This window comes from Emydura macquarii, unplaced genomic scaffold, assembly GCF_026122565.2.
Source record: "Emydura macquarii macquarii isolate MOO-44397 ecotype Brisbane River unplaced genomic scaffold, CSIRO-AGI_Emac_v2 contig_3692, whole genome shotgun sequence".
Lineage (NCBI taxonomy): Eukaryota > Metazoa > Chordata > Testudines > Chelidae > Emydura > Emydura macquarii.
In genome coordinates, this window is record NW_027133829.1 from 11,453,221 (window position 1) to 11,690,042 (window position 236,822).

The 236,822-nt window shown below is 58.4% G+C and overlaps 4 protein-coding genes across 6 annotated transcripts; 1 reads left to right on the top strand and 3 right to left on the bottom strand.

Annotated features, from left to right (window-relative positions):
* Positions 1-7,382: 7,382 nt before the first annotated feature.
* On the top strand, positions 7,383-11,556 carry LOC137146095 (titin homolog). Its single transcript, XM_067537231.1, has one exon. It carries the CDS (start codon positions 7,506-7,508, stop codon positions 10,209-10,211), a length of 2,706 nt encoding a protein of 901 aa, XP_067393332.1. The 5' UTR covers positions 7,383-7,505; the 3' UTR covers positions 10,212-11,556.
* Positions 11,557-23,294: 11,738 nt separating this feature from the next.
* SLIT1 (slit guidance ligand 1) lies at positions 23,295-144,236 on the bottom strand. The gene is made up of 37 exons (XM_067537262.1): positions 143,886-144,236; positions 121,344-121,415; positions 120,717-120,788; positions 118,139-118,210; positions 66,460-66,531; positions 65,389-65,460; positions 64,769-64,840; positions 64,235-64,398; positions 61,973-62,120; positions 60,146-60,217; positions 59,621-59,692; positions 58,938-59,009; positions 58,679-58,822; positions 58,197-58,360; positions 57,349-57,372; positions 56,501-56,645; positions 56,147-56,221; positions 55,389-55,532; positions 54,838-54,981; positions 54,414-54,580; positions 51,361-51,493; positions 49,845-49,913; positions 40,438-40,509; positions 40,024-40,095; positions 39,493-39,564; positions 36,619-36,782; positions 32,554-32,678; positions 32,199-32,296; positions 30,031-30,170; positions 29,122-29,215; positions 27,961-28,098; positions 27,458-27,695; positions 26,874-27,004; positions 26,343-26,497; positions 25,511-25,799; positions 24,419-24,630; positions 23,295-24,115 (listed from the first exon to the last, which is right to left on the bottom strand). The coding sequence occupies exons 1-37, from the start codon at positions 144,095-144,097 to the stop codon at positions 23,871-23,873; spliced, it is 4,626 nt and encodes a 1,541-aa protein (XP_067393363.1). The 5' UTR covers positions 144,098-144,236; the 3' UTR covers positions 23,295-23,870.
* Positions 144,237-156,650: 12,414 nt separating this feature from the next.
* Positions 156,651-199,885, bottom strand: ARHGAP19 (Rho GTPase activating protein 19). 3 transcript variants are annotated; one of them, XM_067537186.1, is made up of 12 exons: positions 199,794-199,885; positions 184,732-184,997; positions 167,279-167,359; positions 166,254-166,463; positions 165,583-165,809; positions 164,992-165,078; positions 163,869-163,934; positions 162,735-162,923; positions 162,423-162,521; positions 161,267-161,359; positions 160,044-160,112; positions 156,651-159,187 (listed from the first exon to the last, which is right to left on the bottom strand). In XM_067537186.1, exons 1-12 carry the CDS (start codon positions 199,862-199,864, stop codon positions 159,131-159,133), a joined length of 1,515 nt encoding a protein of 504 aa, XP_067393287.1. In that variant the 5' UTR covers positions 199,865-199,885; the 3' UTR covers positions 156,651-159,130. The 3 variants fall into 3 exon arrangements, with proteins under 3 accessions (XP_067393287.1, XP_067393286.1, XP_067393288.1); XM_067537185.1 differs by having other exon boundaries at positions 160,044-160,118; XM_067537187.1 differs by lacking the exon at positions 156,651-159,187 and adding an exon at positions 159,247-159,345 and having other exon boundaries at positions 160,044-160,118.
* A 3,446-nt stretch (positions 199,886-203,331) lies between these two features.
* LOC137146077 (neurotensin receptor type 1-like) lies at positions 203,332-209,230 on the bottom strand. Its single transcript, XM_067537190.1, has 2 exons — positions 208,318-209,230; positions 203,332-203,738 (listed from the first exon to the last, which is right to left on the bottom strand). Exons 1-2 carry the CDS (start codon positions 209,228-209,230, stop codon positions 203,332-203,334), a joined length of 1,320 nt encoding a protein of 439 aa, XP_067393291.1.
* Between the last annotated feature and the right edge of the window lie 27,592 nt (positions 209,231-236,822).

Genomic DNA, 236,822 nt, shown 5'->3' on the forward strand with positions numbered 1-236,822 from the left:
GCCAGAGCTTCCCCAGGGACTACCCTTAAAGATACCAAGACGGGTGATACGTTCTTTGTGTGCATCCAAAAGTAAGAAACCTCTGAGCTCCATCCCCATGGACAGAGGACAAGGAGCCTGGAGGGAAGGTCATAGAGTTTAAGGACAGAAGGGACCATTAGGTCATCTAGTCTGACCTCCTGTATAACACAGGCTACTCTATTCCACTTAGTTATCCCTGTAATAAGCCCAGTAACTTGTCTGGCTAAGGCACATCTTCCAGAAAGTCATCTGTCTGCAGTTGAAGACACCAAGAGATGAAGAATCCACCACTTCCCTTGGCAGCTTGTTCCACTCTTAAAAATGTGTGGTGGATTCCTAATTGTGTCTGGCTTCAGCCTCTAGCCACAGGTTCTTTTTCTGCCTCTCTCTGCTAGATTATAGAGCCCTTTAATACTGGGATTGTCACCCAGGAAGGTACGGATGCACTGTAATCAAATCAGCTTCCCGTCTCCTTTTGATAAATGAAGCAGATGAAGGATTTCTTTGCAGTATTCTACATAATCTGTAGGTAACTGCCTAAAGCATACGGGGGTGCCTTAAGGAGCCCCCCCAAACCCAATTTATCACAGAGGGCTACCCCCCCAAATCTATTTCTTGCACCGTAGTCTGAGATTCAGCCACGGTTCACAGTGCTGCCAAAACAGAGACAATGCAGCAAAGTCGTGTGGAAACCACAGCGAGCCAGTGTTCCACCTAGACCTGGGAACGGAGCCTGGGGCAGCCTGCAACTCCGCTGCACCATAACGTCTCTAACCCGCCGCTCAGCACTGGAACCTACCAGGGGACCAGGTCAGACCAGGTGGCCCTGGTGGATCTGCTCTGATGGAGGGAAGTTTGTTGCAGCAGATAATGGAGAAACCTCTGCCCCGAGTTTCCTCTTTCCAGCCCACTGGCTACTGCAGCAGGCTGGAGAGGGGATGGGTCAGCTGGAGGCGAGACACTGAAGTAAATCCGCAGGACTAAACGGTGTTCAACCAGAGAGTGCTGAACACAGCGCGCCTTGCAGAAACTCAGTGGCTCTGGGGGTGAGGTGGGGGGTGTCAGTTTATTGATGATAAACCTCCCCCCCCCATTTATTTATTTACTTTAAAAATGCAAACAATGTTTTTCCTCCCTTTATAAATCTTCACGTGAATGGAGCTAGGCCAGCTGAGTGATTGATGGTGGTGTAAATGAGATCAGAATCAGGTTCACAGTCTGCTCACAAACTACGCGAAAGCAGACGAGAAAAGTGCCCGGTGAGCTGTTAAGAACGAGCGCTTGGTATCAGCTCAGTGATGGGAGCAGAACCTGGGCTCTGTCAACCTGCTGCTTCCTGCCCTGCAGCCCGGCGAGCTGTTCGCGTCTGTGCTTCCTTGCCTTGTGCGCTCCCTGCGCGGGCCGGGTAACTGTCACGCAGGGGAGAGTCCCCTCCTTTCCTTGCCCCAGGGTCTGTCCTTGGAGGACTCAGAACCTCGTCCCTGGCAAACTATTCAGCCCACAAAATGCTTTTCCTCATGCCAGGCAGCTCCAAATAAATCCTGTGTCTGCCGGGGGTCGTCCTCCACAACCCCCATTGCTCCCGACCAGCCAGAGCCAGGAGGAAGTTGATTGTTTTGCCAATTTAACCCCTTCCTAATCCTCCTCCATCCCAGCATGCCTTTGAGCTGACTTGGCTGATTCCACAGGAGGCACAGGGGTGTGTTGCACAGGTGGGGATTAGTCAGTCGCCACACCCTGAGTGTGCTATAAGTTCAGGCCAAACGGCTGGCCACCTACTTGAAAATGGCTGCCGTCCTCAGCAGCTGGGCTCGCAGACAGGTAAAGAACCCCCGCCTCTCCTGTGTGAAAATGGCAATGGCTTTCCGGTGGAATAAGTCCTGCCGCCCCCTTCTCTTTGAGCAGCGCCTGGCTGAAATCCGTCCTCTCCTCGCTCTAGTCAGGGCTTACGGCTTGTTTTCCCCATTGTTACTCTGCAGACTGGGGGAGGGACACAAGTGCACAAGGGATTTGCTCTGACATGCAGGGAGACCAGCTCCTAGACAGAGACCTGGAGAGAGGCCAGTGTTGTACCTGTGTATTTGTAAAACGCTGATCCCAAGGACTCCAGGCTGTCTCAGCAGCATCAGCGAAAACCGTTCAGTGGCTGAAAGTGGGATGAGGAAGGCGAGTAAAACTGGATGTAGTCAGGTGTTAGCACTGGTTCATTGTGCCTCTCTAACCTGGCAGGTGTTTGCTGAGGGAGCTAAAGCAGAGGCTGAAGGAGACCCACTGAGTACCATGTGGCATGTACTCAGTCTTTCAAAAGCCCGGTGACCAGGGGTGTGAGGTACAATCGTGTTCTGAATTAAACTAAGGAATGGGAAGTAAAAAGCAGTCAGGGGTTAATAGTGGGAGACGTGGGGGTCAGTTGTTCAGAATATATTAAGGAGCTGGAAGGAGGGGGAGGATATTAAAAAGACTGGGACTTTTCAGTTTGGAAAAGAGACGACAAAGCGGGGAGATATGATCGAGGTCTATAAAATCATGACTGGTGTGAAGACAGTGAATAGGGAGGTGTTCTTTACTCCTTCACATAACAGAGGAACCAGGGTGTCACAATGAAATTAGTAGGCAGCCGGTTTAAAACCACCAAAAGGCAGTGTTTCTTCACACAACGCACAGTCAACCTGTGGAACTCCTTGCCAGGGGATGTTGTGAAGGTCAAAACTGTAACAAGGTTTAAAAAAAAAAAACTAGATGAATTCATGGAGGATACGTTCATCAATGGCTATTAGCCAGAATGGGCAGGGATGCAACCGCATGCTTTGAGTGGCCCTTGCCTCTGTTTGCCGAAGGCTGGGAGAGGATGGATCACTTGATGATGGTGTCTTCTGTTTGTTCCCTCTGAAGCATCTGGCATTGGCCACTGTCGGAGACACACTCCTGGGTTGGATGGACCACTGGTCTGACCCCGTCTGGCCATTCATATGTTCTTAAGGGGTGGGTTGTAAGATGCAAAACTTGCGAACAACTCGACTCTGTGGGTTCGCTGGGGGAATTGACTAGGGAGGAGGGCGAGGAGCTCCAAGGAGGGATCGAACAACGGGAGATAATTAGGAAACATGATGGCAGACGAAATCTTACCTACCCCAGGACAGTCAGGCATTCTGGGAAGAGCAGTGTGAGCGACTTGCACAGTGATTGGCTGCAGTAGAACGGCTCGAGGGCTGGGGGTGCAGATACTTGGTTGGGGTTTGAATCCAGCTCTTGCAGTCCATTGGGAGTCTTTGCACTGACTCCAGCTGGTTTTGGATCAGACTCCAGGTGTCCCGTGGGCAGATCACTGAAGATACCTACCCAGTGTTTGTCAGCTGTCAGAAAGGGAATAGGACCCACCAGTCACTGTCTGCTACTAGCTGGTGAATACTCCCTGCAGAGCTCTCTCTCTCACACACACACACACACACACAACACTCTGTGTGAGTAATACGCTGTATTCGCTAATATGGCCAGTTATTAGCTCGACCTCTTCTATCCCCGTCGCCTACCCTTGCCCTGGCTGTCAGTCTCTCAGTTCAGGAGCGTTGCCTGCTTGGATGTATGCAAGGGGCTAGTGCATCGTGGGTGCTGTTGAAAATGTAACACTGGCCATAGAAACGCTAGGGTGCATTACAGGGAAAATGCGTGGAGCCGCAGTTGCTTTCCTGTGTCCTTCCCTTGCATCCTGCAGTGAGTGGTGAGCTCCTCTGCCGGAAACAGGGCCCAGCAGAAAGAGAAAAGGGGCAGGGCAGGGTAACAACATAGCAAACGGTGCGCCAGGGAGCTGGAGCGGCTTCTCCAGAGAGAGGATTAAAAAGTCCAGCGCTATTTATTTAGCCTGTGAAGGGAAGGAGGATGAAGAGAGGAGAGAGACGTTGTTGTTTACTTGTCTTACCGTGGCACCGGGGAGGTCTAGTCAAAACCAGTCCTTATGCCGTGTGGTGCATTATACGCCATCTCTGACCTGAAACCCTGCAGCAGTCACACAGCCGCACCACCAGCTTGTTTTGGACAGGGGCAGTGCCGAGCCCTCAGTGCCATTGAAATGGGTGGTGGAGCTGGGGGCGGGCTTGGCCACCCGCCTTCCTTGGCCTGTGATCAATCCCGGACGGTCAAGACTCGGCGTCAGCGTGCGGCACGTCCGACAACGCAGCCCCTGCGCGCTGTGCAGGAACGGCCAGCCACGAGCGATTGTCCTGGTCACAAGCTGGGTTTCCCTTAGAGGTCTCCCCTGCAAGCACTTAATCCAGCCCAGTTTAACCCAGGAGCTCTGAGCTCACAGGCTGGTGTGGTTTGATTGGAGGGGGAGGGGAAAGGGTTAATTGTGGAGAGTCCTGGATAACACGCCTGGCCCTCCCAACTGATGGAGGGCAGGACAGCCCCCTGTGAGAGAGCTAGCCAGGCACTGGTGGCCCTGATTCACTTCCCGGCTCAGCCAGAGGTTCCCTGTGTGACCCTGGGCCAGTCACTCGGCCTGGCAGGGCTGTTACGTGGGGCAGTGCATTCCACCCTGCAGGAGCCGGGGGACGGGCCTTAGACCGAGTGAAAGGAGCCCGGCGTCCCCTGGCGTGGCTGTGTGAGCCACAAAGCAGGTGGGAGCAGACCCCAGGTCCCTCTAGCCCAGTGTCCTGTCTCTGAGTGTGGCCAGCGGCTGCAGGGAAAGGTGTGAGATCTCAGGCCTGGACGGGAAGGGGATAATCTGCTCCTCACCTGAGGTGCGTCCCTGGTTTCTAATGCGAGATCCTGACACGTGGTGGGGTAAGGAGCTGTAGAGCCTAAGGGACCCGTGTGGAATGATCTCCATCCCGCTGGTGTAGTGGACAGGTCAGGCAGCAGTGGAAGGGACTCCGTTCCGGTTAGCTGTACGGGGTAACGTGCTTCAGTCACCAGCTTTCAGTGCTGGAGGGCAGCTGGAGCTAAACACATGCAGCATTGTCCAGCCGTCGAAGGCGTGAAGCCTGAGTTCTCTTCCCACCTCTGCCAAAACTTGCTGCGCTTCCTTAAATAAGTCACTTGCCCTCGCTCTGCCTCAGCGTCCTCATCCGTGCTCCCCGCACAGCCAGGAGAAGGGAGCGGGGGGTGGCTGCAGACAGAACTGACGAGTTCTCCGACTACGTGGGAAAGGGGGAAAAGGGATCTGACCCCAGGTAGGAGCGAGACCAAGCTCTCGCTGGAGCTAGGGGGCACGTGAGAGACGTCAGAGGAGGGCCAAAGGGGCTAAGAGGTTTGAAGCCACCCCTTGGATTGTGCCCACCTGACTAACAAGTGAGATGCAAGTCTGGATCCTAACGTGCCTAGAAGCTAAGTGCCAACCCCACGAAGGGCCGAGTGCGAGCTGCCAAACTTATGGCCATGGGACCCTTAGTCTGACCTTGAAGTTATGTCTGAGGCCAACGGTCAAAGCTTTGCCTCCTTGGCCCTGTGTGAGTTGCTTTGTGTGAGCCCCCAGCCGAGTAGCAAGAGCACTGAGACCAGCTGCCCTTTCAGAAGATCTGCTTCGAAGGGGGAGGAGAAGGGTTTCTGTAGATTTAGCAACAGAAATGTTCTGGGGCCTGGGCTTTACTGACTGTCTCTTTCTTTGTCTCTCTAGTGAGGACACAGCGGAGACAATAGCAATAGATTCTAACAATCAGCTGAAGTCTCCACTGGAAAAGTTTATGGTCAGACTGTGTACACACCACCAGAAGCAGTTCATTCGGGTGCTAAACGACATCTACACTGAAGTTCAGCCGTCTCCAGAATCCGAGAACATGGATGCATCGACTTGCAGCTCTGGTTGTAGCCAGCAAAGCACTGAACGTTGGAATACGTCTGCTCCATGTTCGGAATTGAAGGCCCCTGCTTCTTCGGACTCAGACAGAGACCTGATGGGTCTTCAGAGCCCGCTGCATGCTGCAGGGCAAACCCCGAAGCAGCCTGTAGAAGTGAAATCTAGGGACAGAACGGAGAATTACAGTTCTGCTTTCAAAAGAGACTTCTCTGACCTGCTTGCTACCAGAAGGAGTTCTGTTAGCCCAAAGGATAGCGCCGCCCAAGGATACCTCACCACTTCCAGCCCTTCCTCGTTGAACTTCCAGCACGGCACAAAGAGCCCGGAAGGACAAACCACTGGACGTGAGCCAGAGGCTGGTGTCAAGAAGTGCGAAGATGATAAAGATCAGATCCCAGGCAAGACTCTGGCAGACGGCTGCATTGCTGTGAAAGTGGCAAACGTGAACGGCAGCGAGGACAGCGTAGACGGCTGTCTGGCGTCTCCAAAGAATTCTTTCAAAGCTTTACCCGTAGAGGGCCGGGATCCCGGGTTTACGGTGAACGCTCCTCGCAGAGCTGACAAAGAGAATGCTTTACAGTGCAGCTCCAAAGCATCTTTGCACCCGGATTCAGAAACAAACGACCAAGATGCAAGACCAAAGCAAGAAAACCATCTCCATGCTCTGGGGGAGACTAAGGTGAGCTACCACCCGCATCCTGGTGACAAGAGTCCCTGTGAGCGCTCCAAGGATGGGTGGGTGGCCTCTGGAGCGGTGCCCGCCATGCACAAAGCCTCCGGTGGGCGCACAAGGGCTAAGACAGGGTCATCTTCCATCAAAACGGCTCGGAAGAGCAAAAGGGCCTCGGGGCTGAGAATAAATGACTATGACAACCAATGCGACGTGGTCTACATCAGCCAGCCCATCACCGAATGCCGCTCGGAGAGCCAGCGCTCCGTCTCGGCCCGGAGGACGGCTCGGAAGAGCACCCGGGGGTATTACTTCAATGGGGAGTGCTGCGAGCTGCCCACGGTCCGCACGCTGGTGAAAAGCCCCCGCGCGGACGAGAGGGGAAACGGGCCAGCTCTGCAGACGGACGTAGTCGGGGTCGCTAAGCAGGGCCAGGTGCTGTCCGGAGGTGAGTCTTCAGAGGCAGCTCAGGCTGTGGGGAAAGAGGCTGACAAAAGAGCTTCCCTCAGGCTCCTGTCCAAAGGGGCTCCCTCCAGCAGAGCTGACGTAGGCGCTGTAGAAAACGAGCCCAGCGCGGGCGGCTCACTGACATCGAGTGAAGCTGCTTACCCCGAGCCACTGCCGGCTCTCGCTGCTCCCCCCTGCCCGGACCGCGCCCACGGGGGCAGCCCCGCCACCACGCAGCCTCTCGCGGGCGGCTCCTCTGCCACTGCGAGAAGTGAGGAGCGGCTGGGCCAGCTGCTGGAGGAGACCGAGGCTGACACTAATGTTCCCCAGCCGGCTAGCAGCTCTGGGGCCCACGGGCCCATGGAGGACAGCAGCAGGGAGGCTGCAGATGTGACACCCCTTTCTCTGCCGAAGGCTGCGTGTCGGGAGGAAGCTTCTCCGTGCTCAGAAATACAAGCTGCCCCGGTGCCTCCTGCCGGCCTGGACACAGCGCCTCCTTCGCCGCCTCCTGCCCCAGTGGACCTAGCGCTTCCTTCCCAGGAAGACCTGGAGCCCCATGCAGAGCCTCCTGCCAGCATGGAGCCTGAGCCTCCTGTGGGAGTAGACCTGGAGCTGGCTGGGGCACTTTCTGGAGAGCCCCCCACTAGTTCAGACCTGGAGCTTTCTGCCACACCCCCTGCCCGCCCGGACCTGGAGCCTCCCGGGCAGTTCCCTGCTAGCTTGGAGGCCGAGGCCCCTGCTGGCTTGCGGTCTGCTGATGTGAACAAAGGCACGGATGCTGAACCAGAAGCCGAAGCAAGTGGGGCACAGGAAGGGCCAGCTGAGCAAGGGGAGGCCCTGCCGACTGTTGCAGAGCTCAGTGAACTCTCGGAAGGGGAGGCTGCCCCAGGCAACAGCCCAAGGCTGGGTGAGAGAGAGAGCGTGGATCACGAAATGCCACCGGGAGCTGAAATCTCAGAAACGGGCGGTAAAGGGACCCTCTCGGCCAAAGAAAACCTAGGCAAGAAGCAAAAGAAAGAGAGGAGAGCTCTGGTTGCATCAGACCGGCGTCTCCGAAGCCAGCAACTCCAGCCCTCTCCTGAAGGTGGTGCTGAGAAGCCTGGTTCTGCCGCCTCTCTGCAACTGCCTTGTCTTCAGATTAAGCTTTCCAAAAGTCCTGGGGCAAAGCACTTCAAGAGAGAGGTGCACCTGGGCGGAGCAGCCTCCGTGTGCTTCCCGAAGGGGTGCTTCCACAAAGCACTGCTGAAGCACATCGAGAGCCCGAACACTGAGCTGGCCCTCGCGAGAGAGCCCGAGCAGCAGGGAGCGGAAGAAAATGGCATTGCGCCGAGGCAAAGCTGCGAAAGCATGTCGGCCACGGAGGGGGCAGTGGAAGGAGAAAAGTGGCTGAAAGCGGCCCCCTCTGCCACAGCCAGCCACAGTAAGTCCGGGGAGATGCTTGAAATCTACGTGGAGGCTAATTCTGAGGAGAGAAGCGTTCTCCTCCCCAGGGAACGTGGACCAGGTGTATGGGGCGCAGAGCAGCTGGACGGGAAACCAGATGATGCAGATGCAAAAGATGGGGAGAAGCCAGACAGCGCCGTAGATGCTGGGAAGGTGCAGGATAAAGATCTAACTGATTCGCTTACCTGTCCCGGCAGTAAAAGTGGAAGCAAAGACGTACCATCGAAGACTTGGAAGCATAAAAAGCTGGCCCTCCCATTCTACAACTTGAGACACACCCCAACACCTGTGGACGCTGCAAAAAAGAATGTTCCAGGGAAGGAAGCGGTGCAAGCGAATCCAAACCAGGAGGAGGAACACAGGTCAGGGGATAAAGACCCCATAGGTTTGAAGGAGGTGGACACACCGGCTGAGGACAAACCAAAGTTTGTGGAGTGGTGTGCGGAGGAAGAGAATCAGGAACTTATTGCTGACTTTAATGCCCAGTATATGAAAGTTCAGAAAGGCTGGATTCAGCTGGAAAAAGAAGTACAGCCAGCCCCCAAAGTAAAGAACAAAGCTGACAAGCTGAAAGAGATTTGGAAAAGCAAGAAAAGAACGCGGAAATGTCGAGCGTCTCTTGAAGTTCAAAAGCTTTCCCCTGTCCAGATGCTGTTTATGAAGGCCTTCAAGTTGTCTAACATTTGCCAGTGGTTTTTGGAGACCACTGAAACCAGGTCACTAGTCATTGTGAAGAAACTCAATACCCGTCTCCCAGGAGATGTTCCCCCCATCAAGATTCCCCTGCAGAAGTATTGCTCCTCCAGCTTGTATCCCAGTTCGTTGCAGGCTGAACGCTTGAAAAAACACCTCAAGAAATTTGCTGCAACTACCCCTGCTAAAAACAACTTGAAGAACCAGAAGTTATGGGCCAGACTTCGCGAGAGCGCTGACAAAACGGAGCCCGAGGAAGCAGCCAGTCCCAGCCAGAGACCTCCCTGTGAAGCTAGCTCAGAAGAAGCTAGTGAAGACAGAAACGTGCAGCCCCCCCCAAGTTTGCCAGCACAGGCCAGCACTAGGATCCTGCAGAAGTACTCCAATCTGAGGGGGAAATTGCGAGCCCAGCACCGCCTGGTAAAGAATGAGAGGAAGGGTGACAGTGTCGCTGATCATCCCTCAGCGGAAAGCAAGCAAAGCCGCAAGAGCGTGTGCATCAACCCGCTGATGTCTCCGAAGCTAGCCTTGCAAGTCAAAGCCGACGTGTTTCCTGCGAAGTCCACACCAGTGGAAGCAGCAGTGAAGGGCAGAAAAGGGAAAAGCAGATCCCAGGAGGACTTGCCCAGAGCTGACCCTCGGCCAGGCAGAAAGAAGAGAGTGCTGCGTGGGAGCAGCAGTGCGCGAGAACGGCCTCGCTCCTCCAGTCCAGACAGGCTCCCGGGCAAGAAGGGCAGCAAAGTAAAACATTCCAATGCTCCCTCGAAAGCTCCTGCTCCCAGAAAACAGGCTGCCCTGGCAATAAGCAATAGGCTCCATAAAAAGGGGTCTTTGAAAGAGAAAAGAATCTCGAAAAGGCAACTTGGGAAAGGCCGACTCCCCATCCAGAAAGTCAAAGAGAACCCCACCAAGAGAGCTGCGCCCCCGCCCAGCCAGGAAGGGCTCATGAAATCTCCAAAGCCGAAAGTGGTGGGCGAGCCCTCGAGCAGGGCACAGAAAGCAGCCAGTAAGAAGCCCAGCAGTGGGAAAACTCTGACCAGGTCAATGAAGAAAATTCAAGAAAGCAGCACATCCCAGGGCAAGAGAAAGTTGAGGGCAAAAGTGGACTGTTCACACAGCAAGCGAACACGACTGGATGCAAAATAACGAGGAGAATGGTAGCCATGTATAAAACTGGTGTACAGTAGTAACCCTTTATCATGCATTAACTAAAGCTGCTTTTATAAGCTGTAGCAAGCCTTTACAAATCCGCAGTGAAAGGATTGCACCCATGGTTTTAGGCATCGGAAGACATGTCTCAGACAGAGAGGAGAGCTGAGCTGAGCTGTCTGTCTGTCCCTGCTGTTGAGAAGGGAAGTTACTGCAGTTTGAATGTTCCTTGGGTTTTAAACTTGGAACCAGGCAGTTTTAGTTAAAAGTACAGTGCCTTATTTATCACTTTTTAAACGAATCAATAAAAAAGCTAGTCTGTGTGAGTTAAAGGCTTGCATTTTATACTTGATGCACAAGCACTTGTACTGTAGCAGAAAGGAAACCACCTTCATGCACATAAAGTAGCTTTCAGCAGCCTTTTGAGGGGCGTGCACACAAACCCTTCCCTTTGCATTAAACATCCTGACTGTTTGTTTGTCTGTTTGTTAGGGACATTGGAAGCAAAACCAAAAGCATTTTTCTTCTAGCCAGAGAAGGAAAGGGTCATTGGGATCATTGCTCCGGTCATTAGCAGCAGGTGCTGGTCGAGGCGCTTGCTAACTGTTTAAAGATATTAATTGTTGGCCGCGTGTGTGTAATGTCTGGTCGGGAGGGTTAGACAGCTAGTTCTCCTCTGCTGCCTCGTAAGTCTTGAGCTGGTGTGGGCTGATCAGATCGGACGTGGCAAAGGGGTTCCTGCGTGGAATGTGAGTGCTAGTTCTGTAGCATCTACAGCTGTTCGCAGGCACAGTGGGCTGGGCTCCCCCTTGGGATCTCCAGGACTACAGGGGTGAATTGATTCCACTGTGTCTTATGGTTGGACAAAATGCCCTTTCCAATCAGCGTTTTGTTTCCTAGCATCTCTCCATGTTGATTTCCATTTTCTCTGACTGCCGCTTTTCACTGATAATCGGGTATTTTACTTCCTGTGAAAAGCCAGGGCAGATTTCCCCTCTTTAATTACTCAGTCTGTGTGGAAGGTAAATCTTTATCCTCTCCACTTTCTCGCCCTCACCCTCACATCACACCTGTATTTTAAGGCAAAACTCTGAATGTTGGCTCTGACTAATGCTGAGATCTAAAGTATCTGATCATTTTTTAAATTAATTTCAGTCTCCTTTTAAAATAAAGTGAAACTGTTTTTGTCCCTGCCAGCGTCAGGTGTGCTGTAGGGTCTAGGATCAGATCGTTCTCCCCATCATCAGTACAGCCCAGGCAGTTTGTACACCCCACCGTACGCTGGTTTGCGAACATATCCTTGAAGATCTAATCAACGCAACCTTAAAGGTCAAGCAGTAGTTCCCAGTGGAGAAACACTAAGAGCAACAGCTGATCTAGGTATACTCCTGTTCCCACAGCAGACACTGGCGGTGGGGCGTGGCGGTGGGGTTTTATACTGAAACATTTCCCCCCACCCCTTATGTAAGCAGCTGGAAGGCAATGGCGTCAGCTCCCACTCCGTGCCGAAGTTGAAAAGATCAAGGCCAGCCATTTGATTTCAAAAGCTCCACTCGGAGCCACTACAAAAGCAGGGCTGTTTGCACAAGTTTCTAAACAAACTTCCTTCCATTCACTCGGTTCAACACCTGAAATCGAATTGTGAAGGCTCTGAAATCTCCTGACCTTTAAGAATAGCTTCCAACCAACATTGTTCTAGCTCCAGCTAAATAGACATGCATATCTTTGTTATAAGAACCAGTTTAAACCAGGCCTCCCCGTCACCGAGCGTTCCTGTCTGCAGAGAAGCAGCGTGCTTTTTGAGGGCGTGGAGAGGGCTGAGTGGCAGAGGAATCGATTTGCATGGTTAGCGTTGAACCTCCGATACCAAAGCTTGTTAGTGGAGGCAGAAAGTGGCTAATGAATTGTCTTTAATCTCCTGCTGTATCTGTTTCACACACAGGCTGAAACAAAGTTTTGGAGGCTCCACAGCGTGTGGTGAGGCAGGTGTGCACCAGCACGAGGGGGTCAGGTGGACTTTGAAATCCCTGGTTTTTAAAGTGCTGTTATTTTTCTAATCATGCCGAATAAAGTAAATTCTGAACAGTTACTTGGTGGCTGTCAGGCCTGTGGGTCCCTGTGCAGAATAACGTGACCTTCTCTGTTACTTTAATTTTCTGTGTCACGCATTTCATCAGAACAGATCTAAAGGCATTTAAGGCAAGGGGGGCTCTAGCTGCAACTGGAGGATTGGTCCTCGTTTGGTAAAAAGAAAAGCTGTGTTGGTTTTTTATTCTGAGCTGGTATCTTGTTTCCTGCAGGCTGGGCTGCTTTCATTCATTTTTACTGCATGTGCCGAATTGTGAAGAAGAGTTGTTAGTTTTGGGGGTTTTCTCTTCATGCTGTTTACCCTTCACAGCCGTGAGGGGCCGTAGCTACTTCAATTGCCATCCTCAGAAATGCCAGAACAAACGTGAGCTGCAGCAGTGTTGCGAGGCCGCGTGTTGGTACCTGTCAGAACCCCAGGTCTGGCTGCAAACGCTTGTAACACTGCCATGACGCCCCGGCTGGAGGGGGCGCTCCTAGCACCGAGAACTGCTGCAGAAGCAGACCTCGAATTAGTCGTTGGCTCAGCTCAGAACAGGGGTTGCCCTGGCGCTGGCCTGGCGTCACTGTCCGCGGGGAGAAGGAAGCGTTTGCACGGCAGGCTCTCGGGGCTCTGGCCACGTGGCTTGTGGCATGTCTGGCTTAGAGCCCAGCTATGGTGATAGCCCGGCCAATTTACCCTTCCTGGGAATGGGGCCGTTGAGCCCCACCTGCCAGCGATGCCCAGCGTGGACACAGGCAGCATAGTCACTGGAAACATAGGAGACTCTTCTCGTGAGGGTACATTAAGAAAAGAAAATGTTTCCGTCTCCCCTGCAGGCCCCCGCCCCTCTCCGTTCATCTCCCTTGCTTCGGAAGTGTGTGTGTGTGTGTGTGTGTGTGTGTGTGTGTGTGTGTGTGTGTGTGTGTGTAAAATAAGGAGAGATATAAAACAAAGGAGCCAAGTACTGATAGCACTGAGCGTACGCACGCATTCGTCAGCAGGTGGCATGCTGCTGGGGCATTGGAAGGCAGCGCTGCTGAGCTGTGCATCGCCCGTCGGGGCGCGTGCCCTGCTGGGTAGCAGTGCGGTGGGCAGAGGCGTGGAGTGCAGCGTTTCTCGCCGGGGTCCAGGCAGCTCTGAGAGCTAGAATCTGCATAGAAAGGTGCCCCGGGAAATGTCTGTATCACAATAGATAGGAAGGGCTCCAAGGACAGGCCTGCGCCAACGCCCAGTGATGGCAGTGGAAAGACGGCCGATGCTTTTAACGGGCTAGATGGAGCACAGCGTGTGTGAATCCAAAGATGGACATCCGCTCGGTAGCGAGGAGCATCTGACTGTAGGCCTTGGGTAGGGACAGTATTGTGGGGGAGAGCTAGCGGGCTGTGTGAGTGTGTGTGCGCGTGTGAGTGTGTGTGTGCGCACACATGCCCGTTTGTGTCTTTAGAAATCTGGACAGAGAATGCAACAGTAATTTCAGGTCTTTCAGCTGAAACGCAAACCTATTTATTGATGTATTTCGATGGTGACGCCAGCGTCTGGGACGCGGGCGGGCACAGCGCTGTCTGCAGTCAGCACCACGCTGACTGCGGCCGGCTGGTGTGCGTCGGAAGCTGCACTGTTCCAGGACCAGTGTAGCCTTCCCGGTGCCTCTCCCGTGGCCAGTTCCCAGCCCCTGCTAGTCAGGGCACAGCAGTTGGCTTTCTCTCCGGTTTAACCCTGCAGATGCTGTCCTCGCTTGAGGGGGGGGTGACGCTGCTCGCTACGTCCTACTGTTTGCCGCCGCCCCCCCACTCTGCTGCTTGCTGGAGCTTTCGCTAGTTTGGATAAAACCTGTGCTGACTCCCTACGTGAGTCTGGGAATAGACGCCCTCCAGCTCTGAGCGAGAACCGCTGGGTCTCTTTCCAGTCCTGCTCTCCACAACAGCTAATCCCGTGTTCCCCCCCGTGTGCCATGCAGAAATAGTCTCTCTCCTTTCAATGGACGGTCACGCCCAACGCATCTGGTCACCAGCAAGCAACCAGACCTCTCCACCCCCGTGCCCGTTACTGCCTGCTGAGTAACGCCTGCAGCGAGCGTGCGCCTGACGCTCTGACGGTGCAGCTTGGGAATGTGCACGTTCGAAGTGCTGGGCCTGGAGCACATTATCCCTGTGTAACTGGAGCACCCCATGACTGCATAGTGACTAAGCCGCACCTCTTCCTCAGGGCCCAGATACACGGTGCAGGCCTGAAAACCGTGATCCGGCCAAGAGGCCTCTTAACCCTTCCCTCACCCAGATCAAAGGTCCAGCATTACAGGAGTGCAGAGATGTCTTGCTGACTCCGGACATCAGCGAAGCAGGCCCTCTCGGTCCTGGCCAGAGACGCTCTAGGGGCTAGCGACACGGACTGAGCTGGACATTGAAACGCCTGGTGTGGCTGCGGATAGGTGCCTGGAGCAGCCCCAGCTCCCCACACGCCAGGCTCTTGTGGAAGGGAAGGCTAACGCAATCCTGGGCGTTCTCTGCCAACACCGCCCAGGGCAGTTTGTAGAGGGGGCACGCTGAAAGCGGAAACCATGTCTTTGGCGGCTGTTCCCACTTCAAGCCAGGAGGTGCTGCCGCACCCCTAGTTCCAGCAGCTCTGCCCAGGAGGCTGATGTCCAGGAGGGTTTACAGTGAGGACACCGGTCTATCAGGAAGTGGCCCTTTCAAGACTATGGGCCACCCAACAGCCGTGGTCTGGACCCTTCAGCCATGACCCACCTGGCCAAATGCAAGCCGTTAACCTTCAGCTGGAGACAACAGCATCCCATTGCTAGTCCCCTGAGCTGTAGTCAGTCCTTTTAGAAGGCAGATTCACTGTGCACACGAGGTGTGTGGGCTCGTGGAGCACGAAAAACCAGCAGGCCGTTGCTGCCCGGAGGAAATGCTCTGCCTCTGTCCCTTTCCACGCCCTGTCTGCATTGCTGCAGGCGTGTTAGACTTGTATAGACGTGTCTGGCTTTAGACACGTAGAGACGGGCTCATTGCTCGTGGGGGGAGATGCACGTGCCTTGTCCACTCTCCTGGCTGGCTGGGTGCAAGCTGAAATCGATGCCTCCTGAAGCCACCACGGCAGCTTCCGAATTCCAAGATCAAACTCTTAATTCTGAGGGCATTGGACCCTGGCCTTTTTGTCGTTGATTTGGGGGACAGGACACATTAGAAACTGAAGTGTCCGTTTCTTCCAGGGTGCCATCCCGTCGGGCAGAGCGGTGCACGGGCAGCCGGCTGCTCTGGAGCCAGACCTCAGGTGCTGGAGTCTTTCCGTTTCCTGGCAGTCTCTGCATCACGCTCTTCACCGTTTCCGATGGGCTCTCCTCAGTGCCGGCACAGGACGCTGACTGCTGTGGGCCGGAGATACTACACACGCCGAGATGTCACTGAACCCAACCTGTCTGCACGCTGCTCGCATCCGCTGTGCGTAGGCGGGGCTGGCAGCGTGCTTTCTCTAGCCACCAGTTCCACATCCCTGCACCATGCACAGAGCCAAGTGAAGACGCGCGGAGGCGGTGGCTGATGTTAGCCAATGGATGATGACGAGCAGTGTGTGTTACTGCCTTGTTCCAGATGTGCTCTCCTCTCCCCACATCTGCCTTACCTAAGGCCTCTCTCCGCTCTCCGGCCTTGTTCATCTTAACGGCCTGCCCTCTGACCTTCTCCAACCCAGACTTGGGCCTACGGAGATCGCAGGGGCTGTCCGCAGGGACACCTCGCCCCATCTTCAAACACCACCTGGCTCTCTTCAGTTGCCATCCCAGGGTTGACAATGAGCTCAGTACAGCTGAAGCAAAAGCCTTCTCCTCCGCAGCTCCTTCCATCTGGGAGGCCTCATTAACTGGCCAGTTTTGTTCAACTCTCCTCTTTCCATACCTCCCTTCTTTGGCTAGGCCGTCTCCCTTTCCAATTGGGTTTCTGGCTGAACAGTTCAGTTTATTCACCGGGCAGCGTCTTTAGCCCTCCCCTGCTTCTGTAACTTAGCATCTTACACCTAGCTCGGTGAGCGGCTGGGTCGGCAGAGTGTGTGTGACGTGCACGGGGTGGACTTCAAGGGAGATTTGTCCTGCATATTTACATCAGCCCCCAAAGTGCCGCTGGACCTCTGAACCGCTTCTCACGGTGGTACACAGCGGCGAGGTGCTTCATCGCTGGTAGGTCGTTTCTCCCCCGTGGGGGTGGAGTGTGTGTTTGTGCGCCCTCTTCCCCACACACACACTTACACACAACACTCTAAGGTCATTTTTACTGAGTAAAGAATGGTATTTCTCTGTTCAAACACTTCTCCCCAAGCCATTTCGGCAGCACAGATTTACCAGGAACTGGGGACAAGACCTGCCAGTCGTGTGATGACTGTTAGGACCAAACTCTCCCAACTGCCGGGTTTTGTCCTGAAAATCCCAGGAGGGAAAATCTGCTTTTTCCTGCTTTTTGTGTGATTTTTCCTCTCCCAGCTCAGGGGAGAAAAGGTGGCGTCTCAGTGTTCGGTGGTATGGAGATTGTCTTTGGCCCCCGGCTGGCCCTGAGTATCTTTGAACCCACGGTAGGTGAACAAGGCCACAGACCTGCCAGAATTTCAGCTCTTTGTCCCAGTCGATGGGAATGACGGTCAGTTCTGAGTGCTTTCCTCTGACGAGTGTGGAGAGCTCAGTCGCCACCCTAGGGGGAGCTGGGAGGAATTAAAGCAACCTGAAAAGCATGGGATTGCATTAGTGCTTAGCTGTGTTTAGCCTGGTAGTGAAAGGTTCTCTCCCCCGTGCCCCCACGCTAGCACACTCACCTAACGGGGCCAGGTCCTGACGATGGATTAGAATAACCGAGGCACAGAATGGGTCACTGCTCAAATCTCCAGTGCGTCCCGTTCTCAGGACTGGCTCGTCCCGGCCCGAAGGTCACAGCCGCTAATCGACCGAAGGCGTCGGCCTGTGTGCGCATTCGTGCACGTGTGCCTAGGACTGGCTGGATCCTGCTCCCTTTGATGACCGTGCGTGGGATGCGTGAGCATCCGCAACACGCCCTAACGCAGGCAGGGCCTTGGGGAGGCTGAACTTGTGTCTCTAGAAAGTTCTGAATTTGTGCAGCTCCTGGCTCTGGCTTGTTGGTTTTCCTCTGTCCCCTTTGCGCCGCGTTATGGCCCTTTGCTGCTCACACTTTCCCTTTGCTGAGCCCTTACCTTGGGCTGGGCTGTGAAGTGAATCCAACTGTTCTCAGGAGCGGCAGTTTGCATTGTGATCATCCCCAGGCTTAGAGGGAGTCATGGTCTCCTCTGCCCACCATACGGGACTTACCCTTCTTCCAGAGCCCTTCCATCGCCCTCCCTTTAGGACGGGGGGGAGGATGTTGGGGGTGTCTCAGGGCATGTGGGCAGCTTCTGGGTCCCGGCATTCTGAAAACGGGCGTTGCGAGGGTCGGCTGGCCTCTGTTTGCCCTTTCAGCAAAATGTCGTGGGGCCCCTCCGCACTGTGATTGGTTTCCAGGAGCCTGTGTGGTGTGTAAAACCTGTGTGTGTAAACTCTGGGTGCTGTGCAGAGTAACTGGGGCCTAGCCATTGAAACGTGGACCTCCTGGGTAAGCTTTTCTCAGGCTGAGGCATTTCTCCTCCCTTGAGCGTCACAAAAACTAGCCTTGTAAATAGTTTTTATATTTATTTTGTGAACTTCCTACAGATCAGTGTGCTGCGTGCCGGGGTTGGCTGCGCGGGGCTACTGCCCGCCCCACGGCGCTTGCTTGGAACACCGCTCAGCGCGAGCACAAAGCCGGCAGCCTGCTGGGGTGGGTTTTTGTTTTTTTTTGTTTTTGTTTTTTTGGTTTTTTTTAAACGATGCAACATTAAAAAGTCGAAGCATTAAATATTTTTCTTCATCTCATCTTCACAATGCTAAAGCTGGTCGGCGGGGCCTGGCTGCCTTGCGTGCCCAGTGGGACTCTGCGCTCTGTTGGCCACGGTGCCGTAAGCAATAAGATTCTTAGTAATAATTTCTAAGTCAGTAAAATTGAGTCTTCAGGGGCCATGGAGAGGGTGGGGAAATCTCACTGCAGAGTGGTTTGCCTTTGCAGGGTGACCATATCACTTCGAGTCACCGTTCCTGGGTCTGTGTCTCTGGGCCCTAGCGTCTTTTTTTATGACCAGCAATTCTGGACTTGAGGGCTAGGGCTGTACCTGACCCAGGCTGGGGGAGTCCAGGATAAATCTATCAACAGGCTTGTATCTCCAGTGGGTGGCTGAGCAGGGATCCTGGCTGGTTTGCGGAGCTCCTGGGACTCCTCAGGAAGCCCCAAAATAGCCAGGATAGAACAAGCTGGGTTATGAGCCTGTCGCAACTTAAGACCTCGTCACTAAAGCCCCGTCTTGTGTCTGCTCTCCTGCCTGTGGAGAGCTCAGCTGGGCAGGCACAGAGACCGTGAGCTGCCTGCTGGGTTCTTGGGCTCTGCTGATCTTTTAAGTACGTGATGTTCTGAAGGCTTGTAGCCAGACTGCCTCCTGCCATTCCCAGCACTGCTCCCCTTTGGCTCTGTGCAGGTAGCGCGGTAGGGTGTTGGTTTAGGTGTTTTGTGTTTCTTGGTCCTGTCCCCCGGCAGAGGAACCCTGGCCCCCAAGTCTCTGTGGTGGAGCACAGGAGTTTGTGTTGGCTCGTCTCTTTCTGTGTGATACGATTCACTGAACTGCTGAGTGTTAGACAGTGGAATCTCATGAAAGCTCCCAAACTTTTCTTTCCTGACATTGGTTCTGTTCTCACACAGGACGCTTCCCCACGGCCCTCCTTTGGGACACGGTAGAAACCAGTAATTTTCCCTTTTAAGCTGTTTGTCAACTTATAAATTGTAACTCCTTTTTAATAACAAAAATGTTTATATATATATATATATATATATATATATATATATATAGAAATGGAGCTTAAAGACACTGATAGGGAAAAGCCCAGGATCATACACCCCCCCTGCGCACCCCCTGTCTGGTACTGTGTGTATGACCCTAACCAATGTGAACTTTAGAAAAGAGCTATGAGAAACGGAAGCTGGTGGCTGTACAGGTGTGAAGACACGGCTTGGATCTGCATTTCCGTTCTGAGATGGGTATTAGGAAATACGTCATCTTTGACCGGAGAACATGACAGGTCTGCTGTGAAGTGCGGGTCGGAAGTCTGGAGCGAGGTTTTCATTTGATAATGTTTACATACCTCACCTGAAGAACCTTGGAAAGTGTATATAGCAAAATAAAATTCTATGAAGTTGCTTTAAAACAATATGTATAGCTCTGAGAGCCGGAGTGCTCGGAACTCTGCCTGTGTATCACGTCTCTGAATATTGACGTTGTGTGATCTCTGTGCTCCTGTGTTTTATTTCTGGTTAGACGCTGAAAAAACTTGTGTACTTGTTACTGGTCCAAGAGCCCTAAACTCCTTCAGGATTCCCCCTCCCCCCTTGTTTTCCTTTATTCCTTACACACTGTCGATAATTACTCTAGGAGCTTTCTGAAGGTCCTTATTTTATTGCCGCTTATTAAACTTTCCTTTGATACCGAAGCTTGCTGTGGTGTGGTAACTGGGCAGAGCAAAGGGCTGCGGGAGGGGGCCCCCGGGGCTCTTCAAGTGACGTCTAGCAGCTGCAGGGGAAAATTGCCAGCGCGCTCCTGCTGTTGCAGCGGTGCGAACGCTCAGCCGTGTCCCGCCCACGCCCAGGCCGTGTAAGTGGGGAATGGTGATGGCTCCACATTGTGCGTTTCATTGCTGAGCCCCAGGCACTTCCAGGGCCATGTGCAACAGGCCACAGAGCTGGCACGTGACTCCGCTGGCAGCCCCAGAAGTGCCAGCAAAATCCAGTGCGACTCCCCCGTGTGAGCCGCGCCAGGCACATGCTGGAGGGGGACGAAGGGAGGATGTGGTGGCTTCTCAAAGTGCACAGAGCACAAGCACTGGATTTTTTTAGCCATATTTGATTGAGTGAAAAGACCCTTCCCAGCCTGGGACATTAACGCCGTACAGCAAGTGGCTGTCGGCAGCCGGCGAGCCTCCCTTGAATCCCTCTCCAGCCTGGCCCCGGCCCCGCTGCTCTCAGGCGCCTGCCTGGCTCTCCCGACTCGTTCTTTGCGGGTGCCTGGTGCTCTGAGCCGGCCCTGCTTTCCTGCTAAAAGGCTGGCGGCACCGAGCTGACGGTCTGTGGCCGCACAGGGATTAGCGCCGGTTTGGAAGGGGGACGGGGTATCGGTGCAGCTGGGAACACCCCCCACGCTAGCAGCTCGGCCCTGCCTGGATAGCTGGCGCCATGTGCCAGGGTTCGGTTGGGGGGGAACGGTACAGCACCTGGCCCACAGCCGTTGTCACTTGCAGTAGGACCCAGCCCACAGCCCCAGTCACCCTGCCGTGGCTGGGCCCGCAGGCATCTCGCGGCCCAGGCTCCAGCTGCCAGCTCGGTGCTGCGCCTGGGGGGGCTCTCTGCCAGCTCAGCTCCAGCGCACACACTGAATGACGGGGGCTCTCCGCGGGGTCCTCGCCTCAGCCCCCACCCTCAGCTCCCCTATCACCCCCCCCCCCAGCGCCTCTGTGGCCCCAGCTGCTCCCATGGCCACCACTAAATCTCAGCCCCCCCTCAGCACCTGCACCATGTGCCCTCCACTCTCCTAAGTGGGGTTAGATGTCCCGGGGCCTCTGCACCTCGCTCACCTACGCTGCTCCAGCTGCTGCCCTCGGCCTCCCGCTGGTGCTGGGGCAGGGCCTGGATGTTTGTGGTGCAGCGTGTCCCTGGAGTCTTCTGAGTGTGGCTCTGGTCCCTGGAAGGCCCCAATTTCTCAGACACCCCAGCCCTGGGCATCCCGGCCAGCGTGTGTCAGGGCAGCCCAGCCACGTTACTGCCGCAGGCTGCGCGTCTCGGTACACCCGTTAGTTGGGGTTCCTCGCGGGGAGCTGAGCCGCATGCCCCAGGCCGCGGGGGCTGGCTCCGTGTGCTGCACTGCCACAGAACAGGTCCTGCCCAGCACCATCCTCGGCGCTGACTGAGCAGGGGCCCGGCCCGAGCCGCCCATGGCCACGGGGGCCGTGCTAGGCCGACCAGGAAAGAAGAGACCAGGCCGGCGGCGCTGGATGAATATAATGTCATGTTCACATGGAAGACAAAGTGACAATATCAAACATCTTCTAAAACAATACTGCCTCTGCTAGCCACCGGACACTCGTGGGCGCCTCCCCGGCCTGTGTCAAACTAGCGCCTGCCCCCCGCCCCCCGTGAAACAAAGCCATTTTCAGGTTGCTGCGGAGAAGCGTCTGCGACCGAAAAGAAACCGCTGTGTGGTTACCCTGAACGTATAAAAATACTGTAACAAACCGAAATACAAATATAGAATCTGTCAGTCTTCTGTAGAAAGAGCCGCGAGCCGGCAGCTTACAGCGCGCAACAGAAAACGGCCCCAGCGGTGCACGCCGCAGCCCGGAGCCAGCGCGCGGCCCGGGGGCACTAATGCAGCGGGGCGGGAGGGGGGGCCGCAGGCTGGTGGGTGCAGCTGCTGTGGGTTCGTTACAGGTCTGTGGCGACACACTGCCCTGCGGCCTGGGCCCTGGAGCGGACGGGTGGCGGGACAGCCGCAGCACAATGCAAACATGGGATGGGTTTTGTTCCTGGGTCGCTGATGTAGAACGGCTGGGGGGGGGGGGCCCTGAGTCTCTCTGAGCCGGGAACCAGCCCCTCCCAAGGCGGGAGAGATGCCCGGGCCAGGAAGCTGAGGGCTGAAATAGACAGAGGGGCCAAGGTGGTGGCGGTGCAGGGGTACATCAGGCACAAGTGCCCCCAGATGGGGGGGGGTGGGTGGGGGTGGGGCTGTGCTGGCAGCAAGGCTAGTGCCTGGTGCAGGAGCGCTCCCCCTCTCAGCCATGCTGCTGAGTGACTGGGCTGTGCCACTCCCCGGCGGCTGGCCCGGGCCGGCCCTGCAGTTCTCGCAGTAGCTGTTTGGGGGCTGTTGCAAAACCCTCGCAGGCCCCAGGCATGGGGTACGGGGACTGGCCCACGCTGCAGGACAAGGCCACGGCTGCAATGCCGGGAAGTGTGTGTCTGGTTTTGGGGGGGGGGGGGGCCCTGCGTTGTCTCGCCTGCACGGGCAGAACCAGGCCCTGCTGCTGCCCCAGGCCAACCGCCCCCAGCGCCACGAGCCGGCCTGGCAACAGCAGCCTGCTATGGCTGGGGCAGAGCTGGGTGTGCACCTAACAGGCCAGCACAGCCCCCGGCTGTGAATGCGTCACAGACGCGGCCGCGCTGGCAGGGGTCCCCAGCTGGTAGCGGTGCCCGGGGTGCTCAGTGCCCTCGCAGAAGGGCAGCGCCCATCACTGGGCTGGTGCCCAGGCCAGCCCCACCATGGCCCCCTCCCCCTCACCTGGTTCTTTGGCATGACCTGTTGCAATGAGGCCCAGCTCAGTGTGGGGTTGGCCTGCCCCACCCCCAAACTGCAGCACACAGGGCCCCGTGATGCCTGGGTGAGGGGCTGGCCCGTTAATAGCACAGCTCTATGCGCAGTCACACACACACACACACACACACACACCCCCGGCTCTCGCGCACACACACACACACACTGGGGCAGGGCCCTGTGGTAAGTAGGGGTAACACCCAGCCTGCACTGGCTGAGGGGTGCCCCCCCCGGCGCAGCACCCTGCATCCAATGCAGCTGCTCCCTTGCGGCTCAGCCAGCCTGGGCTGGGGGTGGAGGGGGTGCCGTGCAGCCAGGTGAGGGGCTGGTGTGTCCTGCCCCACGCCCAGGCGCTGCTTCGGGCGCTGTTATGCCGTGGGGGTGGGACCGGCCCCGCTCAGCTTCCCGCGGCAACGTGGCCGGCGCAGGGCGGGGGAGGGGCTGGGCCTCCTGCCCAAACACTGCTGCCCCCAACACCTCTCCCCTGGGGGGGGGCAGGACTGGGAGCCTGGCACCGTGGGGGGCAGGGCTCAGCCCCTGTGGAACAGCGAGGTGCAGGGCTCAGCAATCCCATGGCGATTTTGGGGGCGGGGGGGGGGGGGCAGCACTCATTCATTGGCCCTGCATGGCCCAGCCTGCCCCGCGCGGCGTCTCTGCTGTGAGCATCGCGCTGCTGGGCCCGGCTGCGGCGCCGCCCACGAGGCAGAGCGTGGGCGCCAGGCCGGCCTGCTGCACCCCCACGGCCCCGGCTGCCAGGACACGGTCTCCCCTGGCGCCCTGACACCCCGCAGCCGCCCGCTCCCAGGGGCGCGTCACGCAGGCGCCAGCTCCGAGGCACGGCAGGGCGCCCCGCCCGCCCGTGCGCGGTACCTGCTGCAGCTGCATTTGTTTTTTAAAATGAACCTTCCTCGCGAGCCGGCTGCTTTCTACCTGCTGGCGGCAGGCGCCAGCCCCTGCACCGTGCCCGCCTGTTGCGGGAGCGGCCAAGCGGGGTTGGCGCCCACGCGGGCCTAGCCAGCGACGCAGGGTGTGGGCGCGCCAGCCCGCGCCATGGGCACGTAGCTGCCAGGGGCAGGGCCGGCCCCCCAGCTCATGCGCGGCGCCTCCAGCTGCTCCGCCCCCGTCTCTCGCGCTCTCTCCTTCGTGCGCCCCGGCTCAGCCGCCTCCCGCCCCGGCTGCTACATGCACCGGGCACAGCCGCATTTGCTGGGCTTCTCCACCTCCTGCATGAAGGAGGAGCCGTCGCTGCACTCGAAGGTGACCTTCCGTCGCTTCTGGCGCAGCCCCATGCAGCAGCCCTGGCCCTGGCCCCGGCAGGCGCCCTGGCACTCCACCCAGGAGACGGGGCGCGTGGCCTGGCAGATGGCATAGCCCCGCTGCACTTGAGGGTGCTCCCGCACCGGCTCGCCCCGGCACGCCGACTCTGCAGGGCCAGAAGGAGAGAGGCAGTCAGATCCCAGCCTGGCGGCAGGGGGGGGCAAGAAGATCTCACGGGGGAGGAGAACACGCCGGGAGCCCGGCTCCCCACAGGGCAGTGCTACGCCAGGGAGCCACTGGGTCCATCAGGGAGCCCTTCTCAGCGGGAGGGCAGGGCCCGGCTACGCGGCCTGGCCATGAGACTCTGCCACCTCAGCCATGCACTGGGCATGGGGCTCTGGAAGCCTGGCTGGATCAGGGCAGGTGAAAGGGGGGGCAGGTGGCAGGGCCAGGGCGGGCGGGCGCTGACCTTGGTCACACAGCTGGCCGGCGTAACCGCTGTGGCACTCGCAGTACGCCTGCCCCCCATCCGAGACCTGGCACTGCCCGTGCACGCACTGCAGGCTGTCGCAGGGGTTGTGGCGCTCCCCTGGCTGGTTGCACAGGGCGCCGCTGTACCCGTCCTGGCACTGGCAGCTGTAGGAGAGCGCGTCGAGGGGCACGCAGATCCCGTGGGCACACCTGTGGGAGCAGAGGAGACAGGAACCCTGGGCAGAGCCGAGCGACGGGGCAGGGCCGAAGGGCACCCAGGAGCCACTCCTGCCTGGTGAGGACAGGCTCTGCTGGGGCGTGACCTGGCAGCCCATCACATCCTCAGCGACCCACCGTGCCCCCGCATGCCCCGCGCCCACGGAGCAGCCCCTGGAAGCAGCAGTTGTGGTGCTGAGCCATGCCCCCAGTGCTGTTACCAAGCCTGGGGCGTCACCCCCAGCCATGCAGCAGCGGGGGCCGGCGTGGCCCCCTCCCTGCAGGCTAGCTCCCCTTCCCCCTCACAGCCCTGTGCTGCAGGGAGCTCCCCAGCTCACAAATGCAGCCACCTCTGGGCTGGGGGCTGGCAGCTGGCTAGCAGCAGCACAGACCAGCACCGGCCAGGGAGCAGATGAGTGGCTAGGAGGAGAGATCCAGCATGTCACTGGGTGTGCTGGCACAGCATAGCCAGACGGTGTGGCAGTGCCGCCTGTACACTGCACAATCCTGACCCGCAGCGCCCCCCGCCCCCCTCCCAGCCCTGCCCATTCCCCGCAGCCCCCTGCTAGCCCAGCCCGGCCCCCCGCCCGCAGCTCTGCTGGTGCCCCTCAAGCCTCTCATGGCTATTCCAGCCCTTGGCCATCCTCAGGGTGCCGTGGCCGGCCGTGCTCCAGTCCACGGGGGTTTGAGACACAGACAAGGCCAAACCGATTTGCTGCGGGCCCAAATGTGGGGTTTAAGTCCCAGGTCCCGGGGGGGGGGGGGAGATCCGGTGCGCTGACCCATTCGGGCCCTGCTGAGCTGCCTGCCCGGGAGGCGTGGTGCTCTGTGCCGGGGTCAGCAGCCGGGGGCAGGGGGCTGGCCGCACACTCACTTGTGTCCCTGGCAGGGGCTGTGGAGTGGCTGGCTGCAGTGCGGCCCGGCCCAGCCCGGCTCGCAGTGGCAGACGGGGCCGGGGGCGGCGTCGGGCTGGCAGATGCCGTGCAGGCAGAACAGCTTGCGGCAGGGCCCGCAGCCCGGCACCACCCCCGGTTTCATCTGGGTCTTGGTGAAGTCCTGCAGCTCGTTGTCGATGTAGAGGTTGCGGATGCAGCCGTGGAAGCTGGTGCCGTTGAGGATCTGCCAGAGGCGGAAGGCGGCCGAGTTCACGTCCACCGGCATCCCTTGGGGAGAGCGAGCGGGCGGGCCGTGAGGTGGGCAGGGACCACGCGGAGCCCAGGCTTCATACCCCCAGCCCGGACCAGCTCGGAGCCCTCCTCTCCGGGGCTGGGCTGTGCTGGTGGTCCGGGAAATACCCCCCACTCCCTGCCGCCCGGCCTGCGCCACGGCTTCCTGGGCTGTGGCTGGCCCGGTCTCCGGCAGGGCAGGTGGAGACGCCCCACAGCCTAGAGCTCAGGGTCCAGGCAGCATTAAACCCGGCTCTGAGACCCCCCTCCCGGGCCCAGCAAAGCCCCCCCGAATGGTGCCATCTGCACTGGCTGGCAGCTCGCCTGGGGCCTGCCCCCTGCCCTCCTGACGGCACCTTCTGCCAGCTCCTGGGCAGCACAGACTCTCTCTGGGGCGGCGCCTCCCAGGCCTGGCTCACTGCCCCTACGGGCAGCCCTGCCCGGTCCCCAGCTCAGCTCAGCTCCTGCTCCAGCCCTGACGGGCTCTGGGAACCCCAGCCCAGAGCCAGTGCCTGGCTGCAGGCTCAGCCCAGGGCCCACCTCCCACGTAGAGCGGCGCCTCGCTGGGCAGCGTGTGGGGCTGGCCGAAGTTATCCATGGTCATGGGGCTGCCGCCGTCGATGGAGAGATTCACCATCTGCTCGAATGTCACCAGCTCCACCGTGTGGAACCGCCCGTCGTTGATGGTCTCGGCGCTGGGGGGGGGGGAGAGCCCGGGGGTCAGTTACTGAGCCCAGCGCCGCCCCCCGGCCCCCCGCCCACCACAGCCCCCCCCGCGCGCTCCCGCTGCGTGCAGCCTCCGGCTCGGCAGGCCGTGCTAGCTCAGGGTGCAGCCAGGGGGGTGAGCAGTGGCTCCTCGCTGCCGGGCGAACCCCAAGGGGGCAGGCGGCGCAGTGAGGACCCCTCTGGGGCCAGCTCGGCGGGACGGGGCAGGGGCAGCTACTTCCCAGTGGCGGGGGCTGTGCCGGTGCCGTCTGCGTCGGTGGCTGGGCGGGGAGGGGCGCTGTGTGGGGCGGGAGCACCAGGCCCTGCCGTGTGGGGCCCAGCCAGGCTGAGGGGCGGGGCAGGCACCTGTAGATGGCAGAGCTGGGGTAGCTCCCCGGGTCGTAGCTGACGCGCACGTGGCCCTGGTACAGCTCCACGGCCAGGTGGTCCCGGTCCCCGTTGTACAGCAGGATCCCGTTCTCCTCGGCTGTGGAGACCTAGCGAGGGGAGGGGGGTGTCACGCCGGACGCCATGGCCCAGCAGCCAGCCAGGGCAGAGCCCCGGCACCCTACCGCCCCCCGGCACCCAGCCCCAACTCCTCACCTCACCCCCAGCTCCTCCCCCTCGTCCCCCAGCCCTGCCTCCCCGCCCCCCACCTGGCACCCAGCCCCGTCCCCCCCAGCTCCTCCTCTGCCTCGCATTCCCACCTCCCCACCCCCCACCTGGCACCCAGTCCCAAATCCTGACCCCCAGCAACTCCCCCTCCCCAGCACCCAGCCCTGCCTCCCTCCAGCCCCATCTCCCGGCAGGCCTGCGGACAAGGCCTGGCTGGGGCAAGCTGTCCCAGAGCCACGCTGCTCCCGGTCACCCCCCACACGCCGGCTCCGCGGCGGGCCCAGATGCAGCCCAGGCAGGGCCGCGTCCCGCAGGGTGACGTGTGGGGCCCAAACCTGCAGCGTGATGTTGGCCCGGGGCCAGCTCTGCAGGTCGGTGAACTGCAGGTACGTGTCCCGGTCCACAAAGTTGACGCTCAGCAGCTTCTCGCACTTGGGGCCGCCGAAGCCGGGGGGGCAGCGGCACACGGCCCGGCTGCCCAGCGCCACGCACTCGGCCCCGTTCTGGCACTCGGCCCGTTCGCAGGGGCTGGGCTGGGCGGGGACCCGCGACGGCATCTCACACAGCTGACCGCTGGGGAGAGAACCAGCACCGAGGTGAGAGGCGCCCGCAGGCCTGGCACTCCAGCGAGAGTCCCTCCGGCACTGGGCCAGGCCCGGGTCAGCCGTGCCCCCGCCCCCCGGCAAAGAGCCAGCAAAGGCTCCGTCTGCCTGCGGTCCATGAAGAGGGGCCCGGCTCCCACTCGTGGCCCAGGGTGCTCTGCACCCCCCCCCCCCACTTCACTGTGCAGGGGCGGCCACCTCTCCCCGGGGTGCCCGCGTGGCTCTGCCAGCCTCACCTGTAGCCCGGGGTGCAGAGGCAGGAGTAGCCGTTCACCTCGTCCTGGCACTGGGCGCCGTGCTGGCACCGGTGGTCCTGGCAGTCATCATAGTCCAGGCTGCAGTTGTCCCCTCCATCGCCAGGGGCACACTCATACCTGGGGGGGCAAGGGCACCTTGTTCAGGGCCCCCATTCGCAGCAGGGCCACCTCCACGGGCGCCAGCCCCTGCCCGTCCACCCGCCACGGGGGCCTCTGCTCTCCAGGGAAGGAGCCAGAGGGAAGGTGTTCTTACAGGCCCAGAGATCTCACCTGGCCCGGCAGCCCAGCGCCGGATTAGGGCAGGATTAGGTCCCATTATCCATGTGCTCGGGCACTGCCTAGCTGGACCGGCCCCGAGCGCTGGGGCTCCCGCCCTTCCCGGCACGAGGACTCGCTGGCTGCCTCTCGCCCCATGGGGACCTCCCAGCCAGCTTCCATTCCCATGCACTGCCTTGGCCCGTCTCCCGGCCCGTGCCAGCAGAGCGCCCCCCTCCAGCTGCCTCTCGCAGCCAGGCCGTTCAGCCGAATCCGCGCCGCAGGCTCTGCCGGGCTCCTGCACCCCTCGCCGGGAGGATACGTTGAATTTCAGCGGCAGCCGCAACCAGGAGCCCCAGTCGTGACCCAGGCCCCACTGCACGAGGCGCTGGCCGGCCCCAGAGCCACCAGACTGTCCCCGCCCCAGAAAGCTCGCAAGCGAAGTGCGGCAAGAGATGCCAGGTGCCCCGACAGACGGGCGCGCAGAGAAGCACCGGGATGCTGCCGGGCCGTGTCGGGTTGGGACCCTGCTCCCGGCAGGAGGGGCCGGGCCAGGTGCCCCCAACAATTACACCGGGCTGCCTTCCGGCACCAGGGACAAACTGCCCCGCAGGGATGTCCCGAAACGGGCCAGTCGCAAGCGAGCCAAGCCACGGCAATGGCACTCAGCACCCCAGGCATCCCGCCAGCCCGCAGGGCTCACGGCTCTGCCTCTCCGGTGGGAATTCCCTGCCCACCCTCTGCGCAGGCTGGGTGTCTCAGGGCATGTCTGCCATGGCATGTCTGGGGCAGCCCCTTCAACCGCTCAGAGCAAAGCCGGGTGCCCCGTGCCCCAGCCCCAGGCGCAGGCCTCCAGCACAGGGAATGGCACGGGCGGGTACTCACCTGGGCTCCTTGGTGGTGCCAACGCACTGGGCATCGTGCTGGCAGAGGCTGAGGTCCGTGCAGCAGAGCTCCGCCAGCTGCTCGCAGACCTGTCCTGGACGGGGGAGGAGAGAGGCCAGGCTCAACTCGCTGCAGCGCCCCTCGAGCCGCAAGCCGGCCGTGCTCAGCTCCCAAGGGGGCACTTCGGCTCAGCGAGACGGACGGGAGCAGCCAGGGCCACTGAGTCACGGCTGGGAGCTGTCCCCATGGCCACAGGGAGAGTGCACGGGGGGGCTGTGAGGGAGGCTGGCGCGGGGGCCCTGGGCAGGGCTTCACCGCCTGGCAGAGAAGGTCCCCTGGCCACGTTCTCTCCCAAGTGGCTGCCGTGTACTGGGTGAGCCCCACCAGGCGGTTCCCCGTGGTGCCCAGCCAGGCCGTCCCTGCAGGCACCTTCCCCGTTGGCATCTGGGGTGGGGAGATGCTGCCCATGGCTGCCAGGGTGCACGGCGCTGCACGGAGGCCTGGTTCCCAGTGCCATAAGCACTGTCTTAGGGCAGCCCCGGCCCTGGGGCCTACGCCCTGGCTCCCACGGATGGGGCGAGGGCACCGGGCGTCAGCAGCTGACCAATGGCTGGGCCCGTGGCCTCCCGTCTGCACCAGCAAAGAGACTGGGTGCTGTGGCGATGGGTCAGGTGACCAGGGCAGGTGAGAGCCGACTGGCTAGATGGGGGGTGTGTCTGCAGGCAGGCAGGCAGACAGACAGATGGGTACGTGGACAGATGAGAGTCCTCCTCCTGGAGGAAGGGGCTCTGGACTCTTCCACCCAGAGAGCCCCCGGCTAGGGACCGCCCGGGGCGCTTCCCGGGTGAGCTGTGCCCTGGCGGCGCTGAGGCTGCCCTGGCTTGCAAGGGCCCCCCTCCCGCCCCGTACCTGTGTAGCGGGGGGGGCACAGGCAGGTGTAGTTGCCGAGCCCAGCCACGCAGGTGGCCCCGTTTGCACAGGCGTGGTCCTGGCAGTTGTCGGCGAGGGCACTGCAGGTCGGCCCCTGGAATCCCGCCGCACAAAGACACCTGCCGGGAGGGGAGGAAAACAACCCCAGGGGTTAACGCCCACAGGGCTCGGTCCCGAGCCTCCCGCTAACTCCACTGCCGGGCTGGCCAGGAGTCCAGCGTTTCTGTGTGACCCCCAAAAACACTGGGCGGGCGCCCCCGGCTGGCTCTGCAGCAGTTGACACCTGATGCCCTTGCCCCCGTGGGGCGTACCCCGTGACAGCCGATGGCGCGGGCAGGGGGCTGTGCGGGGAGCCGCAGGCAGCACCCCCTGTCTAAGGGAGCCTCAGCCCTTTGCATCCATGGCCGTCTTTGACCCCGCGCCACTCTGGGAGAGGGGGGAACTGAGGCCCAGAGCTCCGAGGAGACGTGCCCCAAGGCAGTGAAAGCGCTGGGGCTAGACCCTGCACGCCCGCTAGCTCCCTGCTCCAGCTGCTGGAGCGCGATTCCTCGGGGCAGGCGTGGGACCCAGAACCCCCCCACCAGAGCCACGAATGTGCAGAACCCAGGAGTCCTGCCTTCCAGCTCCCCGCTCCCGGCGTGACCCCCACCGTGCCAGGGCTGGAGCTGGGCTAGCGCTGGTGAGGGCACACCCAGCCGCAGCCACTTAGCCCCCAGGCCAGGCCCCGCCAGCGCAGCCCCAGTGCCCGCCTGCAAGGGGGGGGCAGGCCAGAAACCGCCCCAGGAATGGGCTGGGGTTCCCTGCCTTCGCAGGGCGCCAGGGTTAGCGCTGCAGCACCTCGCAGCCCAGCGGGATGGTCTCTGAATGAGCCCAGCCCGGGACGCTCCCAGGAGAGGCAAAGGGCAGCTTGAGGCACGTGGCTGCGACGTGGGGGACGGGCACGGGGGACGGTTTCACAGGGACCGGCCCGGCCCGCGCTAGGCCCAGCGTTCGGCGACCCACGGTGCAGGAAGCCACGCGGGAACGAAGTCACTGGGACGCACCCAAATCAGCAGTTACAAGAAGCCACCTGGGCCGAAATCTCTCCCCCCGTCACGGCCAGTTTGTCGTCCGTAGGTGCGTGGGCACGTTGCCTGGACGTGTGTGCAGGCGTGCGCAGCAGGCGTGTGTGTGTAAGGGGGGGGGGGGGGGACAGAGGCTGACGCGCACCGTGTCCCCCGGGGACAGGGCTGTTGTTTGCCTGCAGCCTCCCGCAGCCAGCCCCCAAAGGCCAGGCCGGCTGGTGCGGAGGCGGGGTTGCCGTGGCGACGGGCTGAGCGGCCATGCAGCGTGGGCGCTGCTTTCCGGGGCTGGGGCTGGGGCGCGCGGAGGCAGGGGCTGGCCGTGCCAGGCTGCCCCGGGAGCCCTGCTCTCCCGCCGCCCGGGGTTGATTTCCAGCAGCTCGTGACGAGCCATTTCCCGCAGCCCTGGCAGGTTCTGGGGAGCGGGGACCGGCAGAGAGCCTGGGAACGCGTGAGCCCCTCGCCCAGGCCTGGTGCCTGCCCACAGCTGGGCCCCGGCCCACAGGGCCAGCACTCGCTCTGCGGCTTGGGCCAGGAGGCCGTCTGGCCGGCGCTGGGATTGCCCTGGCACACAGTCCTGCTCTGGGGCTCAAAGGGACCCGGCAGGGCACAGTGCGGGGCAGCTCCCGGCCAGCCCATCCGTGGACTACAGGATCCCAGCCCCCCCAGCTGCTATTCCTGGGGCCCGGTTCTCAGGGCGGCAGGGGCAGACCCTGCGTGCACACCCGCCCAGCTGCAGGGCCTCCCCCTCTCCACAATGGGGGACCCCCACCTTGCTCCCCACAGCACCACATGCAATGCGCTCGGAGAGACACTGCTGGAGCAGGGCTGCACTAGGGAGACCATCCACCCTGCACCGAGAGCACCCGAGGGGGGGGGCAGCGCTTGCCAGGCCGCAGAGGAGCGTGCACAGGGAGGGGAGCCGGGAACGCCAGCGAGGCAGTTGGCTGGCAAGTCCCAGCTACACCCTGGGAGCCCCGTGCAGTGTCACGCGCCCGGGTGCTGGGCACTGGCCAGCCCTGCGTGGGCTCCTGGCACCCCGTCTCCAGGGAGCCGACAGCCGCAACACCCCCTGCTCGCACTCACGTGAACCCGGCTCCTTCCCCCTCCAGCGGCTGGCAGGTCCCACCGTTCGCACAGGGGCCACTGGAGCAGCTGCTGACGGGCTCTTCGCAGGCCTTGCCCTGGGGACAGAGAGGGACCGGTCACAGCGAGGAGCCGTGCGTGGGCACAGCGGCACGCACCGTGGGCTGGCGTCGGCAGAGGGGTCCCCGGCCCCAGACCCACTGCCAGGCCCTTGACAATCGCCTGAACCAGACCCGGCAGCGGTCCCTTCCTCTGGGCAGCGGCACGTGGCATGCAGCAGGACGGCAGCATCAGCGAACGAATGCCCACGTGCACCCACCCAGGGCTGGCCGCCCCCCCCCCCCCCCCAGCTCACCTTGTACCCGCTCGGGCAGGCGCAGCGGTAGGCGGCCAGCGGGTCGTTGTGGCAGGTGCCTTGGTTCTGGCACGGCCTGGAGAGGCAGGGGTCACACTTGGCCTGGATGCTCAAGGCCGGCGGACCTGTGGAGGGCGGGTCCCAGACAGTAATGAGGGAGGGGCAGCAGGTGTGGGGGATTCTGCCAGCAGCCAGAGAAGCGTGGCCCGTCCCGCCGCCATGCCCCCTCCGCGTGGCAATGCCGAGCTGCTGGCAGCTGGCGCCACGAGACACAGGCACTGCCGACATTCGAGCCGGGGCACTCTGGCCTCGGGGCTGTATTCTCAGGGCAGGAGGCTAATCCAGGTGCAACAAAGTGCAGCCTCCCCCCACCTCCCCCCAGCCCCCTAGAACCCGGTGGGGCAGGCCCCACGCCTGGAGTCAACCACCCTGCAAGGCAGCCTGTGCTGAGCACAGCGTGGCCAGAGCTGGGCTCCAGGGCTCTGCTGTACAGCTCCCCACACTCGGCCGCCAGCCGCAACGGGCAGGAGGTGAGCAGTCTGACGTCCAGTCCGACCTCTGGGATAACCCAGGCCAGGGAACTCTCCAGGGACCCCGGCATCCAGCCCAGAGCGGCTGGCCGAGTGAGAGGACATCGGTTTAGCCAGCACCGGCTGATGGGATGCCTCTGGGCTAGTCACCCTCACAGTTCAACTCTGCACATCTGGCGGCAACTGCTCACCCCAGCTCATGTTCTGCTTCCGTCTGCACGCTGGCAGAGCGGCTGCTACCCAAAATTATCCCCCCGTCGTCAAGTCACCGCTCAGCCGCCTCGTGGCTAAACTAAACAGACTGAGCTGCTGCCGCCTCCCACCCCACGGCAGGTTCCAGCCCTGGCACCACAGCTCAGCAATTCTAGGGCCAGGAGGGCCCCTTGTGATCACCGGGTCTGGCCCTCTGGAGAACACAGGCCAGGGGCCAGCCCTGAAATCAGCCCTCTCTGCACCAGGACAGAGCTGGTAGAAAAACACCCCAGCGTGAGCAAAACCCTGCCAGTGCTGCAGATTTCACCACACCCCTCGGGAACTTGCCCAGTGGCTAATTAGCCACCCCGTCACAAATGTGCACTTATCTCAAACCCACGTCTAGCCACGGCATCCCATTAGTCCACGAGTAACGAGCTGGTCCCTGGGCAGGTGCCTGCAGCCGGTGACCGTCACCCCTCAACCCTCTCCTTGTGAAGCCCCTTGAGTCCACCGCCGCCAGCAGGCAGGTTTTAATCCTTCTCACGGCTCTTCTCTGGCCCCTCTCCAAGTTACCACCCTCATCTTGACTCATGGGTGTCAGAGCTGGACACAGGATCCCAGCAGCGGCCGCACCAGTGCCAGCTACAGAGCTCAAGTAACCTCACCGCTGCTCCTCAAGATTCCCCGCTCATCCACCCCAGGGTCGCAGCAGCTCCTTTGGCCTCTGCATGGCACTGGGAGCTCACGTTCACCTGCTCAGCCACCCTGAGCCTCCCGTCTTTTTCAGTCCCGGCTCCCCGGGCTAGAGCCCCGCTCGCGTACGCATGGCCCATGCTCTCATTGCTAGCTGTGTCCATACTAAAACGCACACACAGCGCAGCAGAGACACGCTGGGCTGGACACAACCTCGAGAGGTCGTTAGTGCAGCCCCCTGCACCGAGGCAGGACCAAGTAAACCTCCTCGCCCAGCCCTGACAGGGGTTTGTTCAACCTTTTCTCAGACCCTCCAAGGACGGGGCATCTCACAACCCCCCTGGGACGCCTGGTCCAGAGCTCAGCTGGCCTGAGCATTAGCAAGCCTTTCCCAGTAGCTAAGCAGCAGCTCCTTGGTGGCAGAGTAAATCCAGCGCTTCTTGTCCTGCCTTCTTGGACCTGGAGAACAATCGAGCCCTCTCCTCTTTAGAGCCGCCGTTAACGGCTTTGAAGCCTGGTCTTAGGTTCCCCTTCGGCTGCTTTTCTCCAGCCCAGCTGTGCCCAGGTTTTTAGCCTTTCCTTATAGGGCATGTTTATTAAACCCTCTGATCATCGCTGGTCCCTCCTCTGGCTCCCTGTTTGTGAGTGCCCAGCGCACCAAGCCACCGGACGCGTCGTGTCCATGGCCGTGATGATGTTTATGGTTTGTTCCAGGTTTCTGATACAGATGTTAAGAAGCAAGGGCCACGCACCGACCCCTGCCGGACCCCCCTGGACACACACCGCTCGATGGGGAGTCCGTTTGGAGCCCTGTCAGACAGCCAGTTCTTGACCCAATGAACGTGTGCCGGGCCGATTTGGTACTGGGCTAGATTTTTAATTGAAATAGCGGGCGGTCCCAAGCCAAATGGCTCCCAGAAGTCTAGTACGTCAGCACCGTTCCCTTCCTCCACCAAGCCAGAGATGGCATCAAGAGAGACCCGCTTAGTCTGCTGGGATCGACTTCCCAGCCCTGTCAATCCCAGGGGAAGGAGGGGGTGACTTTCACCCTCTCCGGGATGGTTACTGAAGCCCCAGTCCTGGCCCAGAGGCAGCAGCCGTGCTGCGTTTCTCTCAGGATGGGCCGGCTCTGGGTCCAAGGGGGGATTAAAACTGTCTCAGGCCTGGAGGGGTGGGTGGAGTGGGGAGGGGAGGGGCCTTTCCTGACCTCGTGCGGGTGGTTCCATTTTGCAGAGTCACTCTGCTGATGTCAAAGACCCAAAAGGGGCCCTCTGGGGTGTGTGCGCCTGAAGTGTCCTTTCGGGGCAGCCAAGAAACACGGGACCTGCCAGCTTGGGTCAGACCCAAGGCCCCGCTGGCCCAGCTGCAGCGGAAGGTGCAGCAGCTGTGGGATAATCTGCCCCCCATGTAGGTCTCAGCCTGGGCTCTAAGAGCAGGCGCGGCCCCGGAAGCCAGACTCTAGCGTCCCTGCGGGATGTCCCACAGAGTTCACACTGGGTGTTCCCGCTGCCCGTGTAACGCCCGCCTCTCGTCTGAGTTCTGGGCCTGGACCGTTGTCTCTCGCTGTCAGGGAGCCAACGCCCTGCCAGGAACAGAGGGGCTAACCCGCCCCGCACAAGGCAAACGCCCTGGGGCGACGGGACCTGTCCAAACGCTCAGGCCTGGTCCGTGCTGGGGCCTGGCCCGGGCTCAGGGCTCCTGTTTGCCCCCTGGGAACTAACTGGGGCTAGCCCCACCCCGCAGAGGCGCAAACCCTGGTTAGCTCCGTCGCTGCAGAGCCCCGGGGTTTGCTCTCCACGGCAAAGGTCCGCGTCAGCTCCCTGGGGACATGAGGCACAGACGGGCCGAGCCGTGTCCCAGCAGCCCTTTCCGGGCATTGCTCTGGGAGCAGAGCTGCCCTTGCTCCTTTCCGGGCACTGCCCCTTCCCCGGGTGACTAGTTCAGGGGCAGAGCGAGGTCCAGCACCAGGGACCTGAAGTCAGACAAATGGCGACTAGAAAGCAGGTGCAGCCCATTTCCAGCCGGGAGGGAATTAACTGTCAGACCAACATGCCCAAGGCTGGACTTCTCTGCTAACGGCAGGTCCACACAGCAACTCAACACCCAGACACGGGCTGCAGGGCTGTAAAACTGCTGCCTCGGTGTCCGGACGCAGGCCCAGGGACCCCGCGAGGGCGAAGGGTCCCAGAGCCTGGCCTCCACCCGAGCCCGAATGTCTACGCAGCATTTTTAGCCCTGCAGAGTCCGCAGAGCTGGGCTAGCCGCAGCCCCATGTCCCCGTATTCCAGCCGCGACCTGGTCTGTGCTGTGCAGGAGGTCAGCACCGTCCCGCCTGCTCCTAGAGTCTCTGGCGCTCGCCACCTCCCCAGTCTGAGGGACACTGAGGCACAGGATGGGGGAGGGACTTTGCCACATGGAGAATCTGTCTCAGCCGGGCGTAGAGCTCAGGGCTCTCCGGGTCCTGCCCTGCACGTAACCCACCGCGCCGCACAATCCACTGCCACAGCGACACCCCGCGGCCCGTTCGCGCTGGCGTTAGCCCCCGGGGGAGGGGTGTGTGACAGCCGGAGCTGGGTGGGAATCAGAGTTTGAGGGACCCGGTCTGCGCCCGCGTGCCAGGTGCATCCCCCAGGAACAGGCTCCTCACCTTGGCACTCGAACTTCTTGGCCGGGGTGGTGAGCAGCAGCTTGCCTTCCATCTCGGGCGGGCCGGCGCAGCGGGCAATGCCGGGCTCCTTGTAGCCGGTTTTGACCCAGCTGGAGAGCCAGCGCAGGTGGCAGTTGCAGTACAGGGGGTTGGCCCCGATAGCGCTGCACGGGGGGAGAAGAGCGAAGCCGTGTGAGTGAGACCCCCCCGGCCCCTGGCCCGCCTAGCCCGGCTCCCGTTGGCAGCGGCAGGCAGGGCAGAGAACGGCTGCTCCTCGAAACTCACATCCCCCGTGCCGGATGGGGCACTCCTGGGGCAGGGGAGAGACGCAGGGAATCCCCTCTCCCCATAGCGCAGCAGCGCCTGCCGGGGAGACCTTGGCAGATTGAGACCGTCCCGGAGCACGGCACATCCCTGGCTCTCTGCTCCCCGGGAGGGCAACACCCTGGGGAGAATCAGCAGGCCGGCCCCACCCCCCGAGTGCCATCTGCGCAGGCTAGTCGGCTGTCCCTGAGTGCCGAGCAGGGCCCAGCATCTTTGTGCTTGGTCCCTTTCCTGCCCCTAGAAACGGTCCCGAGCTGCGGAGTTTGGGTCTGGAGCCGGAGCGCGTGGATCCAAGGTTTGAATCGGCCCCCGTCACAGACACCAGACTGGGAGGCTGCCAGCTACTCTGCCTTCGAGCAACCAGCCAGCACGGACCACCCTGAAGATGACGGGCACACAGGCTAAAGGAGGGAGAATTAAATGCCCCTTTGGTTAGAGATCATCGAAACAGAAGCAGCCACCGCCCAAGGCACTGGACCACATGGGGAGGCCTAAGCCAGACCTAACTCAGGAAGAGTAAGAGGGGTTTCCCTGGACCGACCGCAGATGCAGGGCTGGGGCACTGGCAGGTGGAGCGGTGTGTGTCGCGGAGTGTCACAAAGCCAGAGAAGCACCAGTGTGGCGTGTGGCCCGGGGACACAGGACTGGCTGCAAGGTGGGCCCGGATTGGTGAACAAGCAAACTGCCTCCTGTTCCTACTGTGCCCAGGGACGCAGGGCTTTGTGTGCACTCTTGTAAAGCAGGGGACTGCCCCAAGGGACACCGGACTCCGTCTTCGATCCCCCCCTCGTGGATCGACCCTGCAGGGCCCTGAGTATCGGCCAGCCGCTCCGGCCCAGGAGCGACACAGGGATGGGCATCAGGAGGAATTCAGAGCGGGACCCAGATTTGGACTTTTCCAACGTTTGTGCTGTTGGAATCGAAGAACTTTGGTTTGGATCCGTCTCTACCCGGGCGCTGCGGGCTGGACTCTGAATCTGAACCTCCCGGAGACCTGCCTCACCCTGTCTCCTCGCGCTCGATGTCTGCAGAAAGGCAATGACTGGCCAGAAGGGAGCATCTGGCCCACGGCAACGGGGACAGTGCCCCAGGCATGGGATCTATCCCTCCAACTCCCATCCACTCACTCACACCAACAGGTTTGACAGGTGCCACGTGGCGTGTGGGCGGATGATAGCCAGTGCCGTGCAGGGCCCACGTCCCGCACTCCGGCAGGTTATAAGCCCCAAGCTGGGATCAATGAGAGCAGCTGGATTGACAACTCCCAGGGCTCGCGCTCGGCTGGTTCTCCGGTCGCCGGCGGGCGCGGGCAGGAACCAGGTGCAGTGCAAAGGTACCTCCTCCAAGGGGCACACTGCTCCCACGAATCTATCGCCAGAGCCGGCAGAGCGCCTCGCACACCTGCCGGGCGTCTGCAGCGTGCCGGTGCTGCTTGGCAGGGCTGGGAGCTGCAGCTGGGCCTGGGAGCGACCCCAGGGGATGCCTGCCTGTCTCGGTGACACGGACGTTTCTTTGGGGGCTCGGAGGTGATTGCTCCGAAGGCGAGGGGCCCTGGGAAGGAGACTCCTGGAAGCCATTCCCCGAGCACCAGCTCTCCAAGGGACCCTTCCCCCCAGCAGCTGACAGACGCTGACTCCAGGGCGCCTGTCCTTGGAGCCGTCGGAGGCTGCAGGCCAGGTTCTGCCCCGGGCACGTCAGCACATGTGAGGCCTAAGGCGCCTCCCGCTCACTGGGGTTTCAGCCCGTCCCCCCCCCACCTGCCACGTTCTCTCTGACATGGATGCCCAGATCTCAGGGGCTGGCTGTCCTGGGCGAGTGTGCGCTGTCCCGCCGGGCGGGTGCCGTCGTGAGGCTGCTAACGCTGAACGCAGAGATGCTGGCACAGCTGCAGCCTGCAGGACACACAAGACCAGCCCAGACCTTCCCGGCGGGGGCCTGCCCGGGAACAGCACTTCTCACCCCCCGGCTGGGAACCCGCTCTGGAATTCGAGCGGCCCCGGAGTCCGTGTGGCCAGCTCACGGCATTCCAGTGCCAGGCTCCCGGGATCCCGGCACTGCAGGGGAATCCCAGGGGCCACTCGAGCCCACGAGCTGGTCCTGCCTGCCAGGTTGGCTGGAGACAGCTGCTCCGGGGATTGCAGCACGCCAGCAGCACCGAGTCGCCGCGTCCCCGCTGCATTTACAGGTCCAGCGTCAGCTGCGCTCGTGCTTCCCCCTGCAGACCCCGAGGGACCGGCTTGACCGAGCCTAGAGCCCCCCAGTGCAGCCAGGGATGTGGGTGTGCGGCTGGGGCAGCGTTCGGGTGACAGCTCCAGCCCGAGGTCAGTCCCTCGCCCGCCGGCCCACAGGGAAAACTGGAACCCCAGGCGCCAGTGCGGCCTGATGGCTCCAACCCCGGACGGCAGCCACTGCTCCTGGCCTTTCCACCACGCGTCTTAGTCTCGGGGGCCTGCCTGGGATCTCTGGGGGCTGGCAGCTGTGCAGGGACCTCGGCCCGACCCTGGGGGGCTGCCCAGGGCCCGCGGCGGCCGGACGCAGGGAGCTACTCACAGATGGGACAAGGAGGTGACGTCGGCGAAGATGCCCTCTGGGAGGCTGGAGATGTCATTGCCGTGAAGGGACCTGTGGAAAACGAAAGGCTCTTGGCCTCCTGGGCACCGGCAGTCTGGACCCAAGGACAGATGCCAACATGGGAGCAGAGTCCTAGGGCCAGCGGGAGCCGCCGGCACAGCCTGTCCCCCTCCAGCCTATTTCATCAGAGCCGGGCACCCAGAGCGGGGCCCATCGAGACACCCAGGCCAACTGCAGAGTGGGGCTAAATTCAGGGGCCGACTGGAGTCAGCAAAGCAGCAGCCCCCAGCTCCTTGTGGGTGCAGCCCTGCCCCTCGCCTGCCTCCGCCCCGCAGACGCCCCCCGTTCACCGGCACAGCACGGCGTCCGCCGAGCACCTTCCCCAGTCCGCCTGCCGCGGACGTGAGACAGGACAGGCGTCCTCGCGCCCCGCACCTCCCCTCCCAGCCGGGGGCGCTCAGCACCTCTCCGAAGCAAGGCGGGCACCGCCCCGGGACGGGCCGTACTTACAGCAGCCGGAGCGCCCGGAGCCCTTCGAAGGCCAGCGGGGGGATGCACTGCAGGGAGTTGTAACTCAGGATCCTGGGGAGGCAGAGGAGGAAGCATCGCGCTGGCACGTCCCGTGCGCCAGCCCACTCCCGGTGCCATGGCCGGGCTGCCCCACACGGGACGTCTCACTGGTCTCCCCCCCTCCCCCCGGGGCAGACCCAGCCTGCCTTGCACACGCCTCTGGGGACGAATGGCGGGTCTTCGTACAGAAACCAGCCCAGAGGCCTCGGCTGCAAACCGGGCGGGGCTGCCTTCGAAGGCAGAGCCGGGCGTATCGTCTGCAGCATCGCAGGGTCTTTGCCTGCCCTGCCCCCCGCCCCCGGGCCAGCCCACCGCAGCCCCCGTCCCCAGTGTCCCCGGCCGGGCCGGACTTACAGGGTGGTGAGCTGGGTCATGTTGGTGAAGGAGGAGTTGCTCAAGGTTGTGATCTTGTTGTTGCTCAGATCTCTGGAAAACATGAGCACGGCGGGGCTGAAACCAGAGCTGGCCTCGTCCCCTGCCTCTGCAGCCATGCCCACAGGCTCACACGCTGCAGTGGGTCTCCCCCTGCCCGCCGGGCACGGCCACTGGGCAGCTTCCCGGGTTTTAAGCAAATGCCATGATTTTGGGGGCACGTCTTGTGGTTTCTGCTTGTGTGTGGGTGATGCAGATTCAACTTGCCCCATGTGGGCGGCTGGCGCAAGCCCAGGAAGGCGAGCAGAGCTGCGCCTGTGGTGAAGCAGCTCCCTGGATTCAATTCCCTGCTTTGTCACAGACTTACTGGGTGACCTTAGGCAAGTCACTTAGCCTTGCTGTGCCTCAGTTTCCCCCGCTGTACAAGGGGATAACAGCCCTGTCCTGCCACGCAGGCTGGGTGAGAATACATGCATGGCAGGTTGTGAGGTGCCCACATACTGCAGGAAGGGGGACCATGGAAGCACAGCTCTGTGCCCCGCTTATCACTCATCAGAAGAGCTGGAGTGCAAGGGGGCAGAAATGACTGACTGGGACTCGTGATCCCAGCACAGTGTGATTAGCCCAGCCAGCGTCTGGCTCAGCCTTGTGACAGCGCAGGGAACGGAGCCAGTCGCCCAAGACCTCGACCAGCACCTGGCCCCCAGGCCCATCCTCTCAGGCTGTGATTACACCCGCCGGGGCCCTGCCTCGCTCAGAGCGCAGGACGGACCGTGTCTGGCTGATGAGCCGCTCGGCAGCGTTTTGTTTTCTCCGCACTGTTCAATGTTGGCCCAGGCCTCCCTCGCCACCTACTCCTTGCCCCTCTCTAAAGAGCTTTGTGTCCTCATGGACATTTCTGGGGTGCCCATCACACCAGGACCCGAGTGCTTCACAAACACCCCCCCAGCCCCGGCAGGCAAGGGGCAGCGTCCCCACAGGAGACCAGAGATTGAGGTCAGCAGAATCCACCAATGCTCGGAGTGTGCGCTCGGAGCCACCTGGCCCCTGCGTGTCCGGGTCCTTGGCATTACAGGGCACTGTATCCGGTCAGGGCCAGGTCCCAGGACATCAGTGCAGCTGGCGGCGTGCTGCACGTCTGCAAACCAGAGCCCGAGGTCTCCAGCCGGGCACACCACGAGGGCATGCCGGCAGGGAGCACCGGGAAGAGGCTGGTTTAAGTGCCACGTCCAGCAGGGCACCGGGGTCGCTGGCCCCTTAGACGAAACCGGGCCCTGGCCTCCTGTTCCAGGCCAGGGGTGCCCCGGTTTGGGTGAGCGAGGGGCAGTTATAAAGGAGAGCGGGGCCGGAGAGGCAAATCCACTGTCTCCAGGTGAGAGCTAGAACCAGACCTGAGAAGGAAACGGTGGAGACGCATCCCAGCCAGCGGGGCCGGGGTAAGGCATGGGGGGGCGGGGCACTGGAGCCATACCAGGCAGCTGGGGCATGGGGAGAGACGCCGGAGCTGTAGTTGTGGGGCTGATGTACTGCTGGGACTTGACAGAACACGTTAGGTTTGGGATGTGCTGGACAGTTCCGCCTTCCAGCTGAGGGTTTTCTAATAAAGTAACCCTGCAAAGGGGATTTAAACTCTGAACACCTGCATGGAGCTACTAGGGATGCTGGAAGAACGGAGAAACAGAGGCAGGCAAACCAGCCCCAGGAAGGCGTCCTAGGAAGGAGCCATCTTACGACACAGGCAGGAATAGAATCCAGGTCTGCAGGGCAGCGTTCAACTGCCTTAACCACAGGGGCATCCGTCCTCTTCCTGCAGCCCCCGCCTCACTCAGTGCACACCTGCCAGTGTCTGCAACAAACAAGGCAGGGTCCTACAGACAACAGCCAGCTTCACTGCACTGCACTGCCCTGATTCATCCCCGGAGCACATCCAGCCTGTGCACTGAACGGGGCAGGGTCCTGTGGCAGAACAGTACGTGACCGTGTAATTACAGATGGTATCACGATGCAAGCGCACAAGGGGCAGAGTTAAGGCTGCACAGGCAACCTTAATGCCAGCATTTCCAAACTTCTGAGAGCTTGACTTTACGACCTGGATGTTCTTTTAACATAGTTTTTTGTGTGTAATTTCCTAGGTTTTAAAAATAGAAACCTGAAAAAAACAGAACTTCCATCACGTGGCATCTTACTGACACTCCCATGGGTCACCAGCAGGGTCAGAACCATAGATCCACCCCACAGGCCTCAGCCACTTGAGCTGACAGAGTGACTGACAGCTGTAGTAGGTTGTCATCCTCCACGTGGACCAGCACTGGAGGGGAATAAGACACTTTGCCTGTGGATGTCACAGCTATTTATTGACACCAGAGGAAGGGTGACATGCAGGAATCATGGGTCCCATTCTAGGCTCTGGGGGGGCGTGTGCCCCCATAGGCATGGAGCCATCTCCAGCTTGACTCCTTCTGCCTGTCCTGTCTCTTCCCCACCCTGGCTCCCTGTCCCAGCCCCGTTCTCCTCACTTAGCCAGGCCCAGGCTCCAAGTCTGCAGCTTCACATCCCAGGCCCAGTGTCACCCTGCAGCCTGTCAGCCTGGCTCTTCATCGCCTCCTCTCCCCCACCCCTGCCCCCTACTCCCAGTCCCAATTTCCCTCTCTCTCTCTTCCCCTGCCAACCTCCAGCCCCAGGCTGCCCCCACCTCCACTCCTGCTCCTTGTCCCACTCGACTCCCCCGCCCAGCTCCAGGTTTTACCCGCTGTGCATTTGAATCAGGTGGTTTCCTCCTCCGTGCTGCCTGGGCTCAGTTCTGCTGCCCAGCCGGGGGCCTGGGCCCGGCCCTGGCCCCAGCCCAGCCTGCAGCAGTGGGAGAGTCCTGCTCCATCCCACAGCCTGGCCTGGAGCATGCTCAGTGTGGACAGAATCTTTGGGGAATTCAGCTTTGGTCTAGAAAACCTCTACTGAGCCCGTGCAAACTGCAGGTTTTCAAAGTTTTATAACTCGGCCAAATCTGGGTGGATTTCATGGGAATGGCAGAGCCACATCCCGGGCACAAAGGCCACCCCTCTGCTCAATTTCAAGACCCTGCTCCGAAGCCTGGGGGCGCTAGATCTCCTCAAAGAAAAGGGCACCAGAATCTTTTCACATGGACCAAGCAATGCATTTTTCGCTAGCCTTGGTCTCTGAAATGGCTCCGCAGTTTGGGGTGCGAGTGGCCAGAAAAGAACATTAACATTGGCTGGTGGCAGACACTCAGCGTAGAACATTTCAGCCCACACGTTTAAAGTCTGGCAAAAAGTTATAAGCAGCTGAAAACAGGGGCTCAGAATGGGAAGTGTCAGGCAGCCCTAAACTTGCCACTAACATCACAACAGCTCTGATCTCTATTGCGGCCGCAACTGGAGACCTCAGCTGAGACTGGGGCCCTGTTGCACTGGGTGCTGTAAAAACAGTGAGCGACCATCCGCCCTGAAACCCCTACAAACTCAACAGGCAAGACAGACAATGGGTGGGAAGGGAAACCGAGGCACAGACCGGGGCCGGGACCTGCTCGAGGTCAAACAGCTGGTCAGCGTCAGAGCCAAGGATTGAGCACAAGTTCTGTGTCCTGCCCATGGGGCTGTGCGGCCCCTCTACTGTTAGAAAGCTGCACCTAGGAGGGCGAGAGGGCCTGTGAACTGTCGCTCCCGCCAGTCCATACTTTAACGGCTTGCCCTGCTCCCAGCCAGAAAGATCAGGTAGTTGGTGTGACGCTGCCCATGGGGACCGAGCCCTGGAGCCCCTCGGGCGCAGCCAGTCAGGCCCTGGTGCTGGGAGTCTGGCCTGCTCAGGTCTCCACACACCCGTGCTGCTGCCTCCTGACTCTGGCCCCGCAGCATTCAGCACCCCTGCTCCGCCTGGACTCCCCCTGCGGGACCCCCCTGGAAGGGTCCCGGGGAGTTCCTCCGTGCCCAGCGGGCCAGGCACCCGTCTTGCAGCCAGCTGCGGTTCCCAGCCAGCGTGGAGCCAGGAGGGTTTATTAGCTCTCAGGGTCACAGCACAGAGAGACCTTCCCAGCAGCCTTAACTAGGAGTTACAGCAGCGACCGCCTGGAGAGCCCCATTCTCGGGGCTCCCTCCCCACCAGGCCCCCACGGGGGACTGGCCTCTTCCCCCCAGCCACCTCCAGACCCGTCTCCCTGCCCCTCCCCAGTCCTTTGTCTCCTTCCTGGGCACCGTGGCCCCTCCTCTTGGTCACAATCTGTTGCAACTGGTGACCCAGGGCAGGGGGCTCTAGCTAGGTCTGGGTACGTCTGGCTGGAGGGGCCCATCCGCCCTCTCGTGGTCTCTGAAACGATCACGCCCCCGGGTCCCATCACCAACATACATAAGTAACATATGGGGGGGGGGGGGGGGGAACTGAGGCACGCACACAGCACTCAGCGAAAACCCCAAGAGTATCTCCACTTCATCACAGTTGGCACCCAGCTCCCTTCCTCCCAACAGCAACACAAACGCGGAGACACGGGGCAAGGAGAGAGCCAAGCTGCCCGCAGGCAGGACTAGACAATCAGACATGGGGAGGGAAACGCACGCTTCTGAAATTCCCTGATCAGAAGTGGCCGGGAAACAATGAAGAGAGACAGATCCTGTCCCACTGCAGGGTACAGCGCGGGCAGACCAGGAACTTCCAGCCTGGTCTCCTGGTAGCAGAAGAAGGAGCCAATCAATGACACTGGAAGGTGGCAGATTCAAAAGAGGTCAAAGGAACGGTGTGTTTTCACACACCGCACAATTAGCTGGAGAAACTCCCTGCCACGAGACGGCACTGAGGCTCAGCGCTAAGCAGGCTTCCGAAAAGGACTGGCTGGATAACTGGCAGGACTTCGGATGGATAACGAGAGCATCCCGGTATCACAGCACGAACTAAAACAAACCCACCGCTCTGGAGGTCTGCCAAAGGAGAGAAGAAAGGTCGACCCACGCGCTGGATGAGGCTGTTAATTCCAGCACATGGACACACGTGGATAATCGGCTCCATTTCCAAACACTCGGGGGCAGGGATGCTCCGACAAACATGGCTGTGCAAATGTGCGCCTCATCTGCATGCCCAATTAGTGATTGCTGCAGTAACTGGGTGTTTGGCAGTGCAGCCGGCAAGCCAAGCCCACGGCGAGTGACATGCACTCCCGAGTACCCTCTCCGGGCGGGCAGTGACAGTCGCTGTGCTCGCACACTTGGAGCACAGCTACATCTGCAAGTCCACACCTGCCCCTTTGCCGGCCCTCTGAGCTGACCCGAGTCCAGAGCACTGACATGCTCCCTGCTGCTGGGAAGAAAAAACATACAGCCCGAGGAAACGTTGAGAAGCCCAGGAATGGAGAAAGCACTCGGCGTGCAGCATCTCGGGCAAGGCCTTGTATGAACAGGTGCTTCCTGACACGTGCGGGGAGGGTGTTTTTAGAAGCACTGAATGTCGCCTCGATCCTACAAACCAGATGAACAAAATAAACTCGACAAATTCCTTCCAAATCCCCAGGGACAAATGAGCCCTGCCTGTTCCAGGATCATAACCACCCCCTGCGTGCAAAGGAGGCAACGTCGACAGACAAGACCCAGGCACGCAAAGAGCGCGGGCAGGCGGGATCAGGCTCTGCCTCGCCAGCCCGTCTCCGGGGCTGGGTAGGGCGGACACTCTCCCTATAAGCAAAGGTTCAGGAAAGCCCTTACCCGCGGCCTGCTGACTTGGCTGGGACGCAAGCGCAAGCGTAAAGTTAAGCACGTGCCTACGTGCTGTGCTGGCTGCAGCCTGCGGCTCATTACCCAGCACGTGGCCGGCGTGGGGCGTGATTCTTTACCAAGACAGCCATGCCGGTGCCAGCCCAATGCCTCATACTGGGACGATTTATTCCCCTTCCCATGCAGGAACGCCCGGTACTGGTGCGGCACGTCTGTGTGCATGGCCAGCTGTAACTCAGTGGCGTACGGAGGGTCTCCGGTGCCCAGGGGCCAAGCCTACATTTGCGGCCCCCTCCCCAGACCACACCCTGCACGCAGGGCAGGAGGTGTCCCGGCACTGCCCCTCAGCTGTCCCGGGGAGGGGGGGTCTGTACCTGCGGGGGTGGGAGGGTGAGAGACATGGGGGGGGTGCAAATGCAGGCTTGGCTCTGCTGCCCCCGTGCTCTTACCCGGTGCACAGCACCCACCTCTCCCGCTGCAGCCCGGTGCTGGCTCAGATGGGGCAACCTCACCCCCCGGCCCTGGGGGGCAGAGTGCTGGGTCGGCCCTTCACGACAGGCGGAGAGTGGGGGGTGCAGGAGGATGAGGGGTGGCTGTTCCCGCTTCTGCTCCTTCCGTCATGAAGGCCCCCCAGGCCAGGGGGTGGGGAGGCTGCTCCACCCAAGCCGACGCCCGGCTGCAGGGCTGGAGAGTGGGTCAGTGCGCTTTGGGCCAGCCCTTCATGAAGGGCGGAGGGTGCAGGAGGCTCTGCGCCCCCCCCAGAGCCTCCTGCGCCCCCCGTCCCCTGCACGTTGTGAAGGGCTGGCCCAGCACCCCCCCACAGGCCGGCGCCCCGAGGCCTGGACCCCCGCCCTTTCCTCTCGGTACGCCACTGCTGTAAGTGGGGGGCGCTGACAGAGACCGGCTCACCCCCTGCCAGCAGAGTCCCTACAACAACCTTTTTGAAACGGACCGGGCCTCCTAGGCTGGGCCTCGAGCCGCCAGAGCAGAGGCTGCGTCTGAGCGAATGGCCGGGCCCTTCCCACGGGCTTAGCTGCATGCCCCGTTTACCCCGGGTTAGTTACGTCAGTGCAAAAGGCCGAACGGATCTGGCGTAAGAGCTGCAGCTTCCGGCACCTGTGACCCGGGCTGGAGACGCTGAAATACGAGCGTCCGCCCAGAGGGGATTGTGAGGCTGCCATCCACTCCGGGTCCAGCTGCGACGTGACCGGACTGCCCAGGCAGCGTCCCCACCGAGCCGCTCAGCCGGCTCTATCCCAAGGCTGCAGGGAAGAAGCGGGACTCCGGGGCCAGGAACTGAGAGCACAGGGCAGCAAGGAGGAGAAGGAAGAAACAGCCAGACTCGAATGCAGAGGGGTGAGGAGCTGGGCCTGGGGCAAGGACAAGCCGGAGGGGCCAAGCAGTTCTGTAACCCCCAGAGCACACCCACCCCTTTACAGAACCTGGAACGCAGCCGATTCCTGCACCGCACCATGCGTCTGCTGCCAGCAACGAAGTGTAAAATCCACTGGAAAAGGTCTGCCTCGTCTCCTGCTAGTGGCTGGCCCACACAGAGGAAGACAACCTACTATTGCTATCAGTCACTCTCCAGGGGCAGGACAGTGTGGTGTATCTAAAGCAGTGGGTCTCAATCTTGGTCTGCAGGCCCCTGGGAGTCCCGAGACTCTGGCTAAGATTTCCAAAGGGGGCCGCACTTCCATTCGAAATTTGTTAGGGGTCTGTCAATGAGAAAAGGGTGAAAACCACAGAGCTAAAGGTCCCAACTCGGCTGATGACCCATGGGCGTGTCAATATGATGCCACATGATGGAATTTCTGTTTTTCCAGTTCACTTGTTTAAAAACCTAGGGAATTACACACCAAAAACTCCAGTAAAGGAACACCAAGCTCGTAAAGTCAAGCACTCAGAAGCTAGGAAATACCAGAAGTAAGGCTGCCTGTGACAAAGTGGGGATATTCTTGGGGTTTCTCTGAGTGCTGTGTGTGTGCCTCAGTTTCCCCATATGTTACTCATGTATTTTGGTGATGGGACCCCGGTGTGTGATCGTTTCAGAGACCACGAGAGGGCGGATGGGCCCCCCCAGCCACACGTCCACAGTCCTAGCCTGGACCCTCAGCCCTGGGTCAACCAATTGCAACAGGCTGGGGCAGGTGGAGACCAGGAGCAGTGGCCACCTTGCCCGGGAAGGAGCCAAAGGACTTGGAGGGGCCAGGGGACAGCTCTGGGCGGGGGTGATGGGCTGCCTGGAAGGCAGAGACAGTGCCTGTGGGGAGTTGGTCCAGGAGCAGAGCCCGAGGATGGGGCTTTGGGGCTCCTGGGCGGTCGCTGCTGTAACTCCTAGTTCAGCTGCTAACAAAGTCTCTGTGCTGTGACCCTGAGAGCTCATAAACCCTCTGACTCCCACTGACTCTGGCTGGGAATCGCTTCTGGCTGCCAGGCGGGTGCCTGGCTCCTTTGGGGGCATGGAAGAGCTCCCCAGCATCCCGGCCAGGGGGCCCCACAGGGGGAGTTCCAGGCGGAGCAGGGGTGCTGAACGTTGCAGGGCCAGTCAGGAGGCGGCGGCACGGGTGCGTGAGGACCCGAGTGGGGCAGACTCCGAAGCACTAGAGTCTTGACTGGCTGCGCCCGAGGGGCTGCAGGGCTCGGTTCCTGGGGGCTCCGTCACATCTGTGCATTTACATCACGGCATTGTCTGCAATGCCACGCTCACACCCTGGTTTTCCACAGGCCCCTGCCTCGTGCAGTGCATAGGGTGGACCCGCGCTGGGGGTGAGCCAGGGCCATGCAGTGACGGCGGCTGCCGTCTGCAGGCCCACAGCCACATTTGTTGCAGAAGCTGGAAGGCGTGCAGTGAATGCGGAGGGGGCTGCAGGAAAAGGAAGGACTTAAACTCATGGCTAAGGCAGTCGAATGCTGCCCTGGGGAACCGGAGTCTATCCGTGCCTCTGCCACTGAGTTCCTGTGAGACGCTGGGCAAGTCACTCAAACCAGACTGGTCACAGTGGCCTCTAACTGCGTTTTCCTCGTTCTCTGGGTGCTAAACTTGAAACCCAGGGCCTGCTCTGCAGAAGTGCTGAGCGCTCACAGCTGCAGCTGCAGTCAGCGGGGGCTGGGCTGGACCATAGAAATGCTCTGCAGAGCCCGGTGCCAGGCACCTCAAACTGGGCACCCCAAACGAGTGGAAACTTCTGACATGAATTTCTCTGCGCCCCCCACGCCCCATTTCTAACATCTGTAATCTCCCTTCCCTTCCCAGGCGTGCAGGGGAAACTGGGACTGGAGAATGGGACTGGGCCGAGGAACCAGGGCGGGGAAAAGACAGGACGGGACAGGGAGACGTGGGGGGACAATGCGCAGGAGAACCCATGCCTGCTAGAGCACACGCCCCACCAGAGCCTGCGCCTCACCGTCCCGCTGTCAGAGAGCAGCTGTAAAACCTGCCGCACACGCCAGCGCCCTGGAGTGGGAGACGCAGCAGGGCCGGAGGCGGGACCCCCGAGGCCGATCCCAGCTTTGTCCCAGCTTCCTGCCTGCATGGCCTCCAGCAAGCGTCTAGACCCCGCTCAGCTCACTCTCCCCACCCGCCCAGGGGCTCCACAGTCTGAGTCAGCCCAGCCCATGTTATCCCTTCCACCAGGGGCTGGAGTGTGGGGGCGACGCTGCCCGGGCCAGGATACTTACACCAGCTGCAGGTATCTGAAGGTGGACAGCTGTGCAGGGACCAGCGTGAACTGATTCCCATCGAGGTAACTACAAGAGAACAAAGGCCTGTCACTGATCACGGATGAGGCTCAGGCGGCTGGTACACAGGCCGTAAGATGGCAGGGCTCGCGTGTGCCCAATTCCTCCCTGGGGTCCGTCCTCGCACAGAGGGACCCCCCCAGGCCCCACACCAGGGAAGCATCTCCTTCGAGGGGAGCAGGGTCCTTCTCCGCCCAGGGCTCCTGTCTCCCCAGGGCTGTCAATCCAGAACACGCTGCTCCCTGCTGGCAGCCCGCCCCCCCCGCCGAGGGGAGCCGGCGTCCCTGGGCGGGTCTGTGCCCCCCTCGGGCCTTCCCGGCGCTGCACGGCCTAGCCACACCCCAGGGCTCCTGTGGCTCGTGACAGGGGCTGCCAACGCAGCTCATTAAGGCGGGAGGGATGGGGAAAGGGGCCAGCAAGGGGGCTCGGCAGAGCGCGGCGGCTGGCGTCACGCTCCATGTGTTACTGGTGACTGGCTAAGCAAGGGCTGCAGAGCTGGGGCCGTGCGTGGTCAGAAGCCACAGCTGCCCCTGCCGCCATCTGCAAACGGCTTTCCAGGCTGCAGAAGGGCTGGAATTCAGAAGCTGTGAAGACACCCCTGCACGCCAGTCCCTTGAGCCTCCTGCTCACAATGGCCTCGTCCACCCGGCACCCCTGGGGGAGCTGGCCCCATGCCTCACCCCAGAGGTTACGGCTCCCTGGAGCCCGTGTCACTCGGGGGGCAACGTCTGGGGCCTGATCCTCCTCTTTGCAGACTGCGGTAACCGAGGCCCCCAGGGGAGTTGGCCCAGGTCACACACGCAGGGATAAACGAGAGCAGAGTGTGGCCCTGCCGCCGGGATCCATCCCTGGCTCCTTCGTTCCCGTCTGGCCCTTACTGAGACAGCTTATCCACGGCAGCCCCCCTGCCCAGAGACAGCCTCCGTCCCTGCCTCTCTGCCCTGGCACCTGGGACCAAACAACCCCCCGCCACAGCCAGAAGGACAGACAGACGCCAGGACATGCTGCAATCTGCCTTCCTTGGACGCTGGATTCCATTCCCATGGCTCCCTCGACCACGACCGGCCAGGCCCCGTCTAGACGGGAGTTTTCTACGGCTGGTCAGTGGGGTGCAGGTTTTCAGGCCCAGTCCTGCACCACTGCCATCGCTGGCAGCTTTGCCATGGACCCGGGGCCGGGCGGCCCTTCACACTGTGGTGCAGACGGGCGCAGGGGGCCTGGCACAAGCGGCGCAAAGCCCAGCGTCACTATGCAGCACGGACGGGCCCCGGTCGAGTTCCGTGCCCAGTGCGGCAGGCGCTGGACCAACGCACAGTGAGAGACGGCCCTGCCCCAGAGTCCCGGGCAGAGCGAGGGGCGGGGGGGGGGGGGGGAGTGAACAGCGCCCTGCGGGGCGAAGGGCAGGGCCAGGTTACGCAGGAGAGGAATCGGGGAGGACACAGCCCGGGCTACTCACAGCTCAGTGACGTTCTTCGGGATCCCCTTGGGCAGGGCCAGCAGGTGTTTGTTGCTGCAGCGCACGACCGTGTCCAGGCAGGTGCACTCCTGAGGGCACTGGGGCCGCGGGACGCAGCCTGTCTCCTCCTGGCCTGCAAAAGGTGGGCGGAAAATGACCACGGCAAGTAATGGGACAATCCAGCTCCGGGCTCTCACCGCTTCCTACAGCCAGAGATTCCCAGACGCCCAGGCCAGAAGGGATCATCGCTGGGATCATCTGGGCTGACCCCCTGCGCAGACAGGCTGGGGTCCTGCCCCACAATAACCCCCAGAGCAGATCTCAGACAATCCTCTGCCCCCGAGCTAAAAACGGCCCTGCCACGCGTGCAGGCCTCGTAAGGTCCCTTCCAGTTCTACGAGTCTACGGCCAGTGACGGGGGACCCACCACAGCCCTTGGTAACTGGTTCCAGTCCCTGTCACGGACGGACGGACGGACGCCTGATTCCCAGTCTGAACGTGTGCAGCCACTGGACCCTGTCAGACCTTTCTGTGCCAGGCAGCCGAGCCCCGTGCTCAGTATCTGCTCCCCCACAGACACCGACAGACCGTAATCAAGTCACGCCTCGTCCTTCTCTGTCACGCTAACTCGATGGAGCGCCTGGAGTCCGTCACTACGGGGCGGGTTTTCTAACTCCTGCACTGTTCTCCTGGCTTCCCTTGGACCCCGTCCCAAGCCATCAACACCCTCCTTGGACTGTGGGCACCAGAACTGGCGACAGCTCTCCGGCAGCGGTCGCACCCGGGCCAAAGACAGAGGCACAACAACCTCTCTACCCTCGTGGATGCATCCCAGGATCACACTAGCTCCTTGGGCCCCAGCGTCACACTGGGAGCTCGTGTTCAGCTGATTCTCCACCATGACCCTCAAACCCTTCCCAGCACCACTGCCTCCCAGGACAGAGCCACCCCCAGCCATCAGCCGCACGGCCACACTCTGCTCCTAGAGGAACACATCCCCATTGAGCCGAACTAAGCCTGCTTGGCCCAGTTTACCAAGAGATCCAGCTTGCTCAGTACCAGACACCTGGCCTCTTCTCTATTCCCTGCTCCCCCAGGCTCTGTGTCAGCTGCAGACTACCCGGGAGGATGCCCAGCATCTCCCAGCTGACTGATACCGATGTTAACCAGAGCAGGGCCAAGAACCGGTCACACGCCCACGCGCGGACAATTCCCGGTCGGTCAGTTACTGCTCCGTGTAACGTGCCGTGTGAATTCGATCAGGAGCCCGGCTGGGGAGATCTGGGTGTGAGCCCCTCCCCCCGATCTCTGGACAAGCTTCCCGGAGGTCTGGATGCGCTAGCCTGGCCTGGATGAGCTCAGTGCCAGTTTGCTTTGATCGCACAGGTACAGAGGTGCCCCCGGCCAGCACGCCACGGAGGAGAGACAGGAGGATGTCCTGGGCTCTCTTTGTCCCTCTCCCGACAGTCTCCCTATGCTGCAGCCAGCTGGATGGCAACTAAAGGAGTAGCTTTCTCGGCCCTTCTCGGGGCAGCGCACCAGGCCCCTGCGTCCACACCAGGCGTAACGCAGCGGCTCAGAGCTGCTGCCCGCTGCAGACAGAGGTATTCCCTCTGCATGCGCGAGTTAAACCAGCGGGTCGCCAAGAGCTGGAAATGCTCCTGCAAACTCTCCACCCCTGTGCCCGGGGTGGCGGCACCATAATGCACCGGGGCTGAGCTGTAACCCTGGTGGGGAGCGCAGGCAGAGGAGACGGGCTCAATGCCAGCCAGCGACGCCGGGGAGAGCAGACTTGCAGGCTAGCTTTTCAGGAGGAAGGAAGCTGGTTTCTTGTGAAAAAAATCCCAAACTTATTGCTTGTAAGGAACCCCTGCTGCTCCCCGGGTGTCCCCCGCGCTGCGATTCCCTGGCGGGCAAGGCGTTGCCAGGCTGATAATGTGCCTGCATCCCCGGGGAAGTTTCGGATATTTACTGGCAGCATCTTTGCAATTTTGAAATTTGGGAGAAAAAAATCAGGACAAATTTCAATTTCATGGTGTCGTTTTTCCAGTTGGTTCAGAATGCTGGCATTATAAAAACGGGGCGATTTTTCAGTGTTCACGAATTCCCCAGCTCCAACCCCAGCACCTCGGGTACAGAATTATTGGGGCTGTGGGGCCAGTTCATCTCCGGCTGCTTCCTGGCCCCGACTCCGGCACGGTGCAGACCAGCCACAGTGCGGCAGGGACGCCCGCCCTCAGCCCTTGTCTACACACGAACTTGCACCTGTTCAACTGAAGTGATTCAGTTCAAGTGATGCACATCCCCGTGTGGACATGCACGGTTCAGTGTGGTGTAAACCTGTTCGTCAGAGCTTGGGGCTAAACCGATTGAGTTGAACTGGTGCAGCTTCATGTGTGGACACACTTGCATTGGTTTAATCCTTGCATATCGGTTCAGCTTCATGTACGAAGGCCTGGCCAACACCTTACACCGAGGCGGACAGAGATACGGAGCTCAGGGGTGTGAAAAATCCACCCCGAGCACCATGGCTATGGACCGAGCCCCTGGTGCCGATGCTGCGCGACGGATGGAACAAGGCTTCTGACGACCTGGCTTCCACCTCTGGGAGCTGGTGTTCCGACGCCAGGGAAAAGCCCCTTCCATCGCTGTACACTGCATCTACACTACAGGGCTCTGCTGGCATAGCTGTGTGCCCTGGCTATGCGTCTCTCGTCCCCATAGCGGAGATGTAGCCTTCATCTAAACCAAACCAAGGCTAGTTTAAATCAGAGTAACTTTGTCCACACTGCCCCGGTACGGGTTTAACTCCCCATCCTGAGTTAACCCAGTCCAGGCGCGTATGCATGCGCCCGCCACCACCCTGCCCATTGGATCGCAGGCTGGGCCCCGCTTAGCGTCCTGGTGCCGGCTCCCGCTCAGTCACGCACCACGTCTGAAAGCAGCTGGGAGCGGCCCGAAGGCAGCACTAGGATCCCGCCGGGGAGAAGCACCCGCTGGGAGACCCGGCCGCAGGGTCACCTCCGCTCGGCCACGTGGCACCTGCGAGTTACCTTCCTCACACCTGAAGTCGGGGACGGCCACGTCCTGGAGCGGGATCTGCCGCAGGAAGTCGGGGCTCTGGCAACGCGGGTTCCCCGTCACGATCTTCCTCCTCCGCAGCCAGTCGCCCAGCCAGGCCAGCCGGCAGTTACAGCTGAAGGGGTTGCCCAGGAGGTTCCTGTGGAGCAAAGCAGGAGCGCAGGGCTGGCGTGGCGGCAGCAGAGCCAGGCATCCCAGGCTCCCCAGAACTCGCAGCTCCCACGCCACGTGCTCGCCCACCCCAGGGCCCAGAGCCAGCGGGGCTGGACCCGCAGACGGGCCGGGGGAGGGAAGGGTTCCCAGGAGGGGTTAGCCGGAGGTGGCGAGCTCCTGGCCCTGCCTGAGCCCCGCCGGGTGTGTGGGGAGCAGCTGGGCAGCCCCCGGCACCGCACTTACAGGGTGGAGAGCGAGTGCAGGGTGTCGAAGGCGCCGGGGGCGATGGTGCTGATCTGGTTGTCGTACAGCGAGAGCAGGCGCACGCTGCGCAGCCCCGTGAAGCTGTCGTTGTGGATGCAGCTGATGCGGTTGTTTCTCAGCATCCTGGGAGGGAGGGAGGGCGGGAGACACAGTGTCACGGGCCGAGGGTTAATGCCAGCCGCCCCCCGGCCCGGCTCCCCCGCCCACTGCCCAGCTCTGCCGGGCACCGTGACTGCTGCGAGATCTGGCCCTGCGCTCGGGGCGCTGCGTGCACGGACCCCCGGAGCAGCCCCGGAGGCGCGGGGACTCATGGGGAAGCAGCCATGAGCTCATGGCCTGGCCCTGCGGCAAACGCTGCCCAGGCCCGTGCCAGAGCCGGGAGCATCACGCTGCCCGTGTGCGGCTGAGCCGTCCAGGGCAGCACCTGCCAGGGGAGCTGCCGGGGCCCGTTCCACGGAGCAGGCGGTGCCGGTGAAATCAGTCAGCAGCCCCCGCCCCAGCCGCCGGGGGGGGGCCCGGTCCCCACTCACAGGGTCCTGAGCCCCGCCAGGCCCCGGAACATGCCGCTGCGCACGGACTCCAGCTGATTGACCGTCAGGTGCAGCTCGCTGACGGACGCAGCCCCCTCGAAGGCCCCGTCCTCGATCTCCGTCACCTTGTTGTTGCTCAGGTTGCTGGGGAAGAAAGGGAGCGGCAGGCTGGGCCCTGCATCCGGGAGGGGGCCGCATCCAGCCCAACGCAGGTCCCGCGAGGGGGCCTGAGCCCTGGGGGTGTCTGTGGAGCATCCCTGAGAGAGCCACCTCGCTGCCCTGGGGGGGCTCCACCCATTAGGGGCCGCCTCTCTGTCCCAGGGGGGTGTCCTCTGTCCTAAATGGCGTGGGAACACGGAATGGCTGGGGGCGTCATCCAGCCCCATCTGCCCTCTCCCGCAGGGATCAGCCTGGCTGCTGCAGAGACGGTGCCAGGCACCCCCAGGGTCCATTAATGGAATTACCCGCCCCGGGGGAGGTTTCCTCCTGACCCCTGCATGAGTGGCTGGCTTGCGCCTGGAGTGGGAGGTTTAATGTAACTCTGGCTGTTCTCATTATCCACAGAGATGACCACTCCTGTTCTGAATCCTGCTCAGCTCATGGCCTCAATGACATCTTGTGGCAGTGAGTTCCACAGGTTAACGATGCATCATCTGCCTTTTGATGCCACTGGCTGTGCCCCGTGCCCCTCCTGTCCTGCACAGAGCATGTCACACGTCTTCACAGGGGCGGCGAGGACTCTCTGGTTTCCTACTCACATTTTTTTCAGGTGTGGGAGTTTTTTGAAGATCCCCGTGGCCTCCAGGACCGAGATTTCGTTGTTGTTCAGGCGCCTGGGCGTGGTGCCGGGGAAGAGAAGAACGAAGAAGATAACTGTGAGACCCCAGGCAGTGCTGGGCCCCCCGGGGAGGAATAAAGCAAGCCCCCAACCTCCCAGACACCCCCTGCACAAGCATGACCGTGGGAACACGTGCAGCACACTGAACCCAGGCGTGGGGACGTCCTCAGAGGTCTGAGCGTTTCCGGCTCAGGCCAGGCGTGTGTGTGCGTCTGAGACAGGCGGCCGGCCGGCTGGGGGGCAGGATGCACCGCGAGCACGGGGGGGCCCTTACAGCTCTGCCGTGGCCTGGGGGATGCGCTCGGGCAGCTTGGTGAGTTTCAGGTTGGAGCATTCCACCACGTTGGCCTCGCAGCGGCACTTCGGGGGGCAGCCCACGTCGCTGTTGCACTCGCTGTTCAGCTGGTAATCCTCCGTGCCTGCCACGAGAGAGCAACGCCCGGAGGGGCAGAACGCCAGCTACCAGCCTGCGGGGAGGGGCGGCCCCGGCTGGGCCCGGGCACCAGGCTCTGAGCTGCACTCCCCCACCGCCCCGTGTCACAGGGAGACAGGCTGGGACCACGCCGGGGCTGGGGCCAGGGAGTCGCCCCTCTGGCCGGTGCCCAGCGGCTGAGGAGATTCCTCGCACCCTGAGCAACAGACAAATGGGGCCTGACACAGCCGGCTCCTGGGCGCAGGCAGGATTCCCGGGCTGCGCCTCTGGGGGGTGCTGGCTGCACGGGAGTTACTCCTCACTGCACAGAGCCGGGCGCCGGGCTGGCTTTGCCATCGGGGCTGCGTGGGGCGCGGGGCCAGGCTGGGTGAGGGGCCTGGTACTGCTCAGCAAACGGCTTCCCCTGGGGCCGGACTCCAACGCGAGCCATCTGAGGCTGCTCGGGGGGACAGGACCAGCGCCAGGTTCCCGAAGGGAATGTCTGGGCCAGGCCGGAGAGCCGTGGCACGGGAGTCCTCTGTGTGCCAAGGTGCCTGGTGACTCGGACCCACGGTACCCAGCGGGCAAACCTCAATCCGCCCAAGCGCCAGATCCCCAGCACCCCCTGTGCGGACACGGGCACTGTCCAGCCCCGTACCCCCGCCCGGCCCCGGCCCAGCCCCGCACACAGGGATCTGCTCGTCTCTTACCTGGGATAAAGTACTGCTCTTTGGCTGCAGAGAGAAACGCACGAACACGTGAACTGGGCAGGCCAGAGCCAGCACAGCAGAGCCCGCGTGGGAGGGGCGGGCGGCTGGGCAGAGGGTTCGAATCCCGACTGCCACTGACTGACCGGGTGATCTTGGGCAAGTCCCTCCAGCTCTGTGCCTCAGTTTCCCCTCCCCTCATTGCCTGTCTATGCAAACTGTGAGCTCGTCAGGACAGGGCCTGGCTTGGTCTCTGCAGCGCCCGGCACCCGGAGCGCAGTCAAGGCCCCTGGGTACTGCTGCAACAGCAATCGCCCGGGGCCAGCCCCCAGCCGGCAGGAGCGGTGGCAGCTGCCCTGTGGGAGGCCGCTCTGGATCCCAGGGAAGGGGCCTGGGTTACAGGGAACCCGCTTCCCTGCTCCCTTTGGCTGCGCGGAGACATCTCGCCGGTAACTCCGGCGCCCGGATCGCCCCTGTGCCTGCTCTGCACGTGGGGACAAGGGCCCCTCGCTCCCCACCCGGCTAGGGCTGAGCTCGTGGGAGGGACCCACAGCTCCACCCCCCCCGGCTCTAACAGCAGCACCCCGGCGAACTGCTCCCACCCCCCAGGTCCCACAGCAGACGGGGGAGCCCCTGGGCAGAGCACGGGAAAGGCAGGACGGAGCCGAATGGGCCGGTCACCGTCACAGCCGCTGCTGAGCCAGCCCCGGCCTGGGCCCCTCCCGGGTAGGCTGGGCTGTCTCACGTGCTAGACAAAGGGCTCCCGGTGACGCGGGGGCTGGTGGAAGCTGTCCGGGGGCTACTGGCCGGCTAGCTCTCGCCGGTGGCCCCGGGTCCGCGGCCAGCCTCACCCGAGCAGCGGAACTTCTTGCTCTTGACGTGGCCGATGCGCTTGTTGGCCAGGCGGCGCGGGCTGGCGCAGCGGGCCCCGCTGGTCTCGATGGGGTTGGCGCGCAGGAAATCCGCCAGCCACCGCAGGTTGCAGTCGCAGATGAAGGGGTTCTGGGCCAGGTGCCTGGCGCGGGGGGCACAGAGAGGGGGTGAGGATGCTGGGCTTTACAGGCCAGGACGTGCGCCACGGCGGCCTGGAGTACGGGAGCTCAGCTGCCACCCGGGGTTGCTCCACCTCACTCCCGGGGTTTCCTTTTATTCCCCTCGCTCCCGGGGAGCCCGGGATCCGGAGGGCATGAAGGCCCCTCTGCCTGGCCCCCGGGCTGCACCTCCCGAACCGGAGCCTGCCCAGGGCTCTGCCCCACGTAGCCCACACAGGGTGGGGCAGGAATTCACCCCCTCCCGCTGCCGCCCGGGGCTGGCCCTGGCCCCTGGCACTTACAGGGTCTGGACGGCTCGCAGGGGGGCAAAGGTGCCTTTGGCCAGGCCCTGCAGCTTGTTGTCATAGAGCGAAAGCAGCGAGAGGCTCTGCAGGTCCACGAAGGCGTCTGCCCGGACGCAGTTGATCTTGTTGGCATTGAGGAGCCTGAGGGGGCAGGGACACATCAGCCAGTGACACGGGCCGGCCCCGCTCCGGGCTCACGACAGCAGAGCCTGGGCCGGCCCCTGGGACACGCCCGGACGAGCCGACGCGTCCTTACAGAAGCTGCAGCGCGTGGAGTCCCCCGAAGACGCCCTTGGGCAGGTCCGTGATCTTGTTCCCGTACAGCACGCTGGAAAAGAGAGTGCCCGTCCTTCGCACGCAGCACCCACGGGCCTCGGTCGGAGCCTCCCGGCCCAGCGGAGGGGGGTCCAGCCACGAGCCCTGGATCGCCCCACGTCTGCCCCACACCTGCCAACGTTACCCATCCCGACCCCACAGCATGGGCCATCCACACTGCTGGGACCTCCAAGTCAGGGGCCCACCCAGGGCTTTTCCCTCTGGAAACCTGGCTTCAAATCAGACCCACCTCACAGGTGAGATCAGCTTGGCGGCCTCAGCCCAGTCGCACGATTCAACGGGGTTGTTCATCCCCACCCAAGAGAGGCCAAGGGCCAAACTTGCAGGGGGGCCGTGGCAGGGCTGGGGGGTGGGGCCCAGGGCTGGGATGGAAGGGGCTGCAGGGTGGGAGTGAGGGGCGTTGGCGGAGCAGTGGGGGCGCCCAGGGCTGGGACGGCAGGGGCTGCGGGTCGGGAGTGAGAGGCGTTGGAGTTACGGAGACGGGCTCCATGGAGACGGGTGACAGTCAGTGATGCGGGCGGGAGGTTTCCCTGCAGCACGGTCCCGGTCCCGGGGCTGGAAGCGGCACAGCCCTTAGGCTGGGGAGGCCCCGGGGGGACTCACAGTGAGTTCAGCGAGCGCAGCCCCTGGAAGGCATCGGGAGCGATCTCCGTGATCTGGTTGTTGCTCAGGTCTCTGTGACACAAGGGGAAAGCCCAGCGCTGTTATTCCCTGCCCAGCGTCCGCCTGGGAGGGGGACGGGGGGTGTATCTGGGGGGACACAGGGAGCATTTCCCCCGGAACTGCCAGGATCCCACTGGCAGCTAGTGACTATGTCCCCAGCATCCGGAGGGGCCAGCCTTTGCCCAGCCGCACCCCTGCCGGGCAGGGAGGGGAACAAGGGCTGGGCAGGTCCCCTGGCACCCGCTGCTGTGAGCCCGGGAGTGCAGGGGTCTCTGCCATGCCAGCTGCAGTGGGGGGCTCCTGCGGGCACGAGCTGGGGGGACGCAGGCTGCCCGGGGAGGTGGCGCGCCCGTGACCGGAGCCGCCAGCAGGCGAGGGGAGCCGGAGCAGAGCGCGTGGAGGGCAGCACCGGGCACGCCCAGGGGCACACTCGGGGGAGCCAGCGCACGCCGGCCGGGCACTTACATCCGCCGCAGCTTCTTGTAGGGCGAGAAGGCCCCGGGCGGGACGGATTTGATCCCGTTCAGCTCCAGGCGTCTGCGAGGAGAAAGGCAACGAGATAACAAACCCGCTCCAGCCCCACCTCTCCCAGCAGGGCTGCTGTGGGGCGCACAGTGGGGCACTGGCTGGGGGGGAGGGGGAGTTCCCATCTGCCCCTGCCCCACCTCTTCCAGTCCACTGCTGCCAGCACCCCCGGGCTGAGATGGGCCAGAACAGTCTGTGTGCGCGGGGGAGACAGCGTGCGTGTGCCCCCACACACGTGTGTGCACATGTGCCAGTGCATGTGCACACGTGTGTGAATGTGCACGTGTGCGTGTGACTGTGAGGGACGCCCTGGGGCAGCACCGGCGGGTTCCCTGCAGGGAAGTGTGGCAGAGGAGTGCTAGAGGGAACCTTTGTAGTAAAGAGCAGAGAGTTCTAGTAACTGGTCTCTTTACTGGACCTGGTGCTGATTTGGGAGCCAGGAACTGGAATGCAGTAAAGGGGGCTGTGGGCATTTGTGGACTGGCTTCTTGATAACCTGTGTGGGGGGAATCAGAAGCAGTTCGTGGCTGGTTGGGAAGCCGGGCTTCAGTGTCACCCACCAGCGCGGGGAGAATCTGCTCTCCCTTTGCAGCCTGCCCTGACCTTGACATTCTCAGGTGGCTACCCTGGGCACGGACGGGTCACACCACTCATCCAGCAGAGCAGCCCTGAGGGATGATGTGACCCTGCTCCGAGCTGGGCATGGACTGAACAGCTGCTGGGCAGTGGGAACCTCGCAGGCAGCTGCCGGAGATGCTGCAACATCTGTGGATAACGTTGGTGGTGCGACCTCCCCGGCTCGCTGGGTAACGGGAACTCTCAGTTCCAGCTCAAAGGGGGAAGAGACGTGACGAGGTGGGAATTTTCTGTAATATTTGTATTAAGCCTGTGTGCCTCGGTTTCCCCTCGATTGTGCATGGCTACCCCAGGCAGAGACGGGGCACTAAAAAACCCTGGCAAGGCTGACCCCAGATCAAGAGACTCCAACAAGACAATGGCAAATCCACTGGCACCGCGCACCCAGCGCCCCGGGGACAGGGACCCCACCTCTCCGCAGGGACGGGGGCAGCACCCCCAGCTGGAGAACGCAGGGCTGGGGAGGTGGGGATCAGAGGTGGCTGCTGGAAGGAGTCGGGATCTCACCGGGAGTCTGACCAAGGAGGTTGGTCGGACAGACAGACAGACAGAGCTTGAACCAAGGGGGTTCACCACAGCCTGGCTGGGCTCTGGGCTACCCAGCCTGGACCGTGCCATAACCTTCGGTTCTCCGTGCAACCCTACGGCCTTCCTGGGCTGTGTCCAGCTACCGGCTAAACCCGGCTGTGGCCGCGCTGGGCGAGTTTCGCTGCAAATGCTGGGCGAGCGGCATTAATCCCTGATGGGGGGACACGTCTCCCCCAGGCCCGTCTCAGCCGGGCTCGCCTGGCCCCCCCGTACCCCGCCTCAATACGCCACTACTCCCACGGTCAGCCGGGCACCATACGTGGGATGCGATATGCCTGGCACGGCCGTGACTGTGATTGGGAGCCAGCCGGGTCCGTGTCTTTGCCAGGAGCTGATTCTCGGGAGCGGCTCCCGGGTGCAAGGGACGGGCGAGCAGGCTGCTCTGCGCCCTGCGGACACGGGGCGGGTCTGCTCCCTCGGCCCCCCGCAGAGCTGCTCTCAGGCCTCATCCCCCGTGGGGCTGGGAGGGCAGGTCCTGGGGGACGCCGTGGGGCAGGCTTGGCTCGTCCTGGGGGCGGGCTCCGGGGTGCGTGGCGGACTCACATCTCCGTCATGGTCTCGGGCAGGTTGGCGGGGATGGCCGTCAGTCCCTTGCCACGGCAGTCCACCACGCTGTTGCTGCAGGTGCACATGGCGGGGCAGGAGCCAGACGACAGACTGCAGATCTGGGCGTGGGCGGCGTCCGTTTGTCCTGCCAGGGGAAGCAAAGCAGCGGCCGAGTGAGACGGGGCCGGGGCTGGGGGAAGGACCTGGAGGGTGCGTCTGTGGCTGGGCCAGGCGGAGACGCAGCCGCAGTCTCACCTCACGGACCCGGAGACCCTCTCTGGTTCGCCAGGGCAGGGCAGCCCCGCCTGGCGGGCCCAGCCGGCCCGGAGCTAGGGGACGGGGAGTGGCTCTGCCCTGCGGACTGCCGGGAGGCCCGCACGCCCACCCGTGGTTTGTCCCAAGGGCACAAGGCTGCGGAGAGGCAGCCGGGGGCCAGCAGGACCAAGCCTTGCAGGGCGCATGGCGCTGGGCGTCCACCCTTTTCCCGCGGGGACTTTGCCTGGCCTGCGCCCTGCCCAATGCAGGGCTCCCTGCCCGGGCGCTGCGCACCCGGCCCTTCCCAAACGCCCAGCGATGCGGACGGGCCCCTGCTCATGGCACAGCCAGACCCCAGCTTTGGCTCGGCAGGAGGCGGGGGGGCAGCGGGGGCTCTGCCCTCCCCAGAGCGTCGCTCCCACCCCCCCGCCCCATGCCTCGCCCCCCCACCTCATGCCTCGCCCCCGGAGACCTCAGGCAGAGATGTGGGGTCTCCACTGCAAACGGCAAACCCGGCTCCAACGGCGACACCAGCAGCGAATGCCCCGGGACAGGGGATCTTCTGAGGTGCCCACGGGGCGTTTTCCCAGCCCCGCTGGCCCCGCGTCTCCCCAAGAGGGGCTGTTCCCAGGGACGCGGCCAGTCTGTCTGCTCTGCCACAGGCAGCCCCTGCTGAGCTGCCTGGCACGGCTTCCTGGGAACACACACACTGCACACACACACACACACACACCCCCCTGGGCGGGCACAAAACACACACACACACACACACGGGAGCGCTGGGGTGCCTGGCAGCCCTGGCAGGAGCTCTCGCACTGCACTGGCCGTGACTCCAGCCAGCCCGGCTGTCAGGGCCAAGGTTCCCGCTCTGCCCGTGCCCGGCGCGGCTCTGGCTGAGCTCAGCCCTGCAGCGGCAGGTGCCCTGGCCACGGTGGATGGGGGGACCCTTGAGCTGTGAGCCCCACTCCCCGGCAGTTCACCCGCAGCGCTGAGCCAGCCCCTGCCACTCAGAGAGCCATAGACTCACAGAAGATGAGGGTTGGCAGGGACCCCAGGAGGTGCCTAGTCCAGCCCCCTGCTCAGAGCAGGACCAACCCCAACTAAACCATCCCAGCCAGGGCTTTGTCAAGCCAGGCCTTAAAAACCTCTAAGGATGGAGATTCCCCCACCTCCCTAGGTAACCCATTCCAGTGCTTCACCACCCTCTTAGGGAAAAAGTTTTCCTAATGTCCAACCTAGACCTCCTCCACTGCAACTTGAGACCGTTGCTCCTTGTTCTGTCACCTGCCACCACTGAGAACAGCCTAGCCCCATCCTCCCTGGAACCCCCTTTCAGGTAGTTAAAGGCTGCTATCAAATCCCCCCTCATTCTTCTCTTCTGCAGACTGAACAAGCCCAGTTCCCTCAGCCTCTCCTCATAAGTCTTGTGCTCCAGCCCCCTCATCATTTTTCTTGTCCTCCCCTGGACTCTCTCCAACTTCTCCACATCCTTTTTGTAGTGGGGGGGCCAAAACTGGACACAATACTCCAAATGCAGCCTCACCAGTGCCGAATAGAGGGGAATAATCACTTCCCTCCATCTGCTGGCAATGCCCCTACTAATGCAGCCCAGTATGCCGTTAGCTCTCTTGGCGATGCCCCCGGGCAGGCAGCGGAGCCCCACAGCTGGGCCGGGCGCTGCACTAGAGCAGAGCCCCTGAGCGGAGCTCCAGGCAAAGGACGGGGAGACGCAGGGGTGGGCGACCGGACAGGGCCTTAGCCCACCCTCTCCTCGGCCAACATGGCTACCATGGTGCTGCCCCCCTGGCAGCCCAGACACCCCCTCCAATGCAGGCCCCCCCCGACAGCCCAGACACCCCCTCCAATGCAGGCCCCCCCCGACAGCCCAGACACCCCCTCCAATGCAGGCCCCCCCCGACAGCCCAGACACCCCCTCCAATGCAGGCCCCCCCCGACAGCCCAGACACCCCCCCCCAATGCAGACTCCCCCAGCAGCTCCCTCACCTGAGCAGCTGAACTCGCTCTTCTGGATCTCGGCCACGGGCAGGCCGCGGAGGGCCGGGGGGCCGGCGCACTGCGTGAAGAGCCCGATGGCCGGGCGCTGGCGCAGCCACGGCGCCAGCCAGGCCAGGTGGCAGTCGCAGAACAGCTGGTTGGAATGGAGGCGGCTGGGGACGGGCAGAGGCTCAGCGTCAGGGTCCCTCGTGCAGGACACCCCCCGGCAGCCCGTCCTCTGGGACGCCCCCTTCTCTGGGCTGCCAGCCCCAACCCGCCAGGGCCCCCGGCCGGCAGCTCCACGGGTGCACAATGACATCCGGGGAGGGGAAACGGGGGGAGGCACCAGAGAGCCTGGCATCGAAGAGGGAGCCTGAAAGTCTGCAAGGCGCTGGGCTGGAGGAAGCAGCATGTGCCCTCCTGGTCCCTGCCCTCCTCCAGTCCCTCTCCCCCCTGGGCCCTGCCCTCCACCCGGCCCCTCCCGCCCCCTGGGCCCTGCCCTCCCCCCGCCCTGCCGCCCGCCCGCCCTGGGGCTGCACTCACAAGGTGCGCAGCTTGGGCATGTGGTTGAAGCTGGAGACGGGCACGGTGCTGATGTTGTTGTTGTTGAGCGTCCTGGGAGAGGCGATGCAGACGGGTCAGGGCGCCCAGGACCCCGGTGTGGGGCGGGACAGCACAGAACAGCCACAGCCCCTCCTCCCCAATGGGCATCCCCCTCCTGGGCAAACCGGAGCCACACCCCAACTCATGCCATGCACCGGGGTAGCGGGGGGACGGACGGACGGACAGGTAAGACCCAGCTGGGGGGAGCCGCTCGTCTCTGGTTCTGGCTCTCGGGCGATTGCAGGGGGGCCCGGGGAGGGGGCAGACGCTGGGGCAGAAAAGCCCCGGCCTGCCCGCCTGGAGCGGGGGCGAAGCTGCCCAGAGTCCCTGCCAGCGGGGCCGGCCCGTGTCTGCGAGAGGCTTGCCCTCACGCGCTCAGTGGCGGGGCGGGGCTGGCCAGCTCCAGTCGGGCCAGGTGAAGGGCCGGGCCGTGCCCGGAGCTGGCACCTGGAGGCCGGGGAGGGGTGAGCCAACCTCACCCACAGAGACAGCCGAGTCCAGCCTGCCCCTTACGCAGCGCCCCCGGACCACGCGGAGAGCCCCGCGCCCGCCCCACTCACAGAACCTCCAGGCCCCGCAGCGCACGGAAGGCTCCGTCCTCAATGCAGCTGATCTGGTTCTTGTCCAGCTGCCTGCAGAACAAACGGGATGCCGTGTTACTCTACAGACTCCAGGCCCCGGGACAGTCTGCAGGCTGGGCTGCTGCCCTGACCTGGCCAGAGGCAAGTCAGGGCCCGGAACAGCAGTAGCAGGGGGTGCAGGTCGAGATTGAGGGGCACCGGCAGAGCTGGGGGGGGGAACGACACAAAGGCTGGGGTAGCAGGGGGCTGCGGGTCAGGAGTGAGGGGCATTACCATTATCACAGGCTATTTAGGGTGCCCCAAATGTACTGGGCTCTATCCCAGCCCAGGAAAAGCCCCACCCCAGCGGGGAAGAGAGAGCGCTGGGGAGCCGGCACTGCAGGAGTGGCCGAGCTGTGTGGGAGGGCAGGGCCGGGGCCCCTGGGACAGACGACCTTGTGCATTGTGGCTGTGAGCCTGGGGGGGCTGTCCGGGGCTGACCCTGCCATAGAGGTGTCTCTGCAGTCTGAGCCCCCCCCCATTCCTACGCTCGGTTGATCGTTCTGGCCCTGCCCCACGTGCCGTCACCCACGCCAGGCCGAGGGGGGCAGACGGCTGCCGCTCCGGTGCTGGGGCGTTTGGCTGCACTGGGCGGCCCCCTGGCACGGGCGGGAATGGCCGCGTGGCACCGGGTGGGGCAGTGCCCAGCCCTCTGCATCCGTGGTGAGCAGCAGGACACGGGCCACGCCCGCCGTGCTGCGCCTCGCCCTGTGAGACGTGCTCCGTCCGGCTGGCGGGCGCCCCAGCAACTCCACGGCAACGAGCCTGAGGTTGGGGTGGGAGTGGGGGCCATAATCCCTCACTCATCGGGGCCCGGCCTTCCCTCGCTGGACTCCCCATGCGCTGCGCCCGCCCCAGCGTTCAGTGACACGCCAGCCACGGGGGAGGAGGGATCCCGCCCCGCTGGGATGGCGCACAGCCGGGGGGCCCGTGGGCCGTCACGTGGGGAAAAGGAGACAAGGCGGAGGAGTGGCTGGACGCCCCACTCCGGGCCGGGCCGCGGAGACTCACAGGTTCTTCAGGTCGGTGGCTCCGCGGAAGGCTTTCCTCGGGACGGCCTGGATCAGGTTCTCGCTCAGGTCCCTGGGCAAAGAAAACACGGGCAGCGAAATCAGCGAAGCCCTGAAAGCGACGTCCCTTCCCTGAGAGCAGGGCAGGGCAGGCAGCACTCGGGGGAACCGGGAGGTATCAGGTCTGCTCACCGCTGCCTCTGGGAAATGCTGCTATTGCTAGGTCCCGGTGCAGGCGCTAGGGCAGGCTGGAAGAATTCTCCACTCGACCCTGGCTGCTGTCTCGCAGGCTACGTCTACACTTCAAACGCTACAGCCACACTGCTACAGCCTCTGTGCTGCTGCAGCACCTCCGTGAGGACGCCACCGACGCTGCCAGGGGCTCCTCCTGGCGTGGCAGTCAGCCCACCTCCCCGCGAGGCGGGAGCCGGGTCGAGGGGAGAATTCCTCTGCTGAGCAAGCACTGTCTGCACCGGGGGCTGGGTCGCGGGAACTCCGTCCCTCGGAGGGTGGATTTTTCACACCCCTCAGAGCTGTAGCTGGGTCGACCTCACTTTTCCATGCAGACCTGGCCTCAGAGAGACGGGTGAACCACAGCCGCTCCCACAGCCCCAGAGCTCCAGCGGTGCAGCGTCTCCAGTGTAGACACAGCTGGAGTCTCCGCTCCGCTCTGTGATGGGTGGGAGCAGCAGCAGGACGCCCAGCAGGCGCTGCGGGGGGGAACCCCAAGCTCTTAAAGACTCTGCGACTCCCAGTAATTACGGGTCCCTGCTGATTAATTGGTAATTACACTTAGTGGCTCTGAAAGTCATTCCCATGCAGCCGGCCCCGCCATTTAGAGGCACCCATGGAATCGGGTCTTTAATGACTTCGCTGCTACATGGCACCTTCCATGTAATTAGCCACCCGCAGCTGCCAAGGGAAAGCAGCGCCCACACAGCTAGCCGGCGCGCCACGCACAGCGGGGGTTCGAAGCAGACTCGAGTCAGGTCCTGCTCAGCGCATCAGCAAGGCCCCTCCAGCCCTCGCTTTGCCGGTCACCTGGGACTGGCTGCCGGGTTAATGACCAGCCTTTAGGTCACAGATCACATCACACAATGCTCTGTCACACCATGCACTGCCCCTCCCGGCCTGCAGAAGGCAGCAGAGGGCTGCCCATGGCTGGCTTCACTACGCTGTGTACTATCTGGTACCACTTCCGCTCCACCACTGACCAAACTGTAGGGCACTGCAGAGCTCCTGCACCGTCTGGTGTCCAGCATGCCAGATACTCCTCCAGCCTCCACAGAGACCTGGGTCTCTGTGCTCCGCCCTGTGCCAGCTGCTTCACCCTGTCCTCCCAGGGAGCATGATTCATCCATGGCAACCTCCCCTCTGCCCTGCGCTGGCCAGTCACAGCAGCAACAAGCGTCCCCCATTGCACGGAGACAAGGGAACAAGCACACCTCCGCACTGGGCCATCGAGCCAAGCCCCTGTCATCCATGAACAAGTGGTCGGAATCCTCCCGCATCTGACCTAGGGAAACTGAGGCACAGAGCAGGGACAAGACTTGCCCGAGGTCACAGAGCAGAACTGAGAGTAGAACCGAGGGTCGTAGCTGCAAGTCCACTGCTCTAAATGCCACCCCACGACCTAGGAAACTGAGGCACAGAGCAGGGCCGAGACTTGCCCGAGGTCACAGAGAACAGAGGGTTGTAGCTGCCCTCCGCCAGCCCCGTACAGCACATGCATACCAACATGAGAGCGGCCGCGCTGGGTCAGACTAAGGGTCTGTCTAGCCCAGGGTCCTGCCTTCTCTGAGAGTGGCCAGTGCCAGGTGCTTCAGAGGGAATGAAGAGAACAGGGCAAATATCCAGTGATCCATCCCGTCGCCCATTCCCAGCTTCTGGCTGTCAGAGGCTAGGGACACTCAGAGGAGAGGGTTGCATCCCTGCCCATCCTGGCCAATAGCCACTGACGGACCTGTCTTTCCAGATCTTAGCTAAATCTTTTTTGAATCCCGTTCCAGTTTTGGCCTTCACAACATCCCCTGGCAAGGAGTTCCACAGGTTGACTGCACGCTGTGTGAAGAAACACTGCCTTCTGTTTGCTTTAAACCCGCTGCCTATCAATGTCATTGGGTGACCCCCTGGTTCTGGTGTTGTGGGAAGGACTAAATAACACTTCCCTAGTCACTTTCTCCAACCAGTCACGATTTTATAGACCTCTGTCATAACCCCCCTTAGTTCTCTCTTTTCCAAGCTGAAAAGTCCCCGCCTCATTAATCTCGCCTCCTGTGGAAGCTGTTCCATCTCCTCAACATTTCTGTTGCGCTTCTCTGCACCTTTCCCAATTCCAATGGATCTTTTTTGAGCTGGGGTGACCTGAGCTGCAGGCAGTGTTCACGGTGTGGGCGCACCAGGGATGTACATAGGGGAATTATTATATCTTCTGTCTGATCTCTCTCTTTCCTACTGGTTCCCAACATGCGCTTAGCTTTTCTGACCGCCACCGCACACTGCACGGCTGTTTTCAGAGATCTCTCCACCACAACACACGCGGAGACTTCTCCACCCTTGGGACATGAAGAGGAGGTTTCAGGAACTGTCTAGTCCCTGGTGCTAGGAGTCACTTCATCCCTCCTGCAGTCCTGACCCTTTGGCCTGGGCCTGGTGCCCCCTCTGCCACACAGTGCTTTAAATCCAAAACAGAGGAGACCTGGCGCAGCCAGGAAGGGCCCGTCTCCCCAGCAGCCGCTCCCAGCCCAACCACTCCCAGGTGAGCGGGACATACCCCGGTGGGTCCCAAAATAAATGGTGGGAGGGGGTGCATTACATCTGCTAAGAGCCGGAGGGTGCTGCTCTCCCCAGAACGCTAGCGTCCTCAGGGCACCTCTACCATTCTCCGATGATGCCCCCGATCGGCAAGGCAGATACAGACAGACTGACCCCCCCGCTGCTGACAGCAGGATCCCGAGCGCACTACGGGACGGGAGAGTGCGCGAGCTGGCGGCGTAAGTCAGGAGACGGAGCCCAGTGAGGAAAGCTGAGCCCGGGCCCAGCGCAGCCGGGGACTTGGAAAGTCCAGTTTGCACAGACGTGCCTGCCAGGGAATGAGAGGAGTGAGCGAGGGAAGCTTCTGCAACCACTGGGCTTCCCCGGGACCACGGCTAGCACGAAGGCTAGCCAGGAACGGCCAGGGGAAGTGCAACGCTGCCTGGGAGCGGGGCAGGGCAGGCCTGAATGGATCCAGACGGCACACGTTAAAGAAAACCAGCCCACAGGGCATGTGGGGCCCGAGCAGCCACGCCTCTTTTCCAGAGATGCCTGGCGTTCGTCCTGCCCCGCATATGGCCAGCGAGCCACGGGCCGGACCAGGGGCAGCGCTCCGGGACACGCATGGGGGGTGCTCCCCTGGAGCTAGGCCAGGACGCCGGGGACACAGCGGCAGGGAAGTGAGAGAAAAAGCTCTTTGGACCCATCGGAGCCCGGGAGAGCCTGGCCCTCGGTGGCTAGGGCCAAAGGCGCCGGTAGGATTTGTAAAGGCCTCCCAGCAGCCCCGTGCAGTTCTGGTCCTGCCCAGTGGGTGGCGCTGACAGGCTGTCCTGGAGCTGCCGGGACCAACTCGGGTACGGTTCATTTCCCCCTCGCCCCCAAAGAACAGCGCTGGGACAGGGGGGCTCGTCGCTGGGAGCCGGGCGCGGCGGGGTGCTCTCTCTCACCCATAGAAAACGTCCCCTCACCCCCGTGTCTCCCTCCCACTGATGTGTCCCAGACCTTCCCAGCAGCCCACTGAAGACGGAGCCCCTCTCAGGGTGCACTGCCCGCCCCACCCTGGGACCCGTCACCGGGACGTCACCCCACCGCCCTGGCACGTGGAGCAGGGTCCTGAGGGAAACTGAGTCCCCACGCTGGTCAGAAGGGGACGTGTGTCTGTGACCAGCGTGCCACCCCCACCTGCGCCCCCAGGCTCCGCAGTGACGCCCCCCATCCCGGGGGATGCCAGTGCCTGCATGGGAGACCCACGAGCAGCTGGGATCTCGACTGCTTCCCCAAGCCAGGCACTCCCTTCCTGAGCACACCCATCCCTTAGACACACAAAGGCCCGTCCTACCCCCCCCCCCCCGAGTACCTGCCCTTAGCCCCTGGTACAGCTCACCTTTGTCAGCCCCGGCCGACTAGAGGCTTCACCCCCCTCCCCCCCACCAGCCTGTGCTCGCTGAGCAGGAGGCCAGGAGGTGGAAAAAGGACAAAATCCTGAGCCCAGCTGCCCCGTCTGCCCCGCTCTGCCTGCCGCGACGCCCTCCGTCCTTCCCAGCCCCTGTGACGCCGGCCCCTGCGCACACGCGGGTGTGGGCAGAGACCAGCAGAGACCTTCCATGCTAAATGCCAGAAGGGAAGGAACTAACCTGGACTCCAGCAGCCACGTCCCAGCCCGGAGCCCTGTTCCCGTTGCCTCTTTCTCCACGGCAGCGCCCCAGCACGGAGCTGGGCATGCCGGTCTGTCTGGAGGAGCCAGCCCCTTTAAACGGATCCTCTAATGCGGCAGCAAAGGCGACGCCATTAGACGGCGGCACCTTAATTCTCCAGTCTCAGCCTTCCCTGGCCCAGCACTTTTATGGCACAATCGCTACAGAGCTTTGCCATTCTGGGGCGTCAAAGACAAACGGACGCGGCTGCCGCCCACCAGCTGAACCAGGGCGTGGTGGCAAGGCCCAGAGCAGGGCCTGAAATTGCCGCCAGAGCTGCCTTTTGATGATGACAGTAGCATAAAAAACACCCTGCCTGCAGGATCCTCAAACTCCCCCGTGTTCATCTCCTCCGCTTCAGCAGACAAAGGCCTTCGGGTTGTTCCTGCAGCATGTGGAGACGCCCGTTTTCTGCACTGCACAATTCCTTTCCCGCTCGGCTGGTGCTTCCGCTTCGCTTTCCAAGAACTCTCATTTCGCCGCGTCGGTCCTTCCCGCCGCTGGCTTGCCAGCTGCCCTCTGCTGAACAACCGCGAAACACGAAGCAGCTGTTTGCGGCATTGATCGGCCGCTTTCACAGTCACGGCAGCTAGCCGGGAGCGCCGCACTGGCACGACGGGACACGATGAGCCAGCTTAATACGCCGCCCCATCCCAGATGCCCTGCAAACCCGTCCAGATCCTAGCAAAGCTCGTGCCCACAAACACCTCCCCCGGGCAGCTGGCTGAAACTGTGGGAGGAAAAACGGCTTTCTTTCCTTTAAATGGAAACCTTCGCTTCTTTCTGGTTGCTTTTTCTTGGCCAATTTTCTTTCTTTCTGAAGGTTTTCACTTTTCAGATCTTGGACGAAAATCCCCTCCCTTTTTGTTTCAGATGGAATTTGTCCACAGGAAATGCCATTGCCCGCCCTGCTCCGGGCACCACCCCCCATTCCTTCTCTCCAAAGCCCATCCCCTTCCCCTCTGGGCTTCGATAACTAACATCCTCGCTGCCTCCCAGCAGGCCATGCCAGAACCTTGCTGCACGCACTGTCCCAGGCCAGGCCCAGGCCTTTGCTCGAAGCCTGGTATCGAGATAGCGTTCCGGGTATCAGAACCCCAGGGTGTTCGTGTGCCTACGCACGGCCTAGCCCTGCCGGAGAAACCTGCCCCCACAGAGTACCTCCCAGCACGTCGCATGCGTCCATCCCACCCAGCTTGTGTCTGCTGCTTTCCGATGCTGACGGGCACCCCCGGCGCTGCCCTACTCACACGCTAACTAACCAACGTCACAGAACCGGAGTTCAAGTCCCTGCTCTCCTGCTGACTCTGCGTGGGCCCAGAGCCACAGGTATTTAGGCTCCCCCCTTCCATTGCCCAGGGGGACAAGAGCATGGCTTGCCCTGCGTGGACACGGGCAGCTCCCAGGGCCGGCCAGTTGAGAGCGGAGCTGGGCCATGGCCTACGGCTTTCCCCTGGCCCAAGATGCCCCGTCCCCTGGCAGCTGGCCCCAAGATAAGCGGCGGGTGCTGCCCGGCTCCGCCAGCCCTCGGGCTCTGCGGCAGATCCTGCGGGCTCAGTGTCCCAGCGCCAGGCACCAGCCCCCGGGACGCCAAGAGAAACCTGTTCAACATCTCCAGAAGCTGGCTTCCCAGGGGGGAGCTCGCTCCGGCAGACAAACCCAGCCCGGCTTAATGCTCTTGGCTAATCCCGACTTCACACTTTAACCTGACTGAGCCGTGTCTGAGAGCAGGGCCGCGCGCCAGGCGGGGGATTAGAGCGGGACGCAGCGGGGGGTAACTGCTGCTAGCGGCTCAGGCCCTGCGTTCTCTGAGCCCCGCTGGCTGCGAGCCGGGCAGGAGAGAACCGCGAGTCGGGAGAGCTGACTCCTGTGTCCCGGCGGCGTGGAGATCCCAAGCTCCTTCGAATGCGAGCAGGAGCGCGTCTCCCAGCGCGGGGCGGCTGGTCCTCGCAGGCTCCCCTGCCCCTGCAATCCAGGGACCAGATGCCCGGCTGAGGTCTGTCAGTGTCATAGAAAGGGGGCTGGAAGGCACCTCGAGGGGTCGTCTAGGCCAGCCCCCCAGGCTGAGGCAGGACTCAGTTTACCCAGGCCATCCCTGACAGGGGTTTGTCCAACCTGTTCTTGAAACCTCTGGTGACGGGGGTCCCACAGCCTCCCTTAAGCAGCCTGAGCGTTAGCAAGTTTTCCCCAGCAGCTAATCGGTATCGTTCTTGCTGCAGATTAAGCCCATTGTGTCGTAGCCTACCTTCGGGGGACATGGACAGCAATGAGCCCCACCCTCTCTGTAACAGCCCTGAACAGATCTGAAGACGGATCAGGTTCCCCTCAGTCTTAGGATCACAGAATCACAGGGTTGGAAGGGAGCGCCCAGCGGGCAGAGCGGAAAGCGCTACGTGACGTGGTGCAGGACCGGGGGGTTTCCAGATCTCCTGTCCCCCTCGCTCCCAGCCCCACACTTCTGCAAGCAGCTAGCGGAGGATGCCCGGAGCCCTGGGGGCTCAGGCTCCCTTCCCATGAGTTGCACTGGCACCTGCAGCAATGTGCGTGCAGCCGCCAGCCCAGCCGGCGCGTGCAATTTCCTGCTGAGGATCACGCCTGGCCTTTTGCACACAGTTTTTGCAAGCCCCTAATTCTCAAACTCAGGCGCTAAAATACCGGATCCTGGGTCCTGCCAGATGCCCAAGGATGGCTCCCTCAGTTCCTGGCCCTGACTGGACCAATCTCCTGGCAGGACAGCCCTCCAGGGCAGGCAGGAATTGCTGGCGCACAGGGCAGGGCGGATCCCTGACTGCTGAGCCTGTCTGTGAGATTCCTCCCTTCCCATCCATCGCCCTCCATGCCAGCTCTGTCCTGTGCTGGCTCTCTGCCCCCGTGCCCTGCAGACAGCGCCACGCTGGCGCCCTGCGGGGGCCACACAGGACTTTGCCTCGCTTACGACTGGCTGACTCTGAAAGCTCCCGCTGCCTGCTCCACACCCCGCAGCTGCCTCCAAGCGCTCGGGGTCTGTTTTTGTCCCTGCGCCAGGCCTGTCAGATCTACCTGCCCCAGGCAGGTAACATCAAATGGAATTTCTATTGCTCATTAATTCCTGCCGCGCCCGGCCTCTGCGCTGGGAGCTCGTTAGCATCCAGCAGGCTCCAGCACTCGCTCTCAGCACCGCCAACACGCTTGCAAGCAGATGAAAGGCATTAACCCTTCTGCCGCTCTCTGCGCCGCAATCAGGCCGGTTCTCTCGTTCCTGCTCTTAACTCCTTCACGCCGCCCAGGCCTGACTCTCCTCTACCCTGCCATGGTACGGCCCTCCATGCTGGCAGCGTGGGTGCCAACACGCCCAGATCGGGGGGGATCCATCCTTCCCAACAGCAGGGCTGGTCCAGGGAGACCGACCCAGCCCGCCATCAATGCCTGTGCGGTCCTGACCGCAGCTGGCCACTAGTCCCCTCCGCCCCTGGATTCTGCCTCTTCGCCCGCAGAGGGGGACCTGCCAGGTTTAGCTGCAGAAGCGGGGCCAGATCCCACCTCCAGAGTAGTCAGCGGAGCAGCACTGGCTTCCCCCGGTGTATTGGCCACCAGGACCACCTCCGTCCCGCCCGCCACACAAGCTGCCTTGTGTTGTCCGGGGCTGCTCAGGGACGAGACACATACTGCGACAGAAGTGGCCAGAACAGAGACCAGGACAGCTCGGCGACCCTCCCACGGGGGCAGCACCACCAGCTGCGGCGGAAGGGGCAAGAACCCTGCAGTGCCAGCTCTGGGACCAGCTACCACGTCAGGGGTTGGCTCGTGCCCAGAGGCAGGAGGGGTCACGGCCCCCTCTAATGGGCCGTCTATCCACAGCAACCTCCATGGACTCGCCCACAGGCTACCTCATCCCAGACAGAGCTGGGGCCCGCAACGTCCCGTGGCTTCCTCCGTCCCAGCCCACCCCCAGCACCCATCGCCCCCGGCCACGTGGAGTCCTGAGTCCCACCTCCCTGGGGAAGCAGCCGTTCCAAATGCATGTGCTAAACTGCCCTCCCGGTCCCCCCGCCAGCGTGTGCGTCAACCCTGAACAGCCCTGGACGCCTCGCACGTCCTCCAGTGGGATGTAAAGCTAAAATGGCCTCAGTCCTCAGAGAATAAACGAAACGGTCCAGCCAACCACATGGATTCAGAGACAGGACATTCAAGCATCCAGGCTGAGCTCCTGCCCCCAGCATTGCACCCCAGACTCGGGTTTGGCTAACGCACATCTTCCAGACAGGGCCTGAAGGCATCCAGGGCCGGAGAAACCCCCACGGCCCTGGGATTTTGTGCCAGGCCGCAATCACCCACCCTGGGAACAACTGTTCTGACTGGCTCGTGTCCGGCGTCCGCTCCCCGCCACGGGGGTGAAACGCTCCGAGTCCAGCCCCCACCTCTCGGGAGCACAATCAGCCTCTAAGGAGAACTACAAGGAAAGAGCAAATCGCAACGGGCCGCTGGCCTCTCCGCACCCCGGGGAGCAAACAGGCTTTGGCTAGTACCCAGCATACGGCGCCGGCACCGGAGCCCTGCGGATCCCACCCAGCAAGGCCCTACGGCATCTAGCCACAAGCACGGAAATCTGAGCAGCCCAGGCCAGGAGACCCCAGCAGCAGGGACCGGCACGGCCACGGCACTGAGCTGGGGGCTGCATCGCGGGGACGCAGGGCAGATGGAGAGCGCGAGGCCCACTCTGCCCTGCGTGGCACATGCACCGTGGCGGGGGTCACCTGCCCAGCCAATGACAGCTCAGCCGCGGGGTTCAGCGCCATATAGTAAGTACGTGGCTCTGCTCCCAGCCTGGACGCTGGGCTTGTCCAGCCCGTCAGGCCGGCTCTCGCCTGGGAGACCAGAGGACTATTTAACGCTGTGTCTCATCTGTGCTGAACCCTGCACTGCAGCTAACGCGCCTGCAAGAGCCAAGACTCCCAGGCGGGATCGAGCTGCTGAGCATCGAGCCAGCTTCCCCTCGTAACAAACCCGTCCTACGCGGCACAGGGGGCTTCCGGGGCTCCATCGCAGCGGGAGTCCCGCAGATTCTCCCATGAGGTCCCGCCAGCATCGTGGCGAAGGGGGTCCCACGACAGCCGCGTCGGACGTGGCCAGCCGAGCCCTGCAAGGAGTGGCGCAGCAGAGGGCAGCCCTGGCGGGGAGTCGTACTGAGCTGGGCAAGAAGTTTCTGAAGCTCTGGCTCCAGGCCAAGGCATGTGCCTGATATTGTTTCCAGGACCGGGGCGCTGGGTGGGCACAGGAGGCACTCGGCTGGCATCTGCCCTTGTCCAAGCCCAGCCCAGCCCACCGCCCAGAGCCGCCCTGCTGGCACCAGCAGCGCTAGGCACACCGCACAGCTGGGTAGCTCAGCCTGCCAGCTGGGAGCAGGGAGCTGTGAAGAGAGGCTCCTGCGTTAATGGAAATCAATAGACTAATCAGCGCTCGCATTAGGCCATGTCAGGCTCCATCAACCACGTTTCACTCCCGGTGTTCGGCGCTCGGGTTTTCGGCTGAGTCTGCGGGATGCCAGGTCCCAGCCTCTCAGCACGGTGGGCGTGCAAAACACGTGCAAGGACACTTCGTGACAGCAACCGCCACAGCAGCACATGGTGTCCCAGCAGCTGCACATCCAGCCGGACAATCCCACGTTGCACCAGACACGGCGATGCACGATTACAGCGATCACTCTTGCACGTGCATAATTAAAGCAACTGCACTTGCCCCTTTACAGGGACCGTGCTGCAACCACAGCAACACCCACGCACGTCCTGTGTGTGCACGTCTCAAAATCCAAGTCTGCAGGTTTTCGCAGCAACAGCCCAGCTAGCTACACCCAGCTGAGTGTGTAACACCAGCATTAGGACGGGACGGCCAGCCAAGGTTCGACAGCAAAGAGCACCGTGGCGGGACACGGGAGCGGTAGGTGAGATTAATGCCGGCAGCAGCTCACGGGCACGGCAGCCAGGTGTGTGGCAGTGTTCAGCTGAGACACACGGAGCTTGGCCTGAGAGCAGGTACCTGGTCTGCCGGTGCAGCATAGCCCGCTCTGCACCCTGCAACACGGGCCCCCGCAGCACGGCCCCCCCCCTGCATCCTGCAACCACAGCCCCATAGCATGGCTCCCCCCACATCCTGCAACCACTGCCCCACAGCACGGCCCCCCACACACACCCTACAACCACAGCCCCCGCAGCACAGCCCTGATGTACGCTGCATCCACTGCTCCTTTGCCTTGTACTTGTGCCCAATGTACTGGACATTATTACGGGTTGGGTTAAACCACATGGAAACTGGGAGGTGGGATGTAGCCGCCCCCGCCCTTCACTGAAGGGAGCTGGGACATGCGCGTGAGCTCTTGATGGAACCAGGAAGTTGATACAATATGGGCCTCCCCCCAACACAGGGACATGCGAGGCTGCTGGGAAACGTGACGTGTGGGGCACGGAGGAGGGGCTTGGCTGGGTAGAGGGGTCTGTGTATGGGGGAAAAGCAGAAGAAAAGACCCCAGAAGGAGACAAGAGGATGCAGCACGGAAGCCACAGCCACACCAGCCCTGGTAGCGTGACCCTGAGGAAAAGCGGAGAGGGAGAAAGGGCTTTTGGGCAGAGGACCGGTCAAGAGGGGCGTGGAGATGGGAACAAAGAAGCTGCTTCCTGCTGTTTGATCCCTCCTGTGCTCAGGGAAACAGGACTTTGTACACTGCTTGCAAGCAGCCAGGGCTGCAGCCAATGACTGACTATCACTAGCGCTGCTCCTACAGGACACCACCCCCAGGACCCGGAATTCTGGCCAGCTGCTTGGGTCAAAAAGAGGTAACAATAGCATTGTGACTGATAGACAGACAGACAGACAGCTGGACAGTCAGACGGACAGAGCTGTGGAGTACGATGGGGCCCGTTTTGCATTATTTCTTCTCTCCCCAGCATGGCAAGTGCTGAGGAAGTTCCAGAGGACGAGACAAACACTTATGTTGCAGCAAGATGTCAGGAGGGTAAACAGGATAGGCTGGGGAGCTGTAGGGGGTTAGCTGGACAACATCACGGACAGGCGCACACGGGATGGAATCAGGAGAGGCTGAAAGGATTAAGGGCTATTCACACCAGTCAGCACGGCTCATGGAAACAAGGTCTTGTCAAACAAACCGGCAGAAACCGAGACGTGGGGCAGAGGCAGCAGGCCAGGAACCAGTGCCAAACACCCGAGCCAGAGTCAGGAGCCAAGAGCAGGCTCAGAACAAAGCAGGAGTAGGGCTGGGAACGAAGCTGCGCTGGTGCAGGAGCGGACAAAGACCCATGGAGTCTCATCGCTGCCAGGCACAGGAGAGTTTCCAGCCACGGAGTGACGCTGGGCAGAGTCTCTGCTGCCCTGAGAGTCCCTGGGATTGGCTGGAGCCTCTCCCAGTGCATGGGTTATTCATGCCCCAGCTGAGGGATGGCTCCTCCGCTCACACACGCCTGGTCCCACTGGGGGTGGGGTCACGAGTCTGGCTGAGGAAGGTCCCGCGCTGCCACAGTCGGCCGGGGCTCCGGCAAGGCCTGTGACTTGCTCCTGCAGGAGGTTCCCATACCAATGTCAGTGCTGCCCAGAATTAACGGCGCCATGTGAAGCGGGCTAGATGCCGATAGCTCTGCGGAAAGAATCCCGAACGGGAATTCGAATCCTAGAAGACGAGGGTTGGAAGGAACTTCAGGAGGTCACCTCGTCCAACCCCTCTGACCCCGCCATCTGGGGCAGTTCCTCAGATTTGCCACCTACAAAGAACGGCTCCGGTTTGGGAATCTCCCGCACATCCTCAGCCGTGAAGACTGTGAAGAATGAATGTCGTTTCTCTGCAATGGCCTTATCTTCCTTGAGTGCCCCTTTAGCACCTCGACTGTCCAGGGGCCCCACTGCTTGTTTAGTAGCTTCCTGCGTCTGATGGACTTACACATCTTATTGCGGTTACTTTTTGAGTCCCTGGCTAGGTGTTTGGCTAACATGAGACCATCACCGGACAGCGGGCAGCTCAGGAGTCCATACTGCAAAAGGGCTGTCGGCAAATTGCGAAGGGTTCATGCGGCGCCATGGCCGCTCTCCATCCCTTGGGATCGTACAGTAAGACTGGATGTCCTCCTCTCAGACACACACTGGGGCTCAACCCGGAGCACTGGGTTGGACGCAGGAACCGGGGGCAGGTCTCTGGCTTGGCTCTGCAGGAGATCTGACTGGATAGTCAGGATGGTCCCTTCTGCCCTGGACATCCAGGAATTCATTTCTGAGTGGCGGACGTGACGTAAACTTCGGCTACCACTGGGCTCCCTCCCTATTGGGATTCTGGGGCAGAGTGCACCCCTTTCTGACCAGTGCCTGCCCCTCTCCCCTCTTGCAGCAGCGTTGCCCCAGGTGAGTTGCTCTTCAGGATGAGACGGTGCACGTCCCTGCCGTTCTGCAGGGGCTGAGCTGGTCTGCGGTGGGAGCAGAGCAGGGCTGTGTTCTGAGACCCCCGTCCCAGCGCTATGGGAACAGCCCTAGTTATACGTCCCCGTTCCTCCTAGGATCCCCCGCGCTTTACCGTCGCTGGGCTCCAGCGTGCCTGAGGAGATGGCTGGCCACTGCGGGAGGTGCCGCGCTGCATGGCCCTGCTGGGAGCTCCAAGAGGCACCGTGACTCCGGGAGAGCCTGAGCTCTCTGGCCGTCCTGCCGGCTCTGGCTGGTGCTGGAGGCCAGCCGGTCAGGTACACCGCTCCTCTGAGGTGTAAATGGAAAAGCAAACAGCTCCTTCTGCCAAACCAGTGCTGAGCCCTGCGGGGAGCGGACTGCTGCTCTTGTTAGCGGAGTCATCCCAAGGGTTTGTGTCACAGCCGAGCTCAGAGCTCATTTACTCCCAGGCTCTGGGACTTTTAATTGCTAATAAGTGTGAAGCCGGCCCCGCTCGCCCATCCGGCTTCAAGGCAGGTGCGAACGACTCCAAGAGGAGCTGAGAATTGAGTCCCAGCTGTCCCAGCGCTCCGGCAACCTGGCCAGCCACGGTGCGATGGTGCTGGAAACCTTTCCTCCCCGCAGGCTCTCCCCCACGCCCAGCCTCCTGGCGCAGCAAAGACTGGAGCCCTCTGTCCATCTCGGCAGGTTGGCGTGATTTTACCGCCCAGCGAGTGAGGGGGCAGCAGGGGCTGGAGAGGAGCCTCCCAGAGTCGCTGGAGAACGCGATGGGGGCTGGCTGTCTCTCTCCGGCCAGGGCGGAGTGGAACTTGCAGGGAAAGGATAACGTTTTGGTAGGACCCAGGCGTACAGGCCTTCTATTGTTGTATCCCTTCGCCCTGCCGGCGGTGGGCCTTTGGGTCAATACATACTTTGTTTTTGAGTCACTTCAATCAGCTGCTGGTCTCAGGCTCCCACAGGCAAAGGGCATACACGTGCCAAGCACAGCTGGGCCTGCCGCGTCATGACGGTTGGCAGACAGAGGCTGCGGCCCAGAGATCCAATTGAGGAGCGGTGGGACCACGTGGTTCCACCTAGGGCGGGGATGCAGGTGGAGAAAACCTGTCACCAGAGGGCTGCACTCGCAAGACACTGAAAGGGCCCCATCCCCAGGATACAAGGCACCAAGATGATTTCCGCCCGGGCAGAACTGCTGGCTGGCGCTGCACATGGGGGGCCCTGTCAAGTATCTTGGAATCGGTTCCCTTGCCTAATCCTTGCACAGAAAGACATCGGCTCGCTCTGCGCTGGCAGGAGGGCGGCTCTAGGACCCAGCTGAAGGAGACGCTCCACCTCTGGCAGCGCACGCCTGGCGGGTTTATTTTTAACAGTTCTGATTGAAGCTGGCTTCCTGCTGACATTTACACTCCTGCATCGTTAGCAGCTCCCCAGCTAAGATAACAACAGCCAAGATGAAAGGGAGGTGAAATCTGTGAAGAGTGGGGTCCTGGCTGCAGGAACCAGGGAGGGAAAGATGCACATGCTAACAGGCACAGAGGAGATGACGCTCCCTGATGGCGGACGGTTCTGGCCATGGAACTGTCTCCCGGGGACGGGCTGGGAGCCCCGGCATTCGGGGCATTTAACGGCAGACTGGGCAGAGCCAAGTGAACGTGCCACAGGGCCCAGCACTGCACAGCCCCTGGGAACCTGGCCTAAATGGCTGTTCCCCGGTCCAGGCGCCGGGTCTATGATCCTGTCAAACAGGTGCTCAGAGCGCATCTGGCCAGGACAGGCACAGCAGGAGGGAGCTGGGTTCTCTCAGGTCCACGCTGCCGGCTCCCAGCACCGCTCTCCTGCCTGTGACAAGCCTGGTAAAGCCCTGATCCAAGGAGGAGCTCTGGCGTTCGCAGTGCGCTGTCTAACGAGGGCACCTGAGCCGCGCACGCAGCCCCTGGATAGGATCTGGGAGAGCCTGGGGTTGGTTTAAGGAGCTGTGGTGCCCAGGTTCTCCTGTCGCTGGCTGGCTCAGGGGCAGGGCTGTATCAGGCGTCGCTAACAGAAATCCTTCTTCACGCAGCTCTGGGTTCTGCTTCCCAAGTCCCCAGCTGTCCCCGCAGGAGGCTCAGGTCCGGAGCAGAGACCTGCCAACTCAGCGCTGATGTCACGTCGTTCCAAGAAGAGCGTCCTTTGGGGGATGCTTCCCCAGCCCCAGCAAATCTGGGGAGAGGGGCCCCGCCAAACCACCCAGGCTCCCGGGCAGAGTGAAGGTACAACAGCCACTTCACCGAGGGCTGCACAGCGCCTCACTTTCCCCGGCTTCCTCGTGTTTCCTCTTCCAGGCTCCGCGTCCCCATTTCCAAGGGCAACAGGGCTTGCCAGCAGTGCTGGGCGGCGAAGGTCCGTGCCCAGGAAGAGGAGGCGCTGGAGAGCCAGGGGAGCTGGGATTTGGCGGGGAAGGTCCCTCCCAGGCCAGGCTAGCAGGGCCGGATGTCGGGAAGGTCCCGGCCAGACCATTTCCTGGTGGCCAGAGAAGCTCACTCCAGCCTCGTGCATCGAGAATCCACGTCTGAGCTTTCCCCAGCGGGACTGCGCGCAGCGCATCTCCTCTGGGCCAGCTCCGTCCAGGACTCCGCCTTCCGCTTGCACAGCCCAGCCGGTGCCCCACAGCTCGATGGCCACTCTCCCTCCTTCGCCGGCGGGACCGCCTTGCCTTGCTGGGGGTGGTGCCGCCCGGCGTGGCTCGTGCTGCAGGCCGTATCTCGGGGGATCCGTGCCAGCTGGGCGTCACTGCACACACCAGGAGCTGGCACCGCAGCCTGTGCCAGACAGAGACCACGTGGCAGGGCCAGCGCTCCTTCTCTGAGCCTGGGATTGTGCTCTCCGACGGCGGGTCTCTGGCAGCAGCGCTGCCCATGGCATTAGCCTGCCTCGCCCGTGCCCAGGTATCAATCTCAGAGCCGGCCTGATGCCAGCGGGCAGCTGCTCTCGCCTACGTTCCACCAGTCTGGGCTGCAAACCATCGTGCCAACGCCCCGCACTCCTCCGCACAAAGCTGGCAGCAGCACACTCAGCACCAGCTGAGCAGCACTCGGGCCCCGGGGCTCCCCACAGGGCGAGGGAGCAGGGGTCTGCTCCACAGAGCTGGACACGGGGAGAGCGGGATTGCTCGGCCAGCCGCTGGGCTCTGCGCTGCGGGCCAGCCAGGAGTCCGGGCACTTGGGGCCCCCTGTCTCCCTAGGCACCCTGCAATGGCTGGCATCAGGTGGGAGGCTCTGGCTGGCAGCCCCTATTTGAGAGCTGGAGACAGGCTGCTCACCGGAGAGAGTCACTCCATCTGGCAGCTCCATCCTCCCCAGACCCCCCCATTTCCTGGACTTCAGCGTCGGCAGCAAAGCCCAGCATTTCATGATCAAAGCCGGCTGAAATACGGCCCCGAACGCTCCTGGAGCTGACCGAGGAGAGAGCTGAGCCATTCGCGATTCGCTTCCAAAAGCCATGCAAGACGGGAGAGGTGTCGGGGGACGTGAAGAGGCAAATACAGCGCCCGACTATGGAAAGGGGAATAAGGACAACCCTCTCCTTTTGCTGTTGCACGACTGTTCCGCTCCCCTCCGCACTGATCAGCCTCAGCTGGACTATTGCCTCCAGTGCTGGGTGCTGCAGTGCAGGAAAGGTGCGGAAAAATAGTGGACAATCCAGAGCAGAGCAACAAAACTGATGAAAGGTGGAGAACACGTGACCTGCGAGGGCAGATTGACAGAACTGGGCGTGTTCAGTCTGGAGAAGAGCAGACCGAGAGGGGAGCTGACAACAGTTTTCAAGTACATCAAAGGTTGTTACAAGGAGGAGTTTAACCTCCGAGGGCAGGACAAGCAGCAATGGGCTTAAACTGCAGCGAGGGCAGAGTAGGCTGGACATTAGCAATAACTTCCTCACAGTCAGGGCAGGTAATCACTGGGATAAATGGCCTAGGGAGGTTGTGGACTCTCTGTCATTGGAGATTTTAAGAGCAGGTCAGACACACCCCTATCAGGGATGCTCTGGTTATGGCGTAGTCCTGCCCTGAGTGCAGGGGACTGGGCTTGACGACCTCCCGAGGTCCCTTCCAGTCCTGCGACTCGGATTCATGTAGCAGTAGGGTGCGAGGAGGGACGTACCCGCCACAGCCCTATGATTTGCCACATGGCCAGAAGGGGGGAGCTCAGCCAAGAAAACACTAAGTGCTGAGCAGTGCTTGTCCCTGCGGGTGTGGGGCACTCCGGGGACACCCCCTCCATGCAGGAGGCAGCCCTCACGTGCACTCCCAGCTAGTGGAGCTGCAGGATGTCTGGGCAGGGTGAGGGCAGGGCATGGCCTGTCCCCAGGGTCCCGAGGCCCAGGCACCAACACCGCACTGCTCCCAGGAGGTACTGTGACCTGGCGTCTCCCATCAGGCAGCCAGCATGGCTCTGCCTTGCACCAGGCAGAACTGTCCCTGAACACACAATGGGGACAGGGACCGGCCACTTTCCCAGCCCGGAGGAGGCACGGAGAAGGCGCTAACCCCGCTGAGAGGCATGGCTTGGCAGGGAAAAGGGGACAGGACCCCGCCAGGAGCATTTACTGGGAGTTCATGGGCATGAAATGAGAGCCAGCCCCACATCTGCCTCCTGCTCCGAAAGCCGCCTGCTCACTCAATACTATTTAAAAGCATTTCTGATGACAATTAGACGCCCAGTCTTGCAGATCAGCTGCCAACACCACGGGGATGGTGGCTCTGCCTGGCCACGAGTAACCCAGGACACCTGTCCAGTTCTGGGGGAGCAGGGCCCCATTCCCCTGGCGAAGCGTTCCGCTGAGATTCGGGGCACACAAAGAAGACGCCCAGCCACGGCTCTGCTGGGATCCCGGTGCCTGGCATAGCTACGCCCGCGGGATGTGCGCGCCCAGGTAATTAAGCAAACATTCAAACGTGAATTGTCCCTGAGCCTGGAGATGAGATCCCGGAGACTGGCGCTACAGAGGGAGCAGACGCCTCCTCTGATCACCCGTCCAGCTGCTGAGGAGGGGGCGAGGAGGGGGCAGAGAGCTGATAACCAGCCTGAAGAAAAGGCTCTGAAAGGCAATTTCTGTCCAGTTTCAGTACAGCCGATGTCCGGTGACGCCGAGTTCCCGTGCACAGCACGTGCTGCCTAGAGGGGGAACAGGCCAGGTGCTCGGCCCGACGAGCAGAGCCTCTCTGGCTTTAGCCAAGAACCGCACGGGGAGGGGCCGTCACTCTACAGAGCCCCTGGAGCCCTTCACCCTAGCACAGACACACAGCAGGGGAAGGCTGTGTCCAAGGCCCTGGGGACACCCGCCTGACCCCCGGCACGCCACGCACCTGAGCTTCAGGGGACGACATCGACCACCTGGGACCTTAACAGCCCAAACGTGCAGCTGCTGTTCTAAGGAGGGGGCAGGTGAACTCTAGCCCTCCGTCCCCTCTCCAGGAGGCCACAGAGACACGCCTGGGGAAGGTCTAACCTACACGCCAGGGGCCTGGAGCACCCCGGGGCGTTGGTTCTGTACAGACAGGAGGAGACGGGGTTCTCCAGCACCAGTTCCTGCAGCCCCCTGCATCAAGCAGCGGTCTCCCTTCCAAGCACTGACTAGGGTGACCCAGCTGAGCCTGTGTGATCACAGCCGAAGGGGCTGTTGCTGCATAAAAACACAGAAATCCTCCTCCTGGGATCCAGCTACAAAGCTAACCCAGCGTGGGGGACCCACGTGCATCACAGCGGTGGACTGAACTTGGGACAACAGCACAACGAAGTGCGAGGCCGGGCAGATGGACCTTCTCCGTGGTATAGCCCAGCTCAGGGTCTGCCGTTAGGTGCCTTGGCTCTAGTCTGGTTACAGGAGCCCCACGTTTCTATCTGTCCATCCGTCCATCCTGAATGAATCGCAGTAATAGCTGGGAACCTTGCACAACGTATCGAATACCGCAGTGCTGGCCGCCACTGCAGGCAGGCGGACGGACGGACGGATGAACGCGAGCAGTCTGCGTGGAGACACGGCAGTATGCAGCGTGCCGCAGCACGCTTGTCACTCAGCAGCAGACGCTCTGGACTCCCTGGTAAGCTGTAATTTGCACTGGCAGGCCTGGCTTTGCTGCACTCCTGCCAGCTAAACTTCAACAAAGGGCAAAACCCCCATCCCAGGTTATAGCAAAGACGACGACTTTGCACCTGCTTTACAAGGAGGAGAGGGGGAAACGAAGCCCAGAGAGGGACACAGCAACAAAGCCAGGAGTAGATCTCCGGTCTCCAGCCTGCCAGCCTCGTGCTCTCGCTGCTGGGCCATGCATGCTCACGTTCTTGGCCGCTCGACTTTTCAGACCAAAGCTTCGTCCGCCGCAGGTCGGCTGCTGGAGTCGAGGAACGTCTGGCTGAGGAAACCTGCTGGCAGGAGTCTGGTGCAGCTCACCGGTGGGCAGCGGGGTAGTTCTGCTCCTGGCCGGGCTCCGGGAGGAAGATGCCAGCTCCAACGGATGCTAAGTGGGCAGCTGGGCTGCAGGGGGGAGCTGGGTAAAGGGATCCTGGGGAGCAGCCAGGCAAAGGGCAGAACTGCAAGCACAGCCGACCCAGAAAGAGGGCAGGGGGGGAGGCCAAAGGCCCAGGGCCGTCAATCAATCAGCACAGCTCCGCTGACCACGCTGGGGAGAGGGGACACTGGAGCCGCACTGATTTCTCCAGCCGAGGAGCTGGTCCATCCCATTACACACCAGGGTAGGAAACCCGCTGGGTGCAGCTCTCCAGCCGGTAGCTTATCCCAGCACCTGGGACAGAGCCGGTGAGGGGCAGAGCCGGCACACCTGGCTGGTTTTCATCCCATCCAAACGCGGCAGGTCTGGAAATCTGCCTGACCCAGGGCCTGCGAGAGAGAGAGAGAGCTGCACTGCGCACAGCACCCAAACCCCGAGGGAGGCTGAGAAGAGGGGCAGAGGGAGGCAGCGTGGCCTCTGGGTCGGGACACGGGTCCTGCTGGGCTGGCTGCACCATCCAGGAGGGAAGAACAGCCAGGCCCGCGTCTCCAGAGCCTGACAGCGCACAAGCCAGCACAGCCCCGCTGCTGCAGCTGCTCACCAGCCCCAGCCTGCAGTGCTGATCCCCCCCCACCCCCGGTCAGCAGCCGTGGCGCCAGGCCCAGTGACGGGGGGTTTTACAGCCACGCATGGGAAGGAGGCGCTGCCTGTTCCGTCCGTGCCGGGCCCATCCTCGGCTCGCGCCATGCAAACGCTCTCCCTCTCCGCATCACCGCAGTGCCAGAACCGCCCATCAATAATTCACCGGGACAAACGCTGGCAGGAGCCGGCAGCCACATGTCGGGGGGAAGGGTGATCTCCGCTGTGTTGGGGGGGGGCAGAGGTGGAGAGGATAAATATTTAATGGGCCTCTGAGCAAATGTCCGTGACCAAAGCTGCGCAGACGAGTTTGACCCCCAGCTGCTGCTGCCCTTGAGAGGGTCATTAGCATGTTCAAAGCCAGCAGCGCAGGCTGAAAGCAGCAGCCGCTGCGGGAATCTCTCGCGCACGCACATCCCGCAGCCCGCTCAGCGACGTTCAGCCGTCGTGCGAGGGGGGATGGGGGGCGGCTGGATGCATTTTATTCCCGTTCCTGGCAAACTCCCCTGGGCTGAGCACAGAGGGCCACGCTCGGCTCTCAGCTACCCCAGGGACAGTTCAGAGGGACGCCACCGACAGGGAATCGGAGCAGAATCTGCCCTGGGCAGAGCCTTGCAATGCTCACAGGGCCCTGGGCTGGGGGCAGCTGTCAATGTCTAGCTTCTCTTGTCCCCGGAGGGGGCACCGCGGTTACTGGGGTTCGGTGGGTGGCCAGGGCAGCTCATTGTGCTGCCGGATTACAAAAGAGACACAAGAAAGCCACACGCTGTGTATCGCGTGAGCGTCCCCACCCAGACGGTGCGGTTTGTCCTCCTGCCCTTGCACAGGGTGAGCTCTGTGTACGTCCCCAGCGTGTGAAGGGGAGAAGAGGGGCCTTTGTTAACTGAGGCTGGAAAAAATGTACCGGGCACAGAATCCGAGGAGGAGAATGCAACAATCCTTAGAGCACGGGCCCGAATTCCTACCGCCCAGGCCGAAAATGAGTGTGCCGGCACAGTCACTGCATCTGCGCGCTGGGGCAAGGGGACGTGTGCGCACAAATGGGACGTTAGGTTACCCGGCTTCACATCCGTCTGCCCCAGAGGGCCATGGACACGCAGGTGCGCGCTTTGGACACATTTCAGACCCGCAAGAGGAGGATACAATTGGCTCGTCCTGTCCACAGGCACGTTCTGATCGGTCGCTTGGGCCATTCTGGTGATGTCCCCGCCATGCAGCAACTGCTGTTGGGACGTAGCACGGCGAACGGTTGCAGACTGAAGGGAAAATTACTGCACCTTCATCTAAGTGACCGCAGGCCAGGGGCAGCCACTTCCCTGCCCCCATGCTCCCCTGGAGAAACCCCAGGCTCGATCCTGCACCCATGAAGCCAACAGAGTTACTGTAGACAGAGACCAGTGGAAATGAGAACAGAATCGGGCCCAATCTCCCTCCACTTCTCCAATGGACGTTTCAGGGTGAGATCCTCAACAGGATTTGGACACTCAGTTGCCCTGAATTTCAGTGGGAGTCAGGTGTCCATACCGCCGGTGCCGTCTGCAAACTTCCCTTTACTGAGTTCTCTCTCAGGCCCTCTCTGACCTGGCGCGGTGATTCCCTGGTGCTTGCTACAATCTCTCATCAGCACTGCCAGAGTTTTAACGCTCTTGCTAGGAAGCGTGGGGAGCGTTGTTACTGAGCCATGTGCGCACCTTGCAGGGGCTAACGTACGATATTCACTTTCCGCTCCAGCTTCTTGGAACTCGCGCTGGCTACAAAACGGGAATCCTTTTTTCACCCGCAAAAAAAAAAATCTTTTGTGGGGGGTCAAAACCAAAAAAAATTCTAGAGATGTTTCATTACAAAAACCAGTTGTGTAATTTCCCCTCCTTTCGGGGAGAGAAAGAAAAAAACCCAAGAAGTCATTTTTTTCAAGCAAAAAATGTAGTGAAAATATTTCAATTTTGGTTTTTTAATAAAAAAACAAAACTAAAGGCAAAGACAAGGTGTTGTTCGTGGCAAGGCCACCAGAAAACCACTTCCACAGAAAGTTCTCAACCAGCGCTAGACCCAACTCCCTCCGCCTGCCATCAGCCCACCTGGCATCTGCCCTGGGGACAGGCAGCTGGAGGGGAGTGAAGAAGCCCAGGTAAGCGGGACATATTGCTAATCATTCATTCTTTATTACCATTATGATTCGCATTATGGAAACACCTCCGGGCTCTCATCATGGAGCTCAAGTCTGGCATCTAAGAGCAGGTCTACCCAGCAAAACACACACCCAAACCCACGGCTGCAAGACTCCGAGCCTGGCTCACCTGGGTCCAGCTCCCGGGGCTTGGGCTGCGTGGCTGACGCAGTGTAGACATGCCTGGCCTTGCTGGAGGCCGGGCTGCGAGACCGTCGCTCCTCGCCGGGTTTCAGAGCCCAGGCTCCAGCCCGAGCCCCACGTCTACACTGCTACTTTTAGCTCTGCGGCACGAGCCTGAATCAGCTGAGCCGGGCTCCGAGCCTTAGCTGTGCAGACGTTCCCTGGGTGTAATTTCTACCCAAAGAGCTGGGGCTAACGGTGTATTTTCCTGTGTCTCGCGGGGAACGGCTGGGAGAGCCTGCTGGAAACCTGCTGGCTGAAGGCGTGTTTGGAGTGCTCTGGGCTCTGCACACAGCGGCGGAAGCAGGCACTTGACAGGAACGTTCTCTGACAAGCTGGTCGAGCAAGGGGAGGCCGAACAGCAATTTCGCCTCCGCCCTGCTTTAAGCCCATTCCCACCCTTGATAGCTGGGCCTGGGGCTTGCCTCCTTTTGTGCTGACGCCCTGCTGAGTAGCTGCTCAGCGCACGGCCAATGAGCAGGAACTGCAGGGAAGAGAGGAGCAGGAGCGGGTCACGGCGGAAGGACGAGGTCTCAGGCTGCAATCCCTGTCCCCAAACAGGCAATGAGGTAGCAAACACCGCCTCTCACCTGCTTGATGTTGTGCTGTTTATACACCCAGGATCGGGGTTGGCCTCTTAGCTACAGCATCGCCCCAGGACCTCACGGTCAGCTGGTTTCCCTCATGACCTCTCAGTGCCTTTCCCGTGTAACTGAATCCCACAGGCCTGTCCCCCATCCGGAAAATGTGACCTATGTTCTTTGTTCCTAGAGGTCTGGCCCTTGCATTTAGCTGCATTAAATGCATGTTGTTCAAATAAGTCCACCCAACCAAGTGACCCGGGCCAGGCTCTATAGCTGACCTATCCCCATCATTTACCACGCCACCAATTTCTGTGTCATCTGCAAATTTCACCAATGGTGTTATATTTTCTAACAGCTCACTGAGTGGTAGCACTGGGACCCTAACAGCTGCACGCTGTTGTTACGATATACACCAAAAAGGTGGCACGTAATATCTCATCGGCAAATGAAGAACTCACTGACGGTTAATATTCTTGTGCGATGTATGCACGGTAAACCCACAGAGAACGGCACAGATCTGTGCTGGAGACACGTTCTGAAAAGGTATTTGGGAAGCAGAGCCTACGCCACGCCTGTGCCAGACAGAGGAACGTGGTTCCACTGGCTGGAATGTGTCTCCGGTGTGAACTGAGCACGATGTGACCAAAGACAAAGAAAAGCACGCTTCCGTGCAAGGTAACCAACGCCCTCAGGGGAGGGACAACCACTTGGCAGTCTCGACAGGAATGGAGCCGGCTCCCTCGGGAAGCCTCCTGCCTCTTGAAGCCGGGCAATGAACTTTGGAAAGATATGAGGAGAGAGAAAAAGCCATTTTGGCATTCGTCACTCGAGGGATTGATGGGGCCGGACAGAGCGCTTGAAATTACAGCAGGTTGGATCCTTCAGCCAGGGGCTGGAGTTTCTGGGAGCCGAGTGCAGGTGAGAAACCTGCTTAGGCCAGGACTAACTTGCTCAATTTTAGTTTTAGAAGCATATTTTTGCTTTTACTTTCTTGTAACCCTTTCCATTCTTGCTCCTCTTCCTTGGTATCCCTGAATCTGCCGCCTTTCGGTTAATAAACTTCTTTTACTTCTGCTATAAATCAGCTCAGGGCTTTGATTAAAACCGAGTGTTCACGAAGCCAAGTTAAGAGAATAGCTACTGGACCGGTGAGCATAACAAGTCCGGTGAGCGTTCCAGGAGCGGGCTGGATGCTGCAGGGCAGCCTGTTTGGGGGAAATTCAGGACTGGGGAGCGTAGGGGTCACCCCGCACACAGTAACTGGGCGGCGGCAGGCAGGGTGTGACCCACATGCTTGGAGGTCGGCTGTCGGCGTCAGAGCTATGAGCCCCACCAGCACAGAGGCAGCCAATGTTGCAGGGCAGGTGATGACCAAACCTCTCACTGATCTGGGCTGAAGCCCAAAGCCTTCCAGACTCGCAGAAACAACCCACAATTCCCATTTACGATGGCTTTGCTGAGTCAATCCACCTTTTTTATATGGCTTCTTGGATTGTGCACAACGCTAATGGTTTTAGCAGACAACCCTGCAGGACTAAGTCGAGTCTCTGTGGATTACGTCAATACAGCTAGCGTTTACCACCACACGGAGCCCCTCAAAACATGAGGCCAGCTACATTAGACAAGACCAATTTTCCATGAAGCCATCTGGACTGGCATTAACGAGCGTTTCATTCGTTACCGATCACATCTCGGATCAGCCTCTCCAGGCCTTTGCCCAGGACCGATGTCAGGCTAACTGACCAACAAACCTGACAGCTCATCCAGCAGGCCCCATCGCATTCAGCCTCCCTCAGGACGCCCAGCTCCCGCTGCGACATCGCAGGCCAGGCCCCGGGCGTGCTCTCAAGGCGGCCGTGAGAGTGAGAGTGAAAGCGTCACGCAGCAGAGGCAAAGCCCAGGTCCTGGCCAGAGGCGGTTGCTAAGAAACAGAGGATGCTCAGCTGGAGCAGCGCCTAAGGTTTGTGCATGAGCGAGTGAGCCAGAGACCAGGGGAGGGGGGCGTTAGCGGCAGTGGCTGTGATGAATCCCAGCTAGGGTCGGAGCCTCCCGGGGGAGCAGAGGTTTCGCTCAGCATTATCTCCTCTGGGCTGCAGCCTGCCTCCACCAGCACAAATCATGCGCTTCTTGGAGCAGCTCCTCTCTGGTGCTGCCACAAACACACCCAGGGCCAAACCAGAGACGCCCTCGGGAAGCCATCCAGTCTGCGAGTGGCCAGCAGGGCGCCCCCGGGGTCCTGACCTTGGCCTGTGCTCACCAGGAATGTCACTGGAGGGGCTTTGCTGCCCAGCATGCCTGGATGCCACCAGCTACGGAAGTGAGATCCGGGGCGGCCACACCGCAAGGTCTTGGCCCTACGACGTAACCCAGCGATGCGCCCCCAGGCACACGGGCCCCAGCTGCTTGGAAGGGGGCAGAATACAACTCACCCTCAAAACCACAGCCGGCCCCGGCTGAGCGCCCTTTTGCGTGTGCGTCCAGAGACGGGCCCAAACCAGACCCACACAAGCTACCGTCGCCCGGGAGGCCCAAATGCCGTCATCCAGCCCAGCTGCGTGGCTCTGGGTCGGGTCAGACACAAACCAGAAGGGCCAGTTCCCCAGCCCGGGCTCCGGTGCTGGGAGGACAACTGATCTCGTGCGCCTGCCATCATCCAGGCCATGGCCCCCCAGAAACATCCTGTGACCATGGACCGGTCCTGAGCCCCAGCCTCTCACCTAGGGCCCTGCGCAGATACAAAAACGTGGGTCTGCGCCCACGAGAACCAATTTATATTTGACCCGCCCTCCAGAGTTTATCTTTTCTATGGCGTCCGCACCCGCAGGCCTGGGCCCCCCTCAGCTGTTTGGAGGACAGCTCCCGCCACAGCCACCGCTGCTGATCAGCTGTTCGGGGGCCAGCCCCCCCACAGGCAGCTGCCCAGCATCTGATCGATGGGACCCCATGGAACAGCTGACCAGCGGGGGGAGCCCCACTGAACAGCTGATGGGCGGCCCGCCCCACTTCTGGATCTCGAAGGTGGGGAAGCAGCTTCCAAGGCTATGAGCTGCTGACAGCTGCTCCCCCGCCTTGGAGATCCGCATCCGATCCACCCGCTGCAGGACATGGTCCGCAGACGTAAAGCGGAGAGCCATGGACTTTTGAAGGGCTCTGCTCAGACCCACTCGGAGCCGAGTGAGGGTCAGAATGGGGGCAGCGCCGTCTCGGCCCGTCCAGCAAGGCTCTGTGGGGAGACAGGCACAAGCCCTGGGAGGAAATGGGGAACAAAAGGGTTTACTGGCCAAATCTGGGGCTGGTGTAACTGCACGGACCCCAGGTCGGCTGCCCCAGTGCCCCGCTCACCCCAGGCGGCCAGGTCCCAGCCAAGGGGAGCCTGCAGAGGGGCCATCAGCTCTGTGAGCAGGGCCATGCGCTCATGTCACGCAGCCCCCCACCTCCCGGGGTCACACATGGGAGTGGAACCCGGCCTGCAGCGGGACCCCATTCCCCAGCAGGCGTGGAGCAGGCCCGAGAGCAGAGCTAATATTTGCTTTCTCTCAGGTTAATCCTTGGAGCTGCGGGATGTCGGGGTCACCACCTGCTCAGCTGGGGGTGGGGGCTGTGTGTGGAGAGGTGCTGGGATCACACCCCCCCCCCATCCTTTTAATGCTGCTCTATTTGTTGTCTCACTATTTGTGGAAGGAAATGAGAGATGGGGGCTGGGAGGCCGGAGCCCAGGCGGCTCTCAGACAGAAAGGCTGCCGGAGGTCGACAAGCCGGGCCCCATCCCCCACGGCTCCAGAGGGAGCAGCTACGGGTGAGACAGGCCCCCCCCCCCCCCCCCAGCTCCCCTTTCACTGCAGATGCCAGCTCTCCGTTTATAAAACCCTCCACAGCCTGACCCCTCCTGCGTCTCTAGCGCCCGGTTCCAGGCAGCCCCCTCACATCGTCCCGCCACTGCAAGCGCAGGTGCCTCCCGCTCCGCAGCCCCCACAGCTGAGAACAGCTGCTCTGCGTCTCCCTTGCATCGACTCACCATCTGGCTTCCAACGCCGCTAACCGCGCTCCCTCCCTCTGCTGTTACCACTCCCCTGTGTCACCTTAGTCATCAACTCGGCCAGGTGTCTGGAGACAGCGTGCGTGGGAACGGCTGTGCAGGAAATCCCCAAGGTGCCCCATGTGCGTGCCCGTGACTGAGAGGGCCTCTGGGCCAGTCCTCCAGCTGCAGGGCTCTCAGAGCCCCTGGGGGCGGGATCCTGCTCTTCCAAACCACTAGGCCTCTCCGAAAAAGGGGATGCTCACCCCGGGAGGAAAGTCCAGGTCCTTTCAAGGGATACGCCCTGCCCTGAAAGGGAGACGGGGTTGGGTTCTTGCCTGGCGTCTTCGCTGCTCTTACACCAGGGGAGTAACAAAGAGGATGCCCTGCGAAAAGCAGTGCAGGAGACAGGCAGAGAGCGTTGTGCAAGCAATGCAGTTCCCCACATCGAAGGTGGAAAGGCCAAGCACATGTGGCGAAGTCTAACAGCTGTTTCCTCTGGGGCACAGTCCCTCCCTCCCTTTGGGCAGCGCAGCTCCTTGATGGTCTCTGCTGGATCATCTGGAGAACATCACCAGGTGGGGGGACATACCACCCCTTGGGCACTCCGCGTGCTATCTGGGGACAGGGGTGTTTTCTCCAGGGCCCTGGCGGTCTCTTGCCAGCTGCGTGCGTGTTGCAGCCGTCCCGTCTCCCGGCCAGGCCAGGCAGGCAGCCAGCTGGTAGCAGAACCCCACACGACTCAGCTCGGCTTGACGGACAGGGTGACTCCGAAGGACAGAGGTGAAGCGTAACATGTTGGCAGCAGCAGGAGAGAGACGGGCCCGCCCCGTAGGTGAGGGGCAGACCCACACACCCGTGCTCTGCTGACCTCTCCCGCTCACAGCTTTGAGATGCTCTCTGAGGCCTTCACTTCCCTCTTCTCCCAGCCCACTGCTCTGCAGCAAGTTCTTGCTCTGGGCCGTGTCCAGCCCGTTACAGGGACAGGGACAGGGACAGCCACGGCCTCGGGAGGTGGGAGCCGGGATGGGGATGTGCATGGAAACACTGCAGAGCTTTTGCATCAGGCGCCGGGTGATGTCCTTATGATTTCTAGACATCAGGTGCGTCTCTGGAGCTTCGTTCACATTCGAACAGACCAGCTGCCCCGCTAAGAAGTTTAACCCTTCAACGTCTGCGAGAGCATGAATGCGCTTCCCAGCAGCAGTGGTGGGGCCAGATTGTCACAGTCCTGCTGCAGGTCGTTAACGGAACCGGAGAGCAACGGCCCCGTCAGCGCCGCTGGAGACACGCACTAGTGACATCCCTCCCCTGCCACCCACCCGCATTGGCAGTGCTTTTACTCTCCTGTTTGCAATGGCCAGGCCTAGCATCTTGGGGCTGCGAAGGAGAAGCCCTAGAATGCTCCACAGAGACTCTCAGAAAGACACGATGTCTCAGAAAACACGACCGAGTACGCTTGGTAAACTGGAAAAATCCCGCACGCCCGGGGCTGGGAGGGCTGTGGCGGCGGCAGGCTCAGTTCTTGGGCTGGATGGGATGCCCTGTGCATCTCTTCTGAGCCCACAGTGCTCCCTGCTGACCCACCAGGAGCAGGCTTCAGGCTAGCCCTCCTTGGCTATCAGGGTGGACTAGCCCAGCCGGAGATGGGGAGCTCCCAGTCTGGACTCCTGGGTTCTATTCCCAGCTCTTCCACCTGCTCATCAAGCCGGACTCATAAGCAGGCGCAATTCCCCTGGCTTTATAGAGCCAAAGGGTTACCAGAGAGCAAAGATCATCTAGTCTAACCACCACCAAGACGTAGGATTTGTTGGCTCTAACCATCCCAGTCAGGTGGCCATCCAGCCGCCTTTTGCAAACCTCCGGTGAAGAAGCTTCCACAACTTCCCCAGGTCGTCTGCTCCCAAGGCCGACTCTTCTTACAGTGGGGAAGATTTAATGAGGGGCATGGAAGTTAGCCGAAGGTGCGGCACCTCTCTGTCTATAAATGAGGACAGCGACACTGAGCCACCACAGAGCGCTGGGCACTGTGAATGAATGCGAGCCAGAGGTGGAAGGTGTGGAGGGGACTGAGGCTTGCCGTGGTACTGCTGGGGATGGAGACCTCCGGCCCCAATGCTCCCAATCCCTGAGCAGCCGCCATGGGACTGTACGTTACGACAGACAATGCCCGCTCGCACAGAGTCCTGGTCATGAATGCCAGAGGGGCAGGCAGCCTTTCCCCGGACGGCGCCAGAGCAGAGGGCAGCCTGACAGCCAGGGGGTGGGGTCACCGCAGAGCCCTGCAGCATCCTGGATATTGAGAGTTCAACAGATTTCAGCGCAAGTCCCAGGCCCAGTGGAGAAGAGATTAACCTTCACGCTCCCTCCAGGCCACCCGGGTACAGACGCATCCCTCCCACCGCCCCACCCCAATCCCTTGGGGCTCCCCACAGCCACCAAGCCCTTCTTGGCCCCGAGACAGCGTTTCTTATTCTGCGGGGATGCCCCTCAAGAGCCCCCCGCCGGCCTTCAATCCCCGCTTTAAATTCTGCAGCCGTCTGCCCCCGCAGCATACGCCCAAGCATGGCCATTCACACAGCTACTTTAGACAGCTCCTCTCGGTGAGGAACGGGCAGAAAGGAAAACACCAGCCTATGCAGAGAAGCCCCAAAACACGATCAATGTTCCTGCGGGGCTGACACCCAGCATCCTGGTGAGAACTCCGCCGAGCACCCTTGACCGCCTGCAGGCAATCAGCCACGGGCCGCTCTGTGTAAGTGAACGGCAAACGGAGGGGCAGGGGCATCTTACAGCTCGGGTCTAATCTCACTAGCACACCGCCAGGGAGAGGGCGTGAAATCGGAGAATGCAGGAATGAGGAGCAAGAGAGCCAGCGTGGAGCGATCCAGGGCCGGGGGAGCATGGAAGTCAGAAATACCACCAGTCAGACAGCAGTGCTTCGGGCTGAGCTGGCGGGGAAGAGGGGGAATATACTGGGGATAATACTCCCTTCCTAGCTGGTTAGAATCATAGACGCGTAGAAATGGAAGGGCCCTGGATAGGTCGTCTAGTCCGGTCCCTGCCCGTGTTCGTTTAACCTGTTGAACCTGTTCTTAAAAACCTCCAACAGAGCTGACAGAGCCTCCCTAGGTCCCCTCTCATGCCTCTCTTCTCCAGACCAAACCAACCCCAGTTCTTCAATCTCCCCTCGGAGGCCATGTTTTCTAGACCTTGCATCATTTATGTTGCTCTCCTTTGGACTTCCTCCAATTTGTCCACATCTTTCCCGAAGGGTGGTGCCCAGAACTGGACACAGCACTCTAGCTGAGGCCTTATCAGTGCTGAGTAGAACGGAAGAATGACTCCTCGTGTCTTGCTTACAACTCTCCTGCGAAGACCTCCCAGAAAAACGTTCCATGTTTCTTGCAACAAGATGACATTGTTGACTGATATTTAGTTTGCGATTCACTACAGCCTCCAGCTGCATTTCTGCAGCACTCCTTCCTAGGCAGTCATTTCCCATCGTGCATCTCTGCAATTGATCATTCCTGCCGAAGTGCAGCCCTTTGCATTTGTCCTGATGGAATTTCATCTTATTTCTTTCAAACCATTTCTCCAGTTTGTCCAGATCATGTTGAATTCCAGTCTTGTCTTTCAGAGAGCGTGCAACCCCTCCCAGCCGCAAACGTTCTAAGTGTTCTCTTTCTGCCATTATCCACGTCATTTATGAAGACATGCAGCACCTCACTCGATATGCCCTTCCCGCTTGACTGTGAACCACTGATGATTACCCCCTTTCCAACCAGTTCTGCACATCCGCCCCCGGAGGAGGCGTGGCTCGGCTGTCTTTCTGTAGTTTGTCTGTCAGAAGGTCATGTGAGACAGCATCAAACGCCTCGCTAAAGTTGAGACACTTCAGACCTACTACGTCCCTCCCCCATCCACAAGGCTTGCACGCTCTTTGGGGCAGGGCCTGTCATGAAATGTGTGCGCAGCACCACCACCCTGTCCCCGGCTCTAGATGATCTAGAAAAGCAAATGGTAATTAATCAGGGCAGTAACAATTGCCATCTGTCTAGCCTGGATAAAGTATTCATATGGCCCCATCACCCCAGTACCTGGGCACCTCACAATCATCCATGTATTCCTCCTCACAACAGGGCAAGCTGCTATCCCTGTTCAACAGGGGGGAAACTAAGGCACAGAGAGACTAAGGCCTAGATCCTCAAAGCTATCCATTGTCCTAAGTGACTTGCCCAAGATCACACAGGCAGTCTGTGGCAGAGCAGGGACTTGGACACAAGCTCCCAAGCCCTAGGCTAGTGCCAAAACCACTGGACCAGCCTCCATCTCCTTGGGCAGCTGTGCGCCAAGAAGAGGGTGAAGCTCCCCGGCTCTGCTCTCCAGCTGGGAGACACTTTCTGAGACATTCATCTCCGTTTCTAGCGAGGCGGAATCTCCCAACCGTGGGTAAACAGCAAACCTCCCCCGGCCCCCTGCTCTGACTTCCCTGCAGGTTTGCAATGGTTTCGCATTTTTGGTGAATTAGATCCATGGAGTGTAAGGCCAGAAGAGACAATGAGCTCATCTCGTGTGACCTCCTCCATAGCCCAGGCTGTTAAACTTCCCCCAGCTCCCCCTGTACCGAGCCCACTGCCGTGTGTTCGACGAAAGCTTCTTCCAGACTCGCCTCCAGTTCGGGCCTGAACCATCAGGAGATGGAGAGCCCCCCACTCCCCTGGGAGCGAAGCCAGCCCCCCTCTCCCTGCTCACAATTTGTGCCTGATTTCTAATACAAATTTGACTGGCTTCAGCCCCGGGTTCCTGCGCTGCCTTTCTCTGCGAGAGTAAAGAATCCCACCGGGTCTCATCTATTCTCCCTGCGCAGGTACCTATACACCGGGGTCAAGTCACCTCTCAGCCTGCCCTGGGACACACTGAAGGGAGTGCAGCGTTTACCTCTCTCCCTGTAAGGAATTGTCTGTGTGTGTCACTTGGCCGAGGTCTGGTTAAGGGAACAAAGAGACAAAAGTTCTCGCTGGGGTCCATCAGGGCAGGTTGTTCCCCAGGCCTCTGGTCCCCCAGTTCTGCCCAGAGCCGGGTGGGCTAGTGAGCTGGCAAGGGCACCGCGGTGCCTGGCTGCCAGCTCCATCCTCTTCCTCTAACTGCTGCCCATCCTCGGCGCCAGCGTCACACACGACCCCCCCCCCCCGTCTCCTCCGCCCGCCCCCCGGCCCCGGCTTCTCGGCAGCCAGCAGGAGAGCCTGACAAACGACCCAGGAGGGCCCAGGCCGCCCAGCCCATTCCCACGCCTTTCTTGGGCCTGACCTAACAGCAAATACCCAGGCCCTCGTTTCCCTGGCGACACCTGAAGGCCTACGTCTCCTAGCAACCGGGAACAATGGCTCCTGGGAAAAGCACATGCAGCATTTTTTCGGCCAGGAGCTGCCGGTCCCGGCCCTGCGTCGGCTCCGGGCTCCTGCCTGCAAAGCCCAGGAAGGGAGGGAGGGAGGGATCCAAGCCCCATCATGGTCCCTGCCTGGGCCATCGGGACTTGGCACCGCGCTGGCCAGGATGGGCGCAGGAAGCACCCCCCCACCCGTGGCGATCTCAGCTGGCTGGGAAGGGGCCAAAAGCCTCTTTGAGAACGTTCCCTGCTGCTTCCTCCTCCCAGGGCTGCGCTGTGACGCTCAGACCCTGGCCTGGGCTGGCGGCAAGTCCCCCCGTTCGTGCCGGAGGGAGCAGTTTTTAGGCACTGATTTATTTCCGTTTCCAGGGCTGTGCAGCTGGATTGCACCAGGATAAACTCAAAGCTTCGGAGCATGTGCGTGGAAGGGGAGTCTGCCCCCGAGTCATCCGTGCAGCCCCAATACCACGAGCGCTGGTCACCCCAGAGCATCTCTGCTCCTCAGGAAATGAACCATTAATCTCTGGTGGGCAGAGCAGGGGGCTGGGAGCCAGGACGCCTGGGTTCTCTTCCCAGCTCTGGGAGGGGAGTGGGCGCCACTGCTTAGACAACTGGGAGTCAGGACGCCTAGGTTCTTTTCCATGCCCTTCCATTAGAACGTGGTGTTGAGCAAGTCACTTAGCAACTTAATGCCTCAGTTTCCCAGCTCCGTAATGGGGATAATAATATTCACCCACCATCGTGGGCAGCTGGAAAGTTAATTTTTGCCACCAAACATGCGCAGGTGGGAGGAGGCACGTTAGCGAAAGTCGTTGCTGTTGCCTTCCCTCTAGCACCTCTGCTCCAATGCCCTTGGCCTGGAGAGCTCCATGCACCAGGCCTTCCTTTCCGGTAACCTCAGCCCTAAACTGTTCTTCTCCCTCCCCAGCCCCACTGGGGGTGAAGCTGGGCAGGGAACAAGAGACAGGGGGTCAGGGGAGAGCAGGGGAAACCATGGGAAACCCACCAGCGCTGCTTCCTGCCTCCCACTTTACTGACAGGACGTCTTCAGGTACCAAGGGCTCCCGCAGGGGCAGTAACACTGAATCCAGCTTTTCCTGACTGTAAGGAAATCACAGAAGACGAGGGTGGGAAGGAACCTCGGGAGGTATCTAGTCCAGCCCCCTGCTCACACACAAAGTGGGACAGAAACCTCAGGGGGCACTGCTGGAGGGACCATGGGGGAGCAGCCAGTGAGATGCTGTAATCCTTCGCCGACCCCAGCTGGGGAGGGGCGGGGGGAGAGTCAAGGCCAGATGTCTCTGTCTAGGTGACTAAGTGGGGATAAGCAGGGATGATAATTAATTTAAGCCAGCCAAGAATCTGGGGAACGAATTCCCCTCTTCCTAGAATAACCACGCTCCTGCCCCTGACTAACAGCTTTTGTGGTGTGTCTGCATCCTGCGCACACGCAGGGACACTGCCAGAGGTGCACGTCCGCTTGCAGGCACAGTTACACACACTGTACTACATGCAGCACCTTGCACTGGCCTAGGCTGAGTGTGCGACAGGTAAACTTTCTCCCAGGCTGGCCCTTGGCACTGAAAAGCCATGCTGCCTTGCACAAAGCGGGACATTTCCCCCTTGAATCATAGACGCGTAGGACTGGAAGGGACCTCGTTAGGTCATCTGGTCCAGTCCCCTGCACTCAGGGCAGGACTACGCCATCACTAGCCCATTCCTGACAGGGCTTTGTCTGACCTGCTCTTGAAAACCTCCAGTGACGGAGATTCCACCACCGCCCTAGGCCATTTATTCCAGCGATTACCTGCCCTGCCTGTGAGGGTTTTCTTCCTCATGTCCAACCTAAGCTGCCCTTGCTGCAGTTTAAGCCCATTGCTGCTTGTCCTGTCCTCAGAGGTCCAGGAGAACAAATTTTTCTCCCTCCTCCTTGTAACAAACTTTTATGTACTTGAAAACTGTTATTACATGTCCTCCCCCCCAGTCTTCTCTTCTCCCGACTAATGCTTTTTCTTGCAACAAAACCAGCCAAAATGTTATCGAGTCACCTGAGTGTGAAACAGAGCCATTTTCCAAAAGAAGTATCAGTCTCCGTGGCATCGAAATCACCGCAAGAGATGAGCTGGAGGCAGGGATCCCAGGGGAGGGTCTCTGGCCTGTGCTCTGCAGGAGGTCAGGCTGGATGGTCAGGCTTGTCCCTTCTGCCCTCACCTTCTCTGAGTCTATTCAATGGACCTACTTCCTCTGTAGCACATCAGTCGAGCCGCCGGCTTAGATACAGCCCCATGGCTGTGGTGTCTGAGCGCCCAGCACGCTGGTCCCAGCAGGAAGCAGGGTCTTTGCTGAGGACCCAACCCTGCTCTCACTGCTGTCCGAGCACGGGCACCAAGCCTGAGCCCCAACTGATTTAGGGACTGGCCAGCCCCGTGAGTGCCAGGCCGTGGACTAGAGCGGTGTCTGTGTGGCAGCGACATCCCTTCTGCAGTAAGAAGCGAGAGCTTACAGCCTGCAAAAGGCGTAACGCCTAAGTGGAAAAAGCCACGTTAACAGAAGTCAGGCTGTGAACTCACGCCCGGACTGAAACTGGCACGGAGAAAACGCTGACACTGCAAACATACCCATCTGCACAACAGCACTAAACACACACACACAGCAGGTGCAGGAGGTGCCAGGACAGCCTAACACCAAAGAGATAACAAGGGCACCCCGACCCCTGAAATGAGACTTGGATGGATAGACATGTCTGCTAAGGTGACAAATGGGGTTGTTTTGCCTGAACCAGCCAACTGCCGGTAAAGGGTGGTATTAGACCACGTCGAAGGGGCAGGACGCAATTGTCTGTAGCCGTGTATAAAAGAGGGTGGCCGAGGGAACGACTTTGTCCGGCCGAGGGGATAGCGGCAAGTCGCACCGTTAAGTTGTGCGAGTCCAGTGTAAGGGAGCACTCGGATTTGCAGTGCACCGGTCGCTATTCTAGAGGTCGCTTCGCATTGTGCTTCACCTGCAGTAAAGCTGGCCCGGGTGCCTTCGCTGCCCAGCTGACCCGTGGTCGTGTCGATTCATTCGATCCTGAGCGCTGTCTCGGCTATCTGCAGAGCTAAGACCGTACCTACACGAGGGACACGCACGCAGCCTACACTGACAACACCTTCCTTCTCTAACTCTGCTACCGCAGGCCTCACCTCCCCGCTGCGCCGCCCGGGAGGCTCTGCCCAGATGCGGGCAAGGGAGCTGGCATGCACTGCTCAGCTCCCCTACTCAGGCACGTCTGCTGCTTGCGTGGGCAGACGGCGCGTTGCAGAAGCGGGAGCCATGGTGCAGCCGCCATGTGAAAACGCTGCTTTGCTTCGGGACTCCGCGACAGCACCAGGCAGACTCAGTGCAAGGTCCCAAGGGCAGCACAGAAGGTGCAAAACACGTCTGAGCGGGCAGGCCAGAGCGAGAAGAAGCTGTGCAGCCAGCGAAGGGGCCAAGAGAGGAGCCAGGGGAGGGTCCAGCATGGAGCCGGGACAGAGCCAGCAGAGAGGCGGGGAGGGGAGAACGAAGAGGCAACAGAGGAGACCTGAAGGAGCAGTCAGTCAGCGAGACAGGCGGGGAAGCAGGCAGGCACGGGGTCCCTGGGGCCAAGGGAAGGGGAATATCTGTGGCAAAGGGAGCAATCAGTCACAGAAAGGTGTGAGAGTAACACTGCACCAAGACAGCACATCTGTCAGCCTGGGCTTGCTGGCGGAAGGAGGCTCCAGTGGCTACAGGCCCTGCACTTGGACCCCGGGAGATTCGATTCCCGGCTCTGTCACCCTGGCTAACCTAGGGCAAGTCCCTGCATCTCTCTGGGCCTCAGTTCCCCACATGCAAAGCAGGGGTAATAATTCACCCTTCTCTGTCGTGTCTCTTCAGACCATACGCTCTGCGGGGCAGGGCTCTGGAGTGTACGGCGCCCACTCGGCGGGGGGCTCCAGGCACTGCTGCCAGACGACTGATTAATACTCACAGTGAGTGCGGCACGGCTGCAGAGCTCGGGAGTGAGTCACACTGGCCCCACAAAGCTTGGGTACACGTTCAGCGCATGCCATGCACATGCCAGGAAAGCGAGTCTGAAAGGGGGTTAAAAAATGGCACTGGGCTTATTTCTTGCACCCCCTCCCTGTAGGGCCTCACGCTCGCTTAGCACCAGCATTCTAACCGGACTGGGCTGGCTAGGGATGGGAGAAAAATGATGGTGGTAGTTTTATCCGTGAGGTCCAGAGTTTCGTAATATCCAGAGCCACAGAGCACCTGGACGTGGGATCTGATGGGATAAAGGGCACAGTTCTAGCCCTGATGGCTGTGCCACACTGGAGATTAGTATTTAATATTTATATTGTGGTCGGGTCCTAAAGCCTGAATCAGGACTGGCACAAACACATCGTTAGACCCAGTCCCAGCTCCGCAGAGCTCCCAGTCTAAGAAGTTCGCACATGGCATTGGTTCCAGGACTGAATCCTGATCATCCTGGTGGAATTTATGGGGACAGATTTGACATCTGGAGGATGTGGGCGGGCGGGGAGGAGGAAGGAGACGTTGCCTTGGAAAGGCTGTTTCAAATGGGGTCTGCTTGAAGCAGCTCCTGAGTTTGGCTTGTTACCAGGAGTCTCTGCCGTGAGAGGCCGGGGCAGGTGAGGCAGCACAAAGTGCACTACAAATGACGTTTGCTCATAAGGCTCTGCACGTTAACCGAGTTCCTGGGTGCATGGGCATACGTAAGGAGTTATCAGGCAGTTGAAATGGCTGTGTAACACCTTTTCTCTGCATTTCCTACATTCAAAGTCCTGAAGGACAGGAATTTTTTATTTATTTATTTTTTTTTACACTCTCTGAACTGAAAGCAAAGGAAGGTGTTTTTATTCTGCTGCTGCCATCAGTGCACAAAGGATTCACTTTTTTTTAAACCGTTGAGTGGAAGGAGAGTGACTGGGTGGGCAAACGTGTGGTAATGGATGTGAGAAGCTGAAAGGGGATTTGGGGAGACCAAAGAGTTCCTTCATGTTCTCATAGCTGGGCCTTTAGCTCTGCGGCCCCAGCAGCAGGAAAATTAAGCTTCCACTTGCTGTGGATTGCCCGGGGGGTTGCACGTCTCTGTTTGTTGGGATGAAAAGAGAACTCCAGGGGTGAGTAGGTGCAGTCAAACTGGTGCAAATGACGGTACAGAAGAAGAGGGGCAGTGGGTGCTCGCTGGACGTGGAGCCGAGCCGAAAGCTGGAGCCAACTGGTGGTTTTTTTTTAATAATTTACCTGCAGAACTAGATCCAAACCCCCACGCTCTGAGTAGCTCTGGAATAATCCCATTCACACACTCCTCATCAACTAGGTGTTCTCAGCAGCACCACCGTGCGCTGGGCACCTTCCAGGCAGGACAAACGCACCCTCCCTGCCCCAAATCACGTCCAGCAGGCCAGGCGGCAGGTGGCCACAGTAGGGGACATAGGGCCTGATCCTGCAGATTGCTGAGGAAATCCCAGCGGCTACTCAACATCTAAAGGCTCAAGCCTGTGATGTATTAATTACACAATGGGGGAGGGGGCATCTCCAAGCGGCCACCATCGACTCACCCCAGCCATGCAGTCACTCTTGGTCCTGACACCCAAGATGCATCGAATGGAGAATGGACCAAACCAAAACCCCGGAGCCAAATGCCCCCAAACGCAGGGAGGAGTCCGTTTTGGAGCCCAGATCTGCATCTCGGGCCCGCCTCAGACCCTAGCCAGGGCCAGGGCTGGAGGCTAGTGGAAACTACAGTAGGAAAACCTGTTCCTATGAGACTTTGGAGAGTACCCCCAGGTTTAGCTGGCGCACTGCTTTGCTCAGAGACGCACAGGCATTTCCCACTGCCAGCTGCACAAAGTCACTTGCTATCGCCAACCCCCGCCAGTCCAAAATCAGGACACTAGCTTAAAAAAATCACAAGACTTTAAAAAAGGGGCTGGCGGGGGGTTGCTATTTGGCTCCTGGCGCTGGAGCCTGTCGAATCACGTTTTGGGGCTTTCCTCCACAACCCTGAGAACGAGAAACTTTTTTCTGCATAAAAGCTGAGCTGCTCAAGGCACCACATGATTCCAGGAGCCGGGGCTTTCCCGTCCAACTGGGAGAGCGGGCACCAGCGGCCTTTTGATCTGCTCCTCTCCAACCAGCCTGAGGATGCAGCTGACGACTTCCAAGGGCAGCCTTCTAAACCTGGCCCCAGGACCGCGGGCGGCTGCCAGTCCTGGGGCCCTGTATCTCCAGGGCCAGCCCCATTGTGGGACCCAGAAGAGCTGCAGTATACGAAGGGCAGCCCTGAGGCTTTCCCCGGCGCCCAGCCCCACGCCACGGGCTCTGCTCTTTCTCCACCAGGCCTAGCTACAATGCTCCCATCTACGTCTGCCGGACGCCCCCCCTCCGGCCCGGCCAGGCCGTGCTCTGCCCCATGCTGCCCGACGCTCTGCCAGGGATGGGGCAGCTCTGCCAACTCGGCCTGCCCTGTCTTTTCCTAGGTAACCTCGCCACCTATTAGCGGCTCGTTTGTCTCCCGGCATTTCCTTGGAGCTGTCACCGGCCCACAGTGACTCTTTGTTCCTCGGGGGCTTGTGCAGAGTCAGACACCGGGGGAGGGAGGGGGGTTTACATTCTCCGAGCGTAACGTGGCACGGAGCGGGCAGAGGGGGGTTCTCACGCTGCCCAGACAGCAGTGCCCCCTGCTCCTGATTGGTATGCGGTGAACACCTTCCGGCCAGGCTTCCTCCGCCTCGCTCCGGCCCCGACAGAGGGGTCTTTGTGGGGCGCAGCGGGTACGACACCTGGCAGGCGAGGACAATGCCCGTCTGCCCGCCCCCCCTCGCAAAGGCAAACGCAGCCACGGCGGCAGAGGAGCCGCTTTGCCCTTGCAGGGACGAGGAAGAGTTGGGGGGGGGGGCGCCCCACAGCTTACAAGCTGCACTGGGCACGCCGCTCCAGCGTTTAAAGCAGGGGCACAAACGCCAGGCTGGGTCAGCCCAGCCCAGCCCAGCCAGCCACCTGCCTTCCCCTCCACAGCTCAGCCAACAGACCCCAGAACAGGGCCACCCCAGCAGAGGCGTGTGCAGGAATTTCAGTCTGACTGATTTGGGAGGGGCACGTTCTGTGCTCCCCCCCTCACACACACACACACACACACACACACACACACACACACACACACACCCCCAGGGCCGGAGGAACTCGCTCTCCCTGCCCCAGTCCCGGAGGAGTCCTGTGTCCCCACCGATCACTGGGGGGCCCCTGCTCCTGCTTGCCCTCCCTTGTGCGTGCTCCTGGCCTCCCCTGAACACGAGGGTTTTCCAGTCCCAGGGCAGGGCCTGGCTGGTGAGCTCTTCAAGGGAGGGCCCGTGTCTCAGCCAGGTCCAGGCACAGCCTTTCCCATCGCTTTACCCACGCGTCTCTGGGCCGTGGTCAACGAGTCTCCGCTGGGGAATCCACTCACTGCTTGGGCCTTTGGGGACCGTGCTCCTCTGCCTTGCACCTCGGCCTGCGTGCAAAGCGAGTGCAACATGCTGCCAGGCTGAGGAGGAGGCAGGGCTACAGGAGGGGCTGGGCAGTGGAGAACCAGGCCCCAGGAAACCAAAGCGTAGCCAGATGCACAATCTACGTAGCCAAAGCGAACTCAGCAACAGCTTCATTTTACAAGCCCCAACTGGGTACGTATTTCTGGGGGCGCAGGGCAGGGTGTCTGGTGCCAGAGCCAGGCACTGGGGGCTGAACAAACGCGGCAGAGATTCCAGGGAGCAAACAAAGGCTGAAGATCATCAGCTGGATTTGAACAAGCTGTCACCTCCGGCGAGTTCTGCAGCCTCCCGCCGAGGCTGTAATGAGATCAGAGATCAGCAGCTCACCTTCCCGGGCAGGAGGATGTCTGCACGTTTGCGCCATGCCTCTGGGGCCGGGGGAAGGACTCAGCGCACAGGAAGCTGCGGCACGCGCGTACTGCCACGGGTGTGAATCAGATGGAGCTGCCGCTCCAGCAGTGCTGCTTACGCTGGTGCTGGACGGACAGCAGACCGGAGGCAAGCTCCAAGTCCGAGCGCTGGCTGGGAACAATCTCGCTTTGCCCATTATTCAATGACCAGCCTTTGCTCAGTGATGGTAAATGGGAGAACTGGAGATGGGAATGGTCTGTTAGGTCCCATCACGTTAATTTCCCCAGGGCTCAGCGCAGGCCTGTCCCCAGCAGTGTGCTCTCCGGGGGGGAGGGCTTTGTCCTGGCTGGTTATGAACGACCCAAGGGACAGGTTAATCCACAAGCAGATCACTTCCCACTGCACATGGCCTGGCTAGGGCGACTGGAGAACAGAGTATTTCACTGCAGTCACACACACCCACACGTTAAAGCCTAAATCTAACAGCCGGGACGTTAACACCAGGCAGTGTCGGGGGGGGGGGGGGGGGCCCTCTGGCTCCTGCGGGGCCCCAAACCTTGGCTCTCCCAACAAGGCTGTGTTTAAATTCTAGACGCTAGTGCAACACTGCGCACACAGTTGCTCTTGGCTCTTTGCCCAGTCACTGCTGTCTGGCAACACCGTAAAACCCCTCGCAAGGCAGTGGGCTTGTCAAGGGAGGCCTGCCCATCGCGTGGACGCACAGCCCCGGCCGAGAGGTGCCTTTTTTGCTGCCACTTTCACGGCGCCTTTTTCACTCTTCTAAGTACAACTGGGTCCAATTCAGGGCTGGGGTAAGAGTTAAACCATCACCGAATCTCACTCTGAGTCTCACTGTATTATCCTCCTAGCCTCTCCCATGCCCACACCGCATTCAGCAACTCAGATCAGACTACACTCCGAGTCCATCGCTCTGCAGAGCTTTCAGTGACCCCGAATCCTGCGCACCCGAGTACCTGGCCACTCGCCGCTCGAGGGATCCCACGCAGAAGGAAGCCCGGTTCCTCCCCAGGCTGGCGGGCTCAGACGATTCACACAGAACAAATGCAAAAGCTCCGACAGCATCTCCCCTGTCGCCTGCTGAGGCTGCATCTCCGAGAGCTGGTGGCTCTGACCGGCACGTGGGTGCAGCTCCCCTCGAACTTCCTGTGAGTTTGCTATTGACTTACTGGCAGGAGGAGCAGATCCATAACCTCCCATGTGTGTCCCCGTGGCATGCATTGCTGCCTGCACTCATTCACCTGTGTTGGCTTCTGGTAATCGGCTCCATCCTTCCAGCTGACGTAGGGCTTAGACCAACCGACGGGCCCTTTCCTGGGGCTGGGGCTCGCCTCTTTCTGAAGACTGGTGCCTATTTCCTCATTCTCAGGTTCCCCATCTGTCCCCGGTGAGTGAGGACGGGTCTGCCCTTTCTCTACAAAGATGCCGGGGACTGTTGCTTGCCCCCACTCAGCTGTACATTGGGGCTGACATTTTCAGCCTGCCCGGTGAGTGTGGCTGCCCCACCTGAGACCCCGTAAAGGGACCCCGTTTTCCCGGGCGCTGAGCCCCAACACCCCAAACAATCCAGTCCGTAAGATGCCTCGAGTTCATCACCAAAAACACAGGCACCCAAAATCAGGAACCACTTCGGAAAACGTTGGCCTGGGCATGTCTAACCAGTCTGTCCCCGTCCCACGCGTGTTCTTACGCTGACCTTCGGTTCACAGCTCCTTCATTCCTGCCTTATTAGCGTCAGCTGACAGAGCGGTTCTGTCTCCCCGCCATTGCAGGACCATCTGTTCTTGGATTTCCAGCCGGAGCTGCTAAGATTGCTCCCCGCCTCTCCCTGCCCTGGGCTTGCTTTTCTTTTTAACATCCACTTATTTATAGTATTTCTTAACACCTCGGGCGACCGGCTTCCCAGCCCACATGCCTGCCTCCCTGACACTGCTCCCACAGTATTTAGCTGCCACCATACGTTCTCACTCTGCCGCTGTGGCCTCTTCCCCATCTCTTCATCACAGTCCCTGGTGGCACCTGCTAGAGAGAAGCAATTTCTGGAGAGGGTTTCAAAGGAAGGGTGGGGAACACAGAGGGAAGGAATCCAGGACAATTATAAGCAATATCCTGCCCTGAGGTTCCACAACCCCTTCCCTGTGCAGGGAGAAGCGAATTCTGGGAGATGGGGACACTGAAGACAATGGAAAAAACGTGCCCAGCCCTCTCAGAAAGGCTGGGGAAAGGCTCCAGCCACCCTCTCCCCTCCTTGCCTTTCAGCCCCCTGGAGGCGTGGTGGGGGCCGGGAACCGTGCACTTGGGGAGCGAATGTAAATGCGTTGAGCTGTACAGAGCTCAGCACTCCCCGCTAGCGCGAGAGCCGAGGTCACCTTCCTGCCTCGGTAATTTTCCTCGATAGAAAGCGAGATCCATTTTTAACAGCTCTTCATTTTGCAGGAGACACCGTCCTCCCGACTGCATTAGTAGGGGAAAACCCACCCGCCTTTGTTCTTCCGTCCAGCGCTGACAGTTTAATTAAACCCAGTTTGTGACGGGGTCGGCGGGGTCAGGCATTCTCCAGTGAAATAGCAGATCAGCCCCGTTTCCAGCCACCGGGGCCGATTAACGGCTCATTACGGGGGCGATACAAACAACGCACTGACTTGCCTGCCTGGCTCTTTCTGCCAACTACTCCGCAGCCTTCCAGCCCCCGCATCCGTCCCTGCCCCGGGCCTTGGCACAGACCCAGAGGGTTTGGGCCACCCTGTTAGCGGCAGCTTTGCGTTAAATCCCAGTCCCCACAAGAAACCGGCGCTGGGGATCGTCAGAGAGAAGGCAGGCTGCGAGTGGGCCGGGAACACGGGCAGCGTCCCACGCCGTGCCGCGTGCGAGGGGCAGGCCGAAGCAGTCAGGGACCCATGGGCTTGGGCTCTGAGCAGTTCATGTCCACTCAGGAAACAAGCCTCTGCATAACCACCCCATACCCACCCGGGCCTGGGAGAGCATCTCCCGCCGACACCGCGCTGCCCACGAGCGCTTATGCCGGCAAAACTTACCTGGGGGGTTGGGGGGGAGGAGGGAGGTTTCACCCCCGAGCAACGAAAGCTTTGCTGATATAAGTGTTAGGGCAGCAAGGCCACATGCTCCCCAGTACAAACGGTGCCTCATTTTTAGCCTGCATTGGTCTAGCATCAGCGTCCGCCCTGTGGCTCTTGCTCGGCTCCCCTCTGCTAGACTAACACGCCCCCTGCTCTCCGAGACCCCTTCCCAGGCCGGGCTCTGTGAGCCACGATGAAGTCGCCTCTCAACAGATAAAGCAAGTTTAATAAAAACTCCTGCAGCACCAGGGAGCCACCGAGCCGCGGTCTGAGACTGCAACACCCCAGCCAGCGAAAACTGCTTGGGTTTCAGGCATGTCCAGGTTTCCTGGGATTTGCAGCAGTTTACAGTGGCTCTCCTGCCAGGAAGCTGCAGCACAGCAGCTTCCCTCCATCTCCGGCTCTGGTTTCCCATGCCTGTCTCCTGTCTCTGGTCCCAGGGAATACATCTCCAGAGCGCTCCCTGACAGTGCAGGAGCCGCAAACCGTTTCTGTGCTCAGCCTGGGCTCCCTCTTGCTCACTCCAGCGAGGCGAGGCGGTGCCGGGGTCTGTGGGGCCCAGGTGGGCAGCCGTAGGACAGGAAACCTTTCCCCTCTCGCTCAGCACACAGACCTTGTTACGAGCTGACAGCTGTGCAGTGCCCCAGGCGCTCAGGCCCGAGCTGCTCAGAGCCTGCACGGCATTGCCCCCCGTGAGCGGCTCACGCTGGCCCCTGGGCTGGCAGTCTCAGCAACGGTGCCGCGGAGAAAATGGGCCACACAGGCCACTCTCCCCTCCCGGCTGCCCGGGGAGGGTGCTGTGTCTCTGCCTGAGGCACAGAGGCTGTAGAATGAGGGCTGCGAGCCGGGGCAGGCGGTAAGCGGAGCGCGGACCGCTGCAATAATCAAAAGCGGTCATATTTTTATTCCTGCGCACGCCCCTGGTACAAGCCCAGCGTAGCCGGCTCAGCTCTCCCTTGAGTTAGGTGTACCGAAGGTGCCAGTCCCCACAGAATAGCCACAGCCCGATTCACAAGGCTCCCCCAACGGGGTCTGCTTTTCCAGCCCCCCACTGGCCCCTTGGGAAATCCTAAGGCAGCAGAACCCCACAGCGTGTCCTGCAGGTCAGGTGGAGGAGGGGAGGGGCAGTACGACCTCGTCTACACACGGTGGCTGCACCAGTTTCATTTCAGTGGGGCTGCAGTTAAATCGGCGCAAAGCCCCAGGCTGACACTCTGACGGGTTAGTTTCAGTTGAACTCAAACCTGTTCCTAGCCAGCTTAGCCCACCGAGCCCGAGCCCCCTGCACAGCGATTCAAGAGCATCCACGCGACCGTTGGCACCGGTCGGACTCAATCCATTTTAAATCACTCCTCCAGTTAAACCAGTGCAGCTCCACACGCAGACCAGCTCTGCACTGAGACCCGCTTCCCCTCCACCCCTCTCATGGAAACCGGGCGTCTCAGCACACAGCAGCAGCACAGATCCGGGCGCGCCAGCCCACGGCGCCAGCCTGCAGGGAACGGCTGGCAGGAGCCCAGCGCAGCGCTGACATCGGGAGGGAGCCAGAGCCACTGAGCATCACCCGAGCCTCCTGCTGCCTTCCTGAGCAGCTCCCTCTGCCTCTGTCGCCAGCCCTTTCTGCGGACGGGTGGGAACCCCAGCAAAGCCTCCGCGGGGCCGAGCACCGGGCTGCGCTCCCCCGGATCTTAGGAGTACTGTGGCTAAGCCCTGCAGGTACCGCTCACAGCCGGTGCCCACCTGAGGCTTGCACTTACACGGCAGGGCATGGGGCAGGTTTGGCTAGCAGCGACGGCAGTGTAAATCCAGAGCAATTTAACGGACGGACTGCGCCGTGTCTCTGGACTGACACCAGCATAGAGACGCAGAACCTGGCCCAGTGTCTCGGGACTCAGCATTGCAAACGCCTCCTAGCCCCTTCCTGGAATAACCTCCACGCCTGGGAGCGCCGTGGTTACTGCTGGAATGTACCCACTCCGAACGAGGACAGCGATCGTTATAAAATGCAGCCTACGGCAAGAGAGCGGCTTTGGTTTAAGACGCCCCTTCCTCCCGTTCTTCCCGTATCCCGCGGCACTGTGAGGGGTGAGACAGCTCTCTGGCCAGCTCGCCTGAGCTCACGCACAGCTCGGGGCACAAGGGCCAGCGAGGTTAGCAGCAGCAGGCGCCATTTGGCCCATCAAAGAGCAGCTGCAGAATCAGGATCCAGGCATCGTCCCAGTTTCACAAACCAACATTTCAGGGAGTCAGAATCCAGGCAACTGCTCTTTTCTCCAGAAGGAAAGGGTGGAAACAACCAAAACAAAAACAGGGAGGCGGCAGCAAGGAAACAGGCCAAGGGCTAAGAGCTAACACCACACAAAGGAAGGTCAGGACGGATTTTAATCGGTCCTTCTCCCCTTTGCATCTCCCCTGCACCCCATCCCCTTCGTCTGTACACTTGCATGTTAGATCAGGAGTTGTTCAAGACACAGATGGTCCCTTCTCAGCTGTTTGTACAGCACCTTGCACACAAGCAGGGATGATAAACAATCACACTGTAACAAGAGCTGAGAGGGAGTCATGTGACAACTCTCACACCCCCAGCCCCTGTGCTGGCCACTTCACATCTGTATCCCTGGGGTGGGGATTTTTTCAGAGCCCAGCATAGATTAAAATGCACCATGAATGTGGGACAAGCATCCTCTCAATTGTTCTTCCTTTTTATGTAACAGGGGCCTTTGAAGCAGGACGGCCCTTCTTCATGCTCCAACACCACACAGCTGAGACCTAGAGAATGCCAGTCCATCATTAATTGTTATCAGCTGCCATTACATATGCCAGTTGTGGGCATTGATCCACCGTTCACACACTCCGTGCTGGCAGCTCCGGGTTGCTTTTCCTCCTGTATAAAACGGTTGTGAGCTGACTCTTGGGACAGCTCTCATGGCACTGTTTCAAGGAACCAGTGTCTATGGTGGGGCAAAAAAGCTTACCCCAAACCTACTGGGTGAAGTGACTCACCTGCAGTCTCACAGGTAGCCTGGGCATGAGCCAGGCCTCCTGGATCCCAGCTCAGCGTCCCATCCCCTCACCCAGTCACGCCGAGCCCACACCACTCAGCCTGCTGAAGGAGATCCCTGGGGCACAGCACGGAAGGACGCGGCGCTAAGCTACGGGGCGGCACATCTAGAAATAGCCTACGACTGTGTTACGTGACTCATCCACTCTAGAACCCGCAGACGCTAGAGACGCCAATTTCTGTTCAAGCCAGTCTGTTGCCCAGAATACGACTCGCATCTGGTGTTTACATTTGTCATGGAAATTGGATGGAGGCGAGGGGAGGGTTAGTATTTCGAATTTTTAATTGCTTTGTTAAAAGACGTTTCCTCCTGCAAGAATGGGGCCGAATACCCAGCCCCCCACAACACCCAAACCACTCAGACAGTCACAGCCTGGGACAACCCAACCCAACCCACCGCCAGAAAACTGAGAACGTCTTTAAAAGCACAAACCTTTCCCCAAGAGAGTTTTTACCCTCAAAAAGGAGACATGCCTGAGACTCCCTGGACTCCACTAGGGACCTGGCCATTGATTTTACATGGGAGGCCCCCAGATACCACAGCGATGGACAGCAGGGTGGAAGGATAGACAGATGGAAGGAAGATGTGTAAGAAGAGAGAGAGAAGCTAAGCTCTGGAACAAGGCCCCGTATAATGTAAGGCTGTCCTCCTTTTACTTCGGCTATCCTCTAAGACAGGGGTTTTCAACCTGGCGTCTGCGGGCCCCTGGGGGACCACAGACTACGTCTAAGATTTCCAGAGAGGGACACACCTCCATTCGAAAAGTCTTAGGGGTCCGCACATGAAAAAAGGGTTGAAAACACACTGCCCTAACATTCAGTCTCCCTGGGTCCCAGGTAGCCTTCTGCTGGCCTTGGACGCAGTAAAAACAGCATTTGGGGGAAGCCGCTAGCTATGGGCAGTTGTTAGCCAGCATCCCCGAAAGCCCCACCTGGCTCGCTCCTCTCATTAGCGCTCCTGTGGCTCGCTGTCCCACCCGGGGACTCCCCCAGCCCTCGGCGCCGCAGGCTCGGAGCAGGGCTGCCTACGTGTTGTTGCACCAAGTCTGTCTCGGTGCCTGTGGATGGGGGGGCTATTCCAGCGAAGGCAGGGGTAAGGAGCCGCGTGCTCCCCGCTTGGGGAGAAAAGGGGTCGAGGCCAGAGGCTGCCCTCTGCATGGGGGGCTGGCTGGGGAGGAGGAGAAGGCCTGGATGGGCTGACCCCACTGGACCCGGGGAATCGAACCCGCCGCCAACGGCTCCTGGCCTTTCCGAGGTAAAGGAGCGAAGGGAGCTAAGTCACTGACCACTGGCAAAGCGCCAGATCCAGTCCTCTGGTGCCATAGTAACGGCTGCCTCCGAGACGGGCCCTTTTCAGGGTGCTTGGCACGGGCTCCCCCGTCGCTCGTCCTTTTATCTCCCACACAAAGCGGCGGAAACAACCCCCCTCCGCCAGCCGCTGCACCTGGACGGGAAGAAGAGCCCAGCCTGTGCTGAGAAACGGCCTGGCACATTTTCTCCCCTTCCCCTGGGGAGCCCCTAACAACCGGGCCGGCGCGCTGCTCCCAACGAGGCAGGCTGCCCGCTCACAGGCTCCTCCGGCACAGCCTGCGGATGCCCCGGGTCGGGACACGCTGCCCCGGGTGGCCCCTCCGAGGCGGGCACTGGGAGCTACCGGGCACCACGTGGCAGGAATCCACCTGCCAAGGGAGGCGCCCCCAAGGGCCCGTTCAGACACTTGGGGAAACGCTCTCCAGGGACCGGTGCCCGGGAAAGGCCGGCTCTCATGGGGCAGCAAGCTCTTGCTTTGTCTGAGCCCTGAGCCAGCCCCGCCCCCAGTGTCCCATCCACAGCACGGGTGCCGTGCAAACACAGCCCAGCGCCCTGGCGGCTCCACCCCGGCACCCAGGCCTGGGGCTCGTGCCGGCTCGGCAGGCGGGTCCCTGACTAAACACGGCTGCTCCCGTGTCAGCAGCCTGCGCCCAGAACACGCCAAGAGGCGCCTCTCCTACACAAGGGCCTTCTTCTCTCTGTGGAGAGGCTGTGCAGTCCCTGCCTCAGATCCAGATGCAGCCTGACGCGCTAATTAGCGACTAAAGGTTACTGCTGCCATTGCATTCATTATCCTTTCATCAGCAGCTGCCTCCTTGCTTTCCCCGTCCCTCCATCACCTCAGCCTCCCCTCGGGCCAGACACACGTCTCGAAGAACAGCAGTTACAAGGTGAGTAACCGTCTTTTCTTCTTCCAGTGCTTGCTCACGTCCATTCCACTGTCGGTGACTCTCAAGCAGTACCTTGGAGATGGGCCGGAGTTACGGATGAGCTGCTGAACCAGTGCTGGCACGGCCAGGCCGGTGCAATGAAGGTAACGTCCGTCTTATCCATCTTGATGGTCAGCAGGACTTTGTGAAGAGGAGGAATGGGCGGAAACGCGTACATGAAGCTCCCCAACCACTGCAGAAGAAATGCCGAAAACTGGTAGTGGGAGCCAGCCACCACGAAACGGAGGAAACGTCTGTGAGTGGGGAAACCAGAGATGTGGATGCATGCGTCCTTTAGGTCGAGGGCGGCATACCAGCCTGCTGGATCCAGGGAGGGGATGATGGAGGCTAGGGAGACCATGCGAAATGTCAGTCTCTTGAGATATTTGTTGAGACGACGCAGGGCTAGCATAGACCTTACACCCCCTTTCGCTTTGGGCTGAGGAAGTACCTCGAGTAAAAACCTTTTCCCCTCATGTCCGGTGGAACCCCTTCTATGGCCCCCAGGCTGAGAAGTGTCTCTACCTCCTGCACGAGGAGCTGCTCGTGAGAGGGGTCCCTGAAGATGGACAGGGAGGGAGGGTTGTGGGAGGGACGGAAGCTAACTGGAGGGCACAGCCTGCCGAAACGATGCCAAGGACCCAGCGGTCCAAACTGACCATGACCCATTCGGACAGGAAGGGAGCGAGGCAGTTCAAGAAGGGATGGGGGATCCAAGGAACACGAGCGATGCAAATCGTAGCACTTCCAGCAACCGTCACAGGCAGCAAGAAGGGACTGAGGGGTGTAGGGCCGGCAGCGCCTCATATACCGCGGCATGCGCACAGGGCTCCCGGGGGTGCTGGAGCCAGCCCTACGGGATCTGCTAAAGGGAAGAAAGGTCCGGGAACCGTGCACGGAGGCGCGCACACACCTACCACGGAAGGGACACGAGCAGGCACTGGAAGAAGAGGAGATCACTAACCAGGCACCAAACAGTGGCTCTCAGCTCTCCCGGGGCCAGCCACCCCCGGGCTGCAGGCCTCCGACGCAGAGCACAGCGGTGCAGGCAGCCAGGCTGCTTCCCACCAGTCCCTCAGCGCCCATGGGACGAGGCTGGACGTGCAGGCCCGGCCCAGCACCCAGATGGCACTCGGCCTCTCTCGCGTCCCCTCTCCGTGCAGACAGACCAGAGGGGAAGGACCCACGGCAGACCCAGGTCTAAGGACGACTCTGGCCACATCCTACCCGCCCAGCGTCCACCCGAAAGGGGCCCAGAGTATAAATCCCCCCCCCCCCAAGAGATCGTGCGGCTCCATCCTGCCCCTATGTCAGTGGTCCCCACACTGTGGGGTGTGCCCCTGGGGGGGCATGGAAGAATGTTCGGGGGGGACACAGCAGGGCCCCGGCCAGCCCCCATGTGGGGTGGAAGGGGAGCACCACCCCACTCTGTCCCCATCTCTGCTCCGGCCTTGGCCCCCAGCTCCCACCCCAACTCCTGTTTCCAGCTACACTCTGGGCCCTTGGCCCCAGCCGCGCTTTGGTCGCACTCCTCAGCCCGCTCCTGCCCCCGGCCCCAGCCCCAGCTGTGCTGCACCCAGGCCCCAGACACCTCTCCTCACCCCGCTGCTGCCTCCAGCCCCCGGACAGGGCCCTGGCCCCTGGTCCCCACCCTGGCCACAGCTCCAGCTCCTGGGGGGCATGGACTGGGTAAAGGGGGGGGAAGACACGGAGGAAAAAGTTTGGGGACCCCTGCCCTGGATCTGCCCTAGACCATGGACTGCGGTCTCCAACCGCTCACAAGTTGTGCCACCCAGATATGATCTGCCACCAGCAAACCACGCGGTGACGTCTGCATCCTGGGACAGAAACGTCACCGTGGAGCGAGGCTTCCTGGAGTCCAGGGCAAGCGTGCCAGAGAAAGCGCTTCCAGTCCACAGCACCCAGCATCGGCGTCTGCTCCAGCTCGCTGCCCCCCCACAGAAGCGCCCCACCCTAGACACCCTGACATACGTGCCCCAGGGAAATGCTCCCCAGGCACAGAGCTGCCTTCAGAGGCAGGTGTCCCGGCCACACTGAGAAACCCCAGGTCCGACACCAGGTTTTTCATGCCAGTCCCCAGCCCTCTCCTCCCAGTGACTGCACCTCCACACTTTGCTACGGCCCAAAGGAACCGACTCCCAGCACAGCTGCCAGCCAGAACCCAGCGCCCCCGCAACGCCAGCTGGTGTTCCACACGCTGGCACCAACTGAAAACCACCAGCCCAACCTTTGAGAGCAAGTCGAACTCTGAAGCAATCCACACGCAGCCCCGATACTGCGTCAGCATCGGCCTGACGCGTCACGCAGCACACCCACTCTGCCAGAATCAGCCCGGTGTTTAATACAAAGATGGGCAGAACTGCCGGCCCCGGTTTGCGTTTCGGTATCTCCAGGATACGGAGAACTCCAGCCCCTGCTTAGGGCGTGCAAGAACGGTTCATCTCCCGGGCACGGCAGGGAAAATCAGAAGTAGCTTTGTCCACGTCAAGAGGGTTACACCAACGTAAGCAAGTTTAGGATCAGGCCCACGAGGGAATCCAAATGAAAGACGCAGGAGAGGTCTGGGAGAGACCAGTTTAAAGGGCTCACGTTCCAGGGTCTCTGGGGTTCCTGTGGCATTTGTGTTCGCTTTAAGTTTCACATTAGCACAGACAAACCCCGTGTCACAATAGCAGCATTGCTCAGCCGGCCCGAATCTTCCGCACCGTGTCAGACACTGCAACATTTAACAGCCCGTAAAGATGCTGATCCCTCAGATCTCCCCAGCTGATTTCTTTTCACACTGCAGGCTTCGGGCAATGAATTCACGTCACTCGAATTCAACATGTTTCCGCGCATCCCAACCAATTCCCCTTCTGACAAAACCCCAGTTAACGCCAGTGGGGCAGCCTCGAACTGTGGGTCTGAAGCCTGGAGCTCGGCTGCGTTCCCACACGGAGAGGTGGCCGCGCCGACACCCGCTGTGAGCCAGAACCCACAGGGCTGCGTCAGCGCAGGAGGACGGAACCTCAAGCCACAGCAAAGGTACTCACAGTCGCGACAGGGCCTGGTTGTTCTGGAACAGAAGCTCCGGCAGCGTGTGCAGCTGGTTCCGATTCAGCCGTCTGGAGAAGAGGAGAAAAGGGTCACCGGGAGCCAGGTGTTCAGGGGGGAAGGCAATGATCCCAGATCAACCAGGGGTCCCCTCCCAGTGCCCAGATCGGAGCCTGGGGTCGGATACAGGATGGCTACAACGAGAGAGGGATGCTTGGGATGATGGGAAGTGGAAGGAGCCAGCGGGCTGGAAACCAAGGCCCGGACAGGCTGTCTCGCGGAGAGGTTACCCTTCCCCTGGCAGAGTCACTGCAATGGGCCAAAATCAGGGAGCACCTCACATGGTCTCCACCGACAGCAGCCTGTCGGCTTCAGTTTTAATCTTCTCAGTCTGTGTTCTGGAGCTAGCTGGGGAGGTGCAGGACACCCTGCCCTGTAGGTCTAGGCACCAAGACAGATCTGCAAAAATGGGCACCCGAACTTGGGATCCTAAGTCCACATCTAGGCACCTAAGTAAGTGGCCTGATTTTCAGACATGGTGAATCTCCAGCAGCGCCCAAACCCACGTGCACTGCACTTCCTGTCCCAAACCCACGTGCACTGCACTTCCTGTCCCAAACCCACGTGCCCTGCACTTCCTGTCCACCAGCTCGCCCCCTGCCCTTGGCAGCAGCTTTACTCTGAGGCCACAGTGCAAGAGTGAAGCACGACAGCCTTACCCCCTGCTGCAGCTATGGTGTACTACTCTCCTTCACTGAAACGCCCTCGGCCAGACTCAGCAGCCACGCAGAGACCTCATCTATGCACAGAAGCTGCATTGATTTAACTGAGCTGGGTTAGAAACACCCTCGGTTTCCTTGTCTGGACACTGATTTCACTTGGAAAGGCTGACCACACACGGAGGTTGCAGTGACATGACTAAAGCGATTTAGTTCAATCGCAGACTGCCAGGCCAGAAAGGACTGTGGTGATCATCTATCCTGACCTGCTGGATAGCACCAGCCACAGAACACCCCCACAATAACTCCTAAAGCAGATCGCTTAGAAAAACATCCCAGCTTGAGTTTAAAATGGCCAGTGACAGGAGAATCCACCACGACCCCTAGTAAATCATTCCAACGGTTCATTACTCTGCCCGGAAAGTGTTCGCCTTATTCAGTGCGCGTGCACGGTGTGTAGGCCAGGCTCAGAGCTGTGGCAGTGAGAGGATTCCATAGTATCAGCTGCATCTTTGGCCGTTAACCCGCTGCTCCGTCAGCTCACACGATCTGCTCGAACGAGTCAAGCTTTCCGTTGGTGGAGTCTCTTTACTTAGCACTGACTGAACTAGCACACGTATCTCCCTCGTTAACAGTACTTGACGGCTAAAGCAGGATTACTGGTTGTATCTTAAGTGCCTTTCACCCCATGTATATTTCCTCCACCATTAAATGCAGCCACTTCTGGGGCAGGACAAGCACTCGTTTAAAAAGCACACAGCAACACTATCTTACAGATTAGGACCGAAAGTGGAGGACACCACCTCTGATTGAAATCCCCTGCAGTTTCAGAGAGGCAAACTAGAATTGCACAGCTCGGAATCGGGACAGGACATCCCTCCCTATGGGACAGGCGCTGAGGGACCTTTAGCGGTCACAGTTTCAGTGAAAGGCAGAGCACCTCCTTCAGCACCCCACTGCAGTACTGGGGTCAGCCCTACTGGTATGTCTACACTGCGAGAAAAGAGCCGCAGCAGCAAGTCTCAGCGCCGGGGTCAACTGACTTCAGGGTCACGCTATGGGGTTAAAAATAGCAGTGTAGACGTTCCCATGGGGGCTGGAACCACTTCCCGCAGCACTTGTGTGTGCCTGGGCGGCTGCCCATCCCAGCCCTGAGCCGGCCTGACCCTGCTTCCTTCCAAGAGCGGACGGGGCACAGCCCACGGTGGTATGTGCCCAGGCAGCACGTCTGCTGCTAATACCCCCCGAACGCTTGCAGGTGCAGGCTTCGCACCGCACTGAAAGAGCCGCTGTGCTGGTGGCTGCTTTGCACACCCGCTCATTAAGCGCACACACTGCTGAGGAGTTATTTTGATCCACGAGGGAAAAGGAGCAGATTGGGAAGCGGCTGAGTGTAAATGCCGGGCAGCTCCGCAGCTGGTGTATAAAAAGGTTTGCTCCCCAGCCATCTGCCTGTGTTAGCGAGGGAGCAGGGCCCGTCCCACAGCACGGCGCCCAGCCAAGACAAGGAAGGCACCACCACGCCCTGCCCTCCACAGAGATCCTGCTTGCACCTGGATTGCTCTGGAGAGTGGGGATGGACAAGGGTCTGCTCCAGGGTCCCCCCCACCCCCAGTTCTCTTCATTATCCCCTCCCATCCCCACACGGTTCTTTGTCAGGCTCCTGGATCAGCCAGAGGGAAACCACTGCAGAGCAGTTCGTGCTTCCTCTGCTCCAGGGGATGAGTGCAGCACGGGGGAGCAGCGGGCTGCACCCAAATCGCCCCCCACCCCGTGCAACAGCACAGCCACCGGCCCCCGGGCTGTTGCTGCCCCTCCCCTGTGCCCCTCCCTGCCTCGCAGACCCCCAGGCACTCACAGCCGCTCCAGCTCCTTCATGTCATCGAAGGCTCCCCGTTCCACCGTGCTGATCTGGTTTTCCATCAGCTGCCTGGGAAAGGGAGGCAGAGAAGGGGTCAGAGCCGAGAGGACTCGCTCGCTGGGAATGCCCCGCACAGCCGCCGTGGGACCGGCACGGGGACCGGCTGGGCAAGGGATGCTCCCTCCGGGGGCTGCATTTCACGCCCTGAGGAGAGCTCCCGCCGCAGCTTCCAGCCGCTTCCCTCGCCATCAGCCAACCTCCATGGACCTGGCGGGCACGCCAGCCGGGGGGTGGGGGTCTAAGTCCCTCTGGGCTATCGGAGTAACCAGGCAACACCTCCCCTGGGGGGGGGGTCCCCGACAGTCGTGTGGGGCAGGACCCCTATGCACAGTCTCACTCAGCTCCTTTCATCCGAGTTCCCTTTCCCGTCAGAGGAGTCGCCTGCACCCGGCCCCAGCCCCCTTCACATCACGGGTCTGACAGCAGGGGCTTGCGAGCCCTTCTCCGCCCCCACTCGCACCAGTTCTCCTAGCCTGGGTCAGCCCGGCCAGGCCAGGCCCCACGGTGCTGCCGATGGGGCGAGCGACACCCCGCTAGCGACGGGCCCGGGGCGGGGGGACTCACAGGACACGCAGCTGCTTCAGCCCCGCGAAGTCGTTCCTGTTGATCCGGGTGATGTTGTTCCCGTTCAGCTCCCTGCAGAGAAAAGAACCGGTCAGCGACACGGGGCGGACAGGCGGCAGGGCTCAGCCGCCCACAGCCAGGGGCTGAGACTCCCCCGAGGCAGGCAGGCGAGTGCCAGGCCACAGCTACATTTAACGGTTTCCCCGTAACAGAGGGTGTAGCGCTGGCCAAAGGGCCAGCTGGAAACCCCCGGGGCTGGGCTGCCGCTCTTCCACCACAGATCAGGGCCAGGGGGGCTGCCAGGCTGGGCCCAGCTAGCCCACATCTGGTCTCGGACACCGGCCAGCGTCAAGGAAGGTTCAAGACCCCGAGCAGAGGAATTTTCCTCCCACTGGCCGGAGGTTAATGGTCGGCCACTGCCCCGCAGCAGGAGGATTCACAGCCCGTCACAACACCTGGGTTCTCGGCTTGACTATTTATTAGCCTGGCTTTGGATGTTGCTGTTATCGGTGCCAAGGGCCCAGGCTCGGCTCTTGGCCCAACAAGGTCTTGTGGCAGCGGGTTCCGCAGGCTACGGGCGCGCACAAGCCTGGCCACGTATTAGTTCTTTGCCTGTCGCCCTGTGAAGGCCCTGACTGCAGGGTGAGCAGGAGCAGGGCCAGCTCCCTTCGCCCCACACGCTCACGCCGCCACCCAGCTCCCAGGGCGGGGGGATCACGCAGCCGGCGTCAAAGCAATGAGCAGCTCGGTAACATGGACAGCTGCCCGCGTGGATGTGCAGCAAAGCCCGGAAACGCCGCCCCCTGGCGCTGACGCGGCAAACGCCGAGCATCCTCATAGAGCCCAACGCACGGGGCCCCGCCGCTGAGAACGCAGCGCACCAGCTGAACGTTTCTGAACTCACAGAAATGAGCAGGGAGGCCCCCCAGGTCGCCTCTCTGCAGCTGAGCCACGTTTAGACCATGGCACAAAGGCAAAGCCACATCACACCTGCCTCTCAACCTACCCCAGCTCCCCCGGAACAAGCCTGTCTCTAGGGAGAGGCCGGACCCCAGGAATGTCTGGACTGGAGGCTGGCTGCCATTTCTCCCCCCCCCCGCGCGCGCACGCACACACACACGCACGCACGCACGCACACACACACTGTGGCTGTCAGGAGCTCTAGACCCCCCCAGATCTAGCCCAATGCTCCCAGGTTTGTTTTCAGTGGCATCAAAGCAGCTCCCAGACTGAAGGGTAGAAACATCTGTTTGGAAAATAAACCGTGTTTCAAGTTTCGCACACAGGAGACATGAACACAGACCCCTTTGTTGCTCCTGGAGTCAGGTTTCCCCCACCAGAACTAAGAGGGGAGATGCACTGAACCTGGCTTGCCAGGGGCTCAGGCGTGTCTCCTGAAGTTCAGAGGCGGTGCTGATTCATTCCCAGGTGTCAGGAGGGTGTGGGAACGAGGAGCCGTTACAGACAACCAGCCACCCGCCTGGCTCTAGCTCAGACACCCTGCTCGCAGCCCCCCGAGCAAGGGAGAGCAGCGCCGGGGGCAAACCGACCAAATCATCTTTGCTTGGCGCAGTCTGGTGGGAAGCATCGTCTGCATGCAACTTATTTGTCCTTAGCCCCGGCACCAGTTAACACTGCTGCCATGTGGGTGTGACACACACACACACACACACACACACACACAAATCCCCTTGCTGGGTCCCTGCCGCTGTTCACCAGCAAACGCCGTCCTCGGCCCCATGCTGGTGTCCGTGCCAGGGCAGAGCACAGAAAAGGAAGCGCTGGGCAAAGGCCCAGCCCCATCCGCAGGCCTGTTCCCTCAGCGGCCCTTTAAACAGGCTCCCTCGGGATCAGGATCCCAGGGAAGGCTAGCAGGTTACTGGGCCAGAGATGGCCACTGAGCATCTGCCAAAGGGGAAATCCCCACCCGACTCCACTCCATCACAGGTGCCCCTCGTGCATTGCCAGCCTGGGGGCTTCCCCACAAGACCCCTGCTATGTCCCCCCCCTTTGCGCTACTCCCAGCGAGGGAGTCCCCCAGGCTGTCCCCCAGGCTACCAAAGGAGGGTCAAATCCGTTGTCTCCTGGATATTTCCGGCCTCGGGGGTCTCACCCAGAGCAAAGGATCAAATCCAAGCCCCCGGCTCCGATCTCCCTCCCTCCCTCCCCACTGTGGCCTGGCCCCCGGTGACACCGGCACTTGATGGATGCCCCAGTCTGTCCCCCGCCTGGTGGAGAGAAACAGCTGCAGGGTGCCCCCAACCGGTGACATAAAGCATCTGGGAACGCAAAGAACCTGGCTGTGCAGCGCTGAGCGGGGCAAGGGTCCGGGAATTCCTGAACTGCAGGCACTGGGGCGGGCCAGGTGATAGGAAGCACCGGGGGGCCCACAGAAATCCCCAGCATCCCGCACCTGACCATCTGCAGTGACCCTGATGAATGCCGCGGGGGCAATGAATAGACGCTCCCTGCCCTGCTGATTAAAGCGAAGGAGTGAGGTCCAGCAGCACATCCAGCTTCCCGCCGTCTGGGCAGAGATATTTGGAGTCATTGACTTTCCTGCCCCCGCGGGGAACAAGGGCCCATCCTGCCAGGTGGGGCATAACTCCAGAGGCGCTGAGCGGACAGAGGATGCCCATCACCTTGCAGGATGGGGACCTAGCCCTACCCCTCCCCAGAATAAGATGCAGCAATTCAGCAAGGCTCTGAGCCCTGGGCATGCTGCACAGAGACAGGTATATGGATTTGCAGAGATACCGGTCACTCCAAGGCTTGACTGCCCCAGTTTGAGTCAGGGTTAAAAAAAGAAACACAGCTTTCATGAGAGCGGTCAATAAAAACATGACTGGTGTGGAGAAAGTGAATAAGGAAGTGTTACTCACTCCTTCACATAACACAAGAACTAGGGTGTCACCAAATGAAATGAAAAGGCAGCAGGTTTAAAACGAACAAAAGGCAGTACTTCTTCACACAACACGCAGTCAACCTGTGGAACTCCTTGCCAGAGGATGTTGTGAAGACCAGAACTATAGCAGGGTTCAAAACAGAACTAGGTAAGTTCATGGAGGACAGGTCCACCAATGGCTATTAACCAGGATAGGCAGCGATTGCTGTTTGCCAGAGGCTAGGAATGGATAACGGGAGGGATCACTCGATGGTTGCCTGTTCTGTTCATTCCCTCTGAAGCACCTGGCCTTGCCTGCTGTCAGCAGACAGGACACGGGGCTGGATGGACCCTTGGTCTGACCCCGAATAGCAGTTTTTATGTTCAAGTGCTGATTTTCCCAAAGTGCTCTAACGTGCACCACAGACAGACTGCCCTGAGAGCGGCTGCGCCACATTGGAAGCAGGGGTAGAGTTAATGGTGCACATTTGGGGCTGTTGGGTTAGTGGCTCCTCAGGACACAAACTCCCACCCATCGTGAGCTCATTTTAAAATGATTTAACACTTATATTGCTGTAGTGCAGAAGCCCCCTAGGTCCGGGCCCCATTATCCCAGGCCTTGCACGCGCGTGTGCACATGCCCACCCAGCGCAAGTGACAGGCCTGGTGCCAAAAAGCTCGGTCTGAAAGACACGGCATAGGACTCGAGTTGCAGAGTCCCAATCTCAGCCAGACCACTCTGGGTTTGTCCCCGTCCCCGGACTCCAGGCCCGTGACACACACAGCTCTGCCTCGCTGACCCCGCTCACAAAGTATTTCTGAAGCTGCTGGTGCCCGACCCCAGGGTTTTCAATGCTGTATAATCTGCCAGCTACGAAAGGTGGTGAAACGCTCCAGCATCTCGTCTTTTAGATCACTGCATCTTTAGTGCGATTGGCTGATCAAATGGGCTGGATATTCCCCGCACTCTTACGCCGGGGGACAAGCGTACTACCTCAAAAAGGACATTACCTGTTTCCAAGGCACTGATAACGTGCAGTGGTACAGCTACGGGTGGGCCTGGGTAGGCCATGGCCCATCCACTTTGAAAGCAGGCCAACTCAATCAGATTTTAAGCAATTCATCCCACGTTTTTATCAGCCTCTGTAAAACGCTTGTGACAGAAGCTTGTGCCCACCCGTCAACCACAGGGCCTGCCAAAAAATCAGTTCTGGCTACGCCTCTGATAATGCGGAAGAAAATGATCGTAAATGCTTATGGATCAATGTCCTAACAGAGAAAGCACAAGAGGCAGCACTGTTTGGTGTCTGTCACAGACCACCAAGTCACACTGTGTGATCAGTTTGAGTAACATATGCTGGAGGTCCCACGCTGCCAGAACGAAAACATCCATGGAATTTCTAAACATTAGAGCAGACAATTTCCGAACCCAAAAAGCGTTGCAGCCAACATGGGGGAATTCTGTATTAGACCTTGTCCTAACGGATAAAAAGGAGCAGATCACAGCACTAAAAATTAAGATACTCTAGATACAAGTGATCATGATGCTCACATTTATAATGTGCAAGCAGAACAAAATCCAGGCTAGGAAAATATATACTTGGTTCTTGAACAGGGCTGATTTCACATAGTTGAAAACAATTATGAGTCAAATCAGCTGGGAGGAAGACTTTAATCAGAAAAATGTGAATAATTGGAAATCATTTAAGAACACCTTACCAGATGACCAAAAAGTCAATCTCACAATTCAAGAAGAAGGCTGGGCTGGTTAAAAAACAAATTTGGGTTACAGAGAAAGTGAAGGCAGATGTAAAAAATGAAATAATAATATATACAAATGGAAGAAAGGCGAAGTTGATAGTAATGAATATAAATCAGAAGTTAGGAATTGTAGAAAATTGATAAGGGAAGCCAAGAGGCACAAGGAGACTTCTACAGCCAGCAGGTTTAAGGCCAACAAGGAATTTTTTTCAATATATTAAGAACAAAAAGAATCCTGACAATGGTATTAGATGGAAATGGCAGAAATATCAATCATGTAGAAAAGGCAGCGGTGTTCAATAAATATTTCTGTTCTGTTCTATATTTGGCCCTTCATCCTTTCAGCCACTGCGCCGAACAGCTGCACGGACTTACGGAACGGCTTTGTCCTCTCCAAGCAGAAAGCCAGGGCTCTGCGTACATCCAGCGTATGTCATCTCTTCTCCTCTTCGGAAGCATGCGGCTTTGGGAAAAAACACTGGCAGGAAAATGTCCCGGTAGGTGTGGAATTGTGATACCACCTGGGGCAGGAAGCCGGGTGAGGTCTCAGCTGGACCTTATCCTTATCAAAAAATCATATCGGGCGGCTCCGAGGTGAGTGCCCTGATTTCAGACACCCTCCTAGCCAATCTGATAGCTACCAAGAAGGCCATCTTCCATGCCAGTAGCAGAAGTGGGCAAGTTGCTATGGGCTCAAATGGCTCCCTCATGAGCCTAGAGAGGACCAAATTCCGGTCCCAGGTGGGTACGGGACCCCCAACCTGCAGTTACAGCTTTTCTATGCCCTTCAGAAATCTCACCACCATGGCATGGGAAAAAACTGATCTCCTGTGAACCGGGGGAAGGAAAGCGGAGATGGCAGCCAGGTGCACCTTCAGCAAGGCAGTAGTCGTCTACGGCCACCTGGATCGGCGCCAGCAAGTGAACCTCTTCATGGAGGGCTCCCAGCTACTCACCAGCACAGTCTGCACCTGAGACGAGCAAGCTTGTTCCTCCCAGCTCAGCCATTCAGGCGGAGGGACTCCAGGTCCAGGTGCAGATGGCGCCCCTGGTCCTGGGAAAGGAGGTCATGCCACCCTGGTAGCTCCAGGGGAGGGTGACCAACAGCTCCAGGAGCATCGTGAAGCAGTGCTGCCCAGGCCACATGGGTGCAATAAGAATGACTCTCGCCTTGTCTTACTTGATCTTTAATAGGACCTTGTGTATTTACGGGACGGGAGGGGATGCGTACAGCAGCCCCCGACCGGGACTGAGGAAGGCGTCTGACACGGCCCCCTCGTCCCGCCCCTAAAAGGAGCAGAACCGGCTGCACTTCTGGTTGACCTTGGAGGCGAAAAGTTCCACGTGGGGAACCCCACCCCCGGAAGATCGTGTCGGCGACTGAGGGTGGAGAGTCCACTCGGGAGAAGGTACCAAGGACCTGCTGAGCCGGTCCACTGCGGTGTTCTTGAGAGCAGGGAGGTGAGAGGCCACCAGGTGGAAATCGTGGCCTATCGCCAGATTCCAGAGACCCACCACCTCCAGACAGAGGGCTGAGGAACAAGCCGAGGCCCGCCCTGTCTGTTGATATAGTACATTGTGGCGGTGTTGTCCGTCAGGACCGGAATCACCTTGCCCTTCAAGAAGGGAAAGAACACCGCGCATGCTAGCCGGATCGCTCAGAGCTCCCCTCCCGCACTCCGGAGACGGGGGACGCTCTGCGGAAGAGCTCACAGTCCCGGGCGAAAACTCCCCCTGCAGGGGTTGCTCGGGGCACTGGCTCTGAGCTGCCTCAGAGCTCGACCCCATGTCCTTAGATCTCTTCCGCGCAGGGGAGCAGTCGTCTGTCAGACGTTGTTTCCTGGGCTTCTTCATCAGTGAAGAGGAAGCCTGGGGCCGCAATGAAGTCAGTGCCGGTGCAGCACTCTGCACCGCCCCGGTGCTGAAAGGGAGCAGGATGGTTCCTACACCAGCCTCAGTGCCGCCTCCATTAACTCGGCCTTCAGATGGAGATCTCCTCCTTTGGAGTCCTCCGTCTGAACCTGCGCCTGGCAGGTGCGGCACTTGTCGTTTTGATGAGACTCCGCAAGGCACTTTAAACAGTCCTCGTGGGGGTCGCTAATCGGCTTCCCGCAGGATTTACAAGGCTTAAAGATCGGGGCATACCCCGAGGCCGGGTGGAGGTCCCTAACAGGACCACCTTAACTACAAGAGCAGTAACGAAGAAGGAGCTAAACAGCCACTTACCAAGTAGCAATAAAACAAAAGGCTGCAGCTAAGAGGCACTGGCTGGAGCAAGCAAGAGCCCAGTCCCAGTAACTGTCAGTGGCAGAAAGAAGGGACGGAGGGGGCGCAGGGCCGGCAGCGCCTCATATACCACGGCATGTGCGCGGGGCTCTAAGACGTGCCGGAGACGGCCCTATGGGATCTGCTAAGGGGAAAAATTTTCCAGCAACCATGCCCGGGGCGCACACGCACCTACAAAGGAGTGGACGTGAGCAAGCACTCGAAGACGACCCTGCCGGATAGCAAGAGACTCAAGGAGCTCCATCCATTGAGCTCAGCAAAGAGACGGTGATGGGTGCCTGGAATACAGTCTACAAGCACCTACACGGGGAACAAATATTTAATAACGGGCTTTCCAGAGCACGGTCTACCACACTCCAATGGCGGGAAGCTGAAGGAGACACGTTCAGACTAGAAACAAGGGGTATTTTTAATGGGGAGCGAAATTAACCTTCGCAACCATTTCCCAAGGGTCGGGGGGGATTCTCCATTGCTGGCAGTTTTTAAATCAAGGTGGGCTGTTTTCCGAAGCTCTGCCCTAGGGATTATTGAGAGTCAGGTCCCTGGTCCGTGTCACACAGGGGGGCAGGCGAGATGGTCACCCTGGGCCCTTCTGGCCTCAGACCGGATGAGTCTCTGAATCCAAGGCTTCACAAGCACCAAGCCCCAGCACCGCAGGGAGGGAGGTCGGAACCGTTATCTCCAGATGGGAAGCCAGAGGCTCTGCTGGGAGACCCAGCCGGACCAAAGGCAAGCGGCTGGTCAGCGACACATGGAGGGACTGGAGCCCTAGCACCGAGCCCGCGCTCCCATCACAGCGCGAAGCGGAGCGGCTTCGGCCTCGGTCGCTGCGGATACAGCAGGACGTTGTAGGGCCGTTTAGGAGGTATTTCAGGACGGGGTTTTGGGCAGGGGGAAGAGACAACCGGCAGTGTGTGTGAGGAGCTCGCATCATGTGTGGGAGCAGAACTGCAGCCCTAGTGCCAGTAACCGAAAGACATTTGTAATGACCCCCCCCATACCCCTCCCATCTGACAGCCACGGATGAAGTGGGGGGGTGATTTGCAAGGGGGCACAGACCTGGCAAACCCCAGGGTTTTCATCCAGCCACGCCGCTGAGGGGCGCACTGTAAGCACGGCCTTACCAACCCCCCCCCCCCCCCCTTCTTCTCCAGCTTCAGGCACAAGGCACCATCCCATCTGCAGCAGGCGCAGGGGCTCCCAGCTGCCCACGGACCTGCCCGATTGCTCATTCACACTCCCCTCCGCTCAGCTGGGCCCCCGCCCCTGCACTCTGAAGCAGCCTCCAGCAGCTCCTCTCACGGCTTTGTTCAGTAAATGACGGCCTTTGGAACCAGGAAGGAAATTAGCAGCAGGTGAAAGCTTATTTATAACGATGCCGAGACAACGCCACTGTTATTTAACTTCATGCCATTTTCCCCCCTCCAAATCCCCTTCAGTGCCGCCGAGATATTAAATGATAGCCTGTCAGACCCGGCCCCCGACATTCCTGCTGCTCCCTAGATAACCCTTGGCCTCGAAGCCCTTTTCTAGCAGAGTGAAAAATACCTTCTCAGCCACGTACAATGCAGCCACGAGAGATCACCGACAGCCCCAGGCCTCTCCGGCACCCTGCTCATATTTCCTGGGGCCGTGCAACAACAACACAGCCCGGCGGGGTTTGCCCTTCCATGTCATTCCTCGATATAAAGGCCAGAAGCGACCATTATGATCATCTTTCCTGTCCTCCCAGCGAATGTGTCTTCCGTCCCCCCACCACCACTTCCTGCATTCAGCCCAGACCGCGCGGGTGAGCTAGGACGCACAGGTCAGAGGGAAATGCCCAGTCTTCATTTGGAGACTTCAGGTGCTGGAGAACCAGCACATCCCTTTGTACAATCAGTCCTTTGTTACCACCTCCGCGGCTCACGCCCTGCTGGTTACCGGCTTACAAGGCTCTGCATTTTGATGGCTTGATTAGTGTCTTGTGGGTTTGCTGCATTTTGCCACAGTCACTCGGAGGGCTTGGGAGCCGGCTGACCCCGCAGCAACTGAACGGAATGGAAATGCTGGAAGGTAATTTGCTAACCGTGGTCACAATCAAACGCGCTTCCCAGTGACCTGGCTTACCGGGGAAACGGAGCAGGGCAGAGTCAGACACGGGGATGTCGTCTCTGGTGATGGCTTGCAGTGCACGCCTGCAGCTCAGACACGCTGCCCGTGCCCAGCACTGCACGCGCTGGCCCACACTTGGCTCTTGCCACCGGGCTCACCCACGTCGCCTCGCTTTGTCACTGCTGTGCTGGATGGTTTTGGGCTCGCAGGGCCACGTAGGCAGCTGGCCTTGACGCAGCCTCTGAAATTGCACCAGACACGGTCATGAAATGAAAATCTGCATTTGGACGTGGAAGGGGAGCAACGTCTCCTGCCCTCCGCACGGGCCAGGGCAGAGCGTGCGCACCCGGGGTACAGCGCTGCAATTGCAGGGGCACATCTCGAAAGATCTGGTGCTTCAGCCATCACCAGTCAAACACGAGCACATAGCTCCGTCTGCCTTGCCACTCCCGTTACCTTGCGTTCCTCACCCCCATCGATCTGTTCGTTCACCTGCCGTCTTGTCCCTTGCTTAGGGAACCCTTCCACTCACACGGGGATTGTAAACGCCTCTCCGTAGACATGTGTGCAGCACCTAGCACCGTGGGTCCCACTCCCGCAGCATGAACCAGCCCGGCCGCTCTAAGTCCCTGCAGGGACTTGCCTTATCTCTAACTACTCTTAACAACTCACCTTGGGGAGGTGGGGAGGGGGTTGTGCCCTGGCGATTAGCCGCTCCTCCTCCAGGGCAGGCTTTGCACGGACACAGTGGAGTTATTTGTCATCTTTAGATTTCAAAGCACTCGATTTTAAAAAGTCATGGCTGAATGTCATTACCCCCATTTTAAAGATGGGTAAACTGAGGCCTGGAGTAGGGACATGACTTTGTCCAGATGCACAGTGACAGGAACAGAACCCATGAGTCCTGATGACCAGTCCTGTGCTCCGTCCACTAGCCCTGCTGGCCACATGAACGATTTGACTTCTGCGGTTACTGCCTTTGCCGCTCCTGTTTCCCATACAGTGGGGAAGGGTAGCCCACTGATTAGAGTACTGTCCTGGTACTCAGACTTGGCTTCAGTTCTCTGCTCTGCCACAGACTGCCCGAGTGACCTTGGGCAAATCGCTTAGTCTCTCTGTTCCCCATCTGTAAGGCAGGAGCAGCAGCATGGCCCTGCCTCGCAGGGGTGTGTCAGGACAAGGAGATTAGGAGGCGTCAGGTACTATGGTGATGGGGGCCCTGGAAGCACTTAGACACGAAATAAAGTGGGACCCCTGGCGCACCTGGTTTAGGATCTGGAAGAAGCTGCTTCCCCAAAGGCGGCTGGGCCTGGCTCCTGTGGGAAGCCCCAGCACCCAGATATGAGCCACAGCCATTTGCTCTCCTGAATCCCTGCATCTCACAGCTCTGCCCCCTCCTCTCTGCTCAGGCTTGGAAACCAAGATGCCCCGTTTCTCCTCAAGGCTCCAGCCTGGTGGCTCGTCCTCTTTGCCAAGCTCTGGCTCCATCGGTTCTCGCTGGCAGGGCGAGGAGCTTGCATTCCTCTCTGTCAGGGCCCAGTGGCTTGAAAAATTCTTCTCTTTTTCTGATCTACCCATTTCTAGCTGAGCCTCTGGCCCCGTAGAGCACGGCCTCTCTTATTCTGAGGTGCGTTTGCATCCAAAATACACACCGGGAAAAAGAATTCTCCCCAAAGCGTCAGGAAGCCTGAAATGGCCCCTGCTCCGGGACAGGATCTGGGCCAGATCCCCATCTGCCGTACACTGGCTTGGCAGGAGCAGCAGCAATGGGAACGACCTGGTTTACACCACTGAGCGGTCTCTGCCTCACATCATTTAGTTTCTAATTTAAAGCAACGCCGTGAACGTAAAAATCAACAAACCCCTTTCTCTGCCTGTGTCGCTAACAGCACCTTGACGTCAGTGCCCTGAGAAATCCAGCCCGTCACTGGGGATGCTCTGGGGCACTCCCAGCATCTCTCCCAGCTGGGATAGCAGAGATCCCCCAGCCCCTTTTCCTTTGCTGTATAGTCCGTTGCACTTTCAGCTTCTTAGCCTAGCGACAGTCTGGGTCTCAGCCCCTGCAGGGAAGGACCCTGCTGACGCACAGTTGGCTTTATTCCATTGTGTGGAAACGTTTCTGTCCCTCGTTGGCTTTACGAAAGCTCATTTATACAGAGTCAAAAATGTGGGGCCCCATCTAGGGCTGAGAGTGCTGAGCACCCCGGGATGGGCACAGGACCACACAGGATCAGGCTCTGCCAGGGGATGCAGACACTGTTCCAGCATGTGCCATCTTGCCGTGTTCCCCCATCCACACACCCTCGTCATTCCCTCTCCCCGTACAGCTCACCCGCTCCTGGCGATGGAGAAAGGAGCCAGAACGGAGCCATTTATAGAACCAACCCCTCCCAACGGTGAGCATCTCCTTCAGGGCAGATTCTATACACGGCCCTGTCACCCCAGCAACCTGCTCAGCGGTCTGCGGTCCCCTCTCCCTACCCACACCACATCGCGCCGTGGCACTCTCCTATAGCATGCCGGGAGCCCCACGCCTCGGGGGTGTCCTTGAGAAAACCCAGCCCTGACCCTTTACTACACACAGGGCCGAGGTCGCCTGGCCCTTCTGCTGCTTCGAAGGGAAACAAAACCTGGGGAACCGCTGAAGGACAGGGAGCATGAAATTAGAAGTAAATGCCAGTCCTGTAATGAGCTGACTAGGGGGTGTGTGCGTGTCGGGAAATGTCGGCGAAGCGATCTCATTGTCCTCCCTCAGATCCCTCCTTGAAACTCTGCTTTGCCACGGTGCCAACCCACACCTCAACAGCGGTCCAGCTGCTGGCGTGCCGAGACCGCTGCCTGTCCACGCTGATCAACCCTGTCTCATTGTTTCCTTCTCCACGACCCTCGTCTTACATGTAACTTGTCGGCTCCTCAGCGCAGGGACTGGCTTTTCGTTCTGCGTTTGTCCAGCGCCCAGCACGCAGGGTCCTACAAACACTAAACAACAATTAATGTAAACCACCAGCTCTGTGGAGCTGCTCACCCGGACAGCACCGCCCCTCTGCTGCTAATGGGGGTTTCTCTCTCAGCTCCTGCACTTCTGCACAAGAAGTTCTGGGCTGCTGCCCTGGGTGAGAGCTGCAGCCGGGCGGTGGGATGCAGCTCAGTAACAAACACGCTGCCCCGGGCTGGGCGTGCAGTACGGGGAAGCAGCAGACAATAGCCTAAACAGCGACACGTATGGAAGTGAATGTACAGGACTAACGGTTACAACGGGAGACGATTTCCACTCCCAGTTACTGTCTCAGCTCAGAGACGCTGATGCCGGCAGAGCTGCACCACTCCCGGGGAAATGATGGAGGGAAAATTTAAAGCAAAAATACGTGTTTTAAAAGGTGCAATAAACCAGGGACGGATCAGATTTAATAGGGGAACTATTGCTGCTCGGGGTGAAAAGCGGCCGCCTGAGGCCAATCCTAGAGGCTTTACCGCCTATTACCCATGATTTTTTCCAACCTGGGGACAATAGATTCTCCGCTATCAGCCTCAGCTCCACTCAGTGCAAACAAAACGTAATTTTTTAAACTAATATTTTTCCAGCACGCAATTCCGCGGAGAGAGAGAACGCAGCGTTACCATGGTGATATATAGACAGCCGCTGCCTTGGAGGGAGAAATTGGAATAGAATTGCAAATTTCCTCAGTCCGAAGGAGGAGGGACTCCAAGGGAATCCGCCCGAGTCAGACTGCAGCGCGGCAGCCTGGCTTCCAGAGCCACGCCGCAGTCTGCTGCCCTGGGGCTTCAGGACGCAGCTCGCCCCGGTGCGCGGAGCCAAGCCGAGTGCTCGCTCAGCGAGACGTTGCTCCCACATTCTGTCCGTCACGGCACCTGCAGAGAGGCAGCTCCAGTGTGGCTAGTGTGTGCAATCCCCCCGAAAGCAGCCACAGGGCTGCATACATTGCCTGCACCACCCTGTGCGTCCCTTTCGGCAGGCACAGCGCTGAGCACCCCCGTCATCTTGGGCAGCAACGGCAACCAGCAAATACCACAGGTGGCAATTGGCTGCCTTCCCCTCCACTCTAAGCCCTGGCACTCTCTCAGCGCACTGCCCTTTGTCCAGCTAGTCGGGCCAGCGCCAGCTCTCTCTGCATTATCTTACATCAAGAGGATCCTTGGCATAGGATTCTGCAACCAATCTTCACAGGGTCCCAGACAGAAAGGGGAAATTTCCTCCTCCGAGATCTCCTGTGCCAGCCCCGATGAACACCGAGACTGCTGCTGATGTCAAACTAACCTGACATCGTTTTGGGATGAGGCTACGAGCTTGGCTGTGAAGGTAACAGCGCTGACACAACAGACTTCTGTGAGGCTCTGGCTTGGTAGCACTCCACATTCTGATTCACAAACCAGAGTGATGCCAAATGGACAGAGCACACGCTGCATGGAGTAAAAACTGGCTAGCTGATAGGTCTCAGAATAGAACTGCGGGTGAGGAACCATCACCAGGCAGGTCTGTTTGTGTCTAGTGGGGTTCTTGGCCCAATGCTAGTTAATAGCTTTATCAGTGACCTGGAGGAAAACATAAAACCACCACTGATGAAGTTCGCAGATGACACACAGACTGGGAAAGTGGTAAATAACACAGAGGTCGCTGACACAGAGAGACCTGGGTCACTTGGGAAGCTGGGCACAAGCAAACAATGTGTGTTTTAATAGGGCTAAATGCAAACGGGGAGTGTAGAACTCAGCCACACTTGCAGGAATGGGCTATGCTAGGGAGCAGGGACTCTGAGAACGGTCTGGCGGTCATGGTGGATAATCCGCTGACCATGCACTCCCAGTGCAGCGAGGTGACCCAAAGGGCTAATTCGATCTCGGGGTGCACAAATATGGGAACCCGGAGTAGAGCAGAGAGACTGTTTTACCTCTGTACTTGGCAGGGGTGCGACCGCTGCTGGGTTCTGCTCTGCTGTCCACAGCTGAAGAATATTGAGAAACTGGAGAGAATTCAAAGAAGGGTCCCAAGAATGATTGACTGACTGGACAAAATGCCCTGCAGGGACAGACTGCAGGAGCGCCATCGATTCAGCGTAACAAAGAGACGGTGAAGGGGAGGCTTGGTCACAGTCTGTAAATACCGACGTGGGGAACAGACATTTGATAGCAGAGGCCTCTTGCAGCCAGCACAAAAAGGTCTCACACGAGCCCATGGCTGGAGGCTGAAACCTGAGCTGACAACTTCGGGCTAGAAATAAGGCATCGGTTTTTGGACCGGTGAGGATCATCACCCACTGGAACAGCTTAGCAAGGGTGGTGGTGGATTCCCCGAGGCGGGAAATGTTTAAATCAGGCTTGGATGTCTTTCCGAAAGCTACGCTCCCGTTCAACCACAGCTCTTGGACTTGAAGCAGGAATTAACTCAGGGCAGGTCTGTGGCCTGTGCGACGCAGGAGGTCAGAATAGATGATCCCAATGGTCCCTTCTGGCCTTCAAAGCAACGAAACTATGTCACGCCTCCCACGTAAGTGGCCGGTTGCCTCTGCACCGTCAGCTGAACTCTTCGAAAGCAAAACCAAATAGAAAAACCTGCCAGACCGATTCAATGATCATCAGCAAACGACTGCAGCCGTCTGAACACGGGAACTCAGCGCTGACTGCCCCGCCACGGGGGCAGGCCTCCCGCTCAGACAGGAGAGGCTTGGCCTCCTACAGAAGATCTCAAAGAAAGAAAATTAACAGGTTGGGGAAAGGTCCCCATCAGGGCTCGATGTTCTAGATGCACTCAGATGCCTGGGAGCTCCCAAAGCAGACAAGAGAGGTTAATGCCGAGGGGCTCATCGCTGCCTGCAACGCCCTTCTGCCAGGGCCACGCCTGGGAGCCTGTTCTGTAACACCTGCCAACGGGGCGGGCAGAAGCCCAGAGATTTGCAAAGCTGCCTCCTATGCAAGACTGCAGGGCTTCCTCTCCTCTGCAACGCAAGCCTGCCTGAGCCGTCTGGAGAGGGCTGATTCAGAGGCCACTTGAAGAGACCTTTAAGTGCTGGTGCAGGATGAAGAGACTCAGCCGGGCTGAACTCTGCCCTCCTTCCTGCGCAAGTTCAGAGAGCCCTGTCCAGGCACCGCAGCCCTGCTCACTGCTGCTCCACCCTCTCGTTCTGAGTGTGCAGGCCCAGCACAGGAATTGCCGCCACCCCCGCGTGATTCGCCCTGCTTTTGCAGAGAGCAATGGGATATTTCTACTTGGAAAGCAAACCTGAGCCATGCTGGCCTTTCTGATCCGCCTTCTGTCTGATGCTCATGGACTTAAGGCCAGAAGGGATCCTCTAGTCTGACCTGCTGCACGTTGCAGTTCACTGCTCCCATGGGCTTTTATTTCCCGCCCATCAAAGAAGAGCAATCGGCGCTGGTGAAAAACCACCTTCCACACCCATGGACATGGCCACCCCGCTATCCCGCTGGCGGCTGTCGGCGATCCGAGGCCGAATGCTGCGGTGCAGAACTGCTGCTGGGATCGCAGGGCCATGAGCTGAGCTGCTGGGAATAGCTCCCAAAGGAAAATGTTTCTTTGCTGGCCTGGCCTGGCCTTCTGGGTCCGTGAAGGCGCCGAGGCCGTTCTGCAGGAGCCGCACACGCTCCTGGGCTGCAGATGTGAGATGGGTAAATTCCAGCAAGCTGGAAGAATTCTGCATGCTTGGGAGAGGTGCTGGTCATGTGACCATGGGGGGAGAGGGGGCAGGTAGATCAGCCTGGACTGGACTCCCCAAGCTGGGCGAAGGGGGGTCTATGACACACACATGGCCTGTTCCTGAGATGCTGAATACCTGCAGCTCCCACAAACCAGTACGTATTACGGTAGCGCCTCGCGCCCCGCTGTGTGAGACGCTGTGCAGACACAGAGCTCGAGATGGTCCCTGGAAAATCAGACAAGTGACCCCACAGGACAGTCATTGTCTTTGCCCGAGGGCGAGCGGGATGGAACAGATCCACGCCGTGGTGCAGCGTCTTAACAAAGGTCCCCCTAACTGAGCCGTTACTAGCCGCACACGTCTCCAGCCTCAATGTGGCAGCATCCAGGAGTGTACACAGGGGTCAGAAACACACCCAGCTTTCACCAGAGCAGCACCGCTCTCCCCTCCCGCAGCCCCCCACTGCTCCTTTCTCGGATGGACTCCTGCCGTCTGGTCCTGATCTAAGAAAGAAAGAGCAGGACAATTCCCAGCTCTGCTAGGGAAACGGCGAGCCACAGGCCCAGCTCCCCAGCCGCTGTAAAAATCCACGTAGCCCGCAGCCGAGGATCCGTCCCACAGAGAGACGGCTCCTGCCTTAGATCCTGGAGCCAAGGGAGGCTCAGGGCTCACCCAGGAGAACAAAGGGCCCAATGAGCCGTGAAATGCGACGGAGGACGGCCTGCCCCCACACGCAGTCACAGCAGGAAGGGGGCAGGACAGGAGGCCGCAGAATGGGCTGACGAGATGCCAGGAAAGCAATTACCTGGAGCCCCCTCCTTGGGGAGACAGGTCAGGAGGGCGACTCGAGAACAGGGGCCACTTGCCCGGAGCCAGGGTGGCGCAATCTGGCCCTCATTAAAACCGAAGCTGCCACTGATGACATGAAGGAGGCACCGAATGCCAAGCAGCCCCCTGATCGGAAGGTGCAGCGCCCTGGGTAAAGAGTGCTGACGGAGAGCACGCCCCCCCGCCCACCTCGGGGCCCTCCTCTGCCTCAACTTCCCCTGTGATGGGATTAGCGGTGCCACTCCCAGACCCAACAAGCAGAGCACCCCTGGGGGTGCTCCTTGAGGTGCGCCAGGCAGTGAGAGGGGGCTGAAGCAACCCCATGTGCCAGCCTCCCCCCCCATGGCTCTGCCTAGCTGCGCCCCATCTTGGACCCCTCCAGACTCAGCCACCGCAGCCAGTCGCGTCACTAGGTGCCAACAGGGGTCCCCTTTGCGTGGCGGCAGGTGCCCCCAGCCCACAGGAAGGTGACAGGTGCATGGGGCCCAATCCACAGCTGGCAAAAGCAGGGGCGGCGCCATTGAGCCCCCGAGGCTTTCATGTGCTTACTGCGGCAACCACTGTGGCCCGTGGACTCGATTCAGGGCTGGCTCCTGGCCTCTCTTGGCCCCATGTGCTGGAAAACGTCTCGGGCTCCAGCAGCCCCCGCCCCAGCCCGTGCATCCGATGGGGGCAGCCAGGCAGGTGGGGGAGTCTGGTGAAGAACTGGCATTTTCCCCATCACGCCCACTCTCTGCTCCCTCCCCAGAAGGCTCCGGGCGGAGTTCATGAGACCTGTGCACAGAGGGTCCCATCAGGGGCAGGCCTGGCCTGTCCCGCTGTTGACACAGCTCCCAGTTTGAAAGGCCAGACACCGAAGGCTCCCGTCAGGGATCAGGGCCCCGATGTGCCACGCTTCAGACACCCTGGGGGCGAAGACAGTCCCTGCCCCAGCGAGTGTGAGCTGCCCCGAGAAGGCGTGACTGGGCAGCAAGAGAAAACCCAGCGCCTCGCACGTGGGGGCTGGGAAAGCCCACGAACGGCCCCTGCGAGAGGAGGCTCCAAGAGCTCCGAGCCTGCCAAACAGGCCAGTGCAGAGAAGGAACCCCCAGTCCACGGCGGAAGAGGAAGAGGAAGAGTCTAAGCTCCTGACACCAGAGTCGTCGTGCCAGGGCTGGGAAGAAATCGCCCAGCTGCTGCCCAGGGTGGTTCTCATCCCCTGCTCTGCCGTGGCGGGTGCTGGCTCCTGTCACAGACGGGACGCTGGGCTGGATCCCCCCCCGGGATGGCAACCACCACCTGAATGAGGAGTGTCACCCATGAGACTGCTTCCAGCCAGGAGCCCCCCGTCTGCGAATCCTTCCCACGTCTCACACCCCTGGCCAGACGGGGGGCTGGCAGCAGGACCCCCCGGCGAGGCTCTGAGACCTGCCACTCCGACAGATGCCCTTGGGTGCGGCGCCCCTCGTGCGGCCTGTGCTCCGAGAGCACTGACGGGAAGGGGGGCGGAGAACAGATGCTGTGAATCCTGCTGGGCCCCCAGAGGGACGAGTCCCTGAGCGTCTGTGTAAACCCAGCCCCTCCCCTCGTGCCTGAAGGCTTACGGGTCAGTCATCAGTGCTTCCCTGCGTCCACAGCTCACGGCAGGCGCGTCGCCGCGCCGTGCAATCATCGCTCGCACGAGGGTCGTTACCGCACGAGACAGGAAAGTGTCACTCCAGAGGCGCCCACGGTGCTGCGAACACACGCTGGGCGCCGGCAGGGCCGCCGGGCTGCTCACACACGGGGGCCGTCGGGGGAGGCTGGCGAGCATCCCCGACAAGCTGGCCCTGATCAGGCTCAGTCCTAGCAAATGACTTGGTCGGGGGAAGGACTGGGAAGGAGGGGCCCGATGCAGCAGGGGACTCTCCCAGCGCACGCCAGAACGGCCACACTGGGTCCATCCAGCCTCATGTCCCGTCTTCCGACAGCGGCCAGTGCCGGCTGCGTCCAAGGGAGTGAAGAGAGCTGGGCAATTATGGAGCGAGCCGTCCCGCCATCCACTCCCAGCGTCTGGCAGTCAGAGGTTTAAGGCACCCAGCACACGGGGTTACGTCCCTGCCCATCCCAGCTAACAGCCACTGCTGGGCCTGTCCTCCAGGAATGGAGCGAGCGCTTATCTGAACCCGTTACACATTTGACCTTCACAACATCCTCTGGCAACAAGTCCCCCAGGCTGGTTGTGCGCTGTGTGAAGAAACACTGCCTTTTGTTGGTTTAAATCCTGCTGCCCAGCAATGTCACTGGGTGACCCCGGTTCTGGTGTTACGTGAAGGGGTAAACAACACTTCCCTAGTCACTTCCTCCAACCAGTCATGACTTTATAGACCTCTGTCAGAACCCCCCTGTCGTCTCTTTTCCAAGCTGAACAGTCCCAGTCTCTCTCGTTTCTCCTCATTTGGAAGCTGTTCCATGGCCCCAAGCATTTTTGTTCCCGGCTCTGCACCTTTTCCAGTTCTGATGTAGCTTTTTTTTAGATTGTGTGCAGTTCTGTGCCCGGTATTCCAGGTGGGTGTACCAGGGATTTACACAGAGGCATGATGATATTTTGTCAGTTTATCTGTCCCTTTCCTAGCACGTTAGCTTTTGTAACTGCTCCTGCACGTTGAGTGGATGTTTTCACAGAACTGTCCACGATGAATCCAAGATCTCTTTCTCGAGTCGGAACAGCTCATTTAGACCCCAGCATTTTGTATGTATCGTAGGGATGATGTTTTCCAATGTGCGTTACTTTGCATTTATCAACACTGAATCTCATCTGCCATTTTGTTGCCCAGTCACCCAGTTTTGTGGGATCCCTTTTTAACTCTTCACAGTCTGCTTTGGACTTAATGATCTTGAGTAGTTTTGTATCATCTGCAAATTTTGCCACCTCCCTGTTTACCCCCTTTTCCAGATCATTTGTGAGTAGTTGAACAGCGCTGGTCCCAGTAAACATCCTGGGGGGACCTGCTATTTACCTCTCTCCATTCTGAAAGCTGACCATTTATTCCTACCCTCTGTTTCCTATCTTATAACCAGTTACTGATCCATGGGATCATATCCCATGACTGCTTATTTTGCATAAGTGCCTTTGGTGAGGGACCTTGTCAAAGGCTTTCTGAAAGTCCAAGTACACTCTGTCCACGGGATCACCCTTGTTCCCATGTTTGTTGACCCTCTCAAATAATTCTAGTAGATTGGTGAGGCATGATTTCCTTTTACAAAAACCATGTTGACTCTTCCCCAACACACTGTGTTCATCTGTGTGTCTGGCAAATCTGTCCTTTACTGTAATTTCACCCAGTTTGCCTGACCCTGAAGCGAAACATACAAGCTGGTAATTGCTAGGATCACCTCTGAAGCCTTTTTAAAAAAAAATCCTGTGGACACGCAGGCTATGCTGCAGCACCTCTCTCCAGCCCTTCACATGCTAAGCAGCGCTGCACACAGCCCAGGCCCTGCCTTGGTTCCTGCCACAAATCCAAACCCACTGACAACAAAGCCCTGCACGGAGCCACAGGGCCAGCTCCACGATGCCTCTCACACACAGGCACTGAAAGTCACCCGCACACCAGGAAGCCCAGTGGCTCCCTCCACCCCACTGCAGCCTGGGAAAGGCTCCTTCCGACAGCCCCTCCTGCCCACGCACCCCCTCACATTAAAACCGAGGGTCTCCATCGCACCACCCACTGAACTGCTCAGGGAGCCAGCTCTGCACCTCAGCTTGCGACCTCCCAGACACGTGGGAAGTCACTGGAAGAGTGCAAACGCCAGCGTACAGCCACAGGGACCATGCACACCTGAAAGAGCCTCGATCCCGGAGCAGCTGAACATTCCTGCTGAAATGACCAGCAGTGAGCTAACAACCATGACACTTATGCCACTGCCATCATTAGGGTTCAGAGTTATCACCCCATTCAGAGGGTGTCAGCAGGTCCCAGCTCCCAGAGCTGCTCTTCCAGACGGCCTGCGCACTCCATGGCCCAGCCTTACCCCACAAGGGCTAGAAAGGCCATACGGATCTTACACAAAAGCTGTAATTCTGGGGCCAGCTGTGCACCCTCTCAGCCCAAACTCTGCACCGACTCGGCAGGACCGGCTGTTCACGGAGCTGAGCGGAGAGAGGATTAACCAAAGCAGCCAGGCTCTCACTGCACTTCCTGCTGGGCGAGCTGCAGGCAGCCAAGGAGCAGACGGGCAGCCCAGAGGAGCTGTGCAGACGTGGAGATGCCCCAGCGCACCCATAGCCTGGGAGCCCGGAGTTGATGCATCCCCTTTACCAATCTCCCTGCCACCCTGGCCAGAGTGGGTCTCAGCAGAACTCCACCGGCTGGTTTAACCTAGTGCGAACAAGGCAAGTGACGCTTCATCTGCAGCTGGAACAAACCTAGACCCCTGCTGGGGTTGCCTGGCACCTGGCTAAGGGGGAGCTGCTGATCTGGTGCCTGCTGGAGACACTCCGCAGCCTACCCCTGCAACAAGAGCATCTGATGATGCAACACGCCAGGGCCAGGACCGTAATAAGGCAAAGCAGTCAATTAATGCTCCGGCTTCCCTCCCCCGCCCCCACGGGGCTCAGCTCCATGTAGGGCCCAGGGCTGGAACCTCAGCCGCAGGAGAGCCAGCACGTCCAGCCCTGCCGGCCAGGACTGAGGGGTTCCCAGAGAGCTGGGGGGGGGCAGGGGGGGGACACGGACAGCAGGGGCCGGGAGTGGGGAGTGAGGGGCGGCAAAGCGCAGCTCACAGCCCCGATTTACAGACCCGGGGCCGCCCCCAGCCCAGCCCAGCCCAGCCGCATCTTCTCTGCTTGCCGGGGACAGCCGAGTCCAGCACGGGGGCCGCCCACCCGCGGGTCCGAGGCGCACGGTCCCTGGCGGTGCCCGAGCCTCGCTTCACGGCCCCGCGTGGGCTTCCCCGGCCTGTCGGGGGCTGGCCCGGGCAGGGGCAAGTCCCCGAGGACCAAGGGCGGCGCCGGCTAGTTGGCAGCCCCCGAGCCCCACACGCCGTACGCGGCGGCCCCCCGGCTCCCCGGGATGTTGCGCCCTCGCCCCTGGCTTTGCAGCGACCGTGGCGGGCTGACAGGCCGGGCTTCGCCCCTCCGCCCCGGGCTCAGGGCGGGTCTGGGCCGCGGGGCTGCGAACTGGGCTGAGCCGGGCCGGGCCGGGCAGCTCCGCGCCGACGCGCTCTTGTTACCGGCCGCTGCTGCGCTCGGCGGCCCTGGCACCGGGGGGACGAGATGCCCAGTCCCGGGCCACACGCGGGGGGCAGCGGCTGCGCTCTGGCCCGACCCCACGGGGCTCGCCGCTGCCCGGCTCAGGGTCCCGCCCGCACTCCGCGCAGCGGCCCGGGGCTGGGGTCGGGGGCCGGGACTCAGCGCGCTGGGAACGGGGCCCTGCCGTGCGCCCCTCGCCGGGCCGGGGGGGCGGGACCGAGCGGGCTGCGGCGAGGGAAGTTGAAGGGGGGCGGGTGGAGGATCCCGTGCCGCGGGAAGGGGGCTGGCCTGGGGCTGCCCCACGGAAGCCCGCGGGGAGGGAGCGGGGGACGGACGGGGGGTGTCCACCCACGGCAGGAGGGCTCGGCGGGACACGGGTGTGCATGGCTAGAGAGCGCGCGGGCAGCCACGCGTGTGCGCGGAGCGGGTCCGGCTCCAGCCCGCAGCCCCCGCACGGAGACACCGACGCAGCCCCCGGCTCCCCGCCCCCCGGCTCCGCGCACAGACAATGGGGAGGCGGCTCGGCAGCGTCAAGACAAACATTTGTCTGGCTTCACCCCCCGCCCCCCTTTGTGCGCCCCGCGCTGGGCTCGTCCCCCCGCGAACCCCCGGCCCGGCGCTGCCCCCCGACCCCGCCGTCTGCGGCCCGGCCCGGCGCTGCCCCACGGGGGGGGGGAGGGAATAGCCAGGCGTGGAAGCAGCCCAGCGGCGGCCCCTCACTGGGGGGCGCGTCCCCCAGGCGCCCCGGGCGCGCCGCTCGCTCCCTGCCCCGAGAGGCGCCGGCGGGCCGGGCCGGGCGCGGTACTCACAGCCTCTCGGCGTTGCGGGGCACGTTCCTGGGGACGCCCCGGAGGCCGGTGCCGTGGCAGTCCACGCTGGTGCCGCTGCAGGTGCACAGAGCCGGGCAGCCGCTGGCCCGCACCCGGCACACGGCCGCCCAGGCCAGCAGCCAAGCGCCGGCGCGCAGCCAGCCCGAGCCGGAGCCGGAGCCCGAGCCGGGCCCGCCGCCCTGCGGGGCCATGCCGGCGGGGAGGGAACGGGCTAGCGAGCGGCCCCCGTCACCATCCCGGCCCCGCCGGAGCTGGGGCCGCGTCTCCTCGCCGGGCTCGGAGCTGCCGAGCCGAGCGCCCCTGCCTGGCTGCGTCCGAGCGCCTGGCTCCGGCTGCCGGCTCGCTGCGAGGGGAATGAGCGAGCTCCGCGCCCCCCGCCCCGTCAATCCGGAGCCACGCCCGGCTCCTCCCCCAGCGCCGGCCCCTCCGCTCCGCCGGGCCGGGCCGGGGCGGGGCGGCCCCCCCAAGACGCTGCCGGGGGCGCACACAAAAGGCGCCCACCCCGCCGGGCCGGGGGTCGCCCAGCGCCTCGCAGGCTGCGGGGGCTTCGGCTGGGGCGTGGCAGGGGGGAAGCAAGCGCGGGTGGCATCGTGCGGGGCTGGAGAAGGGGATGGGGGGCCGCCCCCACTCCAGCCGGCTGGGATCCCGCACCCCGGGGGGCCAGGCTCCTTCTTGTAACCCAGCCCAAAGGGCCACCAATGGGAGCCCTGGTGCTGGGTGCCAAAGGGCCATGGCCGGGCCCTGCCAGGATGGGGCGGGAGCCAGGACCCACATCAGCTCTGCAGTGAGCCCCCAGCAACCCATGCCTCACGTCCCGCTTCCCCCGTCCAGCCCTAGGCCCAGGGTCGCGCCCACCAGGAGCCATGGGGCGACCCCTCGCCAGGCAGTGCCCCACTGAGCGAAGCAGCTCCTGGGGGTCTCGGTGAGGGCTGGGTCCTAGCTGCCGGGAGCACGTGGCTCCTTCTGCCTTTACTGCCGGTCCTTGGCCGACTGGAGACCCATGTTCCCCTCTTGCCTTAACGCCACCACCGGCTCCGGGGTCCCCACAGCCCAGCGGGCGGCTCCAGTTCCACCAAGTTCCTCCAGCGAACGAGCAAATGGAGCCGCCTCAGGTCCCAGCTGCAGAGGCAGCTCCTGGGACGCAGCTCCTGGGACGCAGCCGAGGGACAAAGTCTCCCACTGAACCCAAGTCGGGCAGCAGGGAGACGTGTCCAGCCTGCCTCAGACTAACGGCTGGAGCTGCCACCTGCACTCAGGGCTCTGAGCCAGCTGTCGGGAGGACGTACCTGGCCCCCATCACCTCAGTATCTGAGCACCGTGCAATCGTTAACCTGTTTATCCTCGCAGCCCTGGGGACAGGGCAGGGCTGGGATCCCCACTGAACAGATGCGACTGAGTCCCGGAGAGATTCAGCAGCTCATGAGAACGGCCAGACGGGGTCAGACCAATGGTCCCTCCAGCCCCGCATCCTGGCTCTGAGAGTGGCTGGCACCAGTTGCTTCCGCGGGAATGAACAGAACAGGGCAATTATTGAGTGAGCCGTCCTGTCACCTGCTCCCAGCTTCTGGTCATCAGCGGCTTAGGGACACCCGGAGCACGGGGTTACGGCCCTGCCCATCGTGGCTAATAGCTCCGGTTAAGATTCTGTCCTGGGTGTTTTTAGTAAAAGTCAGTTGTGGGCAGTAACCAAACATTCACGGCAGCTGGAACCTGTCGCTGACTTCTGATAAAATACCCTGGGGAGGGGGAACAAACAGAGCTGCCAGGTCTTGCAGCTGCTCCAGCCCCGCTGCTGCTCCTGCGGCAGGACTGACTGTTGCTGCGGCTCCAGCCCCAGAGGGGCTGACCCAACCCCAGCTGCTGCTCCAGCAGACCCAGGGCTGTCCGCCGATCGGCTGTTGGGCGGCCCCGGTGCTGACAGCTGCTCCAGTCCTGCCCCGGAAGATGTCACAGAGGTCCCAGAAAGTCATGGAATCTGTGCGGTGTCAGTGCCTGGGCCTTGGGTACCCTGGGGACAGGCCATGCCCTGCCCTCACCCTGCCCAGACATCGTGCAGCTCCACTAGCTGGGAGTGCACGTGAGGGCTGCCTCCTGCGTGGAGGGGGTGTCCCCGGAGTGCCCCACACCCGCAGGGACAAGCACTGCTCAGCACTTAGTGTTTTCTTGGCGGAGCTCCCGCCTTCTGGCCATGTGGCAAATCATAGGGCCGTGGCGGGTACGTCCCTCCTAGCACCCCACTGCTACATGAATCTGAGTCGCAGGACTGGAAGGGACCTCAGGAGGTCGTCAAGCCCAGTCCCCTGCACTCAGGGCAGGACTACGCCATAACCAGAGCATCCGACAGGGGTTTGTCTGACCTGCTCTTAAAATCTCCACTGACAGATTCCACAACCTCCCTAGGCCATTTATCCCAGTGATCACCCGCCCTGACTGTGAGGAAGTTATTCCTAATGTCCAGCCTAATCTGCCCTTGCTGCAGTTTAAGCCCATTGCTGCTTGTCCTGTCCTCAGAGGTTCAGGAGAACAATTTTTCACCCTCCTCCTTGTAACAATGTTTTATGTACTTGAAAACTGTCACCGTGTCCCATCTCGGTCTGCTCTTCTCCAGACTAAACACACCCATTTTTTTTTCACTCGTCCCTCATAGCTCATGTTTTCTTTAATCATTTTTGTTGCTCTTCTCTGGACTGTCTCCAGTTTGTCCACATCTTTCCTGAACCATGGCACCCAGAACTGGACCCAAGACTCCAGCTGAGGCCTGATCAGCACAGAGTAGAGCAGAAGAATTATTTCTCGTGTCTTGCTTACCACACTCCTGCTAATACAGCCCAGAATGAGGTTTGCTTTTCTTTTGCAACCGTGTTACACTGTTGACTCATATTTAATTTGTGATCCACTGTGACCCCCAGATCCCTTTCCGCAGTGCTCCTTCCAAGGCAGCCATTTCCCATTGTACGTTTGCAACTGATTGTTCCTTCCGAAGTGGAGCACTTTGCATTTATCCTTATTGAATTTCATCCTATTTACATCAGACCATTTCTCCAGTTTGTCCAGATCAGTCTGAATTTGAATCCTACCTTCCAAAGAACCTGCGACCCTCCCGGCTGGTGTCATCCGCAAACTTTCTAAGTGTGCTCTGTGCCATTGTCTAAATCACCGATGAAGATATTGAACAGAACCGGACCCAGAACTGATCCCTGCAGGACCCCACTCGATCTGCCCGTCCAGCCTGACTGTGAACCACTGATAACTACGCTCTGGGAACGGTTTTCCAGCCAGTTTTGCACCCACCTTACAGTAGCTCCATCGAGGTTGTAGTTCCCTGCTTTGTTTATGAGAAGGCCGTGCGAGACAGTATCTAAAGCCTCACTAAAGCCCAGCTCTACCCCATCTCCTGCCTCCCCCCTCCACAAGGCTCATCACCCTGCAAAGTGAGCTCTCAGGTTGGTGTGACATGATTCGGTCTCGACAAATCCGTGCTGACTGTTACTTATCACCTTATTGGCTTCCAGGTGTCAGCAAATCGATTGCTTGATTCTTTGCTCCATTACCGTTATTATAGGTTCTGTCTTATTGTCTGTCCCTTCCTGAGCAGCTGCTGCCAGCCCGTGCGCTCTGTTAACTCACCCGAGGTTACACAGGACACAGCAGGGATCTCTGGCTTGTGCCTAGCCCTTGGAAGCAGCAGTTAGTCCGGGGGTGGAGGGGGGACTGCAGCTCCCTGAGGGGTATCACGTTAGGCCCACTCTGGACCCTCAGATCTGAACACCCCAACTTCGGGGAGACTCAGGGCTGAATCTGAACGTTGCAGCAGAACTTGCCACCCTACCCTCCCCCCACTCCAAGAGGCTTGGCTTCAAAACCCCTTGAACAATGATAAACTGGGGTCTTTCATGCGTTTACAACCTTTTGTGATGGGGTTTGAGCACTGAACCCCAAGCCTGCTTCTCTGCACAACCCCAAGCCTGCCTCATGCAATCGGCACAGAAACGATCCCCTCTGATCCGCCCACACAGCTCCGCCCACACAGCTCCTGGTCTCTGCACTTGTGGACATCCCGCTGCCTGCTCTTCTGGCCCAGGGGAGCTGGTGAGCACGGTCAGGCCAGGCTCGTGCAGCGAGTGCGACAGGCCCTGTGCCAGCCGGGCAGGAGGGGCTGATCACATTTCCTGGGGCATGTCCTCCCCCTGGTTAACCTCAGCTGCAGAGCGTGGCTCTGGCAGCCTGTCAGCAAATCCCTCCAGGTAACCACAGGTACATCCACCTGCCGAGGGAGGGCGCAGAGTGCAGACAGCAGCATGCCCTGCGCACTGAACTCCTAGCGGGGGCTGGCCAGCCCTGGGCATGGAGGAGGGGCTCGAGCGCTCCTGCAGGGGCTGGTTCAGAGCCGGCTGCCGTGTTTGGATCAAACGTTCCCCCCAGCACCGCCTCTTGCTCAGCCTGACCACGTGAGCTGGGCCGAGGGTCACCGGCAGGTTACAGGACAGGTGTCGGCCATGCAGAACCAGCCCCGCGCCGGGCGTTAACGGGGGTCTCTGTACAAAAGGAGTGGGCCCCACAGTGCGAGTTCCACCCACAGCCCAGGGCTGGTCCCACCGGAGCTGGGTCAGACTCCCTGACGGCAGACGCTGGCTGCGCCCGTGCGGCGTGGGAGATTCGAGCGCCGCCCACCAGCACTAACCGGCTGTAGTCGCAGTTACCCAGCGGCGTGGGCCAGCCTCGCTCGCCGCAGAGACAGAAACTTCACAGGACGTGCTGTTGCTGCTGGCTCACCCCCTCTTCTGCCAGCGCCCTGGCACCTGCTTTTCCTGGGCTCGCGAGGGTCACAATCTCCCCCCACGCGGCCCATCGAATCATGGCTAAAGCAACACAAAGCCCGAAGCAGCCCCAGGGGCCCCACACGACTCTCAGCGCATCTGTGACGGGTTCTAACCCTGGCAAGCCAGGCCCTGCCTCTCTAGCGCCCAGGTGCGGGCAGCACCTGCCCTGCTCCCCTACAGGACTTTGTTACAAACTCCAGGGGAAGAGGGGGCATGGGTCGTTTCTGGCTAGCTTGCTAAGGCCCGGAGCACACTGGTCCCAGAAAGGCGTGTACCACGGAGCCCTGCAGAGCGCTGTGCTCACCCGCTGACCACCCCCAGGGAGGTCTCTGCTCCCTCCCTTCCGCGTCGCCGAGCTCCAGGACAAGTGACCAGACTAGACAGCCACGGCTCAGCTCCAGCATCTCCTCGGGCGGCTCTGTGCTCGGTGCGCAGTGCGTGCGCCAAGCCTCCCCCGCCATCCCGCCGCTGGCTTCCCGGGAGCTGAGCCACACGGCCCACGATGGCCTAAATAAACCCCACGCGACGAGGTCATTTTGCTGCAGCTCCCGCACGGAGACGGTGGCTGATCCCACGTGGGATCTCGAGCCAAAGGGCCCCAGATGTAGTCACGGTTCCACCTCCCTCCGCCCGCCCGCCCGCTCTCACACGCTTTGCCTGCAGCTCTTCATTAGCTCTCTGCACTGAAGACGTGTTGGAGGGACAATTTACTGCTTAATAGACTAACTTCCCCTTCGCTGCTGGCAAGTGCAGCCGACACATTTCTCCACGGTGCCTTTCCTGGCAGCGTCTCTGCAATCAAATCCTGCCTCCCGGTGGTTCTGCTGCTGCCTGGGCCATGGGACCAGCAGACACCTTCGGCTTTGTCTTTACTGGAGCTTCCCCGGGAGCCTGTTCGCCTCATTTCAATTCCCCTTCACAGCCACCTCCCTGCACTGGGAAACCATCGAAGATGAGCACGGAGGAGCCTGTCGGCCCGCTGAGACCGTGGGGCTGGCCTGGCTTTATTAACGAAGATGCTGTGGATACAGATGAGCTGCTGTGCTCCGTGTTTATCGCTAGCTGGAGGCTGGTCCCGTGCTGGGAGGGAATCAATAAATGATGTGCCCGTCGTGCTTCCTCTGCACCTACCCCCCCGGCTGCATTTTAGTGGTTAGCCTCATCTGCAGGAGGGGTGTCCCCCCGGCCCCCGAACCCCCTGAGTTCTTAGTCTCAGCTCCTAAGAAGTGGGAGAAAAATCTGCTCCCTGCCCCAGGAGAAAACAGCCGGAGGGATGTGGCAGAGACCCTCGGCTGCAGGGAAAGCCCGCTGCGGGCAGGTGCATGCAGGCATCTGACAGCAGGAAAAGGGTCAGTGCAGCCAGCGAGCAGCGCGACGAGACAAAGCGACCGGGCGTGAACTTTCCCCTGGGGTCGGGGAGGGCGAGACCTGGGCCCGGCAGCCCGAGGAGAAGGTCACAGGGCCCTTGCCTGGAACCAGGCCCCGCTGGCGCTGGGCAAACAGGCTGCCAGGTCTGGCCAGCACCCCGGCCTCCTGCCCCGCGCCGCTGAGCAGGGACACTCTGCACGAGCCGCGGCGAGCGGGCGATTGCCTCTCACAGCAGTGGCAGGCTCTGCTGTTACCAGGGGGCAGGGGCCGGTCCCATCGGCCAAGCCCAGCTGCCGGCCTGGGGGGCCACCAGGCCATTTTGAAGTTTAGTGAAACTTACCGGAAATGTTCCCTGCCTGTTGGAGAGTTTGCTGGGAATTTCTCCACGTCACGCCCTGCCCCGGGCCCGTCGGTCACTATTGAAGGAAGCCAGCCTGCGTCCAGGTAACGCGGCTCCAGGCACAGCCAGGGCCCCGGGGAGCTGCGCTGTGCGGGCAAGGAGCACCAGCAGCTCCGAGGTTGCAGACGGCCCGAGCAGAGCTGCAGGAGATCTTGGCCGATCATGCCGAGAGGCCAGGCTTACGTCTGGAGCCTGTTTGTCCAGCAGCGCCTGGCCCCGTTGCACGCCTGAGCTGCCCCTCCTGGGACCTGACCCCCTCGGGAGTCCCACTCATCACAGACAGCGAGGCCAGTGCTACTCAGCCGCCTTCGCAAAGCCCTGCACGCTCCCGGGGAGCAGGCCAGCGCCGCAGCTGCTGGAAATCAGCCCCCTGGGCCGTGGCTGGAGCCTGCAGGTTCACCCCAGCTGGGCTCTGACCCGGGCAGCGCAAGGGACACGCGAAACGTTGGGCTTTTCCCCCAGCCCCTTTGTCCAGCACGGTCCTGCCGTGGCCCCCACCCCTCAGGCTGCAGCAGGCCCGGCCGGGGGAGATTTGTGAGGCTGCTCTCCTGGGAGGGTCGGTGCCGGGGGGCCTGCTCCACCCCTTGTGGGCAGCGATCCTCGCGCACCCGCGCTGCACCCGCACGGGGCCAAAGTGCAGCTGCTTCTCCTCCCTGCTCTTTGCTGTTCTGTTATTTATAGCCCCAGCTCCACCCCCGGCCCACAGGGACCCAGACACCACATCCACCTCAGAGCCAGCCACTAGGGCCTGGCCCCCCCATCACCCCAGCCTGCCCCACGCGTGGCCCTCCCTCTGGGCCCCACAGCCAGCGGCCGGGGCTGGTTCGCTCTGCTCTACTCCCCCCTGGTGGTGCCGCAGCAGAACGGCCCTGGTGCCAGCGGTGGTTGTGTTGGAGCTGTGCCGGCCAGGCCCTGCTGGTGGATTTTACACCCCCCCCCCCTGCAGAAAAGCGCCCAGGCTGTCCCTCCCTGGGGCCTGGCCAAACCAACGCCTGCGAGTATCGCGTCCTGGCCTGGGCCGGGGCAGGAGGCGAAAGTTGGGCTCTGAATTTAGGTTTTGTAAGACAGCGTTTTTCAAAAAATCAGCCTGGGCCCCGTGCAGAAGCAGCCGTGTGTGTTTGCCCGGCGCACAGGGCCGGAGGTGCACACCTCATCACACCCTGCGCCGCCGGACAGCAACTGCGCTTCCCCAACTCCCACCCAGCACCGCTGCGCGGCTCCGACCGAGCACAGGGCGCCGAAGGCTGGGACAGCGGCAGGGCGTTTTCCTTGCCTGCGATGAGCCAGGCCAGACCTGAACAAGCTGCATCCGGGGAGCTGGGGGGGGGTTAATTCCCTTTTCAGCAGCGAGGGGATGAGAGGGACTAGGCCCCCTGCCCTCCCTTGCTATTCCTTTGTAACTGGATCGTGTCCCTGTTTTGCCACGTTGTGGGGCGATACAGGCCGTGTCTTCGCTGTTAACCCACAGAACGACAGCCGCTCGTCTCTGGACATTTGGAAGTGGAACGCCGCTCCTGGGGCCAGCCCCTGGGACTCCATGCCACGTAGGACAGGGCAGAGTCCTTTGCCCCTCTGGGACTGTGCCAGCCCTGAGGCTGCCAGGCTTCCTCCTCCCCCACTGAAGCCCAGCCCAGTCGGACACTGGAGGGAGACGGGACCGAGCCCCGGATAGGAGAAGTGCCAAGGTGGAGGGAATTAACCAGCGGGGGACCAGACCTCTGCGAATTCCAAACTATCGCAGCCCTGGCAAAGTTAACAGTGGGTCAGGCCCAGACTGCTGCAGCTCAGCCTAGTGCCAAGGACGCCCCGTCACCTGGGGCCCCCACAGCAGGGCCCTGGCCCCCCAGGTGCACTCTGGACAGCCGGTGCACTCCAGGTAGGCTGGTTGCAGCCATTCTGACTAGCTGCAGTGGGAACAGAGCCTCCCAGCCCCTGCTGCTCCCCAGGCTGCATTTGATATTAATGGTTTGCACTAAAATTAACACCCATGAAGTTCCTGCTGAGACGCGCCACAGTCTGAGCCCAGGACTGGCTGAACGTAGTGCTGGGAACAGCTTCCAGCTGGCCTCCTCAGAGCTTAGCCCCAGAATTAAACCCCAGAATCCTGAACGTCCTTCTCCCTGCAGCTAGGAGAGGATCAGAGCAGGATGGAGAGCGGCACGGCCTCGGAGATGGGGTCCCGCAGCGAGCTGCCAGCCAGACATCGGCATGCCAGATGGAGGCTCTGAATTCCATGAGTGAAAGCAGAGTGGAACACAGCCCAGAGCTGTCTGCATCTAGCTTCATACACGATGTACCAGCCTAACCCCAAAATCTAATGCCCAAGGGGATGAGAAAAAAACCCGGTCATTTCTTCACACAGCCAAAATTATCACTTGTTCCAGGCAAACTAAATTGTAAAAGTGATTTTATCGATCTAAGCCTGTCTCCAATCACTGCAATGCAGCCAGCGCAGGGGTGAAACACAGCCGCTGTTAGACAGCTCCCAGCAACACCACATGGCCATTTAAAATGAAAAACCACCTCCAGTTGAAACCAGAGTGAAGTGATTTAACAGCAAGGCAATTTCAACTATTGATTTAGATGAGGCTGAGGTTTCGTAAAACTAATTTGACAATTTAGGCTATTGAAAATTTAGATGAAAACTTCTTATGAAGTACATAGTAACGGCTGTGGACTTCCTCCAATGCAAATACGGGCTAGGTATCTAGTCTGAATTTACACGACAACTCTTGGCAAAAAACACAAAACATTGGAAATTAAGGCCTCGATTCATGTAACTTCCCTCACAGGACTAGCCTCATTGACTTCAAAGCCACGGCTCGCCTGCCTGGACATAAGCACGTGCTAAATCTGTATTTTTATTCAAAACTTCTTAGCGGCATAAACCTGTCACTGCAAAGCCCAGTTCTGCCAGGGTTAACCCTGCGTGCGAGGGGAGGGCCATTTCCAGTGCAGGAAGAAAGGCACGGGGCCGTTTTTAGACACACAGGCCAGCAGTTCCAGTAGGGCCAGCTGTGGGTGGCACAGGCTGCAAGTTTGAGACTTAGGAGCACAGGACCTGCCCCATCCCAGACTGCCAGCCCGGCTGGAGGAGGGCAGCCTGGGGGAAGCACGGCCTCTCTTGCCTGGAGGAAGTTCCTATGGGGCGGGGGGTGTTGGTTGCAAAGGCAGCACCTGCCTGACTTTCCCGTTTGTGTCTCAGTTCTTCGCACAGCAAGGATGTTAATGAGCCCTGGGCTGGTTGGTTTGTTTGTTTGTTTGATAGCCCAAAGGAACATTTTAAATGTGAAGCTTCTTAACGTCAGAAAAAAGGACTAAAATCTGCCATGCGACTAACAGGCAGGAACCCAATTAGAGGAACAAGCACAAAACGGCCCCTTCAGCCATTTCAGAAAGGAAAGACCTAGCAGCATGGCACTGATCAGCTGAGCTAACACTAAATGAGCCTGCAGGAAATCGTTACAAGCCCAGAATGAGGAGGAACGTGGCTTCACGCCAGTGCCGCATCCCCTCCACCATCCCGCAGGGTCAGCGCTGCCCGAGTCGCCAAGGAATGGCGGGGGAGTAGCCCATGCCCAACTGCTCGACTTGTCATAGCCAACGAGACCAGCCGCCCGTGGATGAAAGGACCGGCTTGGCAAACAGCTGCCCCCTCCCCCAGCAAATGAACCCACCCCCAAATCCGCCCTGAACGGCAGGAGGTGATCAGATGAAACCAAGAATAAGCCACAGAGCGTAGAGCATTAACAAGCATTTAATAGGGGAACGTCCCACTGAGGCACGTCCGTGTGACAAGGACACATTACACGGCTAAATAAGGACAAAGATTAAAGTCACAGAGCACCCAGGCTCCGGGGCCAGCTTTGTGAGTGGCCGCTCTGGTTCCTAGCAGACGGGGCACTGGGCAAGCCCCAGCGAGGTGTGCTCCACAGGGCTGAGCTGGCACCCTCTGGTCTCTTGCAGTGCCTGCAGGTGGGCTGACAGTGCCCAGAGGCCCCACGGGCCCCACTGTCCACAGAAGGTGCTGCCAGGGTGGCTCTGGCCAAGTGGTTATAGTCCCTGGCGTCTTGCACTGAAATCCCCGACAAAGTCCCTGGAGAACAACCAATTTCTCTAAAGTTCCAGAGGGAGAGCCGTGTTAGTCCGTACACAGCAACACCCACCACACAGAACTCTCCTTTCTGCAGTATTTCTCTAGTATCAGGAAACCCCCCGACAGCGACAGCGGCAAGGACCCTGCTGGCTGTTCAGTCGGTCTCTGGCCCTGGGGAGTGTTTCAGTGGGTGGGGTGCAGCCAGGAGGTTGTGCTGTCCCAGGAGCACCCCCGAGATTGCTCTCCTCTTGGCCCAGCACCCCGTTGGACTGTCCAGCGTCAGTGCGACTCAGTGCCTGGGGATCCGGGGCCCAAGTGGCTGGGGGAAGCTGCACCTTCCAGCAGCTCCTCCTGCTCGCTCCAGCTCCCCACGCACACGCTGCTGCTTACTTAGTGCAAATAACGGTTTGCTCCCGTGTTAGGCTGTTACCTGCCCACCCACCAGTGGGTGTGGTTACAGGCTCTCTAGGGCCGGGTTCCTGGCCGGGTCTGCACAGGGCACACGTTACTGGGCGCTGCCTCGTAGCTGCGTGAGCCCCAGCTCCGTGTTAGTGACACTGCACTGCACACACAAGCCGTGTCCTTCCTGCACGGCCCAGGCTGCCTCTCTGGACTCTCCCTGGGTGGAACGCTGGTCAAGAAACACTCCCATAACCTTCACGGGACAGGCCACGCCATAGCCTCTGCCAGGTAGTAACTAGCACAGGCAGCCAGTGGCAGGGCTGTGGCAGGGCCATGCCCAGACCCCCAGAGCCCGTCAATCCACACACAGACCAATGTGCAGCAGCTCCCGCTAGGGAGGCGGGGAGAAGCAGGCTGGCACAGGCCTGGCCCAGGGCTCCTCTCAGCCGCTCGCTTTGCAGCCCAGAGGGATCTGAGCCAGGCCAGTCGGGATGCCAAGGGCCCAGCCTGTCAGGAGCCCCAAGCCGTATCTCAGTGGTCATAGGGAGGGGAGGGCCATGGGGTCCCAGAACATGATGCTCTGGCTTCTGCTGGGATCAGGACAGAGGAGAGCATGCCGGGACCCGTAATCTCCAAGGAGCACCCGGTGGTTAGACATAAGAGCAGGCCTGGGCCACAGAGCCACATGCTGGAGGCTGCCCTTGGCTGTCCTTCACGTAGCCAGTTCTATTTCCGTCCTTCCCTTGGGACCAACAAGCCTCTGCACTGTGGCAGCGCATCCAACCCCAGCCAGCATGGCGGGTTTGTGAGCCAGGCAGGATGCGGGGCTGATGCTGTTCAACGGGGCAGGACAGAGACGAACCTTTCATGGGCAGAAAAGGAGCTACGCACAAAGACAGGCACGTCCTTGAGCCAGGCTTCGAAGGGTGAGGAGAGGCTGCTCCACTCGCTGCTAGAGGGAAGGCCCCGTGCATGGCACCACTTCTGGGTCGTTTGAAGGGGAGTTAAGCCACTTGTCCTCCCCACCCCCCAAAATACCCCCCCATGCTGCCGTGGAGCAGTGAGTCACTTTGTTCCGAGAGGCTCAAAACTGCTTCCCTTTACAGACAGCTAGGAGGAAATGATTTTAATGAGCATAAATCCAGCACCCCCAACTGCCTCTCTTTTGGCAGCATTTAGGGACCCAACGGGGACTGGGACTCTGGCGTGCCTGGTTCCATATCCGCACCTCTGCCACTGTGCGTGTGAGCCTGGCATGTCGTGTGGCTGTGCCGGGCTAGCTCAGACCCAGCTCTCTGCTCGGAGTGCCCTGCCCGCGGCCACGCTGCTTCTCTGGCACTGTACGGCCAAGGCAGGAGTACAGGAGGCAAAACCCTTTGTGCATCTCAGGAAAGACGCATACAGGCAGCTTTAGCCTTTGGAGGGAAGTTCCAGACACACACAAAGCATGTACCACAGACAAAGCTACGGCTTCAGCTCGCCCCGTCCTTAACCCCTTCTTTCCTGTGACACCAAAGGCTCCCAGTATCACCACTTCCCCCACATCTGCAGTTCCACTGCCCCCTTCCTGGCGCTTGTCACACTGCATGGAGCAGGCCACATAGCAAATGGCCTCTACTCTGGGACCAGGAGCAGGAGCAGCAGAGCCGAGCAGTAAATGCATCCTTTCACACTGGGGCAACACAAAGCAAATTGCTCTAGGGCTCTTCTGAAAACCCGGGTGCTGACATATGAACTATTCACCAAGCGAAGTGGAACTCCGCTCTGCACAGCGAGGGCCTGCCCCCAGACTGGAGCCGAGCTCACAGCCCAACACATGAAGAACCGGCCAGGGACGGCGCTCTTGCAGATTAGGAGACCATTGTAATTGGATTGCAGTGATTATCTGCTGCACCTAGGAGGCTGAGACGTGTTTAGCTGGCTCCCCTGCGGATTACATCTTTATTTCACAGCGGTGATCCTATGCATCTCCATGTACCCCCCTGCTCAGACAGACATGTGGCCAGGGTATCAGCTTAGCAGAGCACTTCAGCTTAAGGAGCCAGACAGCTGACAGGGACCAGCTGCGAGGGGGGTTTATCTTGCATCTAGGTGATTTCGTCCCATCTACAGCTCATACAGAGCTCTGAGCCAAGATCCCGTCTCCCTCCCCGGCTCAGGGGGCAGCTCGCTGCCTGATTGGTCAGGCAGTCGGAAGCCCCTGCCAGTCTTTAAGGTGTATGTCTGAATACACAGCCTGCTGTCTGAATACACAGCCTGCTGGCCCCTCTGCGGTGCTACTGGCAGAGGGAGGGACGGAGCACGGGACACCTACCTGCCTCCAAACCACCGCTTGGAAAGCTGCTGCCATAGCTTCCAGCACACACCAAGCAGCATCCTCGCCCTACAGAGCTCCCACTCCTCACCTGCCCGGCTCCTGAACCATGGGCAGCCACATTAGCCCCAGACAACCTCTCTGGCCTCCCCACCTGCTCCCACAGAGCACGTAATCCACCTTTCACGTTAGAGCGTGGCCAGCTTGCTCAGCACACTAGAGCAGGGGTCCCAACCTTTTTGGCTCGAGGGCCACAGATATCTTTATAACCCTGAAGGGCCACCAGTCTCTGCCAGCAGCACCTCCCCGCCACTGCAGCCAGATGGAAGGAGTTCAGCCAGCATGCAGGCTGCCGCCTCGCTGATTTCCTGCCCCGTGAGCTCCACCTGGGTCCCTAGGCAGTGGCTCCCTTCTGCAGCCAGGGAGATGAGAGATCAGTGCTGCCCTCCCTCTGGCTCCAGCACTTTGCCCTGCTCCCTGCTACAGCCAGGGGGAGAGGAGTACTGATCTCCTGTCCCCTTGGCTGCAGTGCACCCGTCTTGTAGCCCCACCGCAACATGCTCCACCTGGGTCCTGAGGCAGCAGTTCCCTTCTGCAGCCAGGGGGAGGGGAGCGGCAGGCCACTTTTGGCCCCCTGGCCACAGGTTGGGAACCACTGCTTGAGAGAGAGATTGTTAAAGGTCATTAGCTGCCCCCTACTTGTCCTCCATAGACCTCTAGCATGGAAATAACAGGGAGGTGAGAAGTGCGGCGCTGTGGCAATGCTGAATCCGGCAGGCAGAAGGCAACCAATTAGAAAGGAGGCAGATCTTCCAATGCCCCACCCGTCTTGGCAATTAGCAGTGTTGGGAGAGGAAGCTCAGGGCATGGAGGTGACAGGTACATGGAAATGCAATCCACTCGCCGCAGTGAAACCTGCCTTCCAGCACCTCCCCTGCACGAGACACAGCCCTTTAAAGTATCCTCAAGGCTCCCTCTATAATTACGTCTGACCTTTAGTTAGAGACCACAGTCTGTTCCCTGAGCTGGTTACTGAAGACAGGTTTCACGGTGTGCTTTCTGTAGCCTCCTCTGAGTAGCAGAGTGTAGCAGGACTGCAGAACACCCAGACGACAAGAGTTTATTCTGGAATCTGTTTCTTCACCATTTGAATTTAAGACACACCCTCCCCTCACCCCCAAATCCCCTCGCACCCAACATTCCCCCCTATCCCCACTGCTCCCCAGGGATGGACATGGCCAAGCCAGGCCTGCAGCCTGTCAGGAAACAGACAATCCCTGGAGTTGGGGATGTGTGATATTGCAGCATTCCTCTCCCTCACTGATACCCACGCTGGAAAGACCACTTCATAAGAGCTGGTAAGACAAAGCTAGCTGCTGGGGTGCAGCTGAAAGCCTGACTCCAGTGGTCTGGTTTTCATGGGGGCAGGGAACAGAGACAAGACGAACCTGTTAAGAACTCAGGGCAGAAAAGCCAAACACATCAGCATGGCACGTTCCAAGGAAAGCTCAGAGCGAGAGAACCCGGAGCACTGAGCAAAACTGGCACCTGCCTTCTCACTGGGGTCTGCAGCCTTCCTCAGACTCCGGCTCAGACATACTGTGGTTGGTGGTTAGATAGTGGTTTGCCCATGTTAACATAAAAACAATTCAGTCTCCTCACTATTTTCGCAGCAGGCCCTTCGCAAGCCAAGCACTGGCGAGCTGGGTTAGGGGATCAGCAGAGACTGCAGCACTCGCTCCCCACAGCTTGCGACGCAGCAGGCGTTATTCACAGTTTACAAATCCAGGCTTCTGCCACACACGTAGGCTGGTGCCTGGCTGCTCAGATGGACGACTCCTTGGTGGGAGCTGCAAGGGCCTGTAGACGTCTACTGGAGTCCTGGGCCAGAGGAATTACAGCAATGAACACGCCTGAAACGCTGAGTGTAAGCGAGCATGAAGGGGTCGTGTGTCTCTCCCCCACAAGCCAAGCTCTCGGGGCAGCCCCAGTCTAGCGGAAGACCCTGGGTTTTACAGCTATTCAGCGTCTCCTGCGAGCTGTATGAACAAGCACTACAGGTCATTAATGGACGGTCATCCTCCCATGGGGCCTGCCCCACCGGCACCCAGCTCCTATCAGGCCTCAGCTCTAACACTACCATGCGGCCGCTGTGTCTCACTCGGTGTCCCGTTCCCCCCCCAACACACACACACACACACCCCTGTGGAGCTGGCTGCCAGCACAGACCTTGCAAACAACGTGCGTTTTCTTACCTGGGAAGGGCCTGGCAGGGGCTGACAGACAGCACTAGGAGCTGGGCTCGGCTCCCTTCACACGGGGCTTTTAACCATGCTCAAGAACAGCCCACGACTACCACCATCACATTCCTTAGCGGCACCCAAACTCTGCACGTTCAAGGGCCCCGCTGGCTGTTCACCAGGGGCCTGGCACAGTCTGGGTGCCCAGTGAGAGGCCCCGTGGCCCCTCCCCTCCCCACAGAGCTCAATGTGGAGCAGACTGCAGCAGCCTTCATCTTTAATACCCGGGGCACTGCAGCTCCCAGGACGCAATGAGCCGGAACGGAGCACTGCATGCTGGGATCAGTCATCCTGCAGGCCTCACTCCCATGTTCGAGATGAAGGCAGGCATAGAGCACAATGTAGAATGCAATGGGCTGCAGGCATTTACACGTACTGGGGTGGCGTGGAGGACAACGTGTGTGTATGGTACCTTGTGCGCGCGCAGAACTTCTCACCTCTTTCCTGCCCTCAGAAAATTTCAGCCTTGCTCGAGTCCCATAAGTTGCTGGAGATTCAGGAGGTCTCTGTAACTGGACAAGATTTAAATGGTGAGACAGACTCAGAAGGGTCAGAGGGAGCAGGGATAGGCAGAGAGATAAACTGACACCCCCACATCTTCCTTGCAAGTAGACATATTAAGTCCAAATTCACCCCGACTGGCACAGGACATGGTTTTACCCACACCGCACACGGACAGTGATCTGTATAGGGAGTGGACTGCCTTTGCCTTAAATGCGGATTCATTTCGATTAACCCACAAAACAGACCTCGACACAGCACCGAAGGAGTGAGAGGCAAGACACAGGGCTGGCCTGGGGGCCAACATGAAAATAATATGAATTCAAATTGGAACAGGTGCAGGGAAGGGCTCCTAGGATGATCAGGGGAATGGGGAGATGAGCTTCTGAAAGGAGACTGGAAAAAGCATGGCTTGTTCAGCCTAGCCGAATGCAGGCTGAGAGGGGATCCGGTTGCTCTCGATAAAGACATCAGGGAGCAGGTAAACAGCTGGGAGGGAGAAGAGCTGTTGAAGCTGGAAGATAACGTTGGCACCAGAACAAATGGGGAAAAACTGGCCATGAATAAACTGAGGCTGGAAATGAGAACAAGGTTTCAGAGGAGGCTGGTTCTGGAACAGCCTCCCAGCAGGAGCAGCAGGGCAAACAACCGAACTAGTTTGAAGATGGAACTTAAGTTTAGGATGGGGATGATCTGACGGGGTTTGCCTGCGATAGCAGGACCTGGACTTCATGACCCTTCCACCCTGTGCTCCTCACATGAACTTTCACCTCCGAGCGCGCCACGGCAAAGATCCGGGGGAAGTGGGAGAAGCAGCTTTAGGAGGAGTGTGAGAGTGAGAGAAAAGGAACAAGTCTGATATAACAGGGCAAACTATGGAGGACAGGGCAACCAGGACAGAACTTCACAGCACGACTGGCGCCAGAGGAACCCAGATGAGAACCAACACTGAACTCCAGGGCTGTCTCCATGCCAAGCCCTGGGCTGCACAAATGGCCCTCCCCAGAATGGCATTGTCTGGCCTCGTCTGATCATGGACAGATCATCCACAGGCCCAGACTCCAGCAGAGCACGTTGAAGAAAAGGGGCTTTCCATTCCCGTATTCACACATCCCACCTCCCCTCCAGGCAGTAACACAGCCCCAGGCACAACTCTTACCAGGCGGATGTTCTCTTTGCTGGCTCGCTGCGATTCTGGTGTGGGGTCCCTGCTTTTCCTTTCCAAGATCACTGGATTCCCCAGCATCTTCCGCTGAGTTTGAAAGAAGAGAGGGTTGTTTGCTAAGTGCTATGAGAGGCTTTAAGAGGTGAGGGGAGTGCTGGGACAAGATGAGGATTCTGGCTTGAAACCACAGCTTCACATGACCAGCAGATGAAGGTTGGGAAAAGAAGCAAAAAAGATTCCCCACCAAGGGACCAACTTGGAATCCGACCCAACAAGGTTTGCTCAGAGGAAAGGTGCGAGACACTTGCTTCGCTTTGCATGGGCAAAACATTGCAACTGAGACCAGAGCAGGCCGAGGCCCATTTAGCCGGATATCCTGTCTGACAGTGGCTGACACAAGCTGTTCAGAGGAAGGTGTGAAACACTCCCTAGTGGAACTAATGGAGTTACCTGCCCTCGAGGAAAGTTTCTTCCTCCAGCCATCAAGTGGTGGCTGCCTGGTGCAGGGTGTCTGTCCTCACACAGACATTAGTGTTACCCTTTCTAACGTTCCTGCAGACATGCTGATTATCTGGAGAAGCAGTTAATCCTTTTAAAAAAAAAAAATCTTACTAGCTATGAGAGCCTGCGGCAGTGAGTTCCACAGGTGGTCATGCATGGTGTGGAACAGTTGTATCAGTTTGACGTATGTTGTCTCCCAATATCGTTGCTCTCACGTCATGCAGGGTAACTAGAGCAGAGGCTTTTCTCTGCACCAGCCAGTATTTTAGTGTACCTCCCCCTGGCCCCTTTCTACAGGGAACACTCCCAGGCTTTTCAGGCTCTCCAAACCGTGTCACCTGTTCCTGGGTCCCTCTGCGCTGTTCCGGAGCCAGGTGACACAAACAGCACACACTCTCCTGGGGCCGGTGCCCCACTGGCTGATGTGGAGGATTTAAATAGTCTGTTTTATTTTCTGTCCCTTTCCTTCTGCACCTGAGCAGGGGGCTTCACTAAGCCGGACCATCCCAGCACTGCAAAGAGCCAGGCCTGAGAGAAGACCCGGGAGCTGCCCCGCACAACACAGGAGAGGGCAGCAGGTTGGGCCAGGGAGGGACTTCAGTCAGAGACCCGCAGCAGACAGCACTTCTGACGGGCAGGCTGCAGTTACCTTGATGAGGCCGCTGAAGGAACGGGAGCGCGTGCGCCTCTGTACCTGGGGCGTCGGCGCATCGGGCCCAGGAGTGAGAGTGCCAGGATGCTTATGGAACTAGGAGAAAACACACAGGGCTGCATGTTAAGTGTTATGCTATCTTCCAGTCACAACACCTCCAACTACCCTGCTCAGCTCCAGGCCACAGCACCCCCACAGTTCCCTCGTGGCCCCAACACCCGTCAATCTGCTCAGGATCTGATCAGCCTGCAGCCGTGCGCGTACAGCCCGCGGTGTGCTCCCTCGAACCTCCCGCTCCCTGAACACTACCTGCCGGATGAGCTTCTTCTTCTTCGCAGAGTCTGGCATGTTGTGGACATGGTGGAAGAGCTCCTTCAGCGCCTCCTCCGTGTGCTGCTGCGTCTCCCCCAGATGGGAAGGGTCCAGCCTGCTCCTCTTCTGAGACTTCAGGGGCTGGAGCTCCTTGGACCCAGGAGACATCAGCAAATCCAGGTCGTCCTGAGAAAGTTCAGAGGGGCATGGTCACGCGCCCACATCCCTACCTGCCCTAGTGCCGGCCTGCTGCAATCTGCAGGGTGGGATGCTCGGGATCCCAGAGAGCTACACGACTCCTTGCAAAACCCAAACCAACCATGGTGTCTGAGGGCCCTGCAGGAACAGCTGTGCCAGCTCCCCTGCCAGACTGACACCCCATTCCCAGTTCCAGAGCTGTGCTCTCCCCACCAGCTGTGCAGCAACGCTACACGAGCAAACCCCACCACAGAGCTGTGCCAAGCAAAGGGGGTGGCAGGGAGAAGGTGACCTTCACCATCTCTTCCCTTTCCCCTGGACACCACACAGCAGGCTGAGAAAAGCTTGATGCAGCTCTTAAACTCATCATTCCAGTTCCTTCAGCTAGACGGAGAAGGAAAAGTTTGCTGGAGAGTGAGGAGAGCAATTCTCTTCCCCTCCGCCCCCCATCCACAGGAGGGGCTGATCTCCAAGTCCCCCCTTGCTGCAGTAGCTTGTGCTGCCCCTGGACCAAGAGTGACCTGATGCGTTGCTACTGTGAATTGGTCAGGTCGGTTTGCATGGGCAGCCCAGAGATCAAGTATCTAGTCACTACACATACTGCGTGCACCTGGGGACAGATAATAGGCCTGGTGTTAGGTCTGAACTGGGGGCTGTTACGGTGTTATGTTCCAGCGCCACCCCTCTGCCCCCTTTGCAAAGGGCCTGATTTCCCCAGAGCCATCACCCGGATGATCCTGAGCCATGGCAGCTTTCCCAGAGACCTGCTAACTCCACCCCGCCCGCTCCCAATCTGGGCAGAGCCTGTTCTCGGGACTGTTTCAGTTTTCAGCTTCTCTCACTTGTAAAACAGTTGCACAGCACCAGAGTGACACAACTTCCTCCCTGCACCTGCCCCTTCCCCATGGGCAGGCACTCATCTGCTGTCCTCACCTTTGACGCGTGCACTCTGGACCCCAGGTAGTGCAGCCTTGCGCATTCCCGAATGTATGCTGGAGCCTGGGCAGGGGGGAAAGGCAGTGAGCACAGACAAAAGCTGACCCACGGGCCCTGGACCACACACCCCACCGGCCCCTCCACGCTCACAGGAGCCACCGGCTTCCAGAGCCTCTTCACTAGCGCTTTTCTCTGTCCAATGCAGTAACAGCGATTGTGTTACAATGCGCTTCTGCTAAGACAAAACCAACCCCAGTGGAACGGAGAGAGTCCAAGCAGCCCAACAGACGCTGAAAAGGGTCTTAAGTTCTTTCTCCATTTGGAGACAACTCACCCAGCCCCGGGCACCACAAGCCAGAGGCCTGACTCAGAGAGGAGTCGGGATGATGTGGTCTTGCAGAAAGAAATTGGGCATGCCGAGAGCAGAAGCCCCAGGCTTTGGAGACCCTTAGCACAGCTGGGGAGTGTGCTGGCTGGCCCAGACACAGGCTACCCTGCAAATGGACTCTGTCCGCCCCGAGAGGATCCGGACTGGTGCAGACAGCCCCCAGCAGTGTCCCACCAAACCACCCTGCACCTGCAGCATGCAGCACTGCGCCTCCCCTCCAGTCACAGCCTACCAGCTCAGCCCCAGCACCAGGAGAGGCTTCGCCCTGTGCGGGAATAAAAGAGACCGAGGGCATCCCAGCTGGATACAGATTCAGCTCCTCCCGCACTCACCCAGGGAGAGCCCCATGAGATGTTCTCCCCTAAACAGGGACCCTGGGATCCCCAGAAGTGGCAGCCCTTGTTAATGTCCCCTGTAAAACAAACCTGTTTCAGAGCCTGCCACAGCAGGGCCTGAACTGGCCTGCAGAGGGTGCTGTTACACCGCCCTGTGCTTTCCACCAGCCAAAGGCGGAAGGGGCCCAGTTCAGGCATCGCACACCCCTGTGCCTTACTTCTGCCAGGTCCCTGTTCTGGCCCGTCTCCTCTCATCACTACAGGAAATTAGCCACTTCTCAAAGTCACCTCTTTCCGGAGAGCACGCACAGCCGCAGCTCTGAGAGAGCCCCTCCAGGAAGGGCGTGTGCAGGTGAGCGGCAGAGCAGGGGGCCAAGGCCCTCGGGGGCACACTGACCTTGAAGAGTTTCTGCGAGTGTTTGATCATGAAGGTCACGCCGTTATTCAGCTGCGTGATATTCTCCTGCAGGTCGCTGGCTGTCACCTGGTGAAGGGGGGAAGCCCAAGCACAATTATTCGAAGAGGAGGCGGCTGGGGGTGCCGGACGGCTCTCTGGGGCAGTCCTTGTCCTGCCACTCCGCGCCCGTGCCCATAGGCAGACTGCTCAGAGCCCAGCCTGCAGAAGGACAGCCCAGTTCTCAGGCACCTGCACAGCTTCAGAGCAGCAGTTTAGCAGCAGCCACTGATGGCCCCGCACAGAAAGGACCAAGTGCATCACTGACCAGGCAGTTTTTAGACACAGCCAGAGCTGGGGGAATGTTCAGACTTCTTGGAAAAGAGGAAGTGACATACACAGGCTAGTCAGACCTAGGGCAGGCAGCAGCTCAATCTTGACCATCAGCTGCACCCACTATCCCACTCCTGTGGTCCCCCACGCAGCCTGGCCACCGCCTTCACTTCTGGCCCACAGCCCCGTCTACTGTAATCCGGAGTCCCCTCCCGGCTCCGCCCTGCAGTAGAACCCAGCTGTTGCTCCAGTGTTGCTTACATTTCTGGGCCACAGGATGTGGGGTGCAAACATCAGGGCCAGGTTGTGGGCAGACATCTTGTTCTTGTCCTGTTTCTTGGCCGTTTGGTAGAGCAGGTCCAGCAGCAGCTTGAGCAGGTTGCGATTGGGTGGAGGGAGGATCAGGAAGAGCAGCTGCAGGGCTTCGATCTGCCGCTCCTTATCTGGTGTGCTGGTCTTGTTCCCCTTGGCATCAAACTGCATCAGGTCTGCAAGCCGGGAGGCAGGAGCTGAAGGGTACTTGGAGCCTCTCTGGTGTCTGTATCCAGGAAGCTAGGCCTACACTGACCAGTTACCTTCCTCCATCCACCCAACTCTCCCTCCCCATACATCATACTTCTCCAGACACACCTTCCCTGGCTTCCTCACCCCTGGGTTCCCTTCCTGAACAGGACGTCGGAACCCTGGACCTCCCCGAGGTGGGCATGTTTAACTCCAGCCCTCCTGCCATCAGGGCTGAGAAGTACACAGGAAAACCCCCTTCTCATGCTATCCCTAGGGGCTGTTCACATTTTGGATCCCTCCCGTCCACGAGAACCAGTCCGTAAAGAGAGGGCCATCCCGGTGTGTGGCCTGTCAACATTAACCACCCTGGAGGTGGCTCGCTTAGCTCCCATTCCTTGTGTCGATCACTCCCCCGGTTGCCTACTGACCTGCAATTTTGAGGTGGGCATGGAAGTGCTTGTGTGTCAGCAGGGGCTCCGGTAATTCACCCAGGAACATCTTCAGCAGAGAGGCCACATCGTTGGAGTGAAACTCCCCCGATTCCAGGTCAATATCAGCCCCACTGTTCAGGGCATCCTTCAGGATCTGCTGCCGGATACTGTTCCCTGGCACCCGAAACAAGCCCTCCATTCGCAGATCTGCATGGCAGGGAGTGGGAGAGAGATCACTCACCATGAGGAGGGGGCTCAACCTCTGGCACAAGCAGCCCTCTCCCAATGTCCGTTCCAGCAGTCTGTATGGGATCCCATACAGAAAACCTTACTCAGCAGGCTATAACACCGAGACCCCACGATATGCCCTACGGCCCCTGGCAGAAGGAATGCATGGGAAATCAGAGGTAAGAGAAGGGCTAGGACAGCGGTTCCCAAACATTTTCCCTGCATGACCCCATTTTCAGATGTGTTGTTTCCCACTACCCCAGACAGCATGGAAGTTGCCGTTTAAAAATGGTGTCCTCCCTGCAGTATGACCTCACACGCACTGTACATGCCAGGTCACGCCACAACTGAGGACGCCGTTTTGCTTTACAAAACGGTGTCCTCAGGATTGCCTGACCTCACACACATATGGTGCATGCGAGGCCATGCTGCATGCAGGGCCCCGTTTTGTAGAGCAAAATAGCTTCCTCGTGCATACGGCGCGTGTGAGGCCACCCTGTGCGGAGGAGGCCATTCTGTAAAATGGCATCGTCTGCATGCTCGGGATTGTCATGACCCCATCTGCTGATGAAGCGACCCCACTTGGGGTCATGACCCACAGTTTGGGAACTGCTGGGCTAGGAGCTGCCACAGATGACTCTAGGTCACAGCACCCGCACGCAATCCAAGCGAAAGGCCGATGCCAGCAAGTTTGGAGCCCAATGTTCTGCCCTGTGCCACAAAGCAACTCCACGTGCCCCAGCAAGATGCACCCTGAGAATGGAAAGATGGCAAGAGAGCGGAGTCTCACTTACGCTTGTGCAGGTATTCGATCAGCTGGGAGACCTGGGCGATGCCCTCCTCGGTCAGCGGGGAGCCAAACACCACCCCTTTATCTGGGGAACAAAGCGATCCAGTCAGCACACATGGGACAGGAGCAACTCATGCACCGCACCTCTGGCTCCAGGAGCCACAGGGCTTGGCCAGGCATTCTCCTACTGTGAGACCAGGACTTCCAGCGGGGCGGGGTCTGATGCTGGGAAACTAGTGGCCAAAAGAGTTGGGGGTAAAGGTCACAAGTGAACCCACCGCCCTGACATCACAAGCGCCCCCAAACAAATATTTTTCCCTTGCAAAGGCTGCATTCCAAAGTGGATTTCATCAATTTGCTTTTTAGATCAATGCAACTGCAGATTAATTCTCACCAGTTTTCTGAAGTAAACACATTATGAAGGCCCTGTAAGGAAAGCCATGTCAGACCAGGGACACGTCAATCTCACAGGGACGTGCTAGCTACAAACCCAGGCCCACTGGAAGCAGGCTAGCTCTACGAGTGGGAAAGTTAACAAGACAACTTCCCCTCCAATGCCAAGTTCCCACATAGAGGTTTAATGCAGGTAAGCAGGGACTAGATTAGGCCCGACTATGGCTTGTTTAAACTCAGTACTCTGTGCGGTCCAGTTACAATACAGTCGTCCCCAAACAGTTTCGTCCTGCAGTGGAGATGGGACCAAACTCTGTTTTCATCATGCCCCCAGGCCGTGCTGCAGCCCTAACACCCAAGCTGTGAAGGCTGGCGGCATGGTGAAAGCACAGCTTAACTTGGATGCTGATGGGGACTCTCATTTTGTAAGCAAATCCCCAGGGTGGCTGATTTTACAGTGCAGAGGGGAATGTTTCTGGGTGCGTGGTGTGCAGGGGGCACAATGAAAATGGCAGTCATGAGAAGGGGGGGGGGGGCAGGGGAACAAATACTGACGCTGAGGGCAGCTGTGGTCTGACTGGAGAACTCCCACGGGCCTGCGTTCTAGAAGCTCCATTTCAGGGGTGGCCAAAATAGTGAAAATCAAGCCTTGCCTCCTGCCGCCAGCCACCCCAGCTTGTGTAAAGAGACATGCAAAGTGCCAAATGGCAGAACAATAAATCACCAGGAGAAACAGGAGCTTGGAGGCAGGGCCATATGGAGGGCGGCTCTCCATGGTGAACACGGTGAGGCTCTGGTCTCACTCGTTTAGGGTTTGCTTACGTCACTGGGGTCACCAGCCAAAATGCAGGCGTAAGATGCCAGCCTGCGTATCCAAGCCTCTGCTCAGCGACTCACTCAGCTGCCACCTAAGCCTGGAGGACTAAGTTCCTAAGTCCCCGAAGCATTTAAATTCCTGCCACTGGGCATGAGCAAAACAGCCCAAGTCCTGAGACTGCCGAGTTGCTTGGCGCCCTCACCCACGTCTAGGCCCCAGTGAGATTCACAATCTAGTTGTTGCCCCGCCTTTCTCCCCGTGGGCCTGAGCCGGGAAGCGTTCTCGGAGCACATCGACAGGATCAGACCTCACAAAGGACAACAGGGGAACACCCAGATCCGGAATTTTCTGAGGTGGGGCATGTCCCCAGAACACCCAATAGCCCAGTGACCAGGGCACTCACCTGGGATGTGGGTGACCTATTTTCAATTCCCCACTCTGCCTGATTTGGAACAGGGACTTGAACATGGGCCTCCTATATCCTGGCTGACTGGCCTAATCCCTGGGCTATTTGGTATGCTGGAATGGGTCTTGCTCAATCTCTCCTGGTGAAGTATGTCATGCGGGCTGGCTTGAGTGGGGGGGCATTTCATATATTGGTGACATCAGTATGGCAGAATCATCATAATCCATGTGGGATATGCCATGTCAGGTACTGTTCGGAAGGTTATAATGTGCTAAGTAAGATAATAATACTTGTGTTCATGTGTGATATTTGACATGGAAGTTATAGATGTATTTGAGATATCTGTATTTCAAATTGTTCTGCCCGGGCAACACCCCAGATAGGAAGGCTGCAGAACAATGGCCTGCATAATGGCCCATTAAGGCATTCCCAGGTGCAAGGGGCCCTGAGGGAGAGGCCAGCATCACCACTGAGTCACCAGAACCTGCTGACGTGACTCTGGACTCCATTGCAGGCAGCCTACCTGATGACACATCAGGACTGTCCCATGTGACTATGGACCCCAGGCACACCGGAGGAGTCACCAGGATTGGCCCATGTGACTATGGACTCCATTTTGGGTCTTGTGACTGCCCACAGGCCGCATGGCCGGAGGAGGGGGTTTATAAGATCAAGCCAGAGAAACCATTTTGTCTTTGTTCCTGTCCAGTCTGCAGACGTACACCTATCTCTGGACCAATTCATCTTGCAACTGAACCGAAGGACCTAGACCCATCCAGGTACTGGATGTGAACCAGACAGAACTACACAAGTCTGCAAATCCACATTCCTTCCAGAAACCTGAAGTATATGGACTTTTAATCATTTGTATATCTGTGATTTACTTTGACCCTTTAACATTTCTCTCATGGTTTGTTTCTTTCTTTTTACAATAAACCTTTAGTCTCAGTTACTAAAGGATTGGCTGCCAGCATGGTATTTTAGGTAAGAGCCAAACTTATATTGATCTGGTGCTGTGGCTGACCCCTTGGGGTCAGAGGGAACCTTTTTAGCAAAGAGCAGAGAGTTCTAGTAACTGGTCTCTTTGCTGGACCTGGTGCTGATTTGGGAGCCTGGAGCTGAAATGCAGTGAAGGGGGCTGTGGGCATTTGTGGACCGGCTTTGTGATATCCAGTGTGGGGTAATCAGAAGCAGTTCATGGCTGGTTGGGAAGCCGGGCTTCAGTGTCACCCACCAGCGCGGGGAGAATCTGCTCTCCTTTTGCAGCCTGCCCTGCCCTTGGCATTATCAGTTGGCAACCCTGGGCACGGGTCGTATCACAAAAGTAGATCCACTTTCTATAAAATAAACAAACATTCACTGGGCCAGAGAGAGACTGACCCTATGGCCTGGCATTGGGGGGGAGGAGGGGGTTCAGGCAATCACAGCCTGAAATATTTTCAAAGGGGGTCCCAGCAAAAAAAAGTTTGAAAATCCCTGCCCTATAGCCAGTAGCCCCATGGTCAGGTCACTCACCTGGGAGATGGGAGACCCCAGTTCAAGTCCCGCCCCAAACCAGGCTGAGCAGGGGTTTGAGAGGAGATCTCCTCCATCCTACATGAGTGCCCTGGCCACTAGCTGTAACTGTGTTTTCCTGAGAAAGGGGCTGCTGGCTTAGGCACCTAACTCCAGGAGGGGCTTCACGGCTGTGAATCCCAAGCTGAGATAAATGCCTCCCTCCAGCCTGCGGTTAGATACCTTGGAAGGATGGGGCTTGGGCTTCACCTTCTCCTTGGCATTCCCGACTGGCTAGGTTAGGCTGCTTCTATAGGAGAGATGAAAAAGGCTGGGACCGTTCAGTTAGAAAAGGGACGACTGAGGGCGTCGATCTGATTGAGATCTATAAATTCATGACTGGTGTAGAGAAAGTGACTAAAAAGTGTTGTTATTTACCCATTCAGATCAGTAATTGTTCTTTTTTGAGTTACCTTGTAACTTGTTCTTCGAGGTGCGTTGCTCATGTCCATTCCCAGTTTAGGTGTGTGCGCGCACCACATGCACCGGTGCAGGAAACGTTTTTTCCTTAGTGATACCCGTAACCAGCTGGCTCTGGTGCCCCTGCAGTGGCGCACACATGCACCTGCATATAGGCGCCGCCAGCTCCCCCTCCCTCTCAGTTCCTTCTCGCTGGAACTCCGACTGAGGGGAAGGAGAGCAGATGTGGAATGGACAGGAGCAACATCTCAAAGTATAACAGTTACAAGGTAAGTAACTGTTCTTCCTTCGAGTGCTTGCTCATGTCCATTCCCAATTTAGGTGACTCACCAGCAGTGTCTCCAGAGGCGGGCAGGAGTTCATGGACGTGACACTTGAAGCACCGCTGTACCAAAGACAGTTGTCCTGGGCTTGCTGTGTCAGCACATTGTGGGACGCAAAGGTATGTACCAATAACCAGCAGATGTCCAATAGAGGGACGTGTGCCTGAAAGATGTCTGCGTCCTCGTCACGGACACCGGAGGTGAGATTCCCACCTGCTCATAACAGGCTCGGATGCAGGCCGTGATCCATTTCGAAAGACGCTGCGAGGAAACCAGTAAACCCTTAATCCGGTCCGTGATGACCACGAAGAGCTGTGTAGAGCAACGGAAGGGCTTAGTCCTGTTGATATAAAACACCAGGGCCCTCCTCATGTCAAGAATGTGCAGGTGTCTCTCCTCACTGAAGTTGTGCAGCTTGGGACAGAAAACAGGCAGGAAGACCACCTGATCCAGGTGAAAATGGGAGACCTTAGGCAAAAAGGCCAGATGCGATCATAGCTGGACCTTGTCCTCGTAAAACACCATGTAGGGCGGTTCCAATGTTAATGCCCTGATCTCCGACACTCACCTGGCAGACGTGATAACGATGAGGAAGGCGACTTTTCCAGGTACGTAAGGCAGCACGAGGCCATGGGGTCGAAGGGTGGTCCAGTGAGTCTGGAAAGGACCAAGTTTAAGTCCCACTGAGGAGAAGGCTCCCTTATCGGTGGGAAAAGCCTTTTCAGCCCTTTGAGGAACCTAGTCGTCATTCCGTGAGAGAAGACTGTTCTATGTCCCACCAAGGAGTGGAAAGCAGATATGGCCACCACATGGACCTTGACTGATGAGAAGGCCAATCCTCTTTGCTTCAGGTGGAGCAGATACTCCAAGTTTGTTGGGATCGATGCCTCTGTTGGGACACTTCACGTTCGGTCACCCAGCAGATGAAATACTTCCACTTAGCCCTATAGGCAGATCTGGTCGATGGCTTTCTGCTATCCAGGAGCACACACTGAACTTGGGTTGAACAGGCCTGCTTCTCCCAGCTCAGCCATGGAGCATCCAAAGCCATCAGGTGGAGGGAGGCCAGCTCTGGATGATCCAGGGACAGAAGGTCCAGGCGCAGCAGCAGGGTCCAATGCCTGGGATCCGCCAGCTCCACCAGCATCCTGAACGAATACTGTCTGGGCTACCTTGGTGCCAGCAGGATAACCTGTGCCTTGTCCTTCTCACCTTCAGGAGGACCTTATGGATCAGAGGTATCGGCGGTAAGGCGTACAGGAGCCCTTCTGACCAGGGGAGAAGAAAAGCGTCGGTGATGGAGCCTGGACTGAGGCCCTGGTGGGAGCAGAAGCAACAGCACTTCCTGTTGGCCCTGGTGGCAAAGAGGCCCAACTCAGGGATTGCCCCACCTACAAAGATATGAGCCGCCACCTCTGGGCAGAGGGGCCACTCCTGGTGAGAACACAAGGCCCTACTGAGACAGTCCACTAAAGAGTTGTTGACCCCTGGGAGGTGAACGGCTATCGGGTGGATATTGTGGTTGTTGCAGAACTCTCCAAAGCACATGGCCTCTACACAGGGCACGGGGATCTGCTCCCTCCTCCGATTGTCTGTTGATATAAAGCATGGAGGCCGTATTGTCCGTGCGAATCTGCACCACCCTGTTGGTAAGATGAAGCAGAAAAACTGCACAGGCTAGTCGAATTGCCCTGAGCTCTTTGATATTGATAGGTAACCCCAGCTCCTCCAAAGTCCATGTACCCTGGGTCTTCAGGGAACCAACGTGAGCTCCCCAGCCCACGTCCGATGCATTGGAGACCATAGTTACCGAGGGCTGAGGTGTTTCATAGGGCATAGTTTCTCAACCTGTGGTATGCGAGACACAGGCAGGGGGTATTCGAGAAAAACAGAGAGAAGGGGAGGCGGGCAGCAGCTGCCGACTTCTGGGGAAGTCTGGCAGCAGCAGCCCACCTCCCACCCAACCCCCAACTTCTGGGGGAGGCAGGCAGCAGCTCCCCACTTCCCGTCCAGTCACAGCTCCCAGCTGGGAGGCAGGCGGCAGCTGATACAGTCCCAGGAAGCCAGGCTGCAGCTGCCTGCTTCCCGCCCAGTCCCAGTTGTGAGGCAGGCGGCAGCCGCCGGTGTCCCTCCGGGTCCCAGTTCCCAGGTGGGAGGCCGGTGGCAGTCTCCTGCATCTCATGAGCTTGGCTCGCAGCTGGGTGGCAGCCACCCACGCCCCGGCTCCAAGCCAAGGGACAGCTTCCAGTGCCCCGGCTTGAAGACTGGCAGCAGCTGCCTGCCCATATCCCTGGGTCCCAGCTGGCACGGAAGCCTCCTCTGCCCATCTCGTAGTGGGTGGCAGTCGCCCACCTCCCGGGCTGGCAGCCAGGCAGCAGCTGCCTGCAACTCGCCCAGGTGGCAGCTCCCCTCCCTGGCTCAAAGCCCAGTGCCCAGAAAACTTGACCACTGCTCTAGCTGAGCAGTGAAATGGACAACTAGGATAGCCCCAGATTTTACCAGCATAACAATGTTCAGAGGGGCCCACAGTGTGATTTGCCCCAGGCCTGCACCCCCCTAGGGACGGCCATGGGAAGCGCTGCTATCCACTCTGGGCTGCTAGTGCCTGCTCAGACCTCACAAGTTCACACTTGTGTGAGGAGAACACCAGGTGACCCCTGCCATCAGGCCATAGTGATTGGCTGGCGCTGACCTTTGCTCCTAGTATGGAGGAAGGAGGGGAGAGAGAGCAGGGGGTTTTGTGAGCTGCCACAGCCACACAACACTGCAGAACTCTCCTGCTTTATGAGACATACAGTCGTCCAGGAGTAAAGGGGAAAAAGATTTTCTCAGAGTTTAGGCACGTGCCAGTTTGCTGTAGTTTCCACTTTTAGTGTTTGAATGTAACTGGGCTTGTGTTGCTGTTTTAATTTTACTGATTGTGAGGGTGTTAAAATGGATTCTTTTCTCGTAAAAAGAAAGACTTCAGCTTTAGAAGAAAGTAGTTCCCATACAAATGTGGAACAAGTGGTGGATCCAGAGGATCATGTTTCGGAAAAAAAAGCATCAGTCGTGAAGTACAAAATCTTCCCAGGTTCAAAAAGCACGTAGCCACGATCCCAGTTATCTGGCTGTCAGGTTTACAACAAACAGAGGTATGCCTCCATTACCACTTCGTGTGATCTGCAGTGAGACACTGTCTAATCACTCTATGAAGCCTTCCCTTTTGTAAAGGCACCTTCAAATGAAACATCCTGATCTGAAGGACAAATCAATAGATTTTTTTCACAAGAAAATGTGAAAGACTGACAAAATCAAGTGCTGCTGTGCAATTGTACTCTGCAATGCCTGAACAAACTCTGCAAGCTTCGTTTGAAATCGCACACACGGTGGCAAAAACGAAGAAACCACGTACCATTGCTGAGACCCTTGTCATTCCTGCTGCTATCAGAAATGCTGAAATCACGTTTGGCAAAACAGAAGTAGATAAAATTAAAACCATCCCACATTCAAATGACACCATGACAAGAAGAATTGATGAAATGGCAGAAGACAATTAAACAAATTTCAGAAAAAGTCATCCAGAAAAAACAGTTCGCTTTACAGTTTGATGAATCTATGGATGTATCCAACTATGCACAATGGATGTTTGTCAGATACATTGATGAAGACAAGCAAGGAATACAGGAACAAATATATGGCTGCAAAGAATTGGACACAAGAACAGGAGAGGACATATTTAAGATCTTAAATGAGCATATTGTATAAAATGGATGGTCATGGGAGGGGTGTGTGTCTGTACGCACCGACAGAGCAGCAGCAACAGTAGGTCGATGAAGTGGTCTTGTTGCTCGCTTAAGAACTATAAATCCTTCAATCAAGTGGAACCATTGTATTATCCAGAGACAGGCATTGGCTGCAAAGCGACTGAATGAAGATTTAAACGGTGCTAGGAACGGCCATGAAAAACTTCATAAAAGTGCGGGTTCTGAATTCACGTCTTTTCCGATCGCTGTGCCATCACATGGGATCTGAACATATTACTGTACTTCTTCACACTGAAGTTCGGTGGTTATCACGTGGAAGGTTGTTGAATCGCCTGTTCGAGTTGAGATTTGAAGTTACTGTCTTTCTCAGAGATATGAAATCTGAATTCTTACAGCATTCTGAAGATGAAGTATGGATTTGCAAATTAGCCTCTCTGACATTTTTGATAAAATCAATAACTTGAACCTTCAGCCTCAGGGATACAACACAAATATATTTATCTTGCATGACAAAGTAAGAGCTTTTAGAAAAAAGTTGAGGTTCTGGGGGAAATTTTTTTTTAAAAAAATCGAGCTTTATGTGGAAATTTTGTTTCATTTTCACAGCTCTCAGAATTCTGTGAAGAAAACGAAATCACTCTGAATGAAGGTGTGAAAGAAAATATTAAACTACTCTTGGTAAATTTGGAGTCAAACTTTGAACATTATTTCCCTAATGTTGAAGAGCATGAAGATCCACAGAAACTGTGGATTTTGAATCATTTAATGACAGCGCTATTGAACAAGCAGGGATTCCAGAAAGCATGAAGGAAAAACTTTTTGAGCTTTGCACAGACAGTACATTGCAGAGGATGCAGAGCATGGGACTGGATGACATCCCTGCATTTTTGCAGAAAATGAAACGGGAATACCTACAGCTGAGAAAACATGGCTCTCAGAGCTTCTCCCATTGATCTCACACAAATATGTTGAGGCAAGTTTCTTGCACTTGACTGGGCTAAAATGTAAAATAAGAAATCATTTGTGCCCAGGAAATGATCTGAAAGTGGCAATAAGTAATTTAAAACCGAGATTTGGAATGCTTACATCATCCAAACAGGCCCAAGTTTCTCATTAAATCCAGCTCATACAAGAACTCATTTTTATGCTATTTTGTTAAAATGAGCGAAAAGTCCAGTCCAGTCCCACATTTGCAGAACAATTCTAGAGGGGGAGAATCAGTTCCAGTCACAAAGATACCTATGGTTAGAGAGTTTTATTAATATAAATGGTTGAGTTATATTGTTTTTACTGTTCTATAATTTTTATGATTCACGTGTTATTTTGTTTCAAAAACTGTTGTAAAATTCAATACAAATAATAAATCTTACATTCTGAATTGTATGCCTATTTATGTGCGCGCGCCCCTATGTCTGCCTGCAAGTGCGTGTGTCTCAGCATGTTGCTGCATGTGTCTGACTACGTCCTTGTGTCTTTTTATCTCTGAACTACAGATCCAAACACTCCCGTCACGCTCTGCCACCACAGTACTCCTGCAGACATACAATTTTCCCTCTCGCCCTCCTTCTCTGTCTCTCACACACACCCTTTCCTCCTCTCAAATCTATGGCAAGAAATTTGGCACGGTGCTTTATATCCCCCAGCATTGGCATGCCATTCAAAGCTTCTTACCTTTGGCCGACATGACCTCTAGCCCAGGTACATACTTGAGTTGTGCACCCCTGGTGTAAAAGTGGTAACCCTACCCACACTAGATTGCACACCTGTCATATCACAGCTTTATATATTCAGCCCTTCTTCCAACATATGGCTCCCATTAGTCTGTAAATATAAAATCCTGGGGAAAATTGAGTGTTGGGGTACTTAAAATTTTCAGAAGTTGGGGGGTACTTGCTATTTAAAAGGTTGAGAAATACTGTCATAGGGCATTCCCGAGAGGACATGATCGGAAATTGACCACCAGACCAGGGATGTAAGTATTTCTGGAGGACCATAAGTATCCTGTCCAGGCGCTGTCTGATCGGAGAATAGACTGACTCCAACCACATTTGGAGGGGTCTGAAGTGCTACCTGGCCTGGGGAACCACGTAGGTGCAGGCCGCCATGTGGCGCAGGAGGCTGAGGCAGACCCGCGCTGTTGTGAGGGGACGAGCCGAAATATGTGTAATGGATTTCTGTCATTGTCCGGAATCTTTCCTCCAGAAGGAACGCTCTGGCCCTGAATGAGTCCAGCATTGCCCCGATGAACTCTATCCTTTGCACGGGGACTAATACAGATTTCTGTTAGTTTATTAGGAGCCCAAGCACCTGACAAACATCTCGGGTGATCAATATGCTGATCTGGACCTGGATCTTGACCTGCCCCTGATAAGCCAATCATCCAGGTAAGGGAATACCTGCACTCCTCTCTTCTGAGGTAGGCCTCTACCACCGACAGGCACTTGGTGAAGACTCTTGGCGCAGTCGAGAGGCCAAAGGGGAGTACCACAAACTGGTAGTGTCGGTCTCCTACCATAAATCTCAGGAACCTCCTGTGACTGGGGAAAATTGCAATGTGAAAATAGGCGTCCTTTAAATCAAGAGCAGCGTACCAGTCGCCTGGATCCAGGGAGGGGATGATGGTAGCTAGGGAGATGGTGCGAAAAAGCCGGTTACTTACCTGTAACTGGATGTTCTTCGAGATGTGTTGCTCGTGTCCACTCCAAGTGGGCGTGTGTACGCTGCGTTGAAAGTTTCCCTCAGAAGTACCCCCAGGGTTGGCTCTGGTGCCCCTGGAGTCCTGCCGCTATGGAGCTCTATATAGGGGCCTGCCAACCCTCCGCCTCCTCAGTTCCTTCTTGCCAGTTGGCACCGACAGAGAAGTATGCGTGTGGTCTTGGAATGGACATGAGCAACACATCTCAAAGAACACCAATTACAGGTAAGTAACTGTCTTTTCTTCTTCGAGTGCTTGCTCATGTCCATTCCAAACCAGACCAAGGAGGTGGAGTCGGAGCTTATTGAACCACAGATTGGAGCACTGCTCTTCCGAACGCTGCGTCATCTCTGGCTTGTTGAGTGATTGCATAATGAGCAGCGAATGTATGCACGGTGGACCACGTGGCTGCTCTGCAGATGTCTTGAATCAGGATCTGGGCCAGGTAGGCTGCCAATGAGGCCTGAGCTCTCATCAAATGGACCGTCATCTTAGGAGTTAGTACCTTGGCCAAGTCATAGCAGGTCCTGATGCACAAGGTAACTCATGAAGAGATTCTCTGGGAAGAGACCGGAAGACCTTTCATCCTTTCTGCCAGCGCCACAAAAATCTGGGTGGTGTTTCTGAATGGTTTGGTTCTCTCTATATCAGTGTTTCTCAATTAAATTTGGCCACGGAACCCTTTTGAACTCAATAAATAATTGCGGAACCCCCCAAACTCTTAACAGTATTTTTACATATGGAGCCAAAAAAAATGTCGAAATAAGCAAATTATATACAAACAACTAGGTCAGCATTTCTCAATTAAACATAAATTAAATTACTTACACTCGATACCCTCCGCCGAAAAATCCGGGACATCTTTTTCGGCGGCGCCAGAGAACAGCTGTTCGTGGAACCCTAATAGTGTTCCTGCGGAACCCTAATGGGGTTCCGCAGAACACCAATTGAGAAACACTGCTCTATATAAAAAGCCAAGGCCCTTCTGATGTCCAGGGAATGCAGTCTACATTCCCAACTGATAGCATGGGCTTTCAGGTAGAAGACTGGTAGGAAAATACCGTTTTAAGTGAAAATGGGATACCACCTTCGGCAGGAAAGCTGAATGGGGACAGAGTTAAACCTTGTCCTTAAAAAACACAGTGTACTGTGGCTCCGATGTGAGTGCCCTGAATTCGGAGACCCTCCTGGCCAAAGTGATGGCTACTAGGAATGCCACTTTCCAGGATAAGTATAACAAGGGGCAAGATGCCAGGGGCTCGAATGGGGGTCCCATCATTTGTGCGAGAACAAGATTGAGATTCCAAGGAGGGACTGGTTCATAAGTAGGAGAATACAGCCTATCTAAGCCCTTCAAGAATTGCGATATCAAGTGGCCTGCCACCCTGGGATGGAAGGCAGAAATCGCTGCTAGGTATACCTTTATTGACTACTGGGCTAGACCCTGCTATTTTAGGTGCAACAAGTAATCCAAGATCGTGGGGATTGGAGCTGATTGGGCTTGGAAGCCCCTCTCAGAGACCCATGCCGAAAACCTTTTCCACTTAGCCTGGTAGGTAGCCCTTGTGGAGGGCTTCCTACTACCTAAGAGCACCTCCCTCACGGACTCCGAGCAAGTGAGCTCCAAAGGGTTTACCCATGGAGCTTCTAGGCCGTGAGATGAAGGGATCTGAGGTTGGGGTGGAGAAGCGTCCTGTGATCCTGTGTAATAAGGTCAGGTAAGAGTGGTAGGGTGATTGGGTTGTCGATGGAAAGGTTGAGCAGCAAGATGTACCAGTGCTGCCGAGACCAGGCTGGGGCTATCAGAATCACCGATGCTTTGTCCTGTTCAATCTTTCGCAGAACTCGGAGAATGAGCGGATCGGTGGAAAAGCATAGAACAGCTGACTGGTCCATGGGACGAGGACAGCATCTGCTATCAACCCCAAGCCATGCTTCTGAGAAGAGCAAAATTGAAGGCACTTCCTGTTGGACCTTCTATTTGGGGAATTCCCCACCTCTGGAAAATGATGTTTAACACAACTGGACAAATGGACCACTCGCACATGCGGAAGGACCTGCTGAGGCAGTCCGCCAGTGAGTTCTGGGCCCCTGGCAGGTATGAAGCCTCCAGATGTATCGATTGAGCGATGCAGAAGTCCCAAAGTCTGAGGGCTTCCCGACACGGGAGAGGAGTGAGCTCCACCCTGTCTGTCTATATAAAACATCACTGTCGTGTTGTCTGTGAGGACCGATACCACCTTGCCTTCCAGATGATCGCGGAAGGCCTGTCAGGCCAGACGGACAGCCCTTAGCTCTCTGACATTGATATGAAGTAGGAGCTGACTGGGACCAAAGACCTTGCATTCTTAACTCCCGCAAGTGGGCTCCCCAACCCATCGCTGAGGCATCTGTCACAAGACATACTGATGGCTGAGTGTCTGCAGCGCATGAAAGCAGGACTCTGGGAGGGAGGCTCTGGCTAGATCTGCATCCAGCACCATTCCAATAAACTATCCTCCTGGTGGGGATCACGATTTTTTAACATTGAGGCTAAGTCCCAATCTGTCGAACGTAGTCCTGATGAACGTTATGTCCGCCTCTATCTGAGCCCTGGTTTGCCAGTCGTTGAGGTAGGGAAACAACTGTATTCCTCTCCTCCTCAAGAAAGGCACTACCACCGCCATGCACTTGGTGAAAACGTGGGGCGCCGCTGAGAGGCCAAAGGGTAGGACCGTGAACTAGTAGTGCACTTGAGCGACGATAAACCGAAGTTCCAGAGAGGTAGCCGTGTTAGTCTGTATACAGCAAAAACAACGAGAGTCCTGTAGCACTTTAAAGACTAATAAATTTAATTTCTGCAGGCATAAGCTTTCGTGGGCTGCAACCCACTGGAGGCATCTGACGATGACCTTGCGGCCATGCCACCATTGGTGGTATTGAGGGGAAGCCGGGCACTGTAGCTGCGAGTTGCCTAGCTTGGACAACATTGCCGCTGTCTGAAGATGATATTTTGATGTCCGATGGCTAAAGCATTGCTGTCTCCGAATAATTTGCGGTGCCATGCGAGCCGTATTGTTGATGCATCGGCACCAGTGAGCGGGGTCACGATGCCAGGGAAACGCACCGTGAGTCTGACAATCTGCGTCACTCTGCTCCATGGCAGCGCTCCACTGGGTGCCAGTTCCCTGGCGAATGTCGGCGGGAGCCCACTCTGGTAGTGTTTTGACCCAGAGAGTGTAACCCGATCTCCAGGGATGGCCTGCACACCAGTGAGAGATGCCTCAACGAAGGGGACTAGCAAGCAGATCTATCCCTCGCTGAACTGCCCCAAGAGGCCAGTGCCGGGCCCCAGTACAACGCTCTGCCGCCCCTCGGCATTTGCAGTACCGGCAGCACCAAGAGGTCCTTCATAGCTTGGAAGGCCTCTGGAATCGACAGCACCATTAATCGAGGAGGGCCTCTACTGCTACCCAGAGGTCGGTGGAGGGCCCAGTGCCGGGGTCGATGCTCGCTGTGGTGAGGGACCCTTCTGAGGTGGGGAGGGTTGGTGGCCCGACACTGGTCTCGCCAGGTCCCCCTTAGCCTTCTCCGCCAGAGAGCATCCCCGTTCCATGTGCATCTTCTTGGACCTCTTCTTCGGAACCGGGGAGGGAGATCGGTGCTGGGAGGAAGAGGCGGGTGTCGGAGGTGCACCGCATGCCCAGGCCATCGTGCTCGGTGCTGAGTCTGACCTGCTGGGCTGTGACACCGATCTAAGAGCCAACTCCATCAAAATGGCCCAAAGATGGAGGTCACTGTCTTTCTTGGTTCTCAGGCGGAAGCTTTTACAAATCTTACATTTCTCACTGACATGAGCTTCCCACAGCCACTTTAAACAACTTTGATGAGAGTCGCTCCTGGGCATGGGTTTCTTACAGGAAGCGCAGGGTTTAAACCCTGGGGAACAGGGCATGCCCTGACCCTGGGAATCTAACTACTAACAAACTAGAAATAACTGTAATGAATGAGTAATTATAGGCACTGAAAACAACAAGTAAACCACTAGGGAGGTGAGAAAAACTTGCGAAAGCAAGAGCATTCCAGCACTGTCACTGGCGGCAAGAAGGAACTGAGAGGGATGGGGAGCCGGCGGTGCCTATATGTGGGCGCATGTGTACACCGCTGCAGGGGGCACTAGTGCTGGCTGCTACGGGTAACACTAGGGGAAAGTTTCTGGCACCGGTGCATGTGGTGAGCACACAAACCTACATTGGGAATGGATGTGAGCAAGCACTCAAAGAAGAACTAGGGGTCACCTAATTAATGAAATAGGCAGCAGATTATGAATTACAAAATGAATTACTTCACACAACGCACAGTCAACTTATGGAACTTGTTACCAGGGGATTTTGTGAAGGCCAAAAGTATAACTGGGTTTAGAAAACAAATTCGGCTCCTGGAGGATAGGTCCATCAATGGCTATTAGCCAAGATCTTCAGGGATGCAACCCCATGCCCTGGGTGTCCCTAAACCTCTAACTGCCAGAGCTGGGACTAGACAACAGGGGATGATGGATCACTTGAAATTGCCCTGTTCTGTTCATTCCCCCTGAAGCACCTGGCATCGGGCACTGTCAGCAGACAGGACACTGGGTTGGATGGAGCATTGGTCTGACCCTGTCTGGCCATTGTTATTGTATAAGGAGACTGGACACTTAACTCAGGACTGAGTTTTCCCAGAAAAGTGCTTGCTAGAGTAAGGAAAGGTTAGCTTCTTAACGCTGGGAGAGCATTCCCCTATGCTGACAAGAGTTTCAGAGCTGAGATGTAGTGTAGCATTGTAGTGATGCATAGCTGTGAAAACACTTAGATTGTACCAAGAAAGGTCAAGTTCCCTGGGATATTCTTAATGGAATCTGGGCTGGCGGAGGCATCAGTTCTAAAAGCCATTAAAATCAATGCTGTAGAAGAACACAGTGAGTAAAACCACCACACAAGTGAAGGAGGAAGCCTCATAAAACCTCCTTCAAAGGCTGACAACTCTCCTCTCAGGAGAGCATTTTAAGAGCTTTAGAGGTAGCACTGCCTTCAAAGGGAAGGTTAATTCAAAACAATTAGGCAGAGCTACAGCCGCAGCTACGTAAAAGCAGCAGCCCAGAGCTAGGCCTTTTCAGTAGGCAGCTGGTCTGAATGGGAATCACTGGCTGATGGTGAGTGGGTAGCAGGGGTCGCACAGATGGAGTTCGTTCGTTTCTGCCCAGCTGGGTGAAGAGGGAAAACTTATGAGGAATGCCTGGGCCTGTCGAAGTGTGGGCGGGAGACATGAGCAATAGAGAAATACTTCTGAAAGGGCTGGCAAGCCCGCTAGGGCATTGTGCCAAGACTGCGCTGTGGGTGCCAACGAGCGATGAGCAGAAAAGGCAGAGCATTTAAATAGACTTCAGAACATTTGAAGACTAAGGGCTCGATTCTCCAAGGGCCTCGGCATCCACCTGCCTCGTTAGGTGCTTACATCCAACATTGTGGCACTCCTGACATTCACAAAACCCCAGCTCAGCTGCCGCTTAGCCTGCAGGACCCCCCGTTTCCCAGGCACCATGTTTCCAACAGTAAAATCTCTTGCATGCCTAGGTCTCTACTGATCAGCCTGAGCAAAACCGCCTAAGTCCCAATGCTGCCAAGCTGCTCGGGCCCTAGCTCATGCCTAAGCCGTGATGGGATTCTCAAATTAGGCATTCCCCCACTGGTGGGCCTGCTCCAACAGGCATGCTCTGAGCATGACTCATCCACCCAAAAGACAGCAAGGACAAGTTTGTGGGGCAGGCAGGTATAGTCAACGGGGCAGTGGTTAGGGCACTCACCGGGGATGGGGGAGACCTAGGTATGAATCCCACTCTACTTGACTTGGAGTAGGGACTTGAACCTGGCTTACCCATATCCTGGGGCAGTCCCCTGACCATGCGCTATGGAGTCAGTCTCTCACTTTCCATCTCACCCAACAAATAATTAATTATACAAAGTGGAACATCTTCAATAGGAGAGCTCCAGAGAGCCCCAGCCCACAATGTTCAATAGCCAGATGGTTAGGACACTCTCCTGAGATGCAGGAGACCTGGGTTCAAGGCCCTGCAGCTCCTGGGTATAAAGCGGCGGCGTCTCTTTCACTCTGTCTGGCTGTGTTCTGCTAGAAAGGGCTGATCTGGCTTAGGCGCCTAACTCCAGGAACCCTGAGCAGACACAGGCCCCTTCCTCCAGCCCAGAGTTTGGTACCTGGGTAGAAAGGCCTGGTGAGCCTGAGCATTATTGTTTCTTGACAAAGCTGGTCCTCTGGCTTTCTGTTTTCTCAGCCTTTACTAATGCCCTGCTATTAACACGGAGGGCCTAGTGTGCCTGGGAAACTAAACCAAGGAATACTCTGCAAGTTCTGAATGGAAGCTCAGAGCTCTGAGAGGCAGAAGCAAGGAACTGAAAAGTTGCTTGGACCCCTGGTTCACTGTCTGCAGAATATTCTGCAATGTGGCTGATTGGGTACACATGTCCAACTCTGATCCTGCGCATCTATTAGGGACTGAGCTTGTTCTCAGACTGCCAGCTCTTCAGGGCAGGGAGCATGGCTTCACATCTGCCTGTATTGACTCTAGCACCATGGAGCCCACATTCTCACAGGGGTTTGTGGGAGCTACAGTAATCTGAGTATTAAATAAGGAGACCACCCCAAGAAAGGCTGATACTTTGGGCATGACGAGAACAGATGCAGAGATCTCCCTGCAGCTACTCCCGTGGTCAGACACCACAAATCAAGCAGGAACAAAAGAGGAGGCTACCTTGCATTCACTGACTGCTAGTTAGACACAGTCTTGGTTTGGCTCCTACCTCCAAGGTAGGGTCCTAGTCTTGGATTACAGCCCCAGAGTGCCGGACACTGAATACACACAGAGACAGGCCCTGCCCTGAAGAGTTTACAAGCTAACTAGAAGAGGAGACAACAGGTGGATACCACAAAGAGCATGTGCCACATGCCTGGCTCCCATGGGTGCCTTAGAGAGGGAGTGTGGGATGTGGTCAGCCAATGGAACCTGGATTCAGGACCTCAGTGGTCCACATCGAGCTGTAGAGGCAGGTGCCAGGCAGAGCAGAGCCTACCTTTACGCTTCAGGGACATTAGAGACCGAAAGAATCCAGAGGCTGCGCCAGTGCCCCCAGGCAACTTGGGGTCCTCCTCCCCCATCAGCTGGGCCAACTCTGCTCCAGGCAGGTCGATGAGCCTGGTGATGTTGCTGACCACCAGCTCTGTGAAGACTTCAGGCTTCTCATGCCGCAACTTCTCCACAAAGAAGTCCGGGTTGAAGATGACTGTTTGCCCACGGAGGGAAGAGTCATTGCAGATGACAAACCTGCAGATGGCATCACTGGGGAAGAAAGGGAGACAGGTTGTAAAACATTTCCTCCACAATTCACTCGTACAGTCAGTGTCCCCCCAAATCCCAGATCAGAGGCCTCCTGAGCAACCTCACTCTGGAAAAAACATCTACTCACACTGGAGTGGCAGGGTGTTTCTCAAAACCACCGCCTGGCCTGTGCTTGCCGTTAATCAACAGCATGTGGCACTTCAGTGGAGCTGGGACAACGACTGCGTTGGGTTTTCTTTTTTTAACATTACAAGTAACAACTGTACCCAAGACAAGATGCACAAAACAGAACAACTGTCTCAACTCTGCCTAATAAACCCTGCCAGCAAGATTTCAGACCACTCAATGCCTTGGGGGAGAAGTCTCAGAGAAAGGGAAAAGGCCTCCCAAAGCAGCTACTTCAATCATTAGCCAAACCTTGAGCCTTCAGGCTTAAAGTTTGGCTAATAACATCACTACTCACAACCCCAGAGCAACAGCCACTTGCAACAGTGAGCGTATCTCCAAAGAATATATACCAGTAACCAAAGCACAGCCACACGAGGAATGCCACAATGCAGCCTGCAACGACCTTCATCTGGAATACAAAGTGAGGCCCACAGAAACTGCAGGCCCCAGCGTACTCCAGTCAAGCTTAGGGACTGAACACTGGGACTGGACCTCCACTAGCTGCTCCTCTTACCGAAGACAAGGGCAGCTGCAATTTGCTTGATTTTTTCTGCGTTAGGTGCTGCCTACGTGCTCATGGCAAACTACTAGTGGGGCCCAACATTAGGCAAAGTTGGGGTGCCTGCAATGTACACACACACCACTGACAGAGCCAGGAGACAGCCCAACATCAGGACTTTCCTCTAGCTTTCACAAAGGTTCACATGGGTACCACAGCACCAACTGTACATTAGCATTTAACACCCCAGTTGGGAGCGTTAAACGTTTGTCTGCTGTAAACTAATCATTACAAATAGCAACTAATGAGAAGACAGAAAAAAATCCCATACTACACATCGAAAGGTAACTGCAATCGACAGTCTGTTGTCTCCCTGTTATTTGTGAGCTTCAATAACTATGTGAACAACTATTATGCATCTTTGACCTAAAAGGCGTAATTTCTAGGAAACATGACCAGAATAAGTGACAAGAGAACTTGGCACTTGATTCCCCAGTGGAAAACACTTGCTGGAATCACCGAAAACCACGGACGTGCAGCCAGCTCCCTGCAATTTGTGCTGAGTTGAGTGAGAATCCCAACAGTAACCCTCCTACTGTCACTACTACACGAGCATGAGGGCTGTTTTGAGAGAATGGTGGCGACTGAAAGGATGCAAGGCAGATGAGACTGGCAAGATCCTCTCAGAGTAACAGGCTGTGAGAGGTTCACAGCTGCATCCCTTAGGGTAGCCTAGGCAGCATGCTACTATTTCCAGTAAGGGGAACATACATTCTAGTACCACCGGACGAGTTTCTCAGCCATTTGTTGCACCTAAGGACTTAAGACCAAAATAGAGCAATTTACTGTAGTATCAATTGCCAAAGAGTACCTGCTGACTGATCCCCATACTCATTGTTACACAGGGTTAAACACACACACACACACACACCAACCAACTCTTCCCAACAACGTGAAGCCAGAGCTCTTTCCTGAAATCCATAAGAACCCACTTTGATCCAACACAAATCCTCTTGCTGACTGCAAAGACTTACTAAGAGATCTCACAAAACTGGGTGACTGGGCAACAAAATGGCAGATGAGATTCAATGTCGATCAATGCAAAGTAATGCACTTTTGGAAACATCATCCCCACTATACATACAAAATGGTGGGGGCTAAATTAGCTGTTCCCACTCAAGAAAAAGATCTTGGAATCATCGTGGATAGTTCTCTGAAAACATCTGTGCAACGTGCAGCAGCAGCCAGAAAAGCTAACAATAGTAGGAACCACTAGGAAAGGGATAGCTAAGAAGATAGAAAATGTCAATGTCACTATATAAATCCCTGGTACACCCCCACCTTGAATACTGGGTGCAGCTCTGGTCGCCCTAGCTCAAAAAGTATATTAGAATTGGAAAAAGTACAGAGAAGAGCAACAAAAATTGTTGGGGATATGGAACAGTTTCCATAGGAGGAACGATTTAAAAGACTGGGACTGTTCAGCTTGGAAAACAGACAACTGAGAGGGGGATATATGACAGAGGTCTATAAAATCACAAATGATGTGGAGAAAGTGAATAAGGAAGTGTTATTTACCCCTTCACATAACACAAGAAACTGGGGATGAAATTAATAGGCAGCAGGTTTAAAAACAAACATAAGGAAGTCCTTCACACAACACACAGTCAGCCTGTGGAACTCATTGCTGGGGATGTTGTGAAGGTCAAAAATATAAGCAACTTCAAAAACAAATCCGATAAGTTCAAGGAGGATAGGTCCATAAATGGCTATTAGCCAAGCTAGTCAGGGATGCAGCCTCAGGCTCTGGGTCTCCCTAAACCTCCAATTGCCAGAAGCTGGGACTGCATGACAGGCGATGGATCACTCAGACTGCCCTGTTCTGTTCAATTCTCTGAAGCATCTGGCACCAGCCACTGTTGACAGACAGGACACTGGGCTAGCTGGTCTGACCCAAATCTGGCTAGTCTCATGAGAAGGTTTAATGTTAAACGTGTAGGCCCAGACACCCAGCCTGCAATGATCCATGCTCTGTTATTCACTCACTAGCAGTTCGTTTCCCCACAGAATCGATATGCAAATACTTTCTAGCAGCTACATCAAGCAGCACAAACTATCTGCTCCCTCCATTGATAGTTATGCTTCTAGATTCTCAGAGAGAAAACCCACTGCACTAAAATCAAATAACTCCCTAGACTACAGCCAACCAACATGATCACTGCATATTCCAGAGGTTACAGTTTTGGTAAACTCAATAATGCCTAATGCAAAAATCGATAGAAAACCAAATCTCTTACATGAACGCCGAGAGCTTTTGGAGAGGCATTGCGAAGCAAAGACACCGAGAAAAGAACTTGCTCCTTGTTTCCAACAACAAAGACACCCGCCTGCCCCAGCACAGCCTATGCAAATTCCACGCATGCTACAAGACACAAGGGCGCATTATTGGGTCTGAAGGGCCCCCCTGGCACACACTGGGCATCAGCCATCGTGCAGAGACAAAACAGAAAAGCTGGACAAACTGATTATGACACTTGCCGAAGGCCAGTGTAGCTGAAATCTCATGGCAAATAATTCCATGTGCACGGAAACTAGGACTTTGAATTAGGGATATCTTGGGCTTAAGCAGTCTAACAGGAACCTACCGATGGGCCTCAGTTTAACCCATCTATATTACAAGTGAAGCCATGTAGCCTGGTCTCCCGTCTGAGCTGAAGCACGGTTCCATTTTGTAGTGATTACAGGGTCATCACAGTGTTCCTGAGTCGTGCCAAAGCCATATCCTTGGATTTGCTAGTGCACTCCCCCGACGCCAGCTTTCACACTGGCCAGTTGGGCTTTTGGCGTATGTGATGGCTTGCGCTCATGGGGAGCCTTGCCTAGCAGTCAGGGGATTCGGTCCTTTGAGCCACAGAGGTGGGTTTTGGTAGGGGAGCCTGGGCCCCGAGGGCTATCAAAGCTCTGACACCCTGGAGCACCTAAAGGCTGCCTTCCCTCAGGAGCTGCAAGTTGCAGGTGGGTTCTCTTGGCCTGCCCCCAGATGAGCTGCTCTGCTCCTTATAAGCCTACCCCAGTCTGGTCAGTTCTTCCAGGTGTGGCGGGTGGGGCTGGCTGAGCCAGAGCAGCTCCTTAACCCCTTGTAGTCCAGTGTGGGGTTTGTACCCCCCATCACAGCATATTCTTGAGGCCTTCCCAAAGCACCCTTGCAGTAGCCTATTACCTGCCCTATTTACTATGTACCTATCTGCAGTTCTTCCACTTTCCGCTTCCCATTCCATGTTTCCCTGGATTCCCGGCCTCTCTGACTAACACAGCTGGAAACTGTCTCCAATCTCCTATGCCTGTACTTCAGTGGGCCTTTTAATTTATAAAGGTCACTTTATTAGTGACCCTTCCTCGCACACAAAGATGCCTGTGTATCGTCACTGCTAATCAAAATGGAAATGTAAAACAGGACCCCATTTCTGCACAGAAATAAAGCCCCCGCAGGCATTGCACACAATAATTCTGTAATATGCAACGCCGCACATTGTGTAACCTTCAGACAAAGCCACATGCTCCTGTCTGCTATACCCAGGGCAAACTGGGAGAATGGATGTGCCCCACCTACACACAGTTTACAGAACAGAGGCAAAAGGGAGACAGGCATTTGCTCAGACATGTTATTTCTATTTTCTGCCTTGTTTGTCATTAGAATTTCTTTCATCCCTGCTTTTATATACCACTCATCACCATGGTATCTGAGTGCCTTACATTATCTCAAAGCACACAGTAAACCTTGCTCTCCCTTCCCACTCCCCTCCGCCTAACTAGCACAAGGAGTTAATGTTTGGTAGGGGTTAATTTTGTTATTATGGAGAAAGCTAGGACAAAGCAGCGGGCTCTACATTTTGCTCAGAAGATTCATGGTAAACCTAGCACCTCCTGAGAGCCAGTCCCATGATCATGCACACAAGTCTCACTCTAGGAGTAACGGTTCCATTATTTCAATGGCGTGCAGCTGTTGTCAGAAGTCATAATTATGCAGGATGAGAAGATCCCTTGTGTAGCCTGAGTCAAGCCTATGGAGGTCTTTGAAGATCAGGATTAACATGAGACCTAAACCGGCAAACTCTGGTTACTTGTGGAAAGAGTTTGAGAAGCAAACAAATGGGATACTATAGTAAGGAAGTGAATTAAAAACGTCTCCAGGAAAGTGACAGGATGTGCAACTGAGCGTTGCCTTTATAACAGGATCCATGAGAAGTAAGTTCTATTGACTTAATGGACTTAAATCAGTGTAAAATCTGTGTTTGTGAACTTAGACGCAAGCCCAGACAACATTACACCAGAGCAGAAAGTCATCATAGGTAAATTAAGAATTAAGAGTGAGAGAAACCAGAGAGGAAACATTTGCGAGCAGTGATGGAAGGCATGGGGCATTGACCCTCCTGGCTGGGAGAGTGGTAAAAAAAACAAAAAACAAAAACAAGGTTACTTACCAGTAACTGCTGTTCTTTGAGATGTTGCTCATGTCCATTCCACTATAGGTGAGTGCACACCTCTGTGCACAGTTACCTGGAACTTTCCCCCCTTAGCAGATCCCGTAGGGCCGGCACAGGTGCCCCCTAGAGACCCGCGCACATGCCACAGTATATGAGGCGCTGCCAGCCCTACGCCCCCTCAGTTCCTTCTTTCTGCCAACTCCGGCGGTGGGGACGGGGGGTGGGTTGTGGAATGGACATGGCAACACATCTCGAAGAACATCAGTTACTGGTAAGTAACCTTGTTTTCTCTCTTCAAGTGATTGCTCGTGTCCATTCCACTATAGGTGACTAACAAGCAATACCTTGGAGGTGGGTCGGAGTTACCGGTGAGCTGCCCTCAGCACCGCTCTGCCACATCCCACGTCTTCTCTCGCCTGCTGGACGATGGTGTAGTGGGACGTGAAGGTAGCACCGATGACCAGGTGGCGGCTTTGCAGCTGTCCTGCAGGGGCACTCTCTCCAGGAAGGCTGTAGACGAGGCTTGAGCTCTGGTTGAGTGCACCGTGATGGTTACTGGAAGTGGCACCTTCACCTGCTCGTAGCAGAACTTGATGCAAGATGTAATCCACGAGGAGATGCACTGGGTGGAGACAGGTGAGCCTTTCATCCGGTCAGCCACTGCAACGAAGAGCCGCATCGATTTCCGGAATGGCTTTTTGCGTTCAATGTAGAAGGCCGGGGCTCGTCTCACATCCAGCGAATGCCATCTCCTCTCCTTCTCCGAACCGTGCGGTTTGGGGAAAAACACAGGGAGACAAATATCTTGATTACAATGAAATTGGGAAACCACCTTGGCAGGAAGGCTGGGTGCAGCCTCAACTGCGCCTTGCCCTTATAGAATACTGTGTAAGGGGGCTCTGAGATCAAGGCCCTAATCTTGGGAACCCTCCTAGCTGAGGTAACGGCCACCAGGAAGGCTACCTTCCATGAAAGCAGGAGCATTGGGCATGAAGCCATGGGTTCAAAAGAGTCTCAAGGAGGACCAGGTTGAGATCCCAAGGGAGGCACTGGGTCACGGACCTGTGGATATAGCCTCTCCACGTCCTTGAAGAACCTGACTGACATGGGATGGGAGAACAGGGATCTCCCCTCTAGCGGCTGATGGAAGGCCAAAACGCGCGCCATGAGAGCAGTGAGGACGCCCCTGCTGGGGAACTGAGGACGAGCTGGGGGGCTGATTTCTCCTTCTAAACCCCCTATTCCTATAGGGTTGAAAAGGCCTGGGTAGAGGCTTTGGCTGCTGCTGCACCTGGGGCCATGACTGCCACCTGGAAAACTGGGGCGTGTCCAGGCCCAGGGAGCAAAGCGTGGCCCTGGAGTCCTTCAGACTGTGCAGCTTCGCATCGGTCTGATCTGAGACTAGGGCCGACCCATCAAAGGGGAGGTCCTGAATCGACTGCTGCACCTCCTGGGACAGGCCCGAGGATTACAGCCACGAGCACCTTCTCATGCAGATGGTGGAGGCTATGGTCCTCTCGCTGAGCCAGCAGCATCACAGGACGTCTGGAGCGTTAAAGTCTGCAGCCTGGTCCTGGGGCAGGGCCTCAGCGAACTGCCTGAGGGAAGTCCCACAGGTTGAAATTATATCTATCCAGGAGGGCGTGATGGTTGGCAATCCTGAACTGTAGACTCGCCGTGGAATAAACCTTTCTCCCAAACAAATCCAGCTTCTTATTATCTTTGTTCTTGGGAGTGGTCCCTGGCTGACCTTGCCTGTCTCACTAGTTAGCCGTGTCTACCACCAGGGTTCCCGGGGCAGGGTGAGTGAACAGATACTCAAACCCTTCGGCCGGGACAGAATACTTTTTTTCAGCCACCTTTGACGTAGGGGCGACCGAGGAAGTTGTTTGCCACAGGGCCTTTACTATCTTAAGGACCCTTTTGTGGACTGGGAGGGCCACTCTCGCTGGTGCAGCCACCGCCAGCACATTAAAGAGGCTATCTTCAGCCTTTAACTCCTTCACCTCCAGCTCCAAGTTGGAGGCCACCCTCTTGAGCAGCTCTTGGTGCGCCCTGAAATCCTCCAGTGACACCAAGTGGTCCCAGGAGACTGCCTCATCCGGTGAGGAGGAAGAGAACTGCCGAGGTGTGTCCTGCGGGTGCGCCCCCTCCTGGCGAAGAGTTGCACCTGTTGAGGGTCCCTCCATGGGGTCCGACCCCCCGTCCGAGGAATAGTGTCTATGGGATTCCCCCTGTGCCGGAGGCACAGGCTGCACCCCCAATGACAATGGATTGGGGCCATGGCCCCATCTGGATTCCCCATGGGGCCCAATAAAGCCATTGTTGCGGCCAATGACCCTGGGGCCAACCCAGGGCTGACTGCGCCACAGGCTGTGATGCTTTGTGGGGGCGTCTGCTCTCCCGATGGCTGTCCTCCTGGGAAACCCCGAGTCACCAGACCAGTGGGGCCATGCACATCTTCGGTCCCAGGAGCCCTTCCATGCCGAGGACCGCCCTCTCGACGCCTCCAACCTGGAGGGCGACGAGGACTGCCTCCATTGCCGTGAGCGGTGCTGGCGAATGGAGGTGCACTCCGAGCAGCTAGAGGTACCAGCGCGTTGTCTCGGTACTGATGACTTCCGGTACCGCTTGCTGTGTGGCCCTGCAGACCCTTTCAGTGACCGAGGTCGGCGCTGCTCCAAACATCTCGGTGCCGAGCCGGACTCCAGCGACTGGGTTCCGCGTCATGGACTGCGCGGTGCCGGGTCTTCCGATGGCGACCGGGTTCTGCGCCGTGTGGGCACGGGTGAACTCCTCGATGCTGAGGAACTTGGACGGGAGCTGTCCGAGCACCGCCTGGCAGACCTCGACCGGTGCTGCCTCCTGGGGGGGGAGGGGCACGGAGGTGGCGTAGGCAAGGACAACAAGGCTCTTGCCGCCTGAAAAGCCTCTGGTGTCGATGGCGCCAGCAGGGGCACTCTCCCACTCCCAGGAGTCGGGGGAGGTTCCCTGACCAAAGATGCAGGCACCGGAGAAGACTCAACAGGCCGGGTCTGGTGCATCTCCATACTCAACCTTGCCCATGCCGACAGCGCAGAGGAGTGTTCGCACTCCACGTGCTGCTTCTTCCTCTTCAGTGCCGGCGATGTGGCGCGGTGCTGAGTCGAGGCCCGTGCCAGCGATGCGCTCTGTACTGAGGTCACGCTCGGTGCTGAGGTGGAGCGGGCTGGCTCGGACGCCGGGTGGAGCGCTGCCTCCTTCAGCAGGGCTTTCAACTGGATTTCTCAGTCCTTCTGAGTCCTCGGTTTAAAAGCCCTGAAGATCTTGCCCTTTTCTTTTCTGTGCGCTTCCCCCAAGCACTTAAGGCAACGGTCATGGGGGTCGCTGAGCGGGAAGGCCTTCCTGCAGGAGGCACACAGCTTGAATCCCAGCGACTGGGGGATGGCCCAGCCACTCTAAGTCCCTGAAGGGACTTGCCTTATCTCTAACTACTCTTTTTAACAACACTTAACAACTACTTAACTAACTAAACTACTTAGAACAACGAACAAGTCAAAAGAAGGGGAATAGAACTTCCAGAGAGCAAGGCTAGTTCCAGCAACCGTCACGGGCAGAAAGAAGGAACTGAGGGGGCGTAGGGCCAGCAGTGCCTCATACACCACGGCATGTGCGCAGGGCTCCAGAGGATGCCAGAGCCAGCCCTATGGGATCTGCTAAGGGGAAAAAAGTTCCGGGTAACCGTGCTTGGAGGCATGCGCACACCTATAGTGGAATGGATATGAGCAAGCTCTCGAACTGGAATGCTGGAAGGCCAAAAGGAAGTTAATTACTTGAGTGCCACCTGATGTAGCTGGCAAATGGGGAAAAGTGCATCTCCAATGCCATGTTATCTCCGAGGTTCTCAATGAAGTGCACAAACACATACAATGGAATGAACATAAGCAAGCACTTGGCTGCTTCCCAGAAATGCCCTTTTCCCACATTGGTTCCAATAGCCACTCAGATATTCACATCCCGGTAAGGGCTGTTAAGATGGGAGCAGACACGCTCCTCTCCCCAGACGGCAAATGCATCTAGGGCCTCTGCACAGGACCACACAAGTACAGGCATGGCTGTTATAATGGACTGCAGGCATGTGAACTTGCCAGAGGCTGGAAACACAAAGGGGCATACCTGGCCATATGCCAGCATTTAAAGAGAGACAAGGCAGGTACGGTAATATCTTTTATTGGACCAAATCCTGTTGGTGTTGGTGGAAGGTACAAACTTTCAGGTTTTAAAGTTTGTACCTTCCACCAACACCTTACCTACTTTGTGTTTCCCATTTCTTGAGATCACGATGGCTACAATGCCACTGCAAACAGCATTTAAACAGGCAGGTGACATTTGGTCCAGATGCCCCTGGAGCAGTGGAGGGCACACAAGTAAAGAGACAGGCCAGTGTAGCTGTAAAGCAGTGCAGAGTTGGAGGACTGCTTGAAGTGATGTAGTTAATTCAAAATGTGGATGCGCCCACATGAGCCTTACACCAGAACATGTATCATTCCAGACTAAATTAAAGCAGGATAAGACACCGGATAAATCAAAAAGAACTTGTATGGATGCAAGGCAGTTGACATCAATTAAAAAAGCTGTCCTCAGAATCTGGAAATTGGTGGGAACTCCTTCACCTTGAAACATTTCTGTCCTGACTGAGCCACAACCAGAAGGTGCATCAGATTTCTCTTCCCTCTACTCAGCAAAGCCCAGGGAGCGGCGACAGACTGAGATTCAGACACTATCAACGATCCCCACGGCACTTTTAAAGAAGTAAGCCACACACATTAAATCAGACATGTTGAAAGAAGTTCCAGACAGAAGGGTGTCTAAGGAGGGTCTTCCTCAAAGGGCCTCTCCCACTTTAAAGCACACAAGCCACCCCATAACCCAGCTGTCCCCTGCAGAGTACAAACCCCACCTGTGAGATGTTGAGAATACCCGCAAAGAAGTCTCCCAAAGTATAAAGCAGAATAATATCAGGATCAAATCTGAACTCCGGCAAACCAAGGGGAGAAGCCAGTTTCAGAGCCATTCAGAACTTCCTGCCTCAGATATCATGGCTGCCATGTCATTACACAGGGAGCGAGGGCAGGACTTACTGGGAAGCCAAAAGCAAACATTAATATTTCTCTTGGGAGACGGCTGCCAGCCGTCTCCCCAGTGCTCTTAGTAAGTGGCTTGCCTCATTCTGCACTAACTGCAGTTTCTGAATGGTTTGATGAGGAAGCCTCACATGTAGTGTACATTGCTGTAAAATCCAACCAGGACTTGCAAGAGGCCAGGATTACTGGAGTGAGATCTCTGCATCTGGAAGAGAAGGAAGCAACTTTCTTGCCAAGTGCAGATAATAAAATAATGTCATCTTGACAAAAGCTGCAAACTACAGAGGCTGAGGATCCAACCAGACCTGCCAGACAGCAAGCCTTTGAAACAAATGGTGGGCCAAACCCATCACATGGCTAGGCCACTATAAGTACCTCTCATTCTCCCAGTTACTTCCCCCACGCTGCTTCAGACAGACAGCTTGGATTCTGGAGAACAGAACTCTGTATGGAACAGAGAAGGTGCTTTGTGAACAGTTTATAGAGTAATTTTATGAGACTTTGGTTCAATTCTGCAGTTTAACCAGGATGTATGCTTGCTTGCTGGCTCTATGCAAGTCATCACAGAAAGGACAATAACAGAAAGCAAAAGAATGGGAGCGAGGCAGGCAAAGGGACCCATCTTCAAAAGCAAAAGTCAGAGTCAGAAATGAGAGAAGGAACCAAATGAGAATAGGTTCTAAAGTAGCCAAAAGAAAGCGGTCTGAACCTGCTGTGATGCTGGCTGGATTAGGGGGACCATTTATAATGTGATTGAATACTAATATTTCAAAATTACAATAATTCATATGAGATATGCCATGTCAGGTACCATTAGAAAGGTTATAATTTGCTAAGAATGATGATATTGTTTATGTGTATCTGTCATTTGTATTGGAAGTTATGGAGATATTTAATGCATCTGTATTTCAACTTGTGCTGTGTTTCTGGGTGACACCCCACGTAGGATGGCTGCAGCACTAGCTGGTTGATGGCCCATTAAGGGAACTCAAAAGTACAATAAGCTCAAGGAAAGAACCCAGAGGCTACACCTGAGAGTCACCAGGACTTACTCATGTCACCCTGGACTCCATCTTATTTCTGTAAATTTCCATAAGCAGCATGGCAAAGGCCAAGGGACATGAAAGGCAGATAAACCACATCCATTGTCTTTAGTCTTCGGCCTTCACCTACCTCTGGATCAACTCATCTGCAACTGAAGCTGTGAAACAAAGGACTGAGACCCATCCAGGTACTAGATGTACACCAGAGGGACTAACAAGTGTGCAAATGCCACAGTTCTACTGAAAACCTGTTATATATGGACTTTCAAATCATCTGTATGTATGGTATTGCTTGAATCATTTAACATTTCTCTTATAGTTTGTTTCTTTCCTTTTATAATAAACCTTTATTTTAGTTACTAAGGGAGTGGCTGGCAACGTGGTATTTTGGGTAAGATCCAAACTTAATGATCTGGTGCTGTGGCTGACCCTTTGGAGTCAGGAGAACCTTTTTGGTAAATAACTTCTCTCTTTACTGGACCTAGTGGCTAACTGGGAGCCGGAGACTGAAATGCAGTAAAAGGGGCTGTGGATATTTTGTTGTAGCTTCTTGAGAAGCAGTGTGGGGAATCAGAAGCATTGTTTGTGGCTGGTTGGGAAGTCTGACTTCAGTGTCACACACCAGTGCTGGGAGAATCTGCTCTCTTCTTGCAGCCTGTCCTGACCTTGGCATTTTCAGGTGGCTACCCTAGCACAGACAGGTCACACCTGAAAAAATAGAGGACTATTTGCTGAGGAGGGAAAAGTGCCTGCCCATAGTTGGGCAGCGGACAAGGAGCAATGGGGGCCAAATGAGGTCACATCACCAGTATTTAGGGACTTCAGTGTGACTGCTACTTAATACACCAAAGAACCATTTCAGTACTACTATGTCCTTTCCCCGTAAGCTCTTTGGGGCAGGGGCTTTTTGTTTCCTACATAGGCAGTGCCCAGCACACTGGAGCATCAATTCCTGATTGGCACCGCTGGACACCTCCCAAATCAAGGATGACATGAACAACATGGGGTGACATTTTACCTTGTCCCATGAACATAAACACTAACAAAGACAGTGGCTAGGCTGGTAGATAGACGCTTAGATGACGCTTTGGATTGTGTGGGCAAGTAATGTTCCCCCATCCCCTGTGAGCAGGCGTGTAGAAGAATAAGGACCCTCCTGTCCGAACCCAACAAAGCCCTGGATAAAAGGGGGGGGGTTACAGTCGTACAAATAGCTGCAGATAGAAGCCTGCTGGAGTTTGGGTCTGAAAGATTGCTCAACAGGGCAGGAATGTGTTGGGTTGGGGTTTGTTTTTTAAAAACATAAATCTGTTTTCATGCTAGATTGAAAGTAAGTATCACTTTGTAAGTGGGGAGAGTGGGGGGAGAAGAGGATACTGGATCAAGTTTGTCCCCAGCGAAGGCATTTTCAGAGAGACAAGATGCACTGGACAGGGACACAGGAGCTCTGCCACAGGCTTCCTGGAGAACCCCATGCCAGTTATGTCAGCTCCCTTTACCTCAGTTTTCCCCACACAAAATATGGACAATGATTGTACCGTCCTTCCTCCCTTTGGCTTGGCTTTTTAGATTGAGAGCTCTCTGGAACGGGGGTTCTCGCTTACTAGGCAATTGTAGCCATGTTGGTCCCAGGATATTACAGAGACACAGGGGGTGAGTGAATGACTAACTTCTATTGGCAAGAGAGACAAGCTTTCAAGCTACACAGAGCTCTCCCTCAGGTCTGGGAAACATATTCAGCGTCACAGCTAAATACAAGCTGGAACACATTGTTTAGGGTAAGTAGTTAGAATATGTGCTAAGGGACCATTCAAGGCAAAGTGGCCTTTTAACACCTCTCCAGCCACAGGCAGGAAAGGAACAGATGGGGGAGGAGGGGAGATTGTTAGTGGGTTATAGATGGTTGTAATAAGCCATAAATCTCATTTGTCTATTCAGTTCATGAGCAGCGTCTAGCAAAGTTATGAATTTATGCTCCACAGATTGTCTTTTGAAGGCATTGTGCAAATTTCCTTGGAGGATGAGGACAGAGGTCAGCTATAGAGTGATTGTTGTGTGAAGAGTGTGCAGCCACAGGTGATATGCTGGTTTTGTGTTAGGCCTTGTCTATAGCAGCAGCTCTCAACGAGGGGTGTGTCTCCATCTTCCAGGGGATACATCAACTCATCTAGATGTTTGCCTAGATTTACAACGGGCTGCATAAAAAGCACCAGCACAGTCAGTACAAACTAAAACTTCATACAGACAATGACTTGTTTATCCTGCTCTATATGCTATGTCAGCAGCTCTCAAACTGTGGGTGAGTTCCTTTTAATGGAGCTGCCAGGGCCAGCGTTAGACTCACTGGAGCCCAGGGCAGAAAGCTGAAGCCTGAGCCCCGTTGTGCAGGGCTGAAGCTAAAGCCCAAATTTAAGTGAAGTGAAGCTCAGGGTCCACGCATGGCAAATCAGACTCCTGAAAGGGCTCAGAAGTACAATAAGAGTGGTTACCAGGAGGAGGGTGACAAATTGTTCTAATTAACATCTGAAGATAGGACAAGCAGCAATGGGTTTAAATTGCACCAAGGGTGGGTTAGGTTGGGCGTTAGGAAAAATGTCCCAGTTGTCAGGGCAGTTAAGCACTGGATTAAATTGCTGAGGGAGGTTGTGGAATCTCTGTCACTGTAGGTTTTTAAGAGCAGATTAGACAAACACCTGCCTGGGATGGCTTAGATCCTGCTTGGTCCTGCCATGGGTGCAGAGGCGTGGACCAGATGAGTTTGCAAGGTCCCTTCCAGCCCTATGTTTCGGATCATGTACAGGGTACAGTAGTCTGGAAAGGCTGATAACGCGTGGGTCTGCCAGGTTACATAGTGAAGTTGACCCCAGTTAGGTAAAGGTACAGCCAGGGCAGCGATTGCTGGGGTTTTTCATGGCCGCACTGCCGGGGCACGGCTGGCCGTGTGCATCCTCCCCAGGAGTGCTTGGCATCCATGGCCTGCCTGCCCTGAGCTGGGCTCTGTCCCCCGGCCCTGCGGGCTGTGTCCGCTCCAAGGTCCGGTCTCCTCCAGAGCTGGCCCATCAACCAGACCCCTAAGTTCCCGTGAGGGGCTAATAGACCCCGCACAACCGCAGGACCCGAACCACGCAGCCCTGGGCGCTGCACCGCTGGGGGGCCGGAGTCACGGGGGGGGCGCCCCACTTACAGAGCAAGAGCCCCTGGCACTGCGGCGGCCTCACGTCGAGCCAGGCCGGCCGTGCGGAGCGTCCCGTGCTAGGGAGCGCAGCGGGGCTGGCGGCACGGGCCGAGGTCCCGGGACAAGTCTTGCCCCGGCCCGGCCCAGACCCGGCCACAGCGAACCCCCGCCGCGCCCCCACCCCGGGGACGTTGGTGCGGTGCGGTGCGGGGCGGGGCCGGGCCGGGCCGGGCCGGGCCGCACGGCAGGCAGCTGCCAGAGTCCCGGCCCCGGCCCCGGCCCCGGCCCCGGCCCCCTCGCCTACCTGCCGCCCCGCCGCTCAGCGCCAGCGGCTCCCGCCGGGCCCCGGCTCCCGGCCCCGCTGCCGGCCGCCATCTCATATCTGCCGCTTCGCCTGCCCATTGGCCTGCCTCCGCCCTCCCGCCCCGCAAAGCGATTGGCTGGGCCCAGCGCCGCCCCGCCCAGCCGCGGGGCGGGGCCGCCGAGGGCTGGGGCCGCCGTTGGCCTGTTCGAACGAGCAACAGACGACCCGAGCCGCGCGCGCGCGGGCTGGGCGGGAGGGGAGGGGCGGGGCGCCGCCGGCGGCGCGAAGGATTCTGGGGGGTGTAGTTTGCCTGGGTGGGAGGGGCTCACGCGGCCCCGCCCCCACGGGTTGAAGACACGCCCCCGGGTTGGGGGGTGGCCTGGGGCAGCCCCTGCTGGGAGGAGGGGGAGCAAGGTTTCCATGGCTGTCAATACCCGCTCCAGGCTGGCACAGGCCGTGGGGGCCCTTCACTCTGAGCGGTGTGGCCGGCGGGGCCCCGCGGGCCTCCACCCCTGGGCAGGCTCTGAGACGGCCTGGGCAGGCCCCTGGGAGGGGGTCGGGGTCTTTATCCCCATTGCAGGCTCCAGGAGAAGGGCTTGCCCAAAGCCACAGGCGGGAACAACAGTCCCAGTCAAAGCCGGAGCTCGGACACTGCTCCTGCCCCTGGCCTCTGGGAGCCAGATCCCCTCCCGCCCCCCGTTATCCCAGGACCACGCCCCGGGGCCACACCCTGCTGTTACACCAGGACCTCAATGCAGTTATTCCAGATTTGCGTGGCCTGACTTCATTCCCAGGTCACGTAGTAACCGAATGGAGAGGCTGCCGCCTACCCAAGTAAACCATGGGATCCACATTAAGAGAAGCAATCACCGTGGGACCCATCCTCCTATTAACCCACCTGACGCAGGGGAGAGCAGAGAGGGAGCGGGAATTCACTGAGTGCCTTTAGAATTCCTGCGGCAGGGGCTTGGAAGGGCTGAGGAAACTGGGCCCTTTCTTCAGGGGTCCCCCCGTAGCTCATGTTGCTTGCCCCCAGGGCTTGAGGGAAGATACTCAGCCAGATCCTGCTTCCTCCCAACTTGCACAGCTCCCAGGCAGGAGGAAGGGAGGAGCACACCATAGAGACAACACACACACAAACTTCCACCTACGAAGGCAGAGGTCTGCATGTGGAGAGACCCCTCTCTGCAGTTTTCAGGGGGATAATCTGGCTGGCCTGATTTTCAGAGGTGCTGAGCACCCACATCGCAGTTGGGTTCAGCGGTCCATGGAACCTCACCTTCACAAATCAGGCTCCTGGAGCCTAAGAGAACATGAGCAATAAGCAACACTGGAAGTTTAGGAAGAATAAGTCACACCAGAGAAACCAGGGCATTTTTTGGACAGAATGGACAATCTTTGGATAAAGAACGCAGGAGGTGTCATGTTTCTAGCCTTAATAAAGGACCTGATTCACTGATTCAAAAAAATCATCCCAGCTGTCTTGGGTAGGCGCATGGTCACATGGACTAGAAACGGCTCGACAAATTAATAATAATAATAGAGCCATAAAACGAGCACGGCAATGGACTGCATTGGAGGTGGGTCTAGTGAGGTGCCTCGTGCTTGGTGGTAGGTCTCATTTCATCTATTAAATGAGCTGAAAAAAGGAGCAAGTTGTGATAAAAGCTCCAGATGATGCAAAACTGAGAGAAGACAGAGAAATTATACCACAGGTCACTTTTGTTAGAAATATTAGCAGGAAATTACAGATGAGATTCAGCTTGGATCAATGCAGCTGATGCATCTGGGAAAATAAACCCATCTGGGCTGGAGAAATCCAGGAGTAAGGACAGATCAAAGATAGTGATTGAGGAAAGTGGGCAGAGAATTAAGCAGCATTTTGCAGTGTATTAAGCCAGAAAGAAACAAATCTGATTTTGGCCTGCTGAAGCAGAAGCGTGACAAGCAGCAAGAAGCTGGTACTCTGATGTGCAGCCGTCAATACAGACAGACACCACACAAAGCTTTTATTAGGCCAGATCCTGATAAGAGCCCTATGTTTTTACTCAACCCTCGGTCAGGGAAACCCCCATTGAAGTCTAACATCTGACTCTACTAAGCTAAAATATTAAGCAAAAAAATTCATTCTGGCTATGGCCTCATATTCTGTGTCTGTGAGATATGCCACAGAATCCATCCATCCCTGTAGCAGAACTGTGTTTCAGGGTCCCAGCCTTCAATCACACAATGATGTCTCAAGCTCTCTTAGGGTTGTACAGGTAATGCTGAAAACATGAGCCAAGTGAATGAAGCAGCGTTGTGTTTCAGAATCGGCAGGCAGCCTGAAAGATGAGCTCTCAGAAAGGCGGGCTGCTCCATCATAGCACAGGCTGGTAACGCCGGAGACTATTTAAATGTCAATATTTTTAACTATTTCCTAGCTGATCATTTAGGCAGCTAATGTGCAAACTCACCATCCCCAGCTGCCTTCCTTTATAACCCTCATGCCAAACGCCTCAGTGTCTGTGTGTGTCTCTCACTCTCAAATGCACATGCAGCTCCCGCAACCTTCGTCTTCCCCAGCTACACCTATTAACTAGTTATGCATTATCACTACAACGACTACAGCCCATTGAAAATGTGGGACAGCATAAAATAGATGGAATGTGATGTCAGAATAACCCAGCTGACACTGAGGATTGGATTGTACACTTGCAGATTTAATTTTAAAACACTAATTTTAATTAAAATTAAGCTTCTGCCAAATTTCCCACCTGCTACCTCGGAACAATGCAGAATCCAGGGACAATGCCAGGGAGTCCAGGCCCAGCTTGCCGTTGTATTCCAGGTTCTTGGCTTCAGGACCCATTCTCTCAGACATGGAAACACTGGCTCCCAGGCTCCAGTAGGAGCTGTGTCTGAGTAAGGACTGGCAGATAGCAGTGTAAGGAGCTCAGAGTTTGCCCCAGGGATTCCATGGTATTTTGTGGAGTTGACTCCATGTCCAAAGGGTTTTGGGTTTCGTATCAGTATCTTGTATCCATTCTTGGAACACAGGAAACCTGATCAAATTGGGGATGGGGGGAAACGCTAACTGGAGAAGGAGGGAACCCTTCGCTTCCACTGATGACCAAAGTCTATTCCTTTCTCCTGTTGCAATAGCTCTCCAAAACATCAGCCCGCCCAGCACCAAGAGAATACACAACTAGATTTCAAGCAGTTACAAACCCTGCATTATGCAACACAGACTGAGCCACGCACCACGACAGTGACCGAAGCTCCTCACAACAGCAAACACGCCACAAACAACTCGCCAGCAGATTTCCACACGAGCAACAACTGAACAGCTGAACTGCTAGCTAGTCAGCTGGTACAAGAGCGGCAATCCCTGATGCAGTAAGCCTCCACTTGGTCCCCTAGCACCTGGGGGAAGCGGAAGGTGTGTAAGCACGAATGCAAGTGCACACGAGTATCCCTCATGTGATTGTGCCAGGACATTGCGAAGAATGCACGGCTTTTTCTATTGTGCACAGGCTGGCTTTGCGCTGGGCCAGGCTCATGGGCCCGCACGCTTCCCGCAGGAGAGGAGCTGTGGCTCGCTGGGCTGAGTGTCTCTGTAGGATTTGCTTTGCTCCCCTTTGGTGGAATTTAGGGTCCACAAAGATCTTCCAGCCCTGGGCGCTTGTCCTCCCGACTTGACACAGAAGCCTTGCAGTTTCTTGCCGATCCAAGGGAGGAGTGGGGGGAGGCTCTCGCGGCAGGCATTGCGGAAGGAGGCCGAGGAGATGCAGAAGAGGAGGGGGTCCAGGGCACTGTTGAGGTACCAGAGAGGCAGTGAGAGGTAGATCTTCAGCCAGGTGTAGAGCACCAGGACGCTGGTGCTCCAGCTGTGAATGTAAATGTGCATCAGGGACGAAGCCGTGTCAGGGAAGTTGCAAAAGAAAAACGCAGCCACCACAGCACCTTCATGGAAGAGAGGAGAGAGGTTAATGCCTGGCCACATAGCACAGGACTCCATGCTTAATGGGGTTATGCAACCACGGACGTTACTGTATCATTGTCCCTCTTTTAGAACCCCATGCCCGACTGCACCCCAAACTCAGATTTCATTGAAAAATGCCTCTCTGCCCTTTGGTTTCAAAGACAACTTTCAGAATGTGACCAACGCAGTGACACCTGCCTGAGTCTGCAAAGAGCCTGAACCACCACTGGGGAAGGGAGGAATTCCACCTTGTTCATCACAAAGAACGTCAACATCACATTCCCCCTTGAATATTTGTAAGCTGCCCGTGTTGCAATGAATACCTCAGCTCACTCTAACAGAGCAATACGAAAGACAGGCTCATTTCTCTGTTTGTTCAGGTTTTCCTTTGTACTTGTGACAGTGCCTTCTCTATACGGCAGTGTCACTACGTCTTGTAGAAACAAAGAAGAGAAATACATTTTAGCAGTAGGAAAATGGGACTGTAAATTGACAGACACGTGCTAATGGGAAGAGAGATTGCTCTTAAAATTGTTTTTATGTTTACTGAATTTCATCCTGAGGGGTCCCTTGAGACTTTAAAACTCTACGCTATCAATTGTCTTGCTGCTGATCAGTGTAGCAGACTCGCCCAAGTGGTGGCACAGTGGCATAGGCAGTTAGAGGCAAAAAGGCGTCCTTTAAAAATTGGAAATTAAATCCCAGTGAGGAAAACAGAAAGGAGCATAAATTCTAGCCAGTTCAGTGTGGAAGTATAATTAGGTCAGCCAAGAGAGAATTTGAAGAGCAACTAGCAAGAAACACATAAACCAACAGCAAAATTGTTTTAAAGTACGTCAGAAGCAGGAAGGCTGCCAAACAATCAGTGGGTCCGCTGAATGATCCAGGTGCTAAAGGGGCACTCAAGGAAAATAAGGCCATTGCAGAGAAGCTAAATGAATTCTTTGCATTGGTCTTCACTGCAGAGGATGTGGGGAGATCCCCACACCCAACCTATTCTTTCTAGGTGACAAATCATCCCATATTGAGGGGTCAACAGAGGAACAAATTGATAATTAAACAGTAATAAGTCACCAGCATCAGATGCGTTTCACTCAAGAGTTCTGAAGGAACTCAACTATGAAATTGCAGAACTATTAATTTGGCATATAACCTATCTTAAATCAGCCTCTTATCAGATAGATGACTGGAGGGTAGCTAATGTAACACTGACTTTTTAAAAGGCTCCAGAGGCGATCCCAGCAATTACAGGCCGGTAAGCCTAACTTCAATACTAGGCAAATTGGTTGAAACTATAGTAAAGAACAGAATTATCAGACATGTAGATATGACACGTTGGGGAAGGAGCAACATGGCTTTTGTAAAGGGAAATCATGTCTCAACGATCTATTAGAATTCTTTGAGGGTGTCCACAAACATGTGGACAAGGGTGATCCAGTGAATATAGTGTACTTGGACTTTCAGAAAACTTTTGACAAGGTCCCTCACCAAAAGCTCCTACCTACAGAAAATGAGGAGTCATGGGATAAGAGAAAAGGTCCTCTCACGGATCAGTAACTGGTTAAAAGACAGGAATAAATGGTCAGTTTTCACAATGTAAAAAGGGGAGAAGGGGTCCCCAAGGAGCTATACAGGGAGCACTGTTCCACATATTCATAAAGGCTTTGGAAAAGGGGATCAACAGTGAGGTGACAACATTTGCAGATGATACAAAATGCCTCTATATAGTTAAGTCCTAAACTGATTGGGAAGAGTTGCAAAGGGATCTCGCAAAACTGGGTTACTTGGAAACAAAAATGGCAGATGAAATTCAATGTTGATAAATGCAAAGTAACGCACATTGGGAAACATCATCCCAAGCATACATACAAAACGATGGGGTCTAAATTAGTTCTTGCCACTCAAGAAAGATCTTGGAGTTGTCGTGGATAGTTTTCTGAAAACATCCGCTCAATGTGCAGTGGTAGACAAATAGGCTAGCCTAATGTTAGGAATCATTAGGAAAGGAATAGATAATAACAAAGAAAAATATCATCATGCCACTATATAAATCTATAGTACACCCACACTTTGAATACTTCACACAGTTCTGGTGGCCTCATCTCAAAAAAGATATATTAGAATTGGAAAATGTACAAAGAAGGGGAACAAACATTATTAGGGGTGTGGAACAGCTTTCATAGGAGGAGAGATACAAAACCGGGGACTGTTCAGCTTAGAAAAGAGATAATTAAGAGGGGATATGATAGTGGGTTATAAAATCATGAATGGCGTGGAGAAAGTGGATAAGGACGTGTTATCGAGCCCTTCACAGAACACAAGAACCAGGGTCACCCAGTAAAATTACTAGGCAGCAGGTTTAAAACAAACATAAGGAAGTACTTCACACAGCGCAGTCACCCCGTGGAACTCATTGCCAGGGAATGCTCTGATGGCCAGAAATATAAGTGGGTTCAGAAAAGAAAGAGAGAAATTCCTGGAGAATAGATCCATCAATGGCTGATAACCAAGATGGTCATGGTCACAACCCCACGTGCTGGGTGTCCCTAAACCTCCAACTGCCAGAAGCTGGGAGTGCAGGACAGGGGATGGATCACTCGATGGTTGCCCTGTTCTGTTCATTCCCTCTAATGCACCTGGCACTGGCCACTGTCAGAAGACAGGATCCTGGGCTGGATGGACCCTTGGTCTGACCCTGTCGGGCCGTTCTTATGTTCTTAGAGGGGCTGTGGGCAGTGAGCAGCAGTCCATGTTTCCTGGGATGGGGAATGAGGAATTCAGCTTCCCTCCTGCACATTTCCAGTCACTTCTTCCCCTCCCCAGCAGAAGGCGGGATGGGGAGATGCAGCCCTTCCCAGCACTGCAATCCTCAGCTGCCTCCTGTGTGCTAAGCCCTCTCACACCTTTCCTCAGCACCGAATGCCCCAGCAGTCCTTGGCCAGGTACTGCAGATCTCCACCTGCCCAACAGGTTCTGCAACGCCAACGCCGTGGCGCACGGCCACACAGAAACCGGCAGCACAATGCCATGCGTGGGGCAGCATGCAATGAATGGCTGTGTTAATCAGCTAAGCAGGGCTGCTGCACTGATTCACTGGACAGGGCAGCGGTGGGGTGGGAGGGCTGGGGGAGCAGAGCCACGTCATTCGGGGGTTCCTGCCACATAATTCCAGGGTCCCTATTGAATAATTTAGGTCTAGCATGCAGCATGGCTCGCAGGGTCTTGGTTTTGGATGGGGCCAGGCCAGGCCAGGAGGGGAACAGACAGGGTTGGGACTGGCCCATGTCGTTTGATTCATCTCAGGGAGGAGGGAGAGTTTGCACCGAGAACATTCGCTGTGCTCAGCCGACAGCCTCCTGCTGCTGGGCCCAGCCCAGGTGTGGCTGCAGGAATTCCTGCCGGCAAAGGCGGATGGAGAGGCGTGGCAATCCCCGGCTCAGAGGCCAGGCTCAGCCCGGGGCAGGGCGCTGAGTAAGCCGGCCACCTGCAGAGCAGAACACGGGAGCGGAAAGCTCTCCCTCCGGGAAGGCGGCAGAGACATCTGCTCAGCCTGCTGGAGGGGTCTGACTAACAATGGGCACAGGCTGGTCTGTTTGCTCACAGCTCCACAGTGAAGGTTATGTTGGGATTTGCACGTGGGCTGTGAGCGTTTCGGGCAGGGCCCACCTCTCCCTGCGTTTGTATGGAGCCGGGTTCAACGGGCCCGATCCCAGCGGGGGGCCGAGCTGTTACTGGCACAATGCTAATACCAGCAGCGTCAGGCTTACGGTGCCTGTTGGGCACATGGAACCGGTGCGTCAGTGGCTGACGCTGTCGGGATGACTCTTGCTAGGGGCACGTAGTAGATTGGCGTTTTCTTCCCTGGGTTAACTCCTGGATGCACCCTGGATATTCGATGCGGCAATTAGATTTATGCAGCTTTTTATTCACCCTGGTCCTTAAAACAAATTCTTTGTTTTACCGATTAAAACGATTTTGATTTTCTAATTTAGGGGCTGGAGGATGAGCAGCCAAGGTGCAGGATACTGTCCCAGGCCCACCAGATTATCCTAGGGGTATCATGCCATCCCAGCCCCCCACCCCAGAGCGTCCCAGGGCCACCAGACGGCCACGGGTGAACCAGCCTGTCCCAGCTGCATCATATTGTCCCAGCCACCCCAGACTGTGCCAGGCACAGTGCATGGGATAATCCACGACGTGACAGAAACAAACGGGATGTGAAACTGCTCTGTGTAAGCGGGTGTGATGATACATCAGATCTAGCCACGGCTTTGCCACTGATTCATTGTGTGACCTGGGACAAGTCACTTAAGCCCACATTTTCTGAAAGTGGCCTCTGATTTTGGGTGCTGGGCCTGAGCCAGCTGTCCCCAACCTTCAGAGGTGCTGAGCGTCACGCTGACTGGGGGCTCCGGGTGTGCAGCAGGTGAGAATCTGGGCTCAGGTGTTCAGAGCTGGACGCTGAGAACTGGCCCCCCAGCCTCCCCACCTGTGAAATGGGGCTGCCCTGGGGAAGTGTGGCAGGCCCCTGGGACAGACGGTGCCAGGAAAGTCGCTCACCCATGAGGTGCCGTGCCTTTCTCTCCGACGGGGGCAGGCTCCCAGAGGGCGGGTTCACCTGCGCGGGGAAGCCCCCTGAGCAGGCGCGGGTCAGCCCCATCTCCTCCCGCTGCCGGCGAGTCAGGCTGAGGTGGCGGAAGATGAGGAGGTGGAAGGTGATGATGGCGGCAAGGGGGACAAAGAAGCAGAGGACGCTGCGCGCTTTGATGATGCTCTTGTAGAGGACGTAGGGCTCCGGCTCCAGCATCTCGCAGACGGTGGAGTGAAAGACGCTCTTCTCCCAGCTGGTGGAGGTGTAGTCCAGGATGCAGGCCGAGGCCTGCCCGTAGACCAGGGTGAGGGGCACCGAGCTGACCAGCGCCAGCAGCCAGATGAGAGCCAGCAGGTAAGCCATGCGCGAGGGCGGCAGGCCGGTGATAGACCACAGGGGGTGGCAGATGGCCAGGTAGCGCTCCGCGGTGAAGGCGATGATGGTCCAGCTGGTGGTGGCGCAGCACACCTGGCGGGCCAGGAAGTAGAGCTTGCAGACCGCGTCGCTCAGGGCCCAGGGGTAGTACTGCCAGAAGTAGCGGTACAGGGTCACCGGCACGGTCAGCAGCATCAGCACGTCGGCCGCCGCCAGGCTCAGCAGGTAGAAGCGCACGGCGCTCGCCCGCATGCGCCCGCTCCGCAGCAGCGTCAGCAGGCTCAGCCCGTTGGCCAGCAGGCCGAAGACAAAGAGCAGGCTGTAGAAGACGGTGACCGGGATGGCCACGTAGTCGGGCTCCTGCTGCCGGGCGCTGATGAGGAGGTGGCGGGGGGCCACCTCAGTGCCGTTCCGTGCCGACCGGTTCTGAGCAGTCAGGTACCCCAGGCAGGCCCAGGCACCGGCGCCCAGAGGCTCAGAGCCGTTCAGGCTGGAGCTCGGGGCCATCCAGGCAGACGCGGGGGCCAGGGGAGCGAGGGGACCCCGCCGAGGAGCTGGGTTTCACTCTCCAGGCCAGGAGAAGCGCAGAGGCAGCTTCGAAGAGTCCGAGCCCCTCCGGCCGACAGCGGTAGAGCAGGGAATGCTGGGAAGGCGCCGGAGGGTTGGTGACGGGCCCGTGGGGTGGATTCGGGGCAGGTGCCTGTCCCAGGAGCCGCTGGTTTCTCCTGCTTCAGTCTGACGCCTAGGGGCTGCAGCAGCTGGCCCTTTAAGGGGAAATAAAGAGCGGTCACGGTTTTCCCTCCCTCCCTTGCTGCAGAGGGGCCCTGAGGGCCAGAGGGTGTTAGGTGGCCAGTTGCTAATCCCTGCCCACCACACTGAACAAGAAGCACTTTCCCCGCCCCCTGGCCCACGGAGCTGAGACACAGGAGGGCCAGGACATGCCAAGGCCACTGAGGGAGGCAGTGGCAGGGCTGGGAAAAGGGCCCAGATGTCCCTAGCCCCAGCTCTGCCCACTAGCTCGCGCTGTCTCTCAGAGAAGCACGTGCCATCCCAGCTGTCCGGGAGGCGGCACGTCGTGGGGTACCATCCACTCACTGCCTGGGTGCAGAGCCCCTGGCCCCACAGAAGCAGCTGTGGCCGAGGCCAGCTGGGAAGGGAGTCACGGCAGCAGCTATGGCCACTGACTCAGCCCCGGAGCCGGCAGGGATGTGGGAACAGAGGGAGGCGGCTGGGCCATCGCCATGGCCGGGGAGGAGCAGCTGGACGAGGACGGGTGAGGGGGCAAGCGCACAGGGCACGTGCCATGGATCTGCCCTGCCCCCAGCCCCCTGCAGCCCCCAGGGAGCGCACTCCCTGCTGGGAGAGGTGCAGGCAGCAGCACCCGGGGGGGCCGTGTGGGGCTGTGCCGTGGGCTGGGGCCTGGGACTGAAAGCCGGGCTGTCAGACCTGCGGCTCCGGCTGCTTTTCCCCAAGCGAGTGGCTTGTGCAGTGTCTGATCCCTGCAGAGGCTGGGGCTGGCTGGGCCGGGCCCCCTCACCCGTCCTCATCCCACCCACACCCCCCCGCCACACCCCCACTTCGGCTGCAGCTGCTCCCAGGGCACGGCTGTGCGGGGGGCGAGGGGCAGAGGCCTGCCCCCAAGATGACCCGGCAGGCGCGCGGCCGAACGAGGGTCTGGCCGCACTGAAACACGGGTGCTCTTGGCACAGGGCAGCCAATGCCCGGCAAAGCAGCGGCAAAGCAGCGGCAGCGTGGTTTGTGAGCCGGGTACCCCAGGCTGCGCTGCAGGCGTGACCTGCGCCGCCAGCTCCGCAGGCCTCCTTTGCAGAGGGCGCAGGGCAGAGCCCAGCGGGTGGGGTGAGCCTGGCCCCCAGGGCAGCCCAGGAGCGTCCTGCTGCAGGAAGGGCACAGCCGCGCCCGGGTCTCTCCAGCCTGTCCCTCGGCACATCCCCGCTGGGGGCAGCCTGGGGCGCCAGGGCATCTCGCGGGGCCAGCGGGAAGAATGAGGATGTGTCCGGAAGCTGCCCTGGGCAGAGAGCCCTTCCCCTGGGGCAGACGGAGGGGCGGCGGGAACACCCCATCTCCCTCCTCCCACCCCCCACACTGCCAGCATTCACCCCCCCACGCACACCCAGCCCCCCATGTTTTGGGGCACACCCCTCCCCTCCTCCACCCCCCATCCCCCAGCATTCACCCCCACACCCTCCCAGCCCCCCTGCACTGCTGGGCCACACCCCCTATCCCCCAGCCCCATCTGCGCTGATGGAGCGCACCCCCCAACCCCCTCGCTGCTGGGGTGCCCCTCCCATGTCTTCTTACCCCACATACTCCTGGGGCGCACCCCCCACCTCCCCCGTGCCCCTGGGGCGCCCCCCGCTCTCCCGCCCAGTTCTAGCCCGGGTGACCTCTCGGCCCCTCTCCCCCGGTCCGCATCCCCGGGTCGGGCCGGGCCGGGCCGGGCGCGGGTCCCGCACTCACCTGCGCGGAGCGGGAGCAGCCCGGGGCGCAAGAGGCAGCGCGGCGGCGGCTGCTCGGAGTCGGGGCTCGGCAGCCGCGCTGAGGTCTGGGGGCTCGGCGCCGCCCCGCCTCCCTCCCTCGGAGCTGGCACCAGACACAGGCTCCGTGCGCCCAGCGCCAGGTCCCCGGGGGGCAGCCCGCCCCCCCCCGGCTGCTCTGCGGGGGCAGCACAGCTGGGGCACCCCCCGGTAAACGGGCAGGGCGTCCTAGCGCTGGGCTGGAACAGAGCCCCCGGCCCGGCCCCCGGCAGCACCCCAAGCCCAGCAGCTGGGGGATCCCAGCCAGCGCCCCCGTGCCAGGTGTGCGCCAGCCTGGCCAGCCCCCAGCACCCACACACGTGCCCCCAGCCCGTGCCCGATGCCCGCTGGGCTAACCTGGCCAGCACCCCAGTGCCCCAGGGCAGACGGCCACAGCCAGCGCCAGGCCCCCACACACACATTTCACCTCAGCGGGGAAGAGCGGGGCGTTGGGGGGCTGACTCCTGGGCAAGGACCTGGGGAGCAAACCCGACCCTGGGACAACCGGGGCAGGGGCGACTCTGCCCCCTTGGAGCGCAGCGCCCCCGTGTAAGCCAGCCGGACTCGCCCTCAGGGCCAGCGCTACGGCTCCCATCCACGCACACTCAGGGCAATGCAAGAACCCCCACGGGCCCAGCGCCCCCCCCCCCCCGCCCCGAGCCCACCGCCCCATAGAAGGGTACACGGCTGAAGCTTGCCCCCCAATGGCATCTCCAAGCCACGCCGAAAGCGCCAGCCCAGGCTGCGCTGTTGGGGGATGGGAGGCGGGTGAGAGCAGCAGGACGGGGAAGGGTGGCGGGGCCAGGGCTGGGCAGCTGGAAATCCCACAGGGTCACGCCCCACAGCCTGGCCTGTAAGTGTTCTGGTGGGACATGGCTGTGGCTCCCACCCTCCACCAGCCCCAGCCCCCAGAGCTACCCCGAGGGGCAGGCGAGGCGCAGTACTGGCCGGTTGAACTGCCTGGCCCCGATCAGCCCCTAGCTTGTGTCAAATACCCTGCACCAGACCTGGCGGCGCGGCCGAGGGCAGACCTGGCCAGGACACGCCAGGAGCAGCATGCTGAGGGCAGGGGGTGGGCGCCTGGCTTGTTTAGTGCCGGGGGTGTCTCTCTAGACGGGGGGGGGGGGGGGGGGCGGCAGGACGGGGCCCGCGGCTGCTTCTCTGGCCTGTGGCAGGCAGGAGGCCCAGCTGGGTCACCAGAACCGTCCCTTCCGGGCTGGAAAGCGACGAATCCCGCTCTGTGCCGACCCCTGCCGCCAGCCCACGCCTCCCCCCCCCGCAGCCAGGTCCTTTGTGAACGTGGCAAAACAGCAGCCAACACCCCCCGCCCCGCCCAGCCGGCACCAGCGCCCCACAGAAAAAGGGGGGCAGAAATGACACCACGTGAATGACACTGGGGGGCAGCGGCAAATGCGGCTCCAGCCAAGGTGCACGGATCCATCTGGGCTCCCCTTTTCCAGCCCAGCCTGCGTTTTTTGTCCCAGTCAGTCACTGGTACCTCCGGGTCTCCCCTCCCCCCCGCGCAAGGTTTAACAGGGGGTTGGGGGGAGGAGTTCAGCTATTTTACATTCCCTTCCGCCATCCCCGCGTGGGCGTCCTGTGGTTCTTGAGTCAAGGGACGCTGCAGTCACACAAGGGCGCGTTGCCTTTGGCTCTGAAAGGGGAGCCTGTGCCCTCCCCCCCCGCCCAGGGTCAGGCTGGCCCGAGAGCCCTGCCTCCCCTAGACGCGCCTCACCCCCCACAAGGGCCTGTTCCATTGTCCCCCCAGGGCAGGGAGCGGTGCTAGGCCAGGGTTGTGCAGGAGGAGGGTAGCTCTCAGGTGCCATGGACCAACCTCAGGCAGGGATTCCAGGTTAAGCAACAAGATATTGGCATGGGGAAGAAATGCCCCTGTGCTCCTGATGAAGGGCGGCCTGGGGCTAAGGTTTTGGCTTGGTGAACAGTAGAGCTGGGTCTTGTGCCCTGCCACAGACTTACCATGTGACCCCGGGCATGTCTCTTAGCCCCTCTGTGCCTTAGTTGCCCATCTAACACAGAGCCGCTAACGCAGAGCCCGGCGACTGAGATCATCTACCCCCCCTCAGAGGAAGGTGTGGCCCCTCCCAGCCTGCTAGTGATGGGCAAACGTGTCTCCATGCCCTGAATGAGCAATGCTCTTCACTGCCCAGGGCTCAGGCCCCGAGCTGACAGGACGCGGCGTTCCTCAGGGCCAGCGAGCGGCCACTTTGGGGATGAGAGGGAGGCCAAGCGGCTGGTGCCTCCCTTTGCTTCTGTCCCACAGCCGCAGGTAGCTGAAGGGTTCGTTTTTCTGCCAGAAGCTGGGACGGGCTGCCAGGGGCTGCATTGCCCTCTTCTCTTCATTCCCACCGGAGTATCTGGCCCGGCCCCTCGCAGCAGACAGGAGACTGGGCTGGAGGGACCCTGGCTGCTCCTAGGATTAGCACTCCTTCCCTTCCCCAGCTGCTCAGCCACGCTGGGGGGAATGGAGTGGGGGGGGGTCCCCCGGGGAGGCTGAGACCCACAGAGCCCAGGGAGCCTAGCCCCGCCCTGTGCTTTCAGTCCCTGTGTCCCAGAGGCGCAGAGAGCCCGTGTGCATCCACTGGTGGTAGGCAGGGGTGGGAGGCAGCAGGCTGAGCACAGGCTCCAGGGCACCAGCGGGAGCGGGGCCCTCATGCCACACGTGCCTACAGGTGCATTTGCTGGGCAAGGCCAGGCTGCCGGCGCTCAGCGCTGTGCTTTCAACCCCTCGCTGCCGGCGCCACATTCACAGCAGCTGCATCCCCCGCGGCAGGGGTGCAGCACAGGCCAGCATTATCGGTGAATTCTGGAGCTCAGAGCACGAGGCGCATTCAGCCCAGGCACCCGGGGGGCTGCAGCCAGCCTCAGCCGTGCTGGACGGAAACCAGCAGGGAGCTGCCTGGTCTCACCGTTGCAGAGAGGCACTGGCTTTCTGGGGCTGGGGCATCCCCCGTGACTGGTCCTGTTGCCGTGCAGCTGGCAGGGAAGAGCAGCCAACCAGCGGGCAGCCGTGAGCGGTCACTGCAAACCCCAGCGCTGCAGGAAATCGGCCCGTGCTGGGACAGCCCGACAGGCCTCGTGGCGCCAAAACTGAACGTGAGACAGCAGAGGGTGTGTTGGAGAGCGAGGGGAGACGCGTCCCGCAGCGCCCGGCGCCAGTGTCCCGCTCTGCCTTCCCGCCAGCCCCCCGCTGCAGGGAGCTGCTGGAAAAACAAGGCAGGGGGCCAGGCTCCTGGCAAAGGTCCCAGAGGCGCTGCACCTCTCAGCAGGGAGCTGCCCGAGGCAGCCCGGCGTTCTCCGCTGGCTCAGCACGTCCAGCCCACAGGCCTGACCCTTCCCCACCGCACGGCCCGGCCACGGCACTGTGGCAGCCATGGAGCTCCGGGGACCAGCTCGGAGTGCCGGAAAGCTCTCTCCTCGGAAAGGGGATGTTGTAAAATGGAAGCGGTTCCCAAGGCAGCAGAGAACAATATTAACCCCCGACAGCCCCGTTCAGCACACGCACAGGCCTGCTCCAGCTCGAAGGATCAAGCCCGCGGCTCTCTTCGCTCAAGGTCCATCTTTCAGCCACGTCAGCCTTCCACGCCCGCCGGCTAACACTGCGGGGCTTGCTCAGGAGACAGTAAAGAGGTTCTTTAAGAGCCGTAAGGACATTTACCCTCCTCTTAACAACCCAGCAGCCTCTTGGGGCCTTAATTTAGTTCGCCCACATTTATGAAACATCCACATGAACCCAAGGTTACCGGGCTGCATTCATGTGTTTGTCAAAGCAGCCTTGCCCCTGGCAACTAGTGCGAGCCGAGGGAGGGAATTATGCGCACTCCAGGAACATCCCCGTGCACAGGCTTTCACCAGGACAAAGTAAAGTTACGCTCTCACCTTGAGTCTCTCCCTCGAGTAGTTACAGGTCTGCCCATGAAGCAGCTGTCCTGTGTTCTCCCGAGTTGCATGCACACAGGGAGGAAGCTAAACAGCATCCTGTCGCTGGGAAGAGAGCTGTGGCTGACTACCGACCTAGGATTAAAGATATGAGGCAGTCACACAAATGTCGCTGCTGCTGAGAATAGGAAGGGGCAGGCTTCACGAGCACTGTCCCATTGGGCTAAACCCCAGAGCCAGGAGCTGTACGATAGCTGCCATCCCGCTCCCCAGGGGCCGCAGTCCCCCAGCCACATGTGTCTCAGCCACAGACATCTGGGAGGCTGCCCCTCGGAGTGCCGGTCCCGTGGCTCTGCCCCTCATGGCCAGACCTGAAGCTGAGTTCAGCAAAGCAGAATGTAAACCGCATTTCAATTCATCCCCCTCCTTCCACCTCCCTGCACGGCTGCTGCATGCCAGCCTGGCCCAGGTGGGGACACAACCACACTGGCAGGAGAAACGGAGTTTACGTACCTGTAACTGCAGTTCCTGGAGTCGCACTCTGCACGTTCACAGTCCCTGCCTGTCCTGGTCACCACCTGCCCTGTAACCCTGCAACGCTCTGCCTCAGTGCCTCACGGCCTGGAAAAACACGCCTGCAGCGTCTGCGTGTTAAGCAGCTGCGGCTCAGTGCTCTGATTCCTGCAGCCTGCTTGTAACACCCCAGCCGCACGCTGGTCTCCCCCGGCCTTGGCTCCCACCGGCCAAGTGACTTTGACACAGCCCAGTCGCCATCACGGCAGTTACGCCACCTCCCCGAGAGGCAGCAGCAAGGTCCCTGGAGTTGGTCCGTCGCCTTCGCGCTGTCTGCACTGGGGTTCGGTCAGTAGAGCTACATCTCTGGGGCGGGGGGAGAAGTGTAGATTTTTCATGCGCCTGAGACATGTAGTAATGCCCAGGTAAGTGCCCAGTGGAGACCAGCCCTCGGGCAGGACCTTCCACAGAAGTACAGGGAGCTGGTTCCCCTGGTCTAGCTGGGGGTCCTTGCCCTCGCTGTTAGTTCTGAGCGGGGAGCGGGACAGCAAGAAGAGATGCTGACCTAAGCCTCATGCGTGAAGCCTCTGCCGCGTGGCTGCACTGGCATCCGCCAGCTCTTCTCCGGTTGCTGCTGAGCTGAAGGAGTAAAACGGGGCTTTGGCCACTGTCAGTTTCAGGCCTCCCTCCCGGCCTCCCTTCGGGCACCCATGGAAGGTTTCAGGCCTCTCACCTGTCCCCTCTACTGGGTGTAGACCCGGGTGTGGCCCGCCAGACCAGGGCTCGGTTTGCAGTCCCTCTGCGCCTCCCCGGGATTTCCCAGCACGTCTGACCAGGTCCAGCCCCTGTGGTTAACTCGTCCGGCAGAGGCGGGCCCAGGGTACGCCTGTCCCCAGCCCGCCCTCACACAGCAAACCCCTGTATTCTTAAGGCAAAAGCCTCAGAAAACAGATTTAAAAAAAGAACCTACACAGCGTCTCCATGGCCGGGCGCGGGGGAGGGCAGATGTTCCAACCCCGCCGCTGGGTTTGCTCACTTGGTTACCAGTCCAGGTCAGGTTGGAGATCAAGAACCAGAACCCCTTTGGGCCAGTTCCACCCTTTCTTTGGGCCTGTACCAGAACAGGTAACCCCAGCCAAGGCCCCTCTCCTCAGCCTGAAGCATCAAAAGGCTGCGTTTCGCAGAACCAGCGTCAGGGAATTGCCAGAGAGTCTGCAGCGAACCCAGCCTCAGCACACCAGGACCCCACACAGACACGTCCCTCGGAGTGAGGCAGTGGGCTCGGACCATCCTACAGCTCTGCGGTCTGGCCCATCACCGTGTAATGGCTGTCGAGGTTTGCCTGTTTGAAACATGAAATAAAACGTGCTCCCCGAAGCTGCTGCGTACAACGTCTGTCCCAGCAACGGCTACAGAGGATGCCTGAGTGTGAGCTGGCTGGGAGCTGGAGTGGGGCAAGGAAGGGACACAGGTGGGTGGGGGTGGGTCACGACTTCCCTCTCATCTCTTCAAAGTCTCAGCCAGAGGGGAGTAAACGGGCTGGGTGCCAGGCCATTTTCAGCGGCATTGCTGTGGTGATGCTGGGTGCAGTAATTGACGGAGCCCTGTCTGAGCAGAGAGGCCATTCCGTCATTAAGAAGCGTGTTGCTCCCAGCCCCTAGTGGGGAAACACACACAAGGGGCTATTTCCCACAGAGTGATTAGAGAGGCTGCCCCAGGGGGTTTGCCCGCTCCGCCATGGAGAGCGCTGGGCTGCGGAGTTCCAGGCCCCCATGTCCCCAGGAGCTGGCTCGGGGTGTTCCCACAGATCTGGCTGCAGTGTTTTCTTTAATTTCCATTCCGTATTGTGATGTATTGAGCAGTGGGTGGGAAGTCAAGCTGTTTTAAGAGCTGAGTCTCCCTCCCGCCCGCCTTCCAAGTCCTGCTCTGTAGCAAAGCCGCCGATTGGAATCAGTCGGAAAAGAGCCAGTTTAAAGCCGGGGGGAGGGAGTGAGCTGTGCCTCTCTGTAGGGAGCAGCCTGTTTTGTTTCTCTCTGCTTTTGGGTCCTTGCGCGTTCTGATTTCCAGGAAATAGAGGGATGCTGCAGCTGTCCACCGTGAGCCTTTCATCTTTTTCATCGACGTTTCCTGGTTGTACGATCGTTTCACCATCATCATAGTTCCCCCGTTCTCCCTCCCTGGCTGCATCGGGCTGGCAGACTCATGGGGACATCTCTCCCCTTCAGTGGTGATGTTCCCCTCGGAGAACCATCCCACCAGGCAGTCCGAGCTGCCGCTCAGTATCCGCGCACTAGCCTTGTGTCTATCTCCTGCCCCCTTGTTCAATTCATGCCCATTTCTAATTCCAACGACTGCTCTCCAGGACGCCGGCACTCGCCACATGGCAGGGTCCTCGCGCCCTCAGCCGCGTCCTGCCCCCAGCCTCTCAGGAATATCTGGCACTCACAGCCGGCTCCGCTGCCCATTAGCACCTACCACCATTCGTCCTCCTCTGACTTTAATTTAAGGAGCAGTTGTCCTATCAGCACCCTTGGGAAAGACGGTCACTTACCTCGTGACGCTCGTCCTGCGAGATGTGTTGCTCGTGTCCATTCTGATTTAGGTGCACGTGCGCCACCGTGCACCGGTGCCAGAAAACCTTTTCCCCAGCGGTATCCGTAGGGCCGGCTCCGGCACGTGTCCATGGACTGCCAGCCCCCCTCCCTCTCAGCCCCTTCTTGCTGGAACTCCGGCCGCGGGGGCGGGGACGGGCTGTGGAGTGGCCGTGAGCAGCACGTCTCGCAGAACAGCAGGTCCAGGGTCAGTAACCGTTCTTTGTTCTTCGAGCGCCTGCTGGTGTCCGTCGGTGACCCTGCGGCTGGGCCTGTGGAGGCGGGCATGAGTTCATGGCCGTGAGGATTGCAGAACCGCTCTGCCGAACGCCGCCTCGTACCGGGCTGGCTGCGCGATGGCAGAGTGGGACGTGAGGGTATGTCGGGATGACATGAGTCTTGAACAGACACATGCGCCAGGAAGCCACTGAAGACGCCCGGGCCCTTGTGGAAGGGGCCGATAGGAGCAAGCTGGAGTCGTGCCTCCAGTGTCCCTCACAGGCTCGAAGGCAGGCTGTAATCCAGGACACTATTTGCTACGAGGAGACTGGCCTGTCCTTCAGCCTGTCAGCAACTGCCAGGAAGAGTTGTGTGGTGCGGCGAAACGGCCTGGTCCCATCACTGTAGAAGGCTAGGGCCCTTCTCACATCGAGAGCGTGCAGGCGTCTCTCTTCTGCCCAGAGCCTCACTGCTCTAACGAACACTGACAGGAAGACGTCCTGCTTGACGTGAAAATGGGAAACGACCGTCGGCAGGAACGCAGGACGGGGGCGAAGCTGGACCTTGTCCTTGAAAAACCCGGTGCAAGGAGGCTGCGAGGTCAGGGCCTTTATCTCCGACCCGGCGGGCAGAGGAGATCGCTGCTAGAAAAGCCGCTTTCCAGGACAAGTGCGTGCGTGAGCAGGGGCCAGCGGTTCGAAAGGCGGAGCAGAGCCGGGACAGGAACAGGTCTAGATCCCACTGGGGAACTCTCTAGTCCGAGGGAAGAGCCTGTCCAGCCCCTTGAGGAATCAAGTCGCCATCTCATGAGAGAGAACAACCGCGCTGCCTGGTCGCGGTGGGTGAAAAGCCGATGTCGCTGCTGGGTGAACTTTGACAGACGAGCAGGCTCAGCAGATAGGCCAGGATCACCTGTACAGGAGACTTCGCCAGCGATATATTTTGACAGGCCGCCCAGCTGGTGAAGCGCCTCCATTTCGCTAAGCAGGACGCCCTGGTGGAAGGCTTCTCACTTTCCAGAAGGATTCTCTGGACCTGGGCCAAACAGTGACATTCTTCCCTGGTCAGCCAGGAAGCACCCACGCCAGCAGATGCAGGGAGGCCAGGTCTGGGTGAAGCAGCCAAACCCCGTCTTGAGAGACCAGATCCAGGCGCAGTGGCAGAGACCCAGGTCACGCTCCCTAGCGCTCCAGCTGCATCCCGGACCAGTGCTGGCGAGGCCACGCTGGGGCTGTCAGGACGATCCGTGCCCTGTCCCTCTTGACTTTCAGCAGAGCGCTGTGTACGCGAGGTATCGGGGGACACGCGTATATGAGACCTCCTGACCACGGGAGGAGGACAGCGGCCGTCAGGGAGCCGTCCTCTGATCCCAGGAGAGAGCTGAAGCAGACGCATTCCCTGTTTCCCCTAGTCACAAAGATGTCCATGAGGGGACACCTTTGTCCACCTTTGGAAGACACGGTCGGCCACTTCCTGGTGTAGTGACCACTCGTGGCGAGAGCGAAAGGATCTGCTCAAACGCTCTGGTAGGGCGGTCGTCAGTGCTGGCAGGGGGGCTGCTGTGCGGGGAATGTGCTCCAGGCAGAGGTCCCAGAGACGTAAAACTTCTCGGCACAGAGCAGAGGACCTGGCCCCCCCTTGTTCGCTGACATAGTACATCACCGCTGTCTTGTCTGCGAGGACCTGTGCTACCTTGCCGGACAGGTGCGGCAGGAACGCCTCACAGGCCAGCCCAATGGCCCTGAGCTCTCCGACATGTATGTGAACAGCTGCTCCTCTCTGGACCAACAGCCCCGAGTCTGTAGGGCGCCGAGGTGGGCTCCCCATCCCACGTCCAAGGCATCTGAGACCAAGGACAGCATCAGTCTGGGGGTCTTGGAGGGCACCCCTCCTGGCACCTGTTGAGGGTTCATCCACCACGATAGAGAGGAGAGTATGTGGGGGAGAGGGGGGATCGTGAGAACCCTGTCCAGAGAGTGCCTGGACGGGGAGCAAGCCATTGCTAGCCACAACTGGAGCGGTCCCAGGCGAAGTCTGGCGTGGCGTAGCAGGTAAGTACAAGCCGCCACGTGTCCCCGAAGGCTGAGACATTCGCTCGCTGTGGTCAGCGGGTGGCACCTGAAACTGCCTCTGAGCTCCGTCATTGCTAGGAACCAGGCCCTGGGCAGTTGCGCTTTGGCTTGAATAGGGTCTAGGACTGCCCCATAAACTCTGCTCTCTGGACCGGTGTCAGTATCCACTTCTGTTCATCCAGCGACCCACACGTCTCTTACGCTGCTGATGCCGCGTTGCACCTGCTCCCTTGAGCGCACTCTGACGAACCAGTCGTCCAGGGAAGGAAACACCTGCCCTGCCCTGCTCCTGAGGTGGGCCGCGACTACCGCTGTGCGCTTGGTAAAGACGCCTGGCGCGGGGGAAAGGCCCAATGGGAGAACGGTGAACTGGTAATGCCGGAAGCCACCGTAACCCACCGGAACCTCCCATGGCCCGGGAAAACAGGGATATGTCCTCTAAATCGAGGGCAGCGAACCAGTCGCCCGGATCCCGTGGGGGGATGATGGCTGCTAGGGCGACCATAGGGAACTTTAGCTTTTTGAGGCACTTGTTTCGGTCCCTTAAGTCCAGTACGGGCCTCGGGCCTCCCTTGGCCTTTGGGATCAGGAAATACCGGGAGTAAAAACCTTTTCCTCAGTTCCTGAGGGAGCTCCCCACCGCCCCCACTTGCAAGACAGCTTGTCCCTCTTGGACGAGGATTTGCTCATGGGAGGGGTCCCTGAAGGGGGGTGGGAAGGTGGGATTGAAACAAACTGCAGGGTGTAGCCGCCAGACACCATGTTTAGCACCCAGCGGTCCGACACAATGGCCATCCAGGCCAGGAGAAAAGAGGCAAGGTGGGAAGAGAACAGTCGGGAAACTGGATCTCGGGCATTGACTGCTGGGTCACCCCCGGGCGCACCATTAAAAGCTTCGTTTTCCGCCCGAGGAATGATGGCTGGCCTGGGCTAGATGAATTGTCCCGGCAATGCTTGTACCCTTCTTTCTCTTTCTATAGGGCTCCCCTCTGGCCGGCCCCCGCAGCATTGTTGCTATGAGGTTCTAACGTGTTTTCTTGCTGAAGATGGGGTACAAAGACCCAAGAGTTGGAGTCGGTCTGGTCCGCAAACAGAGCGGTGCCATCACACGGAAGATCCTGGATGGACTGTTGTGCTGCTGCTGAGAGACCAGACACCCGGAGCCATGACACTCTCCTCACTGACACCGCGGAGGCCATCGCTTGTGCCACCGAGTCCGCTGAATCCGAGGCTGCCTATAAGGAAGCTCTGGCCACTGTCCTGCCTTCTTCGACGGCTGCCTTGAACTCCTGCGTGGAGGACTGTGGGAGGGAGTCAGCGAACTTCAGCGACTGCCGGATGCAATGCCTGCTGGCTAGACACCCTCAGCTGCAGGCTGCCGTTGAATAAATCTTTCGACCAAATAAGTCCATCTTTTTGGCCTCTTTGTTCTTGGGTGTCGAGCTCGTTGGCCGCCGCGCCCACTAGTGAATCCGGGGGTGGGTGTGTGCACAGGGATTCGAAACCCTTAGCGGGCACATGGTACTTTTTCTCCACCCACGTGGATGTTGGGGGCAGAGATGCCGGCGTCTGCCATAGCCTTAGCCAGCTTCACGACCCCTTCACGCACCGGGAGGACCACCCTGCAAGGGGCTGCAGAAGCCAGGACGCCAAAAAGTTCGTTGACCTCCTCTATCTTGAGCCCCAAGTTAGCCGCTACCTGCATTAACAGCTCCTGGTGTGACCTGCAGTCATCCAGCGGGGCAGCGCAAGACAGGCCTGCTACTGCCTTGTCTCGTGAGGATGAGGAGGAGGCAGCCGGTTGCTGGGGGGGGGCAGTTAAAGTCTCTTCCCTGGCCGGGGGGAAGGGGAGGGTCACCAATGGGCTTCCTGCGAGCAGCAACTCACACTCCCAGTCAACATGGAGGGCCAGCACCGTGGTCAGGTCTTTGGAGGAGTGTGGCACTGAAGTTCCCAGGTAGGACACCCAGGGGTTCCAACAGTGCCAGGTTCAAGACCATTGGCCTTGGGGCCACCCCCCATCTGCGGTGGCAGGGCGTGTCCGACCCTCGGTGCGAAGGCCTACCCTCGTGAGGTGCAGGCGGCACTGGCATGGCCAATGGGTCCTTCATCGCCTGGAACGCCTCCTGCGTGGAGGGGACCAATAGGGGGCAGGGCCCTCTGCCAGCTCCCCGGAGTCGGCAGCAGCACAGGCATGGGCAGAGACCCCTTCAGAGTTGACTCCGGCATCCCTGAACTTTTCTTAGCCGACTTCGGTGCCGGCGAGCGCTCCCTCCCGGAGTGTGCTTTCTTCTGGCGCGTCTCCGGCACCGGGGATGCCGAGCGGCGCCGGGTTGACTCTGGTGCCAGAGGGGTGCTTCTTGTCAATGCCGGGGTACTCGGTCCCGAGTCCGATCGTGGCACTGCCTCCACCAGAAGGGCCTTAAGCCTAATGTCCCAGTCCCGAGCACGCGAGCGAAAGCTTTGGCAGATTTTACACTTCTCGGAGACATGGGCTTCCCCCAACCACTTCGAGAAACTCTGATGTGGGTCACCCAGTGGCAAAAGCTTCTTGCATGAAGTGCAGGGCTCATACCCCAGGGACCAGGGCATGCCCCGACCCCGAGTACTTGCTAACCAACGAGCTAACAACCAGCAAAGTGCTTTTCAGAGCTACCTTAATGATATACACTAAAAAAACCCAGCAAAGCCACTAGGAGAAACGGAGCCTTGGAAGAGCAGGAGAGTGTTCCAGCACCACGCCGGGCGGTAAGGAGAACTGAGAGAGGGGGGCCGGCAGCCCCACATATGCACGCCACTACAGAGGGCACTAAAGCCGGCCCCACAGATCCCACTAGGGGAAACGTTTTCCAGCACCGGTGCACGTGGTGCACACCCCCCTAAATCAGAATGGACACGAGCAAACACCCGAAGAAGAACCAGTCACTGACACCAAGAGGAGAGAGCGCCGGAAAGTGATCTCGTGCCCGCTGCGGTGTGCGGCAATTCTCCGAAAGGAGCCGTGTTTTTGGAGTTCAGCGTACACAGCCGACGTCACTGGAAAGCGTGTTTTGTGTCCCGCTGGCTGAGGTAGGATGTGGAGCTGTCAAGTCTGTAGGCGAGGGAAACAATGGCACCCAACTGAGAAGGTGGCATTTGTGTACAGTTCCAGCCGCGCTGCAACAGGCAGGTTTTGCCGGTTCCGTTCATTTCAACCCCCCCATTTCAATTTGCATGTTAATTTTACAAGATCTGGAGTGGTTTTGCTTGGGCAAGTTTTTTTGTTTTGTTGTTTTTCCAGAAACACTGAAGTTGTTCAGCATGTGGTAAAAACGGCCAATAGCAACGTTCTGGAATACACGACCAGGAAATGTTTTCACCTTGCCAGTGTATCTCACAGGCGACTACACTCGTTTTCCGTATTTTCAGTTGAAATTCACTGCCCAGCTCAGTCCCCCAGTGAAATGTGCCCCAGAAGCAGATGACCATCTGCCCATAGGTTGTGCTGCATGGTGGGAGATACGAATTCCTCCTGTAAGGCTTCTCCATTTGTAAGATTTTGTACAGATAATGTAGCATCTAGTCTGCCTGGGAGAACATTTGAGTTTATAATTGCCTATTCCTGCAGCACCAGCCTCGGAAATAGTCCAGGCACTAGCTTTTTAATTCAGTGACACTGCTGCATAGGTCAGTATTAGCGTTAGAGACGTCAGCACTCAGCTTCATACAGGGCTTCACTCTAAGTGCTCACGATGCAAAAATGGCCACTTAGATGCTAACACAGAGAGCTAATTTATATCTAAGCGAACACACGTCTGGCTACCCGATGGTGGGGGTGGGTGGGAATGTTAAAAAGATACTCTGGGAAGTTTACCCTGCATGGAAGTTGCAGTATATGACGACACGGAGGATGACAGCTTTAAGGAACTTGTATCAAAGAGAAAAGACACTCCCCAAACTTGGAAAACTGGGTTATTTGTCAAGAAAATTGAAAGAATGCACGACTCTCATAAGCCACCCGTGCTGGACGAAGTCTGTGCTACTGGCAGCAGAAGGCAGCAGAGACGAATTGTTTAGATGATTTGCCATCAATACGCAATCACAACAGTCACATTCAGCAATACACTAGCAAGTCAAATTGGCACATCAGAGTTGTCTTGAACACAGATGCTGAATCCGAGACTTCGTGTTCACCTTCTCTATAGTCACCAGAGCAAGCGCGTCCTCCAGAGATTGGTCCTGTCGCATTGTACGCTTGAGCAAAACAAAACGAAACACAAGACAGCCAAGAAACTTCCCAAAATAGAAACCTTTGAGAGAGCAATTTGAAAGAAGAGATGACGACACGTTGCGCAGATCTGGGGAAGGGTCGATTGCTAAGGACGCAGGTTTCTCACTCTCCCTGCTTTGCTTCCTACTTGACTAATGAATCCCACAGCACAACCATCTAGTGACAGCGCAGCAATTCAGTCACCTTCTGACCCTGCATTTTGCCAGCTGACTGAAGAGCTAGACAATGATCTGATGTACCACAACAAGGAGGCTCTTCTCCTGCCCAAGGTGTGACAGCGACAGAAAGCCCTGGTCCCCGCAGATGTACGAAGCGCACGCTAGTCCAGTAGCAAATTACAGGCAAGATTAGAACAACACTGTAGTTAATTTCATTCCACGCACAGTGTGGACAAAGCACATCTACCATTGCTCTCTGCAGTGCAATAACATTCGCTGAGGCTAACCAACCTGCTAGGAATTTGATCCAGGAACTTAAGTCACCCAAGTGCTCTGTGAGTGTTCTTCTGGGGAGTGAGCCTGATGAACAGCTTTCAAATGACCAGCCAGTTTGTATAAAGCTGCTTTAATCCTTTGGCCCGAAAGAGCCAAAATAAAGTCTCTGAATATTATCCAAAACAGGCGAGTGTAGTTTACGGACGTCAACTGCTTTTGTCGTGCAGGAGTTTGTCCTGCAGTTGATAAAGAGGCATAGAACTCAGCCAGCACTGAGTACCACCCGTCAGAAGACGTTCACAGAGGGTGCTCTCACGTCTGGAGCACAGCCAGCATCCACCAGTTACGGGATGATCACACCCCTGCACGTAAGCCTGGCTGCTCAGCCAGGCCAGGAGTTTGGCTCTTGCAGCTGAGCTGACAGACTGCGCCCCCTGCACCAGTTCTGACGAGCTGGGCTCCTTCCTCACCTGGGCTGCACAAACTGAAGTGGGCAAACTGGAGGGAGGCGTGGTCAGGTCACTCCAAATGGAATTGTACCACGGCCTGCTGGGGGAAATCGCAGCCACGGAGGATGGCGACACAGGCATCCACACGGAGCCGGACACCTTCTATTCGCAGCGAGTGGTATTTCAGGAAGTCTGCAGATGTTTCCCATGCCCCTGGACTATCACGGCAGCGTGGGAACAAAGATTCACGCCCTGCCCCCGGCCAATCAGCCTCACGCCGCGTGCAGCATTTGAAGCCTGTGGTCCCTCCGCGCTCCTGGCAGAGATGGGAATGAGGAACGTGACTAGAAGTGTTACCTGCATGATCACACGTCCACGGTCCCTGGCCACACCATCAGCTTTCGTTTGACGCTTTAGACGGCAGCTGGGATGCCCTGAGGTCACCGAAGTCCAATCTACGGCTTGCCCTGGGGCGTGGAGCCATGCAGCTCACAGAACACAGGGAATATTTCCAAGGGGGCATTGTAACGCGTGGAGGGTTGTGGTTCATCCCCGTTTCTATGGTAATGACACCAATTGACAGCTCCACATCAGACCTCATCACAAAGGAGATGTAAGGAGCTTTCAAAGGGCGCCCGGGTCACTTGACGGGATGGATCCCGGATGACGGCCTGCTCTGTTCATTCTCTTTGAAGCCCCTGGGCCTGGCTGCTGTCGGCAGACAGGATCCTGGGCTGGATGGACCTTGGGCTGACCCAGCACGGCCGCTCTTTTGTTCTTGAGCGTGTAAAGAGGGTGCCTTACCATCGACCGAATCGAGTCTGCCACGTGCCTGTCCCAGCCCACTGGAACCAGAACCAGCAGCCAGTGACGGGGGCTGCTTTGCTCCAGGCCTGTGCGGGGCTGTCACCGGGCTGTACTCGCTGCTGGGAATAGCGCTGCCCGGTCCGACGCCCGCGTCTGGCTCTCCTTCGCTCTGCAGCCCTCTGACCCTCTCACTGTGGGGCTCCCCTGCCAGGGTATCCCAGTCCCCCTGGACAATGTCTCAGGCCATCTTCCCTTCCCCCATCCAGACTGTGCCCTTCCCCAGGGGCTGGCGGGGAAACCTGGCCCGCCCTCTGCTCTGGGACCTTCCGATCAACAGCCAGGGTCGGCTCCATCGCAAACCTCGCTGCGCTGGGCAGACTCTCCCCCACTGCCCCGCCGGCGGCTGGATCCCAGGGCTTCGGCTCTCCCCTGGGGTGCTCTCCTTTCCTGCTCCGAGCCCCGAGAGGCTGCAGCTTCCCCACTGCAGCCACCTTCTGCGGCCAGCTCCCAGCTCTGCACCAGCCCTGCCTGCTCCTCCGCGGCCATCAGCTGAGCGTAGACACCTAACTCCCCTCAGCACGGCCTGTTCTCAGCCGCAGGAGCCCTTGCCAGACTAGTGTGTCCAAGGCTATTGTGAAAATCATCTCTTGGGGTGCGCACTCCCCGCCCCCCCGCACCTGCTAATAATCGCTGGCAGCTGCCTCTCCCCTCACCTGGTCACCATGCGCGGGGCAGAGGCTTGCGCCGACTGGCTCAGCACAGCCCTGTCCCACAGCCCCGCAAATTAAGGATCTTACACCCGCTGGTACCTTTCTGCTCCAGAATGTAGGGGATGGCGACTGGGACATTAAAGCTCCCGGCGGCTCTGGGATATCGGGATGTGAGCACCGCTCGCTCTAGGAGCGGCTCAGCCAGAGCCATTTAAATCCCTTCCAGCACGCCCCAGGGCCTTGGGTGCAGGTCTGGCTCCGAGTTCACGGGCGAGGGGAATGATATTCCCGGAGCGGTGCCCACTGGTTGCATGTCACCCCAGCGCCTGAGCACAGCCCGGGGCTCTCCCCGCTTGGAACAGCAGCCGACCGGGCCAAGGCTGGGGGGCAATGACGGACCCTGCCGTGGTGGGTCTGCAGAGCCGGTGATGATGATGAAGCGTTGTGAGTGACAGAGGGGAGCGGAGGCGGCTGCAGCTTTTCCCGCTGGGCGGGCAGGGCAGCAGGAGGCTAGGCCCAGGCAGCAGCAGGTGCAAACGGAGCCGTGTGCTGGTGCAGCAGGTCGTGCTGAGATGTGCAGGGTCGCTCGCAGCCAGAGGAGATGAGAACACGGCGCAGGGCGTGGGAGCAGCCCGGCTGAGCTGTGAGGCCAGCGAGTCAGGGCCTGCCGCCCCTGGCCCCGTCACTGCAGCGAAGACACATGGAGGACGTGAAGGCGAGTCGAGGGGCTGCTGGTGAAGACACTGGACGGGCCCGCAGGAGAGCTGGGCTTTGCCAGATGCTCCCGTGAGCTGGGTCCCGCCCGGCAGCAGGTCGGGGGGCATGGCCTGGCCTGAGCTGAGCTGCCCCCTGGTTAGCTGAATGGCAGGTGCAGTGCACAGAGCCTGGAGCGACTCACTTGGCTACTGGCGGGGCGGGGGGGTACCACGGCCTGAGGCTGAATTGCAGTGGGGCAATTACAGCCCCTCGCGCTGCAGGGGAGATCCTGCCGAGTGGATTCCATACAGAGCTCGCTGTGCGTCCACCGGCAGAGCCGCCTCCCGCAGCCGGCCCGGGGCATCCACTGCCCAGAGAGGGACGGGCTGCAGCGGTGACAGGTCATTTGTACAGCACATTTCACCAACCTCAGAGCACCGAGGTTACAAATTATGCACCCAAAGGGACCATCTCCCCCCCCCCCCCGACACAGCATCCCTCTCACAACAGACAGCCACACTGCGGGGTCGCTCAGACGGCCAAGGCGAACCCCACATCCAGGTGCAGAAGCAGGGGCAGTCGGAGGTAGAACGTCACTGTGCACCCTGCAAGCGACAAGGAGATTGGGGAGAATTCCCCCTCCCCTGACAAACAGGGCCATGGGGGACTCCAGGATCACAGGGGGAGACCTTATAACTTACCTGAGAGGCAGCACACCCGGCAGCGCCTCCCACCGCCTTGCTGGACCATCGGCTCAAGGGGACGCAGAGAAGCTGACCAGTCAAGTCACCCCCTGGCTCCTGTATCTCCCGGCCCGGCCCGGCCCATCCCTGCCTACCGCGGGAGAGCAGACGAGCTCCAGTAACCTCATATTAAAACCACCCCAAGTGGTGTAGCGCTGCATGAATGGGAACGCATTTCCCGTCGGCGCAGCGCAGTGAAGACGCCAGGCAGAAGAGGAGTTACGCAGCTGACGGGAGTTACGCAAGCTACTCTGTGTAGCTTGTGTAACTCCCGTCGACTGCCGCTGAATTTCCAGGTCAGTGTAGACCTGGCCTCTGACTAGGTTGGGGCTTAAAATGTTTCCTCGGCGTGGAGGGCATGTGGAGCCCCCAGGATTTCAAATTTGCCCTAGCACCCTTGAGGCTGTGGAGTTTGGAACCTGTTTGCTCCGAAAACAGCTCCAGCCCCTCAAATGGCAAGTCCTGTATGGCAGGCTGCACCTCCGGCGGGAGACCCGACACCTGCAGCCAGGAACTGCTCCTCACGGCGACCGCGGACCGCATGGTTCTTCTCGCTGAGTCGGCTGCGGCCTGCAAAGATGCTCTTGCTACCGCCTTGCTCTCTTCCACCATCGCTCCGAATTCTGCCCTGGAGTCGGCCGGGAGTAGTTCTTTGAACTTCAACACTGCGTTCCACGAGCTGAAGTTGTATCTATGTAGTGTCGCCTGCGGAGCTGTAGGCCCCTGCTGGAGACTTTCCTCCCAAAGAGGTCCAGCTTTTTGGGGTCTTTTGACTTGGGCGCCAGGCCGTCGTCCCTGCCTCTCCGTTTCATTCACTGCAGCTACGACCAGCAAACCGGGCTGCGGATGCGTGGAAAGGTACTCATACCTGTGTGTGGGGCTAGCAAGGGGGGATAGAGGCTGTTGTCTGCCACAGCGTTTTTGATGTGGTCTGGATGGTTTTGTTCAGTGGTAAAGGCACCCTTGAGGGTCCCTCTGGTGTCAAAATGTCCATCACTGGGTCCAGTGACTGTAGGACCTCATCCGCCTGTAGCCCTAAGTTCTGGGTTACCCTTCTCAGAAGCTCTGGGTGAGCCCTATTGTCTGTGGGTAGCTAATGTTCCTGCTACCGCTTCATCTGGGGAGGACGAGGAGACTTTAGGCAGTGTGTTGCCCTCCAGGCCGTCCAGGCCACGGGGATCCTCCCGGTCCGGGATCTCTTGGCCAACACTGGGATCAACCTCGGTACAGGGATCAGGCTCAGTGCTGGGCCTGTGCCCGCAGTTGCCGACCGCTCGATTTCTCTGTCCATGTTGGTCTCGGTGCCGGGCGGTGGAATTCTCGGCTACAGCGTAAAGGCAGCTTGACTGTCCGCAGTGACTGAGTAGGGATCTCGGGAACAAGACCCCTGGACCTGATGGTATGTCCATAGGGTGACAAAGGGCCACTGCCGGACATCAGACACTGCATTGGCCACGGTCCCATGAAGGCGCCTGTCCCTTCTCCTCCCTGTAGCGGTACCACACAGAGAGGTGCCGGCTCCGTTTGGAGGCAAAGGACTCCGCTTCCGAGTGCGATGACGGCGCCTGGTGCGTGGGGCCCACGGCGGCGCGGTGCGCGATGGTGCCGGAGATCGGCCCCGCGAAGGTGACCAGTGCCACATCACGGCGGGTTTGTCTCCCGACAGCCCCGCGCTCTGCAGTGCCAGAGCTCTCAAGCCGGGTGCCTCTCCGCTCTGGCTGGGGATTGCTGTGCCGTCGCGGCTAGCCGGTCCCTTGACACCTCAGACGTGTGCGGTGTGGAGGGAAGGACCAGCGCCACCTGACTCGCCCTAGGAGGTGAATCCATCAGCACTGGACTCGACGGTGCTGTCTGTGGGGCCAAAGGCGACAGTGCCGGTGCCGGCTCTGGTGCCGGGTGTGCCTGTGAGCGCACTCAGCCAGCGACCTTCCCCACAGCCCGCACTGGGGGCGAGCGCCCTCTCGCAGACTTCCCGTTTCTTGCAGGGCACCAGCTTCAGTGCCGGCAAGCGTCTGTGCCACGGCCCTCAGCGCCGAGCTTTTCTTCGGTGCCATGGACTCTCTGACCGGGGCTGGAGCACCGCGCACCAAGGTGCTGGGGCCGGGGGCTGCAGGTGGAGAGCTGCCTCCAGGAGGATGTGCCTGAGTTGAACGCTCCTCTCTTTCCTGCTTCTAGGCGAAATCCCCTGCAGATGCTGCAGCGCTCGGGCTGCTGCGACTCCCCGACGCACTTCAAACAGGGGTCGTGGGGAACGCCTTCCAGCACAGGCTTGAATCCTTGGGCCCAAGGCATACCCCGGTAGCCTGGCAGTGGGGGAGCCCCTGAACTTATCCATTTATTCTATTTACAGGAGCCGCAGTCAAAGAATAAGGGGAGAACCTTTGCAGAAGCTCCAACAACCGTCACGGGTGGTTAGCAGGAACTGAGGAGGTGGGGGGGCAGCAGGGCTCTATATACAGCGCCCTGGAGCCACCAGGCACCACTGGGTACTGGAGTGGAAAACCTCCCCACGACTGTGCATGCGGCGCCCACACCCCAAACTGGAATGGACGTGAGCAAGCATTTGAAGATGATCTTTTACTGGACCATCTTCCGTGGGTGAGACAGACACGCTCCTGTGTGTCCCCAGAGTCCAAAGCCCCGTGTAACTCGAAAGCTTGTCTGGCTCACCCACAGAAGCTGCTCCTATAAAGAGATCCCCAGGTCTCATTTGTCACACACTGATGCCATCTCCTGGACGCTGACGGAAGCAGCACTGAAACAGAGTTGAAAGCTAAGAGCCATGGAACATCCCCAGTCGAAAACAGGGGGTGGCGTCTCCAGCAGACCCTGACACAGGCTATGTAAACCTGAGGCCCCTGCATGGGACCCTAGGTTTGCTGAAGTCCCTGCCCCAGCCCAGGCATCTGCTCCCTTCGGCCAGTATCTCAGAACCAAAAAGGGGCGAGGGAACCACCAAAAAGCTGCAGGATCTAGACATGCGACCAAGCCGTGGTTCGCATTTTAACTAACGTGCTATCGCCACGTTCCCCCCCTTTGCAGGCCCAAGCACACTGGAGGTTTAAAACAAAACAATGGCTTTTGGTATCACAAACATGTCCCGTCCAGACCAAGCCATTCAAGAACAGGGCATGCACTCTTCACAGAGCCTTTAGGACATGCAGATCCTTCCTCTGGAGAAAGCCTGGACGTGTGGGAAACGTACTAGGGACCAGAGCATTGATGCTTGATCGATCGTAAGCAAACATACTACAGTACCATGGCACTTTGCGTTGTTCCTGGGAGTAACTGCTTGAGCCCCAGCCTAGGTCTATGACCAGGGCCAATGCAGAGGCAGGTGACCCTGGTGACGGTCTGGAGTGCTGGGCTTGGGGGGTGCTGATTTTGCAGTTAGCAACAAAAGGGAAAAATCGAAGGTTTGAAGTAAAACGTTTCAGGTGTTCCATGCGTGGATTCATTTGTCACTGATCTCCTACAATGTTCTGTAGCATCTCGGGGACCCCTCCAGACCTTCTGAGAACTGCATTTTCCTCAAACCTCCTAGGATGTTGCCAGCCAGGCCCTTGCAGGCTTATAAGGGGCAGAGCATCACCCGCCAGTCAGCGAGACAGAAGAACAAACTGAAGGGAGAGCCCAGCTGTGACACTGTGAGCCTTGTTTTACTGGGCAATTGGGAAAGTCGACTTGGGTTTACGATCTGAAGAGTGTAAGTAATGACTAATACGAGACATATTTCACGAGATGCCAGAGATATCTATTGAACCCCTCTCCACGCAACAATATAAAAGAAATACTGTTACTTCTTCTGCCATGTGTAACACGCAATGTTTGATGACTGTCCGTTTTCCCCCAGAGAAATAAGAGATGCCGCTGAAAATGCCTTTCAGGAGCTCCGTATCGGAAGTGAAAAGCCCAGTCGCAACAAGGGGCAAATCTGATCGGAAAATATCTGAAACAGAACAACACAGAGCAGGCTTCAGGCAGCAGCGATCATCCCCGTGCAGAAGAAATTGAGGCGTGAAGTGTACATGATGGAAGTCCAACTACTAAGGAATTAGCAGATTTACCTGAAGATGAGGAATGGAAAAGCGAGGAAAGTGATGGAGAATCGTCCAGTTTTCCTGGCGGCGTGAAGAAGATGGGTGCTAAAGAAGGATGCGGCTCACATAAAAAGGAGAGAAAAGAAAGAATCAGCCTTTCATGACGACAAACAGCAGTGAGAAAAACTGCACACCACAAAACACCACAACAGATCCTGTTTTATGGCCAGTGACTCCGAGCTCTGCCGACATTGATCTGACAATTTGGAAGAGGCCAGGCACAATTGAGGACATGACGGTTCCAGTAAATGAGCAGACGCGACACTTCTCAAAGTCACACAGTGAACGAGGGCTCCAGAATAGTGAGAAACTGAGCTGGCGTGGGCTAGTTTCCTGAAAATTTTTGTTGGGCTCTGGTTTTGTTGCAAAATGTTTGACAAGGCTGCCCAATCGGCTGCTTGTGCTTTCCAGATACAATTACTGGCATGATTTAGCTGATGCTCTGCAACAATATGGAAAGTCACCTGGCCATTTGACAGCCTATTCCAAATGGCTGGAGGTCGAGTCCCGGCTCAAGCTAAATAAACGCACAGCCACAGAAAACAAGTGCATTACGAATGTCGAAACCCAGCATTGGAGGAACGTGCTCGAGCGTCTGATCTCAATTACACTCTCCCTTGCAAAGAATAATTTAGCTTTCCGGGGCTCGTCAGAGAAGTAATTGCCTCGGTTTGGTACAGCTCCTTGGGAAATAAGATGATGTCAGACGTCATCACTTATATTGAGTAGTTTGTAAAGAAGCCATGGACCATTGCTGCAGCCAAACAATTCAAAAGGAATTGATTGACCTGAAGGCAAGAAAGTTGCTCGATAACATATTGACATGGCTCGGCAAAGCACAGTACTACACCGTGATAACGGACTGCACTCTGACATTAGTCCCCATGAAAAGACGTCATTTCCAGTAAGATTTGTGGGCGAAGTAGCCAAGTAAAGGGACACAATCTGTTTCCAGTCTGTGGGCGACTGGACTGGACAAGACCAGACAGACAGAACTTTTTGTGAACATTTTGAAGGAGAATAAAATGAAGCTTTAGGACGGCCGCAGCCAAGGCTGTGACAATGGTGCAAACACGAAGGGAAGGAACAGCGGTGCCGAGGCAAGGACCCTTGCGCTGAACCCAAGAGCTGTCTTTGTGTGCCTGGTGTCTGCCATTCCCTCTGCCTGGCTGTGTCAGATGCAGCGTCATCTGCTTTCGAGTCAGTATCTCTTCGGAGTGCTGCAGAGGATGTACGGCCCGTTTTCTGCATCCAACATCAGTGGAAGAGCCTCACGGACAATGTTACACATCTGACCATGACGCCACTAAGTGACACTTGCTGGGAGAGCCGCACTGACCCCATAAGGCCAGCGAGATACCAGATGACTGAGGTTCACGACGCTCTGACGGAACTGGCGCAGTCAAGGAAAGCCGAGGCTGGAATCCAACAGGAGGCGCAAAGCCTGGCAAACCAGATCACCAACGTGGAATTTCTAGTCTCAGTTGTGGTTTGGCACAATCTCCTGTTCCAGGTAAACGTAAGCGAAGCATTACAAATGGACATCACGACCGCTATTCCTTGGATGAGAAGCTGCTTTGATTTCCTTGTGGCCTACCGAGACAATGGGTTTGAAGATGCCATCACTGCTCCCAAAGAGATGGCAGAAAACTTAGGACCCGAGTCAGTCTTCAAGGAAACTCGTAGTCAGTGGAAGAAGAGACAGGTTGGTTACGAGGGCAGAGATGAGGTGACGGGAAGCCCAGAAGAAAAATTCAAGAGGGAGTTTTTTTGCTCGCTCGTTGCACTGCTCGAGTGTCCATCGAAGAAAGGTTCAGACAAATGAAACACCACAAAAAGACCTGGGGGGGTTTAATCTCATCTTAGCAAGCTGCCGGCAGACAAGAAAACACTCGACCAATTGTATGGACCTTCACCGGACGCAGACACACGGACATCAGTGATAAAGACCTCCATGTCCACTGAACGACATTCGGCCACACAGGGACACTCTCCACTCCACGTTCTCCAATCCACTCATGATGCGGAGCTGACGGACGCGCTTTCCCAAGTGTGGCTAGTTTTGATGGTTCTGCTCCCGCGGCCGGTCACAGTGGCGAGTGGTGAGCGCAGCTTTTCGAAGCGCAGGCTCATTAAAACAACTTTGGCCAACGAGAGACCGACGTTGCTCGCTGTTTTATCGCTTGAAAACGCCACTGGCCAGTCTTTGGGTCTCTCTGACTCTGGGCTTCAGGTCACGAGGGCAAAGGCGAGAAAAGCGACCCTTTGAGCTAAAGGACTAGGGTTCACTTTCTACGGCTGTCGCCTACTGTGAACTATTTAACACTGGCCCACCCAATGTTGGGACAGTTCCATTTTTTGATGTTAGCACGTTTCTGTTAGTCTTAAAATTACAACGTTTCTATAAGCTTAAAGGAAACAGTTTTTTTATTTGCTTATATATGGCATGAATAAAAACAGATTTACAGATCCTAGTGTGCAAACGTATCGTCTTATATGACCAGGATAATCATGCATGCAAATTGTGCATCGAAGTGGTGAAATGGGCTACCACAGCAACAGAAAACAAGGTATTCAGAAGTTTAACAAATGGAGGGAGAGGGGCGCCAGACACTCCTTGGCTGGTCTAGGGCCGGCCCCGTCTTTGCCAACTGCTTGCCAGACTGGCTGGCTGTGCTCAGGGGTCATGCCTAGAACACTGGCTGTATCTGCGAGGATTGGTCTGGTTCAGGCTGAATAAAGACACTGCTGATTGGCTAAGAAAAACCAAGTGCCCTGACTTGAGAAATGCTGCCCAAGGTAAGAGGTGACCTACTATTAAAATCAGGAAACCGAAGCTCCCTGGACTCCATGAAAGGAGTTATCCTCGTCGATTCCATCCCAGCACAGCACTTATCAACTGGGTCTGTCTAGTTTGTTAGATTTCAGCTTTAAACAATCCATCCGGCACCTTAGCAAATGCCAACAATTCACCCTCACCGCAGGCTGCCACCCAGCACCGGACACTTTTCTGTCTCCCAGGAACAGCCGGTTACGATGGGAAACGTTCCGGGGTCGGTGAGCGATAACCTCCCTGCGTCAGCGGGACACCCTCTGGGGGCAGCATTGCTGTGAAGGTTCCTTGAACCGGGCCCTGCTGCGGCTGGCTCTGGCTCTGCTGGGCACGGGACACTGGGCTAGATGAGCCCCACGGTCTCACCCAGTACGGCAATTCCTACGCGCCCCACAGACAATGCCCGGGCCAAGAGACGCGGCAGCACCCTGGGGCAGACGGTGTTGGCGCAGATGTACAGGGATTTGTTTTGTGAACCCACTGCTGGTGTTCAAGGTTAGACGCTGCCGGCACAGCAGGACTTAGACCCAGGTGGGTCCAGCACAGCATGTTTGCGGTGCAGGGCAGGCCCCGGCCCAGGAGAAAGAGACCCGCTGCACATTTGACTGGATGCTGCCTGGATTTTTTGTTCCTCCTTCCTCTGAAGCATCGAAGCTGGCACCAGCTGCACACAGGACAGCGACTGGCTCTGAGGCGCTGCAGAGAATCTGCTCTCGGGGCTGCAGCCCATGGGCCGAACTCAGGCTACCTGGTTCCTAGGAATCTCTCCCCCATGCCACGGGACTGGCAGGGACCTTGGGGTGTTTCACCTCCCCGCGCTGCATGAGACAGGCCCCAGGCTGGGATGACTGGCCATCCGCCCTGCTCGCTTCCAGCCCCGCTCCCGCCGCTGGCCACGGCCGTGTAAGTTCCTGAGGGCTGCCAGGCTTTGGCCTGGTGCCGGTTCCCGGGCGGCAACGGCGAGGCCCGTTCTGCTCCCTCACGCTGCTGGAGGCTGCGCCGGGCTGCGCTGCCCGTGGGTGCGTGCTGTGTGAAGCAGAAGCAACGAGTGGCCGAGCAGCCCCAGACCCGCATGGCTCCCCGGCGAGGCCGTGCGCCATGGATGAGCCTGGCTGGGAGCACGTATGGCTCTTGGCTGGGCCACGAGGCTGCTCAGACAAAGCCCTTCAGAGACGTTCCTCGGCTCACCCCCCCCCTTATCCAGCAGCACAGCCCCAGCCATGGGGCGCTC

Coding starts and splice junctions, on each gene's coding strand:
- LOC137146095 (XM_067537231.1), top strand. CDS start 7,506: ATGGAGCCTGAGCCTCCTGTGGGAGTAGACCTGGAGCTGGCTGGGGCA.
- SLIT1 (XM_067537262.1), bottom strand. CDS start 144,097: ATGGCCCCGCAGGGCGGCGGGCCCGGCTCGGGCTCCGGCTCCGGCTCG. Junction 54,581..54,837: donor CTGCACTCGCTCTCCACCCT/GTAAGTGCGGTG, acceptor TTTGCTCCACAG/GAACCTCCTGGGCAACCCCT. Junction 28,099..29,121: donor GGCACCACCAAGGAGCCCAG/GTGAGTACCCGC, acceptor TTGCCCCCCCAG/GTATGAGTGTGCCCCTGGCG.
- ARHGAP19 (XM_067537185.1), bottom strand. CDS start 199,864: ATGGCGGCCGGCAGCGGGGCCGGGAGCCGGGGCCCGGCGGGAGCCGCT. Junction 166,464..167,278: donor GATCGAATACCTGCACAAGC/GTAAGTGAGACT, acceptor CCTGCCATGCAG/ATCTGCGAATGGAGGGCTTG. Junction 163,935..164,991: donor ACTCGCAGAAACTCTTCAAG/GTCAGTGTGCCC, acceptor CCCCCTGCCCAG/GCTCCAGCATACATTCGGGA.
- LOC137146077 (XM_067537190.1), bottom strand. CDS start 209,230: ATGGCCCCGAGCTCCAGCCTGAACGGCTCTGAGCCTCTGGGCGCCGGT. Junction 203,739..208,317: donor AAAGGCACGGCACCTCATGG/GTGAGCGACTTT, acceptor TCTTCCATGAAG/GTGCTGTGGTGGCTGCGTTT.